Source organism: Zootoca vivipara, chromosome 10 (assembly GCF_963506605.1).
Source record: "Zootoca vivipara chromosome 10, rZooViv1.1, whole genome shotgun sequence".
Classification (NCBI taxonomy): domain Eukaryota; kingdom Metazoa; phylum Chordata; class Lepidosauria; order Squamata; family Lacertidae; genus Zootoca; species Zootoca vivipara.
This window is the reverse complement of record NC_083285.1, coordinates 56,946,556-57,234,913: the sequence shown is the minus strand read 5'-3', so window position 1 is coordinate 57,234,913 and position 288,358 is coordinate 56,946,556. Positions and strand designations below refer to the sequence as shown.

Sequence of the window (288,358 nt, the reverse complement as noted above, 5' to 3'; positions counted from 1 at the left end):
GCTCCCCGGCACAAATGGCGTATATAGTGAAAGGACTTAGCCCCAGATGCTGGCATTGCGGTCGCGAAAAAGGATTCTATTCACACATGTGGTGGGAATGCAATATGGTTAAGGAATATTGGCAGAGGATCACAAGGCAGAGGTCTGGATTATCCCAAATAAACATAGAAATTAATAGGGACTTGTTATTTTCGGGAATATTGGGAAATAATAAAGTAAAAAGTAATAATCAAGAGTTGTATAAAATCATGATCTTAGCCGGAATGGCAGTTATTGCTTTAGGATGGAAAGAAAAAGCCAAATGGAATATGGAAAAATGGAACAATTATGTTTTTGCATATGTACAATCAGAAATATTTGCACAGATAGCAACAGAGGATAGATGGGAAAATAAATGTCAAAAAATCACAAACAAGTGGGCGTTTTATAGGAATTGGGTAGAAAGGGGAGAAGCCAACCCGGATATACAAGAACGAATGAACAGACTGTGTACATGGTTAAAGATATGAAGAAGGAAGGCCCGATCAGGGGGAGGGTGGGAAGGGAGGGGGGAGGAGGGGGGGAAACAGACAAATTGTAAATATATGTGGAATGAATTTATGTTTTTGTTATGTAAACCCAGTAAAGTAAAAAAAAAAAACCTGGGCCAAGCTGCAGAATGGGCTGAATGTTTCTTCCCAAAGAGAGAGAAAACTTTTGCATTAGCATCACAGAGCTTTCAAGCCCAAGAAACCTCGTTTTGCTCCAAAGCATAATGCACAGTGTCAGCTGCAATATATGTGTCTAGCTCAACTAAATCCTTAAGTTTGTAGGGCAACTTGCATGCCATTCCTTTGTCGTAACCCCTGTTAGACACGGAGAACTAATTAAGCATGATATGGCATTAGGATAAGCCAGTTGCCATTACAGCCTTGACGATTGCTTAGATGACAACACTTCATGATGTACTGGAAACTAATCTTGGGAGACTAAATAGTCAATAAATTAAATGCCCTACTGAAATCCAGACTTGGACACCATCAACAGGGTTTTGAATTACAAATCTCAACCCCGTCTCTTGCCTTAGCAATAATATTTGCATATCCTATGGCTTTGTAGTTTATTTTTCTCTTAATTGATTTTCTGGGCAGATTCCCAGGGTTATAACTCGACATTGTTTGTAGCTGATAATTTTTTCTAAAACTGAATTACACCGACTTACAATTCACACAGTAGACAGCTTTGCTCATGTAAGGCAGTGTTTCTCAACCAGTGTGCCTCCAGATGTTTTGGGACTACAACTCCCATCATTCCTGACCACTGGTCTTGCTAGCTAGGGATGATGGGAGTTGTAGTCCCAAAACATCTGGAGGCACACTGGTTGAGAAACACTGATGTAAGGAATACTTGGTTTTACTCTTAGGACCAAACACTATTCCAAGATCAGCCCAAAGCAGAGGTTCTCTCAGGCTAAAGTAGCATTTGATGTCCAATCTTGACTAGGAGGCTATCTCTATATTAAGGACTGTCAGGCCCGAGTCAAGTTTAAAGTCAAATAAGAACTAGATGAAGAGTAGGGTCACATTCACACCATATATTTAAAGCATGATACCACATTAAACAGCCATGGCTCCCCCCCACCCCAAAAAATACAAGGAACTGTGGTTTATTAAGGTTGCTCAGAGTTGTCAGGAGACCTCCTTCTGTTCACAGCCTTACAATTCCCAGAATGGTTTAACAGTCACTCCCTCTTCACACAACCTCTTTTTCACGGGTAGAGTCGTCATAGCGATCCATAGTTAGAAGTAAAAGTCGACAAATGTGTCCTTTTTGCTCCTCAAAATATGGCAATGTTGGGAGAAAGCCTTGCCCAGCATCGCACAGCTTCAATGGCCGCAGCTCCTCCTCCTCTCGCCGCCAGGAAGAGCTTGCCTTTGATGCTCTGCCCCCTCAATATTGGGGGGTTGAGCCCCCAGCTATGGAATACTGATGTGCTGATGACACCTCTTCCCCCTAGAGTTGGCATGCCTTATCTATATCATCACAACAATAATAAGTCAAAGCCAAGCTATAGAACAGGGATGGAGAGCATTTGCCACTCCAAGGGCCGTATTCCTTCTGGGCAACTTTCTGGGGGCCACATACCATCGTGGGGAGGTGCCAGTGGCGGAGGAAGCCGCTGTGTCACCCAGGGCGACAAATTGCCTTGCTTGGGGGGGGGGCATCACTACATAATGACACATGCGTCGCTACATAACGAAGCTGCACATGCGTACAATGTAGAGGGGGATGCCCCCCCCCCGCAACTTCAACACAGAGCCTAAATGGAACCTCCAGCCTCCTGGTAGAAAGTCTTGCTCGGCGTGGCACACCCACTGCGCCAGCGGGTTTTCTACCTGGAGGCTGGAGGCTCTATTTAGGCTCCGTTTTTAAGTCGCGGGGGGCACGATCCCCCTCTATGTTGTACGCATGTGCAGCATCCTACTGCACATGCGTGCTACGTAGTGGGGATCGTACCCCCACCCCGCTGCACATGCGTGCTACGTAGAGGGGATTGGACCCCCACGACTTCAAAACAGAGCCTAAACGGTGTGTCCAGCCTCCAGGTAGAAAGCCTCACTCAGCGCAGTGGGCAGGTGCCACCCTGGAGCTGGAGGGGGGTGCCAGTTGGCGCCCCCGACTCCCGAGAATCCGGCCTCCCAGTAAAAAGCCCGCTTTTTTTACCGGGAGGCTGAGGGGCTCAGCTTGGGAGTCACGGGGTGGGGCGCCGACTGTCAACCCCCCCCCCCAGAGTGGAACCCGGGGCAGACCGCCCCTATCGCCCCCCCTTGCTACACCACTGAGGGGCATAAGGCAAAAGTGGGCAGAGCAATGAAAGTAAATATAACCTTTGCACAGTGAGAAGAGTGGCCTACAGAGAGGGGGTGTGCCTTGGTGGAGAGAGACCCGAGGGCCAGATGGAGGAGCCTTGAGGGACGCATTTAGGTCCTAGAATGTGTCTGCAGGCCTAGGATCAATCCAGGACAGCACTGCTCAGCCAGGGAAAGAGGAAGTTCTGCATTTGTTTCCCATTTTGAAGGTATGATGAGCTTCCCTTCAAGCCCTTCCATTCTTCCTTAGAGTGGCAGCAGGTGTGCCCTGAAGTGTTTGCACACAGCAGTGTTCCAAGGCTGAAATCTGAAAGCAGATATTTTGATCAATATGAGATGAGTACAGTTTTACACCACGCCATTTCTTCCCCCCGCTCAGGAAACACCAAGGAGACGAGGTTGCTTGAATGGGACAGAGTAAATTGGCAGATGCAGGAATTCTGCCAATATTAACATATATATGAGGTTCCTTAATAGCGAGACATGCACCTTCCTCTTCCTTTTCATTTTTCTAATATTTGAAATAATCACAGCGGACGTCGCCTGACAAGATCCACCGCGCGCTTTCGTTTTAAACAACAATCGCTCTCTCCTGTGGTTATTATGGAGTCAGACGGATTCCGAAGTTAATAAGCAAAATGCTAGTGGTATAATAACATTGATAAGAAAGAATGGAAAGAATGAAGGGGGTGAGGAAGAGTGAGCAGCAGTACAGAAGGGGGACATGCTCTTCAAATTCCATCACTGTTTAAAGAAGCTCCTCCGCAGTCTCCTCAGGCACAGGACGCAAATTCAATTCAATTCTCATTTGAAAGCAAACGTAGCTGATTTGCCCTGAAACAATGCACAGACCAAAACACGGCCATCCTTTGAGACTTGCACTTTTATTAATCCTATGCCCTTTAAAATGTGGTTTTTTTGGGGAGGGGGTTATTGGGTTGTTTTTTTATTTTGATGGTGTATTTTGTGATTTTATATTTTGATTTTATTCTGTGAACCGCCCCTGAGACCTCAGGACATGGGTCAGCAAACTAAGGCCCACGCGCTAGATCAGGCCCAATTGCCTTCTGGATCTGGCCCGCAGACGGTTCGGGAATCGCTGCGTGGATCGCTAGTGCGCACATTCTTTCCCTCTCCCTCACACAGCGGCGGCGGTGCCTCCTCCCTCCCTCCTCCCGGCTTCTCCCCGCCCTGCCTAGAGGATAAAGGTGGCTGGGCTCTATTGGCGCCAGCAGCAGCAGCAGCACTCGAGTGGCTGCCATTTTAAGCAGCCCCTCTCCGGAGCCCTTTCATGTGCCGCTCACCGCCCCTCCGCCGCCGCCAGCCCCTGGCACTCGCAAGACACAGGTAAGCAGCCACCGGGGCTCGTGGTGCTATTGTATCATAGATAGATTAATGATGATGATGATGATGATGATGATGATAATAATTTATTATTTATACCATCTGGCTGGGTTTCCCCAGCCACTTTGGGTGGCTTCCAACAGAAGTATTAAAATATAAAATAAAGCTTCCCTAAACAGACAGACAGACAGACAGACAGACAGACAGACAGACAGACAGATGAGAGAGAGAGAGAGAGAGAGAGAGAGAGAGAGAGAGAGAGAGAGAGAGAGATAGTCTGCCCCCCCACAAGGTCTGAGGGACAGTGGACTGGCCCCCTGCTGAAAAAGTTTGCTGACCCCAGTTCTAGGAGCATCCCAAAGTTACATACCTGTTCATTTAGAGAGAGTGCAAGGTAAATAAAAGTAAATACCCCAACTCCTAGACCTTGGATCCACCCACCCACAGTCTCTTCCATTTCATTCTGTGTGCTCCATTGGTGCATGCTGTCATCCCAAACATTGCTTCCTTGAGCTCTTATTATATTACAATGTGGGTGCTGCCCCATAAGAGATAGATAGAGCTCATCAAAGCAAGCTGGGAAAGCAATTTGCTGATAATAGAGAATAAGGAAGGGTTCCAGCTTTCCCCATGAATTTGGAATGAAGATGGATGCTACAAAAACACAAACTTACAGTATTATAACCATTAGCTCCAAACGTGGATTGCATAAAGCAAAAGGGGAAAGATATGCACATTGCAACAACCTTGAAACTGCTCTCCAAACATGTGTGGGTGACAGAAGAATGACGATTGGAAGAGCCCCCATTGGCTGTAAATGTCACCTGGTTCTAGAAAAGAAATGAGATCAATGTGTAGTCTCTACGGGAGTGGAGAATGTGTCGTTCAATAATGGTTTGGCACAATAGACAAGGTCGTTCTCTGTGTGCCAAAGCTCTGAGCAGAGCAGGGAAATGCTACAGTCAATATTAACGACAAACAGAAATTCTCATGATCATTAATATCATTTTTTTCTGTTAATATTGTGCAAGGAATTTTTTTTAACAAAAATTAAATCATATAGTATAAATCTTGGAAAATACAGTTTTAAACGGAACTAGCTCTACTTTCTAATTCAACACGTCCCGAAAGGAACTAATTCTAGTTCACATTTGTCCCTTTGTAAAATGAACTAGTACAGTTCACGTTCAGTTCAAGTTCATCCAAATGATCCTCAGCAAAATTAATAAATAAACCGGGGGGGGGGGGGGCAAATGAAACAAGAGTATGAACTTGAACTGGAAATCAAAGTTTTATTCCAAAATGAACTTAGTTCACCTTGCAATTATGGGAACTACTTTCAGGTGCAGTTCATAAAGTTTTGAACTAATTCAGTGAACATTGTTGAACAAAACTAGTTCATTCCAAGGCACTGGTACATAGCACATACTACCAGTAGTCAGACAAGTCAATTCCACACTGCTGGGTCTAATTTGTTCCAGAGGCAGCTGAGAGATATGAGGGGTTTTTTTGTGTTTCAACCTTGCTGTTTGAGAAGCGTTTAAGGCAGGCATCCCCAAACTCGTACCTCCAGCTGTTTTGGGACTACAGTTCCCATCACCCCTGACCACTGGTCCTGTTAGCTAGGGGTGATGGGAGTTGTAGTCCCAACATAGCTGGAGGGCTGAGTTTGGGGATTCCTGGTTTAAGGCTTAGAATTGGAAGACCATATACACAAAAACTCTAGAAATTTTCAAAATGCCCTTGAAGAGCACATCATCGTTTACATGTGGAAAGGTTAAGCGAGAACTTTGAAACTGTCTGTCACACAAGCATTAATTCACTGTGAGCCATCACAACCCCAAGGTCAATGAGCACATCCCCACATTAACAATCATGAGAATATGCAAGCGGGGGGGGGGGGGGGAATGCATTCTAAGTAATAGATCCTGACAGCAAATGAGAGGAATGAAGGACCATAACAGGCATGGCATTAAATGGGACTGCACTTAATGCATCATTTCCCATTAATAATAGCAGCTACAGGAGACAGGGTAAACAGGACATGAAAACACCATCATGTGTTTTAATCTGGTTTCAGCCAGTTGTTGATTTGGATTATTATTTTTGGAACATTTTAAATACTCATTATTAGCTCTCCCTTTTTTAACTAAAAAAACCCCACTGATAACGGTCATCATTCAGTTCTTCCTGCAAATCACTTTGGGTTTTTGTTGCAATCAAATGGTATACAGTGGTACCTTGGTTGTCGGACTTAATCCATTCCGGGAGCCCGTTCGACTCTGGAAACCATTCGAAAACCAAGGCGCAGCTTCTGATTGGCTGCAGGAGCTTCCTGCACTCAATCGGAAGCCGTGGAAGCCCGGTTGGACGTTCGGCTTCCGAAAAACGTTCAGAAACCGGAACACTCATGTTCTGGAGCCGATTTGTTCGACAACTAAGCCGTTCGAGAACCAAGGTGACACTGTATAATAAATGTTGTGAAATATAAATAAATAAATAAATAAGAAATAGGACCAGCACTAGAGGGGGTTAACTATTTCCTTCTGCACCATGGTTCCATAAAAAAAAAAAACACCCCACCCCAACCCCACAAATAGAGGCTGCTCTGCTCCACTGCCTTTAACCACTGGCGGAGGAAGGAAGGGAGGGGCGGGGGGAGCGCTCCTCCCTTGGCACCATCGGGGGGGGGTACCATCACAGCCGCCACCCAGGCATGCACTGCGCACCCCCCACCATGCCAGACACCACGCCCCTGCGGGTGGTGCCACACCCCTGGTACGTGTGCCACGCCTCTGGGACGCGCGCCAGCCACGCCTCCGCCTGGTCTTCGCCCCCAGTGCTGGAGCAAGCGGCTTCGCCACTGGCTTTAACAGAGGCTTGTTAAAGAGAAATCAGGCAACTGAAGCTTCTCCTTGCAGGTATCTAAACATCCCCAGCCAGTAATTGCTGGAGATCCAAATGGTGTTGAAGGGATGACTACACGGTCTGGTTCAAGAGTTGGCAACTCTTTATAATGCTATTGCTTGAGACAGTTCCTGATACCTGAAAGCTGTCGGGTGGAGAAACAAGGGCCCATCCTCTCAATTAATGGGTCGCAATAGAGGTTCTCAAAGGAAATTACACAATATCCTCCATGAAATGTAAATGCAAAAGCGGCCAGGGCTCCTGTACCTTTATTAGTTGTGCAGAGGCGTGGATTCCAGCTGCTGTTAAAGCTACAGGAACACCTGGCCTCTTTTGCATCTGGCAACCCTATTGCTCCCTCCACTGTGACTATGCGGGAGAGACCTGAGCTTAAAACTGTGCAAAGCGATTAGATGAATGGCTTTGGAAAGTTTTTAAACAATCTGTTTCTTAAGGCCGGCTGCATTTCTGTGTTCATCCCATGCTCCCTTCCACTGACAACGGGCACACGGCCTTTGCACAACGGATAGTTAACATAACAAATTGTCTCCCTCGACCTCTTTTGTACCTCTCTTATTTGTAATTTTTCTCTCTCTTGCAAAAGATGAAGCACAGGGTACTTTTCATGCCGGCTTGTCACTTTTGAATTTATTACACCATTTTGCAAGGAAAGTGTGTCAGCCTGGCTGTCCAGGCCAAGTTTCTGTACTGGTACATTGTGTCACCCAACAGCAGCAGTATCTCCTCCCCACCACAGCCAACAACAAAAAACAAAAACATTTTAACACCAGCAGATAAAGCATGCAGGCTAAGACCCAGGAGACGTGCTATTGAATTCCAGCTAAACCACACGTCTTACTGGAGAACTCGGGTCATACACTTGACAGATGGAATTAGAGAAACGATTGCATCACTGTCCTGAAGTTACCGGTATCTAGCAGCAGCCATGGCATATGGCAGCAGCAGTCAAAGACATGGGACAGCAGTTGCATGGGCAGGTTCGAAAGAAGGTGGCACTTCTGCAACTTTAAGAGTTGTGGGAATGGGACCATGCAAAGGACCCAAGCTGTGTGCAAGGACCCAAGTGTGGATGTCAGAATGAGGCTGCCCCAGGCTTAGTTTTTATGTTGTTGTTGTTTAGTCGTTTAGTCGTGTCCGACTCTTCGTGACCCCATGGACCATAGCACGCCAGGCACTCCTGTCTTGCACTGCCTCCCGCAGTTTGGTCAAACTCATGTTCATAGCTTCGAGAACACTGTCCAACCATCTTGTCCTCTGACGTCCCCTTCTCCTAGTGCCCACAATCTTTCCCAACATCAGGGTCTTTTCCAAGGATTCTTTTCTTCTCATGAGGTGGCCAAAGTATTGGAGCCTCAGCTTCACGATCTGTCCTTCCAGGGAGCACTCAGGGCTGATTTCCTTCAGAATGGATAGGTTTGATCTTCTTGCAGTCCATGGGACTCTCAAGAGTCTCCTCCAGCACCATAATTCAAAAGCATCAATTCTTCGGCGATCAGCCTTCTTTATGGTCCAGCTCTCACTTCCATACATCACTACTGGGAAAACCATAGCTTTAACTATACGGACCTTTGTCGGCAAGGTGATGTCTCTGCTTTTTAAGATGCTGTCTAGGTTTGTCATTGCTTTTCTCCCAAGAAGCAGGCGTCTTTTAATTTCGTGACTGCTGTCACCATCTGCAGTGATCAAGGAGCCCAAGAAAGTAAAATCTCTCACTGCCTCCATTTCTTCCCCTTCTATTTGCCAGGAGGTGATGGGACCAGTGGCCATGATCTTGGTTTTTTTGATGTTGAGCTTCAGACCATATTTTGCACTCTCCTCTTTCACCCTCATTAAAAGGTTCTTTAATTCCTCCTCGCTTTCTGCCATCAAGGTTGTGTCATCTGCATATCTGAGGTTGTTGATATTTCTTCCGGCAATCTTAATTCCGGCTTGGGATTCCGGTTTTTATGTACTGAGCATTTATGCAGACCCTTCTGTGTGTTCAAAGGTCTTTTCACAATCCTTACTGCAGCCCTGTGAGGGAGGCAAAAATAGTTAACTCCGTATCAGGGTGAGAGAATAGCAGCTTGCCTAGAGCAAAATGTGAACTAAGGTGTATTCACAGTTCAGCAGCACACATTCTTCTCCATCAGCCCCTGGACCAATTAGTTCCCCTACCTGCTTGATTAGACTGCAAGTCACCCCACCGTGATTTACCAAGTACAATCTCCACATTCTTAAAATAGGCTGGTTTTGTTAGTGCTGGCTGGTGCTCTTGTTTACGGATGGGATTCAGTACAAAAAAGGGCCTTCAGAAACGTTCCCAGATGAAACGAACATGAGAGACGCTGTGTGCTCTACCCAGCTTCCCACAATTATCATTTGTTATGTGCTTGGTTAAAAGGGAACCCCGATGCCTCATTATTTCTAAAGTCACAGATCATCAATCCCACCAAAATTACAGGAAAAATGATGTGGCACAAAACAGCAGTTTTAAAAACCATTCCCTTTAACGCCAATCTCCAGGGGAAGAGAGCTGTCACTTTTGCAAACCCTCCAACATTTCTCTGATGGAAATTAGGGACCTTCTTATGGAGCTAAAACAGCACCATCCGCACAAAGTTGGGATACCAACCGTCTTGGGGAAACCCCAAGACATCTTTAAAAGGGGTGGGGGTCACAAACACAGTCCAGTAAGGATTAAGCAAGCTGGATGCTGACTGATTGGGATGGAAAACCAGAAGTGGGAACCAGGAGTGGCTGGTGTCCTGGACAGTAGCCCCCCTCCCCCAACTAAAACATTTTGTCATACTTGTTCTATTCTAAATGCAGCGAGTGAACAAGGAACAACTGACTTGCCCCGCACCATGTATCATTGAAGATTGTACCATTTGCTCTAGGTGTGTGCAGCCGTGTTGAGAAGCAGAACATTCCTGAATACCAGTTGCTATGGAGGCAAAGGTGGCCTTCATGTCCTGGTGGTGGCCTTCCCAGAGGCATCTGGTTGGGCACCATAGGAATCATCACATTGGGTTAGATCAGGCATCCCCAAACTGCGGCCCTCCAGATGTTTTGGCCTACAACTCCCATGATCCCTAGCTAACAGGACCAGTGGTCAGGGATGATGGGGATTGTAGTCGAAAACATCTGGAGGGCCGAAGTTTGGGGGTGCCTGGGTTAGATGGACCTTTGGTTTGATCCAGAAGGGTTCCACTTTGGTTCCTACACTCTCTCTGCCCAGATGGTAGGTAGTTATAGGAGTGGCTACTGCAACAGAACTCTCAGTCTCCGTCTCTATCTCACACACACACAAATCTCTGACCATTAGTCATTTCCTTGCATATAGAATGCGAAGCACATAGTAGATGGAGTCTGTTCTCCATAGGAAACAGCTTCAAGCTTGTTGTCATTAGCATTCATAAGAGAGGAAAGGGTAGGAAGCCAGCGGTGTGCTTTTCTTTGTAAGCAAATGCTCAAATTGCAGTGAAGCTGTGGCATCACAGAAGCCAAAGATGTTGCCGTGAGTGTAACTCCGCAGCGAAGGTCCCCACTGGGGTTTAATGAGCATGGACACATTTCTGATTTCTTTAGACAAGCTGTCTAATGAGTCACCTATTGAAACTAGAATAGAACAAGAATCCAAAAGGAGTTATGCTATCAGAATAAAACTCTTCAGCCTGAAAAAACGGGCTTTTGCAGCAACCTGATACAAACCCACTCCACTTCAGTTTCATGGTAGAAACTGAGAAATGCAGCACTGGTAGGGGTGGATGAAATCTCTTGATTTCAGGTTCTCCCTTTCCCCAGTCTTAAGATCACTTTGTGATTAAAAAAAAACCATACATATTTTGTCTAATAGATATATTTTGACAATCCATTTCCCTTAATATAGTACAAAATAGTATGTGTGGTGGAGAAATTACCTGCAGTTTGTTAAAGGTACCGAGAGTTGTTAGGAGACCCCTATCCCCTTCGCAGAACTACAATTCCCAGAGTGGTTTAACAATCAATCCTCCTTCTTAGAGAACTATGTGAATTGTCATCCAATGTTCCCAGTGTTGTATTTATGCAATAATTGGAATGTGGTACAATGCCCCACTGAATTGAATGACATTTATTCCCACGTAAATGTGCAGAGGACTGCAGCTTTATTTGACCTTCTTAGGACTGACTGTAAGGAAATGAAGATCATTTTGGGCTACCACTGATACAAAAATTTAAAAAACAATATTTTCAAAGGATATTACACCCCCCCAACACAATCAGATGAGAAAAAGCTGGTTCTTTTGTCTATAAAAGGGCAATGCATCTGCTCAACAAATAAACAAAATTATCCAGCCAAAGTTAAGCAGTTTGAAGCCCCACTGATTCCTTTGTAAGAGAACTAAATTCATGCCTAACTTTTTCCTTCTTGAAATCCATAGGATTTGAAAACCCCTATGATGGCAGCCCTAACCCCACTTACCTGGCTGAGAGTAAGCCCCACTGAATTCAAATGGATCTACTTCTGAATAGATCTGGTGAGGATTGTGCTGTAACTCTACCCTGTGCTTTATCACTTTTCTTTTATGCTCTTTTTTGCCAGCCATCGCTGCTTTTACAGGCTATGGTCCGTCCAAAATTAAGCATGTGTTTTTAAGTCACAAGGGGCTAGTCGAGGGCTTACTGCTCACTTCCTTTGAAATTCCTGGCATTTAAAAGTGCCTCACTTTAACGGATTGAGCCCAACATTTTCTTGAAGGGGGGAAAAACTGTTAGGAGACACACATACAAACAATATAACTTGCCTATTATATTATGTGCAAACTGATGCCGGTCCATTCCAAACAAAACCCTTGGTAGTTCTTTATGCTGCAAATGCTAAAAACAACAACAACTTCTGCTGCTTTGCAGATTAAGACTGACAACAACCCCCCTGAAGCACTGCAGGGTATCCAGCTCTTGTTCAAATTCAATGGGACATTTGCACTTATTTCCATGTGAGCCGAACTGTCACAATTCCATTTATTTTACGTGCAATATCTTGTTTTCGATTATTTACAGAAATACTGAACAAGGTAACTGACATCCAACATATTCCAAGGAGAGCACTTTGCATTTATATAAAAGAAACTCTTTTCTTCTCCTCCTCCCCCCCCCCAAACTCTCTGCTGCCCGACCTCCTGTCCTAGACCATATGCAATAAGAAGAGAATCTGGAAAGTATTTAGGGATTCTCTCAATGCCAAACTTTTCCCCATCTCTGGCGAAGCTTTAATTCTGAGACTTGGCAGGACAATTCTCCCCTTGAAGCCTGTGTGTGTGGCATGTACCCAATTCTCCCCTCCCCCTGCCATGCATGTTCCCTTTCTCATATTGATTTGATGATCAGAGACTTCCTTTTAAAGTAGCCTGCACTGAACATTAAGTTTTTGATCTATTAGGCAGCGGTTCAGAATCTGCCTTTCGGAGATGCTTTAATGTTCCAGTTACATAGCCTGCCCAACCATACATCAGAAGGATTGGATGTTTGCAGGTAACGATCCACAGACCAGGTACAGAAGTTTCAAACATTTCCCTTGGCAAGACACCAAGTTGAGAATCGCCTGTAATGTAGTACAGTAATGCAGTTCCTTGAAAGGTGTGTTTATACGTGTATGTGTGTAACAGCAACAATAATTCATATCTGCTATTTGCTGTTGACTCAAGCACATTTCCCAACAAGCTTTGACAGCTGATAGGAAATCCTCAACCCTTTCATTATTTTGCAAATATAGCTTTCCTTGAGCAGGATTCATATCCTCCCGATACCTTCCCACGCAGCGGATTGATTGTGGTTTCGTTTCACCGCTGGCCTGTTAAATTCAACAAGAAGGGTAGTCAAACTTGCTTCCACTTAAAAAATCTCGGAGGGGGAGCTGGCAACGTGGGAGGTAATATTGATCAAGCAAACTGCCATCAATCTCTTGCCCGCTACTATTCTGGAATGGGGAAACAAGGTTTGGAATATGATGCACGGGGCATTCTTTTGAGTTTTAATTTCAAGTAAGTCCCGCAGAACTGGAGGCTGCTATAATCCCACGGCAGTCAGTAGCATCCAGAAAGCCCATCAGAGAGGGGAACGCAACGCAAACCCTGACCGGTTTCGACCGCCATATATTCAGTGATAAGGAAATTTTAGACTCTGGACCTAATGATGTCACAGCTGTGGGGGGAGTACTTATGTTTTTCAAAAAGTGGTAAGCTAGCCGTGCTGCACTTCAGGGAGGGGTGCCCTGCTCATTCTGTTGAATGGGGCTGTGGATTCCACCCCCAAAGTCCTGCCCTGATGGAACTGTTGCCTGCAGTTCCCCGACAATGCCTGCGCCTGCCCTTTTATTCTCTTCAGCCAGAGCCCTGTAACCAATCACAAACTTCCCTCTGAAAATCCTGTGGCCCATTGGACTATAGCTAAGGACCAATGAGTTCAAACAGAATGCTCACTAAAGGACCTATCACAGCTTTAGGATTACATCAATGCTTATAAAAGCTACGTTCTGCTGTCAACTGCCATAACAGAAACCCTAACAGCGCACAGTTTAGCAACTGCATCGGCCTAGCTGCTTCTTCGCAAATTGCCAACTCAAAAACCCTCATACACTGTGCCTTCCTGGATCAATTCGGTCTCATCTACACTTCTGTTTGCCCTGCTGCTTTCCGCTAGGAAAACCTGCATTTAAGCACTGAATCGGAACAAATAGCAAGCGCATTTTCTGCAGATTGCCATTCCCCCCCCCCTATTCAGCAGTAAATTGTGTGTTTTCCAGGAGAAAGCTGCCAGTCAAACACAAAAACTAGACAAGGGGGAAACTACTCAGACTCATGCTTTCTAGGAAGTGTGGACAATCCCTATGTCTTTTCTCCCTTATTATAATTATTTACACACCAAACAGTTTATGCAGCAGAACAGTGTTTTTACATCTACATCGTCCCTCATATTTCCCTCAGAAGAACATGTGTCCACCCTACTCCTAGAATTTATACCAGGCTTGGCCAGTTTAAGGGTTTCATATTGTCTGCTAGGGATGCTGGAAGAGAGGGCTATCGATGGCCACTAGCCATGAGGGCTGTACTCTGCCTCCACAGTTCCAGGCATCAGAACTTCTGAATCCCGGTTGCTGGAAGCCACAGGCGGGGAGAGTGCTCTTGTGCTCAAATTCTGCTTGCGGGCTTCCCACAGGCATCTGTTTAGCCACTGTGAGAACAGGATGCTGGACTGAAGGGGCCATTGGCCTGATCCAGCAGGTTCTTGTTGTGCTCTTAAGAATTTGTCACCTTCCTTTGCAATGAATGGGGAAATCTTGCTCATACAGGGTTTCTGTGCACACAACATCCTGTTGTAAGAATGGTAGCCAGCATAGTGCCGCACTTAATAGCATCACGCTAGTGCTGAAGAAATCCAGGATCAAATTCCCACACAGCCATGTCCCTCACTTGGTGACCTTGGAAGATTTTGCTGCCTGACCCAGCTCACGGGGTTTTTGTGAGGATAAAAGGGGCAGGTTCACGCATTCTGTCTTGAGCCCTTAGAGAAAAGGTGGGATATAAACGTAATAAATTCTGAATCTGGCTTATGAGTCTTTGAACTGCAAAGGACAAAGCCTGTAGCAGTGTTTCTTTGCCATGGCAAACAAGCAGCACAGCTACACAGGGCCTAAGAAGGGATATATATATATATATATATATATATATATATATATATATATATATATATATATATTGTGTGTGTGTGTGTGTTTTCAATGATTGCACTGTCTGGCAGGATTTTGTGACAACAGGCATACATATGGTAACAGTTTGCGGTTCTCCTAGAGTGCAGACACTTTGTGAGCAAACCGTCTGATATTAACAGTTTGTTATTTCAGAAAGGTGCCAGCTAGAAATTTTTGGCAGCCTGGGGTACCAGGCTTATACTCCGTATAATATAGTAAGATATTCATCTTGGCTGGCTTCCTCTCCCCTTCCTTCCCTTAAAAAAAATAAAATAAACAAGTTTTGCAAACCAACAAATGAAAAATGCAGATTAGTTTTTTCACAGACCAACAAGGAATTGCAAGGGAATTTTTCCTCCTTACCTCTTATTGGAATTGGCAGCTTGACCATAAGGATATGTTGTTCATCAAATCATAGTGACAACTTAAGGTAGCAGAAAGGTGCAGTAGAAGATCCAGAGTGATCCACAATATCTAATATACTGTGCTCAGTTGTTGGAATTGTTTCTATTTTGTCTTGAAATGGCAGGCTCTGTCTCACATTTTTACTTCTCCCAGTTCTGGTGTTGTCAGAATTCATTTCAGAAATATTTCAGAACACAGGGAGCTAGTGGAAAGAGACACCTCCCCTGAAATATGCCAATTTTCCTTCCCTAATGTTTCCCAACCCTCATCCCCAGCTGACACCAATGCAGCAGCATTTGCTAATACCCACCCCCTTATTTCTCTTGCCTTCCTTCTCCAGGTCAGAATTTGGACTGTAAGCGCCTCAGGGCAAAGACCCTAATCCTATGCTTATGTTATTCTGTAAGACTCTATACAGCAGAAGCAGGGAAACTGTGGCCCATCATCCACACTGGTTGGGGTTGATGGAAGCTGGAGTCCTATGTCATCTGGTGGTCCCCATCCCTGCAAAATACACTGAGGCGCTAACTGAAAACAAGAATGTTGTTTCTCCATCGCCATCACTCCTTGTGCAACAGAGTTACTGATTTATTACATTTATGGGCAGAGAAACAGAACAGAGCCATTCATCATCACACAGCAGGCAAGGCCCCTCTGCGAGTAGGTGCTTTTGGCTCAAAGGAACGTTTAATGATTTCTTATGGTCTACTAATAGTTGGGCTGCGGCCTACTATTGTGAACTGGCACACAGTTCGGCAAATTGCTGACCTAAACACATTGGGAGAGACATCTCTGTCACATTGCCTCCCCGGAGCAGCTCTTCTTGCCAAGAAAGTGCCGTTTCCGATATCAAGATGTAGATGTATTTCGAAAGCTATTTCATTTAGTATTGGATAAGCAGCAGCAACCCACAGCTGGCTGGGTTACATTCCCTCAAATCTGCTTAGCTTTCGTGCGGTTGGGGGAAAGCAAGTTCAGAACATCCAGAACTGCATCTTGAGGAAATAAACAAGATTTCCATGAACTTCAGGGAGACTCTTTGGGGAAGAGTGTAGTAGATAGATTTGTCACCTGTCAAAGGCCCCCAGTGACTTTCGAGACAAAAGAGGCAAAGATAACTTGCCTTGTGGAGGCAGTTTCATGGCACGCACCTACTGAATTTCTGCCTGCATTGCCCAGCTTGCAAAGGACAAAAACAGGGACAGGGTGAATGTGGGCAGTTACCAAAGCCCCATCCTGATGGTTGGACTACCAAACCATGACCAGTTGCCATGGAAGGGCTCAGGTCTCCAGTACAGGCAGGGGAGACCTGAGCCATCTAAGGTGTGGCGGTTCCACTCCTTTGCCCCACAGCAGCCCCTCTTCCCCATCTCTCTCCACTGGCTCCAAATCCTGGTGCAAAGTGAGCAAGTGAAAGGCTGCTGCAAGGAGAACTCTCCCTACCATTAGTCTCAGTGAGACAGTCACCTCAGGCAGAAGATGTAGGCCCTACAGTTGCTCTCCCTGATCCCCAACAGACAACCTTCCCTCTGTTGGCCTATGTGTGCCTGGGGATGAGTAAATCTGTCAGTTTGGGTGTCACATTTTCCCATTCTTATGTTTTGCTCTCCACCGTTCCACGTTTTTAATGGCAAGCAAGGTCCTCGGGGAAATTTGTCAGCACTTTAATTCCAGTTTCTCCTAATACGGTACAGTATATACATTTGAGGTTCCCAAGATCAAGGAAGAGGTTTTACTCTACGTTTGGCCCCAGCTGGAGCCTGTTTTGAATCAAGATGGCAGACTACCTTTCAAAGCTGATGTTTTTTGTTTCTTAGAATTCCAAGCAACGCCAGGCTACCAATCATATATAAGCCAGGCCATTGGACTCACCTAGTATCAGGCACTCTTTCAAGAAAGCTTACTTACCATTAGTGATATTGACAGCCATTGTCATTTGACTATCAGACTACAACTAAGGCAACCTAGGCATTAAGCTCACTGGGTGGGCCTTGGGCCAGCCACTCACTCTCAGCCTGGTCTATCTCACAAGACTGTTGGAGGCGACAGCAGGAGAACCAAGGAACTCCTTGTAAGAAAGGTAGGATATCAGTATAAATGAAATAAATAAAACTTCTCTGTTAGAAACACTGACCACCTTCTGAAGAACTCGAAGCTTCTCCAAAACAGCCTGGGAACTTACTACAGAAAAGGTTGTGACCAGCTTATAGTATTCTGTGAGAACAGTTTTCTCAGCTCATTATAATTTGTCTGACAGCGTGACTCACATTTCCCCCATATTCTCTATCTATGCCTTTTGTCTGTCATAACCATCCTGGGGGCGGATGCGTCTGAGGCCAGATGTCTTTTTAGCATGCTGTTTCTAATTGTGAATAATTTTCTTGCCTGAGATGCATGCTACTCTCAAAAGATGGCTCTGTGGATAAGGTGGGGAGAGTAAAGGAAAAGTAAGCACTGAGCTAGACCTGTCATTGAACTTCACGTCCTGATAAATCATTATACTGGATCTGCAGGCAGCAAAAGCCTTTAAACAAATGGCACACTCATATCCTGTATCTCCAGCCTTCTGAAATTTTGCAGGTTACCTTGCTAGGGGCATCTCTATGATATATGTCTGTATGCCATCTGTCGAATAGTCACCCACAAAAATCACCATGAAGGAAGCAAACCCCATTTTCATCCCCTCCCCCAAAAAGGTCAATTTAAAAGTTGCCTAGCACAAAGGCCCCAAGGCATATTTGCTGCAATTTGACAGGTTTCTTACCCAGGGGTCTCGTACATGCAATATTCATTCGCATTGCATATAAAACAGATAAGTTAATCCTCTTCAACACACACACACACAATTGTAAAGGATTTCCTTGCAGGGGAAAAAAAACTCTGCAGCTTACGTCCAAAAATTCTCATTCTCCCAGAATGACAGAGAAATAATATCCTGCAAACATGAATCCAATTAGTGCATGAAGGGGTTACACCCGAGAGTAAGCTGTCCTGCCAGGCTTCGTCTGGGTCATCACTTCCCACCTTGACAGGAAACGGGTCACCAAGCCTTTGTTATCTCTCTTCCAAGATTCCAGGCATGAGGGACATGAACCTTGATTTCCACAAAACAGGATTCAGAATTGGAATCTGAAGCATTTCATATGCTCTCCAATTCAGTTCAGAATGAATCTCGGTCTTCTTCACAGGGCAGGTCCAAATGAAATCTTGCCATTGATGCACACCTCAGTTTGAAAAGGCCTCGCCAACTTGAAGGTCTTGCCTCATAAGCAGGCCAGGTAAAGACTACTGAGGCCAAGATGCAGCAACTAGAGCTCATGTTAGTCAGGTTAAGATTTTCCATTACCCAAACTCTCAGTACATCTATCATGACTGGCTTTCACTCAAGTTCCTTCTGCAATTCTCACCCTGTTTCTTTATGGTTAAGAACCTTGCACAGCTATAGGAGTGACACTTTTTGGTTGGGTTTTTAAATTGCCCTCCAACTTTATAATTAGGTCATTAGTCGTTTTAAGAAGGCCCACCCCATGGTAAAGTTAGTGTGCTTTGTTTTGTGGCAGGCATTCTGTTCGCAGGACTGTCTTAAGCATATGTGGCACCAGGGTGCAAAGATCCGCCCGATGCCCCCCCCCCAGGTTGCCCAGTCCCAGGCACGCAGGAGGGCGGAGCCGGCTGCCCGCCTCAGTGTATCGCTGGCTCGGTCACCCCCGAACTCGCGGCGCAGAGCCACCCGTAGCAGAAGACCCTGCCACAGCGCTTTGACCGACAGGTGGGCTCTTCCCCAGACTCAACTCTCGGCCTGGACTGGAGCCCGGGTGCCCCACCTAGCACCTATGGGTAAGACAGCCCTGTCTGTTCGATGAGACCAAAGGTTGGTCTCCAGTATTTTGTCCTCAGCAGTCAGCTGCCTCTGGAAAGCCCACAAACAAGATTGAGCACAATAGCACCCCAACGGCTGGTATTCAGACAGACTGCTTCTGATGCTGGAGTGATTAAACCCTGCTGCGCCATTCCAAAGGCCAATCTTGACACTTCTGGCAGGATCATTACCAAAGCCAAAGATTGAACCCTAGGACCTTGCCAGGGAAAACATGGAACCCTTTGCATGCAGAGTTTGAGTTCCACACTACAGCCTTTTTTCCTCATCGCTTCATGCTGCAACTCTGCTTCTCAGCATGGTGAATCCATCATCTAGGCGTCCCTTTAACAACAACATAAATTATGCTAGTTTGTTCTGGGAAAGGCTAGTATCATGGAGTGCTTCCACCATCAGCTGAAATATGATTAAGACTTCACACAGACAAGTAACCGAGTGCAACAATTTATTCCAATCATATTTCATAGCCAGATTAAAGATTCAGCTTGCAGAGACTATCAGCTGCATACATTCATTCACAGCCAATGAATAAATACAAGTCAGGTTTTTTTGTTTTTGTTTTACTTGTAGAGTCTGAAGCCCCTAGGGGTTAGCAACTGATTTTTCCAATAATGGTCAAGTCTCCCATCCTACCAAAAGTTCCAGGGCCATAGTTCTGTCATGTTAGCTTAGTCGCATTCATTTCAGCTCTTCTAACAAACTCAACAGCAGGCTGAAGTGCTCTTTCAAGCTCCATCAGTGCCCGGAGACACAGAATTCCAGCCTCTAGAATGAGCTACAGGTCACAAACTCTCCTTTGGCACTGCCGCTTTCAAGTCTTCCTTGTTCCGATTGTCAGGCTTTGTGGGCTTCACATCATCGGGTTTCCGAGGTGAAGGGGAGAAGGGGCCCACCAGCCAAGACATTGGAGCATTGTGTAAGACATAGTCCAAGATGTCGTCCACGTACTCCTGGGCTTTGAGGGCCTTCTCTTGGCTTTGGCTTAGAATGTTGTTGGGGAGGTCTTTGAAAGAGTGAGCACTGGTGAAGTAGGTTTGAAGCTCTTCTATGTTGCGATAGGCCAGCTGGATGTTCTGCTGGAAGTTAGCTGGCAGGCCTTGGATGCTGGCAATCAGGTTCTTGTAGGCTGCTTGCAACTGCTGGGTGATGTGGTGGGACATGGCCAAGGTCTGAGATTCTATCTGCAATTAGAAGGAAGAAGTCAACAGATCCCTCAACCAGGGTTCTACATGCACGGGTCAAGCCATGTCTAACCACCAACGGTTAGCTCCATTGGTCAGAGCATGGTGCTGATAATGCCACGGTCACGGGCTTGTATGGGTGCATATTCCTGCACTGCAGGGGGGTGGACTAGATGATTCATGAGGTCCTTCCCAACTCTGATTCTATCACCATTAAATCAGTAGTGTAACCCAGTGTTTCTCAACCAGTGTGCCTCCAGATGTTTTGGGACTACAACTCCCATCATCCCTAGCTAGCAAGACCAGTGGTCAGGAATGATGGGAGTTGTAGTCCCAAAACATCTGGAGGCACACTGGTTGAGAAACACTGGTGTAACCATACCTGACGAAGCCTCTCCTGGCTTTCCTGGACTTTCTGCTGAACACTTTCCTTTGTATCCTCTATCTAGAATGGAAACAAACAAAAGTCAACAGAGCAGCTTGGAATAAACTAAAGCCAAGCCAAACCTTGCAATTGCTACACATTTTGTTACCATACCTGTCAGATAAGTACTGACCCCTTTTACGCCCTAGTGCATTGAAAGAGATTGGCAAGATCTCGCTCAATTAGATGCAAGTTTTCATAAGCAAGCACATGCAGATGTTGAGCTTCTTATACAAATAAGATTTCCCTCTCTCATAGCTTGCCATGTTGGTATCAACATTGTTCATCCTCACACACTGATACCTGATTTTACACGACCATACAATTACAGTCCCAGCTTTCCACTGGTGCTCATAAGCAACCATCCATATTTAACTAGTGCCAGCAATTTGCTTTGACTATCTAAAAGTGACAGCTGAAGAAGTGTGCATGCACACGAAAGCTCATACCAAAATATAAACTTAGTTGGTCTTTAAGGTGCTACTGAAGGAATTTTTTTATTTTGCTTCGACTCAGACCAACACGGCTACCTACCTGTAACTAAAAGTGACACACTTACACATTTCTTATGAATCAGGATCATCTAGCTCTTAAAGCTGAGTATTTGCTATACTGCAAATTCACATCTTGCTGCTGTGCGGAGCTTCATTGTGGTCCAGATATCAAAACACAGCATCGTATGACTTGGGGATCAATTGCCACCAGCCATTGTTATATCTTCAACAGTTCAACATCTTGAAATTATGCATATCATGCTCCATCTTCGGGTTTTCCAGTTTTCCCAATGAGCAAAGACTACTATATTTGTCTGCCCAGAAAACCCTGAAAAATTCCCAAAGATTCTGGAGCACATTCTGTGTATAACATTTATGCAGTGTTGGGGCAGGAGCCTTTTCAGTTACAGTATTGACTGCCTGAGGTGTTGGGGCAAGGGGACGGGGGACAGGCCCATGGCACAAATCTCCATATGCAAATTTATGTCATGATCCTAAGCCCCCCACCCCAGCCCATGCCTCCCTCTAGAAACAGCCTATGGAGACCAAATGCTTAGATTCCCATGCAATCAAGTCTTTTCAGTTGCCAGTCATAACTGGTTAACAAGGAACACAGATATTTACAGCAGCTTAAATAGTAAGCAGGCATCTTTTTCCTGTGGTTAACAAAGAGGACGCACTGCAGAAGTGAAGGCCCTACCTGCCCAATGGCTTGACGCAGCTGAACGAAAGTCTCTCTGATGTCCTCTCGGGCAGCTTTCATCTTGGCTACAGCATACTGATAAGCACGATGCTGGAGCTTGGTTGACAGAGAACCAAGACGCACAAAGTACCCCTGAGTCTCGAGGGGCACACCCACTCCTTCTGGTGTAGTTTCTGCAACTTTTGCTAAAGAACACATTTAAATATTGTTATTTTTAAAAAAGTTTCTACCCTAGCTAACTTTAAACACACACACACACACACACACACACACACACACACACACACACACCAGGAAAGATCACAGCATACCACCTTTCGGAATCTCAAAATCAGAAGGAAGATTCATGAAGTATGAAAGATGTTGCGCCCATCTAGGAAGAATGTGACAAAAACCAGGCACCACTATCAGGGCAGCCTCTCATGTCTAGTCGCTACCTGCTTAAGTTTCAAAAGGTGCATACACCCAGGCACTGGGCTCTCAGGGGTGTCAGGCCAAGAGTCCGGGGCCCTAGAGTTGAATCCAGGGAAGATTTGGAGCGCCACGGTGGGCTCTTCTGCTGCGGGCGGCTCTGCATCGTGAGTTCGGGGGCGACTGAGCCAGCGAGACGCTGAGCCAACCGGCCAGCTGGCTCCGCCCTCCTGCGCGCCTGGGACTGGGCAACCGGGGGGGGCACTGGGCAGGTCTTTGCACCCCGGCGCCGCATATGCTTACGACATGGTTCCATATGCTTCAGACAGCCCTGATAACATTGATCACAATACATCAGGTTGCTATTCTTTGCTTACCCAGTTCTTCTTCAGTCATTGGAAGGTAGTGGTCCAGCAGCTCTTCAGATTTCTCCAGCACTGCTTCTGCTCCACTGAGGGCCATCTTGCCCATTCTTGTTTCTACCATCATCTCTTTACTGTCCTGCATAGCTTTGGCCACCGCTTCTTTTGCGTCTGCTACTTTCGACGACACCAGTTCTTGCGTATCAGAAATAACCTAAAGCCAGACCATCAAACAAGCAGCTTTATTCATCACCTCCTACCACGCAGTACATTTGACTGCCATGACCACTCTCCGCCCACCAGAATTGTTGTGACTAGGCAAGCAACCTCTTATCCAAGTTGCTGTGAATTCGTTCCCCAAAGTTCAGGAATGCATGAAGAGCAATATTCCAACAGTAGATTTAAATAAATGCTTGGGACATAAGAAAAAGTAGTGAGCAGGTTGCAATCTACCTGGTCAGCTGTCTGATGAAGGATGGGAAGCTTCTCCTCTAGCTTGTCCAAGCCCTTGGAGGCATAGTGGCTTGCTGCTGCAACTACAGAGAGGATTCCTTTAGCACACATGAATTGTGGAAGAGGAGCTTATTGTAGCCTACACACTTGTCATTGTTTGATCTAGCGCCATGTACTAATGAGGACATTGAGAACAGAGTATTTCACATAGGTGGCATCGCATGTGTGAGGGACAGGGGATATCGCGAAGTCCCTCCCCTCCTGAGTTCAAGCCCGTCCCCGAGCAAAGGGGAAAGCAGGGAGAGTTCCGATTCCAGTGGGGAAGCAGGAAGTCGTGTCCGAGGCTCAGGCAAGGTAGAGGAGCCAGGGTCCCAGGTGGGACAGGAAGGGGCAAGTAAGGGGGGAAGACCCATCCCCCCAACTCCAGAATTACGCAGGAAGAGGAGGGGCAAGAGGATGGGTCTGCCAAAGCTTTTGTGTTGGAGAAAGACGCGCCAAAAGCCATTAGGAGGTTCTGAAACCGACTGACAACATCGCTCCGTGTAAATAGCAATGACTTGAGCACTGTAAATACGCAGCACCAATAAAAGAATAAAATGCAGAGCTGCGTAGCGTCGTTACTCTGAAGTAGTCCACTCCGGCCACTGTGACAGCAACCTCCTAATCATTTTTGGGCTACTTTGGAGTTGCCGGGATGAGCGTGTCAGAGGCGGAGAAGTGGCGGCAGATCGCTGAGCAAGCCCAGCTAGAACTGCAACAGCTGTCGCTGCAGGCGCAGGGAGAATTGAAGGCAGCTAAAGAGGAGACTAAGAAGGTCCAGGACGACCGGCTACAACTTGCGGAACAGGTGAGAGAGCTCCAGGAAAAAGAGCAGCATTTAAGGGCGGTGGCGGTAGACCTCCAAAACAAGCTGGATGCAGAGAAAAACAAGGCGGGAGGGGCACCCCAAGTCCAAGTGCTGCCAGGAAGGAGAGCTGGGACCCTAGTAAGCAAGTTCAATGGAGACCCGAAGGAGTTTCAGGGCTTTGAGACTGAGATTGTGTATGCTCTTGAGCTGCACCACGATGAGTTCCCTGATGATGAGCACAGAGTAGCGTTTATTGTGGAGCACCTTACAGGGGCGGCCAGGGAGTGGCTAAGACCGTTAATTGCAACAAGGAATCCTTGCATGAAGAATGTCAAACTCTTTCTAGAAGGTTTGAAAACGATGTATTCGTCCGATAGTCATATGGACCAGACTAAGGAGGAACTTCATAATTTACGCCAAGGAAATATGACAGTTCGCGCGTATTGGGCGAAATTCACCATGCTGGTGCACAGATTGGGGTGGGATCTGGAGTCTGCCCCAATGCAAGCGGCGTTTTACTTGGGGTTGCATGAGGAGGTGAAGGATGAGCTCTCGAGAGGTCCAAAGCCCAGTAATATGGATCAACTGAGCAAAGCGGCTCTGGCGGTGGGGGTGAGGCAGGAATCCAGATGGAGCGACAAGCAAGCAACGCGCGCAAAGCGGGCTTGGTTCCCACGGTCGCAGGAGAAGCCACTCCCTCAACAACCCTTTCAAGCCACGCCTGGGGCCAGTCAGGACCAGGAACCCATGCAGATTGATAGCGCGCGCGCGCGGGCTTTTCAAACCCCAGCGGCGCCAAGACGCAAGGAGGGAAGGGGTGGGAATTGCTTTCTCTGCAACTCCCCCCAGCATCTCGTCAGAGACTGCCCACATCGCAGGGAGTGGCAAGGAAAGGCGGGAACGGTTGTGCCCTCCCCCACTGACGCAGCACCACAGCAGGGAAACGGGAAAGCCTGGCTGCAGGAGACAAGGGGCGGCAGCCAGGCACAGTCAGCAGACAACAGCCCCAGCCCACCCACCCGCACAGAGAGGAGCAGAGCCAGCCCACCCCTCCCAGAGCAGGAGTGGTTCTAGAAGTGACGCTCACGCTCCCTAATGGCTATCCCCTGACAGTCCTCGCCTTAATTGACAGTGGGGCGTCAGCGAACTTCTTCTCGAGGAACTTTGCAGAAGAGCACCAGATCCAGCTTCTGCAGCTGGATTTTCCTCTGCACGTGGCAACCATTGACGGCAGAGAGCTGCTGGGAGGGGCCATCACTCATCAAACCCCCCCCATGAGAATGACGGTTGGAAGGCACTCAGAGACACTGGCATTCAACGTCACCACCATCTCAGACCCCCCAATCGTTTTGGGCATGAGCTGGCTGGCGCGCCACGACCCCTCCATAAGTTGGCATCAGAGATGCATCACTTTTGGATCGGACTTTTGCCTGGAACATTGCATGCAGCACCAACCAGGGGAGGGGCCTCCGATAGCCACGGTGGCCACCATGCACGTCAAAGGGGGTGAGGCGATACCCAAACCATACTGGGACCTGCAGGAGGTCTTCAGTGAAGCGGAGTCCGACCACCTGCCCCCACACAGGCCTTTTGACTGCCAGATCAACCTGGTGCCGGGGGCAACTATACCCCCAGCCAAGCTGTACGCCATGTCAGACCAGGAACTGGAGGATCTGCGCGCTTTTATCGACAAGAACCTCAAGCGGGGGTTCATCAGAGAAAGCAAGGCAGCAGGGGGCAGCCCGGTCTTCTGGGTGGACAAGAAAGACACGCAACAGCGCCGTCTTGTGGTGGATTTTAGACGGCTGAATTCGGTGACAGAGCCAGTGGCTTTCCCCATGCCCAGAGTGGATGATCTCCTGACAGCGGCACGCAGGGGCAAGATTTTCACCAAGCTAGACCTGAGGGGGGCGTACAACTTGATCAGGATCCGGGAAGGCGATGAGTGGAAAACCACGATGTTCACGCCTCTGGGCTCTTTTGAATATCTGGTGATGCCCTTCGGGTTGCAAGGGGGCTCAGCATGCTTCCAGGCCTTCATGCACCACGTCCTGGGGTCCCTACTCTTCAGGAAATGCTTGGTCTTTCTGGATGACATCCTTATTTACTCCAACGACCCAGTGCAGCACGTGAAGGACGTCAGGGAGGTGTTACAGCGCCTGAAGGAGAACCACCTGTATGTGAAGCTGGAGAAGTGCAAGTTTCACACCAAGGAGGTGGACTTCCTGGGCTACAAGCTGTCAGACAAGGGGCTGGCAATGGACAAGGACAAGGTGCAGACCATCCTGGACTGGCACAGCCCCAGGACGCGCAAAGATGCCCAACGCCTACTAGGCTTTGCCAACTTCTACAGGAAGTTCATCAAGAACTTCTCTCGAGTTACGGCTCCCATCACTGACTGCCTGAGAAGCAAGCAGAAGTTCAGGTGGACACCAGAGGCGCAAGCAGCGTTCGAAAGCCTCAAGAGGGTGTTCGCCTCAGACCAGAACCTGTTCCACGTGGTTCAGGACGCGCCCCTACGCATTGAAACAGATGCTTCTGATAAGGCTGTGGGCGCCATTTTGTTGCAACTGGACGCCAACAGAGAGTGGAGACCCTGTGCCTTCTTCTCCAGGAAGTTGACCCAGCCCGAGCGAAACTACACAGTTTTTGATCGGGAACTTCTTGCGATCCACGCGGCGTTCCAGCACTGGAGACACTTCCTGGTGGGCGCCAAGCACCCCATCCAGGTGTGCACAGACCACAAGAACCTGGAGTTCTGGAGAACTGCCAGGGTGCTCAACCAGCGGCAGATACGGTGGGCGGAGTTCTTCTCGAACTTCAACTTCTCCATACACTACATCCCAGGAGAGCAGAATGTCAGGGCGGATGCCCTCTCCCGCAAGCCAGAGTACATGGAGGAGGAGGCGCCACCAGCCCCAAGGCACATTTTCCCCCCGTCGGCATGGTCCTGCGGAGCAGCAGTGGTGAGCGAGGCAGAACTCACAGCACTGACGGCAGCGGATGAATTTGCCAACCGCATCTTCAGAGAACTGAGAGGGGGGAGGGAGCAGGCAAAAGACTTTGCAGAACGCAGAGGGCTGCTTTTCTACAAGGGTGCGCTGTACCTACCCACCACCCAGCTTCGACGTACGGTCCTCAAGCAGATGCACGACAACCCTACAGCGGGGCATTTTGGAAGGGACAAGACCACTCACCTAGTCATGAGACACTTCTGGTGGCCAGGGGTGAGGGAAGATGTTCGAGACTATGTAAGGGGCTGTACCACCTGCCAGCGGGCGAAGGTGGTCAGAGCAGCGCCACCAGGGTTGCTGGAGCCCTTAGCCACACCACACAGGCCGTGGGAAGTGGTGTCCATGGACTTCATCACAGATCTGCCTTCGTCCAGGGGTAAGACTGCAGTGTTGGTGGTGGTGGACCTCATGTCCAAAATGTGTCACTTTATACCGTGTGCCAGGGCAGTCTCGGCAGAAGAGACAGCCAAACTGTTTGTTGATCACATTTTCAGACTGCATGGATTACCTTTAAGGGTTATTTCGGATCGTGGCCGCCAATTTGTTTCCAGGTTCTGGCGGCGGCTCATGAACCTCCTGCAGGTGGAGGTCAGCTTGTCGACGGCTAGACACCCGCAGACCAACGGACAAGCGGAGAGGGTCAACGCCATTCTGCAGCAGTACCTGAGATGCTACGTCAGCCAGCGGCAAACGGACTGGGTGGATCGCTTGCCACTAGCAGAATTTGCCTACAACAATGCAGTGCACGTCTCCACAGGGGTGTCGCCCTTTAAGGCCAATTACGGGCGCGACCTCAGATCTTTCCCAGAGAGGGAGAGGGAGGAGGAGGAGGAGGGCCCACAGGCTGAGGATTGGGCAGAGGAACTGGAGACGGTGCACCAGCAGCTCAGAGAACACGTGGAGAGGGCCAAGGAAGCGTACAAAAAGGGGGCAGATCGCCACAGGCGACAAGGGGAGGTCATCAGGGTGGGGGACAAGGTGTGGTTGTCCTCGGAGGGCCTTCCCACCAGAGGGAGGTGCAAAAAGCTGGCACCCAAATGGCTGGGCCCCTTCACGGTCACGCAACAGGTCAACCCGGTGGCATACAGGCTGGCACTGCCAGAGGACATGAGGGTGCATCCAGTGTTTCATAGATCGCTGCTGTCGCCGTACAGGGAAAGCAGCAGGCTCCGAGACAGCGAACAAACCCCCGAGGGAGGGGGGGAGAGGGAAAGCAGGGAGCAACTCAATGAGGCCACGGCCATCCTGGATTCAAGGTGGGGGGTGGGGGGCCTGGAGTACCTCATGGCATGGGAGGATGCTCCACCGTCCCAGAATGAATGGGTTCCCGCCACTCAGATACAGGAGGAATTCTTGGTGGAAGAATTTCACGCCCTCTTTCCCCACAGACCCAAGCCCTGGCACATGGAAAGGGAGGGGGAGGAGGAGGAGGCACGGGAGAACAGCTCACCATGGCGCTGGGAAGCGGAGTTTGAGGAACCAGAGGATGAGGTATGGGTGTCGCCAAGATCCACCCAGTCAGAGGAAGGAGCAGATTGGCAAAACATTTTTACCCCCACCAGCTCTGACGCCACGGACTTTTTGGGATTCCCGTCCTCCCAGGCGGAAGGGGGGGCTCGCAGGACTGGGGGGAGGTGTTCACACCAACGGGCTCGGAGAGCACCGAGTTTTTAGGCTTCCAGTCGTCACCGACACATGGGGGGGCCTGGGGAGGGGTGAAGGAGAGCTTGGGAGGGGGGTGGATGTGAGGGACAGGGGATATCGCGAAGTCCCTCCCCTCCTGAGTTCAAGCCCGTCCCCGAGCAAAGGGGAAAGCAGGGAGAGTTCCGATTCCAGTGGGGAAGCAGGAAGTCGTGTCCGAGGCTCAGGCAAGGTAGAGGAGCCAGGGTCCCAGGTGGGACAGGAAGGGGCAAGTAAGGGGGGAAGACCCATCCCCCCAACTCCAGAATTACGCAGGAAGAGGAGGGGCAAGAGGATGGGTCTGCCAAAGCTTTTGTGTTGGAGAAAGACGCGCCAAAAGCCATTAGGAGGTTCTGAAACCGACTGACAACATCGCTCCGTGTAAATAGCAATGACTTGAGCACTGTAAATACGCAGCACCAATAAAAGAATAAAATGCAGAGCTGCGTAGAGTCGTTACTCTGAAGTAGTCCACTCCGGCCACTGTGACAGCATGTGACACACTTTGCTGGTAGAGATGTGAGCAATGTTGTTGTTTTTTCATTCACGGTGGGAACACCTACTGGCAAAAAGTTTCAGGTCTAATGTGTGTCAAGGCAGTTTCTACTATTGTAAAGACTTCTGTGCACATGACCCCACAGCATTCACTTCAAAATATATATGGGATGGTCATCTTCAAAGATTGCAATCTAAAGAATTTGTACTACGGCTGCTGGCAGCAGCTAGGCTATGTGTAGCGCACAAAAATAGAAGAATTTGCAGGCACTGCAGATTTCTCTGTGGTATAAAAATGTATGGAACTTCACAATCACAGGAAAGATAACCCACAATATACAAATTTCCAGAAGCTTAGAAGATCCAGAACATTATTACACTGTGTGGTGGGACATTGATAATTTATACCAATACAACTAACCCCCAGGACTCTTTGGCACTGCCAGTGTGGGGAAAATAGACATTTTACTGTTTCTAGTAATAGGTGCCTCCAATTTTCTTAACAAAGAATGGATAAATGGGTCCCTTTGTCATCTGATATTTTTGCATTTTTACACTTGTTTTCATTTGTGTTTAATTTCGTACGTATGGTGGAATAACGTATTTAAAAAGAAAAAAAAGATTAGAACATTTCCGATGCAGCCTACTCACCCTGTGGTTCAAGCTTACTGAGAAGAGGCTGGGCACCGCTCACAGCAATATCAGAGACATGCTTCACGCCTTTCTCGGCTAAATCCAGAACAGCTTTCACATAGGGATGGTTCTCTTTGGTTGAGGCATAAGCAGAGGCAGCCAAATCATAGGTGGAGCTTACCAGAGGCAGACTGGTAGCTCTCTTGAGGACATCCTAGAGGTGTGGTAAGAGAACATCAGTAAAGTATCTCAGTGGCCTGTAATATTCTAGACACATTTGTTCTACCAATGGCCTGAACCTAACTAGACACATCACAGTAAAGTCAGTGTCAAGATGGACTAAATTCCAAACTTTAAAAATGTAACAGTTCTACATTAGAATTAATCCATGCACCAAGTTTCAAGTTACCTTGCTTATTTTTTTAGTTGTTAAGATATTCAATGCTATCATAGCTCATTGCGTGCCAAGGTACCAAGATGTCCCCCCAATAACTCACACGATACACCATAAATTTTGTTTAAGGGTTTTTGGAATTAATTTTGGCCACAACTTTATTAATATACAAATCAAATGTGAGTGGTTGCTTAGTCATTGGTTCCCCAGCCATCTGTCCCCCGCCTGGGACAGATCTGACCCCCCTAACCTAGTAGAGGAGCCAGTAAGTAAGCACCCCCCGAGAGAGGACGGGGCAGGGGGCACAAGCCCTTCTTCTTGTCCTCTCCCCAGATGCTCCCCGTGGCTCATGCGCGGCCTGTCCCCTAGCGGGGTTAAACAGACAAACATGTGGAGCCCGGGATTCCTTTAACGGAATACTTCTGTATGGCAGCAGCAATCAAATGAGGGTCAGGCCCATCCAATATCCGTACCCGTCAACCAATTTTAATTGAACCAATGACTAACCGCAACCTCACAAGTTGTGACTAATTGCAGTATGGTAGGCAAAAACCACCTGGCACCAGCCAATCTGTCAAGTGTCTAAATAGATGTACACCTTTGGTCCTCTCCCTTTCCTCATTAATATTTTGCCCACTTTCACTCCCAACAGGAAAAGGGTTTGTTTAAGGGTTTTTGGAATTAATTTTGGCCACAACTTTATTAATATACAAATCAAATGTGAGTGGTTGCTTAGTCATTGGTTCCCCAGCCATCTGTCCCCCGCCTGGGACAGATCTGACCCCCCTAACCTAGTAGAGGAGCCAGTAAGTAAGCACCCCCCGAGAGAGGACGGGGCAGGGGGCACAAGCCCTTCTTCTTGTCCTCTCCCCAGATGCTCCCCGTGGCTCATGCGCGGCCTGTCCCCTAGCGGGGTTAAACAGACAAACATGTGGAGCCCGGGATTCCTTTAACGGAATACTTCTGTATGGCAGCAGCAATCAAATGAGGGTCAGGCCCATCCAATATCCGTACCCGTCAACCAATTTTAATTGAACCAATGACTAACCGCAACCTCACAAGTTGTGACTAATTGCAGTATGGTAGGCAAAAACCACCTGGCACCAGCCAATCTGTCAAGTGGAAAAATTCCTACCGGGCCCCTGAATACAGGCGACCCCGTGACAGGCACTGCAAGGTCAAAGCAAGGGGCCTAAACACAGCGGAGGGCGGGTGGGAGATTCAAAGCAAGCAGCAAAGAGGAGGCACAAACTGCTTCTCAAGCTTAAATAAAGCTGAAACTGTCAATCACGAAATTGCAACAATTAAAACTCCCCAGCAACAACCAACCCTCCAATAAGTTACAACAAGGTCATCAAGTCTGACCTGCCCCCAACAGCCCTGGGACATCTTGTTAACCCTGCCGCAACCCATGCTCTCCCCTGTAGAGAGAACCTGCTATATGAGAGCACACGTTTTGTATTTCAGGACACAAACTTCTTCAGTTGCTTATAGAGAGTCGGGACAATAGTCTGTCCAAACCAATGTTGTCCTAGCAGTAGCTCTCCGCGGTATCAGGCAGGCATATTTTGTCAGCTAAATGCTTTGTATAGGGTGGCTGGAAATACCAGGGATTCAGGCTGGAACTTTCTGGCTAAAGAGTCCAGGCATGGAGGGGAGCTATGCCGGAGCCCCAGGGCACCAAATGCCAACAAAAAATTTTATTTTGGAGTTTTACACCCCATCTGCTAACCAAAAGTTCAAGGCAATATGTGTGTGTGTGTGTGTGTGTGTGTGTGTGTGTGGTATGTAACTGATAGACCTGATAGGAGAAACATACCTGCTGTACTTCTTCAGTCTCAGGAGCAGGGATGCTTTCTTGACTTTTAGAAGTCATTGTGTGGTCTGACCTGGAAGAGCAGAAATATAACTCCATTTGTGCCCTTTTCACACAAAAGGACTTCCTAACACAAGCCAGCAGTTCATCCTAAAGCCTTTATGAGGAAGGCAGTTTATTCCCTTTGTTCTAGCTTGGATTGGCATCCAGACAAGGGAGTGCTTCAGAATCCCAAAAGCCAAGCAAGGCTTCCAACAGCGTCTTCTCGAGTTTAATAATGATGCACGGCCTGAAGACAAGGCCCCATTGCCGCCACCTACTGGCAGCAGCATTATTACTCTGCACCACCGCTTTTAAATAATAATAATAAATAATAATAATTATAATTATTATTTATGTATACCCCTGGCTGGGGTTCCCCTGCCACTCTGGGCGGCTTCCAACAAACATTAAAACACATCAAATATCACAGATTAAAGGGCTGCCTTTTGGTGTTTTCTAAATGTCAGGTAGTTGTTTATCTCTCTGACCTCTGATGGGAGGGTGTTCCACAGGGCGGGTGCCACTACTGAGAAGGCCCTCTGCCTGGTTCCCTGTAGCTTTGCTTCTCGCAGTGAGGGAACCACCAGAAAGCCCTCGGCGCTGGACCTCAGTGTCCGGGCAGAACGATGGGGGTGGAGACGCTCCTTCAGGTATTTTCATAAAGGTTTGTAGCTATTCCAACCCCACATTGCAAACAAACCCCAAAAATACACCCCACCTTCTCCCAGTCTGTGGCTGAATCTAAATAGATGTACACCTTTGGTCCTCTCCCTTTCCTCATTAATATTTTGCCCACTTTCACTCCCAACAGGAAAAGCTTTGAACAGAAACCCAACAGGTAGCATTTCAACAGGTGCAGCTCTCCCTCAGCTTAGAGATGCGGTCTTGCTTTATCGTTAGTCAATGAGAGGTGTGTGTGTGTGTGTGTGTGTGTGTGTGTGTGTGTGTGTGTGGATAATACATATTTTTAAAAAGGCACAGTACAGTTCTGCATTAGCCATTATTTCACTCCACGATAAAAAGGAACAGAGAAGAGATATTCGAAGGACTTGCAGAGACTTACCTAAGACGAGAAAGCTAGGTGAACAAGCCCCCAAATTACAGGCCTTCCAGAAATAAGGCAGAAAGAACATGAGAACCTGAATTTTATGAAGTAGGCAATAAAAAGAAACCTATAAGCATTCAAAAAGGGAGATAGACAAGCTACCCGTGTCTTCAGAACTCCAAAGCCTTTCTTAGCTCACTTCATAGTAGACAGCATCATAAATAGAACAGACACCTTTGTCAGCAACACAACAGGCAAATCAGAAAAACATAACCCAAACTTACATTTTTTTGCAGCTAAAGTCCAAATATGTTTTCTAACTAACCCACACAAGCCCCTTACTTGGCCAAGCACTTCTATTACAGCTCCCACAACCCTCTTCAGCTGATTTATATATCAGGTGGGGAAGGAAGCCATCACACTGACAGTTCAAGGAACCAAAGAGAATGGGGCATGTTATCTCCTGAAGAATAGCAGCAAACTCAAGAATAAGGTATTGAGCTAAGTGAAGAAGACTGTGGTCTCTTAATTAGGACCTGACCCTGCAAACACTTAACGGCCTCTAATGGAAACAGCTGCAGAACTTTCAGCTTCTAATGGCTTATCAGTGGCTGCTCTTAGTATGCTTAAGGTAGTCAACTGACAACATAGCCTGGCCTACCGCTGCGTATTCAACAGGGCCTGCCCTATCATTAGACAGGGTGAGGCAACTGCCATCTCTTGTAGATGGTTTGGGATAGCATGAAAAGAGAGCAACTTCTTTAATTGCTTAATAGCTTAGGAACACCTGCAGAATGTTCTGCATGTGGCTGGTGGCAGGGCCAAATTGCATAGCTGCAATTCTCAGTATAATTGTGTTATTTTTCTACCCAAATTTCCAACACGGGAGGCAGGATTCACCTAATGAGATCCACCAGCGGAAGGCCTGCGCAAAGACTTCTACTTGTGCAATGGGGCTTCCCCAACTTCTACATCACACCCCACACACACACTCCATGCATCTCAAAATGGGCTTCGGGGGTAGTTAGGGGATCCCTTTGAACAGCATGGAGGGGAGGGGGGGCATTCCATTTGGCAAGCTGAAATGCTTATTCAGACAGAATGTACATTGAATTCCACCCAAGGAATCTGGATCTAGATCAGGCCCCTAATGTAGGGTGAGTGGGTGGGTGTGTAGACTTGTCTCCTGCTCTGGCCCCAATCCAATGCAAACTCCAAGTGCCAGGGACCTGATCTGGATCACAACATACACATAAGGATCCTGAACAGTATTGGGGTGGTGGCTACTCTGGCAATCTATTTACAACAACAACAACAACAACAACAACAACAACAACAACAACAACAACAACAACAAACCTGAATGTAAATTCACAGGAACAAAACTTACCTAACATATAATTTGTTGCTACAGGAGCCAATTAACAAAGAGGAAATATAGACGGGCCTACTCTTTTGTCTCTAATGGCAGTATTATATGAAGAAATAAGGTGATGTAGCCTCCCACCCTAAGGATATCCAAAGTCATCTGTGGCTACAAACCACAGTGGTTGTATGATAGAAGCAGAAGGCCTCCATAACCCAATTGCTGGTGGCGAGAGCACTGCTGCACAGGCTTCCCACAGTGAATCTGGTTCACCACTGTGATGACAGGATGCTGAAGTATGATGGGACCTCGGCCCAATCCAGCAGGAGTCTTCCTATGGTGATACTGAAGTATGCATTGTTGGAATAGGCAAAACCCTTTAATTAAAATTCACTGTATTCAGAAAGGAAAGTCTCCAAGGGGTTAATATATCTGAGAGTGGGGTGCTGCTGGGTGCCTTTACTGAATGGCCAGTTTACTTTGAGTTTACCCCCTTGCTTCTCTCTGTAACATTCCATGGCTGAGATCATCTCAATTTATTTATTTATTATTAGTAGTAGTAGTAGTATTAGTATTAGTATTTATTATTATTATTTATACCCCGCCCATCTGGCTGGGTTTTCCCCGCCACTCTGGGCGGCTTCCAACAAATACCAAAATACATTAAAATATCACAGATTAAAAACTTCCCTAAAGCCTTTAGGTGTTCTCTAAATGTCAGGTAGTTGTTTATCTCCTTGACCTCCGATGGGAGGGCGTTCCACAGGGACGAAAAGGCCCTCTGCCTGGTTCCCTGTAGCTTGGCTTCTCGCAGTGAGGGAACCTCTAGAAGGCCCTCGGCTCTGGATCTTGAGTGTCCGGGCTGAACAATGGAGGTGTAGACGCTCCTTCAGGTATACATTATCCTTCAGGTAATGTAGCTGTGTAAGTTTTTGTTATGTACTGAGCTGAATCCTAGAACAATAGGATTCAGAGTCAGCGGGAGCTACCCAATCCAACTCCAGGTGGAAGTGAATCCGCAACCTGATTGGCCTGCTGGAGCAGCCAATCAGGCGGCTGGCAGAAGCGAATCTGCTACCTGATTGGCCTGTAGGAGCAGCCAATCAGGCTGCAGGCAGAAGTCAATCCACAATATAATTGGCCCACAGGTGTAGCCCTGAAGTAGCCAATCACGCAAGGCCCATTGTGTAAATAATGTATATAAGCAGATGGTTTTGGAAAAGAGCCATTCTTCTTCTCCTCTTCTCCTTGATGACTATGAGCTGAATAAAGAGCATGAAATTCACTCTCGACTCCGAGTACATTTCAGTTTTGTTGCTGTTTGTGTCTCCTTTGAAATGAGACAAAGGACCTACCCGGCAACATGTATGACCTATCTCTTTAAGAGGCATGCCTAGATTATAACAACAGCTGAGGGTGGAATATATTTCCTTTATTAGGTTTAGTTCTCCGCATTTTCACAAAACTTTGTGATTTTTTTTAAATGGAAAAAAAAAAACACCTCATGGAAATTCTTGGGTATATTCTCCTAATATCACCAGGCACATAGTTGCCAAGTTATCCCTTTTTTAAAGGGATTTTCCCTTATGCTGAATAGGCTTCCTCGCGAGAAAAGGGAAAACTTGGCAGCTATGACCAGGCAGTCTCCCCGAATGCAATACATTTTTGTATGTTCTTTTCACTAATGTATGCATTTATATTCTCATTTTGCCCCAGTATGTGCATGTTGGTAAAAATTACTTAGCTGGAGAACTGCATTGCAAAATCTGGAGTAGTGTGAATTTTGAAGGATGGTTGCATTTCAGTTTGTGTATTATTTAGGAAACTGTCAATTAGGTATTATTTTTATTTATTGGGTAGAGTTGCCTTTAAATGTGAATGTGATTCAGATTTCTCCCCCAATCCCTAACAGCAGTTCCCTCCTGATTTGAATGGATGCAGCTTCCTTCACAATGCAGTTAGAAATCGTGTCCTCCCTTAAAGAGGGCACATGTTGCAGTGAGACCTGCCAACCAAACCCTTGTGTTGTGGGTGGGAAGGATTGGACAGCCACAGCACCCTATTGGTGAGTCCCTTGATGATGGGTTCAATCAGGCCAATGGGACGCGAGCTAAACGGATCAAGGGACCTATATATGCCTGTCAGGGGACCTCTGTACAGGGAGCCTCCGCCTCTCCTGTTGACCAGCACTTTGTCCAGTGAGAGCAGCAGCAGCAGCGGGTCAGGTAGGGGGAATGAGGAAGTTAGTGGGTTGGAGGAGTCAGGGCTCGGCTATGCTAGAGAGCCATTGCAACGCCCTGACCAACAGGTGGAGGGGAACAGGCAGCCGCTTCTGGCGCCCGAATGAAGGCACGCCACCAAACGTAAGGTCGGGAGGAGGCGTTTCAAGGTGCCCAAAGTCTTATGCTGGGCACGTCACAGGAAACGTCCACTCCTGGATTCTGCAAGTGACTGAGAGGTCATGTTTTCTGCTATCTCTGCACTGTAAATACTATACACAATAAAACTCTTAAAGACAGAGCGGACTTGGGCGTCTTTATTCAAGAGTAGCCGCAACAGCACCATTACAATGCCCATACACATGACCCAGAGCTTCCTCTTTTGGTGCGTGTATCGGAACACCCACCCACCGCTTCCTACTTTTAAGGCTTATGTGCTTGACCTTGCTATGCCGTCGTGTGTTGTCTGTCTTTGGGACAGGGGCATGGCAGGAATTTTCCCCATTTGGCTAATTGGCTGGTGCCATTTGGGTTTCACCTGCCGTGTAGCAAATCATCACAACTTGTAAGGTTGTGGATAGGCTCTGGTTCAGGTGATAGGGATGGGGGAATGCTCTCACCATCCCTATGCGAAGGGTATTCCGTTAAAGGAATCCAGGGACTCAATGGTTTGGTCAACCCTGAGAGGGGTTGCGCCCGTGTCTGAGTCCAGGGGGACATCTGGGTGGCGGGCATAGCATGTTCCCGGCTTTCCGCCTATCCGGGTGTTCACCCTTGGCTGACCTATGCTGGAACCCTGGGTCAGCGCTACCTGCATGGCAGGGAGCTAGTCGAACCAGAGGCTTGCAACCACTCACTTGCTGTAATCAATAAAGTTGTGGCCTAAATTCTGCCAAAAACCAAACCAAAATTATGAGTCTTGTGTGAATTTATTTAAGGGGGAGGTTTAAAGGTCTGAACACGCAAGTGGTTAGGTGTGTTGGTCAATTCTGTATAGCAAGTCTAAATGGCTTGTTGCTCCTAAATGAAGGAAAGTTCCTGAAATCACCTCTTTGTTGTTCTTTTGCATTGGGGAAGGCAAGTTGAATGCTCATTTGCACTGTGAGTACTCTCTTCCATTCTCACAAAAAGAAGGAAGGCACTGTTGCAAATTGGTTACTCTTACAAGTGATGTCTGAGAACAAGGCTGATGATGTTGATCAGCTGCAACGTCCAGCACAAAAGTTGGCAACTGTATGCAAAGTACTTGGAATGTGCTAGTTAGGTTTAATTAAGGTCACCAAATGAGTTCAGATATCTCTGAACTAACCTCAAAAGTCGTTCCCATAATTGTCAAGTGAACTGAACATGGATTAAGTTCAATATAGAACTTTGAAGGATTTCTAGTTCATAGAATTATAAAGTTGGAAGGGACTATGACATTCATCTAATTCACCCCCCCCCCCCCGCAATGCAGGAATCTTTTTGCCCAATGTGGGGGATCAAACCCACGACCCTGAAATTAAGAATCTCATGCTTTACCGACCAAACTATCCCAGCTTTTTAAAAAAATACTTCTTGGACACTTTGACTTTTAAACTTGAAGATCATAGCTGCTGGGGAAAATAAGCAATTCACATTTGATTGCATACGCCATTTATTGTTTCCTTAGTCTGCTTAAGGCTGCTTTATAGTTCAGCGCAGCATCTTGTGATATTCAAAATGCTGTGGCAGGGGGATGCTGAGGATTGTTTGAATGAATTTAAGCCAGTGGCAACACCAGAAAAAAACAAATTATAGGAGGGCACAGAAGGGGCAAAGTATATTTCTAGGTGGGCAAGAAAGAAAAATAACTGTACAGTATATGATGACAAGAGTTCAGAAATGGGGTGGGCAAGTGGGGGTGAGATGCTTGTTTAGGAGGGTGCTTGCCCTCCTGCCCCTCCGCTGGCACCGCTGATGACTTAAGTTGAACTGTGATCTGAATGTGAACCAAACTATTCTGTTTTGTAATGGGATGAACAGGAGGTGGCTCCTTTTTGGACATCTTGAACTAGTTGCTTTTCAAAATGAGCTTTCCAGGCTCTGCCTATTCATATGTTTCAGGCTTTTCTAATCGTCATCTTTCCATTGAATGAAAGTGCCCGTTGAATGACTTCTGCTAAAAGCTGCAGGGCTCATACGAAAGTTGGCGAAACTAGATTTTCAAGAGCTTCTCCAACCAGCTAAAGCACCATGAACCTCTCCTTTCTTCTTGCTATTTTATGTATGTGTACAGAGTCTGCTAATACAGAGAAAATAAGTCCAGTGTGTACCTGCCTTTTGAAGACACCCTGCCCAGATGCTAAAATGTGGAACATTTATATAACAGCTTTTAACAAAAATGGAGTTCTAAAATCCTCCTAAGCAGCTTTTCGATAAATGTCAAGATACTCAGCTGCTTTGCAAAGGGAAATGATTTCCCATGGCTTTGATTTGGTTAAGTGCAAGCAGAAAGCTTCCAAAGTATGAAGCACGGTGACACAATCGTCTCTTAAGATCTGGTTTGAACAATTCTAAAGTTCATAGGAAATGAAGCTGGGAGAGAAAAGAATCCATGAAAGAGGCTTGGCATTTGCTTTGTTCCACACAAAAGCCTAGGAGGGGGGTGGGCACGCATCGTGGTGCAATGCTGGAGCACATTTTGGGGAGCAGAGAGTCTTGGGTTTTGTCCTGCTTATATAGATGAGATGGTGGAGGGGAGACACCAGGTCTTTCAGATTTCAGCAGCACCCTGTGCAAGGCCAAAATTTGTCTGTCCCCAACTCTCGCCTTCTGTTCTGCTCAATTCACTATGTCATAGTTGCAGCACCCTGCAATACCCACTAGGCTCAGTACCCAGTGCAGCAGAACTGGTCATGCAGCCCTAAATCCGCCTCTGGAGACACCCTGGAGAGTCACCTTCTGGAATAGACAAGACTGAGATAAACCGTCCACATTTGTGTTTATTTATGCCATAATTCTTATTCTGTCTCTTTTTCTTCTTAGCGCCATACTGACATGAAGGTACCTCCAGTTACAAACTTAATTCGTTCCGGAGGTCCGTTCTCAACCCCAAACAGCTCCCGCTGCTGCTGTGCTGCCGGCGTGCGGCTTCCACTCGCATCCCGGGGCAAAGGTCGCAACAAGGGGCATCTACGTCCGGGTTAGCGGAGTGCATAACCCACAGCATTTGCAAGGAGGATGGTACGTAACAAAAGGTTCCACTGTAGTGGGAATTGGAAGGCCATGCGGTTTTCAGAAAGGAGGGAGGAGAGAGACTCATTAACTCCCCTCTCCTGCCATTTGACTGCTGAAAATTGTCTCTGTGGATGCTTGCACCCTGACCACCCTGCAAACTGGGGGAAAGATAATGGGTACATCACCATCATCATCATCATTCTTATTATTATTAACTGCAAATGGGTGGTGGCTGAATGTGGGGAACTACTTGAGAAAGAATCTCAGCAGTTGTGGTGCTCTGCCTTTAGTATTTCCTTCTCAGAGAGATTTATCTTAGTACAGATTTGTTGTTGTTGTTGTTTAGTTGTGTCCGACTCTTCGTGACCCCATGGACCAGAGCACGCCAGGCACTCCTGTCTTGCACTGCCTCCCGCAGTTTGGTCAAACTCATGTTAGTAGCTTCGAGAACACTGTCCAACCATCTCGTCCTCTGTCGTCCCCTTCTCCTTGTGCCCTCAATCTTTCCCAACATCAGGGTCTTTTCCAAGGATTCTTTTCTTCTCATGAGGTGACCAAAGTATTGGAGCCTCAGCTTCAGGATCTGTCCTTCCAGTGAGCACTCAGGGCTGATTTCCTTCAGAATGGATAGGTTTGATCTTCTTGCAGTCCATGGGACTCTCAAGAGTCTCCTCCAGCACCATAATTCAAAAGCATCAATTCTTCAGCGATCAGCCTTCTGATTTACCCAGGCTTTAAATTGTTGGTTTACATCTGCATTTAAATTCCTGATTGTTGTGCTGCTCTCTGCTGTTATCAAACTTTCTCTCTCTCTCTCTCTCTCTCTCTCTGAAATTGTTTGCTTTATCTTATTTTTAATTGTAAGCTACCCTTTAGTCTGTGAACCACCCTGAGACCTGTGGATACAGGGCAGTATATGAATTCAATAAATTAATGAATAAAATAAATGCCATGAGAGTTTCAGGATATGTTTCCTGAAATAAAACAAATAAACATGCTTGTTACATGTAGCTATGCTCAAAGAGACATAGTGAAATATATGACCCGGCATCCCCTATCTTTATATATTTGCTTCTCTACTTCAAGAGGTAATCAAATGAAAGAAGGTTCTTCATAGCTTTAGATGTCCAGCCGCCCTGAAGTAGACTTTTTGCCTCTGAGTCATATCACTTTCCCTTAATTTATTTCTGTTTGCAAATGCTGACCTTTTTGGCATGACACTAAACATCTCCAGTGCTTTCTGAGCAAAGGTTACCATGGAGGCATATTGTAGGGAGGTTGGGCATCATTCACAGCAGATCCTAACTACAAACTGACATTGGATTTATTATCTGTCAGCTGAATTGTCATGGCTTCCCCCAAAGAATCCTGGGAAATGAGATCTGGACAGTCGGAGATTCTGGAAGACAATGCATGAGATCTCCCAACTTTCTGAGAGCTGGCAGACTTTTAAAAATTTAGAATTGTAGACACACTTCATTCTCCCTTCACTCATCGTGTAATCCTCATAAAGTTTAGTTTCAGAATGGGATGTGCAACTCCCGGATTGGGGTGGTTAAATCTATCAATTTCAGTACTATTCTGTCCCCGGCCCCATCTTCAATATGGTTCTCCACGTTTATTTATTTATTACACTTATATTCCACCCTTTCCCCAAGGAGCTCAAGGTGGTCTACATGGTTCTCCTCCTCCTCCTCCTCATTTAATTCCCACCAAGACCCTGTGAGGTAGGTCAGGCTAAGAGGTCTAACTAGCCCAAGGTAACCAAGCAAGCCTCATGGCCAAGTGGAGATTTGAACCCTGATCTCCCAGGTCCAAGTACAACACTTGAACCACGGCACCACACTGGCTCTCCACAACAGTTTGCATTGTTTTATTTATACATCTTTACATCCTCATGAAAATTTATACGCATGTTTGTGCGACTTTCTCCTATTATACACATTGTTGCATTAACTTTTCCAATGCATCTTTCCCTTTTATATAATGCATCTTTCACCGTCACATTTTTGTGCACACCTTAGCTGGATACTGTACATGCATTCTTGCATTTTGTATGCATTACTTGGTTTGATAACTTCTGGAATTGTAGAGCTGGAAGGGACGATGAGGATCATCTAGTCCAACCCCCTGCAATGCAGGGATCTTTTGCCCTCCACGAAGCTCAAAACCACAACCCTGAGATTAAGAGTCTCACTCTCTACCGACTGAGCCATCCTCCACCCTCATAGGTTTCTGAAGCTGTCACCTAAAAAGCATGTAAATTGTGAATATGAGAAGCAAACATTTGCAAATTCGTGCCTGATGCAGAGACTCTCACTGGGAAGCCAGGATCAGCTGCAGCTCCCTCTGCAATGGACACACATTGGCCAAACCCCATTTGCAACAACATAATGCGTGGAATGGGACGTGGGTGGCGCTGTGGGCTAACCCACAGAGCCTAGGGCTTGCCGATCAGAAGGTCAGTGGTTCGAATCCCTGCGACGGGGTTGCTTGGTCCCTGCTCCTGCCAACCTAGCAGTTCGAAAACACCTCAAAGTTCAAGTAGATAAATAGGTACTGCTCCGGCAGGAAGGTAAAGAGCGTTTCCATGCGCTGCTCTGGTTCGCCAGAAGCGGCTTAGTCATGCTGGCCACATGACCTGGAAGCTGTACGCCGGCTCCCTCGGCCAATAAAGCGAGATGAGTGCCGCAACCCCAGAGTCGGTCACGACTGGACCTAATGGTCAGGGGTCCCTTTACCTTTACCTAATGTGTGGAATGCCTCTAATCGTGAGTGTACCCCAGCATACTGTTGCAGAATTTATGTTGCAACTAGACTTTTATCACTACCCTTTTTGCAAAGGTCGGTATCACTGAGGCATATACATGAACCCAAAAGTTGCAGGCTTGTTGGAGTCATAATACAGGATGTGATATATAAATCCCAACAGGGGCAAATAAATCCTTGCGTGCAGAGGGAGCTGAGGGAAACTGTATTAATAAAATGGATAGCCAGAAGCATAGAAGCTGATGGGTGGCTAGGAGCAACTTCAATTTCACCCTCCAAATTATACCATAGTAATCCTAAAAGGGGAACTGAATGCTACCAGGTCTATTTAGAAGAATTGCTCGCAATTCAAAGTTATTCTGCCACCCACAATTGCACAAGTGTTGGGAATAAAAAGGAAGAAATATTTTCTGCTTCCCATTTGCCATTACACCTGATTGCTTTTATTCTTTTTGCTCCCCTGGAGAACAAAATTCTGAGCATTTCCGTCTTGAAGCTGCTGCTGCTGTAAGGTTATGTATTTATTCTTCCTGCTTTTCTCCCTCCAATCGGAAATCTAAGTAGATGACTCACAGCTTAATGTGGGCTACAGAATGAACCATGAAGTTCAAGAACACTGTAAAATCCTTCTGATACAGACATCAGTTGAGAACTTTAAGGGCTAGAGAATGTGGCTATGTCTTTAGAGCTGTATCATAGCACTTCAAATGGTCCTGGCTTCCCTCAGAGAACTATAGTTCCTGGGAAATGTAGGTTGTTAAGGGTGCTAAGAGTTGTTAGGAGCAGTGCCGGTGGTGTGAGGGGAGAGACTCCATCAGGCAAGGCCTCTTTCCACCTTGCCTTGCCTCGCCCCCTCCAGTCTCTATTTTTCAATTTGCATTGTATTGTTTTATGCACTGTGGCTTGCTGTTGTTTTATTGATTATTGTTTTGAAATTATTTATTGTAAATGTTAAGAGTAGGTTTCTGTTTAATTTTCATATGCTGATATTATTCTATACTATTGTAATGATTGTTGAATGTTACATTATTTGATTGCTTATTTTAAAGCTATGTTTTATTACCACATTTTTGTATTGCATTAGATTGTTATAAGGTTGTTTTGTATTTCATTAGATTCTGTTTCTTCAGCTTGTAAACTGCCTTGAGTATTGTATGATAGAAAGGCGGTATACAAATTAAAAGTGGTGATGATGATGATGATGAACAATATTTTGTGCCCTAGGCAGTGGCAGAGCTGCATGCTCCAGCACCTGGGAGCGGAGAGCAGGCGGGGGGGCTGGCACGCGTCCCGGGGGCGTGGTGTGCCACTGGCGCAGTGGGGGGATGCTCAGCACGTGTCGGGGGGCAGCCACGATGGTACCCCCTCCCCAATGGTTCCGGGGGCGGTCCGCTCCCCCCGCCCCCTTCCTCCACCAGTGGCCTCATCCTATTTTTCCTCTCTCTCTCTCTCTCTCTCCTAATTTCAATTTTCAAAAACAGATGTCTTGTAGAAAAAAATGAAAAGCACAAAACTAGAAACTGCTAAATTTATTTTATATTGCAAGACTAAGTATAGAACCATATCTGTTTATCCTTCTCAAATACAACCCCCCCCCAAACATTTTAGCACACAAATCATTTTGAATAATCTTGTGAATTGTGATGTTGAAATTTAAGTCCCTTAAAAGTTTCAATCTTGGGCACATCAAAATCTCACTTGCATGCCTTTTCCTTTGCGAATTTTGGCACTGATACCTTCAGGTCAAGTGCTGATGTCTGTGCATGTTCCATTGATATAGTTGCCAAGCCAGCTAGTCTATTTTGCAACAAAGCATATGAAAGTTCTAATAAATTTGAGTTTTGAGAACCTGCATTCACCACTTGACACTGACACCAGGAGTTTTTGTTGTAGCGTGAAGAGAATGACTTCTTGTGGCAGCATGGACTTTGGAAGCCTTTGAGCTGTTGTTATAGGCACAGATCTTCAGCATCAATATATTTTGTTTCTGTTGTGCATCAACGATTTCCCCCCCCCAAATTCTTGCAGACCTTCAGTAGCCTGAAATTATATACCGTATATACTGTGTCATTCAGGAAGTCAAACGGGGAATTATATTGTTGTAGCTCTTGGAATCTCTTCAACAGATTGCATGGCCATGTCTAAGATAGCATGGTGGAAACCTCCTTCGAATTTTTGCTTTGGAATCCTTTGGTGCCTCATACTCAAACAGCCATTTCTTTCTCCTCCTTCTAACTTGCTGAAATATACTCTGAGTCGAGAGTGAATTTCATGCTCTTTATTCAGCTCGTAGTTATCAAGGAGAAGAAGAGAAGAAGAATGCCCCTTTCCCAAAACCATCTGCTTATATACTGTACATTATTTACATAAGGGGCTTTGCGTGATTGGCTACTTCAGGGCTACACCTGTGGGCCAATCAGTTTGTGGATTGACTTCTGCCAGCAGCCTGATTGGCTGCTCCTGCAGGCCAATCAGGTTGCAGATTCACTTCTGCCAGCCGCCTGATTGGCTGCTCCTGCAGGCCAATCAGGTTAAGGATTCACTTCCACCTGGAGTTGGATTGGGTGGCTCCTGCGGACCAATCAGGCTGCTGATTCTGCATCCTATTGTTCTATGATTCAGCTCAGTACATAACACTTGCTCTTTCTCAAAGTTTGGTAGTATTCTTTAGCTCCTTGGCCATCTTAGCAGCATCTATCGAAACTTGCTGAAAACCCTCATCATACCTGCGGCCCACAAGGTAATTATTGGTTATTTGCAATTGGCTTGTTGTTGTTGTTTAGTCATTTAGTCGTGTCCGACTCTTCGTGACCCCATGGACCAGGGCACGCCAGGTACTCCTGTCTTCCACTGCCTCCCGCAGTTTGGTTAAACTCATGTTAGTAGCTTGGAGAACACTGTCCAACCATCTCGTCCTCTGTCGTCCTCTTCTCCTTGTGCCCTCCATCTTTCCCAGCATCAGGGTCTTTTCCAGGGAGCCTTCTCTTCTCATGAGGTGGCCAAAGTATTGGAGCCTCAGCTTCACGATCGGTCCTTCCAGTGAGCACTCAGGGCTGATTTCCTTAGGAATGGATAGGTTTGATCTTCTTGCAGTCCATGGGACTCTCAAGAGTCTCCTCCAGCACCAGAATTCAAAAGCATCAATTCTTCAGTGATCAGCCTTCTTTATGGTCCAGCTCTCACTTCCATACATCACTACTGGGAAAACCATAGCTTTAACTATAGCTTGGCTTGTTGCTGAATTTAAATCAGCTTCCTTATTTTGTAGTAGTGTGCTTGTTAAGACTTCGAAAGTGATGCTGTACCATGGAACAAAGGATGCCACAAACTTACAATAGGAAAATGAATACTGTACATTTTCTAAATAAGATTACGATGTGACTGTAATATTTAAAATCAAGTGCTTTTTCACTTTGTGTGTGTGACTGAGATATCTATATATCTATATCTATGTAGAAATAGAGCTAGTCTTTCAGATGCTAAAAGTCACGAGAGAGAGAGAGTTGGCCATGCGATCCAAAACTCAGTGAGCCCAGATAATATTAGCAAGCCTCAATTTCAGCCGATTACCAGTTGTTGTTTTTCCAGGTGCCTATGACGTCTAAGAAAATGTTACAAGCTCTTTCTGAGCAGCTGTGTTCAAAAATAGTTTGCATATACTGTAAAGCGCTGGGCTGTGTGAAATAGTCCATCTGTCAAGTTTAATTTCCCCCCACTTTGGGTCAGATCTTGGCTAGAGCTCTAAATAGACAGTTTCCCAACATTATATGCCAAAGATCTCTACACTCAGTTGACCCTCCTTTGAGTCACAAATAAATGCCGACTGCTGTGACAAGTGTGCCACCCACTTTGCAGACAAGAATCACTCATGGCTTTAGGTCCACAAATTTGGTGATGGAGTCTGCTCTCAGGATATAGAGCAGTAGCAGCTGGGAGTCTGGTGGCCGGCCAGAGCTTGTCGGTGGACTTCAACACCCATCAGCCCCAGCCAGCATGACCAATGGTCAGAGATGATGGGAGTTGAAGTCCAGCAACATCCAGAGTGCCACAGGTTCCCCACCTCTGGTATACAGCCTCATCTGTGCCATTATGTTACCTGAATGATGTGTGCTAACAGTATCCTATGCATTTGGTGAGGAGTGTCCCCATACCCTCCAACATTTCTCCAAATAGGGACATCCTATGCAATAATAATAATAATAATAATAATAATAATAATAATAATACAGTAATAATAATATTTATACCCACCCCATCTGACTGGGTTGCCCCAACCGCTCTGGGTGGCTTCCAACATGTATAAAAAGGGGGGGGAATTACACATTAAAAAACTTCGCCATGCAGGGCTGCCTTCAGATGTCTTCTAAGGTTGTAGAGTCACTTATCTCCGTGGCTCAGGTGTCACATAAAACCATACCCTCCAACCTTTCTCCAATGAAAATAGGGACATCCTAAGGAAAAGCGGGGCATTCTGGGAGCAAATCGGAAACCGGGATGGCTTCTCTAAATCAGGGACACCCCTGGAAAATAGAGACACTTGGGGGGGGGCGGTGTGTCACAGCTGTCACCACCACCGCTTAGGACAAGTGCTGGCTCATCCTCTTCCCTGAGCTCAGCAGCAACACCAGCACTGGTGGGGGAAAGAGCCACATTCCAGGATCAAATCAGAAGCTGGGGTAGCTCTCGTAATTCTGTGACTGTCCCTGGGAAATCGGGAGACTTGGAGGGAATGAAAACGCATTGCTGCTAGACAGGCTTGAGGTCTAGTACTGCTTATGAAATGTGACATATATACGGTCGCAGAGAGAAGCAAAAGTGTATCCGAGGACTTCTGAAGCATTTGAGAGCTCTGAGCCACTACAGAGCATTGTTACTATGCTATGGCAATTAATCAAACGCAAATGCATGTGGATTACAGATATTTATGGCAATGGAGCCCTTCAGCCGGGGTGGCCCATAATCTGGACTGTGCGACCTCCATCATGAATTGCATGGTCTGCTAGCCTGGAAATCTAAGGCATTCGTCCTAATAGGTTTATGTGCCCTCGTCACTGATGCCACCATGAGTTTCCCAGTCTTCTGTGAAGTTTTAATTGCCCGAAAGCATTTCAGGGGACACTTCACGATCCATCAGTGGCATCAAAGAGGGAGACCACCCGGTGGAGAGTTCTGAATGCGGTGAACAGAATGTCCTCCCACGAAGGGCTTCCGTATTCTAAGGCAGCAATCCAGGCGATTGTTGATGCGTTCCTCTGTGTGGGTGACAGAGGAATGGAGGTTTTTAGAACTCTATGAAGGACAGCCCTTAACCTCTATCTGTATAAGGGAAATGCCTCTTCGAGAGAAGGGAAAGGCGTGTGACATCTCTGAGAAGCTGCAGAAGTTCTGGAAAAAAAGTGAGACGGAATTTGTATTTCTGTTGCTGTGTTCTCTTTTTTTCTTCTTCAAAATAATCTTTATTTAATTTAAACATTTACAACCAGATATATTTCGCTTACATCAATTTTCCTCCAACTTTGTTTCACATAGAACAAAACTCTTCAAAACCTAAGAAAAAAGGTAAAAGAAGAAAAGAAAAAAGAAAAGAAAAAGCTACAATAGCTAAAAAGACAAAAGAAAAAAAATGCATTTGTGTTCTCACCTTACATATCTTGTAAGCCTTACTGTTCTTGCCATATTGATCAGTCCCCTGGGTGGGTGGGTGTGGAATCATTAAGATAGCACTTCTTTTTCGATTAATATTTGCGAAATGTACACCGGTGGTTGCCAACTCCGTCTCTTTGCAACAAGTAAAAACATGTCCTCCTGTTAAGTTAAGCAGTATTATGGTCTGCAAAGCAGGTAAAATAAACCCCTGGTTTGGCCAAGGCCCACCATTATTGTGTTGATCCTGTTTGCTGGATCCTGTTCTGTTTGTGCCCCTGCCTCGTGGCCCAGAATTTTTGAAACCAAACGTTGGTAATTCTGCACCCGACTCTTTTTGACCCATCCTCATAAACGGAAGCAAGAAACAACCTTTCCCCTTCATAAGAATTTGGTGCGAAGGAAAAAAAAATCCTCATCTTCAGTTTTGTTTGGTTTTTATTTTGTGTGGGACATCTGTGGATATGTTCAAATGTTCGGCAAATTTGTCAGCACAAACTTTTCAGAATACAGATAGGTAACCAATTTGCCCCTGCTGCAATCTTTCAATTTAGGAAAGAAGCTACATAAATTGCGCCGGGCTCTTGCTATGATGATTTATCCTGAGAATTTTACTCACTCCATTAGCTCCCCATCAGGTAAGCAACATAAAGATCACTTATATTACTACGATCAGCGTTGGAGGCCCCACTGTCAAACATACCTGTAGGAAAAGACTTTTAAGTTGTGGTATCCTGTTTGCAGAATACTTTATCATCACGTAACAGAGGCTATGTACATAATGTATGTTCAAATCATAGTTGCCTCCAAAGAATCCACCCACAGAGCTACAATTCCCAGCACCTTTAAGGAACTACAGTTCCTTTAAATACAGTGCTTTAAATACTTGATGGGTGTACACAGGCTGAGTGGCTTTTTGATGCAGCTTTGAAAACCTTTTTCTTTTTTATTTCCCAAGCCTTTTCTCATTCTGATGAAAGCTGTCTGCTGATTTTACTGTTTATTTATTTTATCTGCTCTCTTGCATTTGCACTGTTCATATTTTTTACTGCATGCTTTTCATTATTATGTCTTTGAATTCACAAGGTGACAAAGAAGTTTTTCTAAAGCTAAGAGGCAGTGTAAAAACTAATGTATTTTTTTAAGTGGTTCCAATGGGCTTGAATTACAAAGAGGGTAGATTTTGGTTGGACATTAGGAGGAACCTCTAGACAGTAAGAACAGTTCAATATTTTAGTTAATGACTTAGAGGAGTGGTGGGCTGCAAATTCATCTATTGAGGATGCTTGTCGCTCTAGAGCAGTGGTTCCCAACAGGTGGTCCGCGGACCCCCAGGGGTCCGCGAGCTATGCCAGAGGGGTCCGCAAGATGCTATTAGAATAAAAAATATATTAAATATATTTCGTATGATAACAGATTTTTTGTTTTGGCCGCTTCCTGCATGAGCAGAGTCTAGCGCAAAACTAGAATTAGATAGAGGCAGTAGTTCTGCTGTATGCCGTTAGGTGGCGCTTTACAAACACTACTGTTTTGCAAAGAGGCAGCGCGCGCATTCTACTAACGCTCACCTCCCCAAGATGCTTTGCGCACGTCGGCTTCATTTGTGTGCTACTGCGCAGGTACCCTGTCTTCTCCATTCCCCTCCCTCCTCCCTGGCACGCGCTGCCTCTTTGCAAAACAGTAGTGTTTGTAAACAAAGCGTTGTTTTTCGTGGAAGCTACAGTTCGCGTAGTTAAAAATGGACCGTTGGTTAAAAAGTGGTTCGTTAAAACGACAAAGGCCTACAGATGAAGAGGAAGATAATGCATTTGATGTTCAAGCAAGTAAGTCAGTGACTCTCGAACCGATTTTGTCAGTGTCCATTGAACCTAAATCGTAACTGTAAGAAACATATAATTATAAAATATAAAAAGACTCTTAATTTGGCTCTCACTTTTTAATTTTAGGATTAGGAATTAATGGGGGTCCTTGTCACAATAGCGGCTCGATGAGGGGTCCTCGAGAAAATTTTGTTGGGAACCCCTGCTCTAGAGTTTCCACCCTGAGCAGAGAATTAGATGGAAATAGCCTACAAGGCTCCTTCCAACGATGTGTTTATGTGAAATTCAGAGTTTTGTCCCACTTCCTGGTGATTTAGCAGATGCAAACAAGGTCACTATGGTGTATCTTTAACCCCACTATTGTCGGATAATTATTGTTGCAATCCTAAAGTCACTTACTAGGCCATGTGGAGAATATAGTATGCTGGATCAGACAAAAGTCAGTTTGTCCCAGTATTTCTCTTCCATCAGCAGACAACACATGCCTTATGAAAAAGTTATGGTTTAAAGAAAACAGTCTTATCCTGTTGTCTGTCCCCTGTGTTTGGTAGATGGGCAGGACTTCTGAATACAGACGTCCTCCATTATTTTGCCTAATCCCTGCCTCCCTGCCATGAAAGCTTTTGGACATCATCACTATAACTTGTGGTTATGAGTTCCACAAGGTAATGGAATAAGTTTGCCTTTAGGTTGGGGAATTCTTTGTAAATGAGGTGTTGCTGACATCAGAAACCCATGTGGTTTCAAGCAACAACAACAAAATGCATGTGTTGCATTCTAAACTGAACAAAAGACTTAAAAGATTCTGTGGATGCATGATATGGCGGTATGTCAATCAAAAAGTCACAGGTGCCTAGCTAGACAGGTATTGATTGCAGTGTAAACAGAACATCAGGTGCCAGGACAGAAGTGCTAGCGTTATAACCAGGAAAGTGAATGCATGCTACTCAAGTGATCATTTACACTTCTTAGGAGTTTTCTAGAAGGAATGACGGGCTTAACAGCTGTGGGATCTCCACAAAGAGAAGAGAAAAAGTAGCCAAGTCTGACAGATGGAAAGATTCACCTACTTAGGCTCTCATGACTTGAGGAGAATTACCAGAGTTAATGTACGGAGTAAGCTTTTAAAAGCAAAAATGGCTCTATGGCCCTCTGGTGGCATTTTATGAGCTATAACATGCTGTAATAAAATTTAAATATACTGTACACTGATGGGCAAAGGGTCAACCGTACTGACTGAATACCACTTCCGCAACACGTTTATTTATGACAATATTGGGGGGCATGGTCCATCTAAGGAAGCTCACAACATAATACAAACACAGTGAATAAAAGCAATCTGAATGTTATCAAAATTGGCCCAAGACTGCCTTGCATAGCAGCCAAGTCTCCCGTATTCCCCAGGAAACCCCCGTTTTTCCAGCTGTCCCCAGCCGAAAAAATGGATTTTTTTTGCTTTTTCCCGGTTTATTCTGGTGCGGTGGCCATTTTGGAACTGGGCGGAGCATGCTCAGAAGCGACTTTTGATGCTGCTTTGCCCAGTTCCAAAATGGCGGCAGCGCTACTTCCGGTCTGCTACTTCCGGTCCAGTCCCTTATTTCTCAGGCCGGAACTTGGCAGCTATGCTGCCTTGAGACTGTCAGAGTTTTGCAGGAGGGATTCAAATGCCTACCGAAATATTCGGGTTTATGCAGTTAAAGTGACTTATGTGCAGGAGCAGCACCAAGTCCACACTAAACTGGCCTGTGGAAGTGCCCCAAGAAAGAGCTATTGCACTCATGTCCTGCTCCTCATATGAGAAACAAGATAGCAGAATGGGCAGGCCCTTGGTCTGATCCAGTAGGGCTCAAATGTTATTTGCAATAAGCTCCACTGGATTCAACGGGGCTGAAGTCAGCGGTAGAGGAAGCTGCTCGGGCGCCTGGGGCGGCGCGTGCAGGGGTGGGGCGAGCCGCCCATAGGGGCGAGGGTGGGGCGCACCATGGGGCCTCCAGAGTCTGCCTGCCTCCTCCCACTCAGCCACCCTACAGCTGGGGGAGGGCAGCGGGGGAACCGTTTGGGCAACACGGAGCCTGCGCGCGCCCAAGCCACCGTGTCTCTCCCAGGAGAGACGCGTGGCTCGGGCGCACTGCAGGCCCCGCGGTGAGTACTGCCTGGCGTTTTGTCACCCTCGGTGGTGACACCTGGGGCGGCCCGCCCCCACCGCACCCCCTTCCCCCACCCCTGGCTGAAGTCCCAAGCAAGTTTTGCATAGGGCCTTAATAGCTGCTGGATCCAATTGGACAATCAATCATAATGGAACTAATTTGCATGTACAGCCTGATTGGTTGGCACTGCTCTCTACTTCAGTGCTTGCCAGGCTGAAGAAACAATCACTTGCCACCCTGGTGGTTCCCCCCCCCCCTTAGACAGTGGCAAAACGCCGCCATCTTTCCTGAATCCATCCTCATTCACCCTGGGGATGAAGTTTTGAAACCATGGCAGCGGAAGCCTCTTCCTGAGAGCCAATGTAGTCCTCCTTTAATGAGAAATGCCCAAAATGTTAACATAGCAAGCCGTCAGTGTGAAGAATAAGCCCAATGGAATGATCCAGTCTTCCTCCTCCAAGTCCAAAGTAATTGTTGCTCTGGGAAAAAACGGTAATAACGGTCGCCTTTTGGTGAGTCTGGGTAAACACTGGGGGGGGGGATGTATACAGAGCTTTGGATCATGGCCACTCCCACCTCACAATGGGTATCACAGAAATTCTAATGCCCACATATGTTTGCTGCTGGATCGACTCAGGTGGTATGTCATTTATCAGAAAGATTTCTGGATGACAAAGACCCCTTCATCGTCTGTTTAACTCGTTGCTGTTTCCCCCCCCCCCTTTTCTTCCTGTTTTGTGGGGTGAAGGTTTTGCTGGGATAGTATGCAATGAATTTTAATATTTTTAATTATTGTCGAGTTGATATTTGTGTAAAGGCATGGTCCTCACTATAAACGGATTTGTTAATAAAAAAAATTAACGGTTTTGTTAAGCTTATATTCTGCCCTTCCTCTGAAGAGCTTCAGCACAACATACATTTTACTTATTTCACAACTTACTGCATAGAAATTATATACCTCTTGATTGTAAAAATAAAATAAAATGCAGGGCTTCCCTCCTCTTTTTTAATCATGACAACCTGGTAAAATAACCTGAGAAATAGTGCAGGCTCAAGGTCACGTAGTGAGCTTCATTTGAGTGGGTATATATATAGCTGCTCCATCACAACACAGACTGCTCATCTTTAACATTTGGAGGGAAGGAAGCTATAGCAGACATGACAACATCAGTGGGTGCCAGAAAGCAGACCCTCCAAATGTCCCTATTTTCCAGGGACAGCCCCGCCTTTACAAAAGCCATCCTGGTTTCTGATTTGATCCCAAAATGTCCCGCTTTTCCTTAAGACGTTTCTATTTTCATCAGAAAAATGTTGGAGGGTATGGAGTTATGTGACCCCTGAGCCAAGGAGATAAGTAACTATACAACCTTTAGAAGACATCTGAGGCAGCTCTGTAGTTTTTAAATGTTCAATGTTTTATTATGTTCTCTATATAGGTCGGAAGCTGCCTAGAGTGGCTGGGGCAACCTAGTTGAATGGGCAGGGTATAAATAATAAAAGAATTGTTTGTTTTTTTAAAAAATGAGACAGTGTGAGTGATTTCAAGCCTCAATATCAATGGAAAAGTTTCCCAGTATGAAAAGGCATAGCCTGTGTTTTTATTATTATTATTGATTTACTTACTGCACTTATATTCCACCTTCCTTCCGAAATTGGTATGCTGGGCTCTACCCTGCCCCCCGCCCCCCACATAAACATTACATCCTCACAACACCCCTGTGAGGTAAGTCAGCCTGAATGATACCGGTAGTTACAGATCCAGGGCCACCCACTGAGTTTCATGTTTGAATGGGGACTTGAACCCGGGTTTCCCATCTTCTGCTTCCACTGGGCGACGGAGCCATTTGCGGCCGTTAATTGAGCCATGATTACCCCCAAACACAATTGCTTTCTGTTCTCTGCACTTCCAGTGACCACGGAACGCATCATGTCTTCTACGAAGCCAGAACCGACTCCTACGTCTTCAGAGACCTCTGAGGAAAGTATCGAGAATGAGGTAGTTGTGTATTCAAGCTTGTTTGCATACCATGGGTGGCATCGAACAAAAACAGTTTTTAACTATGTGATGTAACTTTCCCAACCTTCCCCCCAACTCTCCAAAGCAGTTGGGGGGCCGCCAAGGGAGGGGAAATTAGATGGCACAGCTTAAAGTTGTTGTATTAGCACAAGTGTTTAGATGAATACTCCCCACTTTGTTTCTGTCTAAGGATGTTCCGGCTGTTCTTTTCTTCCTCCTGTCCCCCCCCCCCCCGGGCTACACTCCCTTTCGCTTTCTTATTCTCTCCCCGATGATCAGATTACCCATCTCTCCAGGTTTTGCAATGCCTTCTCAACCCCCCAAAGGTGCACAAATAAAGGTGTATTTTGTTTTTGAAAGAACCTCATACAAAATGCATGTTTTAAGGGGAGAATGCACCGGAAAAAATGTGTGTTTTACAAGCAAAGTATGTACAAAATGTGTGAAAGTTTATATGTGGGTTTTGGGAGGGGCATTCTTCTGGAAAATCTGGAAAGGCATGATGGAATGCCCCTATGATGGAGCATCAAGCAAAGGTGACTGGTCCGTCCATCCCTCACTTGCAACAGAATCTAAGAACCACAGTATGAAAGGCAGGGCACTAGGAGAATCTCAGCAGATCTCAAAGCATAAACTTGATCTAAACATGTGTATTTTAGGTTGTTTTGTCTTTGTTTTTAATGTTGTTTTTGGAAGTCACTTTGAGTTTCATTTTTGAAAAGCAAGTGACTAATAAATATAATAAATGTTTAAAATAAAATTATAATGTCCACCCAAACACAAAGAGTTGCTAACTTCGGGTTATAGTATTGACTTGTATTACAAATCGTGGCCTCTGCCAGTGTGGTGTGGTGGTTAAGAACGGTAGACTCATAATCTGGTAAACTGGGTTTGTGTCCCCGCTCCTCCACATGCAGCTGCTGGGTGACCTTGGGCTAGTCACACTTCTTTGAAGTCTCTTAGCCCCACTCACCTCGCAGAGTGTTTGTTGTGGGGGAGGAAGGGAAAGGAGAATGTTAGCTGCTTTGAGACTCCTTAGGCTAGTGATATAAGGGCCTCAGGTGGCGCTGTGGTTAAACCACTGAGCCTAGGGCTTGCTGATCAGAAGGTCGGCGGTTCGAATCCCTGTGACGGGGTGAGTTCCCGTTGCTTGGTCCCAGCTCCTGCCAACCTAGCAGTTCAAAAGCACGTCAAAGTACAAGTAGATAAATAGGAACCGCTACAGAGGGAAGGTAAACAGCGTTTCCATGCAGGGGCGTACCCAGGATCAAAACTAGGGGGGGGGCAAGCCATGGTCATTCAGGGGAGGGGCCACAAAGTGGGAATGTGGGCGGGGCTACAGGGCCAGCGGGCCCGAAGATTCTGCGGCGGCGGCTGCAGCCACTAAATGAACCCCCGGGAAACGGGGTGGGGTGGGGGCGCCATAGGGATCCATTACACCACAGTGCCAGGGTGCCAGGTATGCTTAACACGGCCCTGCTCTGAAAACACCGCTCCCATCCATTTGCGGCTAGCCACCCCCCTGAAAAACCCCTTTGGGCCCCGCTTTCCCTCCTCCAGGTCCCCCCGAAGCCTTGCCAGTTCCCACCCTATATATCTGGGATGGGGAAGGAGCTCAGAGGTCTGCTAGTCCTGCGGGGCCATCCCCCCGTGGCCTGGGAGGATACTGGGGACCCCCCGCCAAGCTGAGACCCTCAAAGAAGAAGAAGGTGGGGTGGCGCAGTGCAGGCGAGCGAGCCCCCCCCCAGCTGCGACCCTACGGCAGCAGCAGCGGCTCCCCCGCCCTCACCGCCCTCTCTCGGCAGGGACAGCAAGGGAGAGTGGCTGGTGGGGAGCGCATTGCAAAGAAGGAAACAGCAGCCAATGCCCGGAGAGGGCAATGCATGCAGGGGGAGCGGAGAGCTGTGCCGCCCCCCAAGGCAGCTCCTTTCCTATTGCTGGGGGTGGGGGGCGGCGAGGAAGGGTCACTGCCGCTGGGCTACTCCTGCCACCGGCAATCCGGCGCAAACGCCCCCATGCAGCTTCCTTGCAGCAGCCACGACCACCGCCTTTGGGCGCCGCCCCCCACTCCTCCTTTGCGGGCTTCTGCCCGCCGAGGCTGAACTGGCTCCTGTCGGTGCACTTCCTCTCCCGGCCCAGGAGGAGTCTCAGTAGCAACTCCTAACTCAGGGGGGTAGGGGGGTGTGGAGGGGGGAAGGGGGGTGCGACGCCGACGATCGCAGTGCAGCCTACCGGGAGGAAGAGCACGGCAGCGGCTGCAACCAATGCAGGGAGCTGCGTCTCCTTCGCTTGCCAGCCCAGCAGAACTCTTAGGCAGGAGAGGTTGCCGCCCGGCAGGGCTTTCCATTGGGAGGCCTGAAGGCTTTAGTGGGCGGGAATTGGTGCAAATGTAGGCAGGACAGGCTGAGAGGAGCCGCCGCCGAGGAGCCGCGGCACCAGCAGCGTTTCCTCCCCCCTCCCCTCCCCTCCCGTGTCAACAAGCGGGGCGCCTGCGCAGGGTATTTGCTTCCCTAGTCGGGCCCGCAGTTTGGCCTTCTAGGGGGGGCAGCTGCACCCCCCTGCCCCATGCTGGGTACACCCATGTTTCCATGTGCTGCTCTGGTTTGCCAGAAGCAGCTTTGTCATGCTGGCTACATGACCTAGAAGCTATACGCCGGCTCCCTCGGCCAATAATGCGAGATGAGCGCGCAACCCCAGAGTCGGTCACGACTGGACCTAATGGTCAGGGGTCCCTTTACCTTTACCTTTAGGCTAGTGATAAAGAGAGATATCAAATCCAAACTCTTCTTCTTTTGTGATATGCTATTGTCGTGCCATCTAATTGCCATAGTGTGGACGTGTTGTTTTGTTTGAACTGTGTTCTGAATGGTTTATTTATTTATTGTACAACTGATGGCTTAAATGACAAAGATTTGGCTTTGGTTTCCATGTCAGAATGTCTTGAAGAGAGTTGGCAGCCTCCCCTTGGTGTGCTCTGTCTGCGACTTGGTTTCTTCAAACTACACCTCCATCAAGAGAAAAAGCTCCTACCTTCAGACAGTGTGTGGCGGGGCAGAGAAAGGCATGAAGACCATCACAGGAGCTGCCATCAACAAAGCACAGCCAATTCTGACTACATTTGAACCTCAGAGTGAGTAAAGCTGAGGCAGAGGGCTGTATTTTGTGCGCACGCTAAATGCAACAAGCTAGGATTGGCCGAAGAGATTGCAACGAGCAAGTCTTGTCAAGCTAGCCCACAATCGCCCTCAAATTGCTACTGCTATCAACACACACAACAATCTATTCAAGTTTCTCTGGGTTTAGGAGTCCTTCCTACATTAGAAATGAGGTCTAGCGCAGTGCAGGAACTTCCTGGAAAACCTGTAGACCAGTAAACGGATTCTAGTCAGCAGCGCAGCGTGACTCCAACAGGCCCGGGGTGGGAGGGGACATGCACCTGACCACGCAAGGGGGGGGGCAAGCAGCAGAGAACAAAGGCATCGCGCAACCAACCCCCACTGCTGCTGGAGCAACCCCAGCCCCTTCTGGCACCCCCTTCCCCAGATCTGAGCCTTGCAAGGCTGCTCAGTGTGGGGACACGGCATAAACGAAAGTCACCTGGCTCGGTTGCTGTGCTTGTGTTTTGAAAGACACTCGCTTCTGCAGGGTGCCTGTTTGTGCGTGGTGTTTTCCTGTGGACGGTTCTGCTTTCAAGTTCGCCCCCGCCCCACATCTCCAGTGGGGTGGAGTCAGGCTTCGCCCCCCCCCCAGCTCCCCAATTCAGTGCCAGCCACTCCCAGTTCAGGATGGTAGTGCCGGGAGGCAGGCACACAGCGCACTCAGAGTCAAGCGCCAACACCGGGGAAGCGGTGTGCCCACCTCCCAGCTGGTTGGCCATTTTGTCACGCCCCTCATTGATGACACCCAGGGCGACCCGCACCCCCCTTCCTACACCACTGATTCTAGTAAGTCCCTGTTCTACTTTGCTCAGTAGTCCACCAAGAAAAAACAGGGGGATCTGCTTCTGAATTTGGTTGTTACAGACAGAAATCGAAAACTGACCAGCCAAATAATCACACCAGCGGTGGAAAAAGTAAAGGTTTGTTCAGATGGCAGTAAGAAATTACAGGGGAATCAAGTTCAAAACCCTGTACAAAAGTTGTGTTGGGTAATTTCTTGCAGGTTAGAAATGCGGTTGATGTTTTCCTGATTTCCTTTATGAACATAGGCCGGCCCTCAGTATTTGGCCATTGTTGCAATCTTTGAGGGATGTGAGATTCCAGGGGTTTCAGGCACTGACTCGGGGTTTATGTTTCCTTTGGAATGAGGGACAGCGGAGACTGTGCCTTTAAAAAGCAGGTTTTCATGGGGAAAGCTCTGGAGCAAAAAAATAAAAAATAAAAAGGATGCTTGGACACAGAGCTTTAAAGTGTTGTCCATGCCTGGAAGGGGACCCAGGTGGCACTGTGGGTTAAACCACTGTGCCTAGGGCTTGCTGATCAGAAGGTCAGCGGTTCGAATCCCTGTGACGGGGTGAGCTCCCGTTGCTTGGTCCCAGCTCCTGCCAACCTAGCAGTTCGAAAGCATGTCAAAATGCAAGTAGATAAATAGGAACCGCTACAGCGGGAAGGTAAACGGCGTTTCCGTGTGCTGCTCTGGTTTGCCAGAAGCGGCTTTGTCATGCTGGCCACATGAACTGGAAGCTATACGCCAGCTCCCTCGGCCAATAATGCGAGATGAGCGCGCAACCCCAGAGTCGGTCACGACTGGACCTAATGGTCAGGGGTCCCTTTACCTTTTTTTACCATGCCTGGAAAGCGCGAGGGAAAGGTAAGTGTGGATAAGCCCATAGAAAAATAAAACGGACATTGGGAAAATGAGGGACTGAGAGAAAGAACAATTGATAGATTTTCACCCTACCAGTATTTTGTAACCATTGCCAAAGTTACTTGTGTGGTTTCTTGGCATAATATTTTTGTTACAAATAAGTCAAAGCTCAATTGTTTTAGTAAGACTGAAAGGGTCTCATGACAGCAACCATAACAAAAACCTAAGTGTCTTCCTCTCTCTGTCTCTCTCCTTAGTTGCAACAGCAAACAGGTATGCCTGTCGGGGCTTAGATACAATGGAAGAGAAGATGCCCATCCTTCAACAGACGGCTGATCAGGTAAGCAGCTGTCTGCCTCCCAGAAGATTGTAAACATTTAGAATAAGTCTCTGGGCACTTTGCAACATCTTAAAAACATCACAAATAGAGGTGAAGAATGCCACAAAAGACCCACAGTTCAAAGCAGCCCCAAACCAAGAGAAACACAGAGGGCAGATACATTGGACAAAAGATATTGGTCATAATATAGATATGGAAGCATGGGAATGACTGTGGAATACAGACATAAAATTTACAGCATGTTATTGGTCTAACGGAAAATTATATGAAAATGTTCTATTGATGGTACCCAACACTGAGTAAATTGGCAAAAATGTATAAATCCAAATAAATAAGTGTTGGAAATGTAAAGAGAAAGAAGGTTCTTTTTATCATATGTGGTGGTCTTGTAGTAAGCTTAAAGCTTACTGGGAAATGGTGTTTAAAATAACATTTAGGGGGAAAGCAAACCCAGAAGCATTCCTTTTGGGACAGAACTACCCAAACCTTCTAGAACTACCCAAACCTTCTAGAAATTTATTCATGTATGCTACTACAGCAGCAAAAATGTTACTCGCCCAAAAATGGAAAGAAGAAGTCGTCCCAGGAAAAGAAGAATGGATACAAAGCTTATGGAATATGCAGAAATGGCGAAACCTAGCCGAAAAATAAGAAATCAAGATAACAAACTTTGTATAAAAGAATGGGAATGGTTTACTGAATATTTACAAATAAACTGTAAACAGATAAGAACATGGCAGGATTATTGTAATAACCTGAAGATTTATAAGCGTATATATTTAAAGTAGATGAATAAAGGAGCAAATTAAGTTAATTTGGATGTGCAGAGAATATTAAAAATAAATTTAAGGAACTGCAGGAAGAGGGGGAAGGAAGCCAAGTTTTGAAATGTTAAAATGATCATAAAATTATTGAAATGTATAAAATTGAAAATCATAAATAATTTTTTTAATTAAATAATAAAAAAAACCCACAGAGGTAAACTCGGGTCGCATCCCACGCACCATAAATTTAGAGCACATGCCTTCCTTGCAGTGAAGCCAGAGCACTGCAGTTTGCCCCTCTCAGAGCTACAATTCCCAGTACCCAAGACAAGCTAGCTTCCAATATTACCTCCAGGGTGTGTCTTCTGACTCTTGCAGGTTGTCTGTGGTACGAAGGAGATGATGTCTTCTAAAGTCACATGTGCAAAGAGCGCCATGACCCGCAGGCTATCGGGGATGGTTGACATGACCAGAGACGCTGTCCAGGGTAGCGTGAGGACCACAACCTCCATGGTGACTGGTAGTATGAGCCTGTTGATGGGGACGAGAGTTGGCCAGATAGCCAAGACCGGCGTGGACACCGTGCTGGGCAGGTCCCATGCATTTATAGATCACTATCTCCTGGTTGCCGATGAAGATATGGGTAAGGGCTCCCTAGAGTGCTTGCTTCCTACCTGTAAAGAGTGGGGTTTTTTTTATCTTAATGATACGTGCAGACAAAGTACCACCAAGATTTAGACCTGGGGTGGGAGAAACCTTTCAGCTCAAGTGCCACATTCCTTTCTGGGCAAATTCTGGTGGTCACATGCCTTGGGGGGGGCAATTACAGAGGCAAAGTACCCCTTTGGGCAGTAGACTAGTTCCTACACATACCCAGTGCTTTTTTCCAGCCAGAGCACATTTCCGGCACCTCTCAGGTGGGCACCATTGCGGGCCAGCATTCCCCCCCACCTGCTTCTTGCCTTCGTGCACTTCCGCAAAGCCCCAAACAAACATTTCAAGTCAAAACAGAAGCTGGCCAGTGTATGCAAGTCTACACTTTTTTTTTAGATCTATGACTCTGTAGTTTTTAGTGGCGAATGCTGCTGTTGTCAAACAGCTGTTCAGGGCTGCCGCCATGTTGCCATGCGACTTACAATTTCATGGTGAGTTCTGGCACCAATTTTTCTTGATAAAAAACGCTGCACGTACCAGGCAAGCAAGAGGCAATACCAGACCTCAAGGACGCATTCTGCACTGGCAAACAAGGCCAGTGAGGGGTGTAGCTTGGGGAGAGGATGTGTGGCATGAGGATAGCCCTGAGGGCCACATAGAGAGGACTGGAGGGCCATATTTATCCCCCAAGCCTGAGATTCCATGCTCCTGATTTAGACAAAATGTCTAAGGCTGGGTCAGCCCCACGAGCATCTTTCCACAACTTTATGCTCCTCTAGTGTTGGATTTTAAAAACAAACACACAAATGTGTATACATGCTCCATTAATTGTGAAGACTCTACCACTTAGATGTACCAAATTTATTATGGAGCCTGACCACTCACAAGGGGGGGTCAGCGTCTGTGAAAATATTAAGCCCTAGACGAAATGATCCCTCCCCAGCTCACTGTCCTATCTGTAGGTAGCAAAATGGGAAGAGAAATTTCAGAAATTTTGCAAAGGGGGCAGGCAATGTAGTGAAATGAGGGTCATATTGGAGGCAGCAAGGAGAGATTTGCCTGGTGGCTAGCAGGTACCATCACCCCGCCCCTCCAACCTCACTTCCCAAAGTCATCTTGAAAGATAAGTGATGAAATAGCATAATTCCCAGGACATATCTCTGCAAGTGTGGGTAGGGAATGGCAGCCAGACTAACTGGCAGGTCCCGGAGATTTTCTGGGGAGTGGTGACTGGGAAAAGTAAGGCATTTCACCCTCTTTCACCCCCACGCACGTTTTCAGCTGCAGTGGGGAAAACACATACGACTGTGTGGTATTCTGCTAAGTTTTACTCAGAGTAGACCCACAGAAATCAATGGACCCACTGTGGTTACATGAAAAGCTCTAAACAATGGCTCCACCATTCGGGCATAAAATGTGATTACAATTTAACTTATAAAATGGTCCCCAAGAATGCAAACATGGTTAATCCCCAGCGTAGGGAAACATTGTGTACATGGCAACTGGCTCATGGAGATGTCTCCTGGCCATGGATCCCAACACCTCGCAAAAATAACTGGGGCCACCTTGAACATGGGGCTGCTGCAACCTCCAGCCGCAACCTTCTGTCTCCCTTTACGACCACACAGTGATGTTTCTTTCGTTTCAGATGAGATTCGGCCATGTCCTGAATGTGGAGTGGGGGATTCTGGGGAGGAAGTGCAGGCGCAGATCAGGTGTGAAGGGTACGTGGTCTGCTTGCTTTCCTTGCTGAACAAATTCCAACACTACGCTTCGAGGCAGTCTCAGCGCCGCATCAGCCACACGTGCCAGAGCCTCCAAAAGGTCACGGAAAACTGCTATGCGGTAAGCGCACATTTCCCCTGCCTCTTCATTCCCCTTCCTACGTCGCTCTGGGCTGGGAGAAAACAATCACATCTCCTTTGGAAACAAAAAGTTTCAGTGAGGCTGAAATGTTTCTTAGATTAGCCCTAAGGATAGTGTGTGTGAGAGAGAGGGCGGGGAAAGGGGGGGGGGAGAATTGTGTCATCAAGGTCAAATTCTACACCAGAACTTTCCAAACTTTTCATGTTTGTGACCCACTTTTTAGATATGCATCATTTAATGATACAGTAATTCAGTTTACTAGCAAACCAGAAGATAAACTAAAGGAAGGTAAAAGGTAAAGGACCCCTGGATGGTTAAGTCCAGACTGCGATGCTCAACTTGCTTTCAGACCGAGGGAGCCGGCGTTTGTCCACAGACAACTTTCTGGGTCATGTGGCCAGCATGACTAAACCGCTGCTGGTGCAATGGAACACCGTGACGGAAACCAGAGTGCACGGAAACATCATTTACCTTCCTGCCGCAGCAATACCTATTTATCTACTTGCACTGTCGTGATTTCGAACTGCTAGGTTGGCAGGAGGAACAGGAGCTGTTGGGTGGACTCGAACTGCAAGCCCAAGAAGCTCAGTGATTTAGACCACAACGCCACCTATGTCCAGAGGTTAAACTAACCCCTTTCTAGCCCTGGGAAGAGCATGGGGAGCTTTCACACAACACACCTACACACTGCAATCGACACAGTATTGTTTGGAAAGCTCTAGTTTAGACATACACACACACTGCAGAATTAGAAGTACACAGCCATGTAAAGAGAGAGGGGAGAGCATAAGACCATTGAGTCCACAAACTAAAATAAATGCATGGGAAAGGGAATTTATGCTCCAAATTTAAACAGCACTAAATGCAAGCACTAAATGGGGAAGGGTGACCAGGACACTAACAGTGCACTCCTGATTTCCCCACTGCAAGTGTGCACCTTGCATTTGGCACTGTTCGGATTCCCGGGTGGATCTGACCCTGGCAGCCTGGCTTGCGTATGGCACCCAAAATCCACATGCTGGCCAGTTCCTGGGTGCCTCAGCAGCATGATCCAGAGTTCAGTAGGTTCACAGCACAAAGTTAAGTGTGACCACCTCCCTGTAAGCTGATCCACAGTAAAAAAAGAAAAGAAAAAAAGCATTACTGTCGGAGCAGGGGCTAGTGGAAAAGTTGGCAACTTCATCCTTGTATTATGTCACATCGGCCGTGTCAAAATCTCTCTAAGTGTGGAGAGGCCATAGCTCAGTAGCAAGAGAAATGCTTTGCATGCAGAAGGTTGCAGGTCTGTGTCCTGGCATCTTGAGATAAGGCTAGCAAAGACTCCTGCCTGAAACTCTGGAGAGCCAGTGCCAGCCAATTACCTGTTGTTTTTTAAAAAATTATTACATTTATGTAACACCTTTTTTTCAAGGTGGTGCACATGGGTCTTCCTTTTCCCATTTTATCCTCACAACAATCAGGTCAATGATCTCTGACGGGCTAGGGACAAAAGTGAGAGCTGTTTCCTAGTTCTGCTAGATCTCTCAGCGGCTTTTGAGACCATCGACCACAACATCCTTCTGGACTGTCTAGAGGGGCTGGGAGCTGGGGGCACTGTTATGCAGTGGTTCCGCTCCTTCCTCCTGGGCTGTATTCAAAAAGTGGTGGTCGGGGATGAGTGTTCAGACCCCTGGGCTCTCACTTGTGGGGTACCTCAGGGTTCCGTCCTCTCCCCCATGCTTTTTAACATCTACATACAGCCGTTGGGAGAGATCATCAGGGGTTTGGGCTGGGTGTTCATCAGTATGCGGATGATACCCAGCTCTACTTCTCTTTCAAATCAGCACCAGTGAAGGCTGTGAAGGTCCTGTGTGAGTGTCTGGAGGTGGTTGGAGGATGGATGGCGGCTAACAGATTGAGGTTGAATCCTGACAAGACAGAAGTGCTGTTTTTGGGGAACAGGAGGCGGGCAGGTGTGGAGGACTCCCTGGTCGTGAATGGGGTAACTGTGCCCCTGAAGGACCAGGTGCGCAGCCAGGGAGTCATTTTGGACTCACAGCTGTCCATGGAGGCGCAGGTCAATTCTGTGTCCAGTGCAGCTGTTTACCAGCTCCATCTGGTACACAGGCTGAGACCCTACCTGCCCACGGACTGTCTCGCCAGAGTGGTGCATGCTCTGGTTATCTCCCGCTTAGACTACTGCAATGCGCTCTTTGTGGGGCTACCTTTGAAGGTGACCCGGAAACTACAACTAATCCAGAATGTGACAGCTAGACTGGTGACTGGGAGCGGCCACTGAGACCACATAACACCGGTCTTGAAAGACCTACATTGGCTTCCAGTACGTTTCCGAGCACAATTCAAAGTGTTGGTGCTGACCTTTAAAGCCCTAAACGGCCTCGGCCCAATATACCTGAGGGAGCGTCTCCACCCACAACGTTCTACCCGGACACTGAGGTCCAGCGCCGAGGGCCTTCTGGCAGTTTCCTCACTGTGAAAAGCCAAGTTACAGGGAACCAGGCAGAGGGCCTTCTCGGTAGTGGCTCCCGCCCTGTGGAACGCCCTCCCACCAGATGTCAAAGAGAACAATAACTACCAGACTTTTAGAAGGCATCCGAAGACAGCCCTGTTTAGGGAAGCTTTTAATGTTTGGACTACTGTATTTTAATATTTTGTTGGAAGCCGCCCAGAGTGGCTGGGGAAACTCAGCTAGATGGGCAGGGTATAAATAAATAAATAAATAAATAAATAAATAAATAAAACCCTGTCAGGTAGGTTGACTGGCCCAAGGTCACCCAGTGAGCTTTGTGACTGAGTGGGGAATAATAGAAGCCCCATCTCCCAGGTCTTTGTTCAACACTCTAGAATTGTGGAATCTCAGAGCTGGAAGGGATCCCAAGGGTCATCTAGTCTAAACCCCTGCAATGCATCTCTGTAAAAGCATCCTTGACAGGTGACCATTCAACCTCTGCTAAAAAAAACAACCTCCTAAGGCTTGGTTTCCAAACCTTTGATAATTTTGGTTGCCTTCCTCTGCACACGTTCCAGCTTGTCAATATCCTTCTTAAATTGTGGTGCCTGGAATTGGACACAGTACTCCCTCCAGCTGTAGTCTAATCCCGCCTTTCTCAACCTTGGGTCCCCAGATGTTGCGCAACAATTCCCATCATCCCTAATGCAGCACTGGTCCTGTTAGCTAGGGAGGATGGGAGTTGTAGTCCAACAACCCAAGGTTGAGAGAGGCTGCTCTAATCACTCCATCACACTAGGTGGACCCAAAGGTCATGACTTGGAATAAGTCTTCTCCCTATGTTGTTGGGTTTTTTTTATAAAAAAGATTCTATTTCCAATGGATGTCTGCATTTCAGGAATGGAAGGCTTGGCTTGCCGCCTTGTACTATACGGTCACACTCCCGCTGAGGACCATCTACCTGATCATCCTCTTCAGTGTGGAAGAATTATCCTCCCAGGTTCAAGAGAACGTCCCCCAGGTCTCTTACGCCCTCGAAGAACTCAAGATGGCCCTCTCCGCCCTGGAATGCCTGCAGGATCTCTGCCGAAGAATCTTCACCCGAGTGTGGGAGAGAATGTCCGAGGAGGAAAACCTGAACGCGCTTCTCAACTACGTGTCACAATCCCTGCCCTTTTGCTTCTTCACAAACAGCTGCAGATGCAGGACCTGCCCGGGCAGCGCCATAAGGGCCCTCAAGATCGCACGGAGCGGGCAGGCGTCTCGAGGCACCCTTCCTGGGCAGCAGGGATCCAGGATCAGCTTCCAGGCAACAACAACCCCAACCACCTGAGCCCTCCCTGGGTCTTGTTCACCTGTAGAAGGCAGAGGGGGAAAGTGTGCGACGTGGACTTGAGGACATTTTTAAAGGGCTTGGTTCTTAGATTAAATCCTAGGCACAACAGCAGCCTGGCAGTAAATGAGTGAATTAGACCTTTGTGTGCATGTGTGTTTTTCTCGTGTCTGTCTCAGAAAGCCAAGGAAATTCTCTCTCTCTCTCTCTCTCTCTCTCTCTCTCTCTCTCTCTCTCTCTCTCTCTCTCTCTCTCTCTCTCTCTCTCGGCTGAGGGGAGATGAAAGGAATCGCAGCAGAAGTCCTTGTTCTAGGATCCCAAAAGACCCGGTTACGTTGTCAAGCTAAAAATATGCAGTATACATGTCCCAGTTCACCTCCTCCCCAAGTCATGGGATAGCTCCGTGAGAGGGCTCATGCTTAGCATTATACGGGCTGCAGCATATCCTGTAGGAAAGATTTCTGTATCAGGCAGCCGTCCAACATTCCTTTGAGGGTGGGGAGCTGCTTCAGAACATCCTTCTCTGGCAAAGATGGAGAGAACCTCCAGAGCTCCCATCACTCTGGACTGTTGGCTGAGGCTGTCGGGAGTCCAAAAACACCGGGAAGGCCACAAGCTCCCCAGCCTCGCCTTATACTATTTTGGTAACACCTGAAGATCGGGGACCACATGGTGAGGAGGACCCCTGTAGTCCCAGTTCCTGGGAAGGGTGGCAGGAGCACCCTCAAAAGTGGGACGGGGAAGGCTGGCTGGGGCTGATGGGAGTTGGAGTCTAATGAGCCACAGCTTCCCTAGCCCTGCCCTAAAAGTATCATCCGGTGGGAGGGGAGCAGAGGTGGAGCGGTCCAGGGGGTCAAAAACCTATTGCAGCAGCGTCCCTGTCTCCAGGGCCCTAGAGACACACCCTATCAGCATGAAAGGGGAGCTTTTTCGCCACTGCATGCACCAAGGCTAAGCATTTAGGAAGACTGAAAACACTAGGCGCTTCCATTTCAATAGACCTATGTGTAAGTTCTGTTACTTCCCTTTATACTTCACAAGCCACTCCAAAAGAAGGTATTGGAGAACGCCAAATCATCTGCCCATGTATGTGCCCAGATCTAGCTAAAAGGCAACACATGGAGATTTTCATTGATCATTGCAATGTGCTCCTAATTATTATTATTATTATTATTATTATTGCAGAAGTTTATCATACAAGTTTATCACACAAGAAGACGTGTGGCTGTGGCTCCCATGGCGGGACTCTGCACTTCTGGATTTCTTGCTGCACTACTGGCAAGGAGAAGAGGCTGTTCCCCTTGTTCATATTAGCTGTTGATGGAAAGATCTATTCACGGAGTAGCAAAACAGAAGTCGAGTTGAACTTGGTGGGCACGTCCTTGTCTGCTTCCTGATGTCAGGGGTGGATGGCAACATTCCCTTTGGGGCAGGCTTCCGAGGGCCAGAGGCACAAATGGTTGAGGCAAAACATGTAAATGTTGCTTTCTAGAGTAACCCATGGCATTGCCTATACAGACTTGCACACCTATCTCTGTTCAAGGACACTTTCCAGTTAGGCCAAAACTACTCAGGAAAGGACTGGTGGCAGGTGTGGCCTGGGAAGAGTCTCAAGGGCCAGACAGAGGCCAGGAGGGCCACATTTGGCCCCCACATCTGAGGTTACTTGCCAGTGTGTTACGTACAAACTCCCTGTAGGCAAAAAAGTTTGTCAGGTGTGCATACAGTATTATGATGCAACAATAAAACTGCTGGCACATTTTTTTGTAAAAAGCTAAGCAGGGTTCAGCATGGTATCAAACTGGATAGGAAACCATGTGTTGAGATTCCTCCATTGCAGGAGGGGGTTGGGCTAGATGACCCTCAGGGTCCCTTGCAACTCTACAAGTCTATGATTCTAGGGGTTAACCAGATGGGTGTGGGTTCAAATCTTCACCTAGCAATGAATGCACAATCCACAACCAGTCAAAGCCGCAGATTTACCACCACATTCTGCGGGATGTGTGTGGACTGCCTTTCCTGGTGACCTTGGTGGGAGGGTAAAGAAAAAGAGACACAATAATAAAGAGAGGCACAGTTTACTGCCCAGCGCTTCCTTATAGCAACCAGAGAAAGGCCAAGTCTATTTTAAAAGTCTGCATGCTCACACTTTCCTCCAGACCAGGCTTCTCCAAACTGCGGCTCTCCAGATGTTTTGGTCTACAACTCCCATGATGCCTAGCTAACAGGACCAGTGGTCGGGGAAGATGGTAATTGTAGTCCAAAACATCTGGAGGGCCGAAGTTTGGGGATGCCTGCTCCAGACAGTTTCCCCTTCTCCTAAACCCGTTTCTTCCATTGCAATGAAAACTTTTTTGGGGGGGGGGTTGTCATAGTACACAGAACAAATCAGGCGTTTGCATGGATCCTGTCCGGACCACGCCAGCAACACGCGCTTAAGCAGTGCGTCTCCGACCCGCCCTCCGCTCCCGATACGCGCCGCGCTTCCGCGCTCTCCTGCCGAGCCGGGGCGGAGCCAGGCTGGTCACGGGGAAGAGAGACCCGCAGAGCGGCTGCTTGTTCCCGGGGCAAGGAAGAGGTTCCGAGGGCGAGAGCCATGGCTGCGTTCCTGGAGCTGAGCACCAAGGCGAGGATGCCCCTCTTCGGGCTGGGCACTTGGCAGGTACTGGGGGGCAAAGCGGGCGCGGGGACCTCGCGGCTGCGGCTGCTTTTGCAGTTTGTACTTTGCAGCGCGGCGCCTTAAAGGCTGCCCGGGCTGCTGTCGGGAGTTGCGCGCCTGGCTCCTTTTAAGCCTTTTCTCCATTTATTTCTTTTCCTTGCGCGGCTGGAGTGAGAGGGAGACCCGCGGTGTCGGCGCGTGACCCGCTTGCCCGGCGGAGCGCTTAGCCGCCGTGCGTTTCCGCACGTTTGCTCAGCTTAGCCGGGAAAGGAAGACCGGCCTTGCAGCGCTTTGGAGCTACTTCCATGCAACTCTTTCCCTTCTCCTCTGTTTTTTATTGCCTATATCCAGCTCGATTCGGGTAATATAAGGTCCATCCAAAACCGGGTGCGTTTCTAGGACAAATGTTTCCTTTGAATTGTGCTGCTTCGGCCAGTGAAAAAACAACACAGAAGCCTCGTTCTCACGTGCAGATCGTTTTCTCGGAGTGCCTGCACGTGAGACTCCGCCCGCTTGAGAGTTATCAAAGCAGCTGCAGTTCCGGTTTTGCTTATTAGCAATTGAGAGGCGTATTCTCCCCAAAGTTGCCTTGCTTCCATTTTTAAGCAATCCAAGGCAGTGGTTGGGCCATTATCTTATGACTGCGCGTCCAGGGAGTTTTATTCTGCGCCGTGATATCGAAAGTTTTTTTTAGTTTTTATTGTTATTATCTTCAGTCAGGTGGCAGCCAATTTCATTGGATGGACACGAGACCTAGTATAGGAGAAGGGGAGAGAAGAAAATCGTACTTTGTGCATGCACGTTCATATACCAAAATGGTCAAAGGCCTGGAAACGATGCCTTATGAGGAACGGCTTAGGGAGCTGGGTATGTTTAGCCTGGAGAAGAGAAGGTTAAGGGGGGATATGATAGCCATGTTCAAATATATGAAAGGATGTCATATGGAAGAGGGAGAAAGGTTGTTTTCTGCTGCTCCAGAGAAGCGGACATGGAGCAATGGATTCAAACTTCAAGAAAGAAGATTCCACCTAAACATTAGGAAGAACTTCCTGACAGTAAGAGCTGTTTGGCAGTGGGATTTGCTACCAAGGAGTGTGGTGGAGTCTCCTTCTTTGGAGGTCTTTAAGCAGAGGCTTGACGGGCATATGTCAAGAATGCTTTGATGGTGTTTCCTGCTTGGCAGGGGGTTGGACTGGATGGCCCTTGCGGTCTCTTCCAACTCTATGATTCTATATACCGTATGCCTGCCTGCCGCTCCCAGTGATAATTTGCATTTGTGGATGGGGCCCGTTGCCAGCATCCTCACAAATAGAACTCGTTTCCTCTTGTCGCCTCATAGCCCCTCAGATCCAAGTGGTTCTCAGTTGTCAGTTCAGACGTTTTGCTGCCAGACATGACCACTGAAGTGTTTTGCTGGACCTGGTGACTTGCCTGTGTGAATGGCCAATGCAGAATTCATATCAGCATTTTCCTTTCTCCTCTCATCAACTCGCCCACAAAGCTTTTCAGAAGTGCCAGTTCCCATGCAGTTTCCAGCCTTCCAAGTTCATAGTCATCAAGTGAGGTACAAAAGTATTCCTTGTAGTTGCGATGACCCCAAATGAACAGCAACCCCATTAGGTTCAGTTTAGTGGCAGAATTTGTAAGCCAAGGCAGTTCACTCCCCCCCCCCCCAATTTTGTAAATTCATTTTATACATACAAATAAAACAAACAACAAAAATACTACTTCTTAATCATAACTTTCCTTAACATCATTAGGTGACTTCCCTCAGTCCCCTCCATCTGAATTTCATTTCTTTTCATCTTTGGCAATTTCATACAATTTACAAATAAGCCAATTTCACCCTGAAACATTCTATACTTAACCTACATTCTTCATTTACACCGAAAGTCTATATTTACTTCCCTAAGGGATCTTAAATATCACAATATTTTTTCACATATAATTTAAAATTATTCCAATCTTCTTCTACCGTCTCCTCTTCCTGGTCGCAGAATCTCCCAGTCAATTCGGCAAGTTCCATAAAGTCATATCATCTTCATCTGCCAATCGTCTATCGTTGGTATATCTTGAGTCTTCCAATTCTTGGCAAGTAGCCTTGCAGCAGTTGTGGCATACAGAAAGAAAGTACCGTATAAGACGACTGGGCGTATAAGACGACCCCCAACTTTTCCAGTTAAAATATAGAGTTTGGGATATACTCACCGTATAAGAAATACGACCCGGCGTATAAGACGAACCCCGACTTTTGAGAAGATTTTCCTGAGTTAAAAAGTAGTCTTATACGCAGGAATATACAGTAATATCTTTTTTGGGGACTTCCTCCCCTCCTATTCCAAGTAGAAAGGCTTCTGGTTTCTTAATACAGTGGTACCTTGGTTTATGAAACAATTGGTTCCGGAAGTCTGTTCATAAACGGAAGCGTTCATAAACTGAAGCGAACTTTCCCATTGAAAGTAATGGAAAGTGGATTAATCTGTTCCAGACGGTCCGCGGAGTACTTAAACTGAAGCGTTCATAAACTGAAGCGAACTTTCCCATTGAAAGTAATGGAAAGTGAATTAATCCGTTCCAGATGGGTCCGCGGCATTCGTAAACCGAAAATTCGTAAACCGAGGTGTTCATACATCGAGGTTGCACTGTAAATGTGTTTTTCAACACCTTTTTCAACTCATTGTAAATATTTCCCCAAAAGTCTTTTACTTTGGGGCACATCCACCACATGTGGTAAAAGGTTCCTTCTTCTTCTTTACATAAAGCAGTTCACTCCTGGCTTTACTCTTCTCGAACATTCATCAGTGATGTGGAATTCCTGGTAAATTTTAAGGTTGAAAATGTTCCTGCACCCATTTTCCAATTCAAAACAATTTTCCTCTGCGGACGTTGCACTTGGCATGAGAATTCCCCCCCCCCAGTGCTCTAGATCATAAGATGGCTAGATTGGCCTCTACTAGAGCCAGGGCCTTTTCAGTACTGGCCCCAACCTGGTGGAACGCTCTTTCCCAGGAGACCAGGGCCCTGCAGGATTTGTCATCTTTCCGCAGGGCCTGCAAGACAGAGCTGTTCCACCTGGCCTTTGGGTTAGACTCAGCCTGACCCCTGTGTTTTTCTCCCTCATGGCTTGGATCTATGGACTACTTGAAATGAAGCTGCACTTTAAATTTTAATACTATATTTTAATCTGTATTTTAATTAATTGTTTTTATGTTTTATTGTAATTCTGTTGGTGTCAGCCGCCCTGAGCCCGGTTTTTGACTGGGGAGGGCGGGGTATAAATAAAAATTTATTATTATTATTATTATCGTGATCCAGTGTAGCCCGCTTATTATATTTGCATTCAGTAGATAAATCTCTTTTTTTCTAAATAATTTTTATTCATTTTATAATTAAACACAACCAGCCACACATATAACAAACATATCACTAACATAAAGCATCATAAAAAATGTACAATAAAAATGAAAAACTAAAATACAATAGATCATTTCCCTTTAACATTCTAAGGGGGCGACTTCCTCAAATTCCCCCTATCTGGGGTTCATTTCTATTCATCTTTAGCAATTTCTAATTCATAATTTTGAACTCCTTCCAATTTCATCTCTCTAACAACTTATTTAACATAATTCTCAAACCTGCAGTTTCTATACACTTCTAAATCCACTCCTAATACTCAATTTTACCATACAGTGGAACCTCGGTTTACGAACACAATTGGTTCCAGAAGTCTGTTCATAAACCGAAGTGTTCATAAACCGAAGCGAACTTTCCCATTGAAAGTAATGGGAAGTTGATTAATCCGTTCTAGACGAGGAAAAACACCCCCTAAAGCAGCAGGGCCTTCGCTCCAATGCCTTCACGGAGGCCGGGGAGCGCTCCCTGGCCTCCGCGAAGGCATCAAAGCGAAGGCCCTGCTGCTTTAGGGGGTGTTTTTCCTTGTCTAGAACGGATTAAGCCCCAGCCTCCGGAAGGCATCGGAGCCGGGACTTCGCTCCGATGCCTTTGCGGAGGCCGCAAAAGCGGTCCCCGGCCTCCGCAAAGGCATCGGAGCGAAGTCCCGGCTCCGATGCCTTCCGGAGGCTGGGGCTTCGCTCCGATGCCTTTGCGGAGGCCGGGAAGCACTTTCGCGGCTGCAGCCCAGTCACGGAAACGCTCCCCGGCCTCCGGAAGGCATCGGAACGAAGGCCCAGCCTCCCCGAAGGTATCAGACGCTCCGATGCCTTCGGGGAGGTTTGGCCTTTGCTCCGATGCCTTCGGGGAGGCCGGGCCTTTGCTGCGGGCCTCCAGGAGGCATCGGAGCAAAGGCCAAACCTCCCCGAAGGCATCGGACGCTCAGTAGGCCTCCAGCACCTCGGTTTACTAACTGCCGGGTTAGGATAGTTCATAAACCGAAAGTTCGTAAACCGAGGTGTTCGTAAACCGAGGTACCACTGTACTTTTAAAAATACATTTTAAAATCTTTCCAGTCTTCTTCCACCGCTCCTTCTCCCCGGTCACGCAGTCTCCCGGTCAGCTCGGCAAGTTCCATATAGACCATCATTTTCATTTGCCAATCTTCCACTGTTGGTATCTCTAGGGTTTTCCAGCTCTTAGCTAATAATACTCTTGCCGCTGTTGTGGCATACAGAAAAAAGGTTACATCTTTCTTGGGAATTTCTTTCCCGACTATACCCAATAGAAAGGATTCTGGTTTCTTAATAAATGTGTTTTTCAACACTAGGACAAATCTTAAATATGCTTAGTATTTGTGGTAAACAGCGTTTGATTGCAATTTTAAAATGTTTAAAATTTCCGAGGGTTTTGAATGTTGAGGTTCAATTTATGTTTTGAATTTCTTTACATTGTATAATTTCTGGCATTGTAAGCCGCTTTGCGACCTAGACAGTGAAAAACAGGATATAAAAATTTTAAATGGTTTAAAAAAAAAAAAGCTAAATGCTTTGAAGTTCCAAGCTTGGCTAACACTGGGTTTCCAGTTGGCACCCATCCATTGTACTAATGAACTTGCAAAAAAGCAAAGTGCTGGCAAATTATCCGTCCCACATTCACACACACACACACACACACACACACAGTGGACTTTGCTCATTGTTGCTGCAGAGGAATTGATGGGTAGAAATGGCAAAGAAGAACGATTTTGGTTAAACATCAGGAACAGTGTTCTTAAGAGGTGTTCAATAGTAGACTAGACTGCTTTGGGAAATGATGGGAAATAGCTTTGAACAGAGGCTGGTCAGCCATCTTGCCAGGGATGCTGTAACATTGAACAGGCAGTTGGATGATAGCCCCCAGATCCCTATCAAAACTACAACGACCTAGCATAGGTCAGCGGTAGAGCTTCTGTCTTGCATGCAGAGGGTCCCAGGTTCAATGCCCAGCAGCTCCAGGTAGGACAGGGGGAGATTCCCTGCCTGAAACCCTGGAGAGCTGCTGCCAGCCAGTGTGGACAGTATTGAGCTAGGTGGACCAATGGGTCTGGCTCAGTATAAGGAAACTGCCTTATAACTGTTGTTGTTCTTGGCGTCCGTCTGTCTCAGGAGACAGTGGAGGAGTGTGCCTTTGGGGGTGAAGTCAAACTGTTCCAGCGCCTGCAGTAGAGAGCCAGTGTGGTGTAGTGGTTAAGAGCGGTAGACTCATAATCTGGGGAACCAGGTTCGCGTCTCCGCTCCTCCACATGCAGCTGCTAGTCACACTTCTTTGAAGTCTCTCAGCCCCACTCATTTCACAGAGTGTTTGTTGTGGAGGAGGAAGGGAAAGGAGAATGTTAGCCGCTTTGAGACTCCTTCGGGTAGTGATAAAGCGGGATATCAAATTCTTCTTCTTCTGCATCTGGTTGTGCTGCTGCAGATGCACCAGGACATTTCTTCTCTGTGCTCTCCTCCCAGCCGTCATGCCTTTTCTGGTCACTGCTGTGGATACACAACCAGGCAGTCTGAGGTCGTCTGCAAGGGATTCCCACACAGTGGGGCTGATGTCGCTAGCCTTCATGTCACAACTGCAGACATATTTATTACACAGAGTTGGTCTGCCAACAGGCCTGGTGCCAGCTCCCCATAGAGCATGTCCTTGGGGATCCTGCCATCTTCTGTTCTGTGGACATGACTAAGCCAGAGTAGACTTTGTTGAGACAGGAGCGCAAACATGCTGGGAATGTGGGCTTGGGAGAGCACATCTTTGTTTAAGACTCTGTGCTGCCATGTGAGGCCCCAAACCTTCCTGATGCAGCACATGTGGAAGGCGTCGAGTGACCATGACTCACTTCCATAAAGCAGTGTGCACAACACGCAAGACCATCTTGGTATTGGGAGTTAGCACCACATTTTCCTGTACCCTTTTGGAGAGGCGAGCCATTGCAGTAGCTGCCTTGCGAATATGCTTGTCCAGCTCAGCGTCGATGGAGAGGCTCCTGGTTATGGGGAAACCCAGATAGACAAAATTGCCTGCCACCTCAAGCGTGTGGTTACCAGCGCTGATGCGTGGAGTACCTGGTGATGTCCTGACCCGGGATGTTGGCCTTCTCCAGACTGATGGTGAGGCCGAGCTCCCCACAGGCTTTGACAAAACAGTTGTCAAGGCCTCATCAACTGCAAACAACACCCCTCAATTTATAGTTCATAGAGAATTCCTAGTTAGAATCATCCGGTTTTGGGAAGCCTAAGAGTTGTTTCACGGTAATTTGTGTTTGAGGTTGGGTCAGCGTCACAAATTTCTTTCCCCGTGGCCTTGTTGTGGAAGCACCGCCAAGAGGAAAACGTTGCCTTTCTCATTCTGTGAAATCAAAACTAGAATCATAGAATCATAGAGTTGGAAGAGACCACAAGGGCTATCCAGTCCAACCCCCTGCCAAGCAGGAAACACAATCAAAGCATTCTTGACATAAGTCTGTCAAGCCTCTGCTTAAAGACCTCCAAAGAAGGAGACTCCACCACACTTCTTGGCAGCAAAGTCCACTGTTGAACAGCTCTTACTGTCAGGAAGTTCTTCCTAATGTTTAGGTGGAATCTTCTTTCTTGTAGTTTGAATCCATTGCTCCGTGTCCGCTTCTCTGGAGCAGCAGAAAACAACCTTTCTCCCTCCTTTTATATATTTGAACATGGCTATCATATCACCCCTTAACCTTCTCTTCTCCAGGCTAAACATACCCAGCTCCCTAAGCCGTTCCTCATAAGGCATTGTTTCCAGGCCTTTGACCATTTTGGTTGCCCTCTTCTGGACACATTCCAGCTTGTCAGTATCCTTCTTGAACTGTGGTGCCCAGAACTGGACACAGTACTCCAGGTGAGGTCTGACCAGAGGAGAATTCAGTGGTACTATTACTTCCCTTGATCTAGATGCTATACTCCTATTGATGCAGCCCACTGTTTGTTCAGCCTCATAAAAGTAATGGAAACAATTTTAGAAATATAAAGCAGTGACGCCGTATGTTTCTGCCTCCTCCTGTCATAAGGCGGCCTGAACTTCCTCTGCTGCCTAACATCCCCTCCCCGTTTTTCATCTTTTACCCTATTACCCCTATTCAGGCACCACTTGCACCAATGAGGCAAGCATGGGAGGAAATGGGGTCAGGCGACTCCTCCCACCATTGCCATTCTTAGGCATAACCTCTGAAATGGGGAGCCGGTTCTACGGATGAAATTTTCCTGCCTGGTTTAATTCCCTGAGTTCTAAATCCGATGGGTCCCATCACCACTGTGTGAGAAGCACTGGTCTAGGGGAAGTTTGGCTAACATGGTTTTTGCTGACTCAGAGTTAGAAGCAGAGCTGTGGTGGATCAGCCTTCCCTGACCAGGAGCCCTCAGAATGAATGATGGGAATTGTAGTCCAAAGCATTTGGAGGGCATCAGGCTGGGAAATGCTGATTTAGATGGCAAGTCTAAATCTGCCCCTTTGCCTGTGCCGCTCTGCGAAGTACCAGGTGTGTGGGTGGAAGTTTGGAATATTTGGCCCAGATTAACATTTTGTCTTATCAACTCTATACCCAGGTTAGCATAACTGAAATCTAATGGGCCCCAGCAAGCAATTCCAGCATTCCAGTGTCAAATTGTTTTACCTATTTGGAACTAGTTTTGTGCAAGTTTTTTGAAGCTAGCAACTTGGTCATCCTTTTCATTCTTCTTCTGAAAATTGTTTTCCAGATTGTAAATCACATTGCTCATTTATTGTGGAAAAATATATATATATTCGGAGTGGGGGTGGCAGGGTAGTATGTGGTAATATTTGGTTTTTTCTTTTTGTAGTAATGTTTGAAAATGTTTAATAAATCCAGTTGGTAATACAGTGGTACCTCTACTTACGAATAACTCTACTTACAAATGTTTCTACTTACGAATGGAGCTCCGTCCGTCATCTTGGATGCGGTTTAGATAGGATTTTTTCTACTTACAAATTTTTAGATAGGGTTGCTTCTACTTACGAATTTCTTCTCCCAATGTATTCCTATGGGATTCGATTTACAAATTTTTTCGACTTACGAATGTGCGTTCGGAACGCATTAAATTCGTAAGTAGAGGTACCACTGTATATCTGACATTTATTCGAATTGGGAATGTTAGTTTGTTTTAGGGGAAAGAAGGCAATTTGGTACATTTCAAAGGCTGGCAATGCTTGTTTTGGTGCTTGAAAAAAAAAATTTGTATTTCAGGCACCTGTTGGAAAAGTAGGAGAAGCCGTTAAATGCGCCATTGACCTCGGATACCGCCACTTCGACTGCGCCCGCTACTACAAGAATGAGGATGAGATTGGGAGTGCCCTCCAGCAGAAAATCAAGGAAGGGGCTGTGAAACGGGAAGACCTTTTCGTTGTTAGCAAGGTAAGGTTGTTATTGCAGCAAGAAGATTCCTCTGAGTCCCTGCCTGAGGTTGTTGATTTTCAGTGAGAAACCGTCTTGGGAGCACATTCTGGATGGGGCCCTAATTCCTTTCCCCACTTCAAATTAAACATGGCTGGTTTGAGCGCTTAAAATAAAAAGCATGGCCAACAATGTATAGATTGGTCCTGAGTACAATCAACAGAATGTTATTTTCCTATACTATTACCCCTTTTGGCTACAGGGGTGTGTGTGTGTGTGTGTGTGAGAGAGAGAGAGAGAGAGAGAGAGAGAGAGAGAGAGAGAGAGAGAGAGAAAGTGCTGTGAGATGCATGTCTGAATGCTTCTTCATGGTGAGGGTAAGGGAAAGGCCATTGTGAAGAAACAGACACAAGGGAAACTGGCATGTCAGATAATACTAGTCCTAAACTAGCTTTCCCCCAAGATTTTATATATTTATTTCATAATGTGCAAACTGCTCTGCATTCAGAGAATACCCAAGCAGTGTGCAGAAAAAAATAATATGAAGCGTAAGACTGTCGCGTATTCCTTCACGGCGCTTTAGCAGAGATGTTAAGAGTTCCAGTTTCTTTAGTGCAGTATATTTATTGTGAGCTATATACAAATATCTACAGGCAGTTCATACACAAGCAGTTCATAGACTCTCTAGACCTCTCACTGACCACACCCTTCTACAACACCACCATCATTGCAGGAAAGGTTTTCCTTTTAAACCACTGACAGCCAATCAACTGACAGCAAATTACTGCGGAGTCATTCTGACCCAGCACTTCTACAGAAAGTATTGCATCAGCCAGTTTCACTTTACTAGTACACTCAGGCCTGCAGACTTACTATTTCACACAGCATTCTGTGGATCCCAACAAAGACAGCATTTGCATGCAAACAAATCCCAATGAGAATTGAAAAGTGCAGAAATAGACCAATTTGGGAAGCGTTGGGAGAGAGAGAAAGTTCGACTAATGTCAAAAATGTAACACAGAGGGCTTGCTATACTTCTTGAGTGAAGAGAATTGGACTACAATTCCCATCATCCCACTAGACATTCTGTCTGACGTTTTTGGGAGTTGTAGTCCAACAGCATCTAGAGGGCCCCATGTTGGCTTTCCCTGGCCTGGGGTCTGCAACGGTTCCTTGGGTTAAGGACTCTTCATCGGAGTTGAAAGTGACGTTTTCTGCCAACTCCGCAGAGGAGACTGGTCAATGTGCTGAGGAATTTCTTCTTCCCCTGCATAGCTGTGGTGCACTTTCCATGAGAAGCACTTAGTGAAGGCATCATTCCAGGATTCTCTCTCTGCCCTGAAGCTGGACTACTTGGACCTCTATCTCATGCACTTTCCCATGGGATTCAAGGTAACTCTGAAGCCCCTCCTCATCCCTTTCTGCTCAGTGGGCCTTGGATGTTGCAGGAAGATTTTCATCCCTCCCAAGAGACATTGGGTGGGACATTGGGAAGTGGCCAACAGACAGAAACATAACAATTGCACTTTTCTCTCCGTCAGGCCGGAGAGGATTTATCTCCCCGTGATGAGAAGGGTATGGTCATCCCCAGCAGCACGGATTATCTGGCCACTTGGGAGGTAAGCTTGACTTGAGCTCATTTTTAAGGTGCTTCAATGAATTACATATTGTGCTTGAGCAGGAAAATCAGGGATGCTACAGAACTCGAAGCAGCCCACGAAGATTTTGGACAAAGGTCTTCTCATTTGCAGCTCTATTCCCTGAAATCCCTTTTTCAATCTGAGATGATGAAGATGGAGGCCAGATTATTTTTTTATAAGTGCAAAGCTTATTAACACAGGAAGATGCCTTACTGGAGGCATGCAATCACAAGGCCTTCTAAGCGTTGCTGGACTACAATTCCTATCATCCATGCCCTTTGGCCGTGCTGACTTGATGGGGGTTGGAGTCCTAGCATTTGGAGTACCCCATGTTGGCTACCCCTGCTCTACAGTGACTGGCAGTGACTATCCAGGGATCTTCTCAAGTCCTACCTGCACATGCCAGGGATTGAACCTGAGATCTTTTGAAGGCAAAGCAAGTACAGTGGTACCTCTACTTACGAATTTAATGCATTCCGAATGCACATTTGTAAGTAGAAAAAAATTGTAAGTCGAATCCCATAGGTATGCATTGGGAGAAAAAATTCGTAAGTAGAAGCAACCCTATCTAAAAATTCGTAAGTAGAAAAAATCCTATCTAAACTGCATCCAAGATGGCGGACGGAGCTCCATTCGTAAGTAGAAACATTCATAAGTCGAGTCATTCGTAAGTAGAGGTACCACTGTACTCTGCCAAAGAGCAACAGTCTCCTCCCAGCCGAGCAGTAGGTCTCCTCACCTCCCAAGTGCTCTAATGGTGAGAAAAACCAGTGCATTAATTGAATTATCTTCCAGTCAAGCACAGGCATTCCCAGTTCCAGTCAAGTATAGGGATTACCAGCCAGAGTTGAGCATCATTGAGAAGCACTTACCTGGGAGGTTAGAACAGGCATCCCCAAACTTCGGCTCTCCAGATGTTTTGGACTACAATTCCTATCATCCCTGACCACTGGTCCTGTTAGTTAGGGATCATGGGAGTTGTAGGCCAAAACATCTGGAGGGCCACAGTTTGGGGATGCCTGGGTTAGAAGATTAATTGGGTTTTGTTTCAGCCCCATCCTCTGCAACCTTAACCCCTTTGGGTTAAACATAGATGTATGTATGTATTTTTGAAAATTTTCACTGAGAAAATAAAGTGAAAAAAGCAAAAACAAAACACAACGAAACAATGAAATTGTGTTACAATATAATATATGGGTGTGTAAGTAGTACAGTTATTTCAACAAACATAAAATTATCATTAACACGTCATGCTTTTTATAAATGGATCCCAAACATTGTTATATTTATTCAGACACAATCTGCATCTAAAAGCAACTTGTTTGTATGTTGCAAGAGTTGTCATGTCTTCTATCTATTGATCAGAGGGGCAATGGTATTTTCTTTCCAATGAATCAGTATCAGAAGTAAGGGCGCAGAGAGACCACATACGTTGACCCCGTATAGTTGGTATATATTTTGAAATGATGTAATTATCTGACAATTTTAAATTTCCCCCACAGTAGTATTTCCAAAAATTTCTAAGTGTCGGACATTGCATAAACATGAGTTTCAAAGAAGCATTTTCCTTATCACATCTCCAGCTGCATGTCATCCTAGCTTAATCATGGCTTTTGACATGCTGGTGATATTCCACCCGTCTAAATCAGGCACCCCCAAACTGCGGCCCTCCAGATGTTTTGGCCTACAACTCCCATGATCCCTAGCTAACAGGACCAGTGGTCGGGGAAGATGGGAATTGTAGTCCAAAACATCTGGAGGGCCGAAGTTTGGGGATGCCTGGTCTAAATGGTTCACTTAGCCAGGGATGCTGTGCTCTTGCCACCTGTGGTTATAGCTCAGGTGTGAAAGTTTGTTACAGCACATAGGAGCTGAACTTCATCTGCCTTCCTACTCTCCCCTTAGGCAATGGAGGAACTGGTGGATTGTGGGCTGGTGAAAGCCATTGGGATCTCCAATTTCAACCACGATCAGATCGAGAGGCTCTTGCAGAAACCTGGCCTGAAGCACAAGCCCGTCAACCACCAGGTGAGTACCCGGTAGGGCTAGCATCTCTGCCAGCTTCGTGTGTGTGTGTGTGTAGAGTGGGAAGTGAGTTCGAAAATGTTTTGTTTCCCCTAAAGTTCAAAGGTGTGTGTCAGTGCCTGCTAGTTGAGTAATCCAGAGTTTTCTTGGGCTTGCAGATTGAGTGCCACCCGTACCTTACCCAGGAGAAGCTGGTCCACTACTGCCAATCCAAAGGGATCTCTGTGACTGCTTACCGACCTTTCGGCGCCCATACGTAAGACTGCTTTGAATGGAAACTTTTGGTGGGATGATAACATTCGCTGTCCCGATTGTTTGCTTTCTCTGTTTATGTTGTGTGTTCAAGTGTATATGGCCATGGAGTCATTGATGGGTCTGTGGAGCTTATCTAGTTAATCTCCCAACTGTTGTATTTATTTATGCATTACCTGGTTTTCATATTACATGACACATTATTCTTGCAAATACAGACTCCCTAAGCCTAGACTCTGCTTAAACGCCTCCTGCAAAGGAAAATCTCTCGCCTTCCAAGGTCGGCAGCTACTAGTCACGATGGCTTTGCTCTACCTGTGTTGTCAGAAGCAGTCTGCCTGTAAATACAAACTACTGAATGCAAAGCACTGTTGTGCTCGTGTGTCCTGCTTGCAGGCTTCCTGTAGGCATCTGGTCAGATGGTGTGAGAACAGGATCCTGGACTGGATAGGCCTTTTGACCTGGTGCAGAAGGGATCTTTTCTTATGTCCTTAAAGGATGTTCCACAGCTCTTCTCACTTGGAAGTTTTTTCTAACATTGAGGAAGTGCAATTGGTTTTAGTCCTTGGCCTGGAGCAACAGAAAAACCAGTCTGCTCCATCTTCTTAGGGGACAACCCTCTAAATAATTAGAAGACGGTGACTCGTTTGTAAGCATCAGGCTAAACTTCCTAATGGTCAGAGCTGTTCAGTGGAGGTGATAGGCTCACCTTTGCTGGGGGTGTGTGTGTTTTAAGCAGAGGCTAACTTAAGCTACCTGTCAGGCTGTTGTAGTTGCAAACCGCACAGCAGACCTTGAACTGAGCAAGGGGTTGGATGAGATTACTTCCAAGCTCCCTCCCAACACCCAAAATTCTATGAGAATAAAAACGGGAATTGTGTTACTTGGAAGTAGTTTTGCCCCCTGCAAAACAGCTACTGCTGCAGTTCTATGTAGAACATCTAGGTTTTCTACTCAGTGTCACATTTGCCAAAGAGATAAGAGGATAACTCTTTGAAGTTTCAATCCAACACTTAGCTAGAAGCCCCATTGAACGCAGTGGGTCTTTCCTTCTGAATACACAGGCATGGAATCACAGTTAATGGGCGTGTTGACTTTTTTTTTGGTAGTCTCAAACCGGGGGACCCTATCCTGTTGGAGGACCCAACAGTTAAAGAGATTGCTACAAGGCACAAGAAGAGCATCGCGCAGGTAAATATGCTGAAGACAAAGAGTGAATAACGAGGCAGCCAGCCTGAGCTTGGATGGTGCCTCATTTTTGCATGCAGATACCTCTGTGGAAAAGCTGAGGGAAGCCTCAGTCAACGTGGGAGCTTCTCTGCTGAAAATATAGTGGAACCTTGGTTTTCGAACGTAATCCATTCCAGAAGACCCGTTCGACTTCTGGAACATTTGAAAACTGAAGCATGCGTTTCTGGGTATTCGGCATTTGAAAGCCAAACGAGGCGCTCAAAAACTGAGGTGCCACTGTACTATGGTGCATCTATCTGCGTAGTAATTGTGGGGTGAGGGGTGCAGATTCGGTTCATTCCAGGCATGTAGCCATTCCTGTATTTGCATTTCCAAATCAGCCCACCAGAAAGGGGCTGATCGGGGGCTGTGCTCCTAATGCAAGAGGAGTATTGCATTAGGATCCTTGCAGAGTGCTGCTTTTCACAGCGGTTGATTCCCATCTGGGCTTGGTAGGACTGCTTACTTTCTCCTGAGGAGGCTGTTTGCTGTTCATACAAACAAACATGAGAATGAGATGCGTAGTTTTGACTCTGGCATGAATTTAGCCTTTCAGCCAATCCCCATGGCAAGATTATTAAAGGGGTGGGGGAGATAGGGAGACAGTATTATTATTATTACTATTATTATTATTATTGCCACAGCTTCCAAACAAGTCTTGATTTGCCCCTACAGGTTCTGATCAGGTTTCACATCCAGAGGAACGTGGCTGTCATTCCCAAGTCAGAAAAACCACACCGCCTGGAAGAGAATTTTAAGGTAAAGGAGACTCTCCCTGCCCCATTCTTAATGCAGCCATGTGGACTTACCACTCACCTGAATCAAATAGCAGTTTGAGAAAGGTTGTGGTCCAGTGGTGTGGAGAGCATATGCTGTGCATTTAGAAGGATCCAGGTTCAAGTCTTGGTATCCTGGAGTTCTGTTGCTAGTTGCAGTGGATGATGCAATGGTCTGATGTAGTATGAAAAGGATTCTGAGGAGCTGAATGGCTTAATAGGTTTGTCCAGCCACCCTGCTGGCTGCTAGCTCCCAACACCAAACCCATAATCTGAGAGTATAATCTGTGTTCCCATAATCAAAGAGCATGGAGTGCATGGCCCCCTCTGAACATCCCAGTCATTACTTTCTAGCTTGCATTTGCAGTGCACTCTACGTGGGGCTGCCTTTGGAGATGACTTGGAAACTTCCGAGCACAATTCAAAGTGTTGGTGTTGACCTTTAAAGCCCTAAACGGCCTCGGTCCCGTATACCTGAAGGAGAGTCTCCATCCCCACCGTTCAGCCCGGACACAGAGATCGAGCGCCGAGGGCCTTCTGGCGGTTCCCTCATTGCGAGAAGTGAGGTTACAGGGAACCAGACAGAGGGCCTTCTTGGTAGCAGCACCCGCCCTGTGGAACGCCCTTCCATCAGATGTCAAGGAAATAAGCAGCTATCCTAATTTTAAAAGACATCTGAAGGCAGCCCTGTTTTGGGAAGCTTTTAGTATTTAATGCTGTATTGTTTTAATATTCAATTGGGAGCTGCCCAGAGTGGCTGGGGAAACCCAGCCAGATGGGCAGGGTATAAATAATAATTTATTATTAGTATTATTAGTATTATTATTCAACTGGTCCAAAATGCAGTGGCCAGATTGCTGCTTGGGGTTCCTTTTAGACCCACTTTTCAAACAGCTGCACTAATCCAATGTGCTCACCTTGGGATTTAGAGCTCTAAACAATTCAGGCCCCCAAAATCTGAAAGATCACCTCCTTCCCCACTGACTCTCTTGGATGTTAAGATTGGCAGAGGGAACCTACTTGGATAGTTCTACCGCTCACAGAGTTTCGGGGGTGGGGTGGGGGGTCAGCGTGGGAGAAATGATTATTTGTGGCTGTCCCTAAGTTATAGAATGCTTCACACACATAGGTGCATCTTAATATTGTATTCTTAAATTGCTGTAATCTACCCTGGGCCCTTGTGGTGAGGCAAGAAGTCTTAATTAATTACTTACCGGTAATTAACAATTTACTGCATCTGAGGCAGTGGTGTGTGCCAGAGTGGTGTAGTGGTTAGAGTTGAACTTCTGACCAGGGAGACCTGCACTCAACTCCTGGCCCAGCCATGAAGCTCAACATCTGCCAAATATCTAGTTACAGGTAGGTAGCCGTGTTGATCTGAGTGGAAGCAAAATAAAAAAAAATTCTTCAGTAGCACCTTAAAGACCAACAAAGTTTTTATTTTGGTATGAGCTTTCATGAAAGCTCATACCAAAATTAAAACTTTGTTGGTCTTTAAGGTGCTACTGAAGGAATTTTTTTATTTTGCCAAATATCCTTAGAGAGGATGCCACCCTGGGCTCCTTTGCAGAAGGCTGTGATAAAATGACAATAACTCTGGCATTCTGGAAGTTGCCATGCACACAGGAGCAACTACTCTTGCAGACCATGTACACTTAACACATTCCTCAGTAGGAATATTAATGCTCTCTGTTTTAAAACTGCACACCCCTTCTCTCTCGACCTCACACCCCCCCCCACCCTGGTTACCTTGACATTTCATTATTTACCCCATGGGCAGGGGGAATGTACCTCACTTTTTTCATTTTTTAATTACAGGTCTTTGACTTTGAATTGACTAAAGAAGAGATGGCGACTCTCCTCGGCTTGAACAAAAATTGGAGAGATTGTGTGATGGCTCAGTAAGCTTCAAACTTCCATGCTCCTCTCTCTCGTTTTTAGTGGGAGGTTTAGGAGGGGTTATAAAGCATTTCTTTTTCTGGAGTGCGCCACCAGTAGTTTGTTCCAAATTCTTTCCAACTTTTCTTAAAAACACAAAGAGCCTCCTCAACCAAATATAATTAAAAAGTAACCCTTTCGCATATGCTGTGGAATTTTGCCTGAAAAATGCTTGACTATAGGTGGCGCTGTGGGTTAAACCACAGAGCCTAGGGCTTGCCAATCAGAAGGTCGGCGGTTTGAATCCCCGCGACGGGGTGAGCTCCTGTTGCTCGGTCCCAGCTCCTGTCCACCTAGCAGTTCGAGAGCATGTCAAAGTGCAAGTAGATAAATAGGTACCGCTCCAGCGGGAAGGTGAATGGCGTTTCCGTGCGCTGCTCTGGTTCGCCAAAAGAGGCTTTGTCATGCTGGCCACATGACCTGGAAGCTGTACGCCTGCTCCCTCAGCCAATAGAGCGAGATGAGCGCTGCAACCCCACAGTCCATCACGACTGGACCTAATGGTCAGGGGTCCCTTTACCTTTAGGCAATGAGAGCTGCCACACAGAAGGGGGGGGGGCTAGAGCTAATGGGCTGACATCACAGTGGGGTAGATTTTGGTCGAACTGTAGAATTAAGTTAAGGGCAAGGGCTACTGGACAATGGTACTGATTATCAGAGGGACAGTGGGATTTCCTTTAATGGAAACATTCTTGGGGACAAATTGTGGGATGCTGTAACTGCGTTTTCTGCTTTGAGATGGGTTTGGAGTAGGTAGCATACAAAGTTGTGTTAAACCACTCTTAGCGTTGTGTTTGAATTGCTGCAACCCGCCCAGGGAGCTTAGGGTGAAGGGCGAGTAACAAACTGATGATAATAATCCTCTCCCGCCCCATGGTTTTACCTTTCATGAATTCAAACTCATGAAGCTTTTTTCCATGTCCTGTTCTTGCAGTTGTGTCAATCACAAAGACTACCCCTTCAAAGCTGATTACTAAGAACCGAAGCTGCTCTGGATGTAGAATTATTGCCTTTGGGACTCCTGCATCGTGAAGCTCTAGTGCAGGTACCTATTCTTAGCCAACCACTTTGGGCCTTTCATCCGAAAGAAGAGGAGAAATATTCAGAGCAAGTGGAATGAACAACCAGGGAGGACTCCACTGTTGTAAAAAGGCTACCTTCCTCATCTGTCTCTCCCTCTCGCCCCATCTACTGATTGAAGTTGGCCAAGTATTGAGTGTTGATCAAGGACCCAGCTAGAGGGTTCTTGTTGACTGTGATGCTTCTGCAACATCACTCGCGTTGGGTGAATCCCCCCTCCCCAGTTCAATTTGTAAGTGGGTGGGCTTGAGAGAAAAACAGCATCCAGAGAGCCATAGCTCCCCCACCTGATTTTTTTGAACCAGTTTGTGAACATCACGGGAGAAGGAGTTTTCTTCTCCAGTTCAGATTAAAATCTGAGCCAGAGAAGAATTTTTAGGCCCTAATGCTTGCCTTACATTTAAGGTGAGTATTATGCACTACCCAGTTGTGCATTCGGTGCCAATGAAGTCCTAACACCTTACCTGTTTTGTTACTGAGTGGTGTGTACCTTTTGGAAAGAATAAAAATAATTCCCACACCAACACTTGGGTAACCTGATTCATGCCACCTGTTTAAGATCTTCTGCCCATTGCATCCTGTTTATCCTCATCCAATGAACACTGGGAGCAGCCTCTTGCCTGTGACCCTTTCTTGTCAACAGCACAGCAGACCCCATGGCTACACACAGAAGGGGGCTAATCACACACACACACACCATCAGTACCTTAAATTATTTAGCAGAGAAGAGAATACCCAACCACCGGGTAGACATACTGCATTTATTGTGAATTGCAGGTTCAACATACTGGTTTTATTGCAGATACTTGAATGTAGAGTCCAAAAAGTGTATTAAAAACAACAAACCACCACCAAACAGTAACAGGCGGATCCAAAAGCCATTCACTGCATGATTTCATTCTGAAAGCCCAAGTGAAATTCAATATGTAAACAAGACGGTTTTAGGGGAAAGCACTGGACCTGTCCTTTGGATAGTGCCACATAACCTTAACTTTTATAATAAAAACGGCAGATGGAGGCAACAAAAACAAAAAAGCAGTAACAAGGCAATAACCGTTCCCAGGCTATAATTTGCATCTGAGAAGTGGGCCAGAAAACCTGAACAACCGTAAACCGAGTTGCCTATTTTTACTCCACCCGTCTAATTTATGGTGTAAAAGCAGAACCGCGTGTGATAATGTAAATTCAAACCTAACTTTTGTCACCCTTGTGGCTAATATATATACACAAGTCAAATAATATGGTTGTAAGTAAGGAATTTGGGGAGGAAGCGTTGGGGGCGTGAGCATCCCCTTCGTCAACACTCCCGCTTCCAAAATGCACCCAATGCAGCTGCTGTTCTTTCGGAGAGAACGTCCGTCTGCACAGGGTTCAATGGAGCCCCCTTCATCCCCACAACCCAGCTGGCCTTTGACCCTGCAGTACAAATAACTGGAGCGTTCAGCCGGAGGTGTGCGTAGGCCCTTCTATGGCACTAGACCTCTGACCAAGGGCCAGGGGGAGGAAGGACAGAGGTGTTGGGTGCATCTGCAAGTGGCTGGACTATGCCTATTTTAAGAGAGACCGAGATGCATAGAGACCTGATAAAGGGCAAATCTAGCGTGCGGTAAGTTAGAAATAGTGTGTTGCCAACAATGTGTATGCGTTTCTCGTGTGTGTTAATTACGGTAGTTTTATATAAATTAGCTACATAGTTTTATACAAGTGACATTATGTTGACGCTTAATACCCTTTCCACCCCACCCCCTCACTCTTTAAAACTATACTTTTAATCACCCATTAAAAGGCATCTGATACTTTCTTTTTAAAAAAAAATCTAATATTTCTCTTGCCACGTGCTTAATGGCAATTATGAAATCTTAATATAAAAAGTGTGTATTTTTTTGTAAAAAACAAAAAAGTTGTGATATTGGCTAGTTATGTACGTTTATAACTAAATATAGTACTCTAGCGGGTATTAAAAGCCTTCTACCATTAGTAGTGCCTTACAGCTAATTTTTGTAAAGCTATATGCATATATTCTAAAATTGCAAGTAACCAAAATGACAACAACAAAAAGGAGAGAGAGAGAAAAAAAGCTATCAGTACCGCTGTCAACTGCAATAATCCAAATTTAGGTTATTAACTTAAAACTAAACGGGGAAAAGGAACGATACCTTAAAAGTACAGAGCAGGTTTCAACTGGGTGCCGATTTGACATGGGCAAAGTACAGGATATATATATTGTCAGCAAAAGGTATTTCTTCCATGCCTCAATCTAAAGTGCAGAAAGAAAAAAGTAACAGGGCTCAATCCAGCTGTGGAAGTGGGTAGAATTTGTGGGGGATCCACAGCGGCCCGTTTTCTGTGGTCTCCCCAGTGGCATTCATTTTCGCAGAGCGGAGGAATCACTTGCCTCCTCTCATCTCCTGCCGTGTGGTTGACCTCATGCCACATTTCCCCTGGCCCTGCTGCAAAACAATATTTTTAAAAATACTGTTAATGGGCCAGGCACTGTTGCAACAGAGCATCGGTGTGATGTACCCATGCCATATGCGATTACATCCCAGGGAAGATGCACAAATCGTGGGCTTCCGAGGGAGAATGCAACAGGGAATTAACGCCAAACCCATCTCTGTTCAGTAAGGAGCCAGCGGCAAATAGGTCGTTTACACCTCTGCCTTTAAAACCCACTTATCAAATGCTTTTAATTTTTTCGCCCCCTCAGTGGTCCAGACTGATGCAGTCCTATTCCTAAGCATCATTCCGTTGAACTAGGACTGCATTTGGGAGGTGTACACACTAGAGGGCGCTGCTCTTCTACGGCACAAACACAGCCTTGCTCAGACACACAATTGGTTAGAGCTACTCAGTAGAAGTGTCTCTCGTTTCACAGCGTGGATTTCTTTTTAAGAATAAAGCTCTTGTTCGAAGGCACTACTATTAGGATGAATGCTTTAAGGCTGATTATTAAATACAGTGCTAATATACATGGTGTCTTTTGTTTTTTTAAAAAAATGGGATAATGCACCAAAAAACACAGCGGACCCTCAATGCCCTCCCTCCCACCCACCCCCGAAGGCCTTTTGGTAAACAAACATAAATATATATAAAAGGAAAGGGACAAATTTAGCACTTCCGTTATTAAAAACCGAGTTGGTCCAGCATCATTGGTGAGCTTCTTAGGGTTCCTTTTCAAATTGTCTCAAACCTGCTGAAAGAAAGAGAAGTTAGGGGGTGGCATAGATTCACAATAAAATGCCATTCCTCTGACCTATTTGCATAACCAAGAAATCCTAAATTGTGACAAAGACTGCTGATCACGGCATGGGTGAATCTGTCAAGCTCTGGTTTCTTGTAGTTTCTCAGTTTTTAAGTTCAGTTCTTCACACTGGGTGTTTTTAACACTCCCCATGAAAATTCAGCAGCACTTTAGGGCAAATGACTTTTAATACACACTTTCTTTTGCGAAGCATATTTTCTCTTAATACAGTGGTACATCGCAAGACGAATGCCTCGCGCAACGAAAAGCTCGCAAGACGAAAGGGGTTCGCACTTTTTTTGGTGACTCGCAAGACGAATTTTTCTATGGCTGTGCTTCACAAGACAAATGGGAACGCATTAATTAAATTTCAATGCATTCCTATGGGAAACTGCGCTTCGCAAGATGAAATTTTCGCAAAACGAAACAAGGAATGAATTAATTTCGTCTTGCGAGGCATCACTGTATTTATATTTTTCCTGATATAATGCATTTTTGTGCACATTATTACTTGGCTGGCAAAGTGCCCTGCAAAATTCAGAGAACAAATTCTGGTGTGGCTCTGTTTTGGTTGACGTGTGTTTTTTTAAAAAAACAGTTTGGATTAGTGGCCTCTAAATGCAACTTGAATCACATTTCTCCCCCATCGTGCTGATTCAGCGTTCTGATGCTGAATCGGCAAAGGCTGCAAAGAGCCCAGGTATTCCAGACAGTTATTAGCAATACCCTTTGCTCACTCTAAGGTCTGGAAGTAGTTAGCCATCACTTCCACACTCCATCTGCTGCTTTGTAACTCGAATAATATCCACTGTATTGTTTACCTGCTAACTGATTATCAAAAGGGTAAAGCATGAACACTTAAGGAATGAGGAATGTTAAAATTTTAAGACCCATCACCCCCGACCACTGGCCCTGATTACAGTGCAAGTTGGGAGTCTTAACAAAATCTGGAGTGCCATAGGTTCCCCACCTCTTGTTTTAAGCCAATAATGTGAAAAAAGACTTGGAGAAAGAAGAGGATCCATCATACTGAAACCATAGGTACCACTCCCCTTATAGCAGCAACTTCCCTACTCAACCAAGCCCCCCTTAAAAAGGAAAGAGAAAAACGCCACCTCAATTTTTTTTAAAAAATGGTTGAGGACCTCAACTCCAAAGCACCTGAAACTAGATGGCAAACATAGTACTATTGTTGGAGGGTGGATGGCGGCTAACAGATTGTGATTGAATCCCGACAAGACAGAAGTACTGTTTGTGGGGGACAGGAGGCGGGCAGGTGTGGAGGACTCCCTGGTCCTGAATGGGGTAACTGTGCCCCTGAAGGACCAGGTGCGCAGCCAGGGAGTCATTTTGGACTCACAGCTGTCCATGGAGGCACAGGTCAATTCTGTGTACAGGGCAGCTGTTTATCAGCTCCATTTGGTACGCAGGCTGAGACCCTACCTGCCCACGGACTGTCTCGCCAGAGTGGTGCATGCTCTAGTTATCTCTTGCTTGGACTACTGCAATGCGCTCTATGTGGGGCTACCTTTGAAGGTGACCCGGAAACTACAACTAACCCAGAATGCGGCAGCTAGACTGGTGACGGGGAGCGGCCGCCGAGACCACATAACACAGGGCCTGAAAGACCTACATTGGCTCCCAGTACGTTTCCAAGCACAATTCAAAGTGTTGGTGCTGACCTTTAAAGCCCTAAACGGCCTCGGTCCAGTATACCTGAAGGAGCGTCTCCTCCCCCATCGTTCTGCCCGGACACTGAGGTCCAGTGCCGAGGGCCTTCTGGCGGTTCCCTCGCTACGAGAAGCTAAGTTACAGGGAACCAGGCAGAGGGCCTTCTTGGTAGTGGCGCCCACCCTGTGGAATGCCCTCCCACCAGAGGTCAAAGAGAACAACAATTACCAGACCTTTAGAAGGCATCTTAAGGCAGCCCTGTTTAGGGAAGCTTTTAATGTTTGATGGATTTCTGTATTTAAATGTTTTGTTGGAAGCCGCCCAGAGTGGCTGGGGGAACCCAACCAGATGGGCGGGGTATAAATAATATATTATTATTATTATTATTATTATTATTATTATTATTATTATTATTTTACTACTCTGTTAACCTGGACTCTTCTAACCAAACATCTCCCTCCACTATCAGAGAAAGGCTATTGGGGCTATTTATCTAATACAGAATGTTGTTTCTTACCCAAACTAATCTTAAATTGCTGCCCAGGACTCTCTCCTGCTGTGAGTGCCCACAGGCCCTGTCCCTGCCTCCTTCCACCTGGTCTAGGGCGGGGCCTGGAAGGCCTCATAAAGGACTGCTGCCGCTGCTCTGCTGCTGGTGCTGCCCAGGACTCTCTCCTGCTGTGAGTGCCCACAGGCCCTGTCCCTACCTCTCTCCACCTGGTTTAGGGCGGGGCCTGGAAGGCCTCATAAAGGACTGCTGCCGCTGCTCTGCTGCTGGTGCTGCCCAGGACTCTCTCCAGCTGTGAGTGCCCACAGGCCCTGTCCCTACCTCTCTCCACCTGGTTTAGGGCGGGGCCTGGAAGGCCTCATAAAGGACTGCTGCCGCTGCTCTGCTGCTGGTGCTGCCCAGGACTCTCTCCTGCTGTGAGTGCCCACAGGCCCTGTCCCTGCCTCCTTCCACCTGGTCTAGGGCGGGGCCTGGAAGGCCTCATAAAGGACTGCTGCCGCTGCTCTGCTGCTGGTGCTGCCCAGGACTCTCTCCTGCTGTGAGTGCCCACAGGCCCTGTCCCTACCTCTCTCCACCTGGTTTAGGGCGGGGCCTGGAAGGCCTCATAAAGGACTGCTGCCGCTGCTCTGCTGCTGGTGCTGCCCAGGACTCTCTCCAGCTGTGAGTGCCCACAGGCCCTGTCCCTACCTCTCTCCACCTGGTTTAGGGCGGGGCCTGGAAGGCCTCATAAAGGACTGCTGCCGCTGCTCTGCTGCTGGTGCTGCCCAGGACTCTCTCCTGCTGTGAGTGCCCACAGGCCCTGTCCCTACCTCTCTCCACCTGGTTTAGGGCGGGGCCTGGAAGGCCTCATAAAGGACTGCTGCCGCCGCTCTGCTGCTGGTGCTGCCCAGGGGAACTTGAAACAGCACAGAGTCCTTTTTAAAATGCTTTTTAAAGAATTTTTAATGTTTTTATCTTCTTTGGGGTGGTAGGTGGGAGGGATTTTTAGTTGGGTGTGGGAATCTGTTAAATTTTAGTGTATTTGTAATTTTTATTGTTTTTGGTTTTATTGTTTTATTGTGTTTGGGGTGGTAGGTGGGAGGGATTTTTAGTTGGGTGTGGGAATCTGTTAAATTTTAGTGTATTTGTAATTTTTATTGTTTTTGGTTTTATTGTTTTATTGTCTTTTTTGTGTTCTTCTTTTGTTGAGTTCTTGCTGTTTTTTACAGAGGTTTTATTTTGTTTTTAAGGGGAGGGGTCAGGGCTGCCCGGGAGGGGGTCCCAGCAAGCAAAATGGCTGGGGCAGATTCCACAGGGGGGTGTGCACTGGAACAACCAATCTCAGTGGTCACGGGTAGGAGGAGGAGTTACGCTAAGACCAGACCATGTCATTACCGAGGAGGCAGACTTAGTCGTTGTCTGAGGACTATCCCTGCCTCCAGGTCTGGTCCTGACCGGACGGATATTGGAATCAGCAAGGGATACCCACATGACCTGAAGGTGCTGCTGTGCAATGCCAGGTCGATGATGAATAAGACCACCGCCATTCACGACCTGATTGTGGATGGAGGATTTGACCTGGCATGTGTGACAGAGACCTGGTTGGAGGAAGCCGATGGGCCCGTTCTTGGCGCTGCTTGCCCACCAGGTTTCTCTTATGCACAGCAACCCAGGCCATCTGGGCGGGGAGGGGGGGTTGCAGTGATTTTTAGGAAGTCATTAGTTTGCACCAGGCGTCCTATTGGGAAGACCCAGTTCTCTGAGTGCATGTTCTGGAAGTTGGGCAATAGAGGCAGTACAGGATTCCTTTTGGTGTACCGACCTCCCCGCTGCACCAAGGATTCCCTGCCCGAGCTGCTTCAGGTCGTGTCGGATGTGCTCCTGGAGACACCTAGCTTGGTTGTCTTAGGGGATTTTAACATCCATGCCGACACGACCTTACAAGGAGCCGCTCGGGACTTCGTGGAAAGCATGGCCACCATGGGGCTGTCCCTGAATAAGTCTGGCCCAACTCATAGCCGCGGACATGCCTTGGACTTGGTGTTTACCTCTATGGATGTTGGTGATCTGACATTAAGTAAAAGCGAAACAAAAGAAGTGCCATGGTCAGATCACTTTCTGGTGCAACTGGACTTCTCCGCAACCCTTCCCCTCTGCAGGGAGGTGGGACCGATTCGGATGGTCCGCCCCCGCTACTTAATGGATCCAATTGGCTTCCAAAGAGTGGTAGGGGATGTTTTATCCCATGTCGATGGCCTTTCAGCTGATTCCCTGGTGGCCCGCTGGAATGCGGAGTTAACCAGCGCTATTGACTGTCTGGCTCCGAAGCGCCCTCTCAGATTGCATGGAGCCCGGACAGCCCCGTGGTTTTCCCCGGCGCTGAGGGCAATGAAACAGTCGTTGAGACGGCTAGAGCGCCGGTGGCGGAAAACTCATTTTGAATCAGACCGGACACGGGCTAGAGCTCAACTTCGAGCCTACCAAGTGGCAATGGCGACGGCGAAGAGGACCTTCTTCACCGTCTCCATCGCATCTGCAGAAAACAGCAGCAGGAGACTCTTCCAGGTGGTTCGCAATTTAGCGGAACCACCTGCTCCATCCGGGCCCAGTACGGGCCACATGATCTCCTGCAATGATTTTGCAAAGTTTTTTGCAGATAAAGTCGCTCAGATTCGGGAAGAGGTAGACTCCACCGTGGGAGCAGGGCCGGGGCGGGGGAGTGCTAGAGTCCTGTCTAGTCAAGTTTTGTGGGATCAATTTCAATCTGTTACCTCCGAGGATGTGGACAGGCTGCTTAGACGAATGAAACCAACCACCTGTCTCCTTGATCCTTGCCCATCCTGGCTTATAAAAGCTAGCCAGGAAGGGCTGGGCGATGGGCTTCGCGGGTTGGTAAATGCTTCTCTCCATGAGGGAGCCTTCCCAGACCCGCTGAAAGAGGCGGTTATTAAACCGCTTCTTAAAAAACCATCTTTAGATCCGGCCAATACGGCCAACTATCGCCCAGTCTCAAATCTTCCATTCTTGGGCAAGGTGATTGAGCGAGTGGTTGCGGAACAACTCCAGGCACGCCTGGAAGAAGCGGACCATTTGGATCCCTTCCAGTCAGGATTCAGGCCTCATCATGGGACTGAAACTGCCTTGGTCGCACTGGTCGATGATCTCCGGCGGGCTAGGGACAAAGGTAAGAGCTGTTTCCTTGTTCTGCTGGATCTCTCAGCGGCTTTTGACACCATCGACCATAACATCCTTCTGGACCGTCTAGAGGGCTTGGGAGCTGGGGGCACTGTCATGCAGTGGTTCCGCTCCTTCCTCCTGGGCCGTGTTCAGAAAGTGGTGGTGGGGGATGAGTGTTCAGACCCCTGGGCGCTCACTTGTGGGGTGCCTCAGGGTTCTGTCCTCTCCCCCATGCTTTTTAACATCTATATGCAGCCACTGGGAGAGATCATCAGGGGGTTTGGGCTGGGTGTCCATCAGTATGCTGATGATACCCAGCTCTACCTCTCTTTTAAATCAGAACCAGTGAAGGCGGTGAAGGTCCTGTGTGAGTGCTTGGAGGCGGTTGGAGGATGGATGGCGGCTAACAGATTGAGATTGAATCCTGACAAGACAGAAGTACTGTTTGTGGGGGACAGGAGGCGGGCGGGTGTGGAGGACTCCCTGGTCCTGAATGGGGTAACTGTGCCCCTGAAAGACCAGGTGCGCAGCCTGGGAGTCATTTTAGACTCACAGCTGTCCATGGAGGCACAGGTCAACTCCGTGTCCAGGGCAGCTGTTTATCAGCTCCATCTGGTACGCAGGCTGAGTCCCTACCTGCCCACTGACTGTCTCTCCAGAGTGGTGCATGCTCTAGTTATCTCTCGCTTGGACTACTGCAATGCGCTCTACGTGGGGCTACCTTTGAAGGTGACCCGGAAACTACAACTAATCCAGAATGCGGCAGCTAGACTGGTGACTGGGAGCGGCCGCCGAGATCACATAACACCGGTCCTAAAAGACCTACATTGGCTCCCAGTACGTTTCCAAGCACAATTCAAAGTGTTGGTGTTGACCTTTAAAGCCCTAAACGGCCTCGGTCCGGTATACCTGAAGGAGCGTCTCCACCCCCATCGTTCTGCCCGGACACTGAGGTCCAGCTCCGAGGGCCTTCTGGCGGTTCCCTCATTACGAGAAGCCAAGTTACAGGGAACCAGGCAGAGGGCCTTCTCGGTAGTGGCACCCACCCTGTGGAATGCCCTCCCACTAGAGGTCAAAGAGAACAATTACCAGACCTTTAGAAGGCATCTCAAGGCAGCCCTGTTTAGGGAAGCTTTTAATGTTTGATGGATTTCTGTATTTTAGAATTTCTGTTTTTTTTGGAAGCCGCCCAGAGTGGCTGGGGGAACCCGGCCAGATGGGCGGGGTATAAATAATAAATTATTATTATTATTATAAATTGTAAACCCTGCCCCATCAAAAGTGCTCCCTCACTTATGACACCATTCCTGGAATCCCCTTCTCAAACTAGAGCCACCCCGGAACCACGCTCACACCACGAACACCCAAAAAATATTGTTGTTTCACTTGCCATTGGTCTCTGACTTTTTGCCGGCCGCTGTCGCCTGAATTACAGAAGAAGAAGCACAAAGTTGAAAGGTCAGGTCAGGTTATTTCTGTGCACATATAATAATAGCATCATGTTTATTTCCAATAGATACTGTTCAGAAGAAAGGTATAAAGAGATGAAAAATACTGAGCTTACAGAGGTGGCTCTTTGCGACCTCTTACCTTTGTGGGGGAAGTGACTTTTTCAACTGACTGCTTCTCCCAGAGGTTACGTTTGCCGGATACGTCTCCAGGTTTTAAGTCCTAGTTCACAAAAGGAGATGGGGAAACAAAGCAAGAAGTTTGAAAAAGAGAAAGCAGTTAATGAAAGGGTTTTATCCAATTAAGTCACTACACAAGTGGCACGACTGCCGTTTGTGCAATAGAACTTTCCCTCCCCTCCGCTCCCCCCATATGGTCCCACTCCAAAAAACCCCTGCTCTAGCAGGTTGGGGGAACCCCAAGGCAGTTTGGGGCAGGATGCTCAGGGGAAGGGAGAGGGGCTATATGCCATGATGCAAGCAATGGCATAGTTAGATCCAAACAAAGTTGTGTCTTATTTAGACCCCTTAAGACCAATTTCATATACGTATACTGCCACGAGTCTTTCATTTATTGAAAACGGCCCCACTGAAATAAACAGGACTCGTATGAATGGAAGCCTGGTTACGACTGGGTCTGCAGGACTACGGTTTTGTGGCTTAGCACGATGGTAGCTCAGAAAGAGATTTACCTGACTAGTTTAACAGAAAACAGCCAGTCCAAGAGAAGAATAGAACAGCAGGTGCCTGGAATCCAGCCAAGGAGGTGATGGTGAAAAGAGAGAAGTGAATAGAGAAATCAGCTGAGAAAGAGAGAATGAATTGGAGAAAAGGACAGGTTAGTCTCGATCCACTTCTGTTGCTCTTGCACACGCCCACAGACTAATTGCAGTGCCGATTTATGATGCATGAAATTTACTTCTCTGTGTACTTGCAAATATCCAGCAAGGAGTTTTGACCAGAGATGGAGAAGAGCATACAAAGTGACCGAAAATGAGGAGCCCTTTCCAGCGCAAAGGCTGCATTGCATCAAGGGCAATCTTCCTTGGGGGGGGGGGGGGCTGCGTATGCCAGTAGTGGGTGGGGCCATAGGCAAAAGTGGGTGGAGCATCAGGTATGACTTTATACCTTTGCTCAGTAAGCTATATTTCAGCCATGCAAAAGTCAGAGGCTTCTACATCCTCGCAAGCAAGAGGCATTTTCACAATTCAAGGACACATTCCAGGCAAGCAGAAGAGCTCGAGGACAGCATAGAGAAGGACAGGGACTGGTAAAGGGCTGGATACAGACAGATCTGAATGGCTTCATTTGGTGCCCTGGCCCTGCGGTTCCCTGCATTGCAAGGGGTTGGACTAGATGACCCTTGGGGTTACCACCTCCCAACTCTACAATTACATGATTCCCCATCTCTGTTCTAGGGAAAACTGGCCACCAGGAACGAATTGGTGGCTGCTACCATCACCTATTTCTCGTCTTTAGCATCTGGAAACTGGGCAGACACTCATTCCAAACATAAAGGTCCCACTATTAGGATTAATGGCCCTTCTTAATTGCAGGGTCTATGAATTAGCTGACTTGATCCCCTACAGCCTCTATCTTGCACTGGTTCCTTCCTTGCTCTGGCCATTCACAGTGCAAGGCACTGTCCCCATGCTCACGTGCCATGGGTATGTGGTGATGGCAAGGAGGAGGAGAAAAGCTGGCTCCATATAAGAGGGTCAAGCAACCCTACCACCACCAGAATACGAAGCCTGTAATGTCTACTTAAATAGTCCCCAGAGTTCTTTCTTGTTCCCATTGTGTGCAGAATTTGTTCTTTTCTGGACTCGCTTCTGCAGGAAGTTATCGGCATTTCACCTTGCTGTGTTAAACTGGAGCTGTTTGATGGTCAAAGGATGAAGCTACTGTAAACAGAAGGGCAAGCACTCACCGATGGTTTTGGAGCAGGCGATTTGCTGTTTTCTGGGGTCTTGGTCAACCATTCGTTGATGCGACTGGAGACACCGACCTTTAGCCCAGCTGTTTCCTGCAGAACATTCATTTCCCAATGTGATTACAGGTTGCATGCGAAAATGAATTATAAAAGGGGGGGGGTAAGGATTTAGGACTGAAAGCAAAGTGAGGGGAGAGGACACCGAGTTGGCCAGCAGGTAATGGCTTTCTCCACCTGCCTTGCCCCTCCCTCCAGCCCTAGGAGCCTCCATAAGGGAGCAGTTTCCAGAGGAGGAACAGCAAGCTGCATAAAGTGTATGCTTATTCTAATGAGCTGAACAGAGTGAAAGATTATGAGGCATGGAAGTGTGGAGAGTTTGTGTATGAACTGAACAGTGCTTAGTTTTTGTTGTTTTGCTGCTATTTTGTTAATATTTTGTTAAACAACTACCAAACTTTTAGAAGACATCTGAAGGCAGCCCTGTTTAGGAAGCTTTTTATTATTATTATTATTATTTTGCTCTATAGATCAGGCATCCCCAAACTTCGGCCCTCCAGATGTTTTGGACTACAATTCCCATCTCCCCTGACCACTGGTCCTGTTAGCTAGGGATCATGGGAGTTGTAGGCCAAAACATCTGGAGGGCTGCAGTTTGGGGATGCCTGCTATACATTATGAATGCTGCACTGATTTGTTAATCACATAATATGACTTTTGCTTTTATTGTGATGCTTAGCTTATTTTTAGTTGGTGCTATTTTGTTAATGTTTTATAGATTGGAAGCCACCCAGAGTGGCTGGGGAAACCCAGCCAAATGGGCGGGGTACAAATAAATTATTATTATTACAAACGCTGTGCCGATTTGCTATTAACATAATATGACCTTTGCTTTAATTGCAATGTTTAGCTTATTTCTTAGTTGCAGCCTTGATAAGAGTCTTTTTATAGATTGCAATTGTTCTACTGATGATTTGTTAATTATTCTACATGATTTATGCTGTGTTTGTGATGTTACTTCTTGTTTGTAGGCCGCTTTTGGATTCCTTCCAATGAAGAGCAGCATAGAAATATAATTGTTTTGCAAGCCTGTGTTTTGCAACTTCACAGAAGTGGTGGGCATTGAAGTGATGTGTCCTCAAAACGTAGAGCACATGCTGTAGTCCTGGGGGGGTTGTGCAATGGAGAGTCCCCATTGCCATTTAGATGCAGAGTGCAGGTCAAGATCACAAGGAGAGGAATTAGGCCAGTGGCCCATCTAGTCCAGCATCCTATTCTCACGGTGGTCAGCAGCCAGGTGCCCCTGGGAATCCTGCAAGCAGGACCTGAATGCAACACCCCTCTTCCCACTTGTGATTCTCCATCCATCAGCAATGCCTAATAGACATGGACCGGCGAAGGTTTCCACTACCCCAAGCCCTGCAAAAAGTGGAGCTAAGCATCCTTTCCTCCCTTGCCCTGACCGCTATCTGGAATCAGAGCAGAGGTGCTTCAAACGTGTGCATGACTTCGAAGGAGGAACACATACCTTATTGGGCGTCCCGGTGCCAGAAGGTGACGAGAACACGTTGCCTTTTTCCCACATGCTTTTGATGTTTCGGACTCCCTCGGCAGGAACTGGGAGGTCAGAGGCTGCTGGCTTGGCAGCCTTCGCAGCTTTAGTGCCCTGCAGGAAGAAGCAGCTATGATGTTTCCTTAATTAATTCCATTTGCAGAGGGATCTAGGGTGCAGCTGTGGGAGGGGTTTCCCTAAGCACCATAGCCATGTTGGGGGCGGGATTAGCACTTTGCCGTGAATGCTGCTGGCGAGAGAAAGATTAAATCCACTCTTGAGTGGTCATCCAGGGATTTGGGGCGAAGTGGCATCCGTATGTGGACAACACCCACTTCTGTTTTTCCTGTGCCATTTATGTCAGGCAAAGCTATGCAGTTGCTTGCTTAGTGTCTGGAGGTGGTGATGCAGAGGGAGGGAGCTGCATCCAGCCATAGGGTCAGGTGTGTGGGAGTGCCCGGCTGCCAATCATCAGACATCAAATTCACTTGCTGAGGCTGCAAAGGGAGAACCGAGAGCGTGCTCTAAGTATGCCTCTAGTCCTTCCTCTGCCGTCACCGCTTCAATGCTGCAGCTGCAAAGATTCTTCCTCTAAGGATGCTTTCGGTTCTTCCTTTCCAGCTTAAAGTTACAGCATGCAAGCCCTCAGAGAATAACCAAGATTTCAACAAAAGGGACTGGGAGGGTGTGGCTGGGTTCAGACATAACATAAAACCCTGGATTGTGCTAACCATACCATAGTTAAGAACTCACACCGTGGTTTGCTCTTCCAAACAAACAATAGGAAAACTATGGTTGTGAGCTGCTGGCTGGCCTTTGTTTCCCATTCGCTCAGCACACAAATTCTGAAGTCCGCTCCCATCTTCATGGTGTAGCAGCCTCTTGAGCAGGCATCCCCAAACTGCGGCCCGCCAGATGTTTTGGCCTACAACTCCCATGACCCCTAGCTAACGGGACCAGTGGTTTGGGGATGCCTGCTCTTGAGGCTGAGCATTGGCCCTAACTCTGGCTTTCAATAATCTGTAGATTCAGATTCTACATCAAACTGTAGTTAGTACAGTTCAAGCTCTTCTTTACAAACCAGCTTCAGACTGAGATTTCTGTTTTGGGTTTATTGACACTAAACATGGGTTTGTAGGCATACTTCGTAGGCAGATGTTTAACCAATTTCACTAAGCAAACCATGGTTTTGTGTTACATCCAAGTTTACTCTTGCCTGGGCCTGGAGCCTCAAGTACATTTTCTGGGCCTTGCCAGCAGCCAACCAGAGGAACTCAATACATCCTGAAGCTGCAATAAGCTCACCTCAATTGCACTAGTGTACTGCTCCAACCTGCTGTCTATCTTGGAGACGACTGGAGTTGTGTGGGTAGGTTTCATTCCACTATGTAAAAAAATTAAATAAATGGAATAATGTTAGTCCCTATTGCTGGGCACCAAATTTTTACAATGCTCTTGTAAAAGCAAGGGTCTTATACCTCTTTTGGGCGGATTTGTTCAAGAACTCTGCACGTTCTTCTATCTAGAAAATAAAATAAAAGTCAAGTAAAATAAAAGTCCAGGTTTCCTAAGGCAACAGAGCCTGGTGGAAAGAGAATAAGCTGAGTGCATCAGCAAAGATGCACTAAATAAAACAGTAGCACAACACACAACACCACCGCAACAAGATGAGGTGACCGTGGAGGGGAAGGAAGTCATGGCTAATTAGGGCCTCTGTGGATTCTGCAATTCTGTAAGCATGAGAGTTTCTTAGAACCATATAATTGTAGAGCTGGAAGGGACAATTAAAATACACAATAAAACAAACCCAGCAACTCCCTCACACAAGCACATTTAAAAGGACATGTCTGGAATCTTTGTGCCGAATAATCCAGCGTGCAAGGAGGGAGGGAGGGAAGGATTTTATTCACTTGCATGATAATGTCTGACTGCAGGATTTTATTCACTTGCATGATAATGTCTGACTGCAGAATCAGAGCACCTGAAGAGTTGCTCAGATTGGAAGTTTGGGGTTGCAGATGGCCACAAACGCAGTGTGCTTTCACCGCCACAAGATGGCAATGTAACAGAGAGAAGGATACGGTTCCCCTACAAATCCCTCAATTCTCTCCCTCTTTTAGCCTCTCTCAGGGTTGTTTCAAAAATCATGTATTTCCAACACGGATAATAGTATTTCAACCGGGGGACGGGGGGGACGGGGACATACAAGCCACATGTCTAGCAACCACATATAGTTACTTGTTTTTAATCCACATGTATGTGCTAGAAAGCCATGGCTGAATGCAGAGAAGCATTTGCATATGCAATCAGAACGTAACAATAATTTGCGCACTCTCAGTGCTTTTTGCATCTACATCTATATCTCTCATAGGGACCCAGGTGGCGCTGTGGTTAAACCACTGAGCCTAGGGCTTGCTGATCAGAAGGTCGGCGGTTCGAATCCCTGTGACGGGGTGAGCTCCCGTTGCTTGGTCCCAGCTCCTGCCAACCTAGCAGTTCGAAAGCACGTCAAAATGCAAGTAGATAAATAGGAACCGCTACAGCGGGAAGGTAAACGGCGTTTCCATGTGCTGCTCTGGTTTGCCAGAAGCGGCTTTGTCATGCTGGCCACATGACCTGGAAGCTATACGCCGGCTCCCTCGGCCAATAATGCGAGATGAGCGCGCAACCCCAGAGTCGGTCACGACTGGACCTAATGGTCAGGGGTTCCTTTACCTTTACCTATATCTCTATGGGCACTTCCTGTGAGGGAAATCGATCACATCTGAAATGGCCAGGCACTTTGCTCTTCTTGTCTGGCTGGTATATTTGCCCTCCTCTGCGCCTATATATTCATGCTTTTCTTTAACTGAGAACCACTAAGAGATACCTGCTTGGAGAATGATAAACATGGCAGTATGCTTTTCTGTCAGCCCACCCAGCTTATAGGGATTCTTGAGGAATTCAATAATTCCGGTATGAACGGACCTGACTGCACATCCCAGAATTAATTTGCAGATTGGAATTTAGCAATCCATCTGATTCTTTTATATGGATGTCCCATATTTGGCCTCATCACAACCACAAACACGCACACACACCAAGTTTTTAAATGTGCAATTTGAGAGAAAACACTTTCTGAGAGAAAATGCATTTAAAATAATCAGCTAAAAATAATAATCATAGATTAAGGCGAAAACAAGACAGAACAGACTTGTGAGTGGATTCATGCAAAAGTAAAATGGACTGGAAACCAATGGATTAAATCTCTCTACTCCAGTGGTGGATTGCCTGTGATCCATCTCCGGTTGTAGCTGAACAACAACTGCTGCTGCCGCAAATCATTGGTTATGCTGGCTGAGGTCGCTGGGAGTTGTAGTTCAGCAGCACATGGAAGGTCACAGGTCAAGCATAGCGTGGGAACCCTTTTCCTCCCCAAGGGCTGCATTTCCTTGTGAGGAACTTTCTGGGGGCCACAGAAAGTGGAGGAAGCAGAGCCAAGTATGGACAAAGCAGCAGGTTTGAATCTCCACCTTTGTACAGCAGCTTACATTTTAGCAATAGCTCAGTCGGTAGAGCATGAGACTCTTAATCTCAGGGTTGTGGGTTTGAGCCCCACATTGGGCGCACTAGAATTTTTAGTCAAAAGTCCACACAAACCTGCATGACTGCTAAGATTTTCCTTCAGGGGCTCTTGGGTTTTGAAAAGTATGATGGGTGTCAGTAACCCATGAGAGGGCCTAAAGTTCTTGGGCTTCAGGGAAACATTGTTTTATCTGCCCAGGATTATTGTGATGCTGCATTTTTGCAGAACTTTTTTTAATTGGTTTGTATCTCTACCTACTGTTGGTGTTTTATGCTGTTTGCCTTTTGTGGTTTGTACTGTGTATGTTGTTGCTTGTGGTTTTAATGGTTGGCTGATGAATGGGATGAACAAACAAACACATTAAAATTGCTTTGTAATTTGCAGGCTTGCACACTGGGGTCACCAACTTGGTGCCCTCCAGATGTTGCTAGACTAGAACCCCTGACCTCCCTCCCGCCCCCTGCCGAACATGGACCATGTGGGGGGGGCTGATGGGAGTTGAGAGTCTGACCACCTCTGGAAGGAACTACATTGACTGCCCCTGGCCTACAAAAAAAATGGGAGAAAGAAAATGAATTTGGAGGAGTTGATCAAGCTAAGCACAATTTTATTCACAGGAAAACAGATGTCACTGCACAACACCAGCATGCTCACAACTTAGAAACGTTATGGGCACATACGGTAAACAGAATTACAAAATAGATCTGTAAAACAAGACAGAAAGCAGGAGAGATCTGTAAAAAACAAGCAGCAATCTGTAAAATATGACATCAAAAGCAGAAGGTGTTATGATCTCTCTAAATCCGAATTCCAACCCCAGCCTGTTGTTTTTTTCTCTCTCAGCCTGAATTTTACATCCTGTTCTATCTAAAACTATAGGGTGCAATACACTGTCCTTTTAAAATCAGCAGCAGAACTCTTGTTACTGTTAATGGTTCTGACAGACACAGATCTGTTTTGAGTGCAAGACACCAAGACACACACACACACACACACACACACACACACACACACACACACACCAGGATTCACAAGGCAGCACATAAGAATCTTCCTCTGGGAAGCATAAGCAATGAAAAAGAACAACAGTAACAGCAAAACCCACTCTGCAGCTCCCTATTTTTTATTTTTATTTTTTTGAGGAAGCCCAAAGTCAACTCCAGATGTAGATTAAGCTGGGAATGAAGAGAACCGGTCAGGGAAGGGCGATACATCTTTTCCAGATTTGACGGAATCTACAAACAGTACTTATGAGAGCCCATCTAGATGAGCATGGTCCATTCCAATTAAAGCAGCTCTGCAGGGCTTTGCACACAGATTCCCACCAAACACCTGCTATCAGATCCAGATGACATGGAGCACCACGCCCCTGACTGCCTTCTGGCTGGGATGAAGGGCGAGGCAGACATGCAGTGGGTGCAGTGCAAACCTGCCAGCAGGAGTGCTGGTTTGGCTCTGCCATCCCGTTTGCACAGCCCCGACCTCGCCCTCTCCATCCTGGTATGCAGCAGCAACTCAGCTGGCTTAAGGTCGGGTGAGTGGCATAGGCCAACCCTGCTGTCCGCTGCTGCTTCTAAGCTTGAGAAACTGGAGATAGCAGGGACTGAGACCTTCTGCATGAAAAGCATGGGCTCTGCCACTGAGCTACGATCTCTTACGATTGTGTGATGAGGCCTTGTAGGTGGTGCTGCCACGAGCGGCTGCCCAGTTGGCACTGACCCGTAACAGGGTAGCAAATTCAGCAAGCAAAGCTTTTCTTCTTCTCATTGCTACATCCATGAAATATAGTTGGAGTCGTGTAGTGATTTCACGCTTTCGACTGCAGCTCGTAAAACAGTGAATGAACCCCAACCCCCCCAAAAAAACCCTCCGGCTTTATATACATTATTTACACAATGGGTCCCGTCTGATTGGCTGATTCTGCTTCCCTCCTGGAGCCTGATTGGACTGCTCCCGCAGGCCAATCAGATGTTGCATTCTAGGATCCTACCTGTCTATTGTTCTAGAATCCAAGCTTAATACATAACACCCCGCATGCTGTTGCTGTTGTTGGTGGTGGGAGAATACTTGGTATCTTTTTGGTCACAAAGCACAGAGCACCAAAACAGACACAAAAAGCTGGTAACCTTATTCACGGAGAATCGAGCTCTGTAAAAACTTTGCACAGTTATAGAGCAAAAGCGTGTATTTGAACATGGCCTGGACGCTCCCTCCAAAAACTAAATAAGGGAGGCAGGTTGCACCCAAACCATACCTTTAAAAAGAGGTGCCGTCTTGCGCCCAAGATTGGGGGGGAGGGGGTTTGGAGAGCGCATGGCATCGCATTGTTGGGACTGGCTGAGTGGTAAGCCCAGCATGACATTGCTTCCTCTGTTGTGCTTAGGAGGAGCTACCCATTGAACTGTCCTGCACTCGGCCTCCTCAACATCAAGGGGGCTCGGCACCCTGCCAGCAAATCTTCAGGGGGCCAAAGACCACTCCGCCTTCAGGAGTCGGTGCACCTGTCTTTAAAGCCCATTCAGCGAACATTTAAAGCATCTTGCTTCCTCCAAAGAATTGCGGGAACTGTAGCTTGTTGAAGGTGCTGACAATCATATAGGCCTGTGAGGAGAAAACTACAGTCCCCAGGATGTGGCAGAAGGAAGCTATGTGCTTTAAATGTGTTGAAAGTGCTTTAAGCGTGATCTGACCGTCATGTTGGGAGTGAGCCAATAGGCAAGGCCTGTACTGTTGCTTTTAATTTTTGTATAGCAATTAGAATTTTTAGATGCTACCAGGAGAACCAATCACCATGAAGGAAGAGGAGGAGGCATTATTGCCACACCTACTTCGCAGATGAAATAGGGGATACATTTAATCAAACCTGGATTAAAACAGTACAGACACTAGGAGCCAGCTGAAATTCCTTCTTGACCTGCAATTAACCCTCCACATGGACCCAAGGAAGCCTTACCTTGAGAGAGGAACCTTTTGGGGTGAAACATTTGAACGGCTTCTTGTCTTCGCTCTGGGCTTCCTCGGGCATCTTCTGGCGTTTCTCGGCAGCTTCCGCCCTTCTCCTCTCAATTTCTTCCTTCAGCCGCCTCTTCTCTTCCTACCAAACTCACAATATGTAGTGAATGAGTAGCTTGTAGCTCATTTTCATGTTTATGTCACACACAACACACACCCCGAATTCAGGACAGTTAACACAGCTGCTTCAGCAAAGCCACCGCTAGAGTGTGGTGCAATACCATTGAGTAACAGCATAAATCTATATATCAATGGAAAGATAATTTAATGTAGAATGTATTGCAACAAAGTCTTCTCCATTATCAGTATTCTTTCAAAAGTTATATCCAAATAACCAGAAAAAGGAAGCACAACTTGCTTAGGTTGATATGCAGCAGCTTTCCTTCATTTGAATGTAGCCAGTGAGCATGAGTGTTTAGAGAGCCAATCAAGTGTCATCTTGTTTTGGCAATGATCCAATCAGGTCACAGTAGGATTCAGCTATTGATGTTATGTACCGGACCTGAGAGGAGGACATTTGTCAGTGTGTTATGTGATTGCTATCAAGTTGGTTGGGTATTTTTGGTTGTTGTTCTTTCATTTATTGAACTTGTGTAATGTAATAAAATTAAAGAAATGGCAGAAAGAGTTGGCTGGTCATGCAGAAAGTGATGTAAAATAGTACTATTAAGTGAACGTGGCTACAGTTATGAAGAAATTGGTGGAAACTTAACCAAAGGTGCCGTTTCTATACTAGTGTATACAGGCATCCATGAAGACAGGAGTCAAGCTACAGGGGAAACTGCACTTCCTTTAATAGTGTTGCAACCACACATACACAATAAAAATTCAGAACTAAGAACAAACCCCAACAGATCACACAAGAGGATTATCTAAGTCTGGCAAGCATCTCTCAAGTACTGAGGCTGGGGGTGGGGGTGGGGGTGCCCAGCCTGAAGTGGCTGTTCAGAGCACTGATTGGTTAGGAGAATGTGACATCACAAAGCACTTTCTCTGTTCTTGCAGGGGGTTCATCTAGATGACCCTTGGGGTCCCTTCCAACTCTACGATTCTCAACAGAGCAGTTTTTCAATTTAAAAGCAAACAATCGGATCAGTTCCTACCCCTGCGGTAAATTTCTGTATCTTCCCCACACCCAGCTAGAACTGTAGCAAGGGAACAGAATTCCTGACCGTCCTATGCCACAACAGTAGGAAGGATAATCCATAGACAGAAGCTACTTTTGCAAGTAGAACTTAGGAAGAGAAGAACTCGTTGCATTGTTTTATTATTTTTGTAAACTGCTTTGAGGAAGTGGCTGCTGTTGCTTACAACCAAGTGGTGTGTAAATTTGGTGAAATAAGTAATAAAATGAACCAACAATATAGCAAGATTTGAAAGAGCACCTCGTACAATAAAATTATCTCTTGAGAGAAGTATTCCCCTTAAAGTGTATTTCAATATTAGTCACTGGTTGCCTCATTGTTTGGAATGTGCTGCTGTCCTTCGTTAAAGGCATAGGGTTTTAGGAGCTAGGCGCTCAGTTTTAAAAGGCAATTACCCTCCGTTTAAAGAGCTTATTCCAAACCAGATTTTTCCATTAAAGTAAGTCTGAGTCACAACACCACCAGAAGGATCTTTGCCAAAGGGAAAGGGTAACCTAATTCAGAGATGTACAACCAGAAGCTAGGCACAATTCTTAGGTCCAATTTAGGTATTTTCCCAAACCAACGATCTTGTTCTTATGATAGAAGCTGGGCAATTTGTCCTCGCCATACTCGGGATATAGTGTGCAATGTCACTGCTCTACAAAGACACCCATGCACACAGAGGGTCAAAGTGCACACCTTTTCCCTGCCAATCAGTGTAGACAAAACCTATCTAGATGGACCTATGGAATCTCTCCGTATGAGGCAGTTTCCTCCATCAACCACAATAATGTCTTTGCGCTCTTGTTCTGAATACACCAAGCAGCTATTACCTCCTCCCGGGTTTTCCTTTCCGCCTCCTCCTTCTTCTTCCTCTGCTCCTCTTCTTCCAGAATCTTCCGGCGCTCTTCACGCTTCTTCTTCAGCTCCTCCAGCTCCACGGCTGCCTCCTGTTGTTTCTGTTTCATCTTCTCAAACTCTTCGCTCTCGTTTTCGCCTCGGCGACGGCGCAGCTCCTCCACCCGCTTGCCAGCCTCCGCGTGGGACACTGGCTTGGCGTCTTCAGAATCTGGGGTGGTTTTGAGGCCTGGGCGGCTGGGAGAGAAAGAAACAAGCGACAGTGAGGAAGAGTTTTCTGTAGCTTGTCAGGACTGGCACTGTGAGGATAATATAGAAATTATGCAAAATGGAATGGATGGCAGAGACCGCTGTACCCTGAACTGGACCACTTCAGAATGCGGTGTCGTAGCTTTCAATTCTCTTCTACATTTTTTTTGAAAAAAACCCCTCAGTATAATAAACTAGCACATCAGGGAGAGTGGTTCTTGCCTAGCTCTCTCCTCAGTATGAAAGTATACTATGCACTTTTTACATGGGAGAGCGCTATAAATAAAACTCTGCCACTTGCAGTCTGAAGTCCGGACACTAAGTTCCAGCTTCAAGGGCCTTCTGGTGGTTCCCTCACTGCGAGAAGTAAAGCTACAGGGAACCAGGCAATGAGTCTTCTTGGTGGTGGCGCCCGCCCTGTGGAACGCCCTCCCATCAGATGTCAAGGAAATAAACGACTATCTGACTTTTAGAAGGCATCTGAAGGGATGTCTTCCCTGTTTTGGGAAGATTTTAATGTTTGATGTTTTATCGCTTTTTAATATTATTATAAATATTCTGTTGGGAGCCACCCAGAGTGGCTGGGGAAACTCAGCCAGATGAGTGGGGTATAGATTTATGATGATGATGATGATTTGGTAGAATCCAGAATTCCACCAGCTCATTCTGTTTTAATGGGAAGACTGGTCCTCACTTAAGCATCAGGGAACCACAGCATGTTATTTTCCCTGGTGCTCTCTGAAGCATGTGGCTACTGACCCCTGTGTTTTCCTCCCTCATGGTTTGGATTTATGGACTACTTACAATGAGGCTGCATTTTAAATTTTAATATTGTATTTTAAGCTGTATTTTAATTGTTTTGTTTATCATGTCTTATTGTAATTTTATTGGTGTTAGCCACCCTGAGCCTGGTTTTGACTGGGGAGGGCGGGGTATAAATAATTTATTATTATTACTACTACTACTACTACTACTACTACTACTATTGAGGAAAATTCCTTGGCTTTGGAATGGTCTTTGCAGGCAGCAGCATCCAGCACCTATTTTGATGTCACCAGGAAAAAAATTCTCTTTATCAGGCCTTTTATCCTTACCTGTTTTACCTCTGCTGCTGTGCTTATGCTGCCCTCCTTAGATTTGCTGCTTTTACTATAGTCTATGTATGTTTTTAATTGCTCTCATTACATTTCTGAATTATTTATTTTTTTGCAAGCTGCCTTGGATATTTGTTTGTCAAGGATGGGGAGAAAATATAAGTTTCATTGCACTTGTGTGTTTGCTGTACTTTATAGATTTAATGCATATATGCATTAACACACATACACACAGAGAGTTATATTGCGTATTGTTTTATTATTACTTTTTTAAAAAAAATAGTGTACATTGCAAGTGTTAAAAGCATGGGGAACCAAATGCAGCAAATCAATCAATATTCTTTGAGCCTCTCAGGACTTCCCTCCATACTGTATCTTTATATGGCTCAAACATGCATGGTTTAGGTTTGCAGACATATGCAGCTTCAGGGGTCATCTTTACAACCCTAAATAGCTTCAGCTTTACAGAAATGGAGGCTTGTGAGCGGCGTTTACAATATCATCTCATCAACTGAAAGGGCCACAGGGGAAATGAGTGGGAGATTAAAAGAAAAACAGCTGGCGAATCCAATCTCTACAGTAAGTAGAGCAGTGTTGATTTCCCAGGGCCACATTGAGATGGGGCTGCAAGAGGCATCATGCGGCGAATCTGGGCAGATCGCAAGAGTAAGGGAAACGAGGTTCTGCCGCTGGCTCTAGAACTGTGTTTCTTACGTGGTCATGTGAGCTCTCTCGCCCTGTTGTCTGAAGTGGCCCAGTCCCGATGGAATGCCCTCCCATCAGATGTCAAAGAGAAGAACAGCTACCAGATTTTCAGAAGACATCTGAAGGCAGCCCTGTTTAGGGAGGCTTTTAATGTTTAATTGATTATTTTATTTTACTTTTCTGTTGGAAGCCGCCCAGAGTGGCTGCGGAAACCCAGCCAGATGGGCGGGGTATAAATAAATTATTATTATTATTATTATTATTATTATTATTATTATTATTATTATTTCTCTAGAGAACTTTCATGCTAGCCAGGGGCACAGAGAATGAGGCCAGCAAAATTCCCCTCCCAGCAAAACCCTGCCGACATTCAGATCATGTGAATGTCAACCTACACCAAATCTGGCACATTTGTTGCAACGTTTAATTGTTTGTTTGTTTATTATTTTACTTGATTTATATACCACCCTTCATCAAAAGATCTCAGGGCAGTTCACGAGGTAAAAACACGAGATAAAAAGCACAAATAAATAGTTGGAACAGAAACACACTTAAAAGGCTGTAGAATATTAATCGGGCAAAGGCCTGATCGGAGAGAAATGTTTTCACCTGGCACCTAAAGATATACAGTGAAGGTGCGAAGCAAACCTCCCTGGGGACAGCATTCCACAAATGGGGAGCCATTGCAGAAATGGCCCCCCTTGCCACCTTCCAGATCTCTCGTGGTGGAGGCACACAAACAAAGGCCTCAGATGATGAATACAGAGCCCATGTCGGTTTATATTGTGAGAGGAGGACTTTCCTCCACGGAATTCAAGGTAGCATATATGCTTCCCCCCCCTCCCCATTTTATCCTCACAACAACCCTGTGGCTGAGGTTAGGCTAAGAGGCAGCAACTGACTCTACGTTATGCCATGAGCTTCACAGCTGGATGGGCCTAGCTGGTCCTAATCTAACACTCGAACCACTTCACCACACTGGCAGTCGCCAGCTCTTATAGTTAATTCACCGCTTACCTTTTAATTTCCTAAAGGATAAACATTGCAGGCAGAAGCACCATGTCAGCGTTGCTGCCCTATGCAAATTGCCCAGTGCTTCACAAAGTAAACTCTGCAAGATTTAACTTTTCAGGACTCAGCTAAAGCCATTCAGGAGGCTACACCTCTGGGCATTTCAATGCACCATCAGGGCCGTCTCTAGGCCCGGGTCCGGTGGCGCGAGGCCACCAGGGGCGCTGCTGCGCCCGCGGAGAGGCACAGCGGAGGCAGCCCCAGGCACGCCTCTCAGCTGTTCAGCGGCATCAGGCCACTCTCTAGAGGCGGGTGTGCCTGGGGCCGCCTCCGCCGCGCGCAGGGGCGTCGCAACGGGGTGGGCAGTGCCCCCTGGCCCAGGGCCGGCCCTACGGCCAGGCTGGGTGGTGCAGGGCACTGGCCCTCCAGATGGCAGCCGCGTTGCGTGCTGCGCCCACCCGCCGCGCTGGGAAACGGGGGGGCGCCGGAGGGATCCGTCGCACCACGGCGCCAGGGCGCCAGGTATGCTGAAGACGGCCCTGTGCACTATTGACCTAACTGTTGTACTTGTTGCCAATGGGGCAGAGAAATCATGGGGTAACGAGAACGGGGACTCCAGCCAACATATGATTTATATACAAATTGCAGATTAACAGGTTAGTGAGAAACCCTTTTAAGCGTCCTGTGTAAAAATGGCTTCCGTCTTTCCTACGGGCACAGTTCATCCTGTTGCAGCCAAGACCCATTAAAGGCAACACGAGGCCCAAGTATAAACAATGCCCCCTTACGAGTGTATCTCTTACCTAAAAGCATTCTCCGTATGCTTAAGTTTGTGGGCAGGGAGTTCCTGGAAACGCTCCCCATTCTGTGGCTTCGAGTCCGGAATTCCCTTCTTGCGATCCCAGCCAGGCTTAGCCTCTTCTTGGGGCGCTTTGTCCCTGATCAGCTTCCTGTCTTTTATCTGCTAGGGAGACATTGCGAAAACGAACCAATTACATCCCAGAGGGGTAGGGAGAGGCATCCCTCTCCTGCTGTCAGCAAGCAGATGATGAGCCATTAATCTTTTGCAGATGTTTGGCGGCAGAGATGGGACGGAGAACTTGTGGTGTGCCAGATGTTGTTGGGCTCCAATCAGCCCCATCCAGCCATAGCCAATGGTCAGGGGTGATGAGAGTTGTAATCCAACATCATTTCAAGGGCCACAGTTTCCTGATCCATGTTTTGCAGCAGCTCTTACACCAGGTGTGGGGAACCCAGGGTCCCTCCAGATGCTGCCGAACTACAAATCTCAGCATCCCAGGTCATTGGCCATGCTGGCTGGGAATGATAGGAGCTGTAGTTCAGCAACAGGGATTCATCACAAGTCTACCAAGCTGAAGAAACTGGCAGGAAGAACACCTCCCCCCCCACACACACTATTGGCCATGGACAATCCTGTTCCTGTACAAGTCCACTTAGGCAGTGTTGAAAGTTCTCCCCAACCCTGCAAAATTCAGAGCAGGTGAGGACAAAGAAAAGGCTTCACAAAACCGCACCTTGTCTCAACTTTTTCCACCAGCACCATAGGTGTCAACTTCCGGATAGGAAAATAAGGGAAAATAAGGGATCAGTGGTGGCGCAGCTCCGGAATTCGCTTCTGCGCATGTCCAGACATGTGTAGAAGCGACTTCCGGTGCTGGCTCTGCCCGATTTCCAGTGCCCAGGCATGGGCGGAGCGGCACCGGAAGTGGGTTCTGCACATGTCCAGACATGCACAGAAGCCACTTCCGGTGCCGGGCTGCCCGTGTCCGCATGTCTGGGCACCAGAAATCGCTTTCCGGAGCCAAGTGAGTGAGCAGCCAGGTGGGAGCCGGGACATGGCCGTCGGCGCCGGCAGGAGCTGCAAATCTGGGGGATTTACGGGATATTTTTCCATTCGGGAGACCAGCGGGAAACGAATTTAAATCCAGGGGTTTCCCGCGAAAAACGGGAGACTTGACAGCTATGACCAGCACCACCATGTATTTTATACTTCTGGTGGAAGCAATAATAACCAACTCCACAGCCTCAGCTGCTGTTGGCCACATTTTTTTCCCCTCTCAGCATTCTCTGAGGAAAGGGCAGGAAGCACTGAATTCACTATAACTGGCTTCATGATGATGCCCGTCAAAAAAATTACGGAAATGCCAGCCCCAGGTTTGCTCTGTGCAAAAAGGATGGGGAAATTGGGAGAGGCATTTCATCACATGCCCCTTGCAACTATAACTGGTCCCTGCTTATTACTGTATTTTATTATTTATTAAATTTGTATACCACCCTGCATCCAGGGCGGTTCACAACAGAAAAATATATATATACAAAATGAGAACATAAGATACCTAATGAAACAAAACAAAAACAAACCAATAACCAAACCTCCCACAAACACATTTAAAAGGTCATAGAATGGGAGAAGAGGAATGTTTTTGCCTGGCATCTAAAGATAATGAAGGCACCAGGTGAGCCTCCCTGGGGAGAGCATTCCACAAACGGGGAGCCACCGCAGAAAAGGCCTGCTCTTGTCTTGCCATCCTCCAGATCTCTTATGGAGGAGGCACACGAAGAAGGGCCTCAAGGGATGATGATGGTTCTTGCTCTGTGGGTTAGCCACCTGTGCTCAATGCCACAACTTGGATGTCCTGATCCTGTCAAAGTGAGCCACTAGCTCCTGTTCCCTGTGCCATGCACAGGTTATGGGTTCTAATGCCTTTAGGCGCATGTAGGTGCACACATGACTCCATACCTATAGGACCACAGAAAGCTGTTTTATATCAAGTCAAGACAATTGGTCTACCTAGCTCACTGCCAGTGCCTTTCCTGGATTTCAGACCGGGGTCTCTACTTCTCTGTCCTACCTGGAGGTGCCAGAGAATGAACCTCAAGCAAACCAGGTAGCCTGAGCTACAGTCCTTCCCATATGCTTTGTGCAAGCACATAAAGTAGTTCTACTGCTCCAGGTTGAGCTCCAATGCCAAAGGCAAGCCAAGTGGAGTTCTTCCCTTTCGCTGCGCAGTTCTTGGCCTTGTGATATTCTTAGCCAGATGCAACATCCTTCCCACCCAGTCCTTTCCCACCCCAAATGGCATCATTTGGGATTAGCATCATTTATGTCCACGGCTGACAGCCTGACCCTACAGCACACTGAGTCATCATGCCTCGATGCTCACTGGAACCGCGCAGCATTTAAAAAAACAACAACCCCTCTTCTGACACATAAGAGAAATTGTATTCTCAGGAAGAACATCAGTTAAACTAGCAGCCAAAGCAAACCTGAAATTGCAGTGAGCAAAAATGCAAATGTTCTCCCTTGACTCAACCGAGCATCCTTCACCATGCACAAATGCTAAAGTCTTTGAGAAAGGAATTTTGGAGATTGCCAAATATACATGTAGGGGGGAGGATGTGTCAAGATGGCTCCACTACACATTTATTCCAATTTCAGGGTAGAAATGAAACCCAGACATATTACAACATAGTGTTTCAACTGTTGCATCATAGCAGTTGCATCACTTGGGGGGGGTTTAGAATGTCCCCCCCAGCTTTCTCTCAATATTGATAGTCAAGATGCTCCCCTCCCCAAAAAATACAATAACATTAAAAAAAACCAATTAAGAGAAAAAGGATCCAGCCAAAAATATAAATACAAAAGCTGGAAGCACTTCACTAATGGCACTAACCAACCACCACCAGGCTGCTATATCCTCTAAAGCCCTCCTAAAAATATAATAAATAAATAAAAATAAACATTCCAGGAAACAGAGCAAACCACTTCCGAAATGCTCCCATCCCCCATCAGAAACTGAGATTCCATCAAGGAGGACAGAACTCCAACCCAAATCTAATAACACGTGGCAGCTTTTGTAAGTTTATAAGTTTGAGGCTGCAATTCTATAACACTTTACAGGAGTAATGAACTCAATGGCACTTACTTATGAGTAGGTATATATAGCATTGCTCTTTCAGTTTCACACTTCCTCTAATATTCCTGCCCCCAAAGACACCTAGGCTAGTTTTTGATATCCTGCAAACTCATTTAATTGTGATCACTTAATTTTCAGTTAAAATGTAGATAATTTACCAACAGCTCCTTAATCAGTTGACTGGCAGCCAGCTGGCTTAGAAGGAATATATAATGTGTGGTATTTTAATCTGGATCTCTTGAATACTTCTTTTGGACAATCCAAATCCTGACTCTGGATTTCAAGATCAAAATTCTCCAAAGAAAGTTGTGAGCCTTTTACGACCACAATTTAGACTAAGAGCTTATCCTCTTGTAAACATAAATGCATTTTAAAAAGAAAAAGGGGGTGGGTGGAGACTCTGCAAATAAAAAAGAAAAGGAAAATAAAATGTGGTTCATGCAGCATGTCTAGCCAAATTGGAAGCAGGAAATACCACAAATATCATGTCATGAGAAAGCTTGCTTCAGTACGACGTTTGCAGGCCAGCTCTGCACACCCAGAAATTTAAGGTAGTCTAGGGAAGCAAACTGACTCTAGGATGTAAACTGAACTGGATACAGAACGATGGTCGCCCTTGTGAACTGGAATCTCTTCTTGTTTTCATAATTTTGCTTTTCCCTGAGAAACTGATGAATGGTCAAGTTCATCACTTAATTGCCAACAACACATAGCATTTCATTTAGCATTTAAGGATAGGAGCTGACCAAAAATATAGCCTTTTCTCAGCTTGCTTTAAAAGTACACAGGTAAAGCCTTCGCTTTATGGGTCAGGCAACAGATCACACTTGCTAGTTTGATCCTCATGGAACTGGGACCATGAGTAGTGAAAAGGGGTGGGGGAGAAAGTCAATTTACTTCACATTTCAAGTCAAATCTACCCAATTCGCAGGTGAACCAAAACACAACAATCCTTTCTCCGAATTTTGCGGTGTAGTCCACCACTCAAGTAATGTGTTCAAAAATGGATACGCTCGGGCAAACTGCATAAAGAGGCATAGATTGGTGGGAAATTGTTTGCAAGAATGTGTATGTCAGGCAAAATTAAATACAAAAAATTGGTTATTGGGATAAATTCAGAATTATGAGGACTTAAAAATAAATGCAAACTAGACTAAAGTCTTGGGGGGGGGTGAGGGAACAAGAAACTGAAATGGAAAGATTCACTCAAACGAAACCTACATTATGGTTCTTGCATAAGTGAGCCAGACCCTGAGTTTGGGAATGATGGTCTGGGGCCCAATATTCTTTACTTACCATACAGTGAAACACTATGGCACCAGCTCCTGTGTTTACAGCAGAAATGCAATGCACTGCATTTTGTTAAAATTTTTTTATTTTTTTTCAACAAGGGGGAAGAAGCTGGAGTCTGCAAATTTTATATTATGAAATGGAAAATCATTAGTTAAGTTCAGACTAAGGAGCTAAAGGTTTCTTGCGGTATCCATCATTAATAGAATAAATTACCAATTCCAGGAAGAGAAGTTATGAGGAAATGGAGGGAGAAATTGAGAAACGGAAGGTTAGTCGGTGCCAGTCCAGAACCCCAACACCAAACGCTCCCTTAACCTACTAAAAATACAGGACCAAGGACCACATCCTGCACTCTGTACAGGGATGTGGGCTGAGGTTGACTGAAGCTGGTTCTTTGGTAAAATGGGAATGTGCTTGCTTCATCACACACCTGGATGCAAGCTAAGGCTGGGGCATGCTAAACTAGCCTCATGCCTGTTTTACCACACACACCCAGTTTCACAAAGCTTTGACTCGGCTCACGTCTTGCTATTGTCCGTTATCTTCTTGCGACCTTCCTTTCCTTTTCCCCAGTGGGAAAAGGTGCTCTGAAGTCAAGCTGCTCCTGCACTTGGAAGGCGCATTAAATGGCTTTTGCTGAGTGACTCTCCTCTGAGCTTATTCTACAAATGTCTGGAGCTCTGTTCCACTTCCCACACACCCTTCCCCCCCCCAAAAAAAGCAACAGGTTAGTTACCTCCTCTTTTTTGAAGGCCGGGCGGAGTTTGTCATCTTGAGGCTTTTCCTTTTTAGCTTCCACATTAACCTCTTTCTCTTCCCCCTTTTGCAATGTTTCCGCAAGACGAAAAGATCAATTTCCATGGCAAACCCTGCCCCATCTGCCACGGTGTCAACCAAGCTCGTGCTCACAAAACCCCTTGTTCCGTGCCACCACTGCCGCCGTGCAGACAACTCCCTCTGGGTGGTAGCACAGTGACTTCCACATCCCTCCTGCACGCTCGTGCTCTCTTCCCTCCGTTCTGGAGTGCCCCGTGTCTGCGCATAGCCCAGCAGAGCTCGGTCTGTGCTTGGTTCTAATACTCAAGGGTGCTTATTTGGCACTCTCACCACAAAAGTTTGCTGGGTGCTCGTCCGCAGCCTGCCCATGCCGTGCCTTTGTACCTTGCATACGCGCCCGGCTATTGCCCCTGGCCGACTGGCAGCCGTGGAAAGAGAAGGCAAGGTGGAGGTTTCAGAGCATGCACAAAATCCCACCGGAAGATCTGAGAGCCAAGAAGGGAACAAACAGACATGCACCATCATGCACTATGTTAGCGAAAGTTGGAAGCAATAAGATTATGAACAAATAATAATAATAATAATAATAAAGATTTTTTGTTCTTTTTGCAAGAGTTAGTGGTCAAAAGTGCAGAGGGATGACTGTGAGCAAGTCGCAATCCAGCCATTTTTTTGTTTTGTTTTGGTAAAATGCATTACATTTCCCACGAAACACAAGTGTAGTAAGTTGGCTGAGTGCAAAATGTTTACTGTACCTGTTTTCTCAGGGAAGCTGCCGGGGCTTTTTCCTCTTGCACTTTCTTCTCTTTTACCTGTTTGTCTTCTATTTTCTTCTCTTCTCCCTTCCTCCCTTTTGCCTGATCTACCTTGCTCTCCTCAGCCTTTTGCTTTGCCTTCAGCCTTTCCTCTTCTAGCTTAGCCTTGTCTTCCGCTGCCTTCTTCGCCCTCTCCCGTTCCTCAGCCTCCCTCTTTGCCTGTTCCTTCGCCCTCTCCTCAGCAGCTTTCTTCTCCTCGGCCGCCTTAGCCCTTTCCCTCTCCTCAGCTTCACGCCTCTCTTTCTCCTGGGCAGCCCTTCTCTCCTCTGCCTCAATCCTCTTCCTCTCTTCCTCCGCTTTCCGTTCTTCCTCTGCTTTGATCCTTTCCCTTTCCTCTGCCTCGAACTTTTCTTTCTCCTCAGCTGCCCTTTTCTCTGCTTCAAGCCTCTCTCTCTCCTCCTCAGCCCTCCTTTCTGCCTCTGCTTTAGCCCTCTCCATTTCCTCTCTCTCGAGCCTTTCTTTCTCCTCTAATTTTTTCTTTTCTGCTTCTGTTTCATCTTCTTCATCTGTTTTTTGATCTAAGGCTACAGTAATATTTATTACCTCCCCACTCCCTGTTTCCTCCTCAACTGCTAGGGCGTCGGTGCCGTTTTCTACTTTTCGCTCATCTGCGTTTACCTCAAAATGTTTTATTTCTACCACCACAGCTTCTTCTGCATTGTCTACTGTTTCCTTTTCTAATGTTACTTCTACCTGATTATCCTCTATGGTTCTTTGCTTTGGCTTCTCGTCTTGAGGCTCTTCCTTGTCCTCCTCATCTTTCTTCTCGTCTTCCTCGTCCTGTCTCAAGTTGTTCCTCTGGTACGATTTGGTGATGGTTTCAGTTTCCTCTACCTCATAGCGTCTCCTATGGGTGTCCACTTTTTCATCTTTCTCTGGGGTCTCGTTTTCTTCCACATTGTTCATCTCCTTTTTGCTTATGAATGACAGGCTCTCGTCAGTAATTGTCGGGTCAAACTCCTTCTGGCGTTCCATGGCTTCTTGGAGACGTTTCTGGCGCCTTTCTTCTCTCTTAGCCAGCCTCTCCAAGAACATGGAATCATCATCCCCATCTCCTTGACTATTTGTGACGGTGGTAACTGTTGTCATAGTACTTTTGGTCTCTTCTTCTGCAATGCTACATAAGACACAAAATTAGCAATACTCTGTGAACCTTAAGCCACAACAAAGTGTTTTGGTTTTTTGTCAACTATTACATTAATTTTATTTATCATAATATTTATAAGCCAACGACTCATAAAGGAGCACAATGAAATCAGTAAAACATCATCAAAGTAAAAAAATAAATCATAAAATATAGTGGTACCTTGGTTCTCAAACTTAATCCATTCCGGGAGTCCATTCGACTCCCGAAACTGTTCAACAACCAAGGCATGGCTCTCGATTGGCTGCAGGAGCTTCCTGCACTCAAGCGGAAGCCGCGTCGGATGTTCAGCTTCCGAAAAATGTTCGCAAACCAGAACACTCACTTCTGGGTTTGCAGCGTTCAGGAGCCAAATTGTTCAACAACTAAGCCGTTCGCAAACCAAGGTACTACTGTACACAGGACAAATGACCCACACTGAATCTCTAAAAACATTTGGAGAAACAAGAATATTTTCAGCGGTAACAAATGTTAGAAAGCACAGACATTCAATGAAGCTGAATGTTGAAAGATTCAGGACAGATAAAAGAAAGTACTTCTATATCCCATAGGAGGCAGTGGTGGCCACCAAATCTAGATGGCATTAACGGTGGATTAGGCAAATTCATGGAGGAGAGGGATATTCATGACTATAGGCCAGGCACGGCCAAACTCGGCCCTCCAGATGTTTTGGGACTACAGCTCCCATCATCCCTAGCTAACAGGACCAGTGGTCAGGGATGATGGGAATTGTAGTCCCAAAACATCTGGAGGGCCATTTTTGGCCATGCCTGCCATGCTCTGCCTCCACAGCTAGAGGCAGCAATGCTTCTGAATACCAGGTTTTGGAAAGAGCAGGGTAGAATAAAGCTCTTGAGCTCAGGTCCTGCTTGCAGGATTTCCCACGGGCCTCTGGTTGGACACTGGACTAGATGGGCCACTGGCCTGATCCAGCAGCCTCTTCTTATGTTCTTAAATATCAGAACTGTAGGCGCCTGTTTGATTTCAGTTAGGGGAAGTGTTGCCAGATGTGATAAATTTGGCAAAGTTTGGTTCCCTTTTAGTGAGTTATGTAAATCTTCCCCCCCCCTCCTCCTCCTCCTCCTCCTTTCACCCAGGCTTCCTTTTACAAATGCGATTATGCAAACCAAACATATGTTCGCTTCCTAGTCATGAACACAATGTTTGCAATTCTTACTGTATCTTTGCTTTGAATGCTTGTGTTGACTGTACTTACTAGGGCTGCTCAATTTGAAGCCCTCTTCTCTTCCGTGTTGGCAATGTTAAAACTTTCAGTCAAATGTTTGTTTTTAAAAATACACTTTGTGTTCCAGATTACTGGTGCCTCTATTACACTAAACACTTCTTTCAGTTGGGAGAGTAGATGATATAGAACGGGCACCCCCAAACTCGTCCCTCCAGATGTTTTGAGACTACAACTCCCATCATCCCTGACCACTGGTCCTGTTAGCTAGGGATGATCAGAGTTGTAGTCCCAAAACATCTGGAGGGCCAAGTTTGGGGGTACCTTATATAGAACAATGGGTTAAACAGCAGAAACAGAGCTGGTCCACCTATTAGGCCGGGTGAAGCAGCCGCCTCAGGGGCACAGCAGCAGAAGGCGGCACATTCACCTTTTGCCTCAGGTGGCGAAACAGGAAAGGTCACCCCTGAGCAGGAGCTATTACATTACTCGACACTTCTCTGCCCTGATTTGTCAGGCAAGCTGAGAACAAAGTCATAGAGTAGAGTCTTACTTGTTTTGGGCATTGACTTCAGGCTTCTCTATCACTTGCCCTGTGAAGTCATCATCTTCCTTTTGCCGCAGTCTTTCTTGCCGGGCCCGCCTGCGGCGTTCTCTGGCAGCCTCTTCCTCGTCGTCGTCATTTCTTTGGTAGGCTAACCTGCAAAAGACCATTTGGGAGAGGTCAGAGCCTTTATTCAATCCATTCCGGAGCAATTGTGAGCCTGCAAACCACCTTGCTGTTGTTCATTCAGTGGCGCATTGACGTTAGACTGTTTCTAAGGTTACAGAGTTTCTACTATTGTACAACAACAACAACAACGTATGTGCGGAGGAAGCAAAACAGAAAAGAAGAGAAAGAAGGCAGGTCTCTGTACCCAGCAAGTCTACAATCTGAAATTTGGCCAGAGTGGGAAGTCTACAAGAAGAGGGAAGGGAAAGAAGCAGGGTGGCGAAGCAAGAGTTGATTGCCAGGAGTTGCATGCAATTAACATTCCCAGGTTTTGTTTCTGTTGGAGGCGAGAACCAAAGGGTTAAGTGAAAGGCTTTATGGGGAAAGGTGAAAGGTGTCAGGTCATGAGGTGCTCCAGGAGGGATGTTCAGAGTTGAAGGGCATCAAGGGCCTTGTAAGTTCCAAAATGAACCCATGTGGCTGTTTCCCAATAACTTGGTGCAAAAACACCTTTTTCATGGGGAAACATGGAGTCGTCATGTCAGAAGCTGCCCTTAGGAGGAGGAGGAGGAGGAAAACACACGAAGGGGGAGGAGTGAGAAAGGGAGAAAAAGCTGTATCAGCAGACATTTCACACCCTGGCTTTATGAGTTCCAAAAGAAACTTAAAAGCCAATGGCGCCGTTAATGTGCCAGAGCTGGAGTGGAAGCTATGCTCCCATGCTGCATTTCTTGGCTTTGGCACGGAGCAAGCTTTTGTTGTGGTTGGTTTGCCCCTGCCCCTTGTTCCACCACAACTGTTTCTTTTAATCTTGCTGGTGAGACCTTGCCATAAAAAGAAGAAGAAGAAAGTGGGAGGAGGCATGTGTCAGGAGGGCGGCCCTTGCGGTTGGAAGAGTTCAAAGCAGAGACGAAGCAGAAAGCCTTGACCCTAAATGAGAAGGATCTGGTACGAATAAGGGATAAAGCAGAGCCCTATCCTGGCATTCAAAACAATGAGGCACACACTCTGTTTGTTGCAAGTCCCACCTCGGAGGGTGAGCATCTGCAGCAGGGAATCTGCTTTACTTAAAAATTTAGAACCCTGGAAGCCATGCATAAAACTTTCCCACCCAGGGCCAGATTTACATATAAGCTAAACAAGCTATAGCTTAGGGCCCCACTCTCTTAGGGGCCCCCAAAAAAATTAAAGGGAAAAAACTGGATGTACATTTCCAAAAATGTAAGATAATAAACAAATAAAATAAAACCTACGTATAGCAACAGTGTGTTGTGTTGTGTAGGCTCCTATGATGTAAGTAATGGGCCCCGCCTGCTAGCCTGCTCCCTAAAATATCACTGGTTTGCTCATTTCTATATATGGGGTGCCTACATTCTGCATGGACTGGTTGCATGTTCAACAATTCTTTGATAAAATGCATATTTTGTTATGTGCAAATGGCTTTCGATACCTATTAGGTCCATAAATTACCATATAGCATATATTCAACACAAAAAAACAGCGACAATTTGTTGTTGACAAAGGACAGCTGGATATATAAAGGGCCCCATTACCTTCAGGAGCTTAGGGCCTCATGAAACCTAAATCTGGCCCTGGTAGGTGATGTTGCCAGCTAGAGGAAAATGAATACCATGGGGAAGGAATTGGGTTGGGTTTGCATATTCATACGATCCCATCTAATTTGCACTTTGTGAAACAACATACAAACCAAAACACACCAGTCCTTCAGTAATCACGCTTCCCAGAATTTCGCAAAACAGTTCCCCAACCCCAAAAAGGAGTTCTAATTCAACTTAGATGTCCTGGCATTGCAGCATTTTGCATTTCACCCACCCCTGATATTACAGTACAGAAGGAAAGGTGTGAAGGAGGCTTACAGCTTAGTTTTAGGTTTACGGAAGAAATGCAAGAGATAAATAAAATAAAGGTCAATCAATAAAAGGTAATGCTTAATTTGGTCCTGACAGACACCTCATACTTTGCCTGGTTAACTGTGCCTGCCACATCCAGACCGTTGCTCCATGTGTGTTTCTCTTAATAAACACATAAACTGCAAAAGGCAGACACTTGTTACCAAACACCATTAAGCTGGGACCCACCCGGGCTCCATAATGCATGCTGTGGACCCCTGCAACATTCCATGTAAGTGAGATATTCCCCAGCCAGGGCAAACATTCATTTCTGCCTCCTTTCTAAGCAACCCAGTATGTCAAATCAACAATGCCCATCTCCAGAATGCAACTTACACAATCCACACTGAGATAACGTTCTCTCTACCTGCAGCATGTCTCTTAACAAACCTTTCCCCTGGTTGAACATCTGCTTGCTGCAAGCTGTTTTGTCACCGCTGGGAAAACAGCTCCATAATGATAGGTTTCCCTGCGCTCCTGGCCATCTGATATGTCTTATTAAATATTGAGCTGAAAGGAGAATGTTGTGAGATAAGAGCACTCTTCTCTCTTTCGCGCTTTGCTCAGGGCATTTTCCATATATGGTGCAACCAGGAACAGGAAGTGCACTGCTTCGTTAAACCAGGGGTAGATCACAGGGTGCCTCTGAACATTGCTGAACTCCAACTCCCATCAGCCCCAGTTAGCAGAACCCATGGTCAGGGATGATGGGATCACAGGAAAGCTGCCTTCTACAGAGTCAAATCCACTGGTCCATCTAGCTCAGTGTTTCCCAAACTTGGGTCTCCAGCTGTTTTTGGACTACAACTCCTATCATAAAACAAGACTAGTGGTCAGGGGTGATGGGAATTGTAGTCCATAAGCAGCTGCAGACCCAAGTTTGGGAAACACTTGATCTAGCTCAGGCATCCCCAAACTTCGGCCCTCCAGATGTTTTGGACTAAAATCTCCATCATCCCTGACCACTGGTCCTGTTAGCTAGGGTTCATGGGAATTGTAGGCCAAAACATCTGGAGGGCTGCAGTTTGGGGATGCCTGATCTAGCTCAATATTGTCTACACAGACAGCTCTCCCAGATTTCAGACAAGGGGTCTTTCCCAGTCCTGCCTGAAAATGCACCTTCTAGATGCATAGCAGAGGCTCTAGTACTGAGAGACGTCTCCTCCTGAAAACCCCACCCCCAACCTTGCCTTAAGAGAACCATAGCTGGAATAACTCTAAAGGCCCTCTGCCACTGCACTTTTGTTTTTACATCAGCCTGGCTGTCTGACTCTCCTTTCTATATAGTCATTTTTAATATGCCATAACGGGGGGAGGGGGCATTTTCAGAGAGGGGTTGTGGCTGGGGAAGGAATAACCCCTCCCTTCTTAGCATACTGGGGACATAGACACATACACACAGAGACACACATGCCATGCCGCCCCCCGTCCCCATGTAATTAATTACAGAAAAACAGAGGATGTAACAGCATGCAAGGCATTAAGCATAAACATGCCATTCGCCTCTGAATCTCCATGTTCAGAAGCAGCTTAACTCCGAAGGCCGGTTCCTGGGGAGCAACGGCAGGAGAAGCCTGTGGACTTCATGTCCTGCTCTTGGCTTTTCCCAGAGACATCTGGACAGCCACTGTGAGAAACAGGATGCTGAACTAGGTGGGCCCTTGGTTTCATCAACCAAAGCCCTGCTTGAGCCTTTTGTAAGAAGTATAGAGATAATGTGCATGAAGGCCTTTGAACGCTTGCTTGCTTGTCAAGCAAATAAATAGCATAGGTCCAGATAATAGGTCAGGCAACTTAACTTGCATAAGCTGTACGCAAGACCAGCCACGTACGCTGAGGTGGTCCCTTTCTCAATTCAGTCTAAAACCTACCAGCCTATGGTTTGCTTTCCATCTTGCACACACCTGGACGTCATCACCTCTGGCCAAGGGACTGAGAAGACAGTTATGCCCTCTTTTACCATAATGCCTCTCTCCTTCCAGAAGTGCCTCCAGATATTCTGTTTCATGACTTCAACATTTTGACCCTAGGTTGTTGTTGTTTTTTACACACACACACATTTTGCTGGTGGGGTTTTTGGAGAACTCCCGTCACCGAATCTGAAAGGTAGATTTTGAAGGAGAGCTGTAGTTCAGCTCATGTATCGGTTCAGGAAGTGGGAATGGGGTAAGTTCACATCTCTGCCCGCTTGTTCCAGTGCTTTGAGAAAATGTTTGCAGGTCATGAAGGACCTTAGACTGTTCCAGGGAGGCAGTTGTTGTGTTGTTACACTCCTGCATCAAATGACAAAAGTCACTGCAGTACGTACACATAGAAAAGGTTCACTGGGAAAGAGGAGGCCTCTTTTCTCTTGCTAAGCTTGCTAATGCAAAGTACTGTACACAGCCGGCCAAGGAAGTGGTTGGAGTTCTTAGCTGCCCTTAATATCTGCATTTACATCCTGCTAAAAATAAAATGGGATACACCACCAGCTATCAATCTCCTCCCTCAAGAGGCATTATGGTTTTGGCCGCTTGCGACAAAATTTCTTGACACTGCAGCTATTTCCACTCGGAGCCGTAGGTTTTTGCTCTGACTGCCCATCAAGGCTCTGTGATTTGATGCTGCTTGTTCTCTCTTCTGAGCTGTCTGTTCCCATCAGCTGCGTTACACTTAATAGTATTTATTCATCTTAGGGAAGCTTCCAAAATGTCTCAATCCAGAGCACCGAGGTAGGGGCAGCCCGGAGAAGTTGCAGGTTTTCACACGCAAGTATTATACACGCCAGCCACATTGCAAATAAGAGGGGGGGGAGGAGAAAACATGCAGCTTGCTTGGTGGATTAATTGGATGCAGAGCTGGATTGTTTACAAATCTATTCTTAAAATTTAATTCATCTCTTCCTATCCAAAAATACATCTTGGCAAACATAGCTCAGAGAAGCTCAAGCCTGGCAAAGCAGCTAGGAAATGGAGAATGTTTCCTGGGGAATCACAGCATCACAGACTAAGGGCTGAATTGAAGTCTGTATTGGGTGCTAGAATGGACCATATTCAAGGGCCCCCAATTGCATGAGTTCAGATGCACACCGAGAATTATAATGTGAAGACTTGTCCCTTCTCCCTATGAGACCACAAATGGTAGAGCACATGCATTGCATGCAGGAAGTTCCAGATTCAACCCGCAACATCTTGACTTTAAAGCCTGGTAACATAATTAGGAGAAACCCTTGCCCCAAGCCCAGAGACAGGACCGGCCTAGGTCAGTTTGGCCTAAGTCAGCAAAGCCCAAAATAGCACACCCTTGCGCAGCAGGGAAGAAGGGGTGAGTGAAGATCTACATCAGCAACAAGAGGGGAAGAAAAATTGACAACAGGATCTGCTGCCCCTGGCAATCCCGCCACCTGAGGAGGTTGCCTAATGGGTGGGCCGGCCCTGCCTGAAGACCTCTTGCTATTCTGAGCGGCTAATAGCGATGAAAGAGAAATTAGTTTGTTCTGCATTTTAAAGCAAACAGTTTGTGCCTTATAGATTCTCCAGTATTAGGAACTGTAGGCCTTTGCATAACAGTTTCCAAGAACCACTAGTGGGGAAGAGTGCTGCTGTGCTCAGTGCCGTCTTAAGCGTATCTGGCGCCGTGGTGCGAAGATCCCTCCGGCGCCCCCCCCCCCGCCCCATTTCCCAGCGCGGCTGTCTGGCGGGCGCAGCATTGCGCCACCCAGCCTTTGCCTTAGAGCCGGCCCTGGCCGTGCTCACGTTCTACCTGAAAGTTTCCCTTATTGGCCAATGTGAGAAGAAGATGCTGATCCAGGCGGGTCTTTGGTCTGCTCTAGCAGGGTTCTTCTCATTTGGCTTAAAACACAGCTGCCTATTGGATTAAGCACTTATTCGATTTTTGCAATGAAGTTGCACACATGAACTTAAAATTGTGTACAACACTCCTAGGAATTTTAGGGGGGAAAGCAAAGCATACAAAAATGTGTGACCTAGCAAGAAAATGCATACCGATATGCACAAGTTCAACAAAAAAGATAGGGCAATACAGAGCTATGACTGAGCACATGGAAAACTGACTTGGAACAGAAATTGGCTTATCCATCCACCTCTAATAGATAAGAGGTGTGTTACATGCACCAGTCTGTGAGGTAGAACTATCTAAAGTGTGAAGAACGAACTCTGGCAGCCAGCACCTTCGAAAGGAACATCAACAAAGAATTCACAAGGGGACCCACTTCTGAGCATTTCTAGAGACCTTAAATCTGAACTTTTCTTCTAAACATCACCACCTTGCTGTGTACAAGATTCAACTTTAAATTTTACTTTTCCTTTATGTATTTATAGGCTACTTTATTGGATAAAGTCCACCAATATCTATAGGCAGTCCCTATTTTGGGGGGTAGAAAGACTGATCATTTGCTTCATAGCATGAAACGCAAGCTGATTCTACGAAACACATCTGCAACAAGTCTATAAATTGCCTCCTGCTTATATCTCAGGAAGAACTGCAGGCAAGGCAGCCTGTAAAGAGAGCAAAAATAAAACCTTCAGCTACTGAAACAATGTTAAATTTGCCTCCACCGAAAAGATAAAAGGGCTTTGCTGGAAGCATCCCAAAGCCAAAGAGAGTAATGTGCTCAATATGCGACGTCTACAATGGTTTGCTGGGTTGCCGCATCTACGATGGGTTTGAGACTCAGTGCTCTGGGAGGGCAGCCTTTTTTAACCTTTGCCACAGACCACCCAGAAGATACACATGTCAAAAGGTGGGATATCACACTCCTGTCTTTTACGGATGGCAAATCCACCATTTTCAGCTTCTCTCAATTTCTCGTTTTCCCAATCTCCAATTCAGTTCTCCACGTTAGTTTGCATTGTGCACAGTAATACAAAACTTAGTGGCAACACCAAAAATCTCTTTGGCCAGGTATTGTAAATCCCATCACTGTCTTGAGTGGGAGAATTTAGAAGTGGAAACCACAGACACTGGCAAAATAAAAGAACTAAACATGGAAGTTATGGAGTATGTACCTCGCTTGGAATGGAATAAATTTTGATGCTAGGGTAGCCAGTCACACAGTGCCAAAAGAGAAAGTTAATCACTCCCCCCCCCCAAAAAAAAGGACAGAAAGACAGACACTAGCATAAAATTTGCAAATGTGAATTCATATGAACAGAGGCAAATTTAGAAACAATTACTTTCATTCAAAAGAAATTCATCTCCATGCAATGGGGAAGATTGTGACCAGGTGTGTGCCTGCTTAGTCTCTTGGGGTTGATGTGCTGCTACAAAGGACCCCCTTGCTCTTCCTTCTTAGAGTTATTTATCTTTAAGCTGACTTGGACCAGACAACCCTTCAAACAGAGGACATGCGGTCAACAGAGTGCGTTCCATAATGTAATATTAATTCAGGGCCAGCCCACCCAGGAAGTAGGGTGAAGCAGCTGCCCAACCGCTGTCAGAGAAGCAGCACCAAATTCTCATGCCAGATCTTGTGAGACCTTATGGAGCGTGAGAAATGAGATCTGGCAGAAAATTGGTGCCTATGGCAGGGCCACTTCACCACGACTGGCAGAGGCGGTGTAGTGGGGCAAGAGGAGGCGAGTAGCCCAGCAAAGGAGGAGGCACTGCAGGGAGGCAGAGTGGGGCAGCAATTCTCATTTCACCTCGAGAGGGAAAACTGGGATGTAACACCTCTGTATGCATTGCACCACAGTCCTGCTTGCAGGCTTCTGACTGGCATCTGACTGGCCGCTGGTTCAGGACGCTGGACTAGACGGGCCTGATTCACCAGGGCTCTTCTTCATAATCCTATGTTTTAGAACAGGCATCCCCAAACTGCGGCCCTCCAGATGTATTGGCCTACAACTCCCATGATCCCTAGCTAAGAGGACCAGTGGTCAGGGTGATGGGAATTGTAGTCTGGAGGGCCGAAGTTTGGGGATGCCTGTTTTAGAAGGTTGTGCTCAAATTAGATTGCACAGCTATATCCATATTCTAATAAGAGAGGTGAGAAATGTCCCCATTGTGGTGGCTTTTCTACCAGAGAGCAGGCTTCCCAACCAACAGGGAAGTGCTCTGCGTGCGTTTCCTAGCTGATACGTACCCATGAAGTGTTTCCTCCCCCCCCCTTTCCAGCTGGTGGACTAACTATTGCTAGCAACCAGAAAGCCATGCGTGTGAAAGAAAAGGGACCCACACTAAACAAGAGCGGACTGTGAAATTTCACATTAATTGAAATAAACTGTGCTGATTTGGAGGCAAGGGAGACCTGGCTTCCCAAAGATGTGCCGTGCTGAGCTGTGTGGCATGTGGAGTTAACAAGAATCAGATGCCCCACATTCCTACTTCACCAACCTCTCCATATACTTGCTGGATGGATAGATACCATGCACAGCAGAAAGGATCTTTCTTCAAAGTGGGGGATTTGCAGCATACTTCTGCCAAGCACTTTTGTACAGTTTTAAAATATGCTGATGAACTTCCTTTCTACCAATGGAAACCAAACTATCATTTGCTATGAGGTGAGACACCGAGTCACCACCTCTCAGCCTCAGTACCCTTGCTTGCAAACATAACTGTTGACCAACCTCACAATACCACTGTAGCCATGAATAAGGCAGGTCTCATATAATGATAATGATAATGATAATTTATTACTTATATCCCACCCATCTGGCTGGGTTTCCCCAGCCACTCTGGGCGGCTTCCAACAGGAGATTAAAAATACATTTAAACACCAGCCATTAAAAAACTTCCCTAAACAGGGCTGCCTTCAGATGTCTTCTAAACGTCAGATAGTTGTTTATTCCTTTGCCATCTGATGGGAGGGCGTTCCACAGGGCGGGAGCCACTACTGAGAAGGCCCTCTGCCTGGTTCCATGTAACTTGGCTTAGAGTGAGGGAACTGCCAGAAGGCCTTCAGCACTGGACCTCAGTGTCCGGGCTGAACAATGAGAGTGGAGACGCTCCTTCAGGTATACAAGACTGAGGCCGTTTAGGGCTTTAAAGGTCAGCACCAACACTTTGAATTGTGCTCAGAAACATACTGAGAGCCAATGTAGGTCTTTCAAGACCAGTGTTATGTGCTCTCGGCGGCCGCTCCCAGTCACCAGTCTAGCTGCCGCATTCTGGATTAATTGTAGTTTCCTGGTCACCTTCAAAGGTAGCCCCACGTGGAGCGAGTTGCAGTAGTCTAAGCGGGAGATAACCAGAGCATGCACCACTCTGGCAAGACAGTCCACGGGCAGGTAGGGTCAGCCTGTGTACCAGATGGAGCTGGCAGACAGCTGCCCTGTACACAGAATTGACCTGCGCCTCCATGAACAGCTGTGAGTCCCACCTCCTTTCCACACACCCCAACTTCAAAACCATTTGACTTCCTCCCTTCAGCCCATCCCTGTTCCCACTTCATAAAATGGCTAAGACTGATGGTCTTTTCTCCAACTTCTTTGAAGTGTTTTATGATCAAGAGGTGCATAAGGAATAAGCAATAAACCAGGAAGATTGTCGTGTAAAAAAGTCCTGAAATTCTGAAAGTTCTGAACGTATCCCGAGAACAACAGAAATATTTGCATTATTTGGATTAACACTCAGTGCCAGGCGTGCTCAAACAGTTTGGAAACGTACGGCGGCACAAAACCCATTGCCTTTAACTTATCCCTCATATACAAAGGAGCTCATCTTTCCTTGCAGATAAGCATGAGGAAAACAGGACATCCAAGGGTATTGAAAATATCAGGAGTGCCTTTGTAGACAAAACCAGTAGGCTATAGCACTGTCACTATTGTGGTTCTGAAAAGGCAAATTTAACCCAAATTGCTCCTGGTTTAACCAGCTTTTGTGCCGACACAGCTTTTGTGTCGGCTCAGTGCCTGGATGTTAAGGCCACCTGGGAACCATATCTATGCCATCTTGGGTTCCGCAATGAATGAAAAGCAGGGTATAAATATGAAGAAGTGTAAAGTAATAGTTCACAAAAATGAAGATACAAAGCAGGTTTCTTAACCCTCACAATCCTAGTTGACCTCCTGTAGATCTGGCCCTGGGTAAGCTTCTTACAAAGAGAAGTTCACTGCCAAGATATTTAACATTTCTGGCGCTGCAAAGTTCTGCTGTAATTATGCTTAAGAGGCTTCAGGCCTACACACAGCATGAGTGATATGTTTTATGGCTAAAAGCCTGTAGGCAATTTGGCTACACTGAGCCAAACAAAAGCCAAGGCTCTGTATCAGGTGTTCGCAGGCACAATTATTTCAGGGCTTTTAACTTAAAGGCACACCGTTCCGAGTGTCAGACTCTTCAGAGAGGGGGGAAACTGTAGCTTACTATGGTAGGGGATATATAGATATGTTCTATCTAAAATAGATATATTCTGTTTCAGATTCACAACCCAACTACCCCAAAAAAGGCTTTTCAGAGAGCCAAAGAACGAGCTACAGAAAAAGGGCTGAGTTCGGAGTCTGCAGTCACCTCTTACATTTAATCTGCGGTTTCATCCAATTTGATTTCAATTGCACAAAACGTTCCTATGCACATGTTGATATGCTCATCTTTGCCTCTAGTTAAGTGAAAAAGCAGTGCAAGGTGGCTAAAAATTGTTCCAAAGATAACACAAGGAAGACTGCTTAGCTTTGGTTGGTGCTAGACTTACAAAGCGTTGGTTGCAAAATGTCGCTAATGAGCCACCTGATGAATGACAGCAATGATGCCATTTACAAAAGTTCTAACAAAATGTTGTAATAAGGAACCATGGGTGGGCGGGTGGGGGTCATAAAAGTGTCTGCCTTGAGTTCACGCACGAGCTTCTTTCTCCTTTCCTGGTGCATTCCTGATTTGCGCTCTTTTGCTATCAGCTAAATTTATGTTTAGCAACAATCCTGTGCATGTTAGGAGGTAGAATGAGAACTCCGCCACTGTCTTATAGCTTCACCACCTTGAGGCTCCTGAAGATCTCTTGCTTCCTTTAACACCAACCTCCCCAACCTTGGATCTCTCCATGCAGTTCTATCACCCCTGGCCATTGGCCATGCTGGCTGCATTACAGAGCTCGTAGTCCGACAACTTCTGAGAACCCTGCATTGGAGAAAGCTCTCCAGTGATTCCACACTTTCTCCCTTGCTGCTCTTCGGGCCCGGAAATGCCCTTGAGAATGCATCCATGAAAACACTTCCTTGACTTCACACTTATCCTCAAAATACGTCAGGGAGATCTTTGGGGCAACTGGCTAGCCCTAAAGCCCAACTACAACTCATCCCAAAAATGTGCTAACTGAAACAATCACATATTATTCTCCTCTTTACCCCCTTGCTTCCGTATCCTTTCTCAGTTGTCCCACTTGAGTCTGTTTTTGGACTGAAAGGCTTTAAGAAAGTAACAAATCTAGCCTAGCGTCCTGTTCTCAGAGTGGCCAGCCAGACCCCCATGAGAAGCCCACAAGCAAGAGATGAGCATCAGACCTCTCTCCAGCTCATGACCCCCAGCAACAGGCATTCAAGGAGGCATGCCACCTCTGATATTGGAGCTGGTGCATTGCCCTTATTGCAAACAGTTGCTGAAAAGCCTTATCCTCTATTAGTGTTTCTTTAATCTCCATTTAAAGACACAAATTTGGGAGCCTTGACTATATCTTGTGGCAGCAAATTCCACAGTTGCCCTGCAGGAAGCTGCAATTCCTGTTTTCTCATTCTTTGCAAGAATAGTTTTATATAAATAACAAAGAACAGCATATTTTTATTATTATTATTATTTCTAAAACACCCTCCGCAAAATTGAGAAGCAGAACAAACCGTGGTTCGTTTTCTGCAGAGGCATGGGATAAAACCACACAGAAATTTTTTCCACAGGCCCTAATGTGCCCGAAATCCACTCCCATGCCTCCCATTTCTCAACAATATGCTCAACACTCTGGGAGAGATTGGTGGCTTGGACATGATTTAGAACTGTAGCAAGTGGGCACTGTGTTATTTGCCTATTCTAGGCCACACACAAGTTGGCAGCAATGACCAAGTGTAGGAACGCCATTTGGGGTGGGTCTTCCTATTTGGCCGCTATATATACAGTGGTACCTCGGTTTGTGACCGCCTTGGGGAGCGACCGCTTCGGTTTCCAACCACCGCAGACCCAGAAGTGTTTACATCCAGGTTCCGCAGCACTCGGATGCACAGAAGAGATCTGCGCAGCGCACGCGTGTGCAGAAGCGCTTTATCGGCACTTCATGCACGTGCAGAAGTGCGCCTCGGGGAGCGACCAACTCGGGGAGACACCGGCTCCCCGGAACCAATTGTGGTCACAAACCGAGGTACCACTGCATAGACTTGTCAGGTGGAGATTTCTCAGTGCTAAGGCTGATTTATTTTCTCCCACAATGAACTCTGATCTGATGTTCTCTCTCTTCCTTTGGTCACTGTTAACTCCGCGGGAGTTTTCTAACCAATGCTATCAACTGTTAAGTCTTTGAATCCAGCTGCTAAATCAGTGCAGAAGACTGCACAGCACAGCTCAGGTCCGTTTAAAGTTAACGAGCACTTTGCAAAGCACTTTGCAGCACACTTGCAAATGACTCACGCTGCTGCACTTTAGTAGGCTTTGTAGAACCTCAGGTGAAAGATCAAAGCAGAACTCTACACAAGATCTTTGCCGTTTGGAACAAAGAAAACATTGTTGCATCCCTTTATTCCAAGCTCTGGCAAACAGGTCTCGCAGTTCAGGCTTAAAGTGAGCATGAAGCAGAGCTCTGCCCAAATCAGAATCCTGACTCTGGATTCCAGGTAGGGCAGAAGCCTTTCCTGACCATATGGAAGATCTGCTGCTTCCACAAGGAATGCTCTAGTTCTTCCCTATTCAGGTAGTTTTAAAAAGGTGAAGAAATACATGAACAGGATGTTACATTTGTCTATCTGTTTATCTACACTCCTGCTAAGTTTCTAGCTCTCATGGTTTCCGAGAACAGCTTTTAAAACTAGAACCGTTGAGTCTTAAAATCTGGGAAACCAAGGCAACTAAACATGCTCCATAGATCCTCACCAATCCATCCCAGCAGCAAAAAGGAGGAGATATAGCACTGAAAGAATGTGGTATTGTTTCTTCACTGCAAGTGCTACAGCAGACAGGGAAGATTCTTTGCCATCTGTTTTGTTCCACTTGGCACTCTTAAAACACCCGCCTCCTCCTTCCTGTGCTACCGACGGGCACTTTCAAAGCACCAAAAATAAGCGGAATATATTTTTAACGTTTTGCGTTCCCTTTCTGCTGTGACATCCATATGAAAACTTTCCCTTCCAGCTCCTTTCCAGGAGGAAGCACTGAGGGAAAGGGCAGGGGGTGGAGGATGGTCAGAAGAAGTCCAGTTGACAGCGACCAGCAGAATAGCAGCGAAGAGGAGCCACAGGCCAGATTTGCCCTACCTTTCAAAGACAGAAGCAGGAGCCTGATCCTGTTAGGCTTTGAACTCCTGTCAGCCTCAGAGAGCATGGTCAGGGCTGATGGAAATCCATCAATATCTGGTGGGGCATATCCTTGCCTTAAAAGCAGGGTGGCTGATCTTCTGAAAAGCACGGATGGAAGGGCCCATATATATCTCCCAGCCTTACCTTCCAAGTCCCGGACTGCAGAATCCGGGACTGGCAGCCGGGTGACACCGGAAGTTGCGTCGACGTAACTTCCGGTGTCGCTTTGCCTTTCTATGGGCACCAAAAATGGCCACCGCCAGCTTCAAAAGTAGCTTCTACGCATGACCGGAAGTGCGTCGACGCAACTTCCGGTGTTGCCCCGCCCATCTACGGGCACCAAAATGGCTGCCGCCAACACCGGAAGTCGCATCTACGCACTTCTGGTCATGCGTAGATGCGACTTTTGAAGCCGGCGGCGGCCATTTTTTGTGCCCATAGAAGGGCATATCAGAAAAAAATGGCCGCCGGCAGGAGAAATTAACGGAGAAAAACGGGAGACGAAGTGATACGGGGGACCACCAGGAAAACGTAAGTAAAAACGGGGGTTTCCCTGGGAAAACGGGAGAGTTGGCAGCTATGCTCCCAGCTTGCATTCCACTGTGGCACTGAATTTCAGCAGTGCACAAAACTCCAGAGGAAAATGAGAAACAGAGGAATGAAAGGGTTGGTTAAAATGGTTAAGATATGCTAATACAGAGGCACAAACCTAGGCTTTGCTTCAGCTTAAAATGTGGATCTGCACACCCCTCAGTAATGATGTGTAAAAGTAACTTCCTGCGAGTCAAAAATGAACGGGGGAGAGCATTATGCGCTGACAGTTCTGACCTTCACAGAACACACCTCTACTTCTGTGAAAATGGGCACATTATCACTTTGGTGCTGTGGCTGGAAAGAAGGACTGGGGAGACCCTGATTCAAATACCCAATCAACCATGGATCTCACCGGGTGACCTTGGGTGGGCTAGTCGCTCTCTCTCAGCCTAACCTACCTCGCAGGGTTGTCTGTGAGGATATAATGGATCTGTGGTGTGTAAGCATCATGCAAGCAAATCAGAACAGATAGAGGATGAATTATCATTGTCATATAGCTTTTCCGCATATCCTCAATTAAAGCCCAGGTGTAAACTCCATGTAAGCTTTATGCAAGCAAACCACAGTGTATGCTCAATAAATGGGGAGGAGCCCCCAATTCACAGTGGGACAACAGTTTTTCTGTTCAACGTGCTACCATCTGCCTTATTGCAGGGCAGATTCAAGGGTAAACCATACACGGAACGAGTCTGCCCCTGCGGCCTTGATGGAGGTAGAAACTGTCTCTCATGCCTTGTTACGCTGCTGTTTCTACGGGGATATACTCTTGGTGTTTAGTGCCCCTGCTATGCAAAAATCTCCAAATGAATCTGAACTTCAATGTCTAAAATCCCTGGTAGAGGACAAGGATCCTGAGATCACGTTAAGGGGAGCCAAATTCTGTGTGATTGCCATAAAACTTAGGGAACAAGCTGTGCTATCATAATGATTTAGGCCTTGAATGACAATTTTAGGTTATATGTTAGCGACTGAGTTTTAATCTATATATTTTTAAACTGTTGCTATATGTGTATTTTTTACCATTGTGTCTAATTGCAAATTCAAATGTACCCCTATCGTTTTTTATGATTTCCCTGATGTTGTATGTGGGCTGGAACTGGTCTGTGACTGAAATAATGAATTCAACAGTTTTTCTGACACCATCTTCTGGCCCCAGGTATCTCAGCTTTGTTCCCTGCACCGGTGAGTGACTCATTGAGCAGATACATAAAATATAATGAAGGGAGGGAAGGAAGGAAGGAAGGCTATAATGTCGTGACCATCGACTCTATACAAGGGAACAAACTGACTCGTGACCAGCTAAGCCAAACCACCGCTGCACAGGCCAAACCACACCATATCCTCCTCAGAGTTAATATATGCACTGCCTCATTTATTTGACCTCGCCAATAAAAGCTGTGCATTTTTTATTTGCCCTTATTAGGACAATCTCTGTTATCAACCTCTGGGCCCTAAAGTTTACTTTGCAAACATACACTGCACATCAGCAATAAAAAAGCAAAATAAAATAAAGCACGCATCAGAAATTAAAAGGATCAGGGAAGAAATAAAAGCCTGGGAGTTCAGTTGGGTTTGCGCAGCTGCATCAGAATTTGTGACCAATTTAAAAAAAATGTTTTTGCTTTTTTTTAAAAAAAAAGAGTAATCTTGTCTTCTTGATAATTTTAGCTCTGCTAAATTTTTTAATTTTAGCTCTGCATCCTGTAACATGTAAAAGTACAGAGTGCCTCTCAGCACATGCCGAGTGCATTTGCCTGATTACCAGCGAAGCAAACTCTTAGTTGGTGCTTAGGCAAGTCTGAACCCTGCACCTCTCATTTTATGGACTAAACTGTATTAAATTCATTAGACGTAGCTTGAAGATGGCTTGCTTATACGCTGACTGGGGGTTGCTTTTAAACCAATTCAACACTAAGCCAGGATTCTTTGAAAGCCAAAGTAAACACAAGCAAAGTATCCAGAAGGATCAATATTCAATTATGACAGAATCACTGCTTGCCAGTTCAGGGTGGCCGGTGGTTGTGACCTATCACGGCAGCTCCACTAGCCCCCAGAACAATGCCATCGTGCAGGCAACTGTTTGCTTCCTCCCCGGCCACTGTGGAGCATCACAGGTTCCCACCAGACCTGATTTGAAATATCCTCCAATCCTCGGTGGCCTGGGGGGTGGGGCTTGGGGAGTGGACCCGAGTGTGGCAGTCTTCATTCAGGTCCGCTCCCAGCCTATATAATGCAGCTGGTGCTGCTTTCGGCAGTACACACATTCAGCCAGGAGCATCACCCACCCACTGTCGTTATTGCCTTTGTGTTGGTGTCCTAACCTTTTCTTCCAGGATGTTTTGTGGGCTTTGCTATGGTTTTGTAAGGGTTGCCCTATTCGGAGCCGGGAAGGAATTTTCCCTGCTCTGCAGGTTTTGCCTTCCTTAAAGGTAAAGGGACCCCTGACCATTAGGTCCAGTCGTGACCGACTCTGGGGTTGCGCGCTCATCTCACATTATTGGCCGAGGGAGCCGGCGTATAGCTTCCAGGTCATGTGGCCAGCATGACAAAGCCGCTTCTGGCAAACCAGAGCAGCCCATGGAAACACCGTTTACCTTCCCGCTGTAGCGGTTCCTATTTATCTACTTGCATTTTGACGTGCTTTCGAACTGCTAGGTTGGCAGGAGCTGGGACCAAGCAACGGGAGCTCACCCCGTCACAGGGATTCGTTAATGCATCGTAAAACCCTTAATGCATCGTAAAACCCTTGTACATGTCTGTACAAAGAAATTTGTGAAAGAATTTTTTATGAAAAGACACTTGGAAGCCATTTATATATATATATATATATATATATATATATATATATATATATATATATATATATATACACACAGTGGTACCTCGGTTTATGAACACAATTGGTTCCGGAAGTCTGTTCATAAACTGAAGCGTTCATAAACTGAAGCGAACTTTCCCATTGAAAGTAATGGAAAGTGGATTAATCCGTTCCAGACGGTCCGCAGAGTAACCGTTCATAAACTGAAGCGAACTTTCCCATTGAAAGTAATGGAAAGTGGATTAATCCGTTCCAGACGGGTCCGCGGAGTACTTAAACTGAAGCGTTCATAAACTGAAACATGGGTGTAATTGGTTCCGGAAGTCTGTTCATAAACTGAAGCGTTCATAAACTGAAGCGAACTTTCCCATTAAAAGTAATGGAAAGTGAATTAATCCGTTCCGGATGGGTCTGCGGTGTTCATAAACCGAAAATTCATAAACCGAGGTGTTCATAAACCGAGGTTCCACTGTATATATATATATAAAGAAATCACAGGTACACCTTCACTTTTACTTTTTGGGATGTCTTATTCCTTAAGACACAAGAAACTCCAATGAGAACGTACGAAATTCCATCCTTTTGAGAGCCAATTGGATTGGGGGGGGGGAGTACATCCAAAAATGGCACGGAAAAAGTTAGGGAGTAGGTGAGGGGAAACAACACCTTTAAAATGAGAAAATATTTTTTTTACAGTGGTGGAAAACTAGGAACACACAAACACATGAATGCAAAGCACACGCACACACAACCAAATACTTCTGTACGGAAATATTATTATTTCAATCAGGAGAGAGATAAACCTCTAGAGGGACCAGTGGAAACTGGCAAAGGCACAAATATATCATCCTGAATGGAAATAGTTTTCATTCAATGTACTGATAACCTTCTGGCTACAAAAGGCAGTGGTGACAAGCTATATTGTTCTGTTTTCAGAGATATAGCTATCAATAGACTCATTTGGGGAGAATAGGGGGTATTTAACAAATACGACTGCTAATAATATGCTGTAGTAAGAGTTAATGGAAATGATGGTTAAGAGACTGCGTCCTAGGGCTCAGAAGTCCCCCATTCAATACTCATTTTCTAAGAACTTAGAAACAGCTCTGCTGGATCAGGCCAGAGCCCCATCGACTCCATCATCCTGTCCTTACCACAACCAACCAGATGCTGTGAGGACAGGAAGCCTTCAAACAGGGCCTGAGTACAACAGCAACCCTCCCCTTCTGCAGTTCTCAGCAACCGTTAATCAGAAGCATTGTGCCTCCCAACAGCGGTGGAGATCAGGGGTAGTAGCCTTATCCTCCCAGGAACCGTTCAATTGTTTTTCAAAGCCATCCAAGTTGAGGGCCATCCACGCCTCCTGTGGCAGTGAGTTCCGGAGTTTAACCGTGCGCTGCATGGAGAAATGCTTTCTGCCCTCCAACCTTCTGCTTCATCCAATGGCCACGAGTTCTAGCATCATGAGAAAGGAAGGAAAACGGTTCTCTATCAACTTTCCATCCATACTTTTTTGTACACTTCTGCCATGTCGCCTCTAACTTGTCTTTTCTCCAAGGACATAAGAAGATCCCCATGGGATCCCCGAATTTCAACTTTGCTCCCAATCTTCTTTCCCACGCCAGCTGTCCAGACGTCTGTGGGAGTCCCACAAACAGGTCATGGGGGCAATAACCCTGCCCTGATGCTCTTCCCCGGTAAGGGCTATGCAGTGTATTGCTGCCTCTGCTCAGTAGGCAAGATTATATTTCTTATTCCCTTCCTTGAAGGAACTCAGGCTGCTGCACAAAGTCCTGTTCCCACCCACCTCAGTTCTGTCCTCATGACAACCCTGTGAGGTAGGTCAGGTCTGAGAGTGAGTGAGTGAGTAGCCCAAGGCCACTCTGTGAGCTTCCTGGATTATCCACCTGGTTCTCCCCAGTCCTAGCAAAACTCTAACTACTACAGCACATTCAAGAAGCCATCGTGCTTATCCTTAGCCCTCCATCTCTAATTATAGGGACAATAATAATAATGACCCACCACGCAGAACTGTTGTGGAAATGCAATGTAAGTGAGGTGCTAAAAGCACTCATAAAATCACTAGATGAATGCTGTATATTATCCTAAGTTTTAATAACAAATGCATGTAGAGGGTCAATTATTAGGCAGCCTAGATGACACCATCCATGCATAACAGGGGGGTATCAGCAGGCTGGGGAGAGAACCCCAAGGTCTGCAGTAGTACAAAAGCCCTAAGGGGGTGGGGGCCAAGACCCCCCAATGAAGTCAGAGCGTTCCCAGTGACTACATCATGCTGGCTGACTGCTGGGTGGAAAGCGGAAAACCATCTTGAATGAGAAATGGAATGGAACATCCCAAAAGTAGGTATGGCCGGCTGGCCGGCCTGCAGAGCAGGAGCACTCTACCCTGCAACTTTATTTTGTGGTTTTATTTTCTGCAAGTCCCGTTACACACTAAAAAGAGTTCCCAAAGAACCCATTCCTGGGGCCATTTTGGCCTCAGTTCTCACACAGAAAGGGCAAATCTGCCACATGTGCATTTTTGCATTTAATATCAGGTTATCATTTTAGAGGTTGCACTACCAAGTTGACCTGTTGCAATAACCTTTGCTTGACACAGCAGCTTTAGCTGACTTCAGCTCTGTTAAAACAAAACACAAAACAAAACCCCAGTAGTTTGATATGAATCTAAGTATCCAGAATCGAGGAATTTGGTTGGATTCATTCAATCTGTCAGGGATTTGGAGCCACTGAGTCTGCTAGGTCCTGCTGCAAATCTGACTCGCTTGAGTAAAGTTTTTTATTACCTATGATTCACAAAAGGCTGAGTAACTTGCGAAGCTCGTTGGTGCGATGCTGTGGGACATGTAAGTATCGAAGGAATGTTTAATATTTACTTCGTTTTCTGTCTGCTGCCCGTGTGATAACAAAGTCACCGTCTAGATACCTGTCTGAGCCTTTATCCCTTTAACAGGGAAGAGACACTGAGAGGCTTTGAGTCAGGCAGCCTGATGACCCTCAATCATGATATGGGCATGTGTCACCTTCTGACAAAGCTGATTGATGAATGAGTGGGAAGGGTTGAGCTGATAGTTGGAGATATGCTGGAAGAATCACAGAACTATGTGGAAATGCCAAACGGGGTTGACTTTAGCAAGACAAAAAAAACGAGCCCCTGTGGTTAACTGTCTACATGGTGCCACTCATCTCATTCAGCTGGAAGAAATATCTACCACTATGCATCAATTTATCCAGATTCAGTGTATGTAATCTTGTCAAGTCTCCTTTTGGAGGGAAATTGTATAATTACCTCTGCAGATTTTCATATTATGAATTATGCCATAAAATCCACTGTGAATTTTAAAAAACAACAACTAATAAATTGGGCTTTTAGTGTTATCGGCCCAGTCCTCTGGAACACCCTGCCACTAGAGATTCAGCAGGCACTTTTCCATGCCAACTTTTAAGGGCCTGCTGAAAAATATTCTATTCAACCAGGCCTGTTTGTGCAATTAAGAGTACATCTCCCACAATGGCCTAATGTTGTTTGTTTTTAGTTTCTTTTTGCTTTTAACTTGTTTTTAACTATTGTGATTTTATTGCCCGGTTTTATGTAAACCGCCATAAGCCGCTGTGATATATTTTTATGATACAGTGGCATACAAATATTTACAAATGATAATTAAATAACCATTCTAACTAAAACTGAAACATTTGGATCCTTTGAGGGTGTGATTATTTCTGAATGTTTAAGGTACACAATGTTCATCTCTACTGAAGTCACTTTGTTGCCGTTGTGAAAGCAGGCTTTCTAAACTATCCCCCGTTTTGATTTGATTGCTAGGGTCTGCTGTGCCCTGCTTAGTACCCCCATAAAACATTTCTGCAAATTTCTAAAATCGAGAGAGCATTTCGCCAATAGCAGACTGGGACACAATGCCTCTCCTCAATACTTTAACGGGGGGGGGGGTAACGCAGCAATTAATACATGCAGTGCAATGATACAACTCTTCTCTCAATATCATACCACCAGATACCGCAGCACTTTCTATGCCCCTTGAGTTAATCAGTGTCTAGTATTTACCTGGAGAGTAATCAGCCTCCAAATTCCACATAGACGAAAGCTACTTCTATAACAACTAAGCAGCCAATTTTCATTTGAAATTTGATTGCTAGATCTTTTCTGAATGCGTACATACAGAGTTGTGGCCATTTTTATAAGAAAGCAAAATTTGACTACAGTACAGCAAGAGAGGGTGGAGGGGGCAGGGACGGAATCAGACAATTGAAAGCATTGGCTCACAGCTCTCCCAACATGTTGCAACCTATTCTACTTCTTCGAACCATCAGAGCCAATTTTTCTCCAACTTCACGAGGAAAACCCCACAAATCAAAAAGTTAGAAATGCCTCCCCCCCCCACACACACAAACAAACAAACAAACATACAGCATCAAAAATCAGGAACTCACATGGAAAGACCTGATAGGTTTCTTCTGCAATAGGCTCCGCTGATCATCCCTGGAATGCAGGGATTAGAGAACGGTGCTTTGCCGGCTGACAGCCTCAGAGGAAGCAGCTGAAAGAATGAGCAGGGTGTGGAAGGAGGGAGCAAAAATATTCCTGTTGCCTTCAGGCAGCTAGAGAAGATATTGGCTGCTTTCGCTCCCTCCCCTGTCAGCCAACTCCCCTGGAACGACCCTTTGGTGTATTCGAATCCTCCAACCACTTAGTCCCCTCTGCACTGTGATCACATGATCCCAGGCTCCCCCACCCCCCACCCCAGCACTACCTTTACTGCATTCTCTCTAGTAGAGCCCCATTTGCAAAGCTCAGGCCCATTCTTTTGCAAACACTGGAAAGGATCCTACAGCTTTCTCCCAGCTGCTCCGCTGTGATGTCACCAGTAAACAGATACCGGTCTGCGGCATAGAGGTTTCTTCGGTTTGGGTTTGCCTGTAGCGAGCACTGAGCTGCTGGGATGTGAAACACAATGCAAAGGTGTTTGTTTACTTGCAAATGCCCTGTTTGCAGCAGGAGCCGCGTTCCAGGTAAGCCAGCATGTGTGTGAACAGCGGGGCTTCAGGTCAAAAGCCTGTCTGAACACACAGAAGCACAGGGCCCATGGCATCTTAAAAACAAAATTCTTGTGAAAGGATGTGTAAGATACTCTTTTCAGTTATGCATGGGTATAGATTTTCTCTCTCTCTCATTCTCAAACATAAACTGTGAATTAGGGATAAGGAAATTGCAATAGTTACCGGTATGTCAAGGCAAGCATTTTGTTTTGCCAAACAGAGCAATCCTCCTTTCTCCACCCTCTGGGTTCTCCCCACCCCCCACAGAGCTGATTTTGGGGCCAAGGGAGCCTGTGAGGGGCAGGCAGAGGAGGGGGGAAGCCCTGTTGCACAAACCTAAGTCCTTGCACTGGGCTTCCAGGGACGGGACTTAGTAGTTTGGTGGTTCCCAACTGGTGGTCCACAGATCCCAAGGAGTCTGTTTAACTCTGCTGTATTATATAAACGTTCCTACAGTTTTGCCCCTAAGGGATCTTGACATAGTTCTTTACGGTGACATACAGAACTTACATACGTACATCATTTCATTTGTCTGCTGCCTTTCCATAGTTCAAAACATGCTCAAGGCAGCTTACAACATGAAACAAAAATCACATAATTACAAACATAACAAAAGTAGTCATAAATAATGAAATATCAAAGAGTACACAATCAAATTGAATAATTTCCACATAAATCATAATACGATCTAAAATATATTTTAAAAAAACAGCAACAACTGCCCACCAACAAAATTCACTAAATACCCGGCCCCAGAATCTGTTAATCAACTTCAGTTTTTGTTGCTGGAGTCAGTCCAGGCCCCACCCTCCCAGGGAAAATGACCTGCAAGGCAGAGAGCGGGTCTTCCAGGAATCGCAGCCAATGTGGTCTCTTGAACTCAGAGTCTTGTCCTGTATGAGGGAATGGCCCCTTTTGCCTTTCTAAGGAAGCTATCGGGTTGGGTATGTTCCACCACAGTCATTAAGAGTTGGCATGCTCAGCAAATTATCTGCAATAGTAGTTATGCAATATGATGTCAGGCCATAGTAGGAAATACGGCAGAGACGGTGCCTTGATTTTATACACATGAAAGCTGTGTTTCCTCTTTTACAAACATTTTATTATTATTATTACAGTTGTACCTCGGTTTAAGTACGCTTCGGTTTGAGTACTTTCAGTTTAAGTACTCCGTGGACCCGTCTGGTACGGATTAATCCATTTTCCATTACTTTCAATGGGAAAGTTTGCTTCAGGTTAAGTACAGACTTCCGGAACCAATTGTGAACTTAAACCGAGGTACCACTATATTATTATTAAAGGTTTTCTTGGTTTACAAAGATATGTGCAATGTCTCTCATAACATTTTTTACAAATCAGTTTCATTTGTTGAGACATTGGGGAGGAAAGGGGAAGAGAGGTAGATGGGGGGAGGGTGTGGGGGTGGGGTGGGGTGACAATGATTCTATTTTGCTTAATGTGTGTATTTCCACATGTGGTGGGAGTGCCCCAAAATCCAACTATTCTGGACAACAACCCAAATAGGTGAAATAGCCCAACAAACATTAGAACCTACCCCAGAATTGGCCTTGCTAAACATCTTCCAGGACAATAATGCCCACCTGCATCACAAAGAACTCATAACCCACTTACTCGCAGCAACCAGAAACACCATAACCAGACACTGGAAAGACCTGTCAGAAGTAAACATGGACCAATGGTACCAAACAGTATGGGAAACAGCCTGTGTTTCCTCTTTTAAAATGAAATGGGAACTCTTTCTGCATGTATTAGCAAGCAGCATGGACGTCCACCCAACAAATGTTTGGCAGCGTCAAAGGTGGCAGAACCAATCACCTTCCAAAAGGGGAGGGCGGGCCTAGATATAATCTCCTGACTTTACCTTCAGCAGTGAGGGGCAGCTGATAGCATCAAGCATCTGTTTCACACTGTATATGAAGCCTCTCTCCAGAGATGGGCGCTGTGCCAATAACCCTGGTATTACATGGAGGAATTCAGGAAAGGGAATAGCATAAATGCCTCACCTCTTTTTGGACAGTGCTCTCGAAGCTACGAACATGAGTTTGACCAAACTGCGGGAGGCAGTGGAAGACAGGAGTGCCTGGCGTGCTATGGTCCATGGGGTCACGAAGAGTCGGACACGACTAAACGACTAAACAACAATAACAGCAACTTTTTGCATGCGCAATTCAAAGTCTAAACAGGGGGATCTGAGCCCCAGTCACTCTCTCTGGATCAGGACAAGATTTTCACACTGAATATTGCTAAATGGCTTCAATTTATTTTTACAACCTGAAAGTTGGCTGATATAAAAGGGAAACTTTTGCTTTCATTGGCATTTATTTGTGCATCTGTAGTACCATTTCGCCTTCAATGATTTCTCCAAATGAACTCTGGTACATGTGTTTAACAACATTTCACGTCTGAATACCAGCTCAGTCCCCGCATGCTTTCACAGGGTTTGTTGGAGAGAAAAGATGCAAAGTGCCAGGAATCTCAAATAATGTAGCTTAGTAGATAAACATGTTGTTTTTAAAGAAAAAGTTGTTATTTTCACCTCCTGGTAGACATGGCATTTATTCTCCGTTTAACTTTACACTGAAGATGGAAGGGGGAAATAGATACGAATACAACTGCCTTATTTCAGAGATGCCAGCTTCACACACACACACACTCCAGCCATCTACCACTTCTCAGAAAACAGCCTCATTTGCCAAAAGCTTCACAAAGCTAATGGCACTGTGCAGGAAAAAGAAATGTGTTTGTTGTTAAAAATCCAGCATAATGACATTAACATCTGCTCATTGTTTAAATAATAAAATTAACTCTTCACTACCTGGGAAAGTCAAGACTGTCACAAACAACTTTCGGTTGTTGTTGCAGAATACACAGGAACTCTGCCTTTATAACGTACATTGCTAACCCAGCCTTCTGTATTGAGTCCCATTCAAATGCTTTCTTTTTAAAGAGAGCTTTCTTTTTAGCCCTTTAATTCTGGGTGTTGCAAGGAGCGGCAGATTCTTATCTGGTTAATTAAACAGGGAATAGGCAGCAGGAGCAGAGGAAAGCACCTGCATATTCAAAGCAATTGGAAGCAATTTGAGGTTCAGTGGCAATTACAATCCCATTTAATTTGTGAGCTAAACTGCATGCTATATGGGAGATCTCTGAATAGAACACTAGAGTTTTCTTTTTTTAAAAGGAAATATTGCTATGGAGAGCTGATCAGCGAAACAACGAAAGGGAAGAGTTTTGAACCTCCTCCCTCCATGTCCTTTCCTCCAAACAAAACCCCCCTTGTTGCTAGTTGCATTGTGGAGGGAGGGAAATAGAACTACTGTACATGCTATGGTATAGAAGCAGAATAGTAGGGTATACATGCCTGGTATAGAAGCAGAATAGTGGGGTTGGAACAGACCCCCAGAGTCATCTAGTCCAACCCCCTGCAATGCATAGTAGGCATAGATGGTAAAGGCACAGACAACAGAGAATTCTTGGCAGGCAAATAAGCAGATGGATAGAAGCAGGGGCAGATCTCTCCATTCCTCGTATGTCATTTAGTTACCATGCTGGCTCTGAGGAAGGGAAACCCTTTGTTCCACAGACAGCACAGAAACACAGAAGACTGGCTCTCTCCCTCCTCAACAAGACTTATTGGTTGAGGGCAATGTTTTCACTAGAGGTTAGTAGCCTGTGTGTCTATGCTAGATTTGAGGGGGGGCGGGTCTGGAAAGGATGATTACATAAGTATCTCCATGCTTGTATTCCAAATCAACCACCCTAGTCTCTTGGGGTATCTAGAGGTAGTTTGCTCCATGTGCCTTTCAGTGTACGGGTATAAAGAAAAATCTGCCAAAAGTATGGGACAGGGCTTTTTTAGTGTTGGCCCCAATTCCATCAAAAGATTGCCCTGTGGAAGCCCATAACAAGGAAGTAGGCTTCCTTGTTCCCTGCCTTCCACCACCAGACCAAAAATGGATGCAACTCCTTTAGTGGAGATATATCAGTGCAGCTTGGTCACTGTTTTAAAACGTAAAGTTGAAGCCATCAAGTAAAAAATCACAGCCCACGAGCTTTGTTTACTGCATTGGAACAGATTACCAGGTTTTTACTTATGGTTGCTGCTTTTATTGGTTCACATTCTCCATTTTAATATTGCTGCTGAATAGTGCTCACTCCCTGTATGCAGCTTCAGGTGGTTTTATTGGGAAAGTTACTTACAAATGTTGGATGCAACTAAATTATGAAGGGCAAAGTCGAATTAATCCAAAGTACAGTACAGGCTTTCACTCAGTTACTGGTACACAATGTTTAGGACATTAACGGTTGTTAAACACGTGAAGAAATATCTAGATAGGTTTCACGTGAACAGTTTATGTACCTGTTGTTATTATTATTATTATTTTAAAAACTCTCCCTTCTTCCAAAACATAATAGCCTCACAGAACATAATGGAGCCCTGTTCTATCAGAAGAGCATTCCACTAGAGATTTCAGAAAATGGAGTTTTCCATATTTTTGCCTTCTGGCAGCTCCCCTTTGTAAAAAAAGGAGTAGCAAGATGTCATATCGACTCCCTCTCTCACTGCAAACTGAAACTTGATTAGAAAACCACATTTCCTAGGACCAACTTCCATGTCGGCAGTCCACAAAGTGATGCAAAATCCAGCAACAAAGGAACATAATATTTTATAAATCTGTGATAGAAAGGAAGGCTATTTCCATCCAAGTGTTTCCTTGAGTTGTTTTTACTGCTGTGCCATTGGTGGTGAGGTACATTATACAAAGCCTAGAACAAAGACCTCCTTGTCATGTCTGGAGGTCAGTTAATTTAGGCCTTCCAACAATGTACTATAGAGTCATGCTCCTTAACAGAGCTATATCAATATAGCATAGAGATACTGGTTTTAAAATCATTAAGTGGAAGCCGTCGGGTGAAATCAAAGCTCATTACAATGAGCAGCAGCCTGAAGCATCCCTCAAGATATACTGTAGCTTACACGTCCAGATCCCATGTGGTGGAAAGGATGGGGAACCCGTGACCCTCCAGATGTTGTGGAACTCTTGGTATTCCTGGCCATGCTAGTTAGGGCTGATGGAAGCCGAGTTTGTTATGGGGGCTATTAGAAAACCCCAACGACACTCCCAGAGCTACAATTCCCAGAGTGGTTTAACAGTCAACCCCTCTTCACAGGAAACTCTGGGAACCGTAGCTCTGGGAGGGGAATAAAGGTAAAGGTAAAGGGACCCCTGACCATTAGGCCCAGTCGCAGACGACTCTGGGGTTGCAGCGCTCATCTTGCTTTACTGGCCGAGGGAGCCAGCTTCTGGGTCATGTGGCCAGCATGACTAAGCCGCTTCTGGCGAAGCAGAGCAGCGCACGGAAATGCCATTTACCTTCCCACCGGAGCGGTACCTATTTATCTACTTGCACTTTGATGTGCTTTTGAACTGCTTGGTTGGCAGGAGCAGGGACTGAGCAATGGGAGCTCACCCCATTGCGGGGATTCGAACCGCCAACCTTCTGATCGGCAAGCCCTAGGTTCCGTGGTTTAACCCACAGTGCCACCCGCGTCCCTTTGGAAGGGGAATAGGGATTGCCTAACAACTCTCAGCACCGTTAACAAAACACAGCCTCCCATAATTTTTTGAGGAAGCCATCACAACACTATAAATGTATGGCTGAGCAGGACCCAGCTGCTTGGCTTCTCTGTCTATGACACCAGGAAACAGCAGGAGGAGGGGCAGGAAGAGGTGCCTGAATAACGCTGCTTCCATATGGATACCACGTCATTTCTGCTCCTGTATTAGGTTTGAGCATGGTTTTATTCTGGGGATCTTTTTTAATCTTTGAGAGCTTGTCAAGGCTACAGTGATATAATAATGCTTCTTTGATGCAGCCTGGATAGCTGGATAGCTCAGTTGGTTAGAGCACAGTGCTGATAATGCCAAGGTTGCAGGTTCGATCCCTGTATGGGGCAGCTGTACATTCCTTTATGGCGGGGGTTGGAATGAATTATCCTCAGGGCACCTTCCAGCCCTATGATTCTATTATTTCCTTAAGTATTCAAAATAAGCAAATGAATAGTATCTTCAGGATGGGGACAGAATCTGCTTTGAAATATATTTTTTTCCAGGGAGCTTCTAGACTGTCACAGTTTGCACAAATCTCTCCCATGTTTGGGTGCAGGTATATTTGCATTATTCTTTAAACTGATTAGTCACTTGTTACCTAGAAGGTCTCCAGGTGGCTTACGTAAACATTTGTTTATTTATTACTACATTTCTATTGTACCTTTCCTCCAAGGAGCTCAAGGTGGGATACATGGTTCTCCACCCTCTCCATTTCACCCTCACAACAACCCTGTGAGGTAGGTTAGGTTGAGGGATGAGGGATGGTGGCTGGCCCAAGGTCACCTAGTGAACTTGATGGCTGAGTGGGGATTTGAACTGCAGCCTCAAGGTCCTGGCCCAACACTCTTAACCACCACCGCACACCGACTCTCAACACAAATGCATTTCCCTTTGTGCAGTAAGAATGTACCTTCATATTCCCACAAATGAAGTGGATACACTGCGATAAAAAAAAGCAATAGCTAAGCAGAGCCCTCGCACAATAAATCCACTCAAAAAGAAGGAGGAAAAGACTTTATGCAATAAGAAAAGTGAAAGAAAACTCCGGCCGAGAGTGCACAATACTTGAGAGAGAAGTAATATGACCTCAGTGCAATTTTTGTGAAAGCAAATCAGGGCAATTGGTGCTTCAATATAGACTTCACCTGGAAGCAGACAGTGCTGGGTCATACTGGCAAGCCTTTTTTCTTTTTCTTTTACAAGTGACACCTATGTGACAAAGCTCCCTGCCAACAGACCTGTGTACTGTTTTTTCTTTTGTTTTTTAAAGCTTTCTCTCTTGGGTTATTTTTAGCTGCTGCGGCATTTTGAATCTTCTGGCAGCTGGATTTTTTTAAAGTGCTTTTGCTGCTGCTGTCTATTATGGGAACAATCCAGTCCAAATTAAGCACTTTTAAAGTCCAAATGCTTCTCACTGAGAGAAATTTAAAATAATGTTTAACTCTGTCAGCGAAATTAATGGGACTTAACAAGTGTTTGACTTGGCTGGATCGTGCCTAATGCTGTGCTTCGCTTTAGTGCTATTTTGATAGGAATTTTATCTTCAGTTTGCATTTTGCACTATAGCTCACACTAAATGCACTGTAGGGAAAAAAGCAATTTGCCATATTCCTATGCAAACGAATAATAAACAAAAGAGCAGTCACGATGCAATCGCACTTGGGTAGTTGCATCCTCAGACTGGAAGCATGACACTGCAGCAAATGCATGGTGGTCTTGAAGACAAGAGCCCCAGACTCTCTGACTCTCCTCCCTCTAATGCAGTGGTTCCCAACAGGTGGTCCGGGGACCTCCAGGGGTCCGCGAGCTATGCCAGAGGGGTCCGCAAGATGCTATTAGAATAAAAAATATATTAAATATATTTTGTATGATAACAGATTTTTTGTTTTGGCCGCTTCCTGCATGAGCAGAGTCTAGCGCAAAACTAGAATTAGATAGAGGCAGTAGTTCTGCTGTATGCCGTTAGGTGGCGCTTTACGCAAACTGTAGCTTCCGCGAAAAACAACGCTTTGTTTACAAACACTACTGTTTTGCAAAGAAGCAGCGCGCGCATTCTACTAACGCTCACCTCCCCAAGATGCTTTGCGCGCATCGGCTTCATTTTTGCGCCACTGCGCAGGTACCCTATCTTCTCCATTCCCCTCCCTCCTCCCTGGCGCGCGCTGCCTCTTTGCAAAACAGTAGTGTTTGTAAACAAAGCGTTGTTTTTTGCGGAAGCTACAGTTTGCGTAGTTAAAAATGGACCGTTGGTTAAAAAGTGGTTCGTTAAAACGACAAAGGCCTACAGATGAAGAGGAAGATAATGCATTTGATGTTCAAGCAAGTAAGTCAGTGACTCTCGAACCGATCTTGTCAGTGTCCATTGAACCTAAATCGTCGGCGTCCCTTGAACCGAACCCTTCCAAGATCAGTGTTAAGCTTACTGGAAAAATTAGATTAGGAATTAATGGGGGTCCTTGTCACAATAGCGGCTCGATGAGGGGTCCTCGAGAAAATTTTGTTGGGAACCCCTGCTCTAATGCCTTGTGCTTCAAAACGTGCAATGTGACACTCCACTGCGCTGCATGCACAACACTGGTGCATACATGCCAGCTGAGGCTCATGCAAGTTGCAGTTCAAAGGAGGAAGGAAGAATGGACAAGGGTTTCGGGTTCAAATCCCTGTTCAGTAATGATCTTGGGTCAGCTGCTCTCTCTGAGGCTAGCTTACTTAACAGGGTTGATAAAATGGGTTGGGGAAGAGAATTGTGTGCGCTATGTTGGGGATGGGGAGAAAATTCAACTCAGCTCGCATTCAAAGGCAAATGTACTGAATTCATCTTTTCTGTCACAACACACAAATCGAAACACTGCCATCCTTCAAAATTCACCCTTCTGCAAATTTTGCCATGATGTCCTCCAGCAAAGTAATGCATACAAAAATAGGTATACAGTGGTACCTCGGTTTATGAACACAATTGGTTCCGGAAGTCTGTTCATAAACTGAAGCGTTCATAAACTGAAGCAAACTTTCCCATTGAAAGTAATGGAAAGTGGATTAATCCGTTCCAGACGGTCCACGGAGTAACCGTTCATAAACTGAAGCGAACTTTTCCATTGAAAGTAATGGAAAGTGGATTAATCCGTTCCAGACGGGTCCGTGAAGTACTTAAACTGAAGCGTTCATAAACTGAAACATGGGTGTAATTGGTTCCGGAAGTCTGTTCATAAACTGAAGCGTTCATAAACTGAAGCGAACTTTCCCATTAAAAGTAATGGAAAGTGAATTAATCCGTTCCAGATGGGTCCGCGGTGTTCATAAACCGAAAATTCATAAACCGAGGTGTTCATAAACCGAGGTTCCACTGTATAGTGGTAACTCAGTTTTCGAACGTAATCTGTCCCGGAAGACCATTCGAGTTCCAAAATGTTCTAAAACCGGAAACTCAAAACGGAAGCCTCGAAATGGAAACCTCAATACGGAAGCCGCACGGCCGGTTTGACTTCCAAGGCTTGTTCAGAAGCCCAGGTTTACGGCGTTCGAAAACCGAAACGTTCGTCAACAGAGACAGTTCAAAAACTGAGGTACCACTGTACTAGAGTAAAGTGTGCAGATAAATGCATACGATACTGAAAGTAACATCCCAAATCCCTTATATCCTGGGGAAATGCTTTGCATAAATGTTCGTATTAGGAAAGATTGCATACAAAAAATGTGTATGTTAGGAGAAATTTGCACCAAAATGCTGATAAATGTCACTGCATCCTTTAAAAATAAATAAATAAATTGCAAACGGATGTGGAAATGAGGAGAGCCAAATGTTAAGATTAAGAAAATGAGAATTAAAGAGAAACTGAAACCGGCAGTTCCACCCATCTCCATCGCCTGGTGCATCATCACTCCAGTGAAAGTAAAATAGTGAAAGTAAAAATAGTAAAAGTAAAATAGTGGCAGACATATTTGCCCATCCTTCCACTGCACTGACCTTCTTGGGAGGGATAACAATGAAATAATTGATAAATTTTGCATTGCTTGATGTTATCAAGGAGAGAAGAATGAGACCCAGGACTGCTGTTCTTGGCAACAGCCTTCATGCATCTGCCCTAACGTCTAGTTCCAGCCTCATTAACCAGGTCAGGATCAACCCTGCCAACTTAAGTACATATGAAACAGATCTGCGCAGCGAGCTCCAGCATAAATACCACAGTCTGTTTGGGTGGATACATTTGTCTGTTTTTCTTAAGATGTTCCCACACACCAAAAATATACCAATTTTACACCCAGGGGAAAGGATTCTGGTGTCCAAGATGTAGCGGAGTTTTATCAGAAAAAGAGAAATGTCCTCTGTTTCTGACAACATGTTGCTTCTATAAAGACATTCTAATACCATGATTGTTATCATGATAAAAAATGAGCAGAGCTAAAAATAACAGGATCATTTCACTATGCTAAACCAAAGCCCATTCTTCATGGAGTGGAATGAATTGCCTACTCAATTTTGCACCCTTTGCCAAACTTGTAAGGTTTGCTGATTCTGCTGCTTGAATATACGTGGTCAGTGCTTTTTTTCTATATAAAAAAAAGTTAGGGGTACTCTTTTCCTACTCATATTGAAATACTGCCCCCCAATGAGGCCAAACTTAGATTCACAAAATGTTTAGGGGTATACATACCCCTGAGTCCCGCCCCCCCCCCCCCGGAAAAAGTACCATACGAAGTCACTTTGGCTTAACAGATAGAACAAAAATCCTCCTCCCTAAAATATCCTTAACATAACAGCTGGAGACCTTGGGTTTGGAGATGAATGGTAAAATTAAAGTGCGTGGAAATAAACTGTGTTTTTGTTTAAATTTGTATACCTTCCTTCATCCACAGACCTCACAACTTAAAATTTCAGATGAACAACACAAAATACATAATAAAAACAGGGACAATGCAAACCAATACCCCCCACCTCTATCCCCTCCCACAAACACATTTAAAAGGGTATAGCAGGCATCCCCAAACTTTGGCCCTCCAGAAGTTTTGGACTACAGTTCCCATCATCCCTGACCACTGGTCCTGTTAGCTAGGGATCATGGGAGTTGTAGGCCAAAACATCTGGAGGGCCGCAGTTTGGGGATGCCTGGGGTATAGGATGTTAACCAGTCAAAGGCTAGGTAGAAGAGGAACCTTTTCGCCTGGCACCTAAAGGTGTACATAATGAAGGCAAGAGCTGTTTGACAGTGGAATGGGCTCCTTCTGAAGGTTGTGGACTCTCCGTCATTGGAGGTCATTAAGCAGAGGTTAGATGGCCATCTGTCATGGACACTTTACTTAATATTTTTCCATTGCAGGAGGTTGGACTCGATGGCCCTTGGGGTCCCATCCAACTCTACAATTCTATTATTCTATTATTCTAAGGTGCCAACCGAACCTCCCTGGGGAGAGCATTCCACAACTTGGGGGGGCCACTGCAGAAAAGGCCCGTTCTCAAGTTCCCACCCTCTGGACCTGCTGCAGGGTTGCAAACGCTTCTTGTCTTGCAAGGAAGCATGGGTGTGCCCGGGAGTGTGGTCAGGGGATAGACTTCCTGTCAAGCCTGTAAATAGAAAAGGGGCACTCATGGTGATTCAAGGCCCCCTCTCTTGCCTTGTGCACAAGGGTGAAACAGACTGTATGCCGAAGTAAAAGTCAGATGAAGAAAGACAGGCTAGCTACTCTCTACCTGCCACAATAGGGACCCAGGTGGCGCTGTGGTTAAACCACTGAGCCTAGGGCTTGCTGATCAGAAGGTCGGTGGTTCGAATCCCTGTGATGGGGTGAGCTCCCGTTGCTTGGTCCCAGCTCCTGCCAACCTAGCAGTTCGAAAGCACGTCAAAATGCAAGTAGATAAATAGGAGGCGGGAAGGCAAATGGCGTTTCCATGTGCTGCTCTGGTTTGCCAGAAGCGGCTTTGTCATGCTGGCCATATGACCTGGAAGCTATACGCCGGCTCCCTCGGCCAATAATGCGAGATGAGCGCGCAACCCCAGAGTCGGTCACGACTGGACCTAATGGTCAGGGGTCCCTTTACCTTTACCTTTACCTGCCACAATATTATGACTAGAATGCATGCAAAATTTTCTGTGGTGCATATGTGATTGCATAGCAGGTGCAGAGTCCCTCAGCTGCCTGTTCAAGGTGAAAAATGTTCCTTAAGCATAAACAGTTTGGAAACTACTGTACTGTACTAGGCAATGGAATGATCATTGCAGAACCTTCTAGAATTACCAGTCATGCCCACTCAATATCCAGTCATTCTCTTGTCAATGGAATGTTAGCAAGCACCTAAGGCTGGGTAAAGGTAGATCCTGTCGTGACCGACTCTGGGGTTGCGGCGCTCATCTCGCATTATTGGCCGAGGGAACCGGCGTACAGCTTCCAGGTCATGTGGTCAGCATGACAAAGCCGCTTCTGGTGAACCAGAGCAGCACACGGAAACACCGTTTACCTTCCCACCGGAGCGGTACCTATTTGTCTACTTGCACTTTGACATGCTTTCGAACTGCTAGGTGGGCAGGAGCTGGGACCGAGCAATGGGAGCTCACCCCGTCACGGGGATTCGAACCGCCGACCTTCTGATCGGCAAGCCCTAGGCTCTGTGGTTTAACCCACAGCGCCACCCGCATCCCTCACTGAATTCAATGGAACTTACTTCTGAGTAGACATGTTTGGGATTGCAACCTAACACATGAAACTGGCCTCTGTGAGATTATCGTTAGCTTCATTTAGTTGGGCAAAAGTTGTACGCTCTGTTCAGATGGGTGCCGGGTTTAAAGCTGCTAGATATGATCTTACATACCATCTTTTTTAAATATCTAGTTATTATCCTCAGGTTTTTTGGGGGGGAGGGCCACTATTTGACTAGCTGCTCATGATTAAAATTTAGCCGGATGCTCTAAAGGAACCTTAGTGGAACAAAACCATATCAGTTTATTTAATAACTTTCAAAGTGAAACTAAAGTCTTGTTCAAATCATGTCTCCTCTGATTTAATTAAATACCACCACACATACTGTAAGGCACTGGGAATCATTAACAGAGTTAATTGAAGACAGGAGATGATGCTTTTCTTTCCTTTTGAAAGCCAGTAGAAAATTTAAAAATAGTTTCTATTCAGAGCTTCCTCAAGGTTTTTTAATATACGTACATACAGCAGCTCCAACCCTTGTTGAAGCCTCGATAAATATAAGAGAGGGTTGACTATCAGCATCAAGAGGTGCTAGCATGAGAAATCTTGGGTGTGCAATCAGGTTTGGTGCATGCACAAACCTCAGGGTGGCAACCAATTGTCTATAATCTAACAGGTTTGCCTATGCCTAAAAAATCTGCTCCACTCATTTAAATGAGCGGCCAGCAACTGGAGATCCCAGCGGAAAATGTGGCTCTTTGAGAAATGCCAGCTTACGGCACCTTTCAGTTGCCTACCTTGAGGCAAGAACGGTGAGTGGAAGGCCTGGTAGTTGTGATAACAGTGGCGATTGGTGAATCTGTCCATTTTAGTTATTCTCCGTTTCTAATTTCTCCAGTCTTTTTGAAGTTCGCTTTCCCACATTTCCACATCAATTGGCAAAGTCCTCGTGAAAATTCACCAGCATTTCAGTGTGAATTTCTCCAAATATGTACACTTATGTATGCAATTTTGCCTAACATACATATTTTTTGCAAAACAATTCTACACGATACAATGCATTTTAATGTTGTTTTCACTAATCTGTGCATTTGTATGTACCCTTTTGCAATAGCATATACATTTCTGTACACATTACTTGGGTAGAGAGCTGCAGTACAAAAATTAGAGAAGTTTTCAAGGGACACTGTGTTTTGGTTATTGCAGGGCTTTGTTTTCAGCTGGAACTCAGTTCCGGCGCCTCTCAGGTGGGTGTCATTGCCATTATAAGAGGACAAAGGAGGCATTTGTGGTGAGTTCTGGCACCTCTTTCTCTAGAAAAAATATCACTGGGTTATTGTATTGTATTGGAAGATTCAAATTGGGCAGGTTCACCTTGAACTTGGAACTATATCAAATTTCTCCCCTTGATTACAGGACTTGCTCACAGTCCACTGCTGACCAGATGCTGCTCAAAGTGGCTTCTGCCATGATCCTAGTTGCTTCAATGGATGGTGCAGCTGACACAAGCAAGAGCTCAGATCACACCTGGACAGATTTGTGCATCGTGCTTCTGTCTCAGAAGAGCATTCAAACCACGGCTGAAATGGATTTCGGAACCAGACCAGCAATTATGCGACAGAAACCCAGCTGCACGACAATTCTCTCAGCCGTGCAGAATGGAAACGAGCTCTGCAAGACACTTCCATGCGACTAGAGGCATTCAGGAATGCTACTTGCCATAGGAGGCGTGCGCAAGGACATGTGGTGCACATGTGTTGAAAAGGAAAGATGAGATTATACCATAATCTTTCTGACTGTATCCTCCACTAAAATGAATGTGGCCTTGGTCTAAGTACAGATTCTTCTAATGGGAGCCCCCCCCCCAAAAAAGGAAGTGAAAGCTCAAGACAGATCCTTTAAGGACTGACAAAACATTTGAGTTCAGGGTCCCAAATGTGTTCTCTTTCCCCTATGCCACATAAAGTTCTTGAAAAACAGGAAGAGGAAATAAATGCTTCCTTGGAAGCTAATTCCCACTTGCACAATTTCAAGGCTGTCTTATGCCCTCCTACCAATATCTGCAGGCTTCTGCCATGAGAGCTAAAGGTAACTTCGACAGTCATTATATATACAGACTTCAAGGCAGCATAATTCAAAGTGTTGGTGTTGACCTTAAACGACCTGTACCTTCTATACCCGAAGGAGCGTCTCCACCTCCATTGTTCTACCCGGACACTGAGGTCCAGTGCCGAGGGCCTTCTGGTGGTTCCCTCATTGCGAGAAGTGAGGTTACAGGGAACCAGGCAGAGGGCCTTCTCAGTAGTCACGCCCTGTGGAATGCCTTCCCATCAGATGTCAACTTATCTCTCCGAATTCGAGTTCTTGCTTTTTACTTCAGTGTGAAAGCACATTCCAACAGGATGGTGCTGCGGCAAATGTTTAGTCCCATCAGCAGTCCACACAAAGTTGTCAGAAGGAAAAAGAAGAATATTTTCTGTGGCTGTATAAAATAGGTACTGTTATTCCAAGGGGCACATTCCTTCCTCTGATGATCCATGCACTTATAGAGCATTCATTCTGTACTCGTTTATTAAATTCATTCATTTAATTTCAAAAACCTGGGGCAGTTCACAAATCACACTGCCAAGTACATAACAGAGCATAACAAAACCATAAGCAGCAGCAGCAGCAAGTAAACCATCTCAATGTCACTAGTCTTCAACTGGTGAGTCGTGAGGTGGGTTGCAACTTGAGAACTACCATCATGGTAATATATGGTTAAAGATTAAGAAATGGGTCCCCAAAGCTATGTTTCGGTCCTGGGTCTGGAAAGGTTGAAGGCTATTGCCACAGACCATTTTGCAAATCAAATTGCCCTGAGCCAACTTATCTGACCCATAGTGAGACACTGCAAGAGATCTTATTCACATTCCAATAAACCCCAGAAATTGTTCTAAATTCCCACAGGGTTGCAAAGAGCCAAAATTAGCAAGTCTGAATTGTAGGCGCACAGACACACATTCAAGTCTGCCTCTCATGCAGGTCAGCTATTCTCTTGAATCTTGCAGGGAAAGGCTGGAAGTGAAGGGGGGGGGGAGCCAGCAACACAGAATCAAAAACAGAGAAGAGTTTCCTACTCTAAACCATGTTTGTGGTTTAAAATACTTTTGCTTGAAATCTACCCTGGGACTAAACATATTATTCGTATGTATTGGGTAGCAATGTCAAATATTTTTACAGCAACAATAGCTGCTGTATGAAGCTTTAATAACTCTTTTCTAAAATTCCCATCTTTCCTGACCACTGGTCCTGTTAGCTAGGGATCATGGGAGTTGTAGGCCAAAACATCTGGAGGGCCGCAGTTTGGGGATGCCTGATCTACATGTCAGAAAATGCTTCCTTTAGGAATGGAGTAGGGTTCTGCATCTCGCCAGAACTTGGAATAGAATTCTAGTGCTCCCCCCTGGGGAAAGCCGCTCAGTCGGAGCAAATGGCAAGAGGGTTTCCCGCAGATTTGTCGTTTGTTCCGATTTAGAGCTAAAGAGCGGGTTTTCCCTGGGGAGGGAGTGGTTCAAGCAGAAAACTGCTCAAACCTATGGCTTCAAGACATGGGAGAAGTGGAAGTGTGTACGAGCTTTTAATTTCCATTGTAGTCCAAAACATCTGGAGGGCCGAAGTTTGGGGATGCCTGATGTAGATGAAGAGATGAGAAAGCTTTGCCTGTTTAATTTCTGTCTGTCAAGGTACTAGGAAAGATGCAAGGTTAAAGAGGGGAAAACTAATAGGGCAGGGTACTATCTCGTTTTCAACATCACGATATATCACCAGCTAAACATCACGATATACCGATATATTGTGACATCTGAAATAAGGATGGAGCTATGTAGTAGCGCTGGCTGGTTTTTTGGTTTTCCCTGCATCTCGATTTTTGCAAGCACCTCTTCTTGTGATTCGCTGCCCTATGCAGGAGGCTGGGAAGAGCTGCACCAGCAGAGTTAACAGGGGCTGCAGGAATTAAGATAAACATTGGTTGGCTTCATGTTTTTTTCCCACATGGTGATTTTTGCATAGCACACCCACACCCACACACCCACCCACACACACCATGATTCGCAATATATTGCCAGGTCAAAAATTATGAAACCGGTATCATGATATGGACTTCAACCCAGTTTTGGACAATATATCGCCCAGCCCTAATCTGTATCCTTCTCCAAGCACTATAATCCTAAAATAACTATTACATTTTTTATACCATCCCTTTACTCGTGAGACACATCCTCCCAACATTTTCTCCCTCAAAACAACCTGTGAGATAAATTAGGTTGGAAGAATGTGAATGGCCCAGCATCACCTAAGCTGTTGGACTCCGCAGAGATTTGAATCCCGGTCGCCCAGATCTGAAGTCCAATGAAGTTCAGCCACTAGACCCGTGGTTCCCAACGTGGGGCACACACCCCACGGGGGCAATTTGATTGTTAAGGGGGGCAATTCAAGAATGAGTTAGACCAAGTTGGCCTTTTAGGCTTCCTCCATGTGAATAGGAGTTGACTTTCTGAATAATAAGAATTATATGTCACCGGGGGGGGGGGCATCAGGATTCTAGAGGTGCTTAGGTGGGGCATGGCCAAAAAAAGGTTGGGAACCACTGCACTAGACCACTTCCTGGTGTAAGAGAGAGTCCCATGTTACAACATGTACCCTGTGGACCTATTTCCAGCACCTGAGTGCTATGCATTCTTCGGTCCCTCCAGTGATGGGATTCATATCACTAGGATAAATAAATAGCTAGCTTTCCATTAAGACTTCCTTCCCATTTCTCTAGAGGGAGAAGTGAGTTAATATAGCATAGTTAGCTGGCTTAAATCTAACTGGTGGTTTAATATATTCCACATGAAGCAAAGTAGGCTGCAAGAGACCACACCAGTAGTTTAACACTCTGACACCCATATTTCAGTCACAGTATACGGATTTATTAGGTAAGGGATACGCAGAGGGCCGTGGCTGGTTAAGGCAGTGACATCCTGTTTTCCCCTTGGTGGCTCAACAGGCTTTCGTACATCTGATATTCATTCTTTTGTTGGGCTCTTTGGATGAGAGTAATAGTTCTTCCTTCCAATAGGTCTGCTACCAAGCCACTAGCCAACCATCTGGTAACCTCCACATGTCACTCTGATAACACTAGCCAAAGAAAGGAAAACTAGCCAGGCACCTTATATTGCACTTCGGCTTGTAGCTCATCACAGCTCAACAGCCATAGCTGAATAAACCTCCTAGTTTTTCTGCCTTCCTCCAGGGACTGACACCCCTTCCACAAACACACACAAACAGGGTGGGAAATTGCCAAGCGTCTGGCACTCAACAATGAATGGCTGGGGAGCTACCTCCAGCTTGGTGGAGCCCAAGCCTACTGCATTATCTGGACCCGATTCTTCCTTTTGCTAATGAAAATGTTACATTTTCTTTGTTTGCAGACACAGAACACAGTAAACAAACAAGTTTGCTCACGCTTTGTGCCATTTCCTGCTGTACATTCTTCAGATTCTCCTTCCCTCTTTATCTTCTTTTTATGTACATGCCCTGGGGGCTTCAAGGAAGGTCAGTGTCCCCTCCTGTGAATGCAGTGCTGCCCTTGAATCCAGGAAATCTCAGCTCAAGTGTCTATCGCCCTCCCCCTGTACCCCAGCGTGAACTCTGTGGGGTTGCCTTGAGCGAGAAGCTGAATTGGCCTTAGTATACAGAGCAGAAAGAACAGGGCCCTATTAAGAGAGTTGTAATATTCAGACATTACGACTGTACACATTTATTTGAGACAGTCTCATTGAGTTTAGCTGGGCTAAATACAAAGTATAGATGCAATATAAAGCGAGCAGGTTTATAAAATGGGAGAGAGTTTCTTTGACTGATATGTTAACTATCCATTCCTTGATATTTTCTAGGCTTCATCCATGTATTAAGAAAGCCTGCACGTTTCTGTGTTTGCATTGGCTGCCAGGAAATTAAGAACCAGATTTTCAACTCAACTCTGAATGTCTTTCTTCTTTGATATGGCTCGCAGCTAAACAAATAAAATTGTGAATACAACAACCACTACAGAAATTGGAGGCACCACCACTGCTGTCATCTGCTTTGGGTCAGTCAGATAAGATAAGATGAACTTTATTGTCATTGCCCCCCCCCGCGGGAACAACGAACAAGCATCATGAGCCACCAGTTGAAGACCAAGGGCTTCCCAGATATTGTGGATTTAGAAACACACCGTTCCAAATGTTCTAGAGAGGTCCTCCTGAAATGTCCACCCTGATTCACACAAACTGCACATGCCTTGAGAATGTGGAGATCACGTTTTGTTTTATTTGTGGATGTTGTGAACATGCAGAACCTCCTTAGAGCAAGGGAAAAACACAAGGGCATTTGATCATTGTTGGTCTTCTACCTGAGAGGTGGAAGGGCAAATCTCAGCTACGAAAACCTGCTGGGTGGCCTTCTGCAATTCACTACCCCCAGGCATCAATGTCCCATCATTCAAATTTGGTGACCCGGGTCACTGGGCTGAGGATGAATGAAGTAAGAAAATGGGGCTGGCTATAATCTTAAATAAATAAATTGAGCTTAATTTTCTGCAGATATGATATAACTTCTTTCATCTTCTGCATCTCTGATTTGCCTTTGATGGTGTTCAGTTTAAGTTGAGAAGCACTACTTGCACTGTGGTTTTCTGTGGGCATCTTGTTGGCCACTGTTAGAACAGGATGCTGGATGGGATGGGACGGTGGCTTGGCCTGATCCAGCAGGGCTGTTCTGATGGGTTTATGTTCTAGTCTAGCACAGGCTTCTTTAACCTCAGCCCTCCAGATGTTTTGAGACTACAATTCCCATCATCCCTGACCACTGGTCCTGCTAGCTAGGGATCATGGGAGTTGTAGGCCAAAAACATCTGGAGGGCCGAGTTTGAGGAAGCCTGTTCTAGCATCTGGGAACATCTGCCCCAAATGCAGCCTGTCCAAAGGCAAACGGACTTTGTATGTCTGCATACATGCATGAGAATGAGAGAAGACACGCTTATGGTCTATCTAAATAAGCACCTCATTTATTTCTGGGAAAGAAATCTGAGGCTAGAGTGGAGCCAAATTTTCCCAGAAGATATTTTTCAGTGGGGGCGGGGGAATTCAGAAAAGGAAGTCCACGTTGCAGAATTTCCCCCATATATACTCCACCACCTCTCCTCCCACATTGTCCTGGAACAACAATAAGTCCAAGGAACAGTGGAGGGTGCAAAGTGTCCCCCAACACAACAAACAAACAAACAAACAAACAAACACAAGACACTGTTGGAAAAATTTCCCTTCATCCCTCCAATATCCCTGCCCACAATTTCTCTATCCGAAACCACTCAACCAATCTGCACCAATATGTCTTATAGCAATAATAATAATAATAATAATAATAATAATAATAATAATAATAATATATTTATTTATTTATACCCCGCCCATCTGACCGGGTTCCCCCAGCCACTCTGGGTGGCTTCCAACAAAATATTAAAATACAGAAATCCATCAAACATTAAAAGCTGCCCTAAACAGGGCTGCCTTGAGATGCCTTCTAAATGTCTGGTAATTGTTGTTCTCTTTGACCTCTGGTGGGAGGGCATTCCACAGGGTAGGTGCCACTACTAAGAAGGCCCTCTGCCTGGTTCCCTGTAACTTGGCTTCTCGCAGCGAGGGAACCGCCAGAAGGACCTCAGTGTCCGGGCAGAATTATGGGGGTGGAGACGCTCCTTCAGGTATACTGAACAGAGGCCGTTTAGGGCTTTAAAGGTCAGCACCAACACTTTGAATTGTGTTCAGAAACGTACTGGGAGCCAATGTAGGTCTTTCAGGACCGGTGCTATATGGTCTCCACTCCCAGTCACCAGTCTAGCTGCCGCATTCTGGGTTAGTTGTAGTTTCTGGGTCACCTTCAAAGGTAGCCCCACATAGAGCGCATTGCAGTAGTCCAAGCGACAGATAACTAGAGCATGCACCACTCTGGCGAGACAGTCCGCAGGTAGGTAGGGTCTCAGCCTGCGTACCAGATGGAGCTGATAGACAGCTGCCCTGGACACAGAATTGACCTGCGCCTCTATGGACAGCTGTGAGTCCAAAATGACTCCCAGGCTGTGCACCTGGTCCTTCAGGGGCACAGTTACCCCATTCAGGACCAGGGAGTCCTCCACACCTGCCCGCCTCCTGTCCCCCACAAACAGTACTTCTGTCTTGTCAGGATTCAACCTCAATCTGTTAGCCGCCATCCATCCTCCAACCACCTCCAGACACTCACACAGGACCTTCACTGCCTTCACTGGTTCTGATTTGAAAGAGAGGTATAGCCATAGATGACAAAGCTCAACTGACCCCAAACAGTGGTGGCTCGTGCTCTTTGGGATTGGTAAGGCAGAAGGCAGGGAGGTCAACAATAGGGTGAGCCAGAACCAATGATAGGCAGAGCCAGCTAATTCTAGTTGTGCCCCCTAAAGGACTTCCTGCATGGTTGTTCGGATCCTAGCTATTCTCTGTCCTCTTCACCATCATGGTAAGAAGTGAGCAGCATCTAGTATAAAATCCCAGCTATTTTTATTTTTATTTAAAAAAAACACCATGAAAATCCAAATTTAAATACGTATTTTAAATATGGATTTTGAATTATGTTTCTTATTATATACACATTTCTAAATGCATCTCATCCTAAAAATATGCAAAATAGCCTGTGAGGTTTTGATCGGATAAGTTCAATCAGAATTTGCAAAGAACTAGTTCCCCAGGCACCCTCTCCCATCACCCCACATGTAAAAACATATGGATATCGTGCATTTTGGCAGCCCCCACATTCTGGCACCGTAACCCAGAGGTATCACAAACTGCCCCATAGCTGTCTGCTTATTTCACCCTATTTCTCTCTGCCCGAAGGCAATCCTTCATTCGAAGGCGTGGCGCCTGCAATCAGACCCAACAGCACTGCAGTGAGAAATGCACTGTTATCTATGTTGCTGACCTTCAATGGAATACCAGGTTTGCGAGCCTTGCCATAAATGGAATCTGCAGGCAACCAGTATTTAGAAAAGGGCAACGCCCATCTGTTTTACAGCTACATGCTGCTGCCTTATTAAGACATTCGAGTGACAGTTCAGAGGGAGAATCTTTGGAATGTTCTCACTAACAGAGACCAGAAGAAGCGGCCATGTCACATGGGCTGCAAATGAACTACTCACAGACAAAGTGTGCAGTCCTGCCCATTAATTTGCTGGCATAGATTATTGCTGGGGGGTGGGGAACTGGAGGGACCTGACATCTTGAAACAGACATTTTAGTGGCTTCTACAAATATGGACCTGAGCAGAGTTGCCACCCAGGCAGATTTTTTACTGGACGAGCAAATATTTTATCCGCTTACACAGTTGCCAGAGATAAATGAAGCAAAGCCAAAAACAAAAACAAAAAAACCCTGAAAAGAGCAGATTTACTATTGCTTCTTAGTTCACACATCAGGGGTAGATTTGGGGCTGTGCAAGCAAGTGAGCATGCAATGGGCACTGATCCGAGGGGTTGCTGTCTCAAAGCCCGGTAGGTGAGGCACTGGGCTTTGGGGTGGATGCAGGGTCCTAAAGACCTCTCGCCTCTTTCCCAAAACCTAGTCAGTGCTTTGCCAGCTTCAGGAAGGAGGTAAGAAGACTCTTGGACCTGTCAGAGCCCTCACGCTTCCTTCCCAAGTCAGATGCCTCCTTATCCGCCTTTGGGAAGGTAGTGTGAGGTCTGGGGAGGGGCTGCCAAATTTTGGCCTTGCACAGGCCACCATAGTACCCAAATCTGTCACTGCACACGTATTGGATGTCGTAGCCCTGCCTGTGTATTGAGGCATTCACTTGGGACGAGGCTTCATTTGTTAGGACAGCCACTGCCTGATGTCTCAACTCAGGCCACTCCTCTGGTACTGCAACATCTACAGTGCACCATCACCACCTGAGCAGGTAGGCTGAAGGTGAGGAACATCGAAGCAGCCTCTGAACAGGAGGAGAAACTGCTCCTTTGCAACGGAAAGTTATTTTGCAGGGACAGAGAACCCACAGCACTCCAGATTTCCATTAGCTCCAGCCAGCATGGAGAATATTCAGGGATGGTGGGACTAGGGGGGTCCAACAAAATTCAGAGCACCACACTTTCCCCATCCTTGCAGTAGAAGCGTTTTGGCTACGGGAAGGAATTCTGGAGAATCCCATTGGAAACAGGAGCAGAAATTGCCACAGTCTGCATGTTCGTTTGAGGACAGGATCGGAAATATGACTGGTATCCACTATTGTTGGAACCAAAACAGAAATGGACAGGATATCAGCATTTGCAGGAAGCTTTTTGTTTGCATGAAATATCATTAAAAGCAAATGAGCAATAAATATGATATTTGGCATGAGGTTACTTCCCAAGGTCCTTGGGTTTTATTAGCACATTTGGCATTAATACAGAACAGAATATATGTCCAATGTGATCATTTTTATTAGTAATCACTTATGCAGATGTTACAAACATTTATGGAAAGGCCTAAGCAAACGCCCACCCTTGGACTAAATGCAGGTAAGCCTAACTATTTATGGAGTGCTCTTCCTAGGGAGGCTGTGTGTCACCAGCCTTGGCATTGTTTACAAGTCAGGCAAGGATTTTTGTTTTCCCAGGCTTTTGGACAGCAATGATATTATATTATATTGTTAAATCTTCTTTTGTAATTTCATTTTCTGTAAAAATAATAATTACATGCTTATAAGTTCCTTTTTTTTTACTGGGAAGTAAATTATAAATTTAACAAACATAAACCTACAAGTAAAAATGTGCTAAAATAGGTTACTCTGTAAGGTGGCAGAAATTTTTCCAATGCAAACTAATTTTTTTTCCTATGCAAAGTTCGCCAAATGAAACAAAATTTTCCGGGAAACACCACATACAGCGGTACCTTGGGTTATGAACTGAATTCGTTCCGGAGGTCCGTTCTTAACCCAAAACAGTTCTTAACCTGAGGCGCGCTTTCGCTAATGGGGCCTCCAGCTGCTGCCGTGCCACCGTCACGCAATTTCCATACTCATCCTGGGTCAAAGTTCTTAACCCGAGGTACTACTTCCAGGCTAGCGGAGTTTGTAACCCGAAGTGTTTGTAACCTTAAGTGTTTGTAACCCGAGGTACCACTGTACCTTGTGATGGTTTTTACATTATTTATAGTTATACTGGGCACAACTCACAGAATATAGAAATAAAATACCATACTTTTCCATGTATAAGACTAGGTTTTTTCCTTTAAAAATCATGCTAAAAAGTGGGGGTCATCTTATACATGGGTAGTGCATAGGGTGGACGTTTGATTGGTTGCTGCCATGGCTATCAGTGACTATTGTGTGTGTGTTATTGGTTTCTGCGTCAATGGGTGGTGTTGATTGGCGGAAGATGCAGCAATTGGGCAGGCAATAGGCAGCTGGTGAGGGGACAATATGAGAGGTGGATATAGTGGCGCATGTGGGTGAGCAATTGTCCGCATTACCCCCTAAAAAAAGCTCAACAACTCTGGGCAATCCTCCCCCCCAAAAGGCCACTCCATGGGACGCTGTGTGGCCAATAGTTCTCCCCACAAGATGTTTGTGCCATCTCCCCCCCCTCCCATTTTCTTAAATTTGAGTCCCCCAATTTAAGGGGCATCTTATACATGGGCGCATGTTATACACAGAAAAGCACGGTAATTTGTTTTTTGGGATACTCACCCCTCAATAGGGCTGGATTTGGTCCCAACGTCTCCAGCTGCTGAATATTCGGCTTCAAGAAGCAGCTGAGATAACAAAACTTGGTTTGTTTGTGGAAGGGCCTCTTTGCTTACAGATACGGAGATTCCTTTTAGGAACATTTGGATTAGACGTGCCACTGCATCTGCAGCATTTGCATCCCCTATGTTTGCAAACAGAGCCATCTCCACAAAGATTTGAAATGCCACACGAATTACACAGCGTTTGGCCATAATAAGGGATTGTATGCCAAACCCCAACCCATAGTTGCACGTGCATAACCACATTGCCTTCACTGAGATTTCACGCACAGAAACCAAGAGTGGAGTCTTACCAAGCGGGCTTTCCGTTTTTGTCTCCATTTGCTGCCACGGAGCAGCAGCCATTGAAAAATGATAGCAAAGTCTTTTGCAGACAGACTTAAGGAAGATTGTCTTCCCTAGCTTATGACTAGCGCTCCCATAAGAGATTCCTGCCTTCATTGTAAAGGGTGGCAACTTTGGCCCCATCTGCACTATACATTTAAAGCAGTTTCATACCACTTTAAATACCAGCTAGGCTTCCTCCAAGGTATGCTGGGAATTGCAGTTTGTTTTGAGCACTGTGAGTTTTTAGGAGACCCCAATTCCCCACAAAGATCTACAGTTTTTAATCACCAATCCTTTTTCCCCATGGGACACTGTGTGGCCAATAGTTCTCCCCACAACAGGTTACAATGTAGAAGCTGCAAGTTTTAGTACATTTGCCTGCCTGCAATTTTGGAACAATACTCTGATATGATCACATTAAACAAAATCTGCTACCGAAACATTTACTTAACTTCCTTTGAATTGCAAGCAGTTCTTTGACACAAACTCTAATTTGTGTATTATATAGGCAGGGGAACTGCCGAAGGAAGCTATTCCATTGTTTTGTGGTTGTTATTTGCCTTTTTCTTTTTAATGACACCGTAGTCTTCACTTAGGAAAACTAATGACTGTATTTCATTCTTAGCCCAAAGAAGTTTTTGATGTATTCTTCTATACCCTGGTGAATTCAGAAAATAAGACTCACAGCACAGCACACCAACATTTCTATTTAGGGAAACAAAATACTTTACAAACATCAGATATGCCTGTCATCTATGAAGTGTGAGATACCTTCAGAATTTAAAAGAGAATGAATATAAGGTTTTAAGAAACGTCAGCATCTTCAGAATAACAAAGGTGAGTCATCCTACAAGAACATAGGTGCAAGAACACAGTCTCCCTGGGTCCTTGGACTTTTAGCCCGGAGGAAAATAGCTTCAAAAAGTAGCTTTTTAAGAGAGTGTAAATATTTTCTTAAATAGTTATACTACTTATACTCACTTAAGGGTCTCTTTACATTGCTGTTGTAAATCAGCAGATGAAAATTAAGGTCATAAACAACAAAGTCCTTTAATGAAAATGCCTTTTTCAGCTATAACAGCAGCATTGGGAGCCCACAGCTGTAACATGGCAAAATAAATCTCATAGCTGTAAAGTTGTGTGGTTTACATATGCCCCAAGGAGGCCAGTTGAGCTTTGTCATCTATGGCTATACCTCTCTTGCAAAGACATTTCATTCTGAGTCGTTCTCTTGTTTTGACCCCTCAGGGAGGGACACAGCTCAATGGCAAAGGCCGTAATTTGCATGAAGAAGGTCCTAGGTTCAGTCCTGGACATCTTTGCTTACACTGTGCAATGAGGGTAAAGAACTCTATAGGAGACCCCGAGTAGACAGTTCAGTAAGAGTAGACAATATTGGACTAGATGGACAATACTGGAGGAAGGGTCATGCCTCAGTGGTAGACCCCAAGCTTTGCATACGGATGTGAATTCATACTAAGACCATCATCTTCCGGTAGACCTGGAAAAGACCTTTATCTGGTTCCCTGGAAAAATATGCCTGTCAATGTAGATTTAAAAAGTGCAATGGATATGATTACCTGCTGTCTATGCCCACCTATGCTCTACCTGTATGTATGTAAATAAAGCAAAAATTACCAAGTCTCCAAGGTTCTCTTAGGCAATGGAAACCAAAATCTCTGGCTCTAGACAGGGTTGCCATATTTCAAAAGGTGAAAATCTAGCTTTTGACTTGCGTCCTGTGCAGAGGCAATCCGAGGTGTCGAGGCTGCAGTGCCCTCTTTGCTCCAGAGCTGCCCAGCGCGCTGTTGGCACATGCACGGCGTGGGGTGACCATAGCTCCCCAGAGCCTCCAGCTGTTTGGGGTTTGGGGAGGCAGAGGGCGCCATTTCCAGCCAATCGCAGGCCTCTGTGCTCCTCCCCAAGTTACCTCACTGTGCTTCCCGCCGGGTGTGTGGCTGAGTCTGGCGCACAACAGGCACCACATCTTCTCTGGCCAGGCACACTGTGCAGTGCACTGGACACAGGAAGGGCAGCTGGGGTGCTCTTAGTGGCCCCACAGGGAGGGTCAACGGGCCTCTCGGGCTGCCTGCTCCTGGGCCAGTGAGGCAGCTGGCAAGGAAGGCCCCTCCGCCATTTGCTTCCTTTTCTGCCTCCCTTTTGCTGGTGCATCTGTGACTCGAGCTGTTGGGGCGTTGCCCTGGGTTGTCAGACGTCTGGGTTTCCCCGGGTATTTCACCACTTACCAGAAATTCCCCCCGGATGCAATTTCTGAGGGCCCAATCCCAAATATGTCCAAGAAAACCCACATGTATGGTAGTCCTAGTTCTATAACACCTCATCGCTCAGGGAAGTTGGGAGAGGAGGAGAACGTGTTGCATGTATGTGGCTAAAGAAAAGCCCATTTGACTCTTCTAGCTTCTCGAACAAACATTACTATTTCTGAAAGTCCAGCACAGCACAATATTTCCTCAATCCATCCCCACCACAAAATGGTGGTTAGCCATAGAAGGTGCAGTGAAGCCCAAGTTCAAGCTATGCTTCATACCCATAACTTTAGTTGGGAAGGCCAGTTTTATTCATTTATATTTATTTCAATGAATATTTCAGGCCGGAGCACAACTTCCTAACAGTTATAACACATATACTAAAAGGTGAGAGCAGAGAATCATGATCCATCAATAGTAGGGATGGGGGAGAAATTTGGTTCAGTTTCTATTTAAAGATGAACCTAATTCACACTTTCTGAAATAATATGAAAAACCAAAACACAGCCATTCTCCCATCACAGTCCTCCAGCCGAGTAATGTTTACAAAAATGCATATACTAGGGTGCAAAAATATGACATTTTAGTGAAAGTAGCATGCACAAATGTGTTATATTAGTGAAGACCGCTTTGTCAAAATGTGTCCCTCGGGAGAAATTCACTCTAAAATGGAGAATATTCATGAGTATTTCTTTTTAAATGCAAACTAATGTGGAGAACTAAACTGAAGACTCAAAAAATGAGAAGTTGAAATTAAGCAAAAAAAAAGAAACCCTGACAAAAACACCCACTCCTAACCAATAGGAAGAAACCAGCAGGCAAGTCATAACCAAAAAGTCCTCAAGAGCCCATCCCAAATGCTTACAGAAAGAGCTTTTATTTTAGCACCAAAAAGTACCCTCCATTGGCATTACGTAATCAAGTTGCTGCAGTGCAGAAGACCTGTCTCACCCCCCACATAATGTATAGCAGGCATCCCCAAACTGCGGCCCTCCAGATGTTTTGGCCTACAACTCCCATGATCCCTAGCTAACAGGACCAGTGGTCGGGGAAGATGGGAATTGTAGTCCAAAACATCTGGAGGGCCGAAGTTTGGAGATGCCTGATGTATAGCTCCCAAAAGGGAGATGTCAAGGAGTGCCCTGCTCCCCAAGGTGGGCAATATGGGGAAAGACATTCCTCCAAGTAGTGAAGTCTCAAACCACTCAGAGCATCATAAGTCATATCTAATGCCTTGAAATCAGGCCAGAGCATAATGGCAGCTGGTGGACTTATTTGAGGACCAGTGTTATGTGGTTCCTATAAGATATTCTACCAAGCATATTTGCCACCACATTATGCAGCAGGTTGCAGCCTCCATGTCATGTTTAAGGATTGTAGTCACCCGGTTGATAGCTTAGCAAGATCATGGATGACTGAGGTCAAGCTATCCCTGTCTGGGAAGGGCTGAAGCTGGTCCAAAGACTCCATGACCAAGGCCACTTGGACCTTCAGTGACGAAGATGAATCTAGGAATTCTCCTAGACAATGCACCTAGGATGAAATCCTCCAACCCACAGAGCCTCCATATAGAGAAAGGGATTGTTCCTTGCTAGGGTTGCCAGACTCAATAGAGGACAGGACTTCTGTGCCTTTAATTGCCCTGCTCTCTTTTGAGTCTGGAAACCTTAAAGAGAAACCAGCAGACCCTTTGTTTAATTTCCAAGCAAAGGGTCTGCTGGTTTCTCTTTAAGGTTTGCAGACTCAAAAGAAAGAAGGGCAATTAAAGGCACAGAAGTCCCGTCCTCTATTGAGTCTGGCAACCCTATTCCTTGCTGGTTTAAACAGCCACCCTAACAAGATGCCCACATCCACAGACTGTTACCCAGACAGCCATCTTGGATGTTGGCCACACATATAGAGAGGAATTTCAAAACGTCCATGAGCTTGCCCCTGGTCCCTGCCAAATCAGGAAACTTCAGCTGGATATATGGGGGAGGGGAGAGAGAAACACTGATACCAGTATAATTCAAGCCAGATCTGAATGGCGCAAGTGTTCGGTGAAATCCCTAGAGTATTTTAAAACCTGGAAATACTGTGGGTTTCAGGCCTTTTGTTTAATTAGTTACAATAGCACAGCTAATCAATCTTCAATCAGTTGATGGATTTAACATATACATTTCCACATCTATACGCCATTTCAGGTCACAGAATTCATGCTTGACTTCTCCACAGATATATTCCTTGGAAGGCTCAGCAAACTTCTTTCAGACGTTTTGCAGAAATGCAAACAGAATGCACTTTTTTAAACCTCTAACCTAAATTGTTACTTTACTTTATTTCTAAAGCTCCCATCTAAAGTATATTGTATAACTAGGCGTTGCAGGACAAGTAGGGCTACCACCACAGCAATGTGGTTATGTCTAGAACAGAGTAAGGAAGCAGTGGCCCTCCAAATGTCATTGGGCTACTACTCTCACCATCCCTGACCACTGGCCATGCTGGCTTGGACTTACGGGACTTATGGGAGCCACATTTGGAGCGTCACGGTTTTCTCCACTCCCTGGTGTAGAAGAGAGCACAACATCTGATGTGGCATGGCGCCTCTCCTCTCCACAGTCAGCCAGTGAGGTGAGACAGGAGCAGAGACACCATGAGGTCATGCCATGCAGTTGTGCTATATCCCATGTGACCATAGAGATGGGGGTGAAAATGTAACAGTAACATTAGGAGAGACATTCTAGCCCAGCTGTACCAGAAAGAAGCTGAGCCAAAAATGCTGCTCCATTTCCCCAGCCCATCTGGTGACTGTGAAAATGGGATGGATCTCCCACCCACCCAATTTCTAAGTAGGGTGGGCAAAAAATCCCCACATTGCCAGAGGGAAGGGGCTTACTGGGAACAAGTAGCAGCTCCCAACCTTTTGTTGTTAAAAATTCAGTGTGCAAACAGCAGGAGTATTTTTTCTCTCAGTGGCCTAAAGGGCTGCCATGTTCTCCCATAATGCCTCACTTCAAACAATGCTAGGCCCTGACATAACATCACCCCCGGGGCATTTCTCTCAAATGTTTCCCCAATTGTGAAAATTCTGCTGATTTTAAAGCGGTATAGAAACCCACAAAACTCTGCTCACAGACCTGTAGGGGGGTGAATGCACACATGTCGTAGGAGGCAACAGTGTCCCATTATGCCACCTCCAATAACTGGGGTTAGGGAGAAGCAGCCCAGTACTGGAAGCAAGGTCAATGTCAAGGTAGGCATGGTTGGGCCCTAGCGGAGTCCCACCCTATAGTCAGGGCCCCACTCCTTGGAGCCTCCTAACCTCCTTGCTTGGTGTGGCTTCCGGTTCACATGCCATCTCAGAAGAACTGAGGAGAGTGAGGAGAAGCAGCAGCGATCTCCAAAGGCTTTGTCCTGTCTCTCTGGGAGGTGGTGCCAACTGGGTCCAGAGGGAGAGGCAATGGCAATAGCAGTGTGCCTGCTCAGAGTGGGAAACCCAACCCACAGAGATCATCTTGCCCAAGGACCTTCCCCAAAGTAGCCAAGAGTTTCCATGCACCCTCCATTCGCATTCACACACAAGCTGCCCTAAATGAGGAGTCAGCAATCTCAGACATGTGAACAGTGGAATGGGCATTGCATGCAGCTTTTCAAAACAGCTCCTTACAGCGAAAATCCCTGGACACCAAATCTTCTTTGACAAGACTCCTATTCTGAACTGAATGAGGATGAAAGGCGAACTGCTTTTGCTCCACCCACTTGGCTTATTCCTATGCCAACTGAAACACGCGAAAATGCATACCCTCCAACAGTTTGAAGCCAATATCTGGGACGCCATCTTTCCGGTTTTTATCACTAGAGCACGGCAGCCATTTTGGTTGCTGTGATCTTGCATGATTTCGCGCTGCGGTTCCCCCACCCCCAAAAAAGCACTTATCAGGGTTTCGCGCCCAGAAACATGTTTTGGGGTGCTGCCCAAGATTGCAGCCCTGCAAAAAGCGCTTCTTTGAGGGGGGACACGGAATGGTGTGAGACCACAGCAACCAAAATGGCTGCGTTCTCTCACAATTAAAAAAAATGGACGGTATGCAAATATCTCCACTAAGCCCTCTTTTGCAGAACTAATAACAGCAGTCCGTTGGGGGCTGCTGGTGTCTCTCTCTCTCTCTCTCTCTCTCTCTCTCTCTCTGTGTGTGTGTGTGTGTGTTTAGACTTCTTGCCATATACACCTCCGCTCTCATTTGGCTCACACGCCAGTAGGATGTAAAGGGAAGCACCCAGAATAACTTCTGTTGCAGTTCATACTAGGCGGATAAGTGGTTAAAGAGCCCTTTGCCTGGGTCTGAGCTCAGGGAACAGGGATTGAGCATTGCAGCATTAGCCAAGCAGGCATCCTTGGGATTAGGTGCTTATCTAAGGGCCAGGAGGTGGTGAATTTGGCCCACGGGCTATCGGTTCCCCATCCTGGGCTTAAATATCTTAGACCCAAGCTTTGTTCTCCACCAGCACAAAGGGAACAAGCAAGAAATCATTCCAGAGGATATACTGTAGTCCGAAAGGATGCATTTGAATTAGACACACTGTCCACTATTAATAAGCAACAGTATTTACTGTTGCATACTATACTGTTAAGGACACATTAAAAATGCTCCCTACCAGCTTCTACTCAAACACCCTGTAATCTCATTGTAGGCTATCAAACAGGACTGCGTCGACTTGACAGTAATTAGACACTTGAAACATGGCTATTACCAACTTCTTCTGCTCCCTTCTAATAAGGCCTATAAACTGTCTTCTGCCTCCCCTCTCCTTCAGGTAATCCCCTCCCAAGGCACAAACGGTGGCAAATGGAATTCATAGAAGGGCCTACTGGTTGAGGAACTGCTGTGTTCATACTATGCGAAAGAAAGAAAGAAAGAAAGAAAGAAAGAAAGAAAGAAAGAAAGAAAGAAAGAGAAAGTTGCTTTTCTTAAACTTCCAGGCAGCACGGTCTGTTGAACCATGTCTCTTCAGTTCATTTTAATGGGAGGAAGTCTCAGAGACGATTCTTTTTTAAAAAGTAAAAAATAAAACTGCAGACAGCATTTCCAAATAAAGTTTAATTACTCACCTCTCTGCTTCCAGGCGCATCTCCTCTCGTTTTTGCCTCCTGAGCTCTCTGCGACGTTCAAAGTCGTCCATGGCGTGCGCTCAGACTTGAATATATCCCCCAAGTCAGACTGAACTTCAGGAAGAAAGAGAAAGAGAGGCGAAAGTTGCTTAGAACAGCACATGGAAATGAAAGGGTGCCTTTAATTAGCTGGGTTACATGAAAGTTTTGTTCGCCTTTTAAATTCAGTTCTCTGTCACATTCCCCTTGATAATAAACTGGATCCCCAAAGAGTCACCAAGATAAAATTTTAAAAATTTAGATGCAACACATTTTGGAATTCAGCTCCCTAACTAGAAATTAAGATGTTTTTCTTAATTTTCTATTTGTTATATGAAGGCTTTTTTGTGCCGGGGGAACAGTCTTTATAACAATTTTATTATTCCTTAAGATTGCACAACAGTTGACAAAAACAACTATTTATTATTTAACCATCGTCTGGGTATAACAAACATGAGCAATGTATACATTTTAACATTAGCTTGGTTACTGGAACTGTGAATGAAACATTAGTTAATTTGTAACATCACAATAATACAATTGCAAACTTGGGGGAGAGAGAGAAAGAGGGAAAAACTGTAACTAAAGAAATCAACCAACTTTTTCCAGCAAACTGTTACCCTGAACTTGAAAGATGTTTTTGCCTTGCTAGCCACAGTACTAAAAGGAGGAATTTTGGGAAGATTAAAGGTGGCATTAGGGGTGGAGAGGAGGGGGTGGAGAGAGAGAGAACCTAGTGTTTTAAAATATCATCCAGTCAAAGGCAATTTTGCTATAAATCCTTCTTCAGAAAGCAAAGCTGGAGGTTGGCACATTTTTGCTGGGTTTTGGGAAAAGAAGGGCGGGGAGGGGAGAAAAAGATAGAGCTTGATCCCTGCAATTTAAACAGGCACCTACCTTCCTCCTGAGGGTTTACTCCATGAAATATTTGCTCTCTTCTATAGTTCCTTCATGTGCAAAGCCCTCTCAGCCTTTGGTTTATATCCTATCGAGACAAATATAGGAGAATTCTCCTGCAGGCCCCAAACTAAAAAAATGACTACCAGAAAAGGGAAAGCTGCTCTCTTTTTTGTCCCTGCTTTGTTTACAGAGCTGTCAGTGGTTAGTTAAACTCTGCCTGGAATCTGGCATTTAAGGCCTGCTCCAAGATTGCTTCCTGTGCAGAACAGGAGGCCCTCAACTTCCTCTGGAATTCTAGCCCAGACTCTGCACTCAGGGTGCTTTTTTTTATTTAAAAGGGAGAGAGGGAAAAAAGAGTCCTTCCCCCCCCTCCTTCGTGCAAAATTTCCAACCCTTTACTCCAAGTTCAGGCATTTGCAATGAAGGAAAGAGGAAAGTGAAGGGGGGGCGGGACACGGGGTTGATGCACAGTGCAATTTCAAGGAGACAAAAAGAAAACTGGAATTAGTTAAAGCTTGCCTGCTGATTATATGTATATATAGGGCTTGCTCACGTATGATTACTTGGTGGAAGTGAGACAGAGGAGGAGGGGAGACCTATGCAGTGGCCTTCCTTAATATTTGAACAGGAAGACTGTTGCCCTGCTTATCGAGATGAAGGGCACATCTCACAAAGGTGGAGGAGGGGAGCTGGACAAACCATCAAATATTTTCCTCTTACAGAAAAACAATTGCAGTCCGCACACAGGGCATTTAAAGCACCATGATACCCCTTTAAACAGTCACGGCTTTCCCCAAAGAACTGTGGGAGCTGTAGTTTCTTAAGGGTGCTGAGAGTGATTATGAGGTTCCTATTCCGCTCCTGGAGCTAAGATTCCCCGAGTGGTTTAACAACTACAGTACTCACTCTTCTTCACAAGGGTGTTCTGGGAACTGTAACTCTCTGGCTGCAAATCGCAGCCCAAAATACCAGGAGAGCACCAGGTTGGCAAAGACTGCTCTAGGCTCTGCCCTCTGGTGGAGAGCTCCACCCCCCAAGGCTCTCACCCAATACAAATAATCACACACTATCTTGGCATTTGGCAAACCTATTGTGCTCAGCTAGATCTGAAAACAGCAGCAACCGTTTTCAGCTTGTTTCAGCCAAAGTAAGGAGCGGCAAATGATGGAGACAAATGCTGAAAGTTCCTAATGGCCAAATGATGACAAACACAGGTAAAATCAGTTTCTGGCACTCTGATGCAGAGGCACTGAATGCAGGCATGAGAGGGAAACAATCAACTCTGATTGACTGGGGTTATTTAAGTAGAGGCTAAGGGCCCATCTGTCAGGATGTTGTAGCCGTGTTCTATGCTGCAGAAGCTGCTAGGAGCAGGGTGGGTAGACTAGATGCCTTCCTAGGTCCCTCTCCTTCAAAGCAGTTTTCTATGGCCAACATTTCAGTGATGTGGAGCTGTGCCAACCTATCAACATCCAAGCACCCATGCGCTGCCGTGTTGTACACATGAAAATAGATATATGCTTGCAACACTTCAATGCTCATTCAAGGATCACAGTCCACATTGCGCCCCCACCCATCATTGATTAAGGGTCTGTTCTGCTATATATTATACAAGTAGCCTCATGCCTAGCATTGCTTGGGGATTCTAAGAAACCAAAACATTGGCAGTGTTACGAAATCAGTGATTAAAATCAGTGCAGTTTTGAAAGGCTCAGTCCACCATCTTGATTCAAAATGGGGACCAGTTGTATAGACAAAAGCCTTCGCCTTGATCTTAGAAACTAACATTTCATTAGGATCACTTAAGAGGCAACCAAAAGGGACGCAGGTGGTGCTGTGGGTTAAACCACAGAGCCTAGGGCTTGCTGATCAGAAGGTTGGCGGTTCGAATCCCTGTGACGGGGTGAGCTCCCTTTGCTCGGGCCCAGCTCCTGCCCACCTAGCAGTTCAGTAAGCACGTCAAAGTGCAAGTAGATAAATAGGTACCGCTCCAAGCGGGAAGGTAAACTCCGTTTCCGTGTGCTGCTATTGGTTTGCCAGAAGCGGCTTAGTCATGCTGGCCACATGACCTAGAAGCTGTACGCTGGCTCTCTCGGCCAAAAATGCGAGATGAGCGCCACAATCCCAGAGTCGGTCACGACTGGACCTAATGGTCAGGGATCCCTTTACCTTTAAGAGGCAACCAAACGCATAGCAAACAAGCAACTTTCCAAAATGTATTGTAATTGGTTTATTCTGCAAAGAAGTGTGCAAATCTCAGAGTATGACTGCATTTTGGCTTGTGTATCTTTCTCACAAAGTGCAGCTTGGGGCAGTTCACCTTTAAATGTGAACTGCATCAAATGCCTCCCCCATCCCATCCTAATCCCCCCACCCGCCACAGACTTGGTAATTTCCAGCATTATATATGGCAGACATCTCAGCCAGCCTTCCCCTTGCCCTCCGAAAGCCAAATCAATGATTCTGGGTGGGGGGTACAGCAGGGTGGAGTGGAATGACATCACGCCACTCATTTTCTTTTACTAGGCTTCTTTTTAAGTAGCAAAATTTTAATATAAAAAGTACAAAACAGGGAGGGGGGAATCACAGGATCTTTTTTTAAAAAAACCAGAATCTTAGTCTCTACAGTAGCCTTAAATGCTTATTAGAAAAATGAAATTGGGGCACAGGGAAGGCATGTTGCTTACCCCCCCGAAATGTAAGAGCAGGGTCCCCAAACTAAGGCCCGGGGGCCGGATGCAGCCCAATTGCCTTCTAAATCCAGCCCACGGATGGTCTAGGAATCAGCATGTTTTTACATGAGTAGAATGTGTCCTTTTATTTAAAATGCATCTCTGGGTTATTTGTGGGGCATAGGAATTCGTTCATATTTTTTTTTTCAAAATATAGTCTGGCCCCCCCACAAGGTCTGAGGGACAGTGGACCGGCCCCCTACTGAAAAAGTTTGCTGACCCCTGTGTAAGAGCATGCAACATTTCATCAAGATGATACAAGCTAGAGTTGTGGTCTGCAATACTACAAAGCTTAAGGAGGCTACAGAAAGGATCTGGAGGAAGTGGACACATATTGTAAACAATTCACAGTGCCCAAAAACAGCTTAGAAAAATTGAGGGATGATGACGGAGGTTAAAGTGGCCACAGCTGAAGGTCACCAACTCTTTTAGCAGCTGCTATTAGTGGAGGCATGAGACCGACTGGGTCAGTTCGTATGCATAGCCTCGTCTAGGATGTGAAATGGCTAATTCCAAGTGTACATTCTGGCCTTTGAGGGTATAAAATGTATTGCTTCAGTTGTGTGTATGCTCTGGCATCTGCTGAACCACCAGCAAGCGACCCCAGGGAAGAAGACAGGCAAGCAATTCCAATTCTCCCTTCCCCACCCCCACCCCCACCATCTGAAAAGTCGAGCAAACTAGCAGCAATCGTGACTTGAGCTTAGGTTGTTTAAACTGGCACCCTGAATTTATAGCTATGTCAAGCATTCTTCTGCAATATCTAAAAGAATTAGATATTCTTAGTCTGTCTAGAAGAAAAACAAATAAATCTGTTTTCTATCAAAACCTGTTCAGAAATATTTGGAAGTGAAAAATCCTTCAAAAGACTACAAGGGAGGGAGGGTCATTGGCCATTGTTCAAACCTGCTATAAACAGGGACAAGTTTCGCAGAAACTAAGAAGAGGTTGAAACCACTCAGAGCACCTGTTTAACCCATTGACATGCTGCATGTAAACTGGGGTGGGGGGGTGGGTTGGAATTATCTGGTCTAAATGTTTATGAAAACCTACCCAGCTCACACTTTTGAGACCCATACACAAGCTGAAATGCAGCTGTCCTTCAAAACTCACAGCTCTCCTCATTTTGTGATGCAGTCCTCCCACCAGAAAATGCAGTCAGTGTATTTTAGACCAGTGTTTCTCAACCTTTTTTGGGCCAAGGCACACTTGTTCCATGAAATAAATCACGAGGCACACCACTATTAAAAAAGTTAAAAAATTTAACTCTGTGCTGCCCTATATTGACTATATGATTATGACTGTAAGAAACACTTGCCAATTGCTGTGTTGGTTGCAATCTCCTGTAATAAGGCTTCACAAGCCGCTGATTTCTCTGCCATCACAATCCTTTGCTCAGCAAGTTTCAGGTTGAGCTCATCCAGCCAGCTTCTTTAAGTTTGTCTAAATTTTAGTTTAGTTTGTCTAAATTTTGCCGCGACGTGCGGCAACGAGAAGGGTGATTTGCATTGTCATGTGCCTGGCGGCCGCCAATAAACAACACTCACCCGCCGGAAAGGAAGCCTGCCGGGTTAGTGTTGTTTATTGGCGGCCGCCAGGCACGTGACAATGCAAATCGCCCTTCTCGTCGCCGCATGTCGCGACACACCAGCCAGCGTCTCGCGGCACACTAGTGTGCCGCGGAACAGCGGTTGAGAAACGCTGTTTTAGACTAAAGCAGGAACAAAAATGCATATATTACTGAAAATAACACAAAAAGCATTCCAACAGGGGAAACTGCTTGCAAAAAATGAATATATTAGGCAAAATAGCACACACAAAAAGTGCTTCTGGAAATCTAGTGGAATGTAGTAGAAGTTTAGTGCTCATTTCTGTGCTAATCATTCCCATAAAAAAACAAACAAAAAACCCCCATTTGCAGCCCTAGAAACCCATATTGCAGGTGCTTTGCTCACATAATGAAATTTTCGGCAGTATTTTGGCATACCGCACAGTGAGTGATAGGGGAACGGAAGCACGCATGAGTGGAAAAGGGTAGAGGAGTGATAACAGGTCCATTGACAATCCTTGTTGTGTCATACCACACCCACTTTCATGAATGAAATTGAGTGTGACGTGGTGGTTTATCAAGTCAAAAACCCCAAATGCAAAATGTACTGCATTGCAAAAGTGACAAAATGGTACCATCTATCATCCTATCTCCCTGCTAAAAAAAAGAGAAACCCCTCCATTTAAGGTTGTTCTGGACTGACTTCTCCCTCCGTGTTCCTTTCATGTAACCATGTATGCAGTCCTTATTGTAAACCTGGCTATGTTTCCATGTTCATTGAAGATGCTGAACTTGTGCACCACTTTTTTTTTTTTAAGGATATGTATCCAGCAGTTTGCTTCTTCCCAAACAGAACAGCTCATTTGGGATGTCAGTTAAAATAAACACATTAGCTCATGTGAACATTGAAGTTTTGTTTGAATTCAGCCCATCCCTTCGTTCTTCTGTGTGTGCCTTTAAAGACTTTCAAGGCATGGCAATCCCAGGCAAAACAACAACAACCCTAAATGCCATTCAATATAGTTTTACACAGGCCTGTTTGCTGTGGAGCAAACTCACTGTGCATTGGGCAAAGCTGTTAAGTTACAAACTCACACTCACCCCCAACCTTCACATCTGATAAGAGAGAAACCACTGTCAACCCTGGTGGCCTTTAAGATTCCTTTCCTGCTTTGTTGAGAACAGATCCGCGCAGCAAATCCAGAATTCTGCACAGCAGCCAGATGCCAAAGGAGGAGCTCTGCACCTTTAGTAATTGTGTAGAATAGGTGACAAGTTACACCTGCTGAAATCCTTCTTCTACCCAGCTATTAAAGGTGCAGGAGTCCTGCCTTGCACCTGCCCCCTCCCCCCACTCTTTCCTGACTGCTTTCAGAAAATTCACTCTGGCTTTATTAATTGAAATTGTAAATCAGCTTTCAAGTTGATTCTTCTCACTCTGAAACAGAAATAAATTTGTGCAGATCTGTGGAGATCTTTGGACGCAACACCAAGCCGTGGTTTGGCATTCTGTGAGCAAGCACTGAGGAACCTTGGGCTCATCCACACACTCACACACTCACTTTCCTCCCCGTGTTCAACAAGATTCCCTCCTGGTTCATAAGCAAGCACTGACCGTATTCTGCCCATTTGGACAAAACTGTAAACTATGGCCTGCGACAAGTAAGGATTGGAAAGGAGGTATCTTGCCATGCAGGGGGAAGGCCACAGGCCCCTCAGTGCACATCCATGTAACAAAAATCTATGGATAGGTGTTATGTCTGAACATACCCTATGTATACCGCACTTGACAGCTTGCTTTAATGGCCCTCTCCCACGGCAGCACTAAACCCGCTTCTGGGTTTTTAATTAAAATGCTATATAAAAGCCTTAATCACCTGTGAATGAGCTTGTTTTATGAATGCTTTTATCACTCAGCCGACACCCTCCCTCCTTCTTTCCCTCTCTTTTTACTCGCATCTTGCAGAACTCTGCGCTAAACAAAACATTAAGGTCATGCGCAAGGACAGTCATGAGAAGCCAGGAAATGCAAAAGGTAAAATTCCAGCAGGAACACTGATTAATTCAGCTAGCTGCATGCTTTCAGCAGTATATTTTACAAGACAAACAATGATCCTCTGAGCTAACCTTTCACCCAGGGAGGGGGGATTCTGGAAAATAGTAATTCCATGTGATGCAGTCAGCAGCCTACAATATCTTTGAGGACGGGCGCGGGGATTGTTCAGAGTTAGGGTGGCCAGATACAAACAGGGACAGAATTCCTATATAATAACTAACATTTAAAGAGTTCACCAGTACAATCTTGTTGTATGTAAGTGCCATTGAGTTCAGTGAGGCTTCAGTTAGTTAGTTCTCTCTCTCTCAGTGGCGTAGCAAGGGGGGGCGATGGGGGTGGTGCGCCCCGAGTGCCACCCTGGAGGGGGGTGACACTTGGCGCCCCCCACTGGGAAACAATTTTTTAAAATTTTCTGTTGCATGTGATTTTTCAACTGTTCTTATAGGTTCTTTCAATGCTGATTTCATATCTCAAGTCAGTTTTGTTCTGTAAGCTCTAGGGGTTTTTTTTTTGCAATTCATGTTTTTCACTTTTCACCAGAGCCAGAGCCGCGTTTGGGGGGGGGGTTGACAAAAAAAATTCTGCACCGGGTACCAGCTGGGCTTGCTACGCCTCTGCGCTCTCTCTCTCTCCCCCTCTCTCTCTCAGAATTGGAAGGGACCACGAGGGACATATAGTCCACCCCCTCCAAGCTTTTTCATATGAGGGGCGTTCGGGAGACTTGTTCTGAAAGTAAACAATTTTACGAGGAAGACCATTATTTGAGGGGGGGGGAATGAAACAGGTGCTGCTGCTAATCAGAGCATAGACACACACACACACACACACACACACACGCACACACGCATACATATCAAATGCAGACTTACCCGGAAGTCTGAATGGATACCATCCATCTTATTGCTCAGAGAACATATGATTCCCTCTTTGCACATTGCAAAATGTTAAAGCAGACAAAAATGATTGTGGAGATGACTAAGCACTCTGAGGGTCATTATTTAAAAGGGTCTACAGTTTAGTAGTATCAGCTTTGCTTTCAAGAACTCCAAAGCCAATTGCAGCAATTGGCTTTCTTAAAAAAAAAACTCTTAAAAAAGAAGCTCAACAACTTAGGGTTGTCCATCCCTAAGTGGGAGTTCCTGCACCTCATTTTCTAGAAAAAAGCACTCTTTGTGTGTGTCATCTCAGGCCACTTTCAGGTGCGTCTCAGAGTCACATCCTGCTCAGTGCCTCCTTGCTCACCTGCCCTGTCCCCTGGCTGCACCTTAGCCTTTTGCATGGACTGAGGACAGCTCCAGCAATTCCCCACACACTAAGTAAAGGTGCCAAAGGAGAAAGGGTAGTTCAGGGAGGAAGCAGATGGAAAGGAGGCGATGTCCCTACTCTGAGGGGAAAGGAGCAAAGGAAGTGTTGAGGGAAATTATGATGAGAATAAATGAGAGAGAGAGATAAATGTGATGTTTGTTTAAAATAATAATATACTGGGGATAAGAGAATGGGAGAAGACATTAGGAGATTAGTTTTTTAAAAGAAGAAGAAGAAGCAGCGAGGGAGGGAGGGAGGGAGGGAGGGCAAAAAATGAAGTAAAAGGACTTCTCCACATTAAAGTCTTTGGATCAGCAAATTCTGCCTAAAAAAGGGAGGATAAGTCACAAAACCTCCAGAGCCAGTATCTGTACTTAGCCGGAGGAAAGCTAAAGTTGTGGGATGCTTTGCAAGAAGGAAATCACTATGGTAAAGAGTTTCTAAAGAGGGAGTAGATATGAATAGAAAATGATATCTGTAGTTGTGAGCTGATTGTGCCAATCTCCACCTCCACCCACCACCTTTTTGTAATTGCCTCTGTCCCTGCACCACCATGGACTCAGCTACATTAGTCAGAAAACAGCATTTTAAATGCATTGTAAACATACAACACCAGATGGTGCTGTAGAGCACAAAACTCTTCTATGAGATTTTACATAGGTTTTCCCCCCCTTTTGTTATAACAATTTAATTTATGACTTATTTATAGTGGGGTTTTTCCTGTGTGTACATCCACCCCATGTTGCGATGGGTAGCCCTCACTAATTTTCAGCCCTCTCAAGTGGATCATGGGAGTAGAAAGTTTGTGAACCCCTCCTCTGTAGCCTTAGAATCAGAGGTATTATTTTCTGGTCGCACAGAAACTAGAGAAAGAGGTTAAGAGAAATGTGTTCAATGTCTAATGTCTTTTTTCCCATCACTGTAGGTCACCCACTGGCAATGGAATTTCTTTCCATGGCTCCAAGGACAGTAATGGTTCAAAAATAACTTCCCATACTAGAAGAAACTGTGCTTGGCTTTGGCATTCTTTCAGTTTTAATAGCAACTTTAGAAATAACTCAAGACTATGGGCAGACCAAAGCAGCAAACTTGACATAATTCATTTATAGCAAGGGAAACTGAGCATAAACACATGGTTTCATTAGGAGACCATGGCCTAAATCACACAAATGGCAGGTTGCTGATGGGGAGGTAAAGATGAATAATAATAATATCCACCTTCTAAGGAAACTACCCCAGAACTTCCCGGCATCCAACAATGCCCTTCACACAATTCAAGTGGGAAATGGGCTATTGAATTGTGTCCCCTTCACACAATTCAAGTGGGAAATGGGCTATTGAGAGGCCCATTTTGAGAATTCACACATTTCCTCTGAGAATTGTTAGCATCCGTACTTTCTGCGCATTCGGGGGTATAGTCAAACCACTGTGTTAGCAGCACCGAAGTGACCTCTCCAAGCCGCAAGCTGGGACAGGATGAATGGAGGTTCTGGGCTACCCAGATGACAAGACACACAACCCTCCCAACCTTGTCGGTGTGTGCAAAGATAAGCAGAGCAATATGTTTGGCACCAGCCTGGCTGCAGAAGTTGCCAGGAGGAAGTGTGCAAGGCCTTAGGGACTCCACTCCAGGTGTTAGGGCCAGGGTAGGACCTCTGGTGAGGGACATATCCTGCTCCTTCTAGGGTCGTTTGTGCACCATTGCTCTCCACCTTGCATTCAGCTCCTTGCATCAGTGGCTCCTAGAAGCTGTCAGCACGTGACGGCAGCCACACCCCCAGGAAACTGCTTCCCTAGAATATTGTTGTGTTCAGTTCAGTCCCTTTCTTGTTTATCCAATCTTAAAATCCAGCTCTCCACATTTCCACATCAATTCCCAATGTAAAAAGAAAAAGAAAATCCATGAGCCTTTTTGTGCAAATTTCTCCTAATAAAAAACTCTTTGCCAGACATTTTGATTAACACACAGTCGTACCTTGGAAGTTGAACGGAATCCGTTCTGGAAGTCTGCTCGACTTCCAAAACATTTGAAAACCAAGTCGCGGCTTCTGATTGGCTGCATGAATTGGCCAATCGGAAGCCCTGTCGGATGTTCGGGTTCCAAAAGAACGTTTGCAAACTGGAACAATCACTTCTGGGTTTGCAGCGTTCGGGAGCCAAAACGCCCAAGTTCCAGGGCGTTTGGGATCCAAGGTATGACTGTACACATTTTTGCAAACAATTCTCCCTAATATAATACATTTTTGTTTGTTGTTTTCACTAATATATGCATTTTGACACTCTTTTTCCTCAGGTATGCAGTTTTGTACACATTTTTTGGGTTGCAGAATTGCACTGCAAAATCTTGAGGACTAACAACGAGGCACGTACCACCAAAAATTGCCTAAACTAAATTATGGATTAAATGAGACTTTTCAGGAGCAAACGACAGCCTTTTCCACAAGTTTCTGTTCAGCAAAGGCTCTGCTCTTCAGGCATCACAGCAAATTACCCTCAGCTGATGCCCAACCATCTGAATAAACAAGCCCAATTCTGTTTATTACATCAGTCATTTTGCCAACCTGAGCCGTTTTATCAGACCTCATAGTATTGGGAGGTTTGCTTGAAGCTTCAGCATTCATGGTCAGAAACCCCAACTTTTGTTTAAAAAAAATAAATATGCACACACATAAGAAGTTTCTGAGTCTCGTGGTTTCTTTTTTTCTGGCGAAAAGATCAAAAGCATAGCCTGAGTGTACACTAAGGACTAAAGATCAGAAGGCCAATGAAAGGAATCCCAGCATCTCTGCCTGTGGAAAGTTTGCCTGCAAAGGAGAGAGGTTTTAGCATGGCATAGCAAAGTTGTAATAGTTTTGGGGGTTTTGGTTCTGTTTTGTTCAGCTAGCACACACAGTTCCCCTACTACAGTACATGCATTCTGAAGTGGTGCAATCTCAGGATTTCTGTACCATATCTGTGATGCTCCACAGGCAGATTAGACAAAGGGGGAAACGGCTTGAAACAGCTTGACTCTAGAGCACCCAGGATCCAGGAACACAGGAATCTGCCTTTTATGGAGTCAGACCACTGGCCCATCTAGCTCAGCATTGCCTACCCAGCATGCAAATTGTGTGCTCTACCTCTACCTTCTGCAAGATAAACGTGCAGCAATGGATAGGCCACTGGAACTGCCTGCACCATGTGGCCTTGGGGCAAGTCCTCAAATGACCAACTTCTTAATACAGTGGGACCTCGGTTTAAGTACACAATTGGTTCTGGAAGTCTGTACTTAACCTGAAGCGTAATAATAATAATAATAATAATTTATTATTTATACCCCGCCCATCTGGCCGGGTTCCCCCAGCCACTCTGGGCGGCTTCCAACAAAACAGAAATTCTAAAATACAGAGATCCACGTACTTAACCGCGTACTTAACCTGAAGCGAACTTTCCCATTGAAAGTAATGGAAAGTGGATTAATCCGTTCCAGACAGGTCCGCGGAGTACTTTAACTGAAAGTACTCAAACAGAAGTTTACTTAAACCAAGGTATGACTGTACTTAGTGGACTGGATATCTCTAAGTCAGGCACGTCCAACAGGTAGATTGTGATCTACCAGTAGATCACTGGATGTCTGTGGTAGATCACTGCTAGATCACTGGCACCCCTAAAAAAAAGCTCACCCAAAATTTTCCTCCTCCCCAAAAAAAGCTGAACTATGACCTGAAGCCCTAAACAAAAATTGGCCTCCCTCCCTCCTAAAAGAAGCTCAACAAGTTTGACATGAAACCCCCCCAAAAAAACAGGGCTCCCCTTCCTTAAAAAAACTCAACAGCTTTGACCTAAACCCCCCAAAAGGGGGTAGATCACTCCCAGTTTTTAACTCTGTGAGTAGATCAGAGCCTCTTGGAAGGTGGCCACCCCTGCTCTAAGTTATAAACTCTGACCTTACCATGTCTATGGTGCAACCTCAGTTGGAACGCTAGGTACACAATTCTGGTCGCCACCCCTCAAGAGGGATATTGTAGAGTTGGAAAAGGTTCAGCCAAAACAATCAAGGGGATGGAGCAACTGCCCTCTAAGGAAAAGTTACAGCATTTGAGGCTTTTTGAAAATTCAAGTATGAGGTGACATGATAGACATGTATAAAATAATGCATGATACAGTATAGAGAAAGTGGGTAGGAAAAAAGTCTCCCCCCCCAAAAAGAAAACCCCCTAGAACTCAGGGACATCAAAGGAAGATGAATTATGGATGATTCGGGACATGGGCGTACCCAGGATCAAAACTAGGGGGGGGGGCAAGGGGAGGGGCCAAGGCACGGAAGGGGAGGGGCCACAAAGTGGGCGGGAACAGCGAACTCGCGCTCCGCCGGGCTGTGCCCCTCCCTAGCAGCAGGGCTGGTGGGCGGAGGCGGAGCCCAGCCCAGCGGAGCGCGAGTTCAGCGTTCCCGCCCGCCGCGCCGCGCTCTCTGGTTCCCCGCCGCGCTTGGCCTTGCCAGAGGGCGCGCCGGGGAGCTGGAGGGAGGGCGCAGCGCGGCGGGCGGGAACGGCGAACTCGCGCTCCGCCGGGCTGTGCTCCGCCTCTGCCCACCAGCCCTGCTTCTAGAGTAGGGCAGCTGCCCTAACTTGCCGCATGGTGGGTACGCCCTTGATTCGGGACAGACGAAAGAAAATACTTCCTCATGCAGCAAATGGAATTTGCTCCCACAAGATGCAGTGATGTTACCAACTTGGATGGCTTTGAATGGGGATTAGACCTATTCGTGGAGGATAAAGTTACCAACGGAGTTTCCAGTTCTAGCAACTGACCTCAGCGGGGTTGCCCAGTGCCACAGAACACACATAGACTTTTAAATCTCACGCTATAACAGGAGTTGAGGCAGCCACGGTGCCTCCTTCCCATCCTCTCCCTGGCTCTGTCCTTCACTTCCTAGCTCCTGCTTGCTGTATGGCATGCGTGGAGCCCTGGTCAATCACAGCAGTGTTGGGGGGGGGGGGAGTAGAAGACAGGGACAAGGAAGGAACTGGCAGGAGAAGTTGCTGCAGCCTTGGCTTTTGCCACACTGTGCAAAACATATATACTGAATGTTTTCTCCTGCTTTGAATCGGGCAATCCTAGCCCTCAGGGCGCCTGAGCTGCAGAGCAAGACCTTATAACCTTGACCTAGGTTTGGTTGCCCTCAGCTCTAGCCTGGGCCCCGAAACACAGGAAGACGCAGGCTCCTTGCTCCATGGTGGCTGCACAGACTCTGCACAGTATTTATAAGTTGCAGAGCCACAGTGCTCAGCATGGAAGGAGCCAACGGCATCTTTGCCCACCAGAGAGCAAGTGTTGTTGTGAAGGGTCGGACCTTGAAAATACTGGCCACCAGCAGGGACTGGCTCCCTTTAAACCCGCCATCTTTTGAAACGGTCGTGAAACGGAACAGCTTGCCTCCCTCGCAGAGCCAGAGTGCGCAAGAGGTATTTTGCTTTGTTTTAATTTTGAACGCACGCACTGTCTGTAAGGGGATTCTCCAGCCTGACTAACAGTCAAGATTCATTAGACCCTCTGTGATGGTTTTCTCCGGCTTGCGGGTACGTGATTAATCTCAGATGTTTCCCAGCCTGAGTAAAACCATACTCTGTTGACCCCACCGCAGTACAGTTGGAGGAAGCGGGAGGTGGGTGGGGGGTTGGAGGGAGGGGAGAGAGAAAAGTAATTTTGACAAAGAAATCTTAAAAATGTATCTCCAGTGTAAGACAGATGCAGAGGATAAAGGAACTCTGGGGGGATTAAAATATTTTGGCCTAATTTAGAAAGAGGCTCCATTCTTGGATGAGCAAAATCGGTCCATTTAGGGTCCTTCTAATCCTATTTGCATATAACAACGAACCTGTCTGAATTATATCTGCAGAGAACAGAACTGACCTGTGGCATTTTCCTCAACAAAGAAGAGCATCTGTATTCCAAACACAACAACCCAGCAGCTGTGCAATTGTTGTGCTGCATGGTTCATCCTGCTTGGAAATAGAGAACATTTAAGTAGAGGGATTTCAACTCCCTCTAGTAAAGCCTTAAAAGCAAACCAAGGCAAGGTCTGCTCAGTTCTCCCACGCGCTTATCACTTGTGAGCCGAACCGCTGATTATAGGCCTATCATGAGAGGACTAACTTCGTCGAGGAAAAAATGCAACCTTTATCTCCTTAAACAGGGCATTTGCTTTGAAGCAGCCCCTTCACTGCCTTTGTTTCTTGTTGGAATGCACTCTGCAAAAACTGAGATGAACCCTAGATAAAGGGTGATGTGGATTAGTGGCTGCAGCATTAGACTAAGAGCCAAACTAGACAGGATGGCGGAAACTTCTTCACTGTCACAGTTATATCGGCTCTGGGACACGAGAACTCAGAATTTCATTGTATGTCTTCCACTCCCCTCGGTTTCAGTTTCCCTATTTGTAAAGCAACACTGCCTTATTCCTTCGTAGCTCCTTCCAAGGCTGCAACTGAGTACTACCATAGTAGTGAAAGAAGCAGAGCTGAAATAATAATTAAGGCATTCCAAAACGGAGCCATCAAAGGCTATGGAATGCTTTAAATGCTGGGTTAAACTTCACCTGACTTTAGGACATTTTGCTGCGTGGCTCGGGGAGGGCAGTGTGAACAGAGCCCCCCCCCCCCTGCAGCCAGGGCAATTGCCCCAGAAGACCCTCCCCATGCTACCTACGCCCCTGACAAAAGTATAATGTCCAGATCAAGGGAAATAATAGACCCACTCTATTCTGCCTTGGTCAGACCACGCCTGGAATACTGTGTCCAATTCTGGGCACCACAATTTAAGAAGCATGTTGGCCAGTTGGAACATGTGCAGAGGAGGTCAACCAAGATGATCAAGGGTCTGGAAACCAAGCCTTATGAGAAGCAGTGGAAGGAACTGGGTATGTTTAGCCTGGAAAAGAGGAGACCGAGAGGAGATATGATGGCCATCTTCAAATATCTCAAGGGCTATCATATGGAGGAGGGAACAAGCTTGTTTTCTCCTGCTCTGGAGGGTAGGATTCGAAGCAATGGCTTCAAGTTAGAAGAAAGGAGATTCTGACTAAACATCAGGAAGAACTTCCTGACAGTAAGAACTGTTTAATAGTGGAACAGACTCCCTCAGGAGGTTGTGGACTCTCCTTCCCTGGAGATTGTTAAGGAGAGGTTGGATGGCCATCTGTCATGGGTGCTTTAGCTGAGATTCCTGCATTGCAGGGGGTTGAACTAGATGACCCTCAGGGTCCCTTCCAATTCAAAAAATCTATGATCCCTGAACTGTTAACAGCTCTATAGTATCCTATTTGGGGTAAGGCAACCAGAACTGTACACAGTAGTCTAAGTGTTCCTGCAAAAGTTTTATTCTTAATCCCTGTTGAAGAAAAATGCCGGATTAGATAAACTGTTAATCCAATCCAGCAATGCAATGATTGGATGCTTGATAAGAGCATCTGGGTGTCCATGTCCAAGACAGGACTTTATTTGCCTTTATCCGATACTTGGCTCAGGCCACCTGTATTAGATCAATAAGTATATAGTGGCTCTGGCAGGTTTTCTGGCAATGTTGTCTACTATCTCACTATATTCTCATTCCATGAAGTTGTTCTTCATTTAGAATAAATGCTGTTTTAAAGGAGATCAATAAACGCAGAGTTCTAAAAGCACACGCACAACAGAATTCCTGCCAGTAACTCTTCCTGCTCTGTGCTGAGAAAGAAGCAAATCCTGACCACTATGACATTCTGCTCTCCACCTCTGAATTCCTTTGACCGGCAGGACCAACCAAGCTTGGAGTGTTTACGTCACATTTTTAAAATCCATTCGAAATGTGGATTTGTGGTCAGTTTGCATGCTCTGGATGTTGTACACAAGTCTTTTGTTTGTTGACATACATCGCCCCGCTCCCCACCCTGAACCATTTATGAAAACAAGATGTTGAGGCATTCTGGATTTTTTTTTGGCAAAACTCATTTAAATAAGCGTCTCACATAATTTCAGAAGCAGATGTCAGGGGCAAAGGAGGCATGACCCCATGTGTCATGATGCAGGTTGGCTCAATTTCCCACAATGTGGAAGGGTGGGGGTCAATTTAAGGCGCAGCACAAGAGAAGCAAAGAGGGGGTGATCAACCTTCCTCTGCAAATGATGTCCCTCCCCCCAAAAAAAACCCCTCCCCCCCCAGTCATCTCCCACTGAGGGTTACTTCTAGGCTCAGTACCCCACTGGGATAAAAAGGAGCTGATACGAAGAGGTTTCTGGGGAGGGGAGGAAACATGGGCAGCTTTTGGGACCTCTCCCAATTCAAGTCATTGATGATGATGATGATGATTTATTTATACCCCACCCATCTGGCTGAGTTCCCCCAGCCACACTGGGCAGTTCCCCACAAAATATTAAAAACACGATAAAACACCAAACATTAAAAACTTCCCTCAACAGGTCTGCCTTCAGATAGTTGCTTATTCCCTTGACATCGGATGGGAGGGTGTTCCACAAGGCGGGCGCCACTACCAAGAAGGCCCTCTGCCTGGTTCCCTGTAACCTCACTTCTCGCAGTGAGGGAACCACCAAAAGGCCCTTGGAGCTCGACCTCAGTGTTCAGGCTGAACAATGGGGGTGGAGATGCTCCTTCAGGTATACTGGGCCAAGGCCATTTAGGGCTTTAAAGGTCAACACCAACACTTTGAATTGTGCTTGGAAACGTATACTGGGAGCCAATGTAGGTCTTTCAGGACCGGTGTTATATGGTCTCGGTGACCACTCCCAGTCACCAGTCTAGCTGCCGCATTTTGGATTAGTTGCAGTTTCTGGGTCATCTTCAAAGGTAGCCCCATGTAGAGCGCATTGGAGTACTGTAGTCCAAGCAGGAGATAACTAGAGCATGCACTACTCTGGCGAGACAGCCCACTGGCAGGTAGGGTCTCATCCTGCGTACCAGATGGAGCACTGGGGACTCCATTTCCCAGGCTTCACCAAAGCAAGGAACACTTTTGAGTAGTGCTCATGCCTTAAAAATCAGGCCTCTGAAGCTGCTGAAATCCTCCGTTCCACTTGATCTCCTTCTTCATCATAAGGGCTGGGGAAAGAAAGGGGCTTGGCGGCAAGGAAGACTGACTGAATGACTCCAGCTGGCATTGCTGTAGCTGGGGAGGAAGCCCATTGCAAACCAGAGAAGCTCATAGGTAGAGCTTCTGCCTTGCAAACCAAAGATCCCAGATTCAATCCCCAGCACCTCCAGACCAGGCTAAGAACTGTGTGCTGTCTGAAACCCTAGAAAGTCACTGCCAGTCAGTGAAGGTAACACTGATCTAGATAGACCAGTGGCTCCAACTCAGCTTCCCATGCAAGGCTCAAATGTCAGGGAGGGTGGGTTGGGCTTGCCTGGTGGGGTGGGTGTTTCGGAGACACATAGGCCATTCTGAATTTCAGTGCCACCACAAAACACGAAGCACCATTCAAACTGACTGTGGATCTATACGCATGAGATGCTCATAAATGACCAGAATAATATATATATTTTTAATGCAGGTAAGCATCCCGAGCACATGATGCCAGCTTGCAGGACAATGGGAAAACAATGAAGCACACAACCAGAATTTGCAAACTGATAGTGGTGCTTATCTTCTATGACGGGGGTAATCAACATTGTTGGATTTCAACACCCAGCATTCCTGGCCATTGGCCATGTTGGCTGCAGCTGATTGGAGCTGGGGTCCGACAAAATCTAGAGGGCACCACGTTGACCATCCCTGTCTTATGATCAAACCTTAGATTCCAGACCCCACAATTCTGCACCTGACTACACAGTTAACACTCCTAAGGAAGGCTAAAATGTTTCGCCCAAGGCTCAGAAATTTGAAAAAAAGCTTAGACCATCTTCAACAAAAGGTGCTATTCAAGCTATGCGCCTCTTTTGCCTGACAGCGGAGCAGCTGGTATCGCAACGTCACACTTCATTTGAATCATGCCTGTTTCAAGAGTCAGTCTTGCTTTGAATCAAACTTCTCAAAGTTAGCTTAATGGTGGAAGATGCATGACAGCTTTTCTCATCCCCAGAAAACGGCTTTAGAAGATCCAACAAGTGGATCTTTTATAATAATGAAGTGGGGATCTTAATAAAGCAGTGAAAATCCTCTGTTCTCTTTTGATTATAATGCCGACTTTTCCAATCTTAATTTCGGGTTTTCACATTTCCACAACAGTTTGCAATTATTAAAAACTCCTCATGAAAATTCACCAGCATTTTAGTGCAGATTTCTACTAATATACAGTGGTGCCTCAACTTACAAATTTAATCTGTACCAAAGGCAGTGGAAAAACGCCATTGGAAACGTGATTTCCCATAGGAATGCATTGGAAATGGAAAAATTCGTAAGTCGAAGCAACCCTATCTAAAAATTCGTAAGTCGAAAAATCCCTATCTAAAACCGCCGCGGCCTTTTTTCGGATGTCAAGACCTTCGTAAGCGCGTGGCCATTACCCCCATTCGTAAGTCGAAAAATTCAGTTGTCGAGTCGTTCGTAAGTCGAGGTACCACTGTACACATTTATAGACAATTTTTCATGCTAATTTCACTAATATATGTATATTTATGCATAGTATGTGCATTTTGGTACACGTTACTTGGTTGGAGAACAGCACTGCAAAACTCAGAGAAGTGCGGATTTTGAAGACTGTTCCCAGTTGATCTATTGTTCCAGAAAGAGCAAATTAAGAAGGTTCACCTTTAAATGCAAACAAAATAAAAATTTCTCCTGATTTGTAGTCCAAAATATCTGGAGAGCACCAGGTTGATGAAAACTGCATTTGGGAGACCCTTTGTCATTCAAGAGGCTGATTCTGCTAATAGAGCAAAGGTTTTGCACCTATGTCAAGAGCCCAATGTAATATATGAGAATTATCCTGAAGGAGCGTCTCCACCCAATTCGTTCTGCCCAGACACTGAGGTCCAGTACCGAGGGCCTTCTGATGGTTCCCTCGTTGCGAGAAGCCAAGTTGCAGGGAACCAGGCAGAGGGCCTTCTCGGTGGTGGCACCTGACCTGTGGAACGCCCTCCCATCAGATGTCAAAGAGAAAAACAGCTACCAGATTTTTAGAAGACATCTGAAGGCAGCCCTGTTTAGGGAGGCTTTTAATGTTTAACTGGTTTATTTCATTTTTCTGTTGTAAGCCGCCCAGAGTGGCTGGGGAAACCCAGCCAGATGGGCGCGGTATAAATAATAATAATAATTATAATTATTATTATTATTATTATTATTCTACCATTCAAAGCCACTAGATTTGCATGATGGGGAGGGGAGAAATGTAGGTTTTCTCAACGCAGAATTAGAATTTTTATTCTCATTAAGCAGAGTACAAATACCCATGAAAGTTCAGTTCTCCTACAACGGTTTGTTGCTGCTGCGCTGTGTTTTTAAGGAAGAAAAGTGAGAATGTGTATAAAAAAAACCACACACAACAGTGCAAAAGTATCACAAATATCAGAAGGTCATCCACCATACTCACATCGACTCAGCTGGGTAAGCACGTCAAAGCTGGTCAGTCGCGTGTCAAAGACTGAAGGCTTAGGTTAGTTGACAGAGATGGCTCTGCAGCCTGAGTAGGCTATTGCTGTGGAAAGAAAAGGATTCAAGAGGTGAAGGATACAATCCACACAGAGGATTTCTGTGCTATTGCACAACTCCGTTGAAGAGGGACGAAAGCACCATAACATTGTCATTTTACATTCAGGAACTTTTGCGGAACAGACTTACCATAGCTGCCAAGTTTTCCCTTTTCTCGCGAGGAAGCCTATTCAGCATAAGGGAAAATCCCTTTAAAAAAGGGATAACTTGGCAGCTATGGCTTACTCCAGCAGCTGCAATGTTGACACAGGCTCCCCACACATAAGAGTGGGCAGGTGTGCAAGATTTCTCTTCATAGAAGAGAAGCCCTAATAATAATAATAATTAATAATAAATAATAATATTGTGTGGCTTCGAAAACAATATTAAAATAAAATAGTCCTTCAGATATTAAAAGCTTCCCTAAACAGGGCTGCCTTCAGATGTCTTCTAAAAGTCAGATAGTTGGGTTTTTCCCTTTGACATCTGGTGGGAGGGCGTTCCACAGGGCGGGCGCCACTACCGAGAAGGCCCTCTGCCTGGTTCCCTGTAACTTGGCTTCTCGCAGTGAGGGAACCGCCAGAAGGCCCTTGGCGCTGGAGCTCAGTGTCTGGGCAGAACGATGGGGGTGGAGACGCTCCTTCAGGTATACTGCACCAAGGGCGTTTAGGGCTTTAAATAAGCAGGACTTGTGGCTTATACACACCATTTAAATTGCATACAATAAAGTGAAAAGGAGTAGATAGAAATATACGTACGGCTTCTGTATGTAGTATGCGGTGCTATTTTCCTAGATAAAGAGGTGCCAGAACTGAGTTCTGGCAAGTTCTGCCTATCAAGAAAGCCCTGGTAGTATGCAGTATGGATTCAGTCTCTACAGCTTTCATCAGGGCCAAACTAGCCGTAACAAGGTAGCTGGGGAATGGCCTTAGCTCAGTGGCACAGCATCTGTTTTTCACACAGAAGTCTCCAGGTTCAGTCTCCAGCATCCGCAGGTAAGGCTGGGAGAGCTGCTGCCAGTCAGTGTAGCAAATACAGAACTAATTGGACCAATGGCCTGATTTCTGTGTTCCCATATACTCCATTCATTCGTTACTTGAAAAGGAGCACATGGGTGAGGGGAGTCAAACCCACTTTTCTCCCCTGCCTTACATCACCACACAGAGAGGAGTTTTGTCTCTACTCAGCTCCCTTTTCATATAGCAGGGGTGTCCAACTTCCAAGAGACTGTGATCTACTCCCACAAAAAAAGGCAGTGATCTACCCATTGTATTGACCAAAGTTGCTGAGCTTTTTGGGAGGAGGAAGACCATAAGTTGTTGAGTTTTTTGTTTGTTTGTCGAACAATCAGGATCATGCGGTTGACCAGGGACGCCCCACGATCGACCGGTAGATTGTGATCAACTTCTTGGACATCACTATAGTATATGATCCAGGCAGAGGGGAAATGGCTTACCTGCTGCTTTTTCATGTAAATAATAGTCCCCCTACACACACACACACACACACACACACACACACACACACACACACACCTTGGCTTTATATGGGAATACAATGGACATGTGAATGTCTTTCTTGTCCCATGTGGTTCACCCACCGGGATAGAGACTCTTAATCTCAGGGTCATGCGTTCAAGTCCCACGTTGGCCATAACAATTCCTGCATTGCAGGAGGGGTTGAACTAGATTATCCTTGTGGTCCCTTCCAACTCTACAATTCTATAATGGTATGATTCTACAAACTCTCAAATAAATCTCGTGTTTAAGTTTCTAGTACTCATGGAAAAAGTGAAAACCACTACAAAAACCACCAAAGTCAGGTGAGAAACAGTAGCAAGAGAAGGACCCTTCTCTTTTCCTGTCACCCAAAACCCTCTTCCAAAATAGGGTGGCCAAGTCTCTCTTTTTTACAAGGTGTAAGTGGCCACATTGGTCCAAACCAAGATCTTCAATTCTGCTGGTGTCAAATTAATCTGACCTCCAATGACTAGACTTGCCATGATGCAGGTCCCTGACAGAAAATCTGGGCTGTGAAGGATGGCAAGACTTGTGATCCCTTAACCCAGGCATAGGCAACCTTCGGCCCGCCAGATGTTTTGGCCTGCAACTCCCATGATCCCTAGCTAACAGGACCAGTGGTCAGGGATGATGGGAATTGTAGTCCAAAACATCTGAAGGGCCGAAGGTTGCCTATGCCTGCCTTAACCTGATCACCTCCACATGTCCTGCAAGCTCTGAATAGAACAGGAAGAAGAGATCTCAGAAGCCTTAAACTACCTGATATTGGCAGCTAGCCTTTCTGGAAGAAAGTGCTCACCTTTCCTGCCAAACCTCTGCACAATACCAACCTGAGCATCTTCCCCATCCCTTTCATCTCCTCATCGGCTCCAACAGCCAAAGGAGCACACTTACTGCTTTGGCGAGGTTGTCACTTATTCAAGTCATCTTACTTCTGTTAAAAGATTTTGCTCTTTCCTCTCAGCCAGAAAGATTAGGAGCTGTTTATGGTCATGGGTAATTTGAAGAAAAATAATTAACGGAATTATGGCTACTGACTTGGCATCTCACCACAATTAAAACTGAGCAGCTTTTTTTTGTGCACTTCCAATTTTAAAACACTGTGGAACTCAGTCTTAGGCTTACAGACTCCTCCCCCCCCCCATGCCTGCATAAAGTTGTTTGGTGTGATTCCAGCCCTACATGCATTTAACAAAAAGCCTAAAGTGTGCAGCTTGCCACAGGGAGCAGTGGTCGCCTGGAGGCAGTTTCCAGTGGGCTCCACATGAAAGGCATATTGTCCAAATCGAGTCTTAGTCAAAACAGCCCATGCATCTCTTTGCAAATCTTCGCATCTAGGAACGACACAGGCCATTGGAGAGAGGCGTTTCTGCAACAGAATACCCCTGCCGGAGCAATCTGTTTACTGCTGTTAATAAAAAATTACTTACTTCACTGCATTTCCCTAGACATTCCGTTTGCCGTCTAGCTTCAAAAGCTCTGCTACCAAGAGCTCTAATGACAGCAGGATGTGGAGTTCATTGTGCCTTTCTGGAAAAGCTGAAGAAGTGCTTTTTCTGGGGGTTTTCCTATCCAAGTTTTAATATGCGCACAGAATTAGTGCCATAAGGAGACAGGAAATAGCTGTTGGGACAAGAGGCAAATAGAAACTGACTCATTCGGAGCATCGCTTGGCAGCCGCTCACACTACCCTAGCTGGCAGAGAGCACAATTACTTCAAAATGGAGAGGCAGAGCAGCAACCCAAAGATGAGTCACTTTAAATGAAGATGAATCTCTTTTGCAAGACATTTTGTTTTGTTTTTGTTCTTATACTTGACCATAAAGGAGTGTGGAATCGGTTGGGTATTATATAGGAAGTGCTAGCAGTGTTAGCATGGGCTGTGATACATCTCTGGGTGTACAAAGCCAGTACTCTGTTGTAAGCCGCTCAGAGTGGCTGGGGAAACCCAGCCAGATGGGCGGGGTATAAATAAATTATTAGTAGTAGTATTATTATAATTATTATTATTATTTTACAAATCTTGGGATGGAAGGAAGCACTGTTTTCCATTTCACAGTCTGTTGCAGCACTGTTTCCAACAGGCTGCAGTTCGCCTTCTCCACAAAGCTACACTATTCGTTTCACTCTCTACTGTAGCAAAATTGCATAAATTACATAATTAATTACATAAATTGTGTGATTCATGTTGTCATTACGTTATTCCATCCCATTCATTTCAATGTGAAGGAAACACAATGCAAAAGCAGGGGAGGATCACATCATCAAATGCGCATTTTCAGACTGAAAACAACAGCTGCAGCAAATACCATTCATATTTGCTGAATTGATTTCCATTTTGGTCATGGAGCAAATAAGCAGGCACCGGCAATTTCTGCTCCCGTTTCAGCTTTCCTTGGAATTCTCCAACACCCCTAAAACACACCCATCCTGCTAATTGCTGGCATCCACCTATCTCAGGAGACAATGGAAGAGTGCGCCTTCAAGGGTGGGGTCAAACTTTTGGAGAGTTACAGCACCTGGTGTGGCTGTAGAGACCAATATGGGAGAGACATGTTTCATTACAGCTGGGGCAGATGAAGGCATCTGGTTGTGCTGATGCAGGTGTACTATGGCATTTATGCTTTCTGCCTTCCTCCCGGCAGTCATTCCTCCTCTGGTCACTGCTGTGGTTACATGATCTGACTTGATTGCCTCCAGGTGCTGCAGCTGTCTGCAAGGGATTGCCACATGGCAGATTTAATGTTCCCAGCCTGGTTGAACAGGCTGCTCCTTGAATGGACAAACACACAGGATCAGTATGGGAAATCTTTGGGAAAGTTGTCCAGGCTCCAGCACCCCAGTGTAGCCCTCTTTGGTGCCAATTAGTTTCCTGAATCCCTCATACTAGATGCCTTACAGCTGCCATTTTAACTTCCCAGTAGGCTCCAGCCCCAGAACAGAATCTCTCCGGGCCATTGCAATTTGAGTACAGTGGTACCTTGGTTCTCAAACTTAATCCATTCCGGGAGTCCGTTCGACTCCTGAAACCAAGGTGCGGCTTCCGATTGGCTGCAGGAGCTTTTTGCACTCGAGCTTTGGATGTTCGGCTTCCGAAAATCGTTCGCAAACTGGAACACTTACTTCCAGGTTTGTGGCATTCAGGAGCCGATTTGTTAGGCAACTAAGCCGTTCGGAAACCAAGGTTTCACTGGACTGGGGCTAGGTAGAGATATAGCCACAAATGCTGTGGTAATGCAACCTAAAATCTTTGTGACACAGGCAAAATATAACCACAGGTAGCCTCCGGGTTACCTCCAGGTTTGAGGGGCCCCTCAGAGTGCCCCAGTGGCAGTCGCTGCACTGCAGTCCATGCCAGGCACTATGGGGCCACCATTTTAATTCCCCACAATGCCCCATACTTAGCACTGCTCCAGGGCATTGAGGGAAACTAAACGGGCAGCTCAGACCTAGCCACCTAATGAGTAAGCTGGCATTCATTCATTGGTGAGCTCCGGTAAGGTCCTGGAGTCCCCAAGAACTGCCTGGGGATGCAACAGCTGATCCCAGCCTGCATGACCCCAAACATTTAATATTGCATTACCCCCTTAGTGAACAATTGGCCGGCTGTACTGCTAAATAAATGGGAGGCAATGTGAATATATATATATATATATATATATACACACACACACACACACACACACACACACACACACACACACATACATATATATGTAACACATACAGGCTCAGTGCAAATAATGACAGAAATCAGCAAGGGAAAACCAACCAATGAGCTGCTATGATGGAAGAATAGCAGCTGGGAAAACTGAGGTCAACTCAGCTCTGTTATTTTTTAATTAAAAATAAACACGGCATTTGCCATAAGGGGATTGGTTAGCATTCCATCTTGGAGGGAAGGGAAGGGTGAGGGTTTTGTGTGTGTGTGTTTTGTTTCATATTCTTCTTATCGAAAATTGTGCAGAGTGCACCCCACACTCATAAAGCTAGGTGAGCATGCAATATAACATACAGCAGACTCCTTTCATGCAGGGCACTTCAGAAACACCACTGCACAGGAGTCCATTTCCCTCCTGTGGACCATACATAATACTTCCAATCATTGCTGCATTCCTCTATACCCACAAGTGGTTTACTTATGATGTGAATTTTCACTCGTTGTTCCCTTCTGTTTGTCGGCTTTTGATTGATTATCTCAGGAAATAATAATCAGGAAATGGACTCTTTTCATCAACCTGAATGAGTGGCAAAGGGTTCTTTGGCTCCATCCGCACTATACATCTAAATCAGTATCACACCACTTTAAACAGCTGTGTCTTCCCCTCAAGGGTCCTGGGAATGGTAGTTTGTTAAGGGTGCTGAGAGTTGCTTTGTTGTTGTTTAGTCATTTAGTTGTCTCCAACTCTTCGTGACCCCATGGACCAGAGCACGCCAGACACTCCTGTCTTGCACTGCCTCCCGCAGTTTGGTCAGACTCATGTTCGTAGCTTCGAGAACACTGTCCAACCATCTCGTCCTCTGTCATCCCCTTCTCCTTGTGCCCTCCATCTTTCCCAACATCAGGGTCTTTTCCAGGGAGTCTTCTCTTCTCATGAGGTGAAGTATTGGAGCCTCAGCTTCAGGATCTGTCCTTCCAGGGAGCACTCAGGGCTGATTTCCTTAAGAATGGATAGGTTTGATCTTCTTGCAGTCCATGGGACTCTCAAGAGTCTCCTCCAGCACCATAATTCAAAAGCATCAATTCTTTGGCGATCAGCCTTCTTTATGGTCCAGCTCTCACTTCCATACATCACTACTGGGAAAACCATAGCTTTAACTATACGGACCTTTGTCGGCAAGGTGATGTCTCTGCTTTTTAAGATGCTGTCTAGGTTTGCCATTGCTTTTCTCCCAAGAAGCAGGCGTCTTTTAATTTCGTGACTGCTGTCACCATCTGCAGTGATCATGGAACCCAAGAAAGTAAAATCTCTCACTGCCTCCATTTCTTCCCCTTCTATTTGCCAAGAGGTCATGGGACCAGTGGCCATGATCTTAGTTTTTTTGATGTTGAGCTTCAGACCATATTTTGCACTCTCCTCTTTCACCCTCATTAAAAGGTTTTTTAATTCCTCCTCACTTTCTGCCATCAACGTTGTGTCATCTGCAAATCTCAGGTTGTTGATATTTAATTCCGGCTTGGGATTCATCCAGTCCAGCCTTTCACATGATGAATTCTGCATATAAGTTAAATAAGCAGGGAGACAATATACAGCCTTGTCATACTCCTCATAGCTGCCAAGTTATCCCTTTTTTAAGGGAAATTCCCTTATGCTGAATAGGCTTCCTCGTGAGAAAAGGGAAAACTTGGCAGCTATGATACTCCTTTCCCAATTTTGAACCAATCAGTTGTTCCATATCCAGTTCTAACTGTAGCTTCTTGTCCCACATAGAGATTTCTCAGGAGACGGATGAGGTGATCAGGCACTCCCATTTCTTTAAGAACTTGCCATAGTTTGCTGTAGTCAACGCAGTCAAATGCTTTTGCGTAGTCAGTGAAGCAGAAGTAGATGTTTTTCTGGAACTCTGGCTTTCTCCATAATCCAGCGCATGTTTGCAGTTTGGTCTCTAGTTCCTCTGCCCCTTCGAAATCCAGCTTGCACTTCTTGGACTTATCGGTCCACATACTGCTAGGAGGCCCCTATTCCCCATCACAGAGCTACAGTTCCCAGCATTCCCTGGGAAGAGCCACTGATTGTTAAACCTCTCTGGGAATTATGGTCCTGGGATGGGAATAGGGGTCTCCTAGCAAGCAACTCTCAGCCCCCTTAACAAACCTCATTTCCCAGGACTCTTTGGGGGGAAAGACATGACCATTTAAAGTGGTATGATACTGCTTTAAATGTGTAGCACAGATGGGTCCTTTGTCTCTCTGCCTCGTAGGGCAAAGGACTGTGAGACGGGCACTGCAAAAACATTGCCAGATGCCTCAATGTGACTGTGACAGATGCTTTCCCCCCTCTTTGTCTGCAGGAAACACAAATAGTATTAGCTATTTATGGCATTCCATTATTTTTTGCGCTTCTCATGGGAAACTTACTTGTTGCTGACTGTTGGCTCTTAAACGTTCTCAAGGACTGCACTCAAGTCTATGAACTGCACAGCCCGTTGCCATCCACCAAAATGTCTTTTTATTGCTTCTTGGGGAGAAAAATGCAAGGAAGGAAGAAGAAAGGAAGTGGGGGTGTGGACATGGTGGGGGGCAGAGTTAGACATCTCTTCTCTGCTTCCCAGGATATGCCCATACGCAAGTTCATACGGGAAGAATGCCAAACACCTTTTAATGTCTGGGAGACAGCGGGGTGTAGTGGTTAAAACAGCCTTTGCCAGCTTGTGCTGGACTGTGCCCCATTCGCCCCAGTTAGCCCAGAGTTGAGTCTTGCCTGATCCTTTACAGGAGGAACAAAGAACCTGTGGCCTTTCAGGTGCTCCTGGACTACAATTCCCAGCTTCTCTGGCTATGGGGACTGGGGCTGATGCAGCCCAGGAGTATCCAAAGGGCCACAGATTCCCCACTGCTATTCTTTTGTGTGTTGCTGTTGTGGTTTTAAAAAGTAAACAAATAAATAAAACTTATTACTTAGGGGGGGAGTGGGCATTCCTATAAACTCACAGGTGTGTTCTTGCTTTAAATGAAGGCACTAGGCAATGAAAAAAATAAAATAAAAATCAACCTAATTTAAGATACTGCTAAATAGGTCAGGGTGGGGAACCAGTGGCCCTTCAGAGGTCGTTGGGCTCCAACTCCCATCATCCCTAACCATGGGTCATGCTGACAGGGGCTGATGGGAGCTGGAGTCCCAATAAGTTCCCCATCCCTAATTTAGATTCCCCCCTTCCTCAGTTTCACACCGGCAGATATTACACCACAATTATCACTTCTTTGGCTGAGCTCAGCACACCCAAACGTCCCTTGAAACCCAGATACTATGTTCCCAAACTCACAGGAATGGATTAGGAGCATAGGAAGGTAGAAAGATACTACTTTATACCAAGTCAGACCATTGAGCTATCTAACTCAGTATTGTCCACACCAGGCATCCCCAAACTTCAGCCCTCCAGATGTTTTGGACTACAATTCCCATCATCCCTGACCACTGGTCCTGTTAGCTAGGGATCATGGGAGTTGTAGGCCAAAACATCTGGAGGGCCGCACTTTGGGGGTGCCTGGTCCACACTGATCGTCAGGCAGGTGGTTTCTCCCAGCCCTACCTGGAGGTGCCAGAAATTAAACCTAGGACCTTCAGCCATACTGCTGAGCAATGGCTCCTCCCTTGGGTATCCTTCTGCCCTTTCAAAAACCTATAGCAGGAAGTAGTCCAGGAGCTGGGATTCTAAGCTCCTGACCTATGCAGTGTCTATGTCTTGAATGCCAACACACACCACTGAATGAAATCTCAAAGTGATTTTCAGGCAAACAATGGCATTATTCTTCTGAAGGCAAGCCATCCCCCCCTCATATTTCTCTCTGTCTCGCAAGTGCTGTTCAGCAGAAGTTCTCCAGAATGATGATCGCTCTGGGATGCCTTCGCAGGAATTTGGAATGCCTGACTGAAAGTTTCCAAATAGTCCCCCTTTGACTTTTTCCCATCCACTTCAATAGTGCAGCGAAATGCTTCAAATTCTTCCTCTGAACTGCAGAAATGATGTCTGTATGTGACAATGTGTCACATCCACTCGCCTGGCAAGGGATACAGTGGAGATAAAAGGCTGCTCCTCCCCTTCTTTTCTCGCTTTTAATGTGTCTCTGCGTCAACTGGATCGCCAGTTACACATTTATTTGGCTTGAAATTAATACCGGAGTGGAATCAAACACGTGCGCTTTCTGTTCATTTACAAGAGCTAGAGCAATGAATGCTTGTTTATTACACTGCAGCAGAGCTGGCCCCAACATTATAGCACCTGAGGCAGATCCCAAAATGACATATTCCCCCCCCCCCTCTCCTTGTCATGGAGGAAGGGGTGAGGGAGAATCTACATCAGGAACGTTTGGGGGGGGGAGAAAGATTGACATCAGAATCTGCTGCCCTGGTGGATCTGCCGCCTGAGGCAGTCACCTCCCCTCGCCTCATCGGTGGACCAGCCCTGCACTGAAGGTTTCCTTTCCCTAAATCTGGGCCAGGGTTCATGCAAACAAGCACCTTGTAGGCCATGGGTAGGCAAATGAAGGCCCAATCACCTAAATCCGGCCTGCGGACGGTCCAGGAATCAGCGTGTTTTTACATGAGTAGAATGTGTCCTTTTATTTAAAATGCATCTCTGGGTTATTTGTGGGGCATAGAAATTCGTTCATTCCCCCCCCAAAAAAATTCCACCCCCCCACAAGGTCTGAGGGACAGTGGACTGGCCCCCTGCTGAAAAAGTTTGCTGACCCCTGCTCTAGGCCACAGATGGGAGAGACCATGGCCCTCCAGACGTTATTAGAATCCAACCTCCATAATCCATGTCTGTCTCTCCTGGAGTCAACATCTGAAGGGCCACGGGTTTCCTATGACTGTTCTAGGCTGAAAACAAATACAACTTTGACTCCACTTCTATTTGCATGCTAATTTGGGAGCAATAAATTGAGATTATATACTACTTCCACAAGCCCCCTTTGACCACAACATGCAAGTAGGGCAGCACTAAGTATCTAGCACCAGGAATTCTAGGAGTCAGTCCTGTATCCCAGTAGCAGTTTTGCCAGAAGAGGGAGCTACTGATAATTGCTCTTGGGCACTACCCAGCCAGATGGCCAGAAGCAGGTACCACAGCTGGGTGACCTGGCACTTTTCAAGTGACCTAAACTTGTGGGTAAAGTGTGTGTGTAATATTCTGCCCTAAACAATGAACCATGAAGTCATGACAATGACAAAACGCTGAAGTAATGTATGGAGGGCTAGGCCCTTCTAGCAGTGTTGCATAAATCCACAGACATTAGCCAACCCCTGCAGTCTGAGCAACTTGTTTGTACAGTGGTACCTCTACTTACGAATTTAATGCGTTCCGAACACACATTCGTAAGTCGAAAAATTTGTAAGTCGAATCCCATAGGAATGCATTGGGAGAAAAAATTCGTAAGTAGAAGCAACCCTATCTAAAAATTTGTAAGTAGAAAAAATCCTATCTAAACCGCATCCAAGGTTGCGGATGGAGCCCCATTCGTAAGTAGAAACATTCGTAAGTAGAGTTATTCGTAAGTAGAGGTACCACTGTATATAGAAATCCAGTTGCATCACACAAGCTGCCTTCTTGCCTGCAACCAAGCTACCTCCTGCTTTACCAACAGCACCTCCAGACTGGGAGGAGGAGGTGTCAGAAGTAGAAGAGGCAACAGGGTTTAGTTAGCAGGAAGAAACTATGGCAGAGAGCAGTCCTAATTCAAAGGCTGGAGAGGAGGAGGGCCAGGAGGCAGAGATGAGGCCGGCTGCTGAAGAATCCAGGGAGTCTCCCCCTCCTGTTGCAACCATCTCTACCCACCCCCCACCCCCACCTCCGGTCTCTGAGAACACACAGAGAAATGAAAAGAGCAGAGGAGAGATTGGTTGCACACAAGCACAGACTCCAATTGCTTTTGGGGAGGGGGACCCTGGAAAGGAGGGGACTTGGGCAGCTGTAAGAAGGACCATCAGTCCTTGCAACTGCCTCACTGGGACAAGACCTACTAGGAAGAGTTGCTGGAATCACGAGGCCTGAGCTGTTTTTGTTTCTTTGTAGGAAGACACCATGTTTTTTATTTCTGACCTGCACCTGACTCCAGCTCCTGACAGCCAAGGGGGATAAAATGGAGAGGCAGCAAAGTGTGCATGTCACCTTGAGCTCCTTGGAGAAAAGTTGGGATATAAATATAATAAATAAGTAAACATCTGGAATGTCACAGGTTTTCCCACCCGATAAAGACACCAAATAGAGTCACATCTTCTTTTTGCTACCTGCCGAATTGACTGCACAGATGCAAACACGGCTTCCCTCTTTCAAATGACTTTCAGGAATGCCCGAGCTGAACCAAAATGTCTTCTGCAATAGCAATTTCTTCAAATGACATTCCTGCCTGACATTGTAGGCCACTGATGGTAACAATTAAGGCAATTGCATATGAGAAAATATGGGTCTAATGTCACTGCAATTAAAATATGGCAAATAGCACTGTGCTATTAGTCTATCATAAGGACTGTACATCTGATTCCTGTTTTCACTGGAACGGAGCTATTTTGGCTGGAGTGAGTCCAATATCTCTGCCTTTTTTGGCATAGAGAGCATTTGTTCCATTTTTGGATGAGCAAAACTAAAAAACTTTCTACTGCCGTTAGGGAAGACTGAGATTCTTGCACATCTGACACAGGTCATAGTCATGAACCTTGAAAGGAGATTCATTCATCATTTTTACAGCAATACAACTTGAAACTACTAGCAAAAATAAATCAAGAGTTTGCATTTCTTTCATGGTGGTGCAGTTCCTGTGCAGGCAGCAGGGTACAGATGTATTAATCAAAGAGGGACCAGAGATTTTCTCACAGAAGAAAAGCAGTGAGTTTGCAGGCTGGATTGGGTTTGAGAAGGCAGAGCATAGTTAATTTGCTATGTCTCAATACAGTACAGGAAATTACCCAGTAAACCTGGGGTGAGCAATCTCCAACCCCTGAGGCCATTTCCCCCAAACCACACACATCTGTCAATCATCTGACATCACTGGGTGATGTGAGTTGGGCAGGGAATGTGCTGGCGAACTGCTACCAACACAACTGAACCCTTTGCTCATCAGCTGTTGAGCAGAGGCTTCAACCCTGCTCCATTTGGTTGCATGCGGCCAAAGCATAGTGTGGGGCTGTTTGAAAGCCCATTTGCAAACAGATCCACACTGCTCTTCAAAGCTATGGTTTTCACAACTTCAAAGGGCAGCATACGGTTGTTTGGAAAAGGGCTTTCAAACAGCCTCACTCTGTGCTTTGTCGTTCCAACCACTGGGGCTTCAAACCGCAGCTTGAAGTGATGACATCAGATGATTGACACATTTGGTCTCCTAGAAGTGAGGAAATAAGGATCTGGCCCACTGACCAGAAAATGTTCCCCACCGCCTTCTGTAAACAGCTGCTCCTGGAATGCTCTACAGTACTTCTCCAGGAAATGGGGAGTATGGATCAAGTGTCTGTGTTTGTCATTGCTCAACCTAGTTTTCACAAAATCACAGAACTGTAGAGTTGGAAGGGACCGCAAAGGTCATCTAGTCCAACCCCCGCAATGCGGGAATCTTGTGCCCAAGATGGGGCTTGAACCTACAATTCTCAGATTAAGAATTGGGGGCAGGGGGTTGGACTGGATGGCCCTTGTGGTCTCCTCCAACTCTATGATTCTATGATTCTAAGAATCTTATGGTCTAATACTGAGCCATGGCCCTCAGTCAGCTGCAAACAGAGCAGATGAAGCCTCTATGTGGTCTGCTCTCAGCAATCTGCAGTCCCTTCCTCTCTCCAACCACTGCCTTATAAATATGCCCTGAGAAGGCAAGAGCATTAACAACCCTCGTTGGGAATTTATTCCTCTGGTGCAATCAGCCTTGAAGGCCTCTGAATCACTAGCCCTTTTTTGCGTGGGGGTGGGGGTGGGGAGCAAAACAAAAAAGCCCTTAACAAAATGGAATGTCAAGTAAGTAAAGCGCCAACTGAGCCAAGAGACCTTGAAGCAGTTTAGTCAATTCCCAACAACATCTCTCGATATGCCAAGAATAGCAAACGCATTCCAAGGACAAATGGGGAAGATGCAAAACAACAGATATGGCCTGCCTCTCACTGTAACCCCTGATCCAAGCGAGGAAGCTAGCAACACAGGGCTAGAGAGAGAGACCGTAGTATATATGGGAGATGCCAACATATTCTGAGACAAGACGCTTCACAGACTTCTCTAACCTAGGGTTGGGCAGACCCAGCAAGATTCACCAGCCAGAGCAGGTGCCAAATGCCATCAGCACAGACACGTGCTTAGAATTCGGGAACAAGGTGCTGCTCATAGTTATTTCTTCCTACGAAGATCCACTTTAAGTTTTCGTCATTAGAACAGAGGAGGGGCAAGGAAAAAGCATTCTTGCTGCTTTTGCTAAACAACCAAGCATCAAGAAGGAAGCCACGCAGGGCCAAGGTCAGAGGTTGGCAACATTAGGAACCCCCAGCAATCTGTGAAACCCACTGCTGCTTTCTGGAGGCTCCTGGTTCTGCTGCTTGATAAGGTGGCCATTTACGTGTCACCCCAAAAGTGGGAATACACCACCAAAAAAGAGACGGGGGCTGTGATTTACATCAAATGTGCATTATGCTAATGTTTACATACACAGATTTAGAAATAATCACGGCAATTTAATTACACATTTAGAAATAATTACATTATTAAATAGAAACATGATACCTTTCATATGGGAAGATAAATGCTATAATCAGAGGATTATAGCCCAGTTTGCTGCCCAGGTGATGCTAACTGATGGTTGGTGAAGTTGCTGGTGGGCAACTTCATGGTCCTTCCTGCTCTCCTCTTTAAAAGTTCTGTAGCTTGAAACTGGATTCAGACTAGACAGTCCTTCAACCGGGCCAGTTCAAGACTGTTCAGTCCCTGGGTCAAAAAGCAAGATGGCGCTTCCCACCCCAATCCATTTACAGAAGCCAACTGGACTGGAAGTTGAGTCTCACTTCAACACTGGTGTGGGAGGGTACTCCCAAAGGCAGAAGGTTAGCATGGAGGGAGTGGACCACATGGCACATAGATCTCTGTCCTCTAAAACCTGGCTGCCACCCCTTTTCCCACAGCACCTGCCGTCTAAGGCAGCTGCCTCACTCCAGCGAATGATAGGGGCAGCCTTGCCCTTCAAACAGAGGGCAATTTCAAGAAGAGGATTGCCCTTTGTAAAGTAGGACACATGAAAACAATGTGCAAAAAATTGTGTATTAAACCACACACAAAAATGATCACCAATTTTGAAGACGATGTTTGGGGGGTGGGGAGTTTGCAAGCTGATACAGAAATGGGGAAAGCAGAACTCCAAATTGGAAACAAACAAACAAACAAACAAACAAACAAGTCCATCCCTACTTAGGGGTGAGACCTACATCCACTCAGGCCTCAACATCCACTTTATTCTTCCATATGTTCTTTTGAACACATGAAGAAGGCCCAGCAGATAAATCCCCAGCATATCCTCATCTTTGATGACATTGGGATTGCCAAGGTTTCTAGTGGCCTAGCCCTCCCTCCATTAACTTGAACAGGGGGAAAACTGAACGAAGGAGATTTCTGCGTTAATCTCTGAGCTCTCATGCTAACAATAAAGCTCCCATACATTTTCCTCTTTTTGAAGTGTCCAATTTCAATGTTACATTAATAAAAAGAATGCCTATAAATAGTTTGTGTAAAATAAGTAAATAAATATTTGCATTGTAGGTAAAGTCTGCCATTTCAAGCTATTGGCTTGGGCTTTCCTGTTTCTCCTTGGACCAATGGACTGAAACTGAAAGAATGTGTTATGTTATGAGCCTATTAAAGTTTCAGTTTCAGAAGAGCACTTAAACTCAGTTCTCAAAATACGCAAGCAAAAACATGAATTAAAATCTATACATTATTTTGCAACAAACTCAAATTAATGAACGAGCCCAATGAATTAATTGCTTGTGACAGCCATTAGAAAATAATAAGACAGACAACCCTTTTTCCATCCCACTCTGTTTCACTATGGAAACTTCATAACGTATTTCCATATAAATCACGCATGTCTCTTTTTTTGCAAGTATAAAATTTTTAAAAATTAAAAAAACCCTGCAATTAGTGGTAAACCTAAATTTTATCCTATGCTATAAATAACGCTGCTAGTTTGCCCCATGAATCTTGCTGCTCGTTCAAACCCATAAATTTCCCTTGAGAACTACCTGGCTTCTGCTACGGTCCATAAAAATGGGTTTCGATCGTTATGGGTTTTGTTGGTGCCCAAGTAAACAGCCAAAGAATTGCCTCATTGGGACATACCTTCAGAATGAATCAAGATTGCCCAGAACAGCCCACCACATATGGACATTTAGCAGTTTATATTTAGAAGCCAGAGTCCTGGCTGGACAAGGTGCTCAGTACTTCACAATAAGTTGCTGAACTCCGCTAGTACTTCTGGGGGAGAAGCCAAGACTTACTGCAGGGGTTGCCAGTCTCTGGACCCATGGGCACTTATGGGTTTCCTTCTCCTTCTCCCTTCCCTGTACCACATTTCCACCCTCCCCACCTACCCCAGACAGAAAGAAAACATTTACACTTGCACACACACACACACATGCCCACTGGGTTCTGTCTCATGTTAGCCATGCTCAAGGCAGATTCATTGAAATCAATCGACATTACTAAATTTGCTCCATTAATTTCAATGGCTCTGCTCTAGGCAGTGCCTATAGTTGGATTCAACACTTTGCTTTTATGTGGGGGGTCAAGGTTAGGCTCAAATCTAGTAGAATTGAAATGGATTTGCATGATTTTTCCATGCAACCTCCACACTTGCCAAATCAAACTGAAACTTTAATTGGTGACTGCACTTTAAAAAATAATCACATAACTAGGGCTTGCCAGAACCATAAAACCATTGAGCCAAGGCATGAGATGACAACAAGGCCAACAGAAGACATCTGAAGACACAGAGGTGACCTACGATTTCATGGTGGTTTTCAGGATATTCTTGTAAAAATTATGAGGCCTCATAAGGGTCCGTGCCTTGGATCCATGTCTTTATGCCATGGCAATGTTTAAAAGTGCAGGATCCATTATTTTTAGAGTTCAGTCAATGGAGACACATGTGATCTGTGATTTGAGGGGGGAACGATTGGCGGAAAAAAACCATGCAATTTCAATAGGCTCTCTTTTCTTTGATCCAACTTGTGTGTGCATGCTCTTTTTCTCTCTGGCACTCCATGTTCTCTCTCGAACTCTCTTGAACTCTTTCCCTTCCCTCACTTTCTCCCCTCACCCCAGCTCTCCCTGATAACTCTGTTTCCCTTCCCCCCCCCAAGCTTCAGGGTCACTCCTCTTTCCCCTCCATTCTTTTGGTCTCCCTGTGTTCCTCACCTTCTCAGGTCTACCAATCTACACCTTGAAAATCACACCGAGCTGGAAGAGTGCCACTCTTCCAATTTCCTCCCTCAGCTCTATGCCATTTTGGGGTGCGGGAGAGGAAACCACCCTCTCCACCTCACAATGAAGGGAGCTGTGTGCAGGGATGTAGAGGCTCTGCAGATACCAGGGGGAGTTCCCAAGGACACCATTGTGTTGGTGGGTGACCCCAGACTTAGGTGTTAGATGCACCCTTTTCATGAAGGCTCCCCTTGTGTCTCCAGATAAAAAGGATTGGGTAGGAGGGGAAGGGGAAAACAATCCCTGCCTGAGACCCTGGAAAGCTTCTGCCAATCAGGGTAGATAATACTTCGGTAGGAGTAGCTTCCATGGTGCCTTGTAGATGCTGTTGGGCTACCACTTGCACCCTTCCCAACATTTGGCCATACTGGTTGGGGCTGATGTTGGACTACAGCTCCTATCAGCTCCATCCCCCCCCCCCATGGCTGATGGTCAGTGCTGATGGGAATTGTAGTCCATCATTGTCTGGAGGGCACTACATTGGCTACTTCTGGCCTAGGGCAACTTCCTACATTCCTGTAAGCACTGCATTCCTGGAGTAAATATAAAGCAAACTTTAAATTTATAAGTAAAATAATACACACAGACTGAAAACATGGCCATGGGGGGCGGGGGGCGGGACAGACATAGCAGGATTTGCTGTGGTGACTAGCTTTGTTCTTGCACACACAGAGACGAGACGTGCTCCACATGTTTCTACTTGGTTCGTTCACTCTGGATTGCCCTCGGGCTTTTGGACATGACTTTTCTTTCCTAGGGTTTTGAATTTTCCTGAATAGTTAAATATTTGTTGTTATGTAAACTATAAGGAACCACAGGGTATCTACACACACACTGTAAGCCTATGGTTTTTTTTTTGCTTTCCAAGTTCCATCTGTAGGCAGGCGGAGCTTGGAATCCTTGAAGGGTGGCCAGGTCCTCAGAGAGTGCAGAAATGCTTTCATTTGGGCAGTGGAGGAATGGAATGAATTCAGCACCCCCACTTCTACAAGCCACAAGCAAACCCTGGAAATTCCACATTCCACATGCCTCAGGAAATGAGGAGATATGTCTCCATGGGGTTCACTTATTGGGTGCTTCCAGACAGACACTTTTTTGGGGGGGGGAGGGATTCAATTACATACCAGCATATTCAGGCTGTGCAGTTAAAGCTGATGGGGAGGTTTTGCCTGGCAACCCCACTTTTTTTCCAATAAGGAAACTGATGGGGAATCACACACACTCTTTGCGATGATTTTCAAGGTGGAGCTTTGTTTTTTATGTGTTTATATCGTTTTTCTTTTCATTTTTTGATTTGAAATTGGGGCTCCTAGTAAAGAAAGGTACCCATCCCTTGGGAGATGAAGAGATATTCTCTCACTCCAAGGATACTCCTCAATCATTAGGAACATATATACCGGTAGTAGATTAATGACGGGTAAGCAGACCACATGGTGATTTGCCTGCATGGTGCAAAGGTTGCAGATGTCACACAGCATCGAGATAGCCTGGGTAGGAGGAGGCAGTGGTTGTGGTGAGGGCATAGTTAACCACCACATAGCCCATAGTTTTGGAACTCGTTCCCACAAGACATAGTAATAGACACCAATGTGGAAGGCTTTCAACATGGAAGAAAAGTCTATCAATGGTGATGGCTGTGTGGGAATGCCTCTGAATGAATGCCAATTGCTGGGAATCACAACTGGGTAGAGGACGGTTGCACTCATGTCTAGATGGGCCTTTGGTCCAATCCAGCAGGGCACTTCTTACACTAGATTGTACCCAAGGTCAGTCAAGTCATTTTGGCAGCTGAGAGAGATGCCTATTCTCTATCCCTTCTGAAAACTTTGCTTAGGCCTGCCCTGTGAAAGACAGGCATTGTCTGCAACCTAAGCATCCCTCCCCTTTTGTGGCATACCACATATTTTCTGCATAACAACAGCAAATGGTCCAGGCTCCTCTTTGACCTGATTCACTGGGGCAGGCCACAGAGAGGTGGCAGGGCTGATTCAGATCTGACTGACAAAAATCAAGTGTGAGGCATGAGCTAATGAGAAAGTATGGAGTCCTTGTTGGTGCAATATGGCAATTAGTGCCCTTGCAATGTGGATGTCGGGAGGAGGAATGGAGCCAGTAAAATACTATGATCCAGTGCTCTTTTTAGCTCCAATGTATACTCAGAGCTTCCTCGTTTTCACCAGTGTTTAGCTTGGTTCTGTGTCTGCATCATGAACTGCAGGAAGCTGCCCTAAAAGTGTCCTTTTCTAGCCCAATATTGCCTACCCTGGCTGACAGTAACTCTCCAAGACCCATCATCTGCTACTAGCCCTTTAAACTGGAAATACTAGGGATCGAACCTTCCACGTGCAAAGCATTTACTCTACCACTGAGCTATGATTTGCCCCCATGGTAAAGGGAGGCTGCGCGCAGAGACTTTCTGCTGAGCATGTTCTCTGTGCTGGCACCATGGACAGTTGCCCCATTCATCCACGCAGCCATCCAGCCTGTTATTCACTAACTTGGCCACCACATCCTCAAGAACCAGCTGCGTCACAAGTCACAGCCAATTAACAACATGGACCTAGAATGGTAATGAGGGTAAGATGTGCCAGCATTTCATACTCTTGTTATGCACTTACGTTTTATATTAAGGTTTTTTATCTTTATGTTAATTCCAATCCTTTCCTGCGCACACACCCTTTTATTTAGCAAATTGTGATTTCACTGAAAATTTAAGTGGGAGCTCTCCCCCTCCATCCCACACAAAGCAAAGCAAATATTAACTCTACATATTGCAACAGGAGTCCCATAACACCATTTTAATGCCCTTCCACTTGGCAGAATCAGGCAATTTTTGTTTAGTTTTTCGAGTTGCTTCATTTTACCTTGCTAATTTATTCTTTTAAAACTACTTTTGATGCTTTAAAACTCTAAATAAGTTCTATGGAAGCATAGAAATAAGGGCCTTTGCTTTGATAGAGCCTCCCAATAATTTACCCAGTTAGAGAAGTTCTACCCATTTCACAGCAACAATTCTGTGGCAGAAGATTGCCAATTTTGTGTCATAAGTCATATAAGCAACTGTCTGCAACAAACTTGTACAAAGCAAGCAGGCAGAACTGTTCACAGTGCAAGAATGGAAGGGGATATCCTCCTCCTTTCTTTCACTAGTAATCTTGCAACTGCTGTCTGAAAGTAATCAGCCCCTACTTTGTTCCATCTGTGAATGAATGGGAGAGCTCAGACCATAACTTGATTCATGTTTAAAACCCAGTGCAGTTCAAAGAACATTGTGAAGAAGACTGAAAATCAGGTCCCTACTAAGTCACAAGATTTGCTTTGGGGAAATCATTAGCTCTTTTCCGGTCATGCGTGGTGGAGAGAACATACTGGGGGCGTCAGCAATGCAGTGGCAGGTTCTGCTCCCAACCTAAGTGTGTTTATTATATCTAAACAGAGTCCACATATGTACAAGTTTCCGGCACATATAGATGTTGATGATCTGTAACACCCATCAGAACAAGCAAGTGTAGCCAATGACCAAGGTTAATGGGAGTTGTAGTTCAGCAACATCTGGAAGAGCATGGGTTCCCCGCACCCGTCCTAATGTACGCATGTTGTTTGTGTCAGAGTTTGCCACTGCAATGCTGCTCCCTTGCACCACCACCACCCCACACACTCATTTTGTCCCACATGAATCTCATGCTCTGACCCTCAACCATTAATTTCAAATACGATGTTTTTCATCCTTGAAACAAACTTATAAAACACTAATATTTCCATTTTGAAAATGAGAGTGCTGGGATCCAGGGCTTCCTTTTGATTCAACCTATAAGGCCAACCTAGCAGTTCGAAAGCACATCAAAGTGCAAGTAGAAAAATAGGTACCGCTACAGCGGGAAGGTAAACGGCGTTTCCATGTGCTGCTCTGGTTCTCCAGAAGCGGCTTTGTCATGCTGACCACATGACCTGGAAGCTGTACACTGGCTCCCTTGGCCAACAACGCGAGGAGAGCGCCGCAACCCCAGAGTCGGTCACGACTGGACCTAATGGTCAGGGGTTCCTTTACCTTTACCTATAAGGTCAAGAGGAGATCTCGGGTGCAGGGCAAACTTGAGTCTCCATATCACCACCCAGGCTTTTGCTGTGGGCTCCTTATCTTTTGCTGCAGGCTCCTTATCTTGCACAGGTGACTGTGGCCAGCAAAAAGCAGGGTCGGTTAGCCGATTGGCATTCTAAGCCTAAGCCATAAGGAAATCTGCCTTTTCTTTAGAGCATGACATTCAATTATTGTTATCTCCCCATGTGTAGTTGCATGCTCAATTAATAGCTGTAAAACCAAATCTTCCTTCGTACCTAAGTTATCTTAGTCCCTTGCCAAGGATTTGATTTGCTAAAAAGATTGGAACGGCATAAAGCACAACAGTACAAAGAGCACATTTTGCTCTCCACCAAGGGTGAATTGGGTAGCAGTTTGGGACGGTAGAACCATTCGCAAGGTACAGTGAAGTCCTCTGAACCTATAAACCAGAATTAGGGTACCAGGTCTTTCACCAGAGTTGTTTAACACACAAACACACACAAGGAGGAAATGATGACAAGACTCCACATGTTTGCATGTCTTTTAAGAGGTCCTTCTTAGGGCTTTGGGTGCAGTCTTCTGTTCGTGCAAGCGTCTGCTTCTCATAGCCACAAGGGGATTGCCAAAGCTTGTCTTGTGGAGATACTGTAGATAGACATTATGGGACCAGCAGCCACCAGCCTTCTATCCGCATCTACTCAGGTGCCCACAAAAGGTCTCACCAAATATCCCTTCAAAAATCCACAATGCACAATGTTTGCTGTTCCTACTCAGTTCTTGTCTGCACTGCCTCAGCCTCTCCTACATTGAAGATGCACCTTAAACAATCCCACTGCTCACTGGATGCCAGGATTGGACACTTCTGCTCTGAACAGAGGAGGTGTGAAAAGAACCTCTCTCTGGGAGTGGCTACTGCAGGTGCTTGATGGGAGAGCTGATGGGGGGGCATGCCTGCACCATTTTGTGGCCCTGACTCTTACATTATTAAGTAAACTATGGGAAGCGGCTGCCAGTCAGAGTAAACAGTAGTGAGCTAGACAGACTAATGGCCTGATTTGATATAAACTGGTCCTTTCACCAACCATGAACACAAGAAGGTAAAAAACAATCCCCATGGGGAAAGCAGGTTGTGTTTTGCCCAGAGACTTAAGATTGGTTCTACGCATTGCTGAAGGCCATAAATTACCTTCCTTGATCCCTTCTGATCTAGTCACCTCCTTCCTTGCATTCTTCATAATGCACATCCATCACATGGCAGAATGCTTCATCCTGAGCACAGTCTTTGTGTAAACTTCCCCTACCCCTCCGAAGGATTAATCCTCTCCTCATTCTGATGCCCATGTAATCTAATCTCTCAGAAACACTATATCAGTGACTGCATGCAGGAAACATGAGAAATATCTTATAGGGGAATTCCTTTCTTTGACCAAACTTATCTTTGAGAAGCTCCAGCCTCTCACTCCCAAAGAGAATCTTGCTTAACAAAAATATAAATCACAGGTTCATTCACAAGTGCATGTACATGGGTATTTTGACTTTGCAAACCCATTCCTAGGAAGGGGGACCTCTTTCCAGAGTGGACACTTTTTTACCTGTGGCACAGAGAGCGCCCAATACTTTTTGGTGCATGAGGCAGAAAATCCAGATGACGTCCCCAACCTTCCAAAATATGCTTCCCAAGATAGACAGCTCCACCCTGCCTAGATGTGCGCAATTCTAGGGGGCCAAAGAGACACATTGGCCCGATATATTTGTTGGAAGGGGGCAGAGAGTCCTCCATGTTGAGGGACCTGGTGCATATCATGTGCATGTAACATCATGTGCACAACATGTCTTGCATGCTGCAGGTTCAGTGACTGGCTCCGACAGAGCACTCGACCTCCTCCAGACAATGCGACGTTGTGTGGCATGTCATGCACGCGATGTTTAATGACAAGTTTGTAGAGAAATGGTGCAAAATGCAATCAGTTTGCTTATAGGTTGGCCACTTATGCGTTGTTTTGTAGGTGGGAAATGCATCACCAAATGCTGAGAAAAAAGAGGACACAGATTTGCCTAATATTAGCATAATATTGCAAGTTAAGCACGCAGCTACAAAACCAAACAGCATAAATCAACAGGTTTCAGCATGTGAAATGCTTGTCAATTAAGACACACAATATTAACACTCAGAACTGTGTGTGTTTTACTCCTATGCAGAAGAATTAGCCATTCATCATGACCGAGTGCCATGCCTTCTGTTCACCATTCATTAACAGCCCACCCAACCCCTGTATCTATTAGGGAAAAGATGTTTGCCTAGGGCAGGCATCCCCAAACTGCGGCCCTCCAGATGTTTTGGCCTACAACTCCCATGATCCCTAGCTAACAGGACGAGTGGTCAGGGAATATGGGAATTGTAGTCCAAAACATCTGGAGGGCCAAAGTTTGGGGATGCCTGGCCTAGGGCTTCTGGGCCAATTTGGGATCTAGACCAGTTATTTTCAGATCCGTCCCCCAATGGACCACTTGCAAATTGCTGGTGGTCTCGGTAGACCACCTATTTATTTTTCTGCCTGTAATAGCAATTATCAATGCACTGTGCTAGATGCTGTGTGATTTTTAATAGTATCCTTAGTGCTTCTGTTATTTCTCACATTGTATCACAAATGACATTCTATGGAATTCAAATCTAAATTCAATATAAGGCATAAAAAGCCATTAAAATTGAGTATTTAAATACAATGTAAGAAGTAACAAGCAACAAAAAATAAAAGTCAGTATAAAAATTTAATGTGGACATGCCATGGACCAGCTGAATGAAGCTCGCAGCCCACAGTTTGGGAACCCCCAATCTTGGTTTAAAAATTCAGTATGAGTAGCATGGAATTAAGGAATGCAAAGCCAACATGTGAAACAGAAGTGTTTTTCTGACCATGTACAGAATGCCTTTTCCTTATCCATGAGCGACTGCAACCAGATCCGGAATTAGGGATCAAAAGGGTTCCAAACAGGCTTGAGGCTTGTCATCTAAAAGATCAGCCTCCTCTTCATGCCCCCTCAATGTAACTCAGTAAACCACAGTAAACTAGGGCTTTCCTTTCATTTCTCAGAAGGAACCCATAGATGTGCTGAACGAAAATGAGGGAGGTTAGGAAATGTTAAGAAGCGCTCCACGAAAAGTAAGCAACTCAACCAGCTCTTTGCTCGTTGGCTGGTGTCCATATTGCCTAATATGGTTAGCAAAATGTTTGACTGGGAGCGAGTGCACGGGCAAGGGCCAAATTTAACAACTAAGCAGAATGCCAAGGAGCCCTCTGCTTAGGCTCAGGGAAATTGCAGCACGGAGCAGATAACTTGACTGAAGCCCACCAGTGGTTCTGTGTTACAGAAAGCAGATAGCTTGGTATTCTCCCTGCCATCAGTGAAATGCAACAGTAAACATCATTTACCATAGAAGGAGTGCAGAGTTAAAAGCTGCTTGACTGTCTTGGGCTATATAAAGGAAGGAAGGACACCTAGGGTGCTCCTGAGATCAGGTGGCCCTTGGGCCAAATTTAGCCCCCAGGTGAGTTTTATGGGGCCACATTGAACCAAAATGCAGTGACACGCCTGCCTGGAGCTTTGATCAAAAAGGAGAATAGATAGAAACTATTTCACTTTGAGACAAGCAAAAAAAATTATCATGAAAAGAGTTCTCTGAGACATCTTTGGTTTTGGGTTTTGTTTTTTTAAGAACCCTTCTGAACAACAGGACACTTCTGCAGAATATTCGCTGGTTATTCTCGGCAGCTTGCCACCACTACCACCACTAATGCCCAGGATGACAAGGAATATGAAATGGTGACCATGCCAACCTAGGAACTCAGCAGGTCTTACTTCCTGCAGGGGGAGGGGGGCAGAGAGAAGAGAGAAGAAAGCAGCTGTGCGGCTTCTTGCCACTTTTAAGAAACGACGGGAGAATTTTATCCTCTGCCCCTGAGAATATTCAGCAAGATCTCCTCATTCTGAGAGGCCATTTTTGCTCAGCCTTTACTCAGCAGAAGGATGGGGAAATGGTTTTCAAGTTAGAAAAGATGGAAATAGTCTCACATGACCTACGTCTTTGTAATTTACTGAAGAAGGGCTGTAACTCCCTGGCAGAGCATCTGCTCTGCATGCAGAAGTTCCCCCTGGTTCAATCCCTGGTCCCACACTAGGGAGGGCTGGGAGTGTCCCTTGCCTGAAATCCCGAACAGCGGCTGCCAGGCAGTGTAGACAATACTGAGTGAGATGGATCAATGCTCTAACTCAGTAGAGGGTAGCTTCCGAAGTTCCTATTGAGTGCCCAAGCATCCCTGCTGTATGAACTGTGAAGATCACGGTGCAAAACTGGTTCTGATAGCTGGGAATTTCCCTTTGGACTAGCTGACTCTTGACACACACGCCCCTATAAAAACAACAAGACCATGCAAATACCTTGACATTCAGAATGTTTCTCCTCTTATCTGTTCCATGGGAAGCATTGCAATAATCTGCTTAGGAAATAACATTCTGAAATGGCTGGAATGCTCAGAAGTCCCAGCAAATTTTAGGTATGTCAAAAATTCCCTCCAGCCTAGGAAACCCGGATTTTTGCCGCCCCTATGTGTGGGTCACTTCTAGTGCCAGCGGCAGCATCAGCTGCTGGGGAGAAACGATGGGAGGGGACAATCGCCTTCATGTCCAGCTTGTGGTCCAGAGGTATCTGGCTAGACACCGTGGGAAACATGATGCTGCTGTCTGTCAGAGTACAGTGGAACCTCTGTTTATGAACACCTCGGTTTACAAATTTTCGGTTTACGAACACCGCGGACCCATCTGGAACAGATTAATTCACTTTCCAGTACTTTCAATGGGAAAGTTCGCTTCAGTTTATGAACGCTTCAGTTTATGAACAGACTTCCGGAACCAATTACACCCATGCTTCGGGTTAAGTACGCTTCAGGTTGAGTACTCCGCGGACCCGTCTGGAACGGATTAATTGACTTTCCATTACTTTCAATGGGAAAGTTCACTTCAGTTTATGAATGCTTCAGTTTATGAACAGACTTCCGGAACCAATTGTGTTCATAAACCGAGGTACCACTGTATATCTGAATGGGGAGCCTATGGCCCCCCAGATGTTGCAGGACTACAACTCCCATCATCCCTGGTCAATGAGCATGCTCATTGGGCTGATGGAGTCCAAAAACATCTGGAGGGTCACATGTTTTCCATCTTGAAAGTACAGTATCAAGAGTGGTCATATGTTCATTCTTTTCTTTTATCATTACATCACATTCTTGGGCCAGGGCTGTTTTTATTCAGTTCACAGGAAGTAATGAAGAAAGCACTTGACAACGATGGCCTATCGCTCTCAATGTATGTGCATTCCCCAGCCTCTTTTGGATGGCCATGAAAACAGCGACCATAGAAGCATCAGGGCCAACCCAAGACATTTCGCTACCTGAGGCAAAAGAAAAGATGGCGCCCTCCATCATTCCATGGGCAGAAGCGGACCAGGCTGGCAGGTGGAGCTCATTTCAATGCTGGGAGAACATCCAACTCCACATCTGAGGGTAGCAAGCTTGCTTAGAGAGCATGCGCACACAGAGAACTCCAACATTTCTATGCCACTCACTGGGCCCCAGCATCTGTTGCCTGGGGTGATCGCCTGCATCTGCCTAATGGTTGGGTCGGGAAGAAGAAGAAGAAGAAGAAGAAGAAGAAGAAGAAGAAGAAGAAGAAGAAGAAGAAGAAGAAGAAGAAGAAGAAGAAGAAGAAGAAGAGGAGGAGGAGTAGTAGTAGTAGTAGTTTGGATTTGATATCCTGCTTTATCACTACCCGAAAGAGTCTCAAAGCGGATAACATTCTCCTTTCCCTTCCTCCCCCACAACAAACACTCTGTGAAGTGAGTGGGGCTGAGAGACTTCAAAGAAGTGTGACTAGCCCAAGGTCACCCAGCAGCTGCATGTGGAGGAAAGGGGACGCGAACCCGGTTCCCCAGATCACGAGTCTACCGCTCTTAACCACTACACCACACAGGAAGCATGTCATGCATTTGCTAAGCTAGCACAGTGTGCTTCCTCCAGTCCACCCCTAGTCCAGGGAAATGGGCAGCTCCTTGGAACCGAAGATTACAGAAAAGGTGATGGAAGGCTGATACACAGCCTTCTTTTCTGCAGCGTGCAGACCTGATGCCTTCTGTCTTGTGGGACACTAGCATTTCACAGGGACACACTTCTAACACAAAGCATCACTGCCCCCGAGCTTCACCTCCTGCATTATGCACTACTGAAGGCTCCAAGCCATCCACTACACTCCCTTTGCAGTTGCCTGTTTCGTGCTGTTTCAAAAGCCAATATGGTTTATATAAAAAAAAAGTTATGCCAGAAAAACATTAGCCCTATTCATACATTCTCTCTCTCTCTCTCTCTCTCTCTCTCTCTCTCTCTCTCTCTCTCTCTCTCTCTCTCTCTCACACACACACACACACACACACACACACACACACACACTGCACTTCCAGCTGCATAAAGGGAAGAACAGGACCATGCTTGTTAGCCCTGCCTCATGTCACAGTGCCTTTGCTGACTCCATTGCCTTCCTTGCCCTGGAGGGCAAACATCTGCAGTGGGAAGGCAGCTGTACTTGTGGATGATCCTTGCATGATTCCCATTGCTGGTGCAGGGAGCCACCAGGTGCGGGGTTCATTCTGCGCTGCAGATATTCAGCCCCAACACATGACATGCAATTGGACTAGGACTCCAGATATGTGAGAGAGGGAGGAAGGGAGGAGGCTGGCTGGCTGGCTGGCGCACACACTCTCCCTCTTGTGATGGGAACCACAAAAGGAGGAACACAGCTTAAAGTGTCCTGCAGTCTTATCAGAATGGGCTTCTCTGGCGAGTGAGTGAAAGAGCAAGCAGCTCTAATGTTCATGGGTGTGTGTTGACATGTGTCTGCATTCGAGTAAACAGCCTGGGAGCAGGATAGCAGAAGGAACCCTTGCCTCCACACCAGCCAGTCTGTGTGCTGAGATCAAGGGAGTGCCCCTATCATGAGAAGTATGGTAAGGGTGACTGAGGAAGGGGCTTCTCAGTGGTGGCACCGTGTCCCTGGGAAGCCTTGCCTGGCACCTATTTTACCCAGTTTTCGGAGGCAGGCTTTTGTTAGTTAAGGGTGTTGCTTTTGCTGCTTTTCACCCACTGGCTTTACTAACTTGTTTTGATTCTCGTTTCAGTTCATGGTGTGAACTGCCCGGATTTCCATAGGCCTGGGGTAGAAGGTGAACAATGCAAGCCTACACCTGTCTACTCAGAGATAAGCAACCAGGACTTCTTCCCAGATCAGCCCACACCTCTAAAGATTTCAGAGGAACAGCAGGGTAGAAATGAAATCAGTCAGTCAGTCAGGACTGCAGCCTGATATCTGAAGGCTGACATTTGTAGCAAATCAAACTAGAGCTGCTTCCAGACAACCTGTTTGCTAAGCATTCGTCCTGATTTGCTACCACACTTTCCAGTGCATTTTCCCAACACTCTCCTTGCTGTTTGTTTGGAAGTGGGTTTTTTTTGGTGTAAGAGCACCAAGACCACTTTAACTGGGCCACCTAAATTTGCTGGTATGCAGTTTAATCCTACCTACAAAACAGCAACTGTCTGGAAGCAGCCTAGCAAAGCGTTCCCCCCACCCCCAACCCACAAATAAAACAACAACAACAACAACAACAATCAAGGATGAAATAGGAAAGTGATTTAACAAGGTCCAGGGAAATAAGCCCCATCCCTAGTAAACAGGGATAGCTGGAGTGCGTGTTGCATCCCTGTATGTATCACTGACACCCCCCCTCCCCAGATGCTGCCTCCCTTTCTGAACACCTGCAGTAATGCAAATCCCCCACATTTGCTTGATCTGTGCCTGTCTCCGAAGCAGGTACATATCATCGTGACATTCCTCGATTCTAAAGGGTTGCTGCCAAAGTGCAATCGTGAAACGAAAAGGGGCGACCGGGGGGGGGGGAACCCTGGTAGCTATTTAAGAGAGAGAAAGGGAGGGAGATTTGCATCAAGTGCTGACACAGCAACCTGCTGGAAGTCACTCACTGTTGTGGCAAACTCTTCCACCTGGCAGCGGAGAGAAAAAGCCTTGGAAAGGATTCCTTCTGCTTCCCGCAGCCAACTCAGGCTAGCCCGAGGGCGTAGAAAACTGAGAATTGCTGGCTTTGCTACATGCCCAACAATATCATTATTATAATGGTCTGTGGCAGCAGCCCTCATAGTCATAACTTTCCGCAGGGAAACAATGGCGACTATTGAACTCTAATTACTGCCTCTGCGCTTGCCTGCCTGCCTGTGTGTAACTAGAGGAGGTCAAAAAGGGACAGGGGGGAGCAAGGGAGGAGGAGGAGTGGAGCCAAGACACGTTTCGGAGGAAAGGGAGATGTCAACACAGCTTGACTTAAAAGACAGCCAGCCTGGGGCAGTGGTGAGAATGCAGGGCTATGACCGGGAAGGCCCAGGTTCAAACCTTCCCCTCCACCCCCATCAGGAAGCCTGTTGAGGGACTTTGGGCCAATAAACATCTCTCAGCCCAAACCTTACAGAGTTGTTGCATGGGGAGAAATGCCATGTGTGAATTCGTTTGGAGGATGGAATCCGCAGAGGCTGGTCCACTTGGGTTGATCGGCAACTGCTCCACCAATGCCAGTATGTCCTCAGCCAGCCTCCACCTGCCTATCTCCTTACTTACAACCAGTCCAGGGGGTTGCACGGGCTATCAGCTACCTCCTCCTTAGCCTCCATCATTCTGCCCGGACACTGAGGTCCAGCACTGAGGGCCTTCTGGCAGTTCCCTCGTTGCGAGAAGCCAAGTTGCAGGGAACTAGGCAGAGGGCCTTCTCGGTGGTGGCGCCTGCCCTGTGGAACGCCCTCCCAACAGATGTCAAAAAGGAAAACAACTACCAGACTTTTAGAAGACATCTGAAGGCAGCCCTGTTCAGGGAGGCTTTTAATGTTTAATGGATTATTGTGTTTTATTTTTCTGTTGGAAGCCGCCCAGAGTGGCTGGGGAGACCCGGCCAGATGGGCGGGGTATAAATAATATATTATTATTATTATTATTATTATTATTATTATTATTATTATTATGTGTTGCCTTTGCAGAACGCAGAAGGAAGATATGCTTGTCACCTTTAGCTCCACCTACTGTTGGCCTCCTACCTTACACTCCTGCCAGTTCCGATACGCATCAGCCACTACTAGGTGGAATAAAGATGTCATAATAATTTATGAAGGATAAAAGATTCCCCCTTTTTTTGTATTTACTGGGCAGGGTAGCAGTCAGCAGAGGAAACAATGGGAGAGACTCACTGAGCTCCCCCCACCCTTGTGTCTTTTTCCACTGGAAGTATCGCTGTGGTTCCAGCACTTAGCCTGAAGTTAGGGAAGGGTCTCTTCTGCCTTCAAGGGAGCTTGCTAGCATCTGTTTCTCCATTCCTGTCCCCAAAGAAGAAGTGCTCCCCCACCCAGCCACTTTGGAGGCTGCCAGTTGATGAAAAAGAGGCTGTAAACAGAATTGAAGTGGGGTGAGCAGAACTGAGGCATGGGGGTCTTGCAGGTCTGCCTAGCCTCAGTTCTGTGCGTAAGAATTCAAGTGTGGGTGCTCACATGGTCAAATACAGTGTCCAAAAGGAATAAAAGCCCGGCGATACATGATGTTAAAATGTGTTTTGATTTAATGCACTTAAAAAGAAGAATTAATTTGCATCAATAGGGCTAGGGCCGATCGTTTACAGGAGGGGTGAGAAACCTCAGGATGAGGAAGTGGAAATGCGGCCCCCGGGCTGTTCTGTCTGGCCCACAGAACTCTCCCCCAGGCCACAGCTCCTTTCTAATTGCACCCCCCATTTTTTATGCCTGGCTGGATTTTTTCCCTCCTGCTTGTTTGCCTGGATGGAGGACAGAGAAGGATGCATGAGTGTGTGCAGAAACTTGCAAAAAGTCCAAAGGTAACCTTTACACTTACAGTTCTACCAACTTTTGCCTCAGGCCCCTCCCACTCCCGAAATGTGGCCCCAGAATATGTGGCCCCTGGGTTGCAAAGGGTTAACTACCCTTGACGAACAGAATCAGACACAGAGGAGAGATTTAGAATAAGAATAAGAATTTGGATTTGATATCCCGCTTTATCACTACCCAAAGGAGTCTCAAAGTGGCTAACATTCTCCTTTCCCTTCCTCCCCCACAACAAACACTCTGTGAGGTGAGTGGGGCTGAGAGACTTCAAAGAAGTGTGACTAGCTCAAGGTCACCCAGCAGCTGTATGTGGAGGAGTGGAGACGTGAACCCGGTTCCCCAGATCACGAGTCTGCTGCTCTTAACCACTACACCACACTGGCTCTCTTTAATCCTCTTCTGCCTTGCTGCAGTCCTGAGCAAAATATTTCCCTGCTCACATGAGGGCAGCTAAGCCAATTGCAGCTGGATGGGTTTTTCCTGAGACTTTCTCCTGCTCAAGCCCAGTGTGGCATCTGGAAAGGAAGGAAATAAAATGGAAGGGAGAAAGCAGACGGAAGCAGAAATATTCCAGAACCTCGCAGCCTGCCATCTAAAAGAGCCTCATGAGGCAAAGGGATGTGGCTCACACCCCTCCTAATCTGTCCTTTGCTTACAATACATTTCCAAGATCTTCTAAAGCCTCATGGAAAGAGGATTCCACAACTGCAGAAATTAGCTCCAAATTTCTCATCTGTGCCCAATTTTTTCCCCCAGTCATAGAAAGCAGATTTTTCAACCACATTCTTTTATGCCAAGAAGCAACACAGATGAGAGACAATGGCCACACACACACACCCCATTTCAACAAAGCTTTCCATTGCGTGCCAAAATAATAACCCACAGCGCTCGGCATGCGTACTGTAGCGGTCAAGTTACATGAAACGCAAGGAATTGCTCAGAAATGTCATACTAATGCATTGTGGCTTGATTGTTTTCTGAAAATGGTCATTCTGCTCCTTGCTGTATGTACAGAAAAAGCAGGCTTGGAACAAAGACATTGAAGGCGAGGTGTGGAAAGTGAATGCCCAAGTTTGGTGCTTTGTTGTGAACCAAAGTCTTGGGCCAAAGGGAAGTGGGGCTTAATTAAACTCATTATTTATTGGAAGATGTATGTATATACCCATTCATGAAGGAAGAATCCAATTCACTTTTGTTCTGGGATGTGCCTTCCCGGTTTCAAAACCATCAAGAGCTCTTACCCAGTAGTATAAGCAGCTGGGGCTCGTGGGGAAGACATGGAACATTTCGCTCCACTCAGTGTGGGAGCTGAGGTATGGCTGGCATCAGCAGTGGGCAAAGTCAAGAAATTTGCCAGGGCCTAGAAAATGTTCAGGGGGCTACCAGTGATCCCCACCACCACCAAAATCTCTGTCCACATGCCCACGTGGGCAGTGTGACGGAGTTCCTATTTGACCCAAGCAGGAGGAATCTTCTGTGTGATTGCAGATGTGGATTACTAGGTGACAGAAATACAGTGGTACCTCTACTTACGAATTTAATGTGTTCCGAACGCACATTCGTAAGTAAAAAAAATTGTAAGTCAAATCCCATAGGAATGCATTGGGAGAAAAAAATCGTAAGTCGAAGCAACCCTATCTAAAAATTCGTAAGTAGAAAAAAATCCTATCTAAACTGCATCCAAGATGGCGGACGGAGCTCCGTTCGTACGTAGAAACATTCGTAAGTAGAGTTATTCGTAAGTAGAGGTACCACTGTACATTAAATGAAAGGAGTTGTGTAGAAGTAAGACCTGGAACTCCTTCCAATCTCAAAGGATTCGAGGCTGGCTATGGTCATGAAAGGATGGCAGGAGACTGCTTTTGCTTCTTGTTGGAAGACCTGGCTCCAGATCAGGGCAGGGGTGGACGATGGGCTGTTTCCCCACAGCTTACCAAACCAGAGCTGACCAGGAGCTGAACAAAAGGAGTGAGAGGAGATATGATAGCCATCTCCCAATATCTCAAGTGCTGTCACATGGAAGATGGTGCAAGCTTGTTTTCTCCTACTCTGGTGGGCAGGGCTTGACCCAATGGCTTCAAGTTACAAGAAAGGAGATTCTGATTAAAGATTAAACATCAGGAAGAACATTTCTAACAGGAAGAGCTGTTTGAGGTTGTGGAGTCCCTTCCTCGGAGGTTTTCAAGCAGAGGTTGGATGATCATCTGTCATGGATGCTTTAGCTGAGGGGATTGGACTCAACGACCCTTGGGGTCCCTTCCAACTCTACAATTCTATGACCTCCAAGATCCTGTGCCATTTGGGCCCCCTGGTAGTAACCACTCTGCAGTGGCCGGCCTTACCCTACCACTCACACTTTCTCGAGAGCTTACCTGGCAACAGAAGGGCAATGAGCCAGGATCTGAGCAGTCACTTGGTTCCTGGTTCATTACCCGCCAATGAGTAGCAAGAGTGAGGAGGATGGGTGATGTCAGCAATAGGGGAAAATCTGTTACATTTGCATTGTAATATGAACCCACCTAATTTGTACCCCCAAGCAAGAAAGCAAGCAAATACAGCAATACCTCATAATCTGCTATTTCCTTCCAAAAAAACTCATGGTATTGTACACAGTTCTTCCCTCCCCATTTTATCCTCACAACAGCCTTGTGAGGTAGGTTAGTGATTGGCCCATGGTCGCCTAGAGAACTTCATGGCTGAGTGGGAATTCAAACCATAGTCTCCCAGGTCATAACACCATACTGAACACCTCACTTCCAAGCAAATTGTTTGCTTCATCAGCTATTACTTTTCAGAGTCTGCTTACGCATGAGAGCTCATGTGGTTAAGACAACCACACTCTCTTCTGCTGCTATTCACTGCAGGGCTCACCATACTGTCTCCTGGGTTGCATTATAGTTCATGCATCCTGTCTGGAGCAGGTTTTGAACAGGAAATATCTGCTGGAGGTAAGCAGCTGTGCCAGTTTGGAGGAGAGAGGAAAAACAGCAGTTGAATGAAAAAGAGACAGAAGAGGACTACTGGAGGAGGGAATACTTTGATTTATTTTTACATCAAAAATCTTCCATAGGATGGTTCGTTTTCTTAGCACAGCTTTTAGAAGGGGGTGGGTCTGTCACACTGGTAGGACTTGCGGCGGGGAAACTGTGGCCTTCCAGATGTTGTTGAACTACAACTCCTACTAATACAGATGTTTCATAACAGTTAGATAGGAATCTGGAGGCCCCAACTAGACATGATCAGGCCAACCAGCCTACCATTTGCCTACACTGAACCTCTCAACTGGCTGCCCCTTTGCACATATGTCTCACAGAGTTAGGTAGAGCTTGCTCTCAAATAATCCTGTATGACTGCAGTCTTAACCAGAGTGACATCAAAAACCTGGCATGTTGGGGTTTTTTTTGCAGGGTGCAGGGGGGGGGGAGAGAACCTCTTTAGGGGTTATTTTGGTACTTTAGGCCTATTTTTACATAGTTTCATTGGCAAGGCTTTCGATACATTTTTGTGGGACAACAGCCTGCGGCAAACATCTAGCCCACGAGCCAACATAAACAGTGCATTTATAACTTTTTGAAAACAGAAGAATCTGGTGACAGAATTCTAAATCTGAGCTCATGCATACAAATTAGCATATGCAAATCTGAAGCCAACCTGTGTCCTCTGTTTTGGCAATGCAATGTATTTTCTCTTTTCTTGCACAGGGGAGAGACCATTGTTAAGTGGAAGAGCTTCTGCCTTACATGCAGAAGATCCCAAATTCAATCCCAGGCATCTCCAGGCACGGCTGGGAGAGACTCCTTGTCTGAAATCCTGCAGTGGGTACCAGTCAGCACTGGCAATACTGATCTAGATGCACCAACTGGTCTGACTCCTTTGGGGGGAGCAGACAAATCTTTCTCTTGCTCTATGGCATTCAGATTGAGGTTGTTTCATTGAGGACTTCCCCCCCACCACCCAAGGGCTTCTCTCACGCCTCTTCCTCATAGGCTGCGATCAGGATGAACTTAAGCCACACACCCAAGCTCTAGGTCAGGAAAGGGGAAGCCGTGGTCCTCCAGGTGCTGTTGTGCCACCATGGCCAACAAGAGTTGGTCATTCAGGGCTGGCCCACCCATGAGGTGGTGAGGTGACTGCCTCAGGTGGCAAAATCCTCATGGGCAACGAGGATATCCCAATGTTGATATTTATTCAGGGCAAGCCCCCCCCCCCCCCATGAAGCAAGGCAAAGCTGCCACAGGATCCACCAGGACAGCAGATCAAATGTTGATCTTTCTTTCCCCCCCCCTTGGTCTTGATGTCAATCTTCCCTCATCCCTTCTTTCCTTGTGCGGAGGAGGCCACCATTTTGAGGTCTGCCTCAGGTGTCAAAATGTCTTGGGCTGGTCCTATGCAGAAGATGCCAAGTCACCCATTTAGGTCTTTCATTCCCTCGTCTACCATCCACCATGTATTGCTGTTCTTTCACCACAGAACTATATGGTTCCCTTCAAAAGGGGGGGGCAATGCTTCTGTTGCTCACACTCAGGAAGAAGTGCAGGCTGCAGCCAAAAAAAATTATAAGAAACATACATATCCATCGTGGAACTCACTAACTCTTTCCCATAAACATCATCTGTTTAAATTCCCGTGCCACAGGGATGCATGTGGCACTCTAGTTTTGAATAACTATCCTTTTTCAATGCATACTTACAAGTCCCAACAGGACTGGCTCTGCATTTCAGCTGCCCATTAAAATATTATAGTTGAAAATACAAGTTCTTAATCGGTGTTGGGTTTTCTTCATTTAACACTTGGGAGACGGACAGCCCAGAAAAGCTCAAATGCTCAGAATAAAATCCAAAACATGTGAAAATCTCCTGGGTCCAAGCTGCAAAACCAATCTTTTAAAAAGTTCAGCCCGGGTTCATGAAAGGTTCACACAACCTTTTTTAAAATAATAATAATAATAAAGCTTAACTATCATGAAGGGTGTGTGTGTGTGTGTGTGTGTGTACGCTTCAATAGGACCAGGAGAGCAAGGTTAAAAAGATCAAAAGCTTCATGTTTTCGTAAGTGAGGGAACTGGACATCCATGAAGAGATTGGGAAAGACAGGCAAGTCGTAGGCTTGAACCACGGGTGAAAGGGCATCAGGTGAGACTGAGGTAAATTTGTGACCTATCAATATAATCGTTGAAGTGTAAAGCATTAGCACCAACCCTGAAACAAGTGTCATCCCACTGACTTTGCTAACTTGCTTCAGGATCAATGCTTACTTCGTTACTCTTTGACAGTTACACTAATCGCTTGCAAAGTTACCTCAATGATGGATCTAGAATAGGGTTGAATCAAAAGGGGTGTGTCTGTGTGTATTTCTCAAAAGCTTTCCATAGCAACAAAAACTGCCCCCCTTTCAGATCTTCTGAGGAAAACTTTGATTAACGGTGTGCCTATAGCATAGGTTGAGACTCAGAGGATTTTCATATGGCCTGTTTATTGAGCATTCATCCTGATTTGTGTTCACAATATTTGCACTGAAGTTAAACGACATCTGCTGTTTATTGAGCATTCATTCTTATTTTGTACAGAGGTTACATGATATCACATCAAGTGATGGTTACCCTATACTTTTCAGTTCATTTTCCTTTTACTTTCCTTACTGCAAAAAGTCTAATTTGGTTGTGGGAGGCAGTTTGCTTGCTTGTGCAAGAGCCCCAAATCCATTTATATGTTTGAACCCCACCTGCAAAATACCAATAGCCTGGGAACAGTCTCAGTCACACCTTTCCACTCTTATGGGTCTGTCAATGTTAGTCTCTGCCTCTTTAGGACACTTACATGCTATAGGATTGTTCTTTACTTGCATATGTTTTCCCCCTGGACCCTTTGTCTAAGTACCAAAAGCTGTGTCTTCATACCAAAAGCATCTATTCCTTGTAAACCTATCAAGGGTAGGATATTCTGCTATAGCGCTGGGAAGCAGAATTGCTCTTACCAACAGGTAATTCCCTCTGATGTTTAACCCACGTTCACACCTGCCTTCTGGAGTTCAAAAACCACTGCTTCTACACCACTGAATCACCAATGAACTGCCATTCCAAGCTTGAGATTCTGCACCTTGAGCTATCAATCTACGTGTCTCGGGTCTGCATGATCCTATGGGAAAATACAACAATGTTTGGGTCTCTTTCAGTTAAGGGCAGCACAATCGAAGTTCGTAAAATGATGTTTGGTACGGAGAAAGTCAACAGAGAGGAGCATGTCTCCCTCTCTTAGGAGAACTTAGCATGATCCAATGAAACTGGTTAGTAGTAGATTCAAGACCTATGAAACGGAAGTACTTTGCACAACACATAATTTAGGGAGTTGAGCACAGAGGGCCGTAGCTCAGCGGCAGAGCATCTGCTTTCCATGCAGAAGGCCCAAAGTTCAGTCCTCAGCACTTCCAACTAGGGCTGGGGATGTCCTCTAGCCCAGTGGTCTTCAACCCCTGGGCCACGGACCGGTAGCGGTCCATGGATCAATTGGTACCGGGCCGCCTAAGGATCATTAAATACAATTAAATTAAAATTATTAAATCAAAACAATCTAAATAAAATATAAACAATAAACGCCCCCCCCCTCAGCGGGCCACAGTAAAATTATCAAACGTTGACTGGTCCGCGGTGATAAAAAGGTTGGGGAGCACTGCTCTAGCCCCACAAACCATGGAGATCCTCCGTTACAAACCATGAGACCTTGGGGTCTCAAACTACAGCAGTGCCCTGTGAAATGCCAAAATCTGATGCCGTCCTTGCCTCTTGCCTTGCATTCTACATCACAGTTGCAGAGCCCCCGAGGCCCCACACCAAGTGTGACAGAACCAGTCGCACTCCCCTAAAAATCCACCTCCGACTGCCAATCAGCATAGACCATACTGACCTACATGGACTCAGTATAAGGCAGATTCATCTGTTCCTTTGCTCACTGCAAACACATTTTCGGATGAGAACATATGAAGAGAGCTTCCTGGATCAGGCCGGTGGCCCACCTAGGCCAGCATCCTGATCTCACAGTAGCTGACCAGATGCCTATGGGGAAACCCGCAAGCAGAATTCAAGCACAAGAGCGATGTCCCCTCCTGTGGGTGGCATAAGGAGCTGCAGTGAAAAGGGCCCCACAGTAAACCCCCATGAAAAATTGGTGCTTCAGTTTCCTATGTGCCAGTAGCCACCTGTGCTGTATTATTAGTATTCTTTTAGTATTAGTATTAGTTATCTCTCGCTTGGACTACTGCAATGTGGGGCTACCTTTGAAGGTGACCCGGAAACTACAATTAATCCAGAATGCAGCAGCTAGACTGGTGACTGGGAGCAGCCGCTGAGACCACATAACACTGGTCTTGAAAGACCTATATTGGCTCCCAGTACGTTTCTGAGCACAATTCAGAGTGTTGGTGCTGACCTTTAAAGCCCTAAATGGCCTCGGTCCAGTATACCTGAAGGAAAGTCTCCACCCCCATCATTCTGCCCGGACACTGAGGTCCAGCACCGAGGGCCTTCTGGCAGTTCCCTCGCTGCGAGAAGCCAAGTTACAGGGAACCAGGCAGAGGGCCTCCTCGGTAGGGGCGCCTGCCCTGTGGAACGCCCTCCCACCAGATTTCAAAGAGAAAAACAACTACCAGACTTTTAGAGGACATCTGAAGGCAGCCGTGTTTAGGGAAGCTTTTTAATGTTTAATAAATTATTGTATTTTAATACTTCTGTTGGAAGCCACCCAGAGTGGCTGGGGAAACCCAGCCAGATGGGCGGGGTATAAATAATAATTTTTTATTATTATTATTATTATTATTATTATTATTATTATTATTATTTTATTTTAGTATTTAGTATTTAGTATTAGTATTATTAATTCATTTTATATACTGCCCTTTATCAAAAGATCTCAGGGCGGTGTACAACATTAGAAATACATTACAAAACATCGAGGACAGAAAAATAATAAAAACCTAGTAGGAAGCATGCTGACAGACAGACTAATGATAAGATAATTGTAATAATAGCATTCCTCTTCCCCAGGCCATGGCACTTAGGAACACTGGCGACTTGACTGAAGTGGTGGGCAGCTTCTTCTGTTTATTTTTATTTTTTTTCATGTGCCATATTGAAGACTGAGTCCTTGCTAAAAGATCTACAGTAAACCAGAGTGTAACCCGCAGGATGTACGTGAAAGTTGGAAAGATCGGGGGAGACTTTAAAGAGTGTGTCTTGCGGGTGGGAAGGGTGATAGATTGGCTAGAAGGCAAGATATCAAAGGGGTGGATATCACGCCATGTTTGTTTTGCAAATCTCCAGCCGAAACATTTCAGACGAATTATGAAAAATGAAATGAATCATTGTGCAGAGGGAGACGGAGGGGAGATGCCACATTATTGGTTTCCCACTGTGCCTTTGGCTTTCGCAGAAGGCAGATTTGCTCTGCAGACTTCCCAAGGACGTGTTCAGCATTCCATACATTTTGTTTTATATCACTAACGTCTCATAATGAAAATCCAGTTAAAAGGGGGGAGAGTGGGCGGTAGGGTAGATTATAAATCTACTTATGATACAGAAAGTGTGTTGCTGTGGAGGGGGGGCGGGGGAAGGACCGCTGGATATGGAGGTTTGCAAACTATATATATGTGATTTGCTGACTGGCTGTTGAGGGAAGGCGGGAAAACTAGATGGAGAGGGAGGATGCAATGGAGTATCCTGGGAGAGGACACAGCTAGCTGCCTGACAGGAGTTACAATGCCCTGCTTGCACAAGTACTAATTAGAGCTTGGCTTTTATCAAGCTACAAATATAAAACTTGATGTTTTGTTCTTTTCAAGCCTGACTTTGGCCCAAACACTTTGGAGAGGTGGGGGAGGGGGAGCCACGTGATTAAACTTGCCGCTCTTATTTCGAAGAAAAACAGCTGTGGGAACCCATTCTTGATCATGATTCCTATCTGGGTGAGAGTCCCATACCAGTTTCCTGCTGGAGTTTACCCCCTACCCTTTAATGCCACACACACACACACACACACACACACACCCTGTGTGCGAATTCCATTTTTTAAAGTAGTAAGTTCGTTTAAAAAAAAAAGTTGTCACTTATGTACACATTTCGCCAAAGTGCATGACTTCCATAAAAATTCCTCAGATGCTTTGTCCAAGCAGAAACCTCCAGTTTGCTCTCAAATTTTGCTTGAAGCAAACTTCCTTGCTTACCCTACCAGAGCACAGGCAATTGCTTCCATCATTGCCATGGCCCTTACTCAAAAACCCAAATGTGCCTACAGGGCTAGGGGGAAAAAAAAGGTTATTTCCACAGTGGTTAGGATCGGTCAACACCCTCCAGCCTGTAAAATGTTCCAGAAGAATGTGGGAAATTCCTGGGCAGTATTCAACCTACACATCCTACCTGTGCAAGGATTTCTGCTTGTGAAATGGGATTCTCCCTCCACCCTCCCCAAATTTGTTCTAGAGAGTTAGGGGAACCCTTATCAAAGTTTTAGTGGGGTGTAGGGGGAGAACATTCTGTAGCGCAAGCAAAATCACTCATGCTGGCAGAACTTTCACTTAGCACTGTGTTGGCTTTCACCCTGTGTTTGCCAAGAAATCCAAGAGCAACGGTGTTAAAGAACAGCTAATCTGCATTAAAGTGATCTTGTGGAAAGCACTGTCGGAGTCATTCCTTTAACTTCTGTGCACTTGGGACGAAGCCCTTGGATCCGAGTCTTGCTTTGGAGAAAGGCTGCCAGACCATGTCCTTGCATCTTTAATTTCTGTCCCTCGGCCAACATTGTCTCCTTGTGTGGAACAGGCCTCGAAGGCTCCTTCCACACTCTTTAACTGCTCAGCTTTATTAACCCAACTACAGCCCCCCAAAGGATTGTTTTTAAGTGGAAGTTATGAAAATAAATGTAAAATATGTGCTTGTACTTCATAAAAGGGGGGGGGGGGCAGGGGTTGTTCCACTTTAGAATAAGAGATTTTAAAAGTTTGGCAAAGGCTATAAAACAAAATGTATAAATCTCGAGCCAAAAAAGGGTTACGCTCCACTGAGGTGTGCTTCTGCTGATAGATGAAAATGTTACAGAAATAAGCCTAACCAAAACTTCTAAGTGCATTTGCCTGGTGTGCTGTGTTTTATGTTCCGTAACGAGAAATTCCAAGGGTTAAGCTTGTCTGGTTTCTGTGCCTTCTGAAATGGTATTCCTTCTTCTCCATCCATCTTCAACCTGGTGCCCTCCAGATGTTCAGCCCAATGGAAGCCATTGTCTTAAACATCTGGAGGGCGCAAGGTTGACAAAGGCTACCCCAAACCCAAGCGTAGCTAATTACAGGTGCTCAGTTGGATGGGGGGGGGGAAGGAGTACGAAACAGGTTGAATTGAATACATAGTAAGTTGGACGTCCTTTAATCCCACTGAAATCCATGGGACAAGTTAGTCACACAGCTACGATACGTCCCATTGATTCCAGTGGGTCTAAGGCATAACTAACTCTCTCTGCATCCAACCTATTCTTTGCTGCTGCAAAAACTGCCAGTGAGGCACCTTTCTCCCCTCTCCACCGGAACACGCCTGAGAACAACATTATATGTGCTGTTGTTCATGTGGCTTTTGAATTCTGTTTTTTGGCAAAAAGAAAAAGAAAGAAACTACCTAGGAAAACAGGGAGCTGCCTTATACCCAGTCAGATCATTGATCTGCCCAGTTCAGTACAGTACTGTCAACAGTGACTGGCAGCAGCTGACTAGGGCTTCAATAAGGAGACACTCACAGCCAGGAGACACTCGCAGCCCAACTTAGAGATGTTGGGGGGGGGTGCAACCTGGAATCTTTTTCATGGAACTTGTGTGCTCTACCACTGAGCTACAGCCTTTCCCCAAAGAGAACCCTTTCCCAAAGCAAGATATTATATTATATTTTTTGTGCAGTTGGACACAAAATACAGTGGTACCTTGGGTTACAGACGCTTCAGGGTACAGATGCTTCAGGTTACAGACTTTGCTAACCCAGAAATAGTACCTCGGGTTAAGAACTTTGCTTCAGGATGAGAACAGAAATCGTGCGGCGGCACAGCGGCAGGGGGAGGTCCCATTAGCTAAAGTGGTGCTTCAGGTTAAGAACAGTTTCAAGTTAAGGACCGACCTCCGGAACGAATTAAGATCTTAGCCAGAGGTACCTGTACAGAGCTGTAAAAAGTATCTGCATTTGTAAACCTGATAATGTGCAGTTTGAAAAGTGAAGGAGGAATAAGACACATTAGGCATATGCGTCTATTAAGCACTTAAATGACAGGCAATGTAAGGGACAGCATGTACACAAATTATATCGGGTAGAATGCATTCAGTTTCAAAGAAAGAAAGAAAGAAAGAAAGAAAGAAAGAAAGAAAGAAAGAAAGAAAGAAAGAAAGAAAGAAAGAAAGAAAGAAAGAAAGAAAGAAAACACTTCCCTTTTGTGGCCAAAGCCTCCTCTCCTTCACCTTCCTCTTCGGAAAGGTTAAGCTTCAGCACACCCTTTAATAGTAAATACCCTTCAAATACTCCCTTTTTGTGTCTGCTAGTTAATGAAGCATATTGCTACATGAATCATTTCTGTATAGCAGATATTAAATAAGGCTGACTCCTATGGAAAAACTGCCAGAGTGGCTGGGGCAACCCAGACAGATGGGTGAGATACAAATATTATTATCATCATCATCATTTGTAAGCATCAGCAAGGAGCAAAGCACACTTTGTTCAGCTTCTTGTGGAGGGGGCGGTGTCTGGTGGGGAATTTGTGTGGTGGGATAATCTACTTTTAAGAACCCCTGTCCCCCAAAGAGTTGCAGTTGACCCACCCCAACCTTCCTGCTTACAGCTTTCCCACGTGCATCTGGGTGGCTATCATGCAAACACAATGCTGGACTAGATGAGCCATTGGCTCAATCCAGTTGTGCTCTTCTCTTCAAGAGAACATAGGAACCTCATTTTTTAAGGTAAGGTAGGGTAAAGGTAAAGGACCGATGAACGGTTATGTCCAGTCGACTTCGACTATGGGGTGTGGCACTTGGCTCATCTCCGCTTTCAGGCCGAGGGAGCTGACCTTTGTCTGCAGACAGCTTTTCCTGGTCATGTGGACAGCATGACTAAACCGCCTCTGGCACACAGGACACCGTTACAGGTGCCAGAGCGCATGGAAACGCCGTTTAAGGTAAGATCCCCATTACCCAAAGTTCCTTATAATTTGCCTGCCTCCTGAAAATCGAGCTAGTCTTCAGCGTCTTTTTTATTTTTCAGCACCTCCCCAAATTACTGAGCTGAATATTTCAGTCCATTCCTAGTGACAGGGCAAACATGACTTTTCCTCATCCATTCTCCCCCTGGATCTGTCATTCTCTCCTTCCTAACCTGCCAGGGTCAGTCCTTTGAAATGCTAGTGAATTCTATACCTTGCACAGCACAATCTCATCACTACAGGCTATAGGCTTTGGTTTCCCAACCATTTCCTTCTTTATGGCTGTCACATCTTCTCCATGTCCAATCCAATGTCCAAGGAGACAGCCCAGCTACAAACTGAGTTAATAAATTATCTGTCTCGGCATTAGCCCAACGGAGGTCTCTGCATGACGTGAAACCTTCCTTATCGTATCAAATACTTGCCCACAATGTGGTCCAATAAAAGACAGGATTTTGATCTCCTTAATGTCTTTAAAGAGGAGATGTAGACAATTCCTTGGTTTATAGAGGGTCATTTTCAAGCCAAAAGCAACCCTCTTTGTCAACATGGAAGCCAAACTATTATCGGAATTTTCCATATTCCAGGGCGCCATGACGACTTTGTCTTATTTTTCTTCTTTTGTAATACTACTACAGCTCTGTCCTGCTGATTTCTGAGATATTCCACCAAAAGAAAGAAATACAATCCTAGATCACAAGGGCTCCTTTTGCCTCTTAAGGGAGGGTGTGTGTGTGTGTGTGTGTGTGTGTGTGTGTGTGTGTGTGTGTGTTTTCTCCTCAAGAGAACATCATGTTATTTCAGTAAAATTTACCTTGCAGGGTAACAAACAGAATTCCAGAATCTTGAGAATTCCAGGACAGCAGGTACTTTCCGCTCAGTGTGGATGTGTCTGTCCCCGTGAAAACAATACAATGAATGTATAGGGAACTTGGCAGGCGCACGGGAAATGTCTGGAATTCCCAAGGCAACTTCAACAGGTGCTGGTCTGCATCCTCTAATTCTAGACCTTCAGATGTGGTGGAACTTAGCACAGGGCAACAGTCTACCTGAGATACCCAAAATTAAGGTGCGTGTGGTTTCGTTTTGGCAGATTTCACTGACTTTGTTTTTTGTAATCCAGAGGACTCCCCACACCCCACTCCAAAGGCACATCAAAGCCAATCACTTCCCAAAAGCATGTTACTAACCAAGATATACCTCCATGGTCAGAGGCAGTATACCTCTAAATACCTGCTGCTGGGAATCACGAGTGGGGAAAGAGAGCACTGCTGCAGGCAAGTCATGCTTGTGGGCTTCCTATAGGCATCTGGCTGGCCACTGCAAGAACAAGGTGCCGGACTAGATGGCCTTTGGCCAGATCCGGAGTTTTCATGTTTAGACTGGGCCAGCTTTTTAAATAGATAAGGTCAGTGAAGTCAGACTTGGGTCTCCAGCTGTTGTTGTTTTTGGACTACAACTCCCATCATCCCTAGCAAAACCAGTGGTCAGGGATGATGGGAATTGTACTCCGTAAACAAGTTTGGGAAACACTGGGTTAGACTGTCAGACTGGTAAGATCCATGTCGAAATCAACCACAAAGCTCACTGGGTGGTCTTGAGCAAGTCACTTTCTCTCAGCCCCTAACCCATCTCCCAGGGTGGTTGCGAACATAAAATGCAATATATTATATACAGTATATATATTGGCTGCTTGTGTCACATGTGCGCGCCCCTCCCTTGAGCAGGCAAGGCCCTCTGCAGTGTCAGCACTAGCAGGCTTACATAATGGCAGGGTGCATGATGCGTCTGAAACCCCACTGTCCTAGAGTCCTCAGTCTGAGACTATGGGGAAAACAAATGGGGGTTGGTTTCTGTCCAGCATAACCAATGCTGCTTCGTCCAATGCTGATGAATAAAAGTGGGATGCTGCAGCAACAGCAGAATGCACCTGTCCACTGTCTCTGTCAGCCAGACACACCCTCCTCCAGATGCTCCATTGCATTCCCCCTCCCACTCATTATTCTGGGATCCCCCTGCCCCATGGCCACTGAGCATGCTTGGTCCTTGTTGGATTGCTTTCCCCACTACTTAAGGCTTTTCTCCTAAAGATGTTTTTTCCATGCCTGATACCTCCCTCTTGTGCACAGACATTATTCTCTACATATGCATCAACACTGACTGCTAAACATCAGAACCGGAGGGGATGGTAATACCTCTTAACGTTGATTCTCTTGGTATAATCAAAGCTGACTTCACTGCAGTTCTGTTAGCCGTGCCACTCCATATGATTCACTCAGAAGAAATATAGCTGCTGCTAAACTGATTTTTTTAAAAAACCAAAAGCTAATTAAGTAGGGAAGGGGGAGATGGGTTGTAAGGGGTCTCACGGTTAAGATGGGTACTGAACTCTTACTTTCCCCTTTGAAGTTCTCAGTACATTCCTTGGTATCTTTCACAGCCTAAGATGTTGTGTGTCTGCTTCTGATTAGATAATTGACATTAAACTAGGCCAAACAAATGCCGATCTCTTAAAATAAACTGCAGAGGTCTGTGAACTTTGCAGAATGCAACAGAGAGGTCTCCCTTCCATGAAATACCATTCTGTGAAAAATCAGGTATTTGGCAGGAATTTTCCTTTTGTGTTATCAACCCAGCATCTAGGCATTAAAAAGGGTTGAAAAACATTGCATAGCAGTTTGAACCTGACTCTTGGCATCTCTTAAAGCAGCATACAACTTTCCCCTAGAGCAGAACCTAGCAGGAGGACTTTGAGTCGAATCTATCCTGGGTACCTTGGTTCTGTTATTTCACTCCATTAGTGTGATGATAAAATGTTGTTGTTGTTTAGTGGTTTAGTCGTGTCCGACTCTTCGTGACCCCATGGACCATAGCACGCCAGGCACTCCTGTCTTCCACTGCCTCCCGCAGTTTGGTCAAACTCATGTTGGTGGCTTTGAGAATACTGTCCAACCATCTCGTCCTCTGTCGTCCCCTTCTCCTTGTGCCCTCCATCTTTACAACATCAGGGTCTTTTCCAGGGAGTCTTCTATTTTTCATGAGGTGGCCAAAGTATTGGAGCCTCAGCTTCAGGATCTGTTCTTCCAGTGAGCACTCGGGGCTGAATTCCTTCAGAATGGATCGGTTTGATCTTCTTGCAGTCCATGGGACTCTCAAGAGTCTCCTCCAGCACCAGAATTCAAAAGCATCATTTTTTCGGCGATCAGCCTTCTTGATGGTCCAGCTCTCACTTCCATACATCACTACTGGGAAAACCATAGCTTTAACTATACGGACCTTTGTTGGCAAGGTGATGTCTCTGCTTTTTAAGATGTTGTCTAGGTTTATCATTGCTTTTCTCCCAAGAAGCAGGCATCTTTTGATTTCGTGATAAAAATACATGGGCTATATAGGGTTGCCATATGTTCGCTTTTTCCAGGGCACATCCTCTATTTCATGGATATGTAGAATGAGAGTCGTCATCTTGTTCCATAGTTAAAAGTAGAAGTCGACAAATGTGTCCTCTTTTTTGCTCTTCAAAATATGGCAACCCTACCGAGGACATCAGCTCAAGCAGAGATACAGCTATAATTCAACAAAAAATGGGCATAATCATGAACAAAAAGCTGGTCTAATGTAATATACACCATTGATACCAATTGTCAACTGTCTATGACCACTGTGGACGAGGAACATAATGCCATGGTTGTATTCACTTTTTCATTGTTTGCTGAGTTTTTCCACGTGTTGTTTTTTTATCATACTAGGAAGCTGCCTTATACAGAGTTATAGAATTCTACAATTCTACAATTGTAGAGTTGGAAGGGACCTTGAGTGTCCCCTAATTCAACCCCCTGCAATGCAGGAATATCAAATAAAGCATCTATGACAGATGGCCATCCATCCTCTGCCTTAAAACCTCCAAGGTAGGAGAGTCCACAACTTCCCAAGGGAATCAGTTCCTTTGTCAAACAGCTCTTGCTGTCAGAAAGTTCTTCCTGATGTTTAGTCGGAATCTCCTTTCTTGTAACTTGAATTCATTGGTTCAGGTCCTACCCTTCAGGGCAGGAAAAAAGAAGCTTGCTCTATCCTCCATGGGACAGCCATTTGGATATTTGAAGGTGACCATCATATCTCCTCTCAGTCTCCTCTATTCCAAGCTAAGCCACGTGAGGCCTTGTGGTGGCACAACCACCAGGGGCTGCCCAGTTGCCACTGACCCGTGAACAAGGCCTTTACAGTGCTGGTTCCCCAGTTGTGCAGTGCCCTCTCAATGGAGATGTGCCTGTCCTCATCATTATTAACTTTTGGGAGGAATTAGAAAGCATTCCTGTTTACCCAGGCATCGGGTGGCTTAAGAATACCGTTCCTGACAACCCCGATATCATTGCAGGCAACAATGTTTTTAACTGTAACTGCTTTTAGACGTTTTTAATTTTAACTGTTCTTAGAGTGTTTTAACTGTTTTGGAATGTTTTTGCTTTGATTTTGTTCTTAAAGTATGTATCCATTTACCACAGATATAGTCTATTATATATAATATTATATATTTTATTTTGTATAAATGCTATTCAGTCATGTGATTCCCACTTTAAGTCTGAAGTAGTACATTCCAGACACAGATTTATAATTTAATCTGCTATCTATGAAAACGAGGCCCCAGTTACACTGTTTGGCCAATTGGCCAGTTTTGTTTTATATGTACAGTATAGGACATTCATACAGCAATTTATCAATAACAGATGTAATAGAGAGAGACTGGCTATTCAGTAATAAACATAAAATCTACACAAATATCTGTTTAGAGTAAAATGAATGTGGCTCTCTGGCAAAATCAGTAGATTAGTAACTAGCAACATACTAAATATTCTGCTGTTGCATCAACATTTTGAAAATTTCCCTTACAACTGTATTCTGTGATGAAAGACCAACATCCAAAGAATGTTCTAAACATAACAAAACCTTTGGGGTGGGTTTTTTTTTTGGTAGCACATGCTTCTTTGAGGCTTGCTTTGAGACCTATGTGGATTTTGAGATGTATGTTGCAGTATCTTGCTGAAATGCTGCTTCCAAAATCCAGCAAGTTCTAATTAAAGTTCTACAAGCTTTAACAACGAAAGGGGCTTAGAATGAGAAGTGGCCACTACTTCTCATCAAACTTCAAGATTACATTTACAGCACCCCCAAGTTGTGCATACCCCCTTGCCGTTCCAATTGGTTTCTGAAAAGTTGTGTCTTTGATATCCCTTTGACTCATTGTTGTTGTTTAATCATGTCCGACTCTTCATGACCCCATGGACCAGAGCACGCCAGGCACTCCTGTCTTCCACTGCCTCCCGCAGTTTGGTCAGACTCATGTTGGTGACTTCGAGAACACTGTCCAACCATCTCGTCCTCTGTCGTCCCCTTCTCCTTGTGCCCTCCATCTTTCCCAACACCAGGGTCTTTTCCAGGGAGTCTTCTCTTCTCATGAGGTGGCCAAAGTACTGGAGCCTCAGCTTCAGGATCTGTCCTTCCAGTGAGCACTCAGGGCTGATTTCCTGAAGAATGGATAGGTTTGATCTTCTTGCAGTCCATGGGACTCTCAAGAGTCTCCTCCAGCACCAGAATTCAAAAACATCAATTCTTCGGCGATCAGCCTTCTTGATGGTCCAGCTCTCACTTCCATACATCACTACTGGGAAAACCATAGCTTTAACCATACAGACGTTTGTCGGCAAGGTGATGTCTCCGCTATTTAAGATGCTGTCTAGGTTTGTCATTGCTTTTCTCCCAAGAAGCAGGCGTCTTCTAATTTCGTGACTGCTGTCACCATCTGCAGTGATCATGGAGCCCAAGAAAGTAAAATCTCTCACTGCCTTTGACTCATGGGAACAGGCAAATCAGTTGACTAACCCTCATGCACTTTAAGTGAGTTGGCTTCCCCTTTAGATCAATGATGGAGAACTTGTTGGACTCCCACTCCCATCACTTCATGCCAGCATGATGAATGTTTGGGGATGATGGGAGTTGTATTCCCACAAATTCTGGAGGGCCACAGATTCCCTACCCATGGTTTAAACATAACATAGGCACTGCTCCTGGTGCAGTGTGCAAATCACCAAATGGCAAAGCTCGTGAAGTCACCACAGCGGAAATGTTTCACGATGGGTGGGGATTCACACAAAAGCACCAGATCGGCATTACAAATTCAAACTAATTTCAAACCTGTGTCATGGCTCCCAGGCAAGGAAACCACAGGGAAAGTCATTCAGTGATGGGGCTTGAGACCACTAACCAAATATTTCCTGATGGACCCTTGTTGTTATAAATTCTCCTAAGAAGCAAAATTAAGGAAGCAAGAAAAGTAGTAGACAAAGTACCAGATAAGACCACTTGATAATTTTGACAACTGCTAAGCTAACACAAACAAACATGCAAATTTCAAGATGTCAACTCCTCCAAAAGTACTTCAGCCAGAGAGAGAGAGAGAGAGAGAGAGAGAGAGAGAGAGAGAGAGAGAGAGAGAGAGAGAGAGAGAGCTCATAAATTCTAATATTTGATAAGTACATAAAACTTTTCCTTAAAGCTTTCAACTCATAGGACTGAAACTGTAACAAAGGGAAACAGGGCCACTCCCATTGGGCTGGATAGTCCTAATCTTCAGCCTCTTAAATATATCAATATGCTACATGTTTGCTGAGTGGGTATTTGCACATACATCCTGTTCCAGGGTATCTTTTCAACTGCTGGAATTGGGCCCAGTATGTCTCACTCCTTCTGGCTGCCTCCTTCCCCCATCTGTCAAAGGCAGGGTGGGGTGAGGGACGGAGGGAAAGGGCGTCAGTGTTACGCTATTTGAAAACAACATCTTTAAAAAAGCAGATTTCAAAAGGCAGGCTTTATTGAACATTTTTAAAAAATAAAAAGACAAATGGGGAGGGGGAACAACACGCAACATCTGATCCAGTCTATATTGATACTGACAGCTCAGAAACAGAATTGCATTAGTTATGTCGGTTCTGGGCCTACTGGACAGATTCTTACACACACAAACCAAAAACACTCACCAAAGAATAAAAGCTATTCTTCCCATCCACAAAGAACATTCCTTATTTCAGATCACAAAAGTGTATGAATCTGAGAGCAATGCATATAATACCTACATTATGTTTTGCAGCCTTTACGGAGAAGGGGATCTATCTATCATCTATCTATCTATCTAGCCATCTAGCCATTGATTTTTATGCTACTTTACACCACTCTGATGCTTTGTGAGTCAGTGGTATATAAATATGTATGCCAATCTCTAATATCCTCACATTCTTACCAAGGCCCTGGGGAGGACTATGCAAACAGAAGTGGACTTGGTTGTCAGTGTTTATCCCACTGAGCCATGGGGTAGGCTGGCAAATAGGAACACAGATGAGAAAGGTGGGGGGAGAAACCGAGGCCACCAGGGGCAACTCTGGCCCCATTCCAATCATGGGACCCTGATAACGTAACTTTGCTTTCCTGCATGTAAGCAAACTACCATGGGCAAACTACAACATGTTTGATCACCATTACGGAGGGCCAAAGTGACCCTGTCTCTGAGATTAGGGCAATGGTAGCCTCTGTTAATAGAATCCTCTGGATCACACAGAATGCAGAGGTGCATGTGGATCTCTCCCAAGAACCTGCCATAGACGGTGCTTTTTCCCAGTTTTTCTCCATTTCACTCTTCATAATGATCCATATCTTCTCATCATACATCTATGTTCATCATCATCATTAAAGTAGTCTTCACTCTACAGACACTGTGAGAGGGCAGTGGGGTACGGCAGAACAGGAGAGGGAAAGGTTTCTACACAAGGCTGAGATAGGCTACACTCGTCTTATTGGTAAATACTGCACTTTCCTCAAACTACAAAAACCAAGCCAGTCAGCATTGGACAAACATATTGTCCTCTCCTGTGAGGGGACGTCTGACGTGAGGAATGACATGTCCTATCACTTCAGAGGGGAAGGGAGGCCAGTCTCTTCCTTCGCCTCCAGAGCAGCCATAAGGGATGATAGAACAAGAGTGTCCTTTTAAAGAATTGTGATATTATGGTCATAAATTGCTCCATAAGTGCTATTTCTATAAGAATTAGTTTTCATTGTGGTTAGGCTGAAGTTCATTCCACTGACTGCTGTAATACTATGCTAACGTAAGTCACCAGAAAGTCTGGGCTAGAAAAGAAGATTCTAGAACCTGGCATTCTCCAGGGGAACCCCAGAGTCCACCTCAAATACAATCTTGTAAGAAAAACATTCTTTTCTTCCAACTTGGCTGCAAGACTCTGCTGTGTGACTCTCCACTGCACAGAGCCTGTCAAGATAAAATACATGTGCGGACATACAATATTTTCTGAGCATTTTATCAACTTACACTTTACTGAGAGGCAGCCAAAATTATTTTACTTTTTTCTCCCTCCCAGAGAGGGCTTTAAGACTTCTAAATATTATTACCCATGAATTGATACAGGATACAGAATGCCGAGGTTCTTTGTGCAGTTTTCTGCCATATATCCTATCGTGAGAATAATGTGTGAAATTTTTGTTTCCATTACAAAAAAAAAAGAAAAAAAGATGTTAGTCTGTCAAGAGTCTTGGAGTTCAATATACCCAGTGAAATCTCCAAGGGGAGTTTTGACTTAATAAGGCCTGTTGGACTGATGCCATGGTCACCACAGAACAATGTTTATCTAGTATATTAAAAATAAAAAGTGGAGTTGTACTCTGTTTCGTACTGCCAGGTTTTGAGTGTGATGGTTGGATAGCAGGCAGAGGGGACATGACAACGGCTTCCATACTCCCAAGATCCCTCCACCCCAACTCAGCCAAAACATTCCTGGATAACAAATTCACATGTCAAAGAACATGTCTTTGTTCTTCTGATCTTCCTCTCAACTAACGAAGGGTATTCTTTCTCTCCTTGTCCAAGTATTTAACAGAAAACCCAGAGCCAGTATTTTACTTCCCCTCTTTGTGTACCTTAGGAGGAAACAGTTGCATCCCTCTGCACCCAAAAAGGCCAAAACAAGGCCAAAGGCACAAGTGGCCTCTGAGACAAAACTATGAATGGATGGATCAATTTCAGCTTCTCTCAGCTTTTCATTTTTCCAACGTGAAGTCTTCTTGTCCAAATACCTAATCAGCTGGGGGGGGGGGGTTGGGGGGTAAGACCTCATGAAGAATTGTTGACATTTTTTATGCAATTTCATAAATTTCTGTAATTACCTTCACTGATAGATTCATTTTTACACAAAATTTCCCCTCGTATGTGTGCTGTTGTACACTTTTTTTTGAAGAATTGCACCACACAATTCAGAGATTGGTGGACGTTGAAGAATATCTGTGTTTCAGTTCTCGTGAATTAGGTAGGTCTGCACTGAAATACAGACATAATTCCTCCCCCATCCCTAGGCAACTATACCCAGCAGATGACCAAAACCAAACTCCCAGCTGAAGACTAGATGCCCTAAACCAGGCCAGGCCATCCAGAGCCCTCCTGCTGCTACCACAGGAATTGATCGTGGAGGTTGGGGTTAAGGTCATCACTGCAACAGGAGGTTCTTTGCATGTCTGGTATGTGCTTTATCAAACAAATCAGGAATGCAAGACAGCACTCAAGAAGCCAAAGGAGAGGGTATCAATGCCATTTGACAAGTCTTGCTTCCGTGGCCTCTCCTTCTAGGTGACCTACAATCTGCAAAGTACAGTTTTCTATGCTTGCCCAGGGGCTGCCAGCACCACACCAAACAAGGCTCTGGGAAATCTAAAATGAGGATCTCCCTGTGCTTTTTTGTTCCGCAAATTAGCAGCCCCTTGGGGCTGGTTTGAAGGTCAGAAACAATGATCTGAGAGAAGGTATTGAAACCTTTCCTCCCATTTTGACAGAATTACAAGCCTGGTAGATGAAGGGAATGCTGTGGATATAGCCTATCTTGATTTCAGCAAGGCCTTTGACAAGGTGCCCCATGATATTCTTGTAAAGAAGCTGGTAAAATGTGGGCTAGACAATGCTACCATTCAGTGGATTTGTAACTGGCTGGCTGACTGAACCCAAAGGCTGCTCATCAATGGTTCCTCTTCATCCTGGAGAGAAGTCACTAGTGGGGTGCCACAGGGTTCTGTCTTGGGCCCAGTCTTATTCAACATCTTTATCAATGACTTGGATGATGGGCTTGAGGGCATCCTGAGCAAGTTTGCAGACGACACCAAATTGGGAGGGGTGGCTAATACCCCAGAGGACAGGATCACACTTCAAAATGACCTTAACAGATTAGACAACTGGGCCAAAGCAAACAAGATGAATTTTAACAGGAAGAAATGTAAGGTACTACACTTGGGCAAAATAATAATAATGAAAGGCACAAATACAGGATGGGTGACACCTGGCTGGAGAGCAGTACATGTGAAAAGGATCTAGGAGTCTTGGTAGACCACAAACTTGACATGAGTCAACAGTGTGAGGCAGCAGCTAAAAAAGCCAATGCAATTCTGGGCTGCATCAATAGGAGTATAGCATCTAGATCAAGGGAAGTAATAGTACCACTGTATTCCGCTCTGGCCAGTCCTCACCTGGAGTACTATGTCCAGTTCTGGGCACCACAGATCAAGAAGGATACAGACAAGCTGGAACGTATCCAAAAGAGGGCAACCAAAATGGTCAAAGGCCTGGAAACAATGCCTTATGAGTAACGGCTTAGGGAGCTGGGTATGTTTAGCCTGGAGAAGAGAAGGTTAAGGGGTGATATGATAGCCATGTTCAAATATATAAAAGGATGTCATATAGAAGAGGGTGAAAGGTTGTTTTCTGCTGCTCCAGAGAAGTGGACACGGAGCAATGGATTCAAGCTACAAGAAAGAAGATTCCACCTAAACATTAGGAAGAACTTCCTGTCAGTAAGGGCTGTTCGACAGTAGAATTTGCTGCCAAGGAGTGTGGTGGAGTCTCCTTCTTTGGAGGTCTTTAAGCGGAGGCTTGGCAGCCATCTGTCAGGAATGCTTTGATGGTGCTTCCTGCTTGGCAGGGGGTTGGACTGGATGGCCCTTGTGGTCTCTTCCAACTCTATGATTCTATGATTCATTCCCTGATGTAAGCCGAACACTCCTCACCTAGAGAAATGTCTATTAGCAATGCAGGGGTTAGAGCTGGGAGGAGCCAGGAAGAGATGCTGTTTGAGCCACTCCCCCTATGAGTGCATAAGAATGGCTGCACTGGACCAAGTCAATGGCCTGCATCCTGTTCACACATGGCCAGCCAGAGGCCTAGGGGAAGCCCGCAAGCAGGACCTGAACCCAACAGCCACTCTCCCCACTTGTGATTCTCAGCACCTGGTATGCAAAGGCACAGAATGCTCCACGTACATTTCCTAAACCCGCAAAGCCTCTGTTTCAAGCTAGCAGTGGGGTAGTTTCAAGACCCAACCAGGACTGTGCTTAACCAGATCTTCCCAGCTCAGGGTGCCAGAGGGTGATAACATACGCTAAAACTGAAGTGTAGCAAGAAGGCGTCATTGTTCTGCTGTCCGTGTGAAGTCCCGGGCTCCAGGGACAACTAAGGGGTTTCATACCACCTGCCAGTTGGACTGGGTGACACTACATGTCCTTCTGTGCCTGAAGAGGGTTGTGAAGTCCAAGCTCACACAGACTGTGGTTGCTCACCAGCTTCAAGGTCCCCTTGCCAGTCCCACCCCTTAGGCCTGTTTCAAATGTTAAATCTGATGCTGGCAAGGTTCACTTTGCAAAAAGGGTATGCATGCACCTATGGAGAAATCATGCGGAAACAGGTTATATCCAGGTACCTTTCGTTGTGGTAATCCCATGGGCTGCACCCAGCAGGAACTGACCCTCAAAACCTTGCATTTCAATTACCTGGTACGTTGCCACTGTTTCTCGTCTCCCACTACTGATTCCAGAGTACTGTCGCCTGCTATTAATTGGTTCTTAGCAAACAGGTATGTTGGCACGAAACCTGGACAGCTGGCATACATTTGTCAAGTATCTGCATTCAGTTTGGCAAATGACATGAGTTCAGGTTTCACTTGGATGCTGGTCCACAGAGTGTCCAGCATTTCAGTTTGGGCCAGTGAAATTCACGGCTCCTTTCTAACAGAGGGTGATGTGCACTGCTTGGAACCCATGAAGCAATGCAAAGAGACCAAATTCCTCTCTTCTATCTGACCATCATTTAGTACAGATAACAGCATCTAACTAACATCTAATTTGCAGCTCAAGCTCACCTAGTTCCTTTCCTTTCCCCACAGCATGCGCACAGTTTAGTACTGAGGCAGCCATAGATCTGTAGCTTAAAAAAACAAAAGCACAATGCCCACGTCTCTTTTAAGTCAGTTTTCCTAAGATTATCAGAGCTGTTTCCTCGAGGCGTGGCTGTGTACTGGTGCCTGCGTCTGGGAATCCTCAGGGAAGCTGGCGTTAGCGAGAAAACTGTGGTGGGCCTTGAAGCAGAAATATTTTTCCGATTACATTTCAGCTCCTTGTTTTTCCAGCTTCCCCCCCCCCCATGTCTTCACCCTTAGCTATAAAATGTGCTCTGAAAGGCATGTATCAGTGCAGGTAGGGGTTGAAAGACAGGATGGGCAAATTTCTCCAGGAGAGCAAGAATTGTTCATAGTGGGGTTTTGCCAAGAGAGTGTGAAAACAATGATTTAGAAAAGAGAGAGAGAAGCCAGTCAAAAAGTTACCGGCACCTTACTGACTGCTTTTTTGTAATTTCACCAAGGCCAACAAGTACTTCAGAAGTAAGAGTGAAATGACAACAGTTCTTGTCACCACAGCTTTGAAGATTCTCAGATGGAGACATTCATAGGATTCAATTGTGAGTCTCCAGCTGTTTTTATTTTTTTATTTATCCATCTCATTTGTATCCTGAGTTTTCTCTAAGAAACCTAGGGTCCCCCACCGCAGAGTTGCAGGTAGATTTTTTTTTATGCTCAGTTGGTAGATCATGAGACTCTTAATCCCAGGGTCATGGGTTTGAGCCCCCATGTCAGACGAAAAAGATTCGTGCATTGCAGGGGGGTTGGGCTAAATGACCTTTGGGGTCCCTTCCAACTCTACAATTCTATGATTCTAATATACCACCAATAACACTGCTGCTTTATTCTGGTTATTTGTCTTATTTATGAAAAGCACCATGATGTAGCTCAGCGAAGCATCTGCTTTGTGTACAGAAAGTGCCAGGTTCCTTAGGGAGGGCTGAGAAAGACCCCTGCCTGGACCCTTGGAGAGCTCTTATCAGTCAGTGTAGGCATTGCTGGTCTAGATGGAGCAATGGTCTGACTCAGTATAAGGCAGCTCCCTAAGTTCCTATGAAGCAATTAACCAAAAATTTTTTTAAAAAATCACAGAAATATCAGCAGATACTAAAGCAGTATCAAATTTATCAAATTTAATGGGATTAAAAGTTCCACTTGGAAAGTTTGCTGAAAAGAGGAGGCTTTCAATGGGCACTGAAAAGCCAGTAGAGATGGTGCTTGTCTGATATGTAATGGCAGATGGGCAGGGTATTATTATTATTATTATTATTATTATTATTATTATTATTATTATTATTAAAAGGTAAAGGGCCCCTGGATAGTTAAGTCCAGTCAAAGGCAACTATGGGGTTGTGGCGCTCATCTCGCTTTCAGGCCGAGGGAGCCGGCATTGGTCCACAGACAGCTTTCCAGGTCATGCGGCCAGCTTGGTTAAACTGCTACTGGTGCACGGAGGACCACGACAAGTGCCAGAGTGCATGGAAGCACTGTTTACCTTCCCGCCACATTTATCTACTTGCACTGGCATGCTTTTGAACTGCTAGGTTGATAGGCCAGAACAACGGGAGCTCAGCCCGTCATGGGGATTCGAACCGCCAACCTTCCAATCAGCAAGCCCAAGAGGCTCTATATCATTATTTAAAGCATGTATTCAAAATTGCATTTCCCAACACCCCTAGGAACAAACACCAGAGTGAGTTAATAATGTTTGTGGATCTTTAAATCACAGAATCATAGAAAGAAATGGCCTTCTGCTTAATTTTTTTTAAAAAAAGTTCTCCCAGCATACTGCTCCTGTTCACCACCAGCTCTTCTGCAAAATATTTGCTGGCTCCTAGTTTTCAGTGGTTCAGTCCAAACACCCCACCAAGCCAAACCGTGGCTTTGCATGAGCAGGCAAACAAGCAGGTCTCCAGAGAGGAAATGACAGCCACTTTGCCTCTCCTTCATAATAATAATAATAATAATAATTTATTTATACCCCGCCCATCTGGCCGGGTTCCCCCAGCCACTCTGGGCGGCTTCCAACAAAACATTAAAATACAGAAATCAAACATTAAAAGCTTCCCTAAACAGGGCTGCCTTGAGATGCCTTCTAAAGGTCTGGTAATTGTTGTTCTCTTTGACCTCTGGTGGGAGGGCATTCCACAGGGTGGGTGCCACTACCCAGAAGGCCCTCTGCCTGGTTCCCTGTAACTTGGCCTCTCATAGCGAGGGAACCACCAGAAGACCCTCGGTGCTGGATCTCAGTGTCCGGGCAGAACGATGGGGGTGGAGACGCTCCTTCAGGTATACTGGACCGAAGCTGTTTAGGGCTTTAAAGGTCAACACCAACACTTTGAATTGTGCTCGGAAACGTACTGGGAGCCAATGTAGGTTATGAGGTAAAGCCATGGTTTGTCGTCCAAATCTGATCTTATGGTTTCTCTCTTCCAGACAAACCTTGAGCCTAGGGTTTGGATGCTAAGATAAGCAAAGTGTGTCTTAGCTCACAGCAGGACCAGATTAATCGGTGACTGTCTCCTCTCTGAAACCTGCATGTTTCTGCCTTTGCACTAAGCCACAATTTGACTTAGTGCTGCGTGTGAGCCAAGCTGGTGTCTCCAATCTTCTTCTCTCCCAGCAGCAGTATTAAAATGGGAGGATTTGCTAGGCAGAAAACACCAATGAGAAGATGCAATATACACTCTTCTGCCCGGCCTGCTGTTCTCACTAAACCTCTGAGGAAGCTGGTCTCTCGCTTCTCATCTGCCATCTTGAAAACATGTTCCATACCCAAAAAAAATAAAATACAGAATCTGCTAGTGAAGTTAATTTATGCAATAACTGTCAACGTATTACATGAGCTTTAGTACATTTAGCCAGCACCCCTAACCAGACTGTGCCCAGGCCAGGCGCCCCCATCACTCTCTCTCCCCCCCCCTTCATCACGCTTCTGGTTTCCAACTTCATATGTGCTAATAAATAATATAATTTTCATACAGACACTTGCATAAAACTCTTTAGTGGCTTTGCATTTCAACACTTGTGCTAAATGGAATGCAGACTGCAGAGCAGGCAGAATGGAGCAGCGCAGAAACACCCAAGATAAAAATCATATATTTTCTTCGGAGTGAGAGAAGTTTGGGGTGTTTCCAAATACAAATCACCACTGCTGAGGTGCTCTGAAGGCAAACAGTCTATAAACTGGTACTTTTCACTGCAGTTGGCAAACGCAGAGGTTGGAATAGGCTGCTATCAGGAGGGGGGTCTCGGGGAGATTCAGGCTGCAATCTTTATGTATATTTACCAGGGAGCAAGTGCTATTGAACTCAGTGGGGCTTACTCCAGAGTAGGCATGCATAGAAGCATGCTGTTATTCTTGTAGGCTGTTGTAAGTTGCAGTGACATTTATAGAGAATACAGATTTGGGGGGGGGGGTTGATACATTTGATTCAGTTCACATTTAAAGGCAAAAGTACTCCTTGGAACTAGGGGCAACTCTTACAAAAAGAAAATCACTGCTTGGCTGAATTGCAGGTGTTTAGATGAGGATGGCACAGGCAACAGCCTTTGGCTCTGCTCCCGAAATGGAGCAGAGCCCGGCGGTTTTGCTCCATTTAACAGAGATAAAATCAGATACACCGTGCGCCACCCCAGCTCCAGGGGACCGAGCTTCCCATTTTGGCTTTATTGTTTGGAAAATGTCCCTACCAGTTTTGAACTCTTGGTAGGTAGCAGAGAAGGTTATATAGATCGAAGATCACCTTTCTCCATTGTGTGCCCACTTGGCTGCCTCAGCCTGCAGAACCGGCACTCTTAGTCTTACGGGTGCCACATCATACTCTAAAACAGCCATCTTGGGTCCCAGTGGAGACGGCAGTGGTGGCCAATTTGGGTTATGCCAGTGAAGGGCTCCTCTGAGCTGCTGGGGACCTCAGACAGAAGTGGTGGACCTTGGCATCTCACATTTCAGTGGCATCCCCAAAAACCCACCCCCTCTCATCTTCTGTTGGACATAATAGTTGCAGTGCCCCCAGAAGATCTGTGACCGGCCCGGTCACACTCCGCTAGATCAGTGGTCCTCAACCTTGGGCCTCCAGATGTTTTTGGCCTACAACTCCCATGATCCCTAGCTAGCAGGACCAGTGGACAGGGATGATGGGAATTGTAGTCTCAAAACATCTGGAGGCCCAAGGTTGAGGACCACTGCCCTAGATCATCCATTGTGGCCAGAGCCTGACCTGTCCAACCACTGGTGCTAACCCTGCTCTGATTTCTGCCTCCCCTCTCAGCACAACAAGAAGGAAGTCCCCAGTGACCCAGGGTTGGTATTCTAACTCAAGAAGAGGCTAGGCCTCTACAGCTTATGCCAAACTGGCTCAGGGACTATTCTACAGCATTAAGCACCTAGGCCAAGAGGCAAGCCAAAGAAACGTTCAGTTCAACGTGGGCATGAGTATATATGCTTTATTTTCTTTAAATACCATTTTAAAGACTAAACTGAAAGCTGATCTTCTAACTGTTTCTATTGCTTTATGCTAAACTAAGACAAGAATTAAATTGTGAAAACCCGGTACAGGCAACTCCCCATTTACTCGGGGGTTGCGTTCCAAGGCACCGTTTGTGTCCGATGGGTGCTGAAAGGCGGACTGAAAGGCGTACATATCAGCAGTTGCGTATGTGCAGATCCCATGCAAACAGGGAGTTGCCTGTATAATAATGATCAGGAAGACTGGGCCAGTCCAGGTCCCTCTTTAATTCCATCCCTGCTGTGGCCATTGGAGAAGTGTACATAGGAACACAGGCTTTCCTGGACTATTAATCCACACACTAACTGGCCGAGACTCTCCAATTCTCCCAACTCGCGTCTCCTCATGCTCTACGTTGTTTGAACCGAGGACCTTCTGCACACAAAGTTATCTGCTCTACTGCTGAGCTACAGCCCTTCCCCAAATGTAGTTTCCCCAAGGGCTACAAATTCACACCAATATCTGTAACAGGGTCAGAGTGTTTTGCAGCAGTTTTAGCAACACACACTGATTTGTATTATGAAGAAAATCTACCAAGCTACTCAACAACAGAGTCACAAGAGAGAGAAAACAAACGCAGACTACAAATTATGCATCGTAATATTTCCAAGGTTAAATGAGTAGTTCATTTTGGGGCGCATCTCAACAGTCCAATTATACAAACATGTCTATCGGAAAAGGAAACCTTATGGAGCTCAAAGGTTTGTGGCCAGTAAATATGCTTAGGATTGAAGCCTAAGACTCACTCTGTTACTAATGCCATTGAGACTAGAGATGGACAATAGGTTTTTTTGTTCTGTTTTATTTTATTTTTCCAGACAACTAAAGCTGGTTTAAGAAAAGATAACTGCTTATGATATGTAAACTCATCTCACTTTTGCTTTTGGTCAAAACCTGTTGGACCACAGGGAATGGGGCCAGGATAAGGAACCCACGGCACTCCAGACATTGTTAGACTCTTAACTTCCTTCCGTCAACTCCAGGCAGCATGGCCAATGGTCAGGAATGATGGGAGACATAGCCCTAACAATGTCCGTGGGGGGCACAGGTTCCCCACCCTTGCAATAGGGAAATAAAATAAGCTTGTATGAAGGGCTGTGCCCTTTCCCAAATCAGTTGCAGCTCCCTTAGGTCTCCGGCCTAGCAGAAACGAGCACCACACAGGTGGGTGGCTGCTGTGCATTAAGGCCTGTGGAATGAGCCCCTATATGTTCATAGTGCCTTTATAAAAATAAAAAAAAGTGTTCTGTTGCCTTCTAAGGAGGTTCATACCAACTTGGCAGCACCCTGCGGCTGCTTCAGAAGCTTCTGTTTAGCACTGTTTAGATTTGCACTGTCATATTTTTTGTGTGCCTTGTCAGAGAGCATGGGAACTGAAGATAAATTCGAGAGATCCCAGAGCATGTTAGAAAAGCAAGGCATGCCACATTCAGCTGACGGCTTACCTTCTAATTAATATTACACAGAATAAAGAAGGAAAGTGAATTAATATTCTATTTGCAACAATCCGTGACTTCATCTGGGTGGAATTCAGAAATTGCCTCCAGGACCCTGTCCTCAGCAGAGGTCTCATATATTTTTATGAATGCTGAATTGGTGCATTATACCCATATGCTTTTCCTGGAAGCCTGACGAGCACAGGTTCTCTTTCATGTACACTCGGAAACGGCCGGCGCAAGTGGTGCGTGTTAGCTTTATACTCTACACATGTAAAAGTCAAGCCGTAATTTACATTGATTACATAATGAGGCAATCTGTCTCCTTCCAGAATTGCCTTTCAGCTCAAGCTGGTCACACCTGCATAGCGGCAGAGTCACATCTGGCGCATAAATCACATACTCAAGAGAGGTACCCTTTTCGCCTCGTGGGGAATAGGCCTTTCCACAGCCCTTAATGCACAACTGTGCAAACCTGACTGGAGCCACCTGCCTTTGGATAGGCCAAACCAGTACATCAAGGACCTAGCTATTTCCCAGCAGACCTCCAAGGAAGCCAAGGGAGGGAGGGGAAGACCACCACTATTTCCTTAGATGGCTTTGTATTGTAATCCTGGAGCCAGTTCCACCCTCCTCCTCCTCCAGCCCTCCAACCATATTTCATGCTGTAATGTCCCCTATAGACAAAGGTGAGCCGTCTCCCTCTTTTTTGCACATATCCTTTTAGGTGTTCTCTTTGCGCCTCCTTTCTTTTACGTGGTGATTTTAACAGCGATCCTTCACTTCTGCAGCTTATTTTGCTTCCATTGGGCCAAATCTCATTGGTATCTAGCATTTTTAATTAATTCTATTGTTTTATGGTTCTAAATTAATTATTGCTTATACAGTCATACCTCGGGTTGCGAACGTTATCCGTGCGGGGAGAGTGTTTGCAACCCGCAGCGTTCGCAACCTGCAGCGCCGCGTTTACGCACGCGCATGGCACGATTCGGCACTTCTGCATATGACGTTATTTTGCGTTTCTGTGCATGCGCGAGCGCCAAAACCCAGAAGTAACCTGTTACGGTACAACCCGAAAATGCGTAGCCCGCAGCGTTTGCAACCCGAGGTATGACTGTATAGTGTGAGTCTATATTTCGGAAGCTGCCTTGGGAGAGTTCAGTGGCATAGTGTGGGTTGCCAGTGCCCAAGGCCGTGTGGAGGGTGTGTGTGGGAGGGAGAGAAACAGACAGAGTAGGCTCGTGTTTACAACTGCCTTACAGTGTCTGCATCACCCAAGAGATCACAGCCACAGAGATAAGAAGAGTCCTCTTGTCTGGAGAGGTCACTTCCTCATTCGCACGGAAAATCTGTTTTCAAAACAGAGCCCAGCAACAGAAGCACACAGCTGTGTTGAGGCAGCACCGAGTGTTGAAATTTTGTATCCCCTAACAATTTCCACCCTGGGCTACCACTCCTGTGTCCCCCACACACACACACTATACAACTGGGATAGTTTGACCCCAAAATGCAGTCTAAATGTATCAACACTAAGCATGCCCAGTTTCTTCAAGCTTTTCCTCATAACTTTTTTATTTTTTATGCCTATGTAGGCCTTTCCAACCTCAAAAAGTTCTTATGAGGAAGCACCATAGATCACCGTTGGTACAGAGTCCAGAAGCAAGGAGGGTGCACTGTTATTGGGATAATCCGCATTTCCTCTGGGGTGAAATTTGATGTAATTTGCTTATTCTTATGCAATATAGGGAACAGAACCTTTTTGAAAAACAAGCATTCCATTTTGCTTTTCCGTGTCTGATGATGACATTATTTTAAGAACATTTCTAACTCTCTCTTTTTTTTTAATGAAAAGAAAACTCTCAACAGCATATAAAACTCAACGTATAAAAACTAAAAACATGAAACCATTGTATCACCATGTGAGGAACTCCCATGTGGTTGTTTCAAAATATTGCCAAGTTGCATTGCACTGGAGTCTCAGTTCAGTGTAGTCTCAGTGACTCTGGGAACCTTATGGCTTGACATGGAGATGGAGCTTAGTGAATCCTCTTCAGGCACAGAGGGCAGAAGAACAAGTAGAATCAGTTCCTGTGGCTGGCAGCCTCTGCTCCCAATCATTTGAAATAGATAAAATTTGGCTTTTGCAGAACTATTTTTTAGTGTGGGAACAAACTTGGGAAGATTTTGGCACAGAGAACAAAACAAGCTAAGAGGAAAACACTGATTTTGCCTATATAAACAAGAGAATGAATCAAAGTGGAAGGAGAAGCAACTACTGAGTGAACTTGCAAAATATTATACAGAATCATATTTTTGGTTAAGACTTCAAAGGATCACAATGGGAACATTCTTAATAAAATGGTGAGGAGGATAATGAATGTAGAAAAATTCGCAAGTAGAGTTATTTGGAAGGCAGTGTTTCCATCTACAGTGGTACCTCTACTTACGAATTTAATGCGTTCCGAACACACATTTGTAAGTCGAAAAAAATTGTAAGTCGAAGCAACCCTATCTAAAAATTCGTAAGTAGAAAAAATCCTATCTAAACCGCATCCAAGATGGCGGACTGAGCTCCATTTGTAAGTAGAAAAATTCGTAAGTAGAGTTATTTGTAAGTAGAGGTACCACTGTACTCTAGTACTAAAAGAGGGGAGAAATGCTGCCTTTTAATCTTAAAGAGCAGGGGAAAGGACTTCGTTTCAAATCTCAGTACTGTGGTGTTAGTCCTAAAGACCAGAGATAGAAGATCCCTTTGGCTGCCCTTTAGAGAAGATCTCTAAAGAAAAAGCAGAAGGGTTTTTATCTCCCTTTCAGGAGATAAAGAGCTCCACCTGCTCTTTGGAGATGGCTCTCTGAAGAACAGGGAGAGAGGCCTGCCTCCCTATCAAACGAGGCACTAAATTCACAGGGGCTGGCGGGCCACTTTTTCCTAGGCAATGGGCTGCATAAGGCACACAGGCTATGAGTTAGCCACTCCTATGTGTAGTCAATTAAAACCCAGTAATCAGCAAGATCTTGAAATATGAATCCGTACAAACATCCGCTAGAGGCAGGCAGAAAAGAACACTAGACTCCCGCCACTCAATGCACACACTCAAAACTGCCTTGGTGCAAGAAGCCCAAGAGAACGAGAAGAGCAGGCAGCAGAGACATTGAGTGCCTGGTCATGTTCCAAATACCTTGGGAGAATTGGCATCCTGAAAGGTGGGTGTAAGGGTGACTCCCTACAGGGAGCCAGCCCCCATCATCCTGACGTCCACCTCGCCAAGCACAGGGAGCAGCAGTGGGTCTGAAGCAGCCAGGGGGGAGGGAAGAGACTCGGAGGGAGAGAGAAACCAGCGTGCGGGACAATGGGAAAGCTCGGGGATGCTGGAGAGCCTTGCCACCGCCTGGACAGGGAGGAGACTGAGAGGGCATCGCTCCTTCTTGACGCAGGTCAAGGCGTTTTGGGGTGCCCCGACTACTTTGCTGGCGTAAGAACAGATGTACGCCATTGCCGGATTCTGATTCGGAGTGAGAGGTCATGTTTTAAGCTGCCTCTGCACTGTAAATACCTTGCACAATAAAAGTCTATAAAGACAAACTGGACTCAAGCGGAGTTACTCTAGAGTAGCCACGGTGACCCACTGACAGTGGGGTATACATAATTGTCACATATGTAAATGATTTCGAAGGACTTCACAGCGAAATGTGTATTATCCCTAATATTTTAGTTCTCTTCCAACTGCTTCTAGTGTTATTAAGGACTGTGAACTCAAAGAGGTAAAACAGAATCCAAGTGAGGATATTTCAGAAGCGCAAGCAGTTAAGTTAATCAAGTTATTCTTAATTAAGGCACAGAGCCCTAAATATGACAGATACCACAAAATATGGAACCAGAATCTAGGAATTGAAGTACAGGATCATACAGGGAGAATAAAAATTCTTTGTGTGTCAGTCTAATCAAGATTCTAAGTTCATTGCAAGATGGTATTTAAAACTCTGGGAGCTCAAAAACATTTTTTTTTTTACAGGAATGCTGAATTTTAACTGCTGCAATGTGGAGTCTGATGCGCATATGCTGTGATGGCCTTGCCATTATTTTAGGGTCAAATAACCGGAAGAAGAGCAAAAAGAAAACCCATCAACAACCCATAAATAATTTTTCAAAGCAGGAAACTGGTCTCGCATTTCACTCGAATGAACTGCTCGAATCTCATTTGTGAATTTTTGGAGACAAAGGAGATACTCTGTCTTAAACTGTGAGAATAAAACTAGGCCTAGAACTTAATCTAGGTCGGGGTGGGAACCATTTTCAGTCTGAGGAGGGCATTTCCTTCTGGGCAATTTTCCAGGAGCCACATGCCAGTGGCCAAAGCGGGTATAGCAATAAATATAAATGTTTTTAATACACTGGGCAACTTTCTTCACACTCTCACATGTCCCTCCCTACCCTCCATCAGGCAAGCAAAAGGCAGTATCAGAGTTCAATGACACAGTCCTGACAGGCAATGACACTCAAGCAAGACCAGTGACGGCTAAGCCCTGGGTAGAGGGCAGACGGCGAGGGTGGTATGTGGTGTGAAGAAAGTCCCAAGGCCCAGAGAGGCTTGGAAGGCTGCATTCAACTCCTAGGCCTGAGATTCCCCACTCCTGCTTTAGGAACTCCTTGGAGAGAAGATGGCAGCCGGCAATTGCCTTGACTCCTGGGAAGTCTGTCACCACTCATGGGGTGGGTTTAAACTCAGGGGTGGAGGGTGGGAATGCTAAAAATAAGTCAGAAATTAGATCATTTTAACACAAGAAAAAAATCCCTATGGAAAATCACGTTTTAAAATTTCCTGCTCTCTGGTGCCATCTGGTGTTGCATGTTTATAGCACGTTCAAATTGCTGTTGTTTTTTTACTAATGTTGCTGAGTCCATGGTAAATTTTCTGCCAGCTTTGTCACCTCCCTCACCCCCACTGCTCCCTGAAATTGTACACATGTGCACACTCCGCCGCCTTGAAAAGTGGTGGGGAATTTGGAAAGGCAGACATTTTGGGCCAGTCTGAATTTCTGCCCTGTTTCCCTCTTTCTCTCTGTTTCTCTCTCCCTGTCGCAGGCCTCCACAATTTATGAGCCACTGAGCCAAAAACACCAAAACCAGCCCCTAAGCAGCCCAAGAGGAAGTCTCTATGATTTCTGTTTTTGCAGTCCTCCTCAAATTGCACAATCTAGGGGACCTCGCAGCCCACGAGACATGGTTGGCAGGCTTTATTCAGTCCAATGGCTCATGACTTTCGCAGGCCTGCCTCTTATGAACTGCTGTATTTACACTGAGCCTTCCTGGGTACATAAAAAGTGCTCCAAAGCGCCAGTTATCCTTGACCTGTTAATGGTGGGCTCAGGTGTTTACAAACGGGACCGAAAAGCTCTTAAATCCTAACCACAAGTTACTTACTGATTGAAGAATCTGTTTGCCAAATACTTGTGCCTTTCTGTGGTCAACGTGGTAACTGCCAAGGAAATTAAACAGAAGTCTTCTAAAAAATAAGAAAACGGGGAGCCATCTTTGGGCGTTAGGACCCTGGCTCTAAATATACCTACAGGTCCCATGAAATCCAAAGGGCTTGTGTGCCATCAGTGGTATTGTTCCAACTAACGTGCTGAGACATAGATTTACCAAGGGCCAAGTCTCTTCAATGTGTGCTTGCGAAATGAAATCAACTGAATCTTTACACCATGTTATGTTTATCTGCCCTATGTACAGTTCGGCTCGTGCTAGTATATTAAACTCCATAATCCAGCCTATGGTTGACAATCCAGTTGACCTTCAGCTAGCTTGGGTTCTTCAAGATGTAGACCCTTATATTACTCTACAGGTTGCTAAATTCCTAACAGCCGTCCTCTCGTAGAAGAGACGGAATGGAATGTTAGCTGATTATTGATAGTTATAAGATTTTTTTTAAAAAAAATGACATCAGATATTGATTTTAGTTAGGCGCCTAAATTTTTAATCTTAATCTTAAACCTTCAAGATATGTTTTTTGAATTGTTAATATTTGTCCTTGTGAGCTGTGAATTGTGTTATATTATCTGTGGTTTGTAAGAGTCTGCGTTTTTTATTTGATTTGATTTGTTGTGTTGTGTTTTATGATGGGCATATAGCCGAATAAACCTCTTTGCTTTGCTTTGCTTTGCATCAGTGGTATTGTTAATTCAGCATTTCGTAGATTCCCCTAGCTGTTTGTTGTTCCCAGCATCTGGTTTTCAGAGGCAGACTATCCCACCCCCTCTGAGTGTCCCTATTTTCCAGGGACAGACCCAGAATGACAAAAACCATCCTGGCTTCTGATTTGATCCTGGAATGTCCTGTTTTCCCCACCAGTGCTATCATCACCACTGAGCTTGGGGAGGAGGGTGAGCCGTGCTTGTCCTGATCAGTAGTAGTGGCAGCTGTGGTAGATATATGGGAGCCTCCCGTGGCCCCTCCCTTGTCTCCTCCCTTGGGCAGCTCATAGTGGTTACTGCAGAGCGGGCAAAGAGGAGAAGCTTCCCTGGCCGAGGCCCAGCCTGGTGTGACGTGCCAGCTCTCAGGTGCAGACAGAGGGCTGGGTGCCCTGGCTGGGAAGAAAGGGGGAGCAGAGCACAAGGAGTCTTGATTTTTTTTTTAATTAAAAAATTCTTCCATGCGCCCATATCTAAAAACTTGCCCCTTTCTAGCTATCTATCTACACCGCCGCCACCCAGAAACCTCTGCACCACCAGCAACCCCAAAGAACGACTTGGATCCAGGCATCCCTGCTGCAGAGTTCCCCTAGGCAATTGGACACCTCCTTGTCTCCCCCAGGGCCACACAGGAGCGAAGGAGACAGCGAGCCAGGCAGGAGCTCCGAGGCACTTGAAAACTGGAAAGGTTTGAAGCCACCCACTTGGATAACCGAAGCTTCGGGAGGCAGCTGTCAACGTGAGCAAGCTGAACGGAAAGGTTATTATGATTATTTTCAAGCTGGGAAAGTGAGCAATGCCAACTGTTGCCCCAGAATAATGTTTCAAGCAAGAGAACAAGATTCCACAGCCTGGTGCCCTCCATAGGGCAGCTCCCGTCTGCATCTGCCAGCACACAGGTTGAGGAAGGCTACAACAGAGCATGGAAGTGTCTCCAACTTCACTGGATCATTGCCAGGACAGATTATTCACGGCCGAGGGCTAGGATCTCATGCTTAGGAGCTGCTTATGTGGAACTGAAAGGTGGTTCAGGTTTAAAATCTCAATTCCATTTAATTTAAGATCAAGATTGGAAAAACTTCATAGATTATTTTAAAGAACACTGCAAGAACGTGGAATCATTAGCAGGATTGTTGCAGCATTTATGAACTGAAGGCAGAATCATGATGGGAAAAATAGTTGGAAATTAATTGGGAAAAACAATTAGATGCAATGAAAATTGTAAAAGAAAAAATTGGAAACCGGGGGGCTGTCAATCTATGCAAATTTGGATTGGATATCTATGTGTAAGAAAATTGTTATTATTAGAAAAATTGAAAATAAAATAGTTTTTTTAAAAAATATCTCAATTCCAGAACAGGTGTAGTGCTCAAAAACCAAAAGCCTAGAGAGGCTCAAGATCACTGGGGTCACTGAGCTATAATAATAATAATAATAATAATAATAATAATAATAATAATAATAATACTTGTCTTTTAATATCCTTCTGGAAGCCGCCCAGAGTGGCTGGGGAAACCCAGCCAGATGGGTGGGGTATAAATAATATATTATTATTATTATTATTATTATTATTATTATTATTATTATTATTATTATTGGTTAAGCATTTTCCAAGCAATTTTGCAATCAAACAAAAAAATCCTGAGTAGTGTGAATATTTTCAACATATACTAGCTATTCACCCTTTAAAAAAATTAAAGGCACGCATATCAATGGTTGATCAAACCATAGGAACACCTTCCTCAAACCCCATTTGCACCCAGTCCAAGCTTTTGTCCATTAAACCCCTTGATGTACTTGTCCTACAATCTCCCCTCACCTCCTTATTTCTCATTATACCCTTCCTGTGACCTGTGCTCCTCCAATATACTTCCACAATGACCCTGCTTATTATTCTTTATTCCCTCTCCTTTCAGAATGGCCATGTGATTCTGTCTCTCTCCCATCAAGTCTGTCCTCAAAACACCCCTGAACATTTGGCTTAACTCCCTGCTCCATGTTCTTGAACACTTTCCCTGTCAAATCCACCAACAGCCACGCTTGGAAATAAACTAGTAGATGAGATGGGTCGTGCATATGACCCAGTAATTGTGTTCTTAAAAAGGAGAGAGGGCATGTTTCAAAAGCGCCCTCCAAAATCCCAGGACTGTGGAATTGCTTATTTACAAGCGTGTTTTATGGCAATGCTGATCATATCTCCCCACGGATTAGCTGGTGCGAAGAAAGTTTGCCTCGTAAATCTGTTGTTTCTGTCCTTTGTGTTCTTTAAAAGTACAATATAAAGTTCCTGACAAGTCTGAGTTACCAGATTCTTAAGGGCAATATTCCCAGCATTGTTTTGGGTTTCGTTGTAACTTCTCGATCTATGGTGTGGGGGGGGGGCGAGGGGGGCATGCATATACATTGACGTATCCCACAACCTCTGGGTGGTTCCAAGCTAAAAATTATTTATGACTAGACGTGGTGTTCTACACAGTTCTATGAGCCAATTTCCATTATTCCCCCTTTTTCCTATTTAAGGACATCCAACCAATGAATGTGCAAACGAGCGGGTTGTCTTGTTTCTACACCCTGTGTAGCATCTCTCAAAGGACCCTTATTTATTATCGGTATGAGCAGAGCATTGAAATATGTAGTAGAAGTTTCCACGGAGCAAAAGCTTTTCCAAGTAGGGTACTTTCCCACCACAGCCTGTCCTGGTTCCAGTTGCTCAGATCACAAAATTCTAGTCTCATCAATAGGTTCATCTTTAAAAAATAGCGCACCAGATTTCTTTCTCAAAGAATAATCTGCCTTCCCAAGTTAAGGTTGATGCCAACATTTTGTGTGTGCATATGTGGTCTTGTTTTGTTGGTGCTGATATTTAAAGCAAAGCCAGCAGTGGGCAGGAATAGAGTCAAAAGTGGAGAGGGCACTCCTTTTGCAGAGTTTTGTTGTTGTTGTTTTGCCTCTTTTCTCCATCTTGTCTCTTCTTCCCCCATCTTTTTGCCGCCTCTTCCACCCCATTTCCCCTCTCCTAGCAACCTCCATGATATTAGGTCAAAGGCTACAGCAGGGTTGTAGCCTGTCCATGAACTCTTTGCTTTCCTCGATAGAGAGGGATGTGTTATTGTGTGTATGGAAACTATCCTACCATACAAAGGTAAAATTTACTTCCTGGCCTGTCCACCAGTGGCATGTGGCCCCTGGAAGGTTACCCAGAAGGGAATGTGGCTCTTGAAGTGGGAAAGGTTTCCCATCTGTGCCTTAGGCTCTCCTCTGCTTGGAAACCCTGGTGAGAGCAGTCACAAAGATGCTCCCTTTGGCAGGCTGCTTGTCATTCACCAAGGCCCTGAGAACGGAGGCTATCACAAAAACTCAGGCTACCTTTGCTACTCGAGGAATGCTGCCAATTTCACATCCTTCCTCCAGGTTAGGGATGGTTGACTTCTGGTCATCATACATTTCTCATGTTTTCACCCATAATTTCATTCCACTCTGTTTCCACATTCATCTGATATATATATATGCAAAAGCAAAACTCCTTCCAAAATACATATTTCAGTGAGTATTTTGACAGATGAATGTCCAGGAACTGCAAAATTTGGAGATGTGGAAAATCTGTTGGATGCCTAAGTCCCGAGCTGCACATTAGTCCAAGGGATCCTGATAAGGCCATTTCATATAGGAATTCACAAGGACAAAATCCCTCAATTGTCCCTAGATAAACTTTCCGCCTCCACATTCATATTACTTGGAAGGAAAGAACTCCATAAATGCAAACTCCTGGGGAAGTCCAGTTTGCTAAAACAAAAACAACCATTGAAACCAATAGACTTCAAAAGCACTGCGTGTGTTCCACAGAAGTGCTGGAGCTTGTACAGAACACAGCGTTCAGCACCTTGAAAATCACAGCCTTCGTTATTTTAATGATAGGAAAAGCCCTGTTCAAATATTCTCATTGGGTAGAAGGAATGCAGAGGAGGGTGATGGGAAAGAAGCGTGGGACCACACCACTGGCTCTGCCCATGACCTTCACATGTAGACCCATAGACCTAAAAAGGAGCACCTCTGTGTCTTAGTAGAGCTATGCGTGCACAGATACTCCATGTGATAAGGAACCCCAACTGTGCACAGTCCCCCCACCATGTGGCATTTCTGCACCATAAAGCTCTAGAAGTACAATATAGGGTGCCCTTTGCAGACCTTCAGATCTATGCAAATGGCGCACAGTAATGAGGGAGGGAACACCAAAGCAGTTCCTTGTAGATATGGAGAAGGTCTGAGCTAAGCTGCAATTTCTGTGGCACCCAACCAGAAAATGAAGAACTGGTCAGAGGTGAACACTCAGCTTGACTCAAAACAGTTATTTATGAGCTTTCTTTTTCTAGCTCTGGAGACTTGAGTTCTTTCCCAAGCCACGCCTGGTGCTAATTGCTGAAGAGCTGCGAGGTTTCTTGGAGCCTAAAAACAGCTTCTGGATCGCAATTGCCTGCGATTCAGACAAAAAACAGGCAGTGTTTTTGATGGGGTTGCGGATCACGCATGTGAACAATCTTCCATCACATTCTGAGCCAGATAATAACTTCTAATTTAAGCTGTGCTCGATTTGAAATACATCCAAGCATTACGAGCTGGAGAAATTCATATTCCAAACCAGGTGACAAAGATGTTTGGCGAGATATTACTGAGAAGAACCTGGTGGACTGTCCATTAAGAGGGATGCAGACCCAATACACAAACCAAAACACGCCTCTCCTAAGAACCCGCAGGGTCCACTTTCATCGTCGATCCATTAGTACCCACATAACAGGAAAATAATTGAAAACACATTAACGTCCGCAAATACTAAGGATTTTTTGCAAACCAAAGTTAATATGAACAACACATTCTGACCAAAGTTAACACTATACAAGGCATACGATCTGAAGAGAAACCAGAGCAAGCACCATTCTAACTCCCAGTGCTATAGCTACAGCCTTGTGACCCCTTCCCTCATCTTCCTCCCAAATGCTTTGAAACAGAAATAATAGGAGGGAGCACACAGCTCGACATTGAAGGGGCATCTTGGTGTGATGCAGAGGACCCACACTCAGGATCTTCACATTTATTTATTTATCTAAACTTAATAACACATGTGATTCGGACTGGGATTACAGTGCAGGATGTGGAAGAGATAACTCTCCGTGTGCCAATATGCCATAATTTCACACACACACCCAGTTAAAATCACCACTTGCCAAGGCTGAGCTGTAGGCAGCAGTCAGAGGGGAATAAGAGATAAGCCCACATCAAAGGGACAAAGGGATCGCACCAAGAGCTGTGCAGAAACGTACCAGAATTAGGAAAGCATTGTTGCTCAGGCAAGGCTTCAGAGCAAACAGGAAGTTTTTTATAGTCCTTCCTCGCCAGCTTGGGTGGGTGGAGCCAGTCCAGAACCTTCACTGCCCAAAAGTTCCAACCTGCAGTTCTTAAAGGCAACCACACACTGAGCCAACAGTGTTGCGGTACTGGCACATACACCCCTCCCAATTTGCTATTTGCCACACTGGGGGGGGGCGCATACTGATACCTGCAAAGAGGTTGCGGAAGGGTTAAATGTGAAGAATGACTACAAGTGAGATAATGCTTAACCCTTCCCCCACCAGCACTATGTCGCTGATCCAAATTGGAGAGAGAAATTTTCCTGATTCCATAGCTGCTTTGGCCCTTAATTATTACAGAACGAAGCCTTTATTGTTTTATTAACAACCACCTCCAGAAACAGAAAAAATGCTACCCCCCCCCCCCATTTCTGGCAACCGAAGCTTTTCTGTTTGTATAAGACCACATCACTTAAGTGTCCAATTTTTCCCCCTCTTTAATTAAGGGTGCTTCCAGCTGAGTGTGAATCATAGGAAGGGCCCCCCACATGCATGCATTTGTCATAGAGTCCACACAACATCGTCAGCATATTTCATCCAGATCAGGGGTGCCCACTTGAATAAAATATTGGTGGAGGCAGGTAAGCCCTGCCCAATCGATTGCATGACGCAGTGTACACACACCATTTGAATGGCAATGCCCATCAACATGGGGGTGTTTGCAGCTTCCTCAAAAATGTTATTGGGGGCCAAAGATCCCTCAGCCCCTATGAGTTGGCTCCTATGATCCAAATATCCAATTTCTGGGGAAAGTTGGGGGAGGGAGAGCACACTTGTTGCCAATGACCCGTTTGCAAATTAAGCACCTTAAGTCAATCCCTTTCTGCAACCATCCTCATTTACTCACTTGTAAATCAGATCCACTGCAAAAATCAGCTGAAGTAAGGATATTAAATTATGCTGCTTCAGCATCCGAAGTGCCCCTGTTGCATTTGCATATGCACCTGGCCTGTACACAACTCTCTGTGCGGAAGATTAAGCTGCATACGGACAATGACTCGGTGTTAAAGTGATCCGCTCCATCTTTCTGCCAGAAGCCAGGAGTGAAAGACTGGACTGGACCACTTCTCAGTTGCCCCATTCCTTGTCCAGATGCTCATGTGGAAGGAAATAAGTTTTCCCCTTCATGATTAATAGGAGCTGGGGGGGGGGGTTGATTTGGAAATCAGCTGGAGAGCAAAGAGCTAAAACGTCCACTGCCTTGGTGCGGCAGCCCTGATCCCCTATCAGGAGTCACATCACAACTTAAGGAAATGTGGTTGGGATTTCCACACCCAGAGCTCATGCCTAGTTTGACCAAGAGACTGATTGGGTAGGTTGAAGGCAACAGTGGACCCTAGAGACAACATTTACAAGGCACTGTTCTCCCTTATAAGTTGTAAGCACCACTAAAAGGAATTGGAATTTAAAAGCAGCATTGCTTAATGAACTGCATGCTGTGGCAGTCCTTATGAAACAGACATGATTCTGAAGTTTGTGTTATCTATTGCATATTTTGTTTTGTTGACAGTTTAGATCTCATCCATTGTTTCTTGGGCAATTTCGCACATTGTTCAGGGGGAAACCCAGGCTTACCACCAGCCAACTGCAGGTCCCTCCCAAGTGTAATTGTCTAATTCAAGTGCTTGATGCATTCCCACATTACATTTGTAAGTTATATCTAAACTGTAACGTGTGAAGTGGACCTAAGGGCCTTTCCCTGCATTATGGGGCAGTAAACCCAGGTTTGCGACTGGGTATGGTCAGGGAGCTGCCTCTGTGACAAGTGTATCCAAGTGATACAAAGACTGCCCAACACATGTCTGATTCACACATTACATTTTTAGGTGTCTACCGAAAGAATGTGAATGTGTGCAATGGCCTTATGAAAAAAAAACACATCCTGGGAGAGCACACCTTTCCTGTATCTCAAATTAATTTAAAGGTGTTTGCTCAGCAGAGATACCTGGTGGCTTGTTAAGAGAGCTTTCCCCTACATAGCCCCTTTTCCAGGGCAAAAAAAGATCCACAATGAACAAAAATAAAATATAGGCACAGCCACATACCAAGAAAAGGAAGCTTGGGCTACCAAAAAGAATGAAAAGAAAGCCATTTTGTTCAACAAAAGCAAACAAACACAATATGCCCATGCATTATCTTTGGTTTTGGGTGAAGGATGTTGTCTCCTTTAAACATTTCCACCCCCTTTGTTCCCATTATTACTAGCTTCAAGAGAAATTCTGTGCTTTCCAAAATATCATCGCCTTCTACTCCCAAAGTCATCAGAGCATGTCAGGAGTGCTTTAAACATAGAAAGTCTGCTTCCCGTCTTTGCAGAGCGACAGTCTGGCTCACCCACCCACACTCACTTCATTATCAGCCAGTTTTCCCCTTCATGTTCCCCACCCATGAACATTTATTCTGTTAACCGGAAAGGCTCCCTCATAAGAAACATCCTGGCAATAGGCAACATTACATGTGGAAGGCTAAAAACTAAAAACGGATGGAGACTACTTTCAACAAAGCTCCTCTTTTATGAAAGACAGTCGGAGCGAGACATCTGTTTCAGCAACATAACAAATCCATAACATTAACCAGAGCTTTGCCAGGTCTGTGCTAGTTGCGTTCTCTCTCTCGCTGCTAAGCTTTTCAGAGCCCAGGTTTTGGACTCTTAAAAAGGCGGGGCGGGCTGGGGAGCAGAGAAGCTAGTTTCCAGTTGTGCAGCTTTTCTTCCTCAAGTTTTAAAACAAAAACCCCATGCTTTAAAAAGGAGATTAGCAGCCCTGTTACAACGGGAGATAAAACACCCCATCTATGGGGTAGTTGTTACCCGTCTCCCAATGACAGACAGGTAAGAAATCCTGCTGGACAGAGTCTTCATTCTGTGCAAACATACTTACACGTATACAATAAAAAAACGTAATTCCAGGAAACATCAGGCTCTGGCATCCCTCCTCCGTTAATTCAACGCTGAGCATCATTGCAAAGCTGCAAGACACTCTTTGCAATACCTCTAATGCTTGCTTTGCGTTTGTTTTAATGGGAATGCTCCTGCAAAAAGTGCAAGTGCAAAAAGGGGGGGGAGCCCTCTTGATTTATTTATTGAGCCCTTACCTCAGCGGCAGAAACTGTTCTCAGACCGATCTAGGCAATGAGGCTCTGGCTGTTTTCCGGCGGCGGCGGCGGCAGCAGAGCATAAGCAGCACCCAGGCAGTTTAAGCCCCGCAAGCCCTAGTCCATGGAACTAAACTCTCTCCTTGGCCCCTCCCAAAAGTCAGTGCTAAGTGAATACATATCCCTTATGTTTAAAATTGGCAGCCAGTGGTATGCATTGTCCTCAATTTATTCTAATAAGCAGCCAATGGCTAGGCTTCAGCCAAAGGTGGGGTCAGCCAGCCTGAAGGGATGCCTGTCATTCCCTAGGCACGCTCAGGAAGCCACTTATAAGAAAACCAAGACCTAAAAACCTCCGAAAATTCGCACAAGCTGCCAAAACTGTCTTGCTCCATGCCCTTTTTTGGTTATCCTTAGCAGGGCCTCTGAAAGTAAATCCTCTGTCAGGAACAATCATAAGAAATGTTAATCTTGGAGAAAGAGGCTCTCTTGTTGAACACAAATGGAGGGTGGTTTTTTGTGTATTTTTTTTTTAAATGAAAATTTATTGGAAAAATGGGGTGGGGGGGAGAGAATCGGTCTCTGCATATTTACTGATGCATTCATTTTGGAGAGGAGGAGGTGGGATAAAATTAAAAAGCAAGGCATTCTCTGCAAACAAAATACAGCGACACTGTATTTCGGGAATGAATACCAGATGTTTTAGAAGTATTTCCTTTATCATTTCAAATCTGCTAGGAAAGGAAAGTGGAGGGGAGAGTGAAAAAGATGAGTTAGCGGGCTTTGGAAGCATTTTGCAGAGAGAAGGAAGCATTTTCAGTTGCATGTGCAACTATTAAAATACGCTGTTTTCTCTTTTTTTAAAAATAACTCTATAGTCCTTGCATATTTCTCATGGCATAGTTGTTGGGTTTTTTTTAAGACAACAACAACAACAACTCTGATCTGTTGAATTGTATCTTTCTAAATATCTGGCTAGCTATTCCAACTATTCATCTCACTCTCCTACAAGGAAGAGCCCCAGCTCAGTGACAGGTTCATGCTTTTTCATGCAGAAGGTTCTCCCATAGCTGTCAAGTTCTCCCTTTTTTAAAGGGAAATTCCCTTATGCTGAATAGGCTTCCTCGCGAGAAAAGGGAAAACTTGACAGCTATGTTTTCTCCCCTTCAATCCTTGGCATCTCCAGTTAAAAGGTTGATATAGCACATATGGATGCAGAAGAAACTCAATTCCGGTGACATTTAAAGCTGAATCTATCAAATTCACACTTTCTGAAACAATATGCAAAACCAAAACATAGGAGTCCTTCAAAATTCACACTCATCTGAGTTTTATGATGCAGTTCTCCAACAAATGTTTACAAAAATTCACACATTGGGGAAGTGGATCTAAACAAACGTAGGCACTAGTGAAAATAACCTAGAAAATGCGTAATATTAGGGGAAATGCAAAGTTTTTCTCTGGGCCACACTTTCAGCCACACCATTTTTTTTTATTGATAGAAATCATGGGGGAACAAAAAGAAAACTCCTAGAGCAGTGCTTGATTGACAACATAGAACACCAAAATACCATTATAAAGAAGCGTCTTACATACTGTATTGTACCTTCAGTAGGTATACAAACTCAATGAGAGGTGTGAGCTTGCTTTTGCCGAGTAATCTCATTTATATTAGACCTAATATTCATTTGAGACAAATGAACTCTCATCTCTTCATCAACACAAAGAAGCCTTCTATTTGTCAGACCTGAAAATCCCTGTTTACAACAATATGGGGTGGAGAACTGTAGAAGATTAGCCACTGCTATTCTCCAGCATTCTGTTCGAAATGTGATTCTGTCCTCACTCTCATTTTGAACCAATATCTATCCATATTATAGTTACAGGTAGGTAGCCGTGTTGGTCTGGCATAGTCAAAACATAATAAAAAAATTCCTTCCAGTAGCACGTTAGAGACCAACTAAGTTTGTCATGGGTATGAGCTTTCGTGTGCATGGTATCTGAAGAAGTGTGCATGCACACGAAAGCTCATACCCATGACAAACCTAGTTGGTATCTAAGGTGCTACTGGAAGGATTTTTTATTTTTTATACATATTATGTGAATTAGAAAATATTTTTATACTACAAGCAACTCCCTATTTGCTTGAGGATTGCATTCCAGGTTGCTGCATGTGTCAGTGGTCATGCATAAGCTTAATTCGCCCCCTCCCTGCCCCATTCCACCCTGTTCCACACCCTTCCAGGGCCGAAAGCAGCGTGCACATCAGCAGTTGTGCATCCATCGGTTCACACGCGAAATGGTCACCACTTGTATGCTACACTGGAATGTTTAAATGTCACTTTGAATCTTCCCACCTGCCATTCTCTCCTGCCATGCCTTTTGAGACCCACTGTACTAGAGAAAAACAAAGACCCACCGTACTTCCAGAAAAACATCTACTTCTGCTTCATTGACTATGCAAAAGCCTTTGACTGTGTCGACCACAGCAAACTATGGCAAGTTCTTAAAGAAATGGGAGTGCCTGATCACCTCATCTGTCTCCTGAGAAATCTCTATGTGGGACAAGAAGCTACAGTTAGAACTGGATATGGAACAACTGATTGGTTCAAAATTGCCACAAGCACCCCTGGGCTGAATGGCGGGAGGCCCTAGGATCCCAGAGGAGCTATGTGGAATGGTGAGATCAAGGAGAAGCACAAAGGGATGGAGGAAATATAACTGAGCTGGAGTGCCTTAACACCAAGCCTGGAAGCTTGAGATTAATGATGAGAATGACAAAGACTTCGGGATATAGCGTCCCATTCAAATTCTCACGGTGAAAGGGAGACTCTTTATTTGCAACTTATATACATCAAATGGAGTGGTTTGAGAGTGCCATGATGCCTTAGAGCCTTGTGGTGTAGTCTGTTGTTTTCCTTTATTAAGAGAAATGCCAGTATCGGATGCTGCTGACCCTTCCCAGAGGCCGTCACTCCTTAGCCACTCAAGCAAAGGTTTGTTGTGGTTGAAAGCTTTCCTAAGAGGGGTCCACAGTTCAAACAGTGTTTGAACAGACCCTGGCGTGATCACAGTTCACAGACACTCACCACCATTTGGCTGTGAATAGCTGAGTGTTTAAAAAATGGCCAGATACTTCATGTTTGGCTGCAGAAAGAACAACCTTGACATGTAATTTTGTTTCACTTGGAACCAGCACAGTTGTGAGCAAATGAGCCCTTCCACCCAACCCAAAGGTGTTTCTTCAAAGAAATGGAAGTGCTGTCTAGGGGAGGAAGGGGAACTAAAACAATCTAGAAAGCACCCAGTAGGCAATCATGTGAGACAGTAAATCAATCTCTCTCTCTTTCAGTTCAGCCCTGCCCAGACCTCAAACCTGAGCTATCCTCAAATGACTCCTCATGCGTGGCTCAGTGGGTGGAGTAGAGCTGCTACACAACTTCCCAGCAGGTAAGGTGAAGTGTCCTCAGAGGAAATGTCTCCTCATCAGTGGCTTACTGGGTGGGAGAGAGGGGGGGACAAGGAGGTCGACACTGCAAATGCACCAGCAAGATTGTCATATTGGCTCTGCCAATGTGTTTCCACCATGCCAGCCTTCCCACCCAGTAAGCAACAATGACCCGCCTGCCTGGAAGCTAGCATAGTTTCTCTGCCCCATCCAGGTTGGCTGGCCAGGCCAGGACAGAGGAGAGGAGTGGCTGCTAGATTGTCTCAGGAAGGGGTCCAGTGGTCAGTACCTGAGTCGGGAGCACCCCTGGAAGAGGATTCTAGGAAAGGCTCGCAGGATATTCACCCCTGCTCCGGACAATGTGTCTCATATCCATAGCTGCCAAGTTATCCCTTTTTTACAGGGATTTTCCCTTATGCTGAATAGGCTTCCTCACGAGAAAAGGGAAAACTTGGCAGCTATGCATATCTAGAGCAACTCTCTCAGCATTACCACCCCTGCATGACATGAGGGAGGGTGCCTCTCTCTTCCTGCAACAGCAGCAAAGACCATGATACCATCAGAGACACATAGGGCACAGATCAACCTGATGCTTTGACAGAGATGGGATGAAGTAAGAGTGGAGTCAATCACTTGATTGCTGTGAGATATTTCCTAAGTGACTTAACACCAAACTGCAGCCAATCTATGGGTTTTTTCCTCAAGAAGTGGGGGAGCGGTCAGGCATTACTTCATTGTGGACTCTAATCCATGAAAGCTTGTGCCATAAAAAAAGATGGTGGAGGTGTTTTAGGATGACAGTGGCCTATCTCCCTCAGTGGCTGTGCTTCTCCCTCCACTCCCCAACTAGGGATGCTGAAGAAATTCAATTTGGTTTTCATTTTAATAAGAAACTACCAAATTTGCACTTCTCATGAACCGAAACACAGCTATCTTTCAAAATTTGCACTTTTATTAATTTTGCGATAAAGTTCTCCAACCAAATAATGTATACAAAAATGCATGTATTACCAGAAAATGTGTATAAAATGCATAAATTAATGAAAATAACACAAACAATGCATTATATTAGTGTATACTGCTTCCAAGAAAGTGTGCATTATTCAAAATGACATAGAAAAATGTGTTTATTCAGAGAAATTTGCACTAAAATGTGGGTGGGTTTTCATGAGGGTTTTTAAAAATGCAAACTGCTGCAGAAATGTGAATTTAAAATGGGGGGGGAGATGAGAAACAGAGGGAACTGAAATTAAAAGATCCAACCCTATCCCACTCCACCCCCCACCCCAATTCTGACTTCTGGCCTAACTATAGTCGTACTTTGGAAGTCAAACAGAATCCGTTCCAGAAGTCCATTCGACTTCCAAAACGTTCGGAAACCAAGGAGCAGCTTCTGATTGGCTGCAGGAAGCTCCTGCAGCCAATCAGAAACCACAGAAACCCCGTCAGACGTTCAGGTTTCAAACAACATTTGCAAACCAGAACACTCACTTCTGAGTATGCGGCATTCGGGAGCCAAAACGTCCAAGTACCAAGGCGTTCGGGATCCAAGGTACGACTGTAGTTCCACGTCACATGCACACACAGAAAGCCCAGCTGAATGACATCTATCAGCAAATTACCTAATCCAAGGCATAAGCAAAGTCTTGCTAGGCTTGAAGCTTGCCAGTGGAATTTACCAGTAAAGAGCACACTAGCCATCATAGCACATATCCAACATTTATTTTTATTTTATAAAAAACAAAATGCTCTTGAGAAGTATAACTACATTTTTTCAACCTCCAGCCTTCCCTTGATGAATGTGAACTTAATCCATGCTCATAAATAATTTTAGTATGACATTTTATTGCTTGTCGTCATTCCTGCTGTCACCACTGCAAACCCCCTTGAAGTACACAAAACTTTCATCTATACTCTTGAAAAGGTTATAGCCCAGACCAGCTCTAGTACCAGCTCTGCATGTAATAACCACAGCAGATTCTACACTTACGGTGTGAGCCCAACTTCATAACTTGCCCTGCACATATCCATACTACAACCGGGGGGGGGGGCTTCATATGAGCTGCCTTTTCTGTTTCTCAACTTTTCGGTTCCGCAGGCAATTAAGAGTAAACTGCCCCCCTCCCATGGTCTACTGACGTTTGGTCTTAATTCTGTTGCTTTTAACTTTTTGTGATTTTACTGTATGGTTTTATATTGTTGCAAACCACTGTGGTGTATTTCTATGACGTAGCGGAATATAAATATTTTTATGAGGGTTTTTTTTTTATAAAAAAAATCCACTGAAAACATTTATCCATTTTGGTATGTTCTTCGGCTTATATCATACTCATCCCCACAAACAGGTATAAAACAGTTGTACAACACGAAGATCATTGGCAACATCTCAAGCACAAGTCAATTGCTACCACGCAGATCTGGCTTTTCCCAATTCAAATGAAGCACTAAGAAGGAAAGGAAGGAAGGAAGGAAGGAAGGAAGGAAGGAAGGAAGGAAGGAAGGAAGGAAGGAAGGTTACAATATTTTCAAATTAGGCAAAGATTCCAATTAGATAAAAAGGTAGGATTTGAGAAGGAAATGTCAAAATTTGGGGAAATTCTGCTAGAAGGGAAGGGAAAATATATTAAAAATCTATACGAACTGATATTAGAATGGGAAACTAAAGATGAAATGACGAAAGAGACGATGATTAAATGGGCCAAAGATTTTGGGAAAGATATTACAATTGACAGATGGGAAACTTTGTGGAGGCGAGATTTGAAATATATATCAAATTATGATCTAAAAGAAAATTTTCTGAAAATTCAATATAGATGGTATATGACACCCACAAAATTAGCAAAAATGTATAAAGGAATAAGCAACACGTGTTGGAGATGCCGAGAAGAACCGGGAACACATATGCACATCTGGTGGCAATGCAAAAAAATTAAAAGGTTTTGGGACGACATATATAATGAATTGAATTTTTTAAAAAAATATTCTTTCAAAAAAGAAGCCGAAATGTTTCTATTAGGGTTATTAAGTAATGAAATAAAGGCAAAAGATAGATTTTAAATTATGCATGCGACAGCGGCTGGCAGACTACTTGTCGCAAGAAATTGAAAAAGTGAAAGAATACCAAAAAAGGAGGATTGGGTGGAAAAGATGATAATATATCAAAATTTATCAATCAGAGCAGGTAGGGTAAAAGGCATAAAGGAGGAAAGTTTAGAAAAAAGCTGGAGTATGTTCAAACAATACCAAAAAAGACAGATAGAAAAAAAACCAATCTTTTGGCAGATATATAAAAGGCACAAAAAAGGATATAAAAGAAAAATAGGGAGAGGGTGTGTGTAAAAAATTAAGGAATAATAATAGACCAGAGTAGAGGGTGACTGGAAGTCAGGTTTTTTTTGGGGGGGGAGAATAGAGGGTTCAAGATCCCTGATCTTTTTTCTTGTGTTATTTTTTTAGAATGAGTATGCTTATTAGGTTAATCTGTGTTAAGTTATGATTTACATATGATTTACTTACCTATTTATTTGTGAGGTATGTATGTTTTTGTTTATATATTTTGCTTATATATTTTATATATCTTAAATTCAAAGGCTGGGGTCTTTATTTTTGTTTAGTTTTGTGTGAATGTTAATTTGTCTGAATGATTTAAATTTTGCTTTATATATGATTTAAATGATTTAATTTATATTTGATTTGAGTATGATCTGTTAAGATTTACTATGATTTGATATTATTATTTTGATATTATTTGATTTTGATTATATGTTATTTGTGTGTGCTTTGTTTTGTTTTTGTTTTTTATGTACATTGTTTATTTTAAATGAAATAAAGTTTCTTTTTAATTTTTTTTTTTTGAAAAAAGATAGTGCCGCAAATGATATTACACTTCTAGTAATCCCCAGATCCTTGTAATTTAGAAGGCCAGTTATTTTTGCTATGATTGTACCGGTACAATTGTACAATTCGGTTCAAAATGGGAGACAACTGTTCACGTTCCTCGGAATTTTGTGATGCATTCTCAAAAATATTCCTGAAAATAACAATGCAAAAATTGCTTGCCAAAAAAATGTGTTCATTTTGGGAGAAGGTGCAGTGGAATACTAACAGATTTCGCGAGGATTGACACTGGTGCAGATATGGGGCAAGATGAACTGAAAGCTTGAAAAATGAGAAACCAAAAGAAATTAACATCGTCCCTCCTATATACAAACAACTTGGATTGAAGATTGAGTGAAAATCTTCCTTAAAAAACACAAATTGTATATAATTTTGTAGGCATTGAATGGTATTTTGGTGCAGAATAAGCCCACCTACAGTGTGGTAGCTAGATGGGGTTAGACTGGTAGCTCTTTGAAGAAATGATCATGAAGGGTCCTTGTTTAGCTATATAGCAGCTTCTAAACATGTGGCTTGTCCCAGCAGCCACTGATTGACGTGGTCCTCCTTGAATTTACGTACAATCCCTTCCTAAAGCCTTCTAAGCTAGTAGCCATCACCATATGTTGTGGCAATGAATTCCATATGATGCGATGTTTGGGGAAAGTACTCTTCCGTCTGCCCTGAATATGCCCCAATAATTGGGTGCTTTCCAGTGAGGCTTAAGAGTGGGGAAAGGCCTGCACAACCATTGAGGAAAACAGGTCCATTCACTGCACAATAAACTCAGCTGTGCAGCAGGGCCGAGAATTCCTGGGGGAATTCTTGATCGAAAGCAAAACTTGCATCTTAAACCCCATGAATTGTAAATGCATTGGCTCAATGGTGTCATGATTTCCTCACCAGTTCCCTTTCCCAATTCTCCACAACAAAGGAATTAGCGTGGCTGCTGGTCTCCCCATATTTTGGGAGCCAAGAGCAACTTCCCACTACATCCACCAGTCTTTTGCGAGCCCCCCCCCCTCCTGCATGCATGCATGCTCACCTAGAAGAGAACCCAACTGAGCACAAGACAGACCTATTTCGGGCATAGGATTGCACTGTTTATCTTCCCCTTCACTCCATGCTAACTTCTCTCTTCCAGATGCTTTGGCCTCTGTATGCTGGCAACATGGACTGCTGTGAGAAAGGGGCTCGTAAATCTTCCTCACCACCCACCCTTTTGTATTTCAAAATAGCTGCTTGGGTTTTGTTTTCAGCAGAAGTTATTGCCGCACAGCTTGGGTCACCACATTGCTCAATATCTTTAGGCATTTCCCCCTCCCTGCAGCAACCACCCTTTGTTCCCTAATTAGTGGAGTTTCGGGCATTTTATGAGCTCTACGAAATTCAGCTAAAACGTCAGTATGGAAAAGAAGCTCTGTAGGGTTCTACATATGTCTTGGAAAGCCTTGATTCATATCTTGGGCTTAGCCACAAATTCCCTAGGCGTACATATTTTACTTGCCGTGGAGACGCTGGTTTAAAAAAAAAAATCCATTCCCATGACAAGCTCTTACACCTACAATTTTACCATGCAGAATGTCTTGCTGGAGTGCTGTGGAGACTCTCTAAGGCTAGTCTAAGCCACCTTTCCATGGCTAAGAATGTGGAAGAGAAGCAGGAAGACTTAAGTTGATGGTGGCTGTATTGTCCATATTGTCCATCAGATTTTGGACTCCTCACAGCTGTGTTGTTCAGCTGCGTTGTTAACTAGTTTATTTTACTGCTCCCTAGCAGGGCACTTATAATACGAGCCTGCGGCTGGCTCTCTCCCTACTAGGTAAAAAGGAGCAGCTGGAGGAGGTAGGGAAGGAGGAGCCCAGAGCTTGGGTTGTGCTCAAGGCAGGATGAGGGAGCCTGTGGTTTTCCATCTGTTGTGGGACTCCAACCTCCACAACCTCCCCCTTAATTATGGAAGCTGTAGCCACACAACCTCTGGAGGAGTACCGAATCTCCACCCCTACCTTTTTTTTAAAAAAATATATTTTTATTAATTTTCCAATTAAAACCAATTATATCACATTCATTATTTCAAATTATACACATATATATATCAATCAAACCGAATGTTATGCCAAATCGTCTAGAGAATTTTTTATTTGGGTTCCCATGCTTCAAGAAATTGGGGATTCCTCGCAACCGTCCACTGCCGTCTTTTTTCTAAAGTTCAAATCGTCCTCCAAGTTCATAATAATCCAGATCTTCCCCTTACAGTCACATAGATGTTTTCCACTTTCAACCGATTGTTTCCCAGCTGCTGAGATAAATATCAAACAAGGTTTCACAAATGTTCTTTCTCCTGTGTGGGTTAATCAGTCCAGCCTCCCCATAAATCTTCTTAGTCTGGAGCTCCCTGTTGCGTCGAAGCAGCGCCATCTTAAAAAGCTCAAATCACTTTCGTTTTCTCTCATAGCCATGAAGATTAACGATCTTTATAAAATTTACAGCTTTTCCAGGCAGAAGACCCAAACATCAAACCATAAACTCTTGGTAAATTAATGGATCTCCTTGCCCTATAGCTGAACTTAGCTTCAGGTCGCTGCTCCAATTCAAAGTGCGTCACAGCTCATAAATCCTCCGAACGCGTCCAGGACTCCTTCCGTCCGACTAGGGGGGGGGCTTTTCTCATCGGCAACTCCACATCTTTAAAAAATATGCTCAATAACAACAGTTTATAAAGTTCAACTCACACAGTCTTTTGCTTCTCTTTCACTCCAAACAAGCCAGGACATCGCGTCTGGGAAGGTACGAAGTAACTCATATAAAGAAAAAGAAAAAAAAAAACTCAATTCCCTTATCGCTCCGTCCCCATCAATCCTTCTTCCAGATGATATACAGCCTTTGACTCCTCTCCCTCAGCAGCATAAATTTCTCAGCAGTAAACAGCGCTTCTTCCCCTCCTTCTGAAGTATGTCCATAGTTTTAAGCCTAATTATCTTCTTTAACCATGGAAATCCCCGCCATGCAGATTAGCGTCCGGGAGTCCTGGCCCTCGTAAGTGCTTTTCAGCCCAAGCTCCCCCCACTCCATAAACAGTCGGAGTGGGTCTGGGGGCATCGCGGGCCAGCGGCCCCTCTCCGTAACCCCCGGAGAGGGTAGGGGGTTGCCATTTACTCCCCTAGCAACCGCCAAATTCCTTACGAAGGTCAGAGGGATGGAAAACAGGTCCGCCATTCCTGCCGGCGGAAACCGGAACCTCGAATCTCCACCCCTACCTTAAGGGAGCAAAGGGCTGTTAATTCACCATGCCTGACTACAACACAGGCTGTCCACAGCAAGGCTGAAATCCTATGCATGCTTACCTGGGAGTATGTCTCATTTTATTCCGTGGGATTTCATAAGCAGTGGTTCAGGCTGTAAGCTGTGGTATAAATTACAGTGGTAGCTGTGTAGCTCTGAAGTAGTTTTCAACAACAGATGATTGATGAGCAAAGTTCCCTCCTTTTCCTTAGGCTCTTGCAGCCTGTACAAGAAGTAATGCTTTTGCTCCCCTCACACGAACTTCAGCATTAAGCGATCAGGCTTCTCTATTCCTTTGTTGCAGAAAAGGAAATTTGGCCAAGTACTGTATTTATGCAGAGATGGGAAGAACGCATTCTTCTGAAATACCCTGTCATGCCCAACTATTAAAAGTCTAGAAATCCTATTTTCCTTTGTTCTTGGTCACTCTCTCTCTCATACTAATGTCCTGTTTCTTTTAAGTTGGTTGATTAAAATAATTCAATGCATGCAAACAAAGCAGCTGATGAGCTAAAAGTAACCCAGATGAATTTTCAACCTTACTTGGAAATGAGAACAACAATTTGTTATCATTTCACCAGCATTATAGCCCCTAACCACAGTTCTCTTAGATGCATTCTGGCTTCCAATATTTTGTAATTAGGAGGCCCGGCAGTCACTGCATTTATTCTCTGCCCCAATCCAAAGGCAAGTCACCCTGTTCTTTGCTGCCCTGGAGGCTCGCCTGTTTATAATCCAGACCTGTTGGCCTCTGGTAGGCACTTACATCACCATTGGCCATGGCACAGGCTTGCAATATTTGCCATTATCCAGTAGCTGGTTAGCAAGTTCAACAGCTTTTCCCTTCCAATTCTTTATTTTTTCCTTTCTCAGGAGACAGAGATCCATTCCAAATATCAATTTTTTTCCTACAAAAAAAGAAAAGAATTCTTTACTTCTTGGACGACTAATCTGGAATCTTAATTTATTAGTTAACCAAAACCATAAAGCCTGGAATAGAATCTGCATACAAGGAAACTAACATGGAATCCTTTGCTAACTTTGCTGGACGTCATGTAAACTATTGCCTTCCTTTATTAGCTTTCGAAAATCATGTCATCATACGGCAATCCTGTCATCTTTAGAGGACTGTATTTACTGCAGTATAGAGTGAGGAAATGCCAGGGTACTACCAGTGGTCTTTTCATATCTCTTTTGAATACTTTGTATTCAATAGGTCCCCAGTTCAGTTCCTGGTATTGCTAGGAAATGCTCCTATCTGAAACCTATGAACTGTCCCAGAAGATGTTATAGTATCTCAAAAGTCTTTTTTATTAAATGTTTTTATTAATTTATTTATAGGCATTTATAACCTGCCCTTCACCATGAGGTCCTAGGGTGGGTTAAAGGTAAAGGGACCCCTGACCATTAGGTCAAGTTGTGACCGACTCTGGGGTTGCGGTGCTCATCTCGCGTTATTGGCCGAGGGAGCCAGCGTTTGTCCGCAGACAGCTTCCAGGTCATGTGGCCAGCATGACAAAGCCGCTTCTGGTGAACCAGAGCAGCACACGGAAATGCTATTTACCTTCCCGCTGTAGCGGTACCTATTTATCTACTTATACTTTGACGTGCTTTCGAACTGCTTCTAGGTTGGCAGGAGCTGGGACCGAGCAACAGGAGCTCACCCCGTCGTGGGGATTCAAACCGCCGACCTTCTGAGCGGCAAGCCCTGGGCTCTGTGGTTTAACTCACAATGCAATGGACCATGTAGCATCTTCCACCCCACAAAGCCTGTGCAAAAATTGGGCCTTGACTTGATATTGAAATGTATACAGTGGCAAGGCCAGATGCATTTCAGAGGGAATGAGGATGTTCTACAATCCGGGGGCCACCACAGGAAAGGTCTCTTATGTATGCCAAACTTCACATAGGACTGAAACCCGACACCAGGACCTCCCCTGAAGATCTCAAACACCTGGGCAAGTTAATATGAGGTGCAATGCTAGGAAACACTTGGAATGAACTGAAAATAAAACTGTCAAAATTATGCCATTTGAAAATCTAAGGTACAGCTGCACTTGGAAATATTGTGTACAGTTCTGGTTGTGCATCACATGGGTGGGGCTTTCTTGGACCCAACAGTATTTATTATTATTTATTCATTTATTTATTTATTACATTTGTATACCGCCCCTCATCTGTAGATCTCAGGGTGGTTCACAATGTTCTAATAGTAAGCACATTGTCCTCAATTCACACTGTCTATTCTAGGCAGAGGGAGGGAGGCTTCCTCTAACACTCCTCCCTATATAAAGTCTATATGCAGTTGCTGAGTGAGAGCTGACCTATAACCTTGAAATGTAGTTATATTGACTGGGAAGCCCCCAAAGATCTGATATATGATGGTTGTGGGGACTCTCCAGAGATCCTCATAAGCAATCACTGAAGTGTTCGACACTCCCACCCCTCTCATTTCTTTTAATTACATTTTTGCCACTAATTCAAGTGGAGTCAGGGTCCTGTGCCAGACTATACAACATGTCTCACTGGAAGAGTAAGCACAGAAATACAGTATGGAATAAATTGGGCCTGGCCTCTTCCAGTATAGCTGCAAGGATCTTAGCTTTCACATTTCCTGACCTACTTTGAACAAAAAAAAGAAGGAAAAGAATGAACCATAAGGACATGAACAATGTATTAATGCTGCTATTCTTTCTTAAAAGAGATTCTCTTGGTTTCTCTCCCGCGCGCCCCCTGCCTTTTCTGTTTAGTTTGAACAACAAAGGCGGCTGCTCATGATTTGGCAGCAGTCAAAAGGCACTCTGAACTCAGAGCACATATTGTAATCTAGCCCCAGGTATGAGATTAGCTACTGGTTGAACGGAAAGCATGTGTCTTGAGGCAGAGACTCCTGGTTGTTGGAGAAAGGTTTCCAGAGCAACATTAGGGGATTGAACAAACACATATGGGCCCTATTCTGATGCTCAGATAAAGCCTGACCAAGGATGCTTTCAGATGGGAGCTTGGTTTTCAAATAGGTCACTGGCAACAAGGTTTTGGGTTTGTTGTTTTTACTTATGAGATATTCCCTGGAAAGCGAAAATATGGAATAAATGGGGGCAGGGGGAATGTAGGTTGACATTTGGACGCCAACAACATTATGCGGGTGCTGTAAAACACTTACATGATTGAAGGACATCAATCCCACCCAAAAACACCTTCTTGGATGCATCCCAAAACTCTTGATTCCCAAGAGTTAGGTGAACCTGACAGACCCGCTCCTCTGAAAAGCACATGGCTCATTTTCATGGTTTAGCTCTCCCAAGCCCATCTGCTATCATTGTCTGGCATGCGTTTGGTTGCTAAATTTGTACCCTGCCTTTCCACCAAATGGTACCCAAGGCAACAAACAGCAATAAAATACAAAGCAAGATATAAAGTAACAGTCAAAAATGTAAAAGGAGGCAGGCAAAACACATTAGCAAACTCAATAAAACAGATGAGTAACAACCAATTAAACCAATTGAAACATATTTACCATAGCTGTGATGAGAATCAAGGTCTATCTACATACAAATGTCTTTACCTGCAGGTGGAAAGTCATAAGAGAAGGAGCTGGATAGGCTAGGCAATGAGTTCCAAAAGCTGGGCCTTCTCGGTCCAGAATGTCCCATCAGACATTCGGTCCCATCAGATGCCAAGGAGATAAGTAACTAAATAACCTTTAGAAAACATCTGAAGGCAGCCCTGTACAGTGGTACCTCGGTTTACAAACACAATTGGTTCCTGAAGCGAACTTTCCCATTGAAAGTAATGGAAAGTGGATTAATCCGTTCCAGACGGGTCCGCGGAGTACTTAAACTGAAAATACTCAAACCGAGGCGTACTTAAACCAAGGTATGACTGTACACGGAAGTTTTTAATGCTTAATGTTTTGTTATGGCTTTATATTTGCTTGAAGCTGCCCAGAGTGGCTGGTGCAACCTAGTCAGATGGGCAGAGTACAAATAAAACGACGACGATAATGATGATTTAATCTGTCGAAGAATTCAAGCATCTGGTCCTCCATAACACTGTTTGGCTGTCATGCAGAAAGAAAGGAGGGAGTTGTTGCTCTGATTTGTATTGCCCTGCTGCCACATAGAGAGGAGAGGTTCTGATCTTTGATTATGGGTGTTCACTGTTCAGTGCTTCCACAGAAGACGTGCACACATACAGGCTTCCTTATTTGCACAGAAAGCATGAGTAATAGTTGTAAGTCAGAACAAAGAAAGAATGTCTGATCAGCAGGCACAGCTAAGCACCAAAACACCAGCATTTGGCAAACTTGTTTAGCTCATCTGGATTGCATTAATATTATACATAGTATATTTATATATGTGAGATTTCTTAAAAGCTTAAGAGCTTTGATGTCCTCTGCTTCATCTGAGAGCCTAAATGAATCTGTAAGAAACTGATTATCAACTATGTTCCATTGTGTATTTTTGCACCGTGCTCTGCTCATATTTGATGGATGGATAAATTCAGAATCCATAGCTAGAACCCACACGTGGCATCTCCCAGTGTCTGTTATGGTATTGAGGGGGTTATGGGCAGTGCTGTTTTCAATACTACAAAAGTTTCAGGGTGGACATACTGCTTCCTTTCCAATCTGTGCATTTTCTGTAACTTCCTGCTGAAAACTCATACCATTTCACACCACAAACATTCTGGGTTTATTTCTGCTCTGCTTTTGTTGTGCTATAACTAAAAAATAATGCAGTAGCAGTTGGGGGTGCATCACGGAACAACTAGTAAATCAGAATAAATCCATCACTAATGCACTGTTATTGTGTCAAGAAAATGTTGCCAAATGCATCCACAGTAAAACACCAACCTGGAGGAGTCCCAAAGAGGCAAGTTAGTGAGTTCACCACCACAATGCACATTTAAAGCACATCTCAAGCACAAGACTTCACCCAAAGTATCCTGGGAACCACAGTTTGCTAAAGGCGCTGGGCACTGTAGCTCTGTGGGGTAAGCTATAATTCCCAATGTTATTGGGGGGAGGGAGCCATGAATCATATGGTTGCCCCACATTGGGCAAAAGATTCCTGCATTGCAGGGGGTTGGACTAGATGACCCTCGTGGTACTTCCCAATTCTACGAGCCCATGATTCTATGAGCCCATGACCTGAAGCTTTAGAAAACAAGGGGCAAAGGGGAAATTTAAAATATTAGCTCTATGAGAAGCTCTCTCTCTCTCTCTCTCTCTCTCTCTCTCTCTCTCTCTCTCTCTCTCTCTCTTCTCTCTCTCTCCATAAACCTTTCAGTGTTCTCACTAAACTACAGTTCCCAGGATCCTTTGAAAGATACTGTGACAATTCAGTTGCCTGTAAGTCCCATTTTCTTCTTCTTCTTATTATTATTTGGTGATCACTCATAGCCGAGTAAGATTGTCTTACATAAACATGGTTTTAACAAGTCCGTAAGTGACTGTGGAGGCCAATTCTGGATCCACACGTCCTTCCACAGGGGGGACATTGGTCTTCAGGCGGGAGTTGATCATGGTGTGGATTTGCCAAGTGTGCCTTCCTCTTGGCACGTTTCTCCCTTGTGTCCCGAGTTCAAGTGTCTTCAAAGTCCATGACACCTTTGGTAAAGGCTGCACACTCTTTACTGATTTTTTTTCCTGGAAATGTGCAATGTAAGGGGGGAATACAATCAATCTGACACTGTCCCAGAGGCATATTACAATGGTCCCTCCATCCCCCCACCCACCCACTCCACACAGGCTCAAGCACTTCACTGTTATAAGTATTAATGGCAAATCACATCATGAAACAGAAGCAATTATAAGTCCATTGGTAAAGTACTCTTCTAATACAGACTGAAGTTCCAGAGGCTAATATTTGCTGGAGAGCAAATTTTTGTCACATTAAAAATTAAATTGCCACTGACAGTAAATATTATAACAGAAAGAAAAGCTGGTCTAATGGGTGGGGATCACAAGTGTCCTCTACAAATGGTTTAAATTACGTGCTGGCAAGGCACTAAAGCACATCCATTTGGAGGCATACAAAGGCAGAATTAAATAGGAAACCCAGGGTTTTCCAGACATATTTTTCCAGACGGTATGTCAAATTCCCAGCAATATGTTTTATAAGCTACTAGAATTGTCCATTACACTTACACACACACACACACACACACACACACACACAGAGAGAGAGAGAGAGAGAGAGAGAGAGAGAGAGAGAGAGAGAGAGAGAGAGAGAGAGAGCTTTTCACCTCCATATTTTTTGATGATATGACTTCC

At 45.5% G+C, this 288,358-nt stretch overlaps 4 protein-coding genes across 16 annotated transcripts; 2 read left to right on the top strand and 2 right to left on the bottom strand.

Annotated features, from left to right (window-relative positions):
- Window positions 1-19,893: 19,893 nt before the first annotated feature.
- Window positions 19,894-32,078, bottom strand: LOC118091186 (perilipin-3-like). The gene is made up of 7 exons (XM_035127859.2): window positions 32,022-32,078; window positions 29,827-30,022; window positions 23,140-23,222; window positions 22,702-22,900; window positions 21,911-22,098; window positions 20,675-20,737; window positions 19,894-20,292 (listed from the first exon to the last, which is right to left on the bottom strand). Exons 1-7 carry the CDS (start codon window positions 32,076-32,078, stop codon window positions 19,894-19,896), a joined length of 1,185 nt encoding a protein of 394 aa, XP_034983750.2.
- Window positions 32,079-48,889: 16,811 nt separating this feature from the next.
- LOC118091185 (perilipin-3-like) lies at window positions 48,890-66,496 on the top strand. Its single transcript, XM_035127858.2, has 7 exons — window positions 48,890-48,938; window positions 54,178-54,263; window positions 57,219-57,414; window positions 59,348-59,430; window positions 60,573-60,837; window positions 62,497-62,693; window positions 66,062-66,496. Exons 1-7 carry the CDS (start codon window positions 48,890-48,892, stop codon window positions 66,494-66,496), a joined length of 1,311 nt encoding a protein of 436 aa, XP_034983749.2.
- Window positions 66,497-69,007: 2,511 nt separating this feature from the next.
- Window positions 69,008-88,942, top strand: LOC118090994 (aldo-keto reductase family 1 member B7). The gene is made up of 10 exons (XM_035127505.2): window positions 69,008-69,158; window positions 77,797-77,964; window positions 79,219-79,335; window positions 79,485-79,562; window positions 81,489-81,611; window positions 81,767-81,864; window positions 82,970-83,051; window positions 83,766-83,849; window positions 85,685-85,767; window positions 86,739-88,942. The coding sequence occupies exons 1-10, from the start codon at window positions 69,093-69,095 to the stop codon at window positions 86,779-86,781; spliced, it is 942 nt and encodes a 313-aa protein (XP_034983396.2). The 5' UTR covers window positions 69,008-69,092; the 3' UTR covers window positions 86,782-88,942.
- CALD1 (caldesmon 1) lies at window positions 87,630-271,792 on the bottom strand. 13 transcript variants are annotated; one of them, XM_035127489.2, is made up of 16 exons: window positions 271,476-271,792; window positions 195,538-195,642; window positions 175,456-175,569; window positions 121,715-121,861; window positions 118,775-119,951; window positions 117,979-118,062; window positions 112,815-112,975; window positions 108,928-109,189; window positions 106,909-107,049; window positions 101,869-101,912; window positions 101,696-101,774; window positions 100,367-100,504; window positions 98,839-98,934; window positions 97,051-97,131; window positions 96,851-96,884; window positions 87,630-90,074 (listed from the first exon to the last, which is right to left on the bottom strand). In XM_035127489.2, the coding sequence occupies exons 3-16, from the start codon at window positions 175,524-175,526 to the stop codon at window positions 90,046-90,048; spliced, it is 2,544 nt and encodes an 847-aa protein (XP_034983380.1). In that variant the 5' UTR covers window positions 175,527-175,569; window positions 195,538-195,642; window positions 271,476-271,792; the 3' UTR covers window positions 87,630-90,045. The 13 variants fall into 13 exon arrangements, with proteins under 13 accessions (XP_034983380.1, XP_034983391.1, XP_034983381.1 ...); XM_035127500.2 differs by having other exon boundaries at window positions 112,815-112,972; XM_035127490.2 differs by having other exon boundaries at window positions 175,456-175,564.
- Between the last annotated feature and the right edge of the window lie 16,566 nt (window positions 271,793-288,358).

Coding starts and splice junctions, on each gene's coding strand:
- LOC118091186 (XM_035127859.2), bottom strand. CDS start 32,078: ATGACTTCTAAAAGTCAAGAAAGCATCCCTGCTCCTGAGACTGAAGAA. Junction 22,099..22,701: donor AATGACTGAAGAAGAACTGG/GTAAGCAAAGAA, acceptor TGTGTTCTTTAG/CAAAAGTTGCAGAAACTACA. Junction 20,293..20,674: donor GCCAGGAGAGGCTTCGTCAG/GTATGGTTACAC, acceptor TTCTAATTGCAG/ATAGAATCTCAGACCTTGGC.
- LOC118091185 (XM_035127858.2), top strand. CDS start 48,890: ATGATGATTTATCCTGAGAATTTTACTCACTCCATTAGCTCCCCATCA. Junction 48,939..54,177: donor CTCCATTAGCTCCCCATCAG/GTAAGCAACATA, acceptor CTGCACTTCCAG/TGACCACGGAACGCATCATG. Junction 62,694..66,061: donor TCACGGAAAACTGCTATGCG/GTAAGCGCACAT, acceptor TCTGCATTTCAG/GAATGGAAGGCTTGGCTTGC.
- LOC118090994 (XM_035127505.2), top strand. CDS start 69,093: ATGGCTGCGTTCCTGGAGCTGAGCACCAAGGCGAGGATGCCCCTCTTC. Junction 77,965..79,218: donor ACCTTTTCGTTGTTAGCAAG/GTAAGGTTGTTA, acceptor TCCCCTGCATAG/CTGTGGTGCACTTTCCATGA. Junction 81,865..82,969: donor CGACCTTTCGGCGCCCATAC/GTAAGACTGCTT, acceptor TTTTTTTGGTAG/TCTCAAACCGGGGGACCCTA.
- CALD1 (XM_035127489.2), bottom strand. CDS start 175,526: ATGGACGACTTTGAACGTCGCAGAGAGCTCAGGAGGCAAAAACGAGAG. Junction 121,862..175,455: donor ATGCGCCTGGAAGCAGAGAG/GTGAGTAATTAA, acceptor GGTCTTTTGCAG/GTTAGCCTACCAAAGAAATG. Junction 98,935..100,366: donor GCACCGGGACGCCCAATAAG/GTATGTGTTCCT, acceptor AATGTTCTGCAG/GAAACAGCTGGGCTAAAGGT.